The 243,793-nt window shown below is 41.4% G+C and overlaps 7 protein-coding genes across 15 annotated transcripts; 2 read left to right on the forward strand and 5 right to left on the reverse strand.

Moving 5' to 3' along the window:
- Window positions 1-13,016: 13,016 nt before the first annotated feature.
- On the reverse strand, window positions 13,017-66,362 carry tmem260 (transmembrane protein 260). 2 transcript variants are annotated; one of them, XM_034159427.1, is made up of 16 exons: window positions 66,037-66,362; window positions 60,228-60,259; window positions 57,793-57,944; window positions 44,145-44,322; window positions 43,928-44,041; window positions 43,314-43,493; window positions 36,411-36,451; window positions 35,177-35,263; window positions 27,981-28,089; window positions 27,651-27,823; window positions 20,531-20,702; window positions 18,002-18,141; window positions 17,252-17,428; window positions 16,508-16,561; window positions 16,157-16,241; window positions 13,017-15,601 (listed from the first exon to the last, which is right to left on the reverse strand). In XM_034159427.1, exons 1-16 carry the CDS (start codon window positions 66,143-66,145, stop codon window positions 15,341-15,343), a joined length of 2,064 nt encoding a protein of 687 aa, XP_034015318.1. In that variant the 5' UTR covers window positions 66,146-66,362; the 3' UTR covers window positions 13,017-15,340. The 2 variants fall into 2 exon arrangements, with proteins under 2 accessions (XP_034015318.1, XP_034015317.1); XM_034159426.1 differs by having other exon boundaries at window positions 17,252-17,431.
- A 13,350-nt stretch (window positions 66,363-79,712) lies between these two features.
- peli2 (pellino E3 ubiquitin protein ligase family member 2) lies at window positions 79,713-110,350 on the reverse strand. 2 transcript variants are annotated; one of them, XM_034159387.1, is made up of 6 exons: window positions 110,056-110,350; window positions 93,287-93,407; window positions 85,402-85,503; window positions 83,555-83,752; window positions 83,262-83,450; window positions 79,713-81,094 (listed from the first exon to the last, which is right to left on the reverse strand). In XM_034159387.1, exons 1-6 carry the CDS (start codon window positions 110,130-110,132, stop codon window positions 80,516-80,518), a joined length of 1,266 nt encoding a protein of 421 aa, XP_034015278.1. In that variant the 5' UTR covers window positions 110,133-110,350; the 3' UTR covers window positions 79,713-80,515. The 2 variants fall into 2 exon arrangements, with proteins under 2 accessions (XP_034015278.1, XP_034015277.1); XM_034159386.1 differs by having other exon boundaries at window positions 93,278-93,407.
- A 7,576-nt stretch (window positions 110,351-117,926) lies between these two features.
- On the reverse strand, window positions 117,927-159,069 carry ktn1 (kinectin 1). 3 transcript variants are annotated; one of them, XM_034160053.1, is made up of 36 exons: window positions 158,921-159,068; window positions 154,189-154,886; window positions 153,834-153,992; window positions 153,585-153,698; window positions 153,357-153,487; window positions 152,656-152,760; window positions 151,224-151,364; window positions 150,181-150,287; window positions 149,846-149,990; window positions 149,143-149,239; window positions 148,852-149,036; window positions 147,705-147,794; window positions 147,559-147,596; window positions 147,360-147,450; window positions 147,017-147,085; window positions 146,887-146,924; window positions 146,610-146,700; window positions 143,919-143,987; window positions 143,790-143,827; window positions 140,887-140,977; window positions 135,836-135,945; window positions 135,657-135,753; window positions 134,802-134,839; window positions 134,613-134,703; window positions 132,564-132,650; window positions 125,879-125,968; window positions 125,655-125,744; window positions 125,470-125,559; window positions 125,297-125,389; window positions 125,117-125,185; window positions 124,954-125,037; window positions 123,249-123,332; window positions 120,943-121,026; window positions 120,755-120,850; window positions 120,559-120,669; window positions 117,927-118,848 (listed from the first exon to the last, which is right to left on the reverse strand). In XM_034160053.1, exons 2-36 carry the CDS (start codon window positions 154,883-154,885, stop codon window positions 118,819-118,821), a joined length of 3,840 nt encoding a protein of 1,279 aa, XP_034015944.1. In that variant the 5' UTR covers window position 154,886; window positions 158,921-159,068; the 3' UTR covers window positions 117,927-118,818. The 3 variants fall into 3 exon arrangements, with proteins under 3 accessions (XP_034015944.1, XP_034015945.1, XP_034015947.1); XM_034160054.1 differs by lacking the exon at window positions 123,249-123,332 and having other exon boundaries at window positions 158,921-159,069; XM_034160056.1 differs by lacking the exon at window positions 132,564-132,650.
- A 143-nt stretch (window positions 159,070-159,212) lies between these two features.
- Window positions 159,213-173,167, reverse strand: msh4 (mutS homolog 4). 3 transcript variants are annotated; one of them, XM_034160058.1, is made up of 20 exons: window positions 172,886-173,167; window positions 172,038-172,172; window positions 171,744-171,907; window positions 171,536-171,646; window positions 170,309-170,424; window positions 168,564-168,737; window positions 168,259-168,431; window positions 168,083-168,150; window positions 167,893-167,967; window positions 167,693-167,757; window positions 166,936-167,105; window positions 166,711-166,847; window positions 165,695-165,798; window positions 164,013-164,137; window positions 161,833-162,033; window positions 161,627-161,745; window positions 160,354-160,482; window positions 160,014-160,188; window positions 159,847-159,935; window positions 159,213-159,678 (listed from the first exon to the last, which is right to left on the reverse strand). In XM_034160058.1, the coding sequence occupies exons 1-20, from the start codon at window positions 173,085-173,087 to the stop codon at window positions 159,478-159,480; spliced, it is 2,733 nt and encodes a 910-aa protein (XP_034015949.1). In that variant the 5' UTR covers window positions 173,088-173,167; the 3' UTR covers window positions 159,213-159,477. The 3 variants fall into 3 exon arrangements, with proteins under 3 accessions (XP_034015949.1, XP_034015950.1, XP_034015948.1); XM_034160059.1 differs by having other exon boundaries at window positions 160,086-160,188; window positions 171,999-172,172; XM_034160057.1 differs by having other exon boundaries at window positions 171,999-172,172.
- A 555-nt stretch (window positions 173,168-173,722) lies between these two features.
- Window positions 173,723-181,889, forward strand: vcpkmt (valosin containing protein lysine (K) methyltransferase). 2 transcript variants are annotated; one of them, XM_034159810.1, is made up of 6 exons: window positions 173,723-174,026; window positions 174,117-174,230; window positions 175,862-175,934; window positions 176,022-176,141; window positions 176,254-176,379; window positions 181,877-181,889. In XM_034159810.1, the coding sequence occupies exons 1-5, from the start codon at window positions 173,770-173,772 to the stop codon at window positions 176,356-176,358; spliced, it is 669 nt and encodes a 222-aa protein (XP_034015701.1). In that variant the 5' UTR covers window positions 173,723-173,769; the 3' UTR covers window positions 176,359-176,379; window positions 181,877-181,889. The 2 variants fall into 2 exon arrangements, with proteins under 2 accessions (XP_034015701.1, XP_034015700.1); XM_034159809.1 differs by lacking the exon at window positions 181,877-181,889 and having other exon boundaries at window positions 176,254-176,794.
- Window positions 181,890-189,839: 7,950 nt separating this feature from the next.
- On the reverse strand, window positions 189,840-193,798 carry arf6b (ADP-ribosylation factor 6b). Of its 2 annotated transcripts, XR_004566715.1 has the most exons (3): window positions 193,662-193,798; window positions 192,257-193,458; window positions 189,840-189,858 (listed from the first exon to the last, which is right to left on the reverse strand). XR_004566715.1 is itself a non-coding variant. In XM_034194847.1 (2 exons), exon 2 carries the CDS (start codon window positions 192,852-192,854, stop codon window positions 192,327-192,329), a length of 528 nt encoding a protein of 175 aa, XP_034050738.1. In that variant the 5' UTR covers window positions 192,855-193,458; window positions 193,662-193,798; the 3' UTR covers window positions 191,895-192,326. The 2 variants fall into 2 exon arrangements, 1 of the variants encoding a protein (XP_034050738.1); XM_034194847.1 differs by lacking the exon at window positions 189,840-189,858 and having other exon boundaries at window positions 191,895-193,458.
- A 6,649-nt stretch (window positions 193,799-200,447) lies between these two features.
- aspg (asparaginase homolog (S. cerevisiae)) lies at window positions 200,448-242,537 on the forward strand. Its single transcript, XM_034194846.1, is given in 18 exon segments — window positions 200,448-200,742; window positions 208,174-208,300; window positions 217,061-217,172; window positions 217,285-217,410; window positions 217,499-217,582; window positions 219,511-219,637; window positions 219,759-219,871; window positions 226,667-226,852; window positions 226,949-227,062; window positions 227,192-227,311; window positions 228,422-228,517; window positions 230,745-230,908; window positions 238,463-238,533; window positions 238,536-238,548; window positions 238,989-239,088; window positions 239,167-239,232; window positions 239,409-239,459; window positions 240,669-242,537. Coding segments are annotated over 18 exon segments (1,974 nt in total). The 5' UTR covers window positions 200,448-200,483; the 3' UTR covers window positions 240,714-242,537.
- The last annotated feature ends 1,256 nt before the right edge of the window (window positions 242,538-243,793 follow it).

Here is a 243,793-nt window from a genome sequence, read left to right on the forward strand (position 1 = left end):
ATCGAATGGTGTCCACTCAGTTGTGCCTTACAGTTTTGAAAAAATTTTTATCAAACAAAGCAGCAGTCTCTGAGCCATTCCTAAACAATGAAAAAAATCGACGAGAGGGTGGGCGACTCCTCACTCAAAGACTGCCCACAGGCGAATGATGTAACCAACAGGCGTGAAAAAACTCTCGCATGCCCACGAGGGTTCAAGCATGTCTGATGTAATCACACGTGATTCAAATCCATATGGTTTTTGAAAAAAGTAATAAGGTCGGATACTTTTCTAATAGACCTCGTAATTTGCCCAAAAACACAGAGAAAGTGCTGTGTTTCTGTCCCCGGAAGTAGAGAAATTACATCATATGCATCATATTTTAGCTCATAGCGCCCATCATCAAACAAGACTGCGCTGCCCTATAGTCATTGCAGTTTGTTACAAAATGTTTTTCCTTGAGTTCTTGTGAAATATATGTTTCAACAAAAATAAATGCAACATACGCTGGTGCAAATTACAGTGTTGCATGGACTGAATCCGAATCTGAGCCCAGATTTCCTCTATCACATCACATTTTTTGTAATCTGCATGTTCCATATTGATGGATTACGCAAAAGTTGCTCATTCACTCACAAGTCTGACGCCACAAATCACGCACAAAAGCAGCTTTAAAAGCATAGTTTTTAAATCAGGGTCACAAAATGCTTACAAGAGCCGTAATATTGTTTATGGCACCGAAGAGGTGTGCGAGACTGCAGCTTTTGCTTTATTGCTTGATACGAGAAATACATTTCCATATCTTAAAAATATGATGTAATTGGCAAAAACTAACACCAAATTCAGATTCAGCGCCTCCAAATTACCCAAAATCCGTTAAAAAAAACTCCATGCAAGAAAAATCTTGTTGATCAGTGTAATAAATGTTTTTTCCTTTTTGATGCAATTTTTAATCCGGTGCAACCTATAATCTGAAAAATATGGGAATTCCTGCAACGACAAATCAGTGCCTTCAATAGGGGGTGGGCCCCCTCATGGAGGCCACCATGTTGATACGGTAACCCAAAGGGGACATACTTATGCTGACTTCTGCATTTGGAAGCCTGGCTGTGAAACCAAAGTGGAAAAAAAAAATGAATCAGTGGTTGCTTCCCTCCACACTGACTACTGGTTGCTTGCGCAAGCAAACAAGTTTGAGAACCCTCATTATTATGAAATGGAGGCTCACACATGTTGCTTATTACAAAAGAAGGCAAGTCATGAATCCCCGTCGCAAATGAAGCGAAAATGCGAAGGGAAACAATGTAATTGAGATGCTCAATATGGATTTTAATAAATTTGTGAACCAAATTCAAGAAAAATAAACATTTTGTATGCAGACAAGAAAAAATCTTCAATTTTATTATTTGAAGTATGAAAAATTGAAACAAAAGTTGCATTTATATTTTTATTGACTATATTCTGACTAAGGAGGAGAGCCATGTGGCGCCGCCCTAATGAGTCAATGAAACATGGACATCGTTTGTGCAAAGCGGACAATAAGGACGTCTATCTTAGATCATATCCAGCGCTAATAGAGAATTATTATATTAGGTGCTGCACACATCCAGCGGGAACATTATGCAGAAGTGAAGCCGTTTGGCTGAAAGGAGGAGAATAAATTATTCCCCTTCCTTTCCAGGCCTTCCATTCCGACACGGCAGCGTGAGAGAGTGAGCGATGGGGAGGAGAGAGAAGAAAAAGGCACCCCGAGCTAGTCGAGAGACCCGGCAAATTATGAAAATGCTTCTCTGTGTCCTAAATGGAGGCCAAGCTCTTTAATGTGGCACAAAATTAGAACCTGAGGGAGGAAGTGTGGCCCACTTGATTGGCGAAACCCCTCCTGGCCTACCCCCCCCCCCACCACCACCACCACCACCTCTCAAAGCACACAGAGATACTATCCCGTGCCTAGTGGCGCTCTCTTGTACTAGGGAAACTCAAGGACCCCAGAGAGAGCCCGAGGGCTTCCATAAAGGTGCCTAATTTGTCAGTTTACTCCTCAATTATTTAAATAGATCTAAGAAGGGAGCAGAGAATGAGGCTTTTTCAAAGCAGAGAGAGACCTTTCTCCACGGTAGCCGTTTTCAATTACGCCCGGCGCCGCTGTCTTTGATATACAGACGTGGCGTAGTGGAGCGGGGCTGTATCAAATACACAAATGTGTGTACACAAGATAACAACGGCAACTCTGGGGATAATATTCAGCCTGCTCGGGAGAACTCAAAAGTTATTTAACAACTGCAAAAAAAATTAAATGGAGCTGAAAATGAACTTCGTCAGATGCGTGCAAACATGACAAATTAAGGATTTGCACGGAAATGCACAAATACGTCATACGTGTCGAGGCGCATTCGCAGCGGCCGACACACCTTTGTATGCTGGTGGCAAAGCTAGATCCCGCCGGAGAACCTGCTCGCGCAGGCATGTGAAGCCACAAATCACATGAGTTGAAGATACATTCTGCAAACCTTTGACCTCTAAGGTGAACTTGTACCTTGCAGGTTGTCTGGTGGAAGGATGAAGCCGGTGGTGTCCACAAAGTTAGCTAATCCAATACCTGGTGGGAACAGTTTGGTGAGGGTCCACTGGTTCTAGCATTCAATACAGTCAAAACTATTCCATTTATTAATCCTATTAGTTCAACCAATAATTTGCATCACCTTTTACCAACTTTAATTTTTGACCCCTGTACAAACTGAAATTGATCTTTGTCACCATTCTTGCTGTTTTTACCCTATAACTCCATAACATTCAGTCATAGATAGTCCAAACTATACCTTTTTGGAACCTTTGTGACCAGACACATAATGTGGTATAGCTTTCAATATGATTGGAGCATTTTTAAATTTTGACCCCTACCAGGCCGCCATATTGGATTTTCAAGTGGCCCACACTTTTTTCTCAAACACTGATTTATGAAGAACATTCTTGCCAAATCTGATGCTTATATCACCAAGTGAAGGAATGTTTCAGTTATCTGCTGCACTATGAGGAGGTCTTCCAGACACATTCAACCAGGAGGAGGCCTCGGGGAAGACCCAGGACATGCTGGAGAGATATTATTTCCTAGGTGGCTTGGGAACACCTTGGGATGACCAGGGAAGAGTTACAGGACTTGGCCGGTGATAGGGATGTGAGGTCTGAGCTGTTTGCTCTGCTGCCACCATGACCCGGACCCGGATAAGCGGGAGATAAGGTGAAAATGAATGAATGAGCCACCAAGGAGCACACACAACTCTGAAGGAGTTAAAAGCTTCTGTGGTTGTGACAGGAGAAACTGGTGCATCTTGTGTCTGTTGGATCACTGCAGTTTCAAGGTGGAGTGGAACCAAGAAGGACTTTGATAAAAGAAAATAAACTTCCGACCGCATGTACCTTCTGGTACTGTGTAGCTGAAATTCGGTCTTCCTTTTGAGAAAATCATTGTTTGTGCTGCTCCATCATGAAGTTGTAAAACTGATGATGCATCAGATACATGTTGCATTTTGCACAGTTTCTCCAATCGCAGTATCTACAGATTATATCTCCTCCACATAGGTATCAAATTTTCAGTGTCTTTTGTTGTGTAGGTTTTATATTCTTCTGCCAGTAAATTTTCCCAAAGAATTCAAAATTCGCATTTGTTGGAAAGGTAATTGTTGTGATTTTACAACAACTGCTGTTGTTAGTTGTGTGTTGTATGTTGTTACCATGTATTGTACTGGACCTCTAAGGTGACCTTATACCTCACAGGTCATAATATGAAAAATAATATATTTATGTTAATATATAATAATGGTAGCTGCACATTCCAATCTCATATTTTACTGTGATAACCAACGTTTTGGCACATGGCCTTCATCAAGGTTCCTACTCGGCACCTCTTCCTTTTTAATCTCAATATACGAGGTCTATTAGAAAAGAAACCGACCGTTTTATTTTTTAATAAACTATATGGATTTGATTAATGTTTTTACGTCAGCCAAGCTTGAACCCTCGTGCGCATGCATGAGTTTTTTCACGCCTGTCGGTGACGTCATTCGCCTGTGAGCACTCCTTGTGGGAGGAGTGGTCCAGCCCCCTCGTCGGAATTCCTTTGTCTGAGAAGTTGCTGAGAGACTGGCGCTGTGCTTCATCAAAATTTTTTCCAAAACTGTGAGGCACATCCGAGTGGACACCATTCAACAAATTCAGATGGTTTTCGGTGAAAATTTTAATGGCTGATGAGAGATTTTGGATTGTTTCTATTGCTGTAAGGACTTCCCACGGTGCGGGACGTCGCGCAGCGCTCTGAGGCGACATCGTCATCCTGTTTCAAGCTGAAAACCTCCAAATTTAAGCCTCTGTTGACCCAGAATGTCGTGAGAGAACAGAGAACTTTCAGAAGAGGTCGGAATCAGCAGTTTATCCGGACATTCCACTGTTAAAGGAGATTTTTTTTAATGAAAGACGTGCGGACGGATTGGCGCGTTGGTGCGCCCACCACAGGAAAAACACCTCCGTGTTGATAACCATTTGTAAAATCCAGGCGGCTTTTGGTGGCTTTCAGTTGAGTATCTGAGAAATTGTTTAACAGCAGGGCATGTTCCAACTTGTCCTTAAGGCTTCCAACGGAGGTGTTTTTCCTGTGGCGGGCGCGCCGACGCGCCAATCCGTTCGCATGTCTTTCATTAAAAAAATCTCCTTTAGTAGAATGTCCGGATAAACTGCTGATTCCGACCTCTTCTGAAAGTTCTTTGTTCTCTCACGACGTCCTGGGTCAACAGAGGCTTAAATTTGGAGGTTTTCAGCTTGAAACAGGATGACGATGTCACCTCGGAGCGCTGCGCAACGTCCCGCTCCGTGGGAAGTCCTTACAGCGATAGAAACAATCCAAAATCTCTCATCAGCTGTTAAAATTTTCACCGAAAACCAGCTTAATTTGTCGAATGGTGTCCACTCGGATGTGCCTCACAGTTTTGGAAAAAATTTTGATGAAGCAAAGCGCCAGTCTCTCAGCAACTTCTCAGACAAAGGAATTCCGACGAGGGGGCTGGACCACTCCTCCCACAAGGTGTGCTCACAGGCGAATGACGTCACCGACAGGCATGAAAAAACTCTTGCATGCCCACGAGGGTTCAAGCTTGGCTGATGTAATCACACGTGATTCAAATCCATATGTTTAAAAAAAAAATAAAATAAGGTCGGATACTTTTCTAATAGACCTCGTATACTGACTAATCATCGACTGCTTAAATGGGATCAGGTCACGGGGGCAACAGCTCCAGTAGAGGACCCCCAAACCTCCCTTTCTCAGGTCACATTAACCACCTCTGAATGGGGGATCCCGAGGCGTTCCAGGCCAATGTGAAGATATAATCTCTCCAGTGTGTCATGTTCGTCCCATCCTGTCTATGGCTGATGCTGAGACCTTGATTCATGCATTTATCTCTTCTGGACTTCTCTTCTGGTTTACCACAGTCCAGCATTAGGGGTCTCCAATTGGTTCAAAATGCTGCTACCAGACTTTTGACACGAAGCAGAAAGTTTGACCACATTACACCCATTGTGGCATCCCTTCACTGGCTTCCTGTCCCTGTGAGATCAGATTTTAAGGTTCTGCTATTAGCCTATAAAACTGTTCATGGACTGGCACCTCCCTACTTAGTTGATCTAGTTAAACCCTACGTACCGGCCCGGGCTTTGCGTTCGCAGGATGCAGGACTACTTTGTGTCCCTAGGGTGAATAAGAAGAAGCAGGTCACAGAGCTTTTTCTTATTGTGCCCCTGTTCTGTGGAATGATCTCCCTGCGTCAATAAAACAGTCAGATTCTGTGGAGACTTTCAAGTCCAGACTTAATAGGTACTTGTTTTCCCTTTCGTATGGCTAGCATACTGGAATATTGTGTTACTATGCTTTTTACTTCTTTACTCTTTTATTGCGCCTTTTTAATCTTAATTAATTTTATTTATTTATTTATTTTTTTATTGTTTTGTGTGAAGCACCTTGAGGCGACTCTGTTGTGATTTGGTGCTATATAAGATGAATACATTGAATTCCAGTGTGTCATGGGTCTTCCCCGGGGTCTCCTCCCAGCTGGATGTGTCTGGAACACTACCCAAGGGAGGCTCCCAGGAGGCATCTTTGCCAGATGTCCAAACCACCTCAGCTGGCTCCTTTCACCAGGAAGGACCAGTGGCTCTACTCCAAGCTTCTCACTGATGATGATGACTGAACTTCCCATCCCATCTCTAAGGGAAACACCAGCCACCCTCCTGAGGAAACCCACTTTGGCCACTTCTACCTGCAATTTAGTTTTTCCGGTCATGACCCAACCCTCATGACCATAGGTGAGAACAGGAACGAAGACTGACTGGTAGATCGAGAGCTTCGCCTGTTGGCTCTGCTCCCTTTTCGCCATAGTACGGTCGAGCGAATGCAACACCGTGCCTGCTGCATCAATTATCCGGCCAATCTCACACTCCAGTGTCCCCTCACTCGTGAGCAAGACCGCGAGATACTTGAACTGATTTTAACCCTCAAGTGACCAAGAAATTTTAACAATTAATAAGATCAAGTGGGGTTATTTATGACTACATTAACTTTATATTGGAATACTATATTTTAGGCCTCTTCATATTTATTTGACTCTCTATATGTTCATCCTTTTCATCCTCACTCTGGACATCAAGAATCAGTCCCAATGCTTGTGCCACTGTAAATCTTGCTATTCTAGGTCTTTTGGCCGTGCCTCCCTGAAAAACAGTAAAATATAATGATTAGAGATGACAAATTGCAATACCATCTGGAGCTATAATGTCGACAATCTCATCGATCTTCCCAGGGGCTCATAAGTGACCCCACACAAGTTTGGATTATTCTCGCCACACAGATTGGCCGATACTTGCAAAATTCTATGAACAAATGCAGGACAAATACATTGACAAATCCATGGTAGGAAACGTCTTTCCGATTAAAATTTGAAAAATGGTGCACAAATGCTGCCCCTTGTTGTGCCGGGTCGCTACAGCAGATCAGATAGAGATCCACATAGGCATTTAAAAATTTTTGGTGAACTGTAGTTCTACTGTACATGGAGAAATGTGTGCAGCTCCTTGTGTTCCTCATTGGTTTCCCAGTTCTGTACTAATCAGGACCTACTCCTGAGACCAGATGGGGTCCATGCACATAACATACATCTACAATAATAATATTTTTTTTAATCTTCTCCCATTGAGGTGAGCAACCCTCTGTTGGAATGTTTTGTATCAGACTCCTGCTCTCTTCCAGTAACTCCTACAACAACAGCTGTGCCAGCAGGGTCCAGCAGCGGTACAACAGCGTGGGTGTGCCTATGCAAACATACAAGAGCCAAGACAACGCCATTGTCCTTTAAATACAGTAAATGCACTTGCAAACAACAACACAACTTTGCCCATTTTGGCACAATCACATACAAAGCAACTCAAATACAACAAAGAGTGCAAACACCTGCACAAATAAACTCACCTAAACGTACAAACACATTATACTTGCACAGCCGACACCCAAACACTGGTTACCACATACTGAGAAGGAAAGTCAGCAAACAGATACCTGACACAAGTCGCTTGCTGCTCTAAGAGTGGCGGACATAGCTAACATTGATAGTCGCTATCTGTCCACTGAAAAGTTAACTGTGATAACATTGAACAGATAAACTGCTAAAACATTTTGTTGAAGATACTGAAAACCACTTTTGCTGTTTTGTTTTCAGCTTTGGCTTGTGGTTCTTTGGGGGGGAGCTCTAAAAACCCTGGAAAACAGACCTAAAGTGGTGAAATTTCAATATGTTGCAGTGTAAACATAGAGGTTCCCAAAGAGATTTAGCATGCAACGGTGATGATAATTAAATGAACATGTTAAATAGTAGTTCCTATTTAACATAGTTCATTCATAGGCCAGAAATGATCAAATATTAATAAAAATACGGACATACAAGATGATGCTTGCTTGTTGCCTTTGCGCGATGTCTCGATTCTGCTTGATCAGCTTATGAGAGTCAACAGGAACAAACATGCATGATTTTAGAGTTTTTGACTGTTAAACTTTAGTTTTAAAAGTCAGCTGATTTAAACGTGAAGCGGAAATAGATTTAGTGAAAACTAATTGAGTCGCAAATGGTTTTCATAGTGGGTTCAATGATTTACCAAAACTGACCCAAACTGACCCAAACTGACTAAATGAAGTACTTTATTTTGTAAAGTTCTCAAAACAGTACATGCAAAGCAAACGACACTCGCCTTTGCAGACGTACAGCGGGACGCATGCTCCCTCGTCAGGACTCGTAACATCAGATGTCAAAGTTCAGAGTCTGTTGTATGCCCACCCTCACAAAAAAATGGCAATACGCAAACGTATTTTAACATCCCTTGTTTATTGTTTCAGCATTCTGAAGAGGCAGCGAGACAGAGGGAGGGAGGGGGGAGAGAGAGCGTTTTCTATTAATGTACCGTTTTGAGAACGGAGCGCATTTCCGAAAATAAATAAAAGTACTTCATTTAGTCATATTTGGGTCAGTCTGGGTCAGTCGCTGGAGTCAGTTTGGGTAAATCGTCGCACCCTTTCATAGCTGAAAAGCTACTCTGCTGATGAATAAGTTAGCTTTGCTAATTAGCTGTAAATTGCTAAACACTTTGTTGAAGCTACTAAAAACTGCTTGTTTTTGTTTTCAGCTTTGGCTTGGTTTTTGGGTGGGGGGCTCAAAACCCTGAAAAACAGACCTAAAGTGATGAAATTTCAAAATATTGGGAGTGTAAACATGGAGGTTCCCAAAAAGGTTTAGCATGCCAAGCTGATTATAAAGCTTCATATCTGGACATCATTCATGGGCTACCACAGGGTTCTGTGTTGGGCCCAAAATGATTTATTTTATGCATTAATGATTTATGTAAAGTCTCAGATATGGTTAAAACTGTGCTCTTTGCAGATGACACAAACCTGTTTTGCTCAGGGGAAAATCTGCAACAATTATTACAACAATTATCTGATTTAGGAACAGAAATGATAAAGTTAAAGAGATGGTTTGATATTAACAAATTATCATTAAATTTGTCTAACACTAAATTGATGTTATTTGGAAATTATAAAAAAGACATACAAGTTCAGTTAAATATACATGGGGTAAACACAGAACGTGTCAAAGAGAATAAGTTTTTAGGTGTCATTATTGATGAAAAAATTAATTGGAAAGCTCATATTCAGCATATTCAAATGAAGGTATCAAAAAGTATTGCAGCATTAAATAAAGTAAAGCATGTTCTTGATTGCAGAGTACTACATACTCTCTATTGTTCTTTGGTTGCACCCTACTTGACTTATTGCCCTGATGTTTGGGGCAACAATTACAAAACTACATTGCAACCATTATTCATTCTTCAAAAAAGAGCATTAAGGACAATTCATAATGCAGGTTATCGAGACCACACCAACCCACTGTTCATTAAATCTCAAATATTAAAACTTAATGATATGATTTTGTTCAAGACTGTTCAATTAATGCACAAAGTGAAAAATAAAGAAGTGCCATTTAGAATTCAAGAATATTTTACTGAGAGAGAAGGAAAATATAATTTACGGGGCTTGTATCATTTTAAAATTTCTGGTGCTCGGACGACCAGGAAAGGTTTCTGTGTCTCCAATTGTGGCCCTAGATTATGGAATAACCTGACGGATGAACTCAAATGATGTCCAAATATCAATCAGTTTAAAAATCAATATAAAAAAAAAGTTTTCAAGATATGTATCTAATGAAGTATGATGAGTTTTGTGTTGTCAAGTGGAATTGTGAACTTGTAACTCAGTAACATTAATTTGTGTATGTGCGTGTATGTATATATATATGTGTGTATATACATGTATACTAAATATGTATGTAGACAAACACATGGTGTTCACTTGATATGTTTATGATAATGGGGTTTGAGTTTTTTGTTAAATGTGTTTGTAGCATGGCCCAAGCAGAGGGTCACCCCTTAGAGTCTGGTCTGCTTGAGGTTTCTTCCTCAATACATCAGAGGGAGTTTTTTCCTTACCACTGTCCCCTGTGTGCTTGCTCTGGGGGTAGGTAATGTGTATATATGTATGTATATATATATGGGGTGGGCGTTTATAAGCTTTGCTTCTGCTCACCCCCTTTTTGGTCACACATGTCACTGTGGAATTGTCTTTATCAGTTTTTGTTATTGACAAATTGTGTGCCAAATAAATAAGTTCAAAGTTCAAACAGTAGTTCTATTTACCAGTTAATTCAGAGGCTGGAAAGTATGAAATGAATATGAAATATTAAGAAATGAAAAATATATACTGAAAAAAAAAGGTTCCATTTCCTCAAGATGATGCTAGCTGGCTTTGTGCAATGTCTAAAATTTGCTTATTGGTTTATGAGCTTCAACAGGAACAAACATGTATGACTTTAGGCTTTTTGACTGTTAAACATTATTTTTAAAAAGTTCACAGACTCATAAAGTGATGCAGAAATAGATCTAGTGGAAGCTAATTGGTTTGCTAATGGTTTCCATAGTTAGCTGAAATGCTACTCTGCTAACAAAAAGAATAGCGTTCCTGGCTAAATAGCTGTTAGCGGAACTGTGCCCAATACCGCTGATAAGTTAGAGAAAACTTTTCATATCTGTCAAGAAATTCTTACAGCACATGTTCCACTGTGTTAAGAGTTTGAACACAGCCGACAAATGTTCTGGCATTACATAAAGCTACAATTTAGTGTACCATAGAAGTCCAATCCTGTGCTAAAAATACAAGTGTTCGGTGGCAGGCGTTGGCGACGTTCAAAAGGACGGGTGGCACCTCGTAAACATCCCTGAAACAGGTTTCTCGGGCTTAGGAAAAGGATATGGAGGCGAAACTTTTTCCGAGTGTAAGATTCTGCAAAATCTGAGGCCGGCTCAGGATATCATGCCTCTCACACCCTCTATTCTCTTCCCAAACACTAGCCAACACACCCAAGTCCTCCGCCTCCCTCCACTCCAAGCTCGCATCCAGCCAGAGGAGAGGACGAGGAGATAGGCCCAGTTGCTAAAGCTGTCTTTTCAGCCCCTGCTCCCGCTCGTTCTGAGATACACAGCAAGCGGAGGTGTCGCTTTTCCGCTGGAATTTCGGACAGTATCTACTTATAGACGAGAGGAAAAAGAGAAAAGAAAAACAGAAGGGGTATTATCAGGGAGGGATGAGAGCAGCAAAGGCATTTTGTCTTTTTATTCCCCTCCTAAGCCCTGGGCTTTGCTCCCAATCCGATTGGTCGATACGGCCAGGGATGTAAATGAAATGCAAAGAGGAATAAGGCTGGCTTCCCATCTGCAGTGTGTGCCCCCCTAAGTCTCCCGCCCCTCTCTCATGCACTCTCCGTGTTGCTCTCTGGCTGTTTGTGGTGTTGTGTTTCTGTCTCCTCATGCACACACTCACTGTTTTCCCCTGTTTTCTTCTCACCCTCGCTCCGTCTAGTTCTCGCTCCCCCCACCCCCAGCCCCAGCCCCCCCTGCCTGGCTGGGCTCAGAGCTCTTATCTCCTCAGACGCCCCACATTCCAGCGTTGCCGTGGCTCCCTGCCTGCATCCCCGGTCACGGCGATTCCATGGGTTCCCACAATCCTCGGCAGCTTGCTGATTTAGGGTGGGCAACTGACTCTCAGAGACAGGGGAGAAGAGAGGAACAGACGGGTTAGGCAAAGACAGGGCGAGAGGAGATGAAAGCAGGTGGGAGACAAGAAGGCAACAAAGGGGAGGACAGGAAGAAAGTAAAGTAAAGAAGACGCAAGCAAGCGACTGTGATGCAAACAACAAAATGCACACGAATGTTCAAATGACTGCGTTTAAAACTGAATGGCCTTATCATTGGCTGTTTGCAATTCACAAAAGTAAAAAAAGGGTCTACAATGTGTCTCAATGATTCTTTATTTTCAAAAAACATTTTCCTAGCAATGTGTGATACAGCAGAACACCACTGTCCAGACAAAACGTAAAAGGCCTGCAAACATCATAAAAAAGACACATGTACTCAGTAGTGGTATTTCCTAACAGCTCCTCCCTGATGTTGTAGTTTGGCACTCTGACGATTAACATCATAAACAGCACTGATGCACAGTGGTAGTTCAAGTGACTCTGTTTAATATCTCGCCTTCACTCTTCCTCAACCATCGTGACAGTAAAAGTCTATTTCTCCAGTTTGTGTGATGCAGACCTTCTTGCATTTTCATGGGAGTTATCCTGACTGTGGGCCCTTATCTTGATGTTCTATGGTGCACACCACAAACACATTTGGGGCATGTCTGAGCCCACATTACTATTTCCTAGTTGTGTAACATTGAACAAATGAACGTTCCCTGCAGTCAGAAATACAAATTTATTGACATGCTAACTGTGTTTTAAGCAATAACTGTGTAAATCTCAAGGCAAAATTGTAGTAAAATTAAAGTAATTGTGGTTTTCAGTGAATGGAGCATGATGAAAGCAAACAACACTTTTCCCAAGTTTTTTTTTGGAGAAGTCTCTGCTCAAGAGGACTAATGTACACGGTAACCCCCCCCCCCCCCCCCCCCAAAAAAAAATCCAGAACCCATAAAAATTGTAATAAATCCTAAGACTACTGTTTCAGTCATCTTCCCCAACATGTCTTGGTCAACCAAGGAAAGGAACAAATCATATCATTTGGAGGATAAATTTTAAAGAACATGACTTTTATGCAAAGTGACCAAGATAACTGAAACTTTGGAGAATGATCGTACACAGAGTGAAGTTTAAGTCCAGCAAATTTCAAGACATTTGCTAGACCTTTGTAGGATTTATTACAATTTTTTTTATGGGTTCTGGGTTCTGGGTTTTGTTTTGTTTTTTGGGTCACCCTGCATTTGGCCTTAAAGTGCTACATAAAATTATTATCACTACTATTACTCTCTCATCAGACAATGTAGACATCCCCATCTTTTCGAAAAATACTCAACATATAAACTTAGAACGCCTTTATTTTATTTCTTTTTAAGTTGCTTTTCATGATGTTGCCTTCATACTGCAATTTAATATCACAATTAACTATTTTATTGAAAAGATTATTTCAAAATTGGACACCTTGTTTTTCATTGTTCTTTAAGTTCTTGTTTATGGGTGTTTTTTTTTTTCTTCTTTTTTAATGGTCTCATCCTCAACTAAAGACCAAGATCCGATCCAAACCGCGGGTTTTATGATCCATTTCCCTACTTTTTCGGAATCTGAGCACAAATGTGGGCATAAGGCACAAAGGATTGGATTTACTGTAGTCTTAAAAATAGCAGTAGAGTGGTTTGGGCAACAGAAAACTGACAAGAGAGACAGACTGTCACCTCGGACACACTGCCATTCAGGGAGTGAACTCAGAAGTGAGGGGTTTTCTGGTTAGGACCACCAGTGGTCCATGTGTGATGCGCATAAGGCACAGCTGGTTCAGCGAGCCTTTGTCGTAGACCGCGCATGCGTACCTTAATGCATGGGACGTTCAGGTCCTCAGGAGATGCAACACTGAGAAGTCAGTACTGGACTTTAGACCAGGTTTTTGCTGGTCTATGATGCAATTGCGTTCCCCTTCCTCACGACGTCACAGGTCATTTTCAGACTGACAAACCCATGGGTGTACAAGTGAGCAGAGTAATACTACACATTTACCTGACATGAGTGTACAAATGACAACTGCACCGGTTGTAGATGATCAGCAGGAGTGTGGCGCTGTGTGCTGCTTTGTACTGGGTTGAAGATAGAACCTGGCCTGTTTTGCTGATGGTCAAGGTGTTTTTTTTGTGTCCAGATCTGTTTATCGACTATGTTTATGTGCAGTTACGTTCCAACAGAATAAAAGCTTGGACTGAGCTTTAAGCATGTGTCCACAAACGCACCTCTAAAAGGGTCCCTGGCATTGCGACATTTCACATTTCATATAAATCCAATAGGGATTACGAGACCTAATCAAATCCATTAGTTTAAAACATTTAAAGGGCCATCTAAGACAGGCTGATGGATGGACAGAGGGGTGGGTGGGTGGGTAAGTCGAGATGGGGGAGTGAGGACTTTGTGGCACAGCATAAGTCTGGCCTAGATTAAAGAACTGCTCTAATCCCCCCATTTCTGTTCCCTCAATCTCAGTGTTGCAATAATAATGTGGGGGGGTAACTGGAGCAGTGACAGAGGCAAAATAATCACTGCAGTAAGAGCAGAAGAGAAGGAAAAAAACAGATGTAAAGCTAAAAGAAACAAACTAGTGTATTTAATGCGATAAACTGATTGGGGCCACTCAACGCTTCTAGAAGTCAAACCACCAACTGCAGTTTGTAGTCCGTTTCAGTCTGTCATTACAGCAAACTGTTTTTTGTTTTTATTGTTGTTATTTGTATATACTTCCATTAACATGCATGTTTTCCTAGGACAGGTCCTATATTTGATCATAGCACAACCCAAATGTAATTGGTTTCCACCTGATGCAAGTGTCTAACGCCCACATTACCAGTAGCACTCCGTCAATTTGCGCACTCATGGGGGTGTTGGTTTTAAAGTGAGGGGTGGTAAGGTACAATGTGGAGGCAGCAGGAAGCGACTGTGCTATCGACCACCAAACGTTGGGTGTAAAACTGATGCTATATAGATGCAGCAATATTCAGATGTACCTTAGATAACTGGGTTCACAACATGCAAACATTCTGCTTGTATACACAATGAAACTGAACTGAAAGCAACCACTAAATGAAATAACTGCCATTTATGTAAAAATACAAAACTTCACCTTAGTGTTTCACCACAGGGAGCTTTAGTGGCTGCTCTCTGCTTGCATGTTGTGACAAGGCACAGATCCATTAAATCCTTTCAAATCCTCCCACTTGAGTTTGATGCTGGCACACTTAGATGTTAAAGGCGATGGCAGGTGACAATCTGATTGGTTCATTTCATGTTGTATCCAAAAACACACCCATAACTATATCCAAGCCTTTTGTGTTCAATGACGTAGTTTGCACTTATTTTCAGTGCCACATACCAAGCAATGTGGAGTCAGACACACCCCAATTTATTTTTGCTATATGCATTAAACTGTACAATATATACTGTCAAGACAAGGGGCTAATGCACATGCAGTTCATGGAGCAGTTCATCTGTCAACTCATACTTCCAGAGATTCCATTCAGCCAAAATGCTTACTAAAGTTTGCAGAGAGGTTCTGAGAAGCATCACCGTTTAACAGCGAGAGGGGTTGGTTACTGCAGCTCACGCTTTGTACTCGGTTCCACGTGCTTTGACTGAGCTTGTGACACGCACTCGGCACGCCAGCTGCTTGTTGAGATCTTCGGATCTTTTCATGGGCTTCGCCTCTGGCTCTGGCGAAGCCTGTCTCTCTCTTTGAGTAGGTGAGTAATGGCTGAGCGTATGGCGGGTGCCTGAGGATCTGTGGGTTCCTTTTCTAAGTACAGACTAAAGTGCTGGGCACTGCAGGTCAGCAGGCTGTCTGGACTGTAGCCCCGGTGACCTGAACGGAGCAGCCTCTCACAAGCCAGTGCCAAGTTCTTGTCCCAGTTTGGAGGGTAGTCTGACTGGCTCTCCACGATCTCCTTATAGAGCTACAACACACATTTGTACAGAGGCACTGCTTTGATACAACGGATTTGTTTCCAACAAAAAACACATACAATTCAGTTATGTGTCTTATATTGGTCCGAATATAAGACACACCCGACTATAAGATGTGCCCCACCTGGGGACAAGAATGGCTTTGTGCACGTTTTAACTGGTGCGGCCAATGGAGAGGAATGGACGTAAAACTGAGTGGGAGTTCCAAGGCCTTCTAGCAGAACTGCAAATGATGATACAAATGTGTTATTTTTTGATTTGTTCATGGACTGTACGTAAATGACTGTGGTGTTAAAATACAGACAAATCCTGCCTCAAACTATTGATACTGTACCTTTGTTGATGTCTTTCACAAATGTTTGGTGACACCTATAGTTGGGGATGTATGATATGTAAAATTTTTGTCTGCGGCTATGACTCTCCTACATTTTTCAGAAGTGTTTTTAAGAAAAGAAAGAAAAAAAAAACAACACAAAAACAAAATATCATCATATATTCGGGCCAATATGATAACACTGTTGCATATTTGTGGAGGTCATACTCACAGTGTAAGACAACTCAAAGAGGCGCGTTTTCTCCTCTCCTTGCATCCTTTCTGCCAGGTCAAACAGAAAGAAAGCGGTCTTCATCCTAAAACAAAGTGTGCAGTCTCAGGGCTAAGTGCTGGATGGATGAGCCATGCAGCTCCACACTCTCAGACGCACCAGTCCAATGGAGTGATTTATGTAGATGTCGTCACTGAACGGAATGTAGATGTTGATGCTCTACCACACAAGACTGGTTTCTGAAACTGTTCTAGCAGGACTGTGCGAATCGGGACGTAGCTTTTATCTGCACGCTAAAAAAAAAAAAAAAACTAAAAGAATCTAATGTGTCATGCAGAAAGTTTTCTGTACCTGGCCTGCCACATCTCCTCATTAGCAACACGCTCCCATGATCCAGGATGGAAACTACAGACACAAAAAGATTTAAAAAATAATAAAAAAAAAAGCATTACACATTGATCTGGGCAGATTTCCACTATTAATCATTATTCATGTTCCAATCAAATGTGCACATTTTGGTGTGCCAAATGGCTATTTTTTGCTGCATGAACATTAAACGACTGACCAACAAATAAAATCACATGTCCTTGTTTTTTTTACACCCAGCCGACCATAAACACTTGACCTCTTCTTCAAAAGAATATTTTATCAGGCCTCCGAAGCTAATATTTGGCTTGTGGGCATCTGCAGACATGCTTGTCACGAGGGCGCGGGAAATAATGTCACAGTATTCAGTCGTGGATATGCGAGTGAATGAAGGCCTGCTGGCAACGGCAGCAGAATATGGAGCTTTGACTAATTCCACTTTTGACACAGTTATTGACAAAAAGAAATAAGAAACTCATTATTTTTCATTTTCAGTCTCATTTCAAATGGCTGAGGGTCGAATATCTTGTTCTATATTCTACGACATCTTTGTGAATCCAACTGGAGTTGGATTCACAAAGACGTCATAGAATATAGAACAACCTCACTGAAGGAGGCGCCGTGGAGTCCGGCTTAGGAAGACCGCAGAGACAGAGATCAATGGCAAGCCCACCCCAGCCGAGTTTTTCCAAGTCTGCTACTTTAAAGACACGTCTGGTGTTTGTGCACCTGTTGTGTGGTTCACTCCAGTTGTACATGTTGCAAGTGCGACGTGCCCATTCTTCAGGGTTGAACTGTCGATGACGAGGCACCAAGTACTCACAGACGCCAAGGGGCCAGCGAGAGAAGCTACGCTCCCAGCTTGGGTCTCCCTCGGGCAGTCCGATGCACGCCACCACATCCCGTCTGCTGGAAGAAAAAAAAAAAAAAAAAAAAAAACAAACACAACACTCTCACACAGGCTGTTCAGACCCTGAATCAGATCATCTCAGAGCTCACTCTCACACACATAGGGGAACTTTTGGCAAGAAAACACCAGGCAGATGAAATCCTTTACATCTCCACACCCCTGTGCTGCTGACCAAAGGCCTGCACCCTGAGGATTCATGCTGCCCCGCTGAGAGCAGGGCATGTTGGCCTGGCAAACACTGCCCCCTGGTGGCCTTGGTACTAAGAGGTCTAATGGGATCTCCTTGGAGGAGTTAAAGAGATGAGAGGAAGGGGGGTCAGAATGAGTCTGCACAAGACTAAATCAAGCAGATTAGTTGAGTGCTGCAGTTCATCAGACTCCTTTTGTGGCCTCAACACTTCTCCGGGTTTATCTTCCCCCCACACTCCGCTACACCGGCCACTCCACTGATCGCTGCCTTATTAGATCACCCACTTTTCCATTTGCCCCATGGTTGCCTTCAAAATGCACTCTTTCTGCACTTCCTACTGATTTATCTGTTCAGAAGGTTCCTGTGATCATGGACTCACTGTGTGTTGTGGGACAGGAACTGCTCCAGACTGAAGGTCCCCTTTTCCTCAGGATGGACCGGGTCCCACCAGCGGCCTGGAAAGTGGACACCAGGGAGGTGATGCCTGAGCTTGGCTACATACCACGCGTACGTTGCCATCTAGAGAAAGGGTACCCAGACATGAGTTCATTCTATCCGGTTAAGTTTAACAAACGGGAATCTATAGTGTGCCTCCAAAACACCAACAAGCAGGATACCTTAAAAAGTTTTAGAGAGATTTCAAAAACCTTTGAGATGTCCCGCTGTCAAACACACACACACACACACACACAATTACACACAATCACAATCTCCATGGAAGAAGGAAAACTACAATGTCGATCATGGAGGCATTTTATTTCAATTACTGCGAATATACACGCAATATACGTGCTAATATGCCTATAGAGCGTGAAGTCTTCCTTTAGATATGGACTGTGGAATAATGTTTTGAAGCACAGGTGCAGCAAAGGTTTTAACCTTTCACAACACTGTTTCATGTTGGCATCAATTCGCAGTGGAGAAAAAAGAAAAACTTTTACCATTATCCCCCATCACACTTTTGTATGAATTCCTGAATTCAGGTTGTACTTTCCTGTTCTACTGTATATTCTGTCAAGTATTTGCTGGAAGTCTTGTTTCTGGTATGGTAACATAAGTTGTTAGGTGGGCACATCGCAGTGATGAGCACATGATGAGCCCCACGTTCAACCAGAGGCAAATAAACTACATGAGTTCAACCACAGCTGTTCCAAATTTTCAATAATTTATCCTATCAGAAGAATATTAAATAAGCAAAACAAAGTTGCTTTTTCAAGTGATGTGGTGTGTCAAACTTCACCAGATATAACAGGGCTCATCCTCATTATATATTCTTTTAATTTGCTGAGATTAAACATGATAGCGTTTATTGTTTTTGAATTGTTGTTTACAAAAGCCGCTGCTGACTGACTAACCCAATCGCACATCTACATGTTTGCTGTCAAAGTCCTACACTGTTAGCAAAGCAGGGAATATTAAAAGTGATATGACTAACCAAACCAAAAAAATACGCATAACCTATAATATCAATCTGCAAAACGTGTATTTAAACATATTCATACAAAATCATACAAGCAGTGAAAAAAAAAACAAGTTAATATCAAATGTAACTTATCCACATCTGCTCCTAATTTCCACGATGACAGAATTATTCCTTGCAAGTATTCCAGATGTGTCCAACAGGTGGTAGACAGGTGTATGTATAGAATACATTTCATAAGTAAAACAAACTTGCTGTTTCTATCAATCTGGTGCTTGAAAGTTAACTAAATTGTGATCACTTTATCTTTATTATATGCTTTTTTCATTTGGAGACACACAAAATGATAGCATTTACTGTTACTGAATTACTGTGTTCAGAAAAAGGAGGGGATGAACTACCTATTCATTGACTCACTGTGTTTTACAGGGTATGTGTATAGGCTTTTCTGAAACATAAGAACATCGCACTGCCAAATAATTGAGACTATACAAAAACCTACATTATTTGGATCATATTTCAGGTCTTTCTTGCTGGACAACCACAATGCTGTAAAAAAAAAATCCCCAAACAAATAAAGATCAAACAAACAAAAATCTCACTTTGTGACATAGACATAAAATATTAACATTTTAAACCTGCATAAATTGTCAGAGAAACACTTCAATAATTTTAAGTTTTAGTTTAATTTGGTGTTCAGCTGGTGTTTGATTTCTGTCTTCATATTACACATAAACTTAAATATACTTCATCATAACAAAACAGCATTCCCTGTGTAAGGCCCAGTTCTTTGATTAAACTGTCCCGAACAAAGGGCTCAGAGAGTTATACATTAAATACAGAAAAGACAATTTATTGAAATCTCATGAAAGATCAGACAGATCAGGGTTCTTAATGAACATAGCTCAAGCAGGAATTTGTTCAAGAAGAACCCCAATCATAAGTGCAGTGATGTTTTATAGAGAGTGGGAGTCTTCTCCCTGTTACAATGGATGGACCTGTTCTCACAACCAGTTCCTATTTGGTACACAGTCCTACCATATCACGTGCTCAGCGCGTGATCTGAAAAGTACTGAATTGTATATCGGTGTTATATCAGGCCATGTAGCTAAACTAGTTCAAACTGGAACACGCGAAAACAGAATCTTGAGTTGGTGATTCAGTTGATGACTCACCACACTGGTATCCTGTTGTTGTGTCTTCTCGTGCAGAGAAGAGACCTTAGCAAGAGCACAGTGACCCACTCGTGCAGATAAGAGAAGTGGAGACTTACTGGCAGTTACAAGAAGTCCTAAGAGCGGTGTAAACACCAATAAGAGAATTGGAGCTTAACCTTATTTAACCTTAGCAAGAGGACAGTGACACATTAACACCTGGAAATCGTATTGTTTTAGACATCTAAAATGGAAACTCTCACTTTTGCTTCAAATCAACTATCAAATTGTTCTAATGTGAACATGAGACAGTGGATAAATGAAGAGTTCTGACCTCCTGGTCGACCAGGCGTACGTCGGGCCGCATGCCCTGGCAGTAATGAAGATAGCGCAAGGAGTTTCCGGGGAGATCTCCTCTGGTCAAGATGATGGAGTCGTTTGGAACTGAGGCCAGAAGCTCCCTGCCGAACCTCTCCACCACACTGTTGCTGCTCTGATCGCACTCCCTGAGAACATTCGCCACCATTATACTCCGTAATATCAAAAACATCAGCTGTGTTTACTTGCATTTAATCGGGGGGGTTGAGCACATCCCTGCTTGGAAACGTGTGATGTGTGTGTGTGAGATTGGGTGTGTGGCTGTTTGGAGGTTCGCTTTCAAGGTGCTCTGAGGGTAAGCTGGCAGTGCCCCCGCCCCTTACTCTCTGCAAAGTGTGCTGGCTGCCTATCTAATCACGGGGAGACAGGTGTGATGCGTCTGACAGCACAGGCCACGCTCTCCCTTTGATCAAAGCCGCTCAGTGATGGCTGTCTGGCACTCGGCGGCACTACGCCGGTGTAATCTGCCTCCTCGGACAGCTAACATCTTAGACTGAGCGCTGCGAGTGGAATCTATGTGCTAACCGTGCCTCTCTTTAGACCCGACCACGGGGTGAGCGGAGTAAACCTGCCATGTGGCATTCAGACCTGCAGTATGAAGCGCAGTGGAGAAACAAATCGGGTTGACTCAGGGAAAACTTATGCATGAGGATTTAAGAAGGAACTGGAATGTGAGGTGGAGTTCTAACTTTACTACACAGATAAAACTAACAGGAGAAATTACTGTTCAGTGCTGTTAAATGCAACAAGAAAATTCTGAAATCACAACTGAAGAACAGAACACGGACCATCAACAGCAAACATAAAGCTACGGCTGTCAAAGCATCGAAACTGATTAATGGCGTCACATCCTGAATATACAGCAAGTATTATCCTCCTGCAGGATGCAATCAGCATGAGACATTACAACGGAAAACGATCTCAAGTCTATCAAGGAAGGCAATGTTTTTCACCGCTGTTTGCTTGTTTGTTAGCAGGATAACACAAAAACGAATGAACAGAGCTCAATGAAATTTGGCGAGTAGATCGATAATGTTCCGGAAAATAAGCAATTCAATTTTGGAGGTGACCTGGAATATATTCTGAAACTGAGATCCAGAAGAATGTTTGGCACATAGCAACATTTAACTCAACAAGTTGTGTGAGGAAGTTGGTGAAATTTGGTGAACAGATAAAAAATGTCATAGAAAATACGAGTCTTTATTATGAATCTGAGCCAGAGTATATTTTGGATACAGCATCCAGAAGATGTTGTAAGCATTCAGGAACATTTAACTAAAAATGTATTAATAATGAACTTGTAAAACATTTTGGGACCAGATGAAAAATGTTGTAGCATAATTTATATAATTTTTGAGTTGATCCAGGAGAATGTTGGAGATACTATATTAACACCAGACTCAAATACGTATTTATGAATGAATGTTCATGAAATTTCTTCAGAAATTAGGTTTTATGCTAAATGCAAGTCAAAGTAGATATTTTGGCATTGGGAATATGTGGAAACGGCAGAGGTACTATACTGTTTGCATTTCTTAATAAATGATAGAAATGAAGTGTGAGACATATTCAGTGACTTGGAAATATTCATGTATCCTCTAAAGAAAACTGTATATTCACCAAAGTGTGCCAATAACTGTATACCACATCTGGTTTATGTCTGAAAATTTTGGTTTATTTTATATATATATATATATATATATATATATATATATATATATATATATACACACACATACATACATACATACATACATACACACACACACACACACACACACACACACACACACACACACACACACACACACAGTGAGGAAAATAAGTATTTCAACACCCTGCGATTTTGCAAGTTCTCCCACTTAGAAATCATGGAGGGTCTGAAATTTTCATCTTAGGTGCATGTCCACTGTGAGAGACATAATCTAAAAAAAATCTGGAAATCACAATGTATGATTTTTTAATAATTTATTTGAAAGTTACTGCTGTAAATAAGTATTTGAACACCTACCAACCAGCAAGAATTCTGGCTCACACAGACCTGTTAATTTTTCTTTAAGACACCCTCTTATTCTGTCCTCTTAGACCTGCACAAGGCTGGGATGGACTACAGGACAACAAGCAAGCAGCTTGGTAGAAGACAACAACTGTTATGATTATTTATTAGAAAGTGGAAGAAACACAAGATGACTGTCAATCTCCCTTGGTCTGGGATTCCATGCAAGATCTCACTTTGTGGGGTAAGGATGATTCTGAGAAAGCTCAGAACTACACAGGAGGACCTGGTCAATGACCTGAAGAGAGCTGGGACCACAGTCACAAAGATTACATTAGTAACACATGACGCTGTCATGGTTTAAAATCCTGCAGGGCAGCAAGGTCCCCTGCTCAAGCCAGAACATGTCCAGGCCCGTTTGAAGTTCACAAGACCATCTGGATGATCCACAGGAGGCATGGGAGAAGGTCATGTGGTCAGATGAGACCAGAATAGAGCTTTTTGGAATCAACTCCACTTACCATGTTTAGAGGATGAGAACAACCCCAAGAAAACCATCCCAACTGTGAAGCATGGGGGGGTGGAAACATCATACTCTGGGGTGCTCTTCTGCAAAGGGGACAGGACGACTGCACCGTATTGAAGGGAGGATGGATGGGGTCATGTATTGCGAGATTTTGGCAAACAACCTCCTTCCCTCAGTAACAGCATTGAAGATGGGTCATGGCTGGGTCTTCCAGCATGACAATGACCCCAAACACACAGCCAGGGCAACTAAGGAGGGGCTCAGTAAGAAGCATTTCAAGGTCCTGGAGTGGCCTGGCCAGTCTCCAGACCTGAACTCAATAGAAAATCTTTGGAGGGAGATGAAACTCCAAACCTGAAAGATCTGGAGAAGATCTGTATGGAGGAGTGGACCAAAATCCCTGACGCAGTGTGTGCAAACCTGGTGGAAAAACTACAAGAAACGTTTGAATCTGTAATTGCAAACAAAGGCTACTGTACCAAATATTAACACTGATTTTCACAGGTGTTCAAATACTTATTTGCAGCAGTAACATACAAATAAACTATTAAAAAAAAACATACATTGTGATTTCTTTTTTTTTAGATTATGTTTCTCTTTCTTTTTTGTTGTGGAGTCTGTGTTAACCTTTTCCTTCCTGTGTTGGCTTAACCTATTGAACCTTAAGAATCGCAGTCGTCTTTGTAATATTGTCAAGGAATGTGGTAAAATTGTGGGAACTCAGTGCACGGACATTATGGACCTTTTTAAAACAAGGGTTGTGTCAAAAGCCAAGATTCTGCACACCCTCTGCACCCACAATTTAAGTTTCTGCCCTCGGGCAGATGCCTGGTAATGCCCAGATGCAGAACCAACAGTCACAGTCACAACCGTCACATTTGGTGGTGATGGCGGCGCGTGTAGACGCAGCGGCCCGGCGCTCTTCCTTTGACAGCAGCAATCCACAGAGAAATACTATTACTCGAACCAAAATTATTGAACTGGAACAATATTGGACCGACTGGACGCCGGAAGGATTCAGTTTGTTCCCAGACGAAATACGGATGGATTGAGAAGACGGACTGAGAGCGGACCGTGCGGCAGGAGTGCACAAGCCGAAGGAAGCGGAAGAGTCTATGGACAGAGCGGAGGCAGCGAAGACGGTGTGGAAGACGCCAGAAACGAGGCAAGCGTGCCGGCAGCCGGGCTCGGCTAGCCGCCAACCCACACAAGCCGGCTGTTCCTAGCGTCTTTTTAGCAAACTTTCGCTCGTTGGTTAATAAAATGGACGAGATTAAACTACGCGACACCAACAACGCGATGGATAGCTTCCTCTTGGTGATGACGGAGACGTGGCTCCATGGAAATATTCCCGACCAGGCTGTGGAGTTAGCAGGTCGCACAATCTACCGGGCGGACCGCACAACAAACTCCGGTAAGACCAGGGGAGGGGGTGTGTTTGTCTACATTCATATGTTTGCACATTGAGAAGCACTGCTGCCCCGACCTAGAGTTTTTATTATTAAAATGCAGACCCTATTACTTGCCGAGAGAAATCGGCCGAGTGTTTGTAGCCGCTGTGTATGTACACCCGTGTGCAAATGCTAAAATTGCGATGTCCAAGCTGTATGACAGCATAACAAGACAGTAGAACAAACACCCAGATAGCTTTTTATTGTGGCTGGGGATTTTAACCACACAAATTTAAAGACTGTGCTCCCCAGGTTCTACAAAAATGTGGATATCAGGACGAGGAAAAGCAAAACATTAGACCAGGTTTACACTAGCTCTCCAGAGGCATACAAAGCCCGTCCCTCCCCCCACCTGGGCCACTCTGATCACCTTTCTTTGATACTGACACCAGCCTACAAACCACTCATCTGTAGGTCTAAACCGCTGAATAAAACAATTCAGTGTTGGAATGAAGAGACCAAACTGTCTCTTCAAGACTGCTTTGAGGACACAGAGTGGGACATTTTTGAGCACACAGACATTGAGCATTTTACTGACTCAGTCCTGTCATACATTTCTTTTTCTATGGACAATGCAACAACTAAAAAGGTGGTGAAGGTCTTCCCCAAAACCAAAAACCCTGGTTTAGTAAAAAGACCAGATTACTTCTCCAGGCTCGGGACATGGCACTGAGGTCAGGGAACAGAGACTCATAGAGACAGGCCAGAGCAGACCTGACCCGAGGTATTAAGGCTGCCAAGGCAAACTACAGGAAGCGCATAGAGGCCAACTTTATAGAGGCCAACGCACGCTCCATGTGGAAGGGTATCCAAAACATCACGGATTATAAAAAATGCCACATCACTCCCCTTTAAGCAGATGTGGCTTTCCTGGACCAGCTCAATGCCTTTTTCTCCCGCTTTGAAGAAGGAAGAGGACAGGCTGAAGACACGTTGTTGCTGCCACCAACATCACCTTACAGTCAGCCCCTTGTTATCCAGCAGCACCAGGTACTGCAGGTACTGAGGAAGATCGATATCAGCAAGGCACCTGGGCCCGACAACGTGCCAGGGAGGCTGCTGAAGTTGTGTGCTTACCAACTGGTTGACATGTTTACAAAGATTTTTAAGGATCATTCACTGATCCTGCCAGGATCATTCCTGTGCCCAAATGCTCTGCCATTTCGGGACTGAATGACTACCGGCCGGTGGCTCTGACACCAGTGATAATGAAGTGTATGGAAAAGCTGGTGCTCAACTACATCAAGGACAAGATTCTACCCGGCCTCGACAAGCACCAGTTTGCATACAAGTCCAATAGGTGCACAGATGACGCCGTTTTCATTGTGCTTCATTCTGCTCTCAGCCACTTGGAAAATCCAAACACTTATGTCCGAATGCTGTTTGTTGAGTTCAGCTCAGCGTTCAATTCCATCAGCCCTAGTAGGCTTGTCAACAAACTGCAGGCATTGAAGCTTGGAACCCCGCTATGCCTATGGATTAAGGACATTCTGACAAACAGATGGCAGTATGTGAGAATAGGCAACTCCACATCCGCTTCCACTGTCATCAACACTGGCGTGCCACAAGGGTGTGTACTAAGCCCCATCTTGTACACACTATACACCCATGACTGCGTTGCTATTCACAGCGCCACCAACTCTGTCATAAAATTTGCTGATGACACGACAGTTGTGGGACTGATTAGTGACAACAATGAAATGCCCTACAGAGAGGAAGTGGATTCACTGGTGACATGGTGCAGTGAAAACCATCTTGACCTGAATACCAAGAAAACGAAAGAAATAATAATTGACTTTCGGAAGGCGTGGGCTACACCTCACCATGCTCTGATGATCAAAGGGGAACGGGTGGAATGTGTCCAAGAATTCAAGTTCCTAGGACTACACATCTCTGAGGAAGTTGGCTGGACAGCCAATACCAATCATATGGTTAAAAAGGCCCAGCAACGCCTATTTTTCCTAAGAACATTGAAAAAGAACAAGCTGCCTCTGCCTCTGTTGAAGAATTTCTACAGCTGCACCATCGAGAGCGTACTCACATATGGATGTACGGTGTGGTACGCCAGCTGCACCGCATCTGAGAAGAAACAGCTTCAGCGAGTGATTAAAACAGCTCAGCGGATCATCGGCTACCCACTCCCATCCCTGGCTGAGATTTACTCAAAACGCCTTCTCGGATGGGCCACAAAGATCACAAATGATCCCTACCATCCGGGACACTCCCTCTTCTCCATCCTCCCGTCTGGCGGCTCCGGGTTATCTGAGCCCACACAAACAGACTGAAGGACAGCTTTTTCCCAATGGCTGTGAAAAGACTTGTATCGCACTGGGGATCACACTGCACTGTTTTTATTATTGCACCGGATATCCCCTCCACTGTTTTATTTTTTTTAAATATGTATTTAATATTCATTATCTTATTTATACTGAGTTTTTAACAGACTATATATTTTATATGTGATAGTCTATTGTATATTGTAATTTATCTGTAAGGGAGCTGCTGCACTGGGGTGTTGCCGAACGACATTTCATTGTGTTTTTTATACAATGACAATAAAGCTTATTCAATTATTCAATTCAATTCAACAGACTAAAAAACTCTTATTCCCACAGCCATTGCTCTCCTAAATAACACCTAAGGACTCACTGTTGCACTTAAGTCTATACTGACTCGCACCTTATTTCTGGGCTCTTGTTTTATATATTTATTCTGCTGTGTTTTTATGTTTTTTATGAATTTGTATGATGTGGTTTTATGAATGTAATGTAATTTTTACTGCTGACTGCACCTGAATTGCCCCCATGGGGACTAAATAAATGATCAAATTAAATCAAATCACAGTGGACATGAACCTAAGATGATAATTTGAGACCCCTCCATGATTTCTAAGTGGGAGAACTTGCAAAAGCGCAGGGTGTTCAAATACTTATTTTCCTCACTGTACATATATATATATATTTTCTTATACAAAATGAGTTAATTTACATTTAATGCTGAAAACACCTACCGGCCAGGACCAAATGCCTTAATCATACCAAAAAAGCTTCAGCTCTGACTTCTTGTCTTTTAAAAATCACATCATACAGGCTGAAACGCTCACCTGTGATTTGAGTGGACCATATGTGCCAGCACAGCCGCAGTGAGCGCCCAGCCTGTGGTCTTCCACAACCCCCCATGTCCCAGCCTCCTCTCCAGCCCAGCATGAGTCCAGCTCAAACCGAGGCCCGCTAGCACGCACAGTGCAGCGTCACTTTGCAGCCAAAAACGCTCCACCTGCAAGGAAGCAAAAAACAAACAGAGCTTCCTGTTGTCTCCGTTCCTCATTCAGTTCCTGGATCCAATTCAGGATTCCGAACATCTCGATCTATATAGCTGCGCTAGCACACAGCTGACAGAGAAGAAGACGGAAGAGCGAGGCGAGGTCGCTCACCACTCCCAGCAGGAGGAGTCTGCTGATGTCCAGGTTGGCTCTCCAAGCAAAGAACAGTGAGTAGACCAGCAGCATGGAGGTCAACAGCCAGGACACTGAGCGCCGCATCCTGAGACGGGAACGAAACTGTCGGTTAGTCCGCTGCTACCCTCAAATCTATACATACTGTCCCACTCATATACAGTTTACACCTGCATATATGCGTTTGTGATACATGTCAAAAATAATTTTCATCTGGAGATCACAAACCCGTGAGTAAATACAAACGCCAGCGTGATTGATTCTCTAATGCCGGCTGAGTCATAATGAGCGCGTGCCAAACACTGAATCACAACTCATTACAGCACAGCTGGAAAATATATTTAAACACACAGTACACTAACAGCAAGAACAAATGCTCATCTCAACCTGAAGACACGTTTTTAAACTCAGAGAAAATGACGTGTGATTCTCCTGACAGATGGAGCTGGTGGTTTTCCCCATGTTGGTCAATAAAACACGCTGTCAAGCTTCTACTTAAATAAGAGTTGAATTTTGATGAATTAGAAAATGCTGCAGGTGCGTCCTCGTCGTTTGCCATGTTCTTTTGGGGGGGGGGGGGGTGCTATGGAAGGACCTCGCTTTTTATCCATCTGTGTTCACGTGTCTGTATCTCACCAAGGTTTTCCTCTGCTTTGGTGAAAGCCCTCACTGAGGCCACCATGTTGCACCACCATGTTGATACAGTGGCCCACAAGGGACATACTTACTCTGCCTTTTGCATTTTACAGCACAGCCAGAAAACAGAAGAAAAAGAAGAGGAATCAGTAGTTGCTCCCTTCTACACAGGCTAACCACTGCCGATTATTCCTTGAGTTGTCTTTTATATAAAATGGGAATGGACATAATATATGTGGTAGACAAAATGGGAATATGATTCAGTATGAAAGTAGACGAATTGTGAGTAGACCAAATGGGAAGTAGGCCAAATGGGAGTAGGCCAAATGGCAGTAGAGCAAATGGGAAGTAGGCGAAATGTGAAGTAGGTAAAATGGGAGTAGACCAAATGGGAGTAGGCCAAATGGGAAGTAGGCAAAATGTGAAGTAGGCGAAATGGAAGTAGGCCAAATATGAAGTAGGCAAAATGGGAAGTAAGAGAAATGAGAGTAGACCAAATGGGAGTAGAGCAAATGGGAAATAGGCCAAATGGGAAATAGGCCAAATGGGAAGTAGGAGAAATGGGAGTAGACCAAATAGGAACTAGGCCAAATGTGAGTAGACCAAATGGGAAGTAGCCCAAATGGGAAGTAGGCAAAATAGGAAGTAGGCCAAATGGAAAGTAGGTGAAATGGGAGTACACCAAATGGGAATTAGGCGAAATGTGAAGTAGGTGAAATGGGAGTAGGCCAAATGGGAGCAGAGCAAATGGGAAGTAGGTGAAATGGAAGTAGGCCAAATGTGAAGTAGGCAAAATCGGAAGTAAGAGAAATGAGAGTAGACCAAATGGGAAGTAGGCGAAATGGGAGTAGACCAAATGGGAAGTAGGAGAAATGGGAGTAGGCCAAATGGGAGTAGAGCAAATGGGAAGTAAGCCAAATGGGAAGTAGGAGAAATGGGAGTAGAGCAAATGGGAAGTAGGCGAAATGTGAAGTAGGTGAAATGTGAAGTAGGCCAAATGGGAGTAGAGTAAATGGGAAGTAGGCGAAATATGAAGTAGGTGAAATGGAAGTAGGCCAAATGGGAAGTAAGAGAAATGAGAGAAGACCAAATGGAAAGTAGCCCAAATGGGAAGTAGGAGAAATGGGAAGTAGCCCAAATGGGAAGTAGGAGAAATGGGAAGTAGCCCAAATGGGAAGTAGGAGAAATGGGAGTAGACCAAATGGGAAGTAGACCAAATGGAAAGTAGGCAAAATGGGAGTAGGCCAAATCAATCAATCAATCAATCAATTTTATTTATATAGCGCCAAATCACAACAAACAGTTGCCCCAAGGCGCTTTATATTGTAAGACAAGGCCATACAATAATTACGTAAAAACCCCAACGGTCAAAACGACCCCCTGTGAGCAAGCACTTGGTGACAGTGGGAAGGAAAAACTCCCTTTTAACAGGAAGAAACCTCCAGCAGAACCAGGCTCAGGGAGGGGCAGTCTTCTGCTGGGACTGGTTGGGGCTGAGGGAGAGAACCAGGAAAAAGACATGCTGTGGAGGGGAGCAGAGATCAATCACTAATGATTAAATGCAGAGTGGTGCATACAGAGCAAAAAGAGAAAGAAACACTCAGTGCATCATGGGAACCCCCCAGCAGTCTAAGTCTATAGCAGCATAACTAAGGGATGGTTCAAGATCACCTGATCTAGCCCTAACTATAAGCTTTAGCAAAAAGGAAAGTTTTAAGCCTAATCTTAAAAGTAGAGAGGGTGTCTGTCTCCCTGATCTGAATTGGGAGCTGGTTCCACAGGAGAGGAGCCTGAAAGCTGAAGGTTCTGCCTCCCATTCTACTCTTACAAACCCTAGGAACTACAAGTAAGCCTGCAGTCTGAGAGCGAAGCGCTCTATTGGGGTGATATGGTACTATGAGGTCCCTAAGATAAGATGGGACCTGATTATTCAAAACCTTATAAGTAAGAAGAAGAATTTTAAATTCTATTCTAGAATTAACAGGAAGCCAATCAAGAGAGGCCAATATGGGTGAGATATGCTCTCTCCTTCTAGTCCCCGTTAGTACTCTAGCTGCAGCATTTTGAATTAACTGAAGGCTTTTCAGGGAACTTTTAGGACAACCTGATAATAATGAATTACAATAGTCCAGCCTAGAGGAAATAAATGCATGAATTAGTTTTTCAGCATCACTCTGAGACAAGACCTTTCTAATTTTAGAGATATTGCGTAAATGCAAAAAAGCAGTCCTACATATTTGTTTAATATGCGCTTTGAGTAGAGCAAATGGGAAGTAGGCGAAATGTGAAGTAGGTGAAATGGAAGTAGGCCAAAGGGGAAGTAGGCGAAATGTGAAGTAGGTGAAATGGAAGTAGACCAAATGGGAAGTAGGCAAATTGGGAGTAGGCCAAATGGGAAGTAAGCCAAATGGGAAGTAGGAGAAATGGGAAGTAGGCCAAATGGGAAGTAGGCGAAATGGGAGTAGCCCAAATGGGAGTAGGCCAAATGGGAAGTAGGCAAAATGGGAGTAGATCAAATGGGAAGTAGGAGAAATGGGAGTAGGCCAAATGGGAGTAGAGCAAATGGGGAGTAGGCCAAATGGGAGTAGAGCAAATGGGAAGTAGGCCAAATGGGAAGTAGGAGAAATGGGAGTAGAGCAAATGGGAAGCAGGCGAAATGTGAAGTAGGTGAAATGGAAGTAGGCCAAATGGGAGTAGAGTAAATGGGAAGTAGGCGAAATGTGAAGTAGGCCAAATGGGAAGTAGGCCAAATGTGAAGTAAGAGAAATGAGAGTAGACCAAATGGGAAGTAGGCCAAATGGGAGTAGACCAAATGGGAAGTAGGAGAAATGGGAAGTAGGCCAAATGGGAAGTAAGAGAAATGGGAAGTAGGAGAAATGGGAAGTAGCCCAAATGGGAAGTAGGAGAAATGGGAAGTAGCCCAAATGGGAAGTAGGAGAAATGGGAAGTAGACCAAATGGAAAGTAGGCGAAATGGAAGTAGACCAAATGGAAAGTAGGCAAAATGGGAAGCAGGAGAAATGGGAGTAGGCCAAATCAATCAATTTTATTTATATAGTGCCAAATCACAACAAACAGTTGCCCCATGGCGCTTTATATTGTAAGGCAAGGCCATACAATAATTACGTAAAAAACCCCAACGGTCAAAACGACCCCCTGTGAGCAAGCACTTGGCGACAGTGGGAAGGAAAAACTCCCTTTTAACAGGAAGAAACCTCCAGCAGAACCAGGCTCAGGGAGGGGCAGTCTTCTGCTGGGACTGGTTGGGGCTGAGGGAGAGAACCAGGAAAAAGACATGCTGTGGAGGGGAGCAGAGATCAATCACTAATGACTAAATGCAGAGTGGTGCATACAGAGCAAAAAGAGAAAAACACTCAGTGCATCATGGGAACCCCCCAGCAGTCTAAGTCTATAGCAGCATAACTAAGGGATGGCTCAGGGTCACCTGATCCAGCCCTAACTGTAAGCTTTAGCAAAAAGGAAAGTTTTAAGCCTAATCTTAAATGAAATGGGAAGTAGGCCAAATGGGAAGTAGGCCAATTGGAAGTAGGCGAATTGGGAGTAGGCCAAATGGGAAGTAGGCGAAATGGGAAGTAGGCGAAATGGAAAGTAGGCAAAATGGGAGTAGACCAAATGGGAAGTAGGCAAAATGTTAAGTAGGTGAAATGGGAGTAGGCGAAATGTGAAGTAGGCCAAATGGGAGTAGACCAAATGGGAAGTAAGAGAAATGAGAGTAGATCAAATGGGAAGCAGGCCAAATGGGAAGCAGGCCAAATGGGAAGCAGGCCAAATGGGAAGTAGACCAAATGGGAAGTAGGTGAAATGTGAAGTAGGCGAAATGGGAGTAGACCAAATGGGAAGTAAGAGAAATGGGAAGTAGGCTAAATGGGAAGTAGGCTAAATGGGAAGTAGGCCAAATGGGAAGTAGGCCAAATGGGAAGTAGGCCAAATGGGAAGTAGGCCAAATGGGAAGTAGGCCAAATGGGAGTAGACCAAATGGGAAGTAAGAGAAATGAGAGCAGACCAAATGGGAAGTTACTGATCATACATGTTGCTTATCATAAGAGAAGGCAAAGGAGCTTGAATCCCCATCAACAAGGAAGCCAGAACGTGAAGGGAAGCAAAATGTGAAAAGCAAAGGAATCAGTAGTTGCTCCCTTCTACACAGTCTAACCACTGCCGATTATTCCTTGAGTTGTCTTTTATATAACATGGGAATGGACATAATATATGTAGTACACAAAATGGGAATATGATTCAGTATGAAAGTAGATGAATTGTGAGTAGACCAAATGGGAAGTAGGCCAAATGGGAGTAGAGCAAATGGGAAGTAGGCCAAATGTGAAGTAGGTGAAATGGGAGTAGGCGAAATGGGAGTAGACCAAATGGGAAGTAAGAGAAATGAGAGTAGACCAAATGGGAAGTAGGCCAAATGGAAAGTAGGCTAAATGGAAAGTAGACCAAATGGGAAGTAGGCGAAATGGGATTAGACCAACAGGGATGTTATCGATCATACACGTTGCTTATCACAAGAGAAGGCAAAGGAGCTTGAATCTCTGTCAACAAAGAAGCCAGAACGTGAAGGGAAGCAAAATGTAACAGCATAATGCAATCTGCAACCTCACCAGTAGATGACACTAAATCCTATATAGTGTAGCTTTAAAATTTAGTTCCCTTTGATGCACCAGATCAGCAGAAATTAACAAATTTGTTAATTTGTCACTCAACACATCATAAACCTGTGCGCTGCCTGGACACGTCTGGGTGTGTTGTAGGGAATACACTCATCATTAGATGTAACACAGCTGCAACGACTGATCAATTATGAACCATTTTGATAATTGATAAATCATTGTTTGGGTTTTTTTGTTTTGTTTTTTACAGTCTGATTTCAGCTTCTTAATTGTCAATATTTTCTGGGGGGGGGGGTTCCCCTCTTCTGTGACAGTAAACTGAATATGTTTGGATTGTGGGCAAATAAAGACATTTTTATTATTTTTATTATTCTGATTATCAGTTCCTTTCTGTACTCATGTCCTTATCAATTTTGGATCAATTTTCTGTTTGAAAAAATGCAAATAACAGACATTTTCAGTGTCAAAGCAGCTACTTTCCTTCTTGCTAAATGCAAAGTTTAGCATGATGATGTTGTGTCTGATGTCATGACACATGGGTTTTTGCAACACCGAACTGTCAGAAAAACAAGGCGGCACTGAGTAGAGGAACTGATAACGTCAGAGGTAAACCATTCCAACGGAGTGAAAAATTTGGAGCTGGTTCTCAGCTGGAACAATTCTTGACTCTCTACTGTCTCAGGAAGAGGAAAAGCTGTGTGCAAGATATTCTTCCATAATATTTTCTCAAATAGATGCCTTTTTAATTTTGGGGACTTTCTATCTTTTATATGATGGAGGGTGTTTTTTTTGGGGGGGGGGGGTAGATACATTTCATATCAGATATTTTAGGACTTTATATCCTTTATATGTTGGATTTTGGGGTGGGGGCACATGCTTTTCACAACGGTCTGTATGGGAATATCGCTGCACAGATCTCACTATGCTCGGCCCGTACCGTCAACACCTCGGTCTGATATTTTTTCCGTAAACTTACAGTATCGCCCGAATGTGAAAGCTGCTGACTGTTTTGGCTCCGAGTCAGACTTGTTCACTTCTCCATGAAGAACTTACTAACAGATGGTCTGGTTGTTAGCTGGTAAACTTTCAATCTGTGTGTTTTTTTTCCGATGCCGTTTCGATATTTATGGAGTACGATCATGTCCGACTTGGTTTTTCTAATCATGTTTTTAACTTTCTGGTTTGTAACAAATCTGAATCAAATCTGATATCTGGACCGATTGTCATGGTAAAAGTCTGATACAGGAAAATATCACACTGGAAATCAGCCAATCAGAGTGCGCGTAGCATCATAGCCATATACTTAAAATAATAAATAATCATTAGTTGCAGCTCTAATCACATGCATGATGCAAAGTAGGAGCAGGCACTGCTTTTATGTTAACATACTGCACATATGTGCGTTTGGAGTTTCAATAAATATTCATTTCCTTCATTTCCAAAGTCTCGGTGTTGTGGTCATCAACACGGCAGCTGCTGCTTGTATCACTGTGCTCCCTCAGCAGGGGATCAGGCAGTGAGCTGTTAGCACCCTCGCATGGTCCAACTTGGACCTTTTCTTACTCGAGGCCATCACTGGCCAATTCATACCACCCCACAAACCACTCTAATGAATCACTCACGCTTCCACGTACAGACACACAAAAGCAACAACAAACTTTTACACACAAACGTGTTTTTTTAAAAACCTAAAAAGCACTTGTACATCAACTCTGCTTCGTGTGAAGGTGTGGCGTCTCGACAGCTTGACAGTTAGGTGCCTCGCTGTTTTGTGTTCTTTTTTCTTACGCTCAGCATTTTGTCAGTGGTTTTGTTCCCCGTCTTTTACTCCGGGGGATTAGATTTTTGGTTAAAGCAGATGCTGAAGTGTGTGTTGCGTGACGGCGTCTGCTGTGGCTCATCCTACCTATCCCATGACGAGAGAAGCAGGCCCATTCCTGCCAGCACAAGGATGGGAAGAGAAAGGTCCGCCAAGCAGTGGTCCAACTGGGCCCTGATGAACAAACAAACACACACACACAATACATATAAATATGGACCAGTTCAAATCCTCTACCCATGACTGAATTCAAGGACACCCATTATTAAATGCCCTCCATCGTCTCTAAAACAAACTGCATGAACTCTTCCTTTCAGATTGACAGATACGAATGACTGTGTCGTCGTCCCCGCCCCCCCCATCCTCTCCGCACAGCACCTGTCAGTCAGAGCGCTTGCTCAGAGCACAGAGATAGTTTCCTGCCTCTTTCTTAATACCCATCTCTATTTGACAGCTTATTGAGTCTCTATATCTCCAAGTGTGTGTGTGTGCACGTATGTGTGTTTGTCAGCTTCTCCAGCGGGGTTTACGTCTCCAGTGCAACATGCCTGTCATGTTCGTCTCTCGTCCCCATCTTGAAGGTGTGCTTGCCCATCAAGCAGTGGGGGTGCTGATGGGAAGGGGCGGGTGCCTTGCAGAGGGGAGCTGGTAGCGGGGGGTCTTAAGATGAACATGTGGCCCCCGTCCCGTCAGCTGGAGGAAGATACCATGAGTGGGTTGACGGTGTTGCTGGAAGTGGAGATGGTGGGGTTGAGGGGGTGTAGGTGGGAGTGGAGGGTGCTGGAGTGGAAAAATACAATTTCTCCAGTTCTATTGCAGTGTCTGTCATCACAGCTTGTCACGCTTAAACACCAAAGCTGAGTGATCATTTCAAACTGCTGCAGAAACAGAACGCAGTGATTTGGCCCTCTAAGCAGGTTCCGTTCTCCTTTGATGGGAGAGAGCTCGAATGGGAAGAACAAAAGCTGCTGGGGAGAGAAGGAAGGATAGAGAGAGAGAAAGAAGGGCTGCAGAAATGACTGTTCTCAGAGAGGATCTGTGCATCGGTGGTTAAACCTGCGTAAAAACACCAGACTGCAGCACAAACTGTGCTGACCATCTCCAAAACATCTCCACTTGCGTGTCCGTCTGTACAGTCAAAGATGCCAAAGTGACACTCTCTGACTGGAAGCAATTTATAATACTGACTCTGAGACTTCCTAAAATCTCCTGATTGGTCCAGAAAAAAAAATCCTGTGGATTGGCAACATTATAACAAATGAGTCAAAAACAAAAGATTTTATATTTTTTTTTAATGGTTAAATGGGTTTGATGTACTCACTGAAGCATTGTGGACAGGTTCAGAGAACTCTCCTGCTTTGCCTGCAAACACAATGAAAACACATAAAAACAGTGATATGCAAAGATTAAAACTAAAAAAACACAACACATGCACTCACTGGCCACTTCATTAGATACACCTGGTGAACTGCTTGTTAAAGCAACTATCTGACTGGACATTACCCTAGAAAGTCAATGCATTTATTTACATGTGTAGATATGGTCAAGAAGACCTTCTGAAGTTCACACCAAGTGTCAGGATGGAGAAAAAAGGTGATGTGACTCTGCCAGATGGGTTGGTCTGAGTTTTTCCAAAACAGCCGACGTTCTGGGATTTTCATCTGCAAATCTCTACAGGGTCGACAGAGAATGGTCCAAAAGAGATGAAAGACCCTGTCACAGACAGTTCTCTGGTTTTAAAATGTTCTATTGGTGGCAGAAATCAGAGAACAATGGCCAGACTGGTTTAAACTACGAGTAATTGAAAGCCAGAAGTAACTCAAGTAACCACTTGTTGCTGATTTTGTGGAATGATCTCCCTGCATCAATAAAACAGTCAGATTCTGTAGAGACTTTCAAGTCCAGACTTAAGATGCATTTATTTTCCCTTTTGTATGGTTAGCATAGTATGTTACTATGATTTTTACTCTTTTAATTCAGTTTATTAGGAAACGAAACATGGAACGGCCTCAACTTTATCTAAATTCTGGGTCTGTTAGTGAAGCTTAGGGCTAGTGGCCGGTGATCACCTTAGTATTTCTTCTGTTTTTCTAGTTGCTTAATGCTGACAAATTATACTGTATTTGTTGTTTGTCTGATGCCTGATTGTTTTTTTTTTCCTCTCTGTTTGAGGTGTGACTCCATCCAGAAATGGAGGAGTGGAGGGGTGATGTCTACTTCTGCAAGCCTCCTTCCCTGTGCACCGACATGGATGCCCAAAATTTCAAAATTTCCAGTATATTCATTTTGTCAATTGTGTCTGTACCATGGCCCAAGCAGAGGGTCACCCCTTTGAGCCTGGTCTGCTTTAGGTTTCTTCCTCAAATCATCAGAGGGCGTTTTCTTTACCACTGTCACCTGTGTGCTTGCTCTAAGGGTTGGTAAAGTTAGACCTTACTTGTGTGAAGCTCCTTTAGACAACTTTGTTGTGATTTGGCGCTATACAAATGAAATAAATTAAATTGAATTGTTGCAACTAAGGTCTAAGACGTGCATCTAGGAGCACACAAGCGGGCAGGCTACAGCAGTAGAAGACCACACTGGATGCTGCTCCTGCTAAGAACAGAAAACTGGGGCTACAATGAACATTGACTCACCAAACTTAGACAAAGGACAGTTGGAAGAATATTACTTGGTTTGATGACATACAGATGAAATAGGTTCTGTACAGACCCCGAGGCCCATGAGGGTGATACTTATCCAAAAGCTGTGGAGATGGTGGTCGAGAACCTCAAGAGGTGGGCTTTTGACCAGTGGATCCTCAGTTCCAATCCTAATGAGACTAAAAAAATATCATGATGGGACCCTTGTAGAAGGTCCGAGTGTGAAGCTGAGCACCCTGACATCAGTGTGTGTGTGTAAATGGGTGAATGTGAGGCAATTGTAAAGTGCTTTGAGGATCAGCATCAGATCGAAAAGCCCTATATAAATGTAGTCTATTTACCATATCTGACTGTCGAAACTGTAGCATGAAGCAAATGAGAGTCTATGACTCTCCCCCTGTATGGGACACCAGCCTAAATCAATCAATCAATTTTTTTATATAGCGCCAAATCACAACAAACAGTTGCCCCAAGGCACTTTATATTGTAAGGCAAGGCCATACAATAATTATGTAAAACCCCAACGGTCAAAACGACCCCCTGTGAGCAAGCACTTGGCTACAGTGGGAAGGAAAAACTCCCTTTTAACAGGAAGAAACCTCCAGCAGAACCAGGCTCAGGGAGGGGCAGTCTTCTGCTGGGACTGGTTGGGGCTGAGGGAGAGAACCAGGAAACAGACATGCTGTGGAGGGGAGCAGAGATCGATCACTAATGATTAAATGCAGAGTGGTGCATACAGAGCAAAAAGAGAAAGAAACAGTGCATCATGGGAACCCCCCAGCAGTCTACGTCTATAGCAGCATAACTAAGGGATGGTTCAGGGTCACCTGATCCAGCCCTAACTATAAGCTTTAGCAAAAAGGAAAGTTTTAAGCCTAATCTTAAAAGTAGAGAGGGTGTCTGTCTCCCTGATCTGAATTGGGAGCTGGTTCCACAGGAGAGGAGCCTGAAAGCTGAAGGCTCTGCCTCCTATTCTACTCTTACAAACCCTAGGAACTACAAGTAAGCCTGCAGTCTGAGAGCGAAGCGCTCTATTGGGGTGATATGGTACTACGAGGTCCCTAAGATAAGATGGGACCTGATTATTCAAAACCTTATAAGTAAGAAGAAGAATTTTAAATTCTATTCTAGAATTAACAGGAAGCCAATGAAGAGAGGCCAATATGGGTGAGATATGCTCTCTCCTTCTAGTCCCCGTCAGTACTCTAGCTGCAGCATTTTGAATTAACTGAAGGCTTTTTAGGGAACTTTTAGGACAACCTGATAATAATGAATTACAATAGTCCAGCCTAGAGGAAATAAATGCATGAATTAGTTTTTCAGCATCACTCTGAGACAATATCTTTCTGATTTTAGAGATATTGCGTAAATGCAAAAAAGCAGTCCTACATATTTGTTTAATATGCACTTTGAATGACATATCCTGATCAAAAATGACTCCAAGATTTCTCACAGTATTACTAGAGGTCAGGGTAATGCCATCCAGAGTAAGGATCTGGTTAGACACCATGTTTCTAAGATTTGTGGGGCCAAGTACAATAACTTCAGTTTTATCTGAGTTTAAAAGCAGGAAATTCGAGGTCATCCATGTCTTTATGTCTGTAAGACAATCCTGCAGTTTAGCTAATTGGTGTGTGTCCTCTGGCTTCATGGATAGATAAAGCTGGGTATCATCTGCGTAACAATGAAAATTTAAGCAATACCGTCTAATAATACTGCCTAAGGGAAGCATGTATAAAGTGAATAAAATTGGTCCTAGCACAGAACCTTGTGGAACTCCATAATTAACTTTAGTCTGTGAAGAAGATTCCCCATTTACATGAACAAATTGTAATCTATTAGACAAATATGATTCAAACCACCGCAGCGCAGTGCCTTTAATACCTATGGCATGCTCTAATCTCTGTAATAAAATTTTATGGTCAACTGTATCAAAAGCAGCACTGAGGTCTAACAGAACAAGCACAGAGATGAGTCCACTGTCCGAGGCCATAAGAAGATAATTTGTAACCTTCACTAATGCTGTTTCTGTACTATGATGAATTCTAAAACCTGACTGAAACTCTTCAAATAGACCATTCCTCTGCAGATGATCAGTTAGCTGTTTTACAACTACCCTTTCAAGAATTTTTGAGAGAAAAGGAAGGTTGGAGATTGGCCTATAATTAGCTAAGATAGCTGGGTCAAGTGATGGCTTTTTAAGTAATGGTTTAATTACTGCCACCTTAAAAGCCTGTGGTACACAGCCAACTAACAAAGATAGATTGATCATATTTAAGATCGAAGCATTAAATAATGGTAGGGCTTCCTTGAGCAGCCTGGTAGGAATGGGGTCTAATAAACATGTCGATGGTTTGGATGAAGTAACTAATGAAAATAACTCAGACAGAACAATCGGAGAGAAAGAGTCTAACCAAATACCGGCATCACTGAAAGCAGCCAAAGATAACGATACGTCTTTGGGATGGTTATGAGTAATTTTTTCTCTAATAGTTAAAATTTTGTTAGCAAAGAAAGTCATGAAGTCATTACTAGTTAAAGTTAATGGAATACTCGGCTCAATAGAGCTCTGACTCTTTGTCAGCCTGGCTACAGTGCTGAAAAGAAACCTGGGGTTGTTCTTATTTTCTTCAATTAGTGATGAGTAGAAAGATGTCCTAGCTTTACGGAGGGCTTTTTTATAGCGCAACAGACTCTTTTTCCAGGCTAAGTGAAGATCTTCTAAATTAGTGAGACGCCATTTCCTCTCCAACGTACGGGTTATCTGCTTTAAGCTACGAGTTTGTGAGTTATACCACGGAGTCAGGCACTTCTGATTTAAAGCTCTCTTTTTTAGAGGAGCTACAGCATCCAAAGTTGTCTTCAATGAGGATGTAAAACTATTGACGAGATACTCTATCTCACTTATAGAGTTTAGGTAGCTACTCTGCACTGTGTTGGTATATGGCATTAGAGAACATAAAGAAGGAATCATATCCTTAAACCTAGTTACAGCGCTTTCTGAAAGACTTCTAGTGTAATGAAACGTATTCCCCACTGCTGGGTAGCCCATCAGAGTAAATGTAAATGTTATTAAGAAATGTTCAGACAGAAGGGAGTTTTCAGGGAATACTGTTAAGTCTTCTATTTCCATACCATAAGTCAGAACAAGATCTAAGATATGATTAAAGTGGTGGGTGGACTCATTTACTTTTTGAGCAAAGCCAATAGAGTCTAATAATAGATTAAATGCAGTGTTGAGGCTGTCATTCTCAGCATCTGTGTGGATGTTAAAATCGCCCACTATAATTATCTTATCTGAGCTAAGCACTAAGTCAGACAAAAGGTCTGAAAATTCACAGAGAAACTCACAGTAACGACCAGGTGGACGATAGATAATAACAAATACTTCCAATTTGGATGGACAAGACTAAGAGTCAAGCTTTCAAATGAATTAAAGCTCTGTCTGGGTTTTTGATTAATTAATAAGCTGGAATGGAAGATTGCTGCTAATCCTCCGCCCCGGCCTGTGCTACGAGCATTCTGACAGTTAGTGTGACTCGGGGGTGTTGACTCATTTAAACTAACATATTCATCCTGCTGTAACCAGGTTTCTGTAAGGCAGAATAAATCAATATGTTTTATCAATTATTATATCATTTACCAACAGGGACTTAGAAGAGAGAGACCTAATGTTTAATAGACCACATTTAACTGTTTTAGTCTGTGGTGCAGTTGAAGGTGCTATATTATTTTTTCTTTTTGAATTTTTATGCTTAAATAGATTTTTGCTGGTTATTGGTAGTCTGGGAGCAGGCACCGTCTCTACGGGGATGGGGTAATGAGGGGATGGCAGGGGGAGAGAAGCTGCAGAGAGGTGTGTAAGACTACAACTCTGCTTCCTGGTCCCAACCCTGGATAGTCACGGTTTGGAGGATTTAAGAAAATTGGCCAGATTTCTAGAAATGAGAGCTGCTCCATCCAAAGTGGGATGGATGCCGTCTCTCCTAACAAGACCAGGTTTTCCCCAGAAGCTTTGCCAATTATCTATGAAGCCCACCTCATTTTTTGGACACCACTCAGACAGCCAGCAATTCAAGGAGAACATGCGGCTAAACATGTCACTCCCGGTCTGATTGGGGAGGGGCCCAGAGAAAACTACAGAGTCCGACATTGTTTTTGCAAAGTTACACACCGATTTAATGTTAATTTTAGTGACCTCCGATTGGCGTAACCGGGTGTCATTACTGCCGACGTGAATTACAATCTTACCAAATTTACGCTTAGCCTTAGCCAGCAGTTTCAAATTTCCTTCAATGTCGCCTGCTCTGGCCCCCGGAAGACAATTGACTATGGTTGCTGGTGTCGCTAACTTCACATTTCTCAAAACAGAGTCGCCAATAACCAGAGTTTGATCCTCGGCGGGTGTGTCGTCGAGTGGGGGAAAAACGGTTAGAGATGTGAACGGGTTGGCGGTGTACACGGGGCTTCTGTTTAGGGCTACGCTTCCTCCTCACAGTCACCCAGTCAGCCTGCTTTCCCGGCTGCTCGGGATCTGCCAGGGGGTAACTAACGGCGGCTAAGCTACCTTGGTCCGCACCGACTACAGGGGCCTGGCTAGCTGTAGAATTTTCCACGGTGCGGAGCTGAGTCTCCAATTCGCCCAGCCTGGCCTCCAAAGCTACGAATAAGCTACACTTATTACAAGTACCATTACTGCTAAAGGAGGCCGAGGAATAACTAAACATTTCACACCCAGAGCAGAAAAGTGCGGGAGAGACAGGAGATGCCGCCATGCTAAACCGGCTAAGAGCTAGTAGCTACGCTAAGCTAGCGGATTCCTAAAAACACGCAAAGTGAATAATGTGTAAATAATTTAGAGGTGATTCAGCAGAAGGAGTGCTTTAGTTAAGGCACGTAAAGATTACACTGGGAAACAAATCGTAATCTAGATAACTAGATCAATCTAACTGCGCAGATTAAACAGCTAACAGATACAGAAAAACACCGCTGTGCTCCGGAACAGGAAGTGATACAATACCGCAGTGAGAGCCAACCACCAGTAGAGGTAAGGAGCTATAGCTAGAGCAGGTTACTTCCCGATTCTGCAGCTGGGTGGACTGGGAGGATGCAGATGAAGCATCTTGTCCAAGGACATACAGGTAGCCTGAAGGACAAACCTGGAACCAAACCCTGGACTACGTACTAGTTGCCACTTCGTAAATAGCTTGGGGTTGAATATTTGGTGTAGGAGATTCAAGTGACATTCAGAAGGAACTGTCAGAATTTGGCATCATCAAAATGACAGCATGAATCCATCCTGCCTTGCATCAACAATGCAGACTTCTATTGCTTTAATATTGTGGGAACTATGTGTTAAGTTATTTTAATAAGGACCAAAATTTCTAAGGAATTTTCCCAACTGCTTCTTCCAAGCTATACCATGAGGAATTATCTCAGTTTGGAAGGCAAAATGAAGCCAAGGTGTACCTAATAAAGTGGCTGACAGATGTACACAACTAATAATAACACATTATAGAAATAGTCTACGTACACATTATGTTAAGTTAGACACACATCTTTAACATCATGCATGCAAGTACCAGACTGAAGGTGCCGTATTCGGCCCTCAACAGGTGGGTCAAAAGGCCAGAGAGTGTGGTTTGGTCTCCCCAGGTCCAGCGGGCTGTGTTGAGGTAGGAGGAGATGGGCAGATAGATGTAGGGCACAAAGCCTCCAAGGAAGCATGTTCCCAGGGTGAAAAGACGACACAAAGAAAGCTCCTGTCAAGATAATGTGCAAAAGTACTTTTGAACTTTATCTTGTAGACACTTGAAACTTGTAGACTCCACAGTAACCAGTGCCCATTTATAGCTTGACCAAGGACACAGACAAGCAGCCTGGACAGGGATTGAACCCAGGTCTACATATTGGGAGATCAACTCCCACTAAGGTACCTGCTCTATGACCTTTGAGACACATGACAGGTGACAAGATAAACAAAACAAAACAAAAAGACTGAATTGTTTGTTGAGTGTACTGTGTCTTGTCAGGTTGGTGCACTGATTCATTAGCTTGGCATCTATGGACAAATTAAGGTATTTATGAATTCTTACCTATAAAGGCTGGTATTACAGTAAGTTGTGAATACTGGTGGGTCGGGGTTATTAAGCAGGAATCCACATTCACTTTTCTACTTGTTTAAAATAGAACTTACCTTGTAAGAATAGAGCCAGTGCAACACCCAAGGAATAACAACTAGCACATACAGCACCAAGGTGTGCTGGTTACAGAGCCCCAAACCACAGCACAGTGCCCCCCAATGTGCAATCTGAAGGAAAAAAAAGTAGTTCATTCAAGCAGTGAGCCTTAATCTCAAAAAACATAATTAAATCTTCAAGATGATAAAAGCCAAACGACAAACACTGACTTACGTTTGTCCGCTGTGTGGCATTTTCAGCGCAGTGAAAGCTGGCAGAAGCAAAGAAGAGCAGACCAACGAAAAGGTTGTTGAGGGTGAAGACCTCTGCCACAACAGACCACTGCCAGCTCAGCCTGGACACGGCGAACACCCCTCCCGCCAATACGGCTCCAGGACCTGGACCTGCCAGCCTGCCGGTGTGTGAGGAAAGGACTTAAACGTAACCCATTTTTCCCCAAACGCATCAAGCAACTTTAGCAGGTTTAACCAAGTTTCATTTGCACCACAATTAATATGCTGACAAGTAATTTGCCCATCAGGGCAAGGGACACAACCGTAAGTTGATTTTTGGCCGTCTTTCACCAAAAATTAACTTCTCAAGGATTTCAGGGCTTCTGGTATGTTTCCTACTTGAAACACAAAATTCAGTAAAAAAAAACAAAAAAAAAAACGAACGGCATTTATAAATGTCAGACATGCATGATTTTTTTGCCACATGGAGATTTAACGTCCCAGTATTAATGTATAAAAATTTTGAGTTTTAAGATATGAAAGTTGCCGGAAAGTTTTACGGAAGGATGGAATTTCTCCTGACAGGCACAACTTACAGTTGGTAAAAATCCAAAAAGATTCACATTTATAATCTTGGACTAAACTTTTCCATCCAGCTCTGCTCCTTTCTATATTTTATTGAACCTAAATTAAGTTGTGGTGATGTTGAGAAAGCAAAACAACAAAGTCAGGAACAAATTTTGGAACCCGCCTCTCGGCCAAGACCTTGAAAAACTGCTCTGGGTAAATTGGGCCATTCACATATCATGAGAAGTTCCTCGCCAGCAGCCTGGTTGATCACAAAACCCACCGTGGTACACATAGCACTTTATCCTCAGCTTCTTAAAATATATAATGTGCGCACAAAAACTTTCCGCTTTTCTCCTCTCCTGTGCTGTCTACATCTCCTTTGCCGTAATTGAAGCAAACTTGGGATAATCTGTTATACGCTAAGACCCACCGTGCACTGAAATGAGAGACAGAGGGGGAGCGCACAGGCAAATGATGGCGGAGAAGGGAAAGAAAAGGAAATATAGCGCAGAGAAGTGCTGCGTTAATGGCTGACACTGTGCGGGATGACGGATGAAATATGGAACGAGAAAGAAAAAGTTCAAGAAGACGGTGGGGGGGGGGCAGCCCAGTCCCCGGCATGCTGGCTCTGAAATATGAGCAGGCTCGACAATTAGGGAAGTCAGGCAGTATGGCCCTTTCCGCCATTGTGTGGAGTGGCTTAGAGTCCTCATCAGCCTATCAGCTAACTGACAGGCAGAGAGCTGCTCTATTCAGTGCCGCAGATACAAGCTGCAGGCCAAACGGCTGCCAGGTCCCTTATGACCCCACAATCCCTTGCCGGTGACAGCTTCAAGCTCCATAGCAAATTAGGCGCTCTCACATTACAATCGCAGAAGACAGATTCCATTAACGGTATCTGAAATTGCGTAGAGAGCAGGCCCGTTATCAGACCTGACTCATAAGCACCGCCATTAATCACAAGGCATGATACCATTTATACATTTCCAGCTCTCTGCCTGCCGCTGTGATAGTCAGCCACAAAAGGCCTGATGAGACTTAGGCTAGGGGAACAATAGAGCTTTCTGAGGAAAGCGCAGTAAATCAGGAAAAAAAAAAAGAAGAAGAGGGAGAGCGAGAAGATGGTAGCAGGGAAGGGGAACAAAAAAAAAAAAAAAAAACTCTTGCTTGCTGACTACTTCTCCCTTTTTTCTTGGGTTTCTCTCGCTCAGTGTCTTTATTTTTCTCTGTGTGTTCACTCTTGGTGAATGAGGATGCATACGTGCGAGCGTGTAAGAGCGTCATGCACTTGGGGTGGATGTTGATGGGGCGTCGCGGAGCAAGTCTTAATAAAAGATACCGCAGCCTTTTCTCGCTGTGCCGCTCCAGGAATTACTTGCAACTTGAAGGAAGGATGAAGAAAGGTGGAGCAAGGACCGGGGGGGGGGGGGGGGGGGGGGGACTTTGTCGATGTGAGGAGACACCCCTGACTCCCCCAACCACCACCACACCCATAATTTTACCTCCCTGCATAGCAATTAAACCATAGCGCCTGCACGTAGCAGGGGGGCTGTTTTTTTGGGTGGCACAGGGTGTCGGATATTAGCAGAGGTCCACAGGCGAGGTTATTACACAGCGTCTGTTCTGATTTCTGGAGCCACGTCTGATAGCCAGACAATGCTCGCTGCATATTCAGGAGTACATGCGTGCACACACACACATGCACACAAACCGGTGCGGTCTTGGACTTCTTTCTTCTCCCAGAGCGGCTGACATCTCTCTCTGTTAGAGCCTGTCAGCCCGTAAGTGCCTGGTGATGTGTGTACAGCGCTGCTATAAATGACCTGTCTCTCTGCGCGAGACCACCTGGGTCCCAGTCAGCCTCTGCACAGCTCATTCAATGCTCCGGCTGCTCCCAGGGCGCGCAGATAAAGCGGGACATATTCTGACACCCGTGTTCTCTGTTATCACGGCTCAACGCGGCGCAAGATGCTGCTGCTGCGCTCAAACATTTGCGACTCAGTGACAAGGGGCCCGGTTGAGACGTGGCAGCGGAATAACACACCTGACAGCGAGGCTATTCTACCCTGAACTGATCTGCATTGCCAAAATGCCTGTGTCATCACATGGGTAATTAACTCGGTGAGAAATATTACGGTTAAATCTTGGAATGGTAAACTTGCAAATAGTAAAAGAAATGGTTGAGAAACAAAATGACCAAAAGTTCAGCTTTATTTTCCAGCTCGAAATTAAACAATAGCAAGTAAGTCCCTTCAGCTTCTCCCTTGTTTCCGAGTCAGATATGCATGCTGATTTGGCACAAGTTTTACGCAGAATGACCTTCTTGAAGCAACTCCACAGTACATGAAAATTGGGCAGAGGTGGCCTTGAGCTGTGAACCTTCCATACTGGAAACAAGTGCACTTAACCACTTGGTCACCACCCACAAATATGCAAAAAAGTGAAAAATGCTACAGAGCAATTTTATGCGTCAAACGGAAAGAGCCACGATCAAAGGTAGCGAATAAATGGAAATGGTAGAGCAGGCTGTGTTTAACTGTGTCCCCTTCAAGGGCGCACCAGAAGCTCAGCATAATCACTTTGAAGTGTCAAACGGGACCTGCCTCATTTACTCCCTCCGTTCTGCAGTACAGGCCCGAGACGTGCCAGCGCCACTCGCCATGCTGAATAACAGCACACAAAAAGCCGACACCAGCACTCGGCAGTGAATGAGGCTTCACAATGGAGCTGGCGAAGGGAACCGGTGTCACACACCACCCCGGGGATTGCACAATACCACAGCTGTGCCGTCGCAGATCAGCGCTGCACTGTTCTCTAACCGAGCGGCGGTTTGGGGAAGCCGGGCTGGAAGACAATCACACATTCCTGAAGAGGGTAGGAAGCCTGGAGAGGAGGTGGTCGAGGCTGAGGTTTCCAGCTGGCCCTCGCTGACATGCCAGAGCTCTTCCCTGGCCGGAACACCAGGCAGAGTACTTAGGAGCTATTATATGAGAGCCGGTAAATTTCCAATATATGCCGCTTTGAAATAGCAAAACCGAGCAGATGAGGGACGGCAACAGCGTACGAGTCGCAAAGTCAAATACATTTTCTAAAGCTGACGAATTTCATTTTCAGATGCTGCTTTTTTAGTTCTTAATTTTCAGTCACCATCAGTTGTGCAGTGACGGTGCACCCAGAAAGTATTCACAGCACTTCACTTTTTCCACCTTTTATGTTACAGCCTTATTCCAAAATTGACCAAATTAATTTTTTCCCCTCAAAATTCTACTCACAACACCCCGTAATGACAATATGAAATACGTTTGTTGTGGGACCTTACATGTAGACAGGTGTGTGCCTTTCCAAATGTCCAATCAACTGAATTTATTCCAGGTGGACTCCAATTAAGCTGTAGAAACATCTCAAGGATGATCACTGGAAACAGGATGTACCTGAGCTCAATTTTGAGCTTCATGACAAAGGCTGTGTATACTTATGTACATGGTGGCCAAGTGGTTAATGCGCTTGGTTTCAGTTCAGAAGGTTCCGGGTTCAAATCCCACCCCTGCCACATTGCTCCATGTAATGTGGAGATGCGTCAGGAAGGGCATCCGGCGTAAAACTTGTGCCAATTCAACATGCAGATCCACCTTGGATTTGCTGTGGCGACCCCGAGTGCAAACAAGGGAGCAGCCGAAGGGTCTTACTTTTTTTTTTACTATATACACACACACACACACACATACATATATATATGAACTCAAAGATCTAAACCTTTTCTACATACACAATATCACCATTTCCCTCAAATATTGTTCACAAACCAGTCTAAATCTGTGATACTGAGCACTTCTCCTTTGCTGAGATAATCCATCCCACCTCACAGGTGTGCCATATCAAGATGCTGATTAGACACCAATGTTAGTGCACAGGTGTGCCTTAGACTGTCCACAATAAAAGGCCACTCTGAAAGGTGCAGTTCTGTTTTATTGGGGGGGGGATACCAGTCAGTATCTGCTGTGACCACCATTTGCCTCATGCAGTGCAACACATCTCCTTCGCATAGAGTTGATCAGGTTGTCAATTGTGGCCTGTGGAATGTTGGTCCACTCCTCTTCAATGGCTGTGTGAAGTTGCTGAATATTGGCAGGAACTGGTACACGCTGTCGTATACGCCGGTCCAGAGCATCCCAAACATGCTCAATGGGTGACATGTCCTGTGAGTATGCCGGCCATGCAAGAACTGGGACATTTTCAGCTTCCAAGAATTGTGTACAGATCCTTGCAACATGGGGCCGTGTATTATCCTGCTGCAACATGAGCTGATGTTCTTGGATGTATGGCACAACAATGGGCCTCAGGATCTCGTCACAGTATCTCTGTGCACTCAAAATGCCATCAATAAAATGCACCTGTGTTCTTCGTCCATAACAGACGCCTGCCCATACCATAACCCCACCGCCACCATGGGCCACTCGATCCACAACATTGACATCAGAAAACCGCTCACCCACACGACGCCACACACGCTGTCTGCCATCTGCCCTGAACAGTGTGAACCGGGATTCATCCATGAAGAGAACACCTCTCCAATGTGCCAAACGCCAGCGAATGTGAGCGTTTGCCCACTCAAGTCGGTTACGACGATGAACTGGAGTCAGGTCGAGACCCCGATGAGGACGCCGAGCATGCAGATGAGCTTCCCTGAGACGGTTTCTGACAGTTTGTGCAGAAATTCTTTGGTTGTGCAAACTGATTGTTTCAGCAGCTGTCCGAGTGGCTGGTCTCAGACGATCTTGGAGGTGAACATGCTGGATGTGGAGGTCCTGGGCTGGTGTGGTTACACGTGGTCTGCGGTTGTGAGGCTGGTTGGATGGACTGCCAAATTCTCTGAAACGCCTTTGGAGACGGCTTATGGTAGAGAGATGAACATTCAATACACAAGCAACAGCTCTGGTTGACATTCCTGCTGTCAGCATGCCAATTGCACGCTCCCTCAAATCTTGCGACATCTGTGGCATTGTGCTGTGTGATAAAACTGCACCTTTCAGAGTGGCCTTTTATTGTGGGCAGTCTAAGGCACACCTGTGCACTAATCATGGTGTCTAATCAGCATCTTGGTATGGCACACCTGTGAGGTGGGATGGATTATCTCAGCAAAGGAGAAGTGCTCACTGTCACAGATTTAGACTGGTTTGTGAACAATATTTGAGAGAAATGGTGATATTGTGTATGTGGAAAAAGTTTTAGATCTTTGAGTTCATCTCATACGAAATGGGAGCAAAACCAAAAGTGTTGCATTTATATTTTTGTTGAGTGTATATACACACACACACACACACACAAAAAAATTCACATTGTCATTATGGGGTATTGTGTGTAGAATTTTGGAAAAAAAAGGAAAGGAAAAAAATTATTTAATCTATTTTGGAATAAGACTAACATATCAAAATGTGGAAAAAGTGAAACGCTGTAAATACTTTCCGGATGCACCGTATTTGATCGACAAAAACAGACCATTTTGATACTTGATTAGGCACTTAAATTGAGGAGAAACTACAAATTTTGGCTTCTCAATTATGAGTATTAATTCTCTTTCTTTACAGTGCTTCATATCTCTGAGTGAAGACCTTTGGGTTTTGAACTGTTGCTAAGATCAATAAGTAATTTGATGAAGCTGCTTCAGATTGTGGGATTTTTTTTTTTGTCTTTTTTCTTTTATAAATTAAACTGATTAAATGTCACTTGACATCACCAACAGTGAGCAGAGATCCAAACAAAATGCACACCGAAGTATATGAGGTGATCTGAATGAGGAGCTAAAAGGCAATTAAAATTTCCAAGACAGTACGGATTATTTCCAGGATTATTTTTGGTCATTTTAATAAAATTTGAGGTCATTTCTATGACTGGAAATCTACTCCCTAAATTTCCAGGTTTTCCAGGATGTGTGGGAACCCTGAAATAACTGAAACCCTAGTTATAATATTTGCATAAACAGGGATTCCTTTTCAAAATTGGTTTGTATGGAAATAATCACAGAAAGAACCAACAACAAAAATAGAAACAAATAAAAAAAAAGCTGTATATAGTTGCAGAGAAGTTCTACATAAACCCCGAGGGTCTTTGGGTTGGTGCTTATCTCCAGAAACCTCAACATGAAGCGGATGCAAGTCCACAATTCCACCAGAATGGGATACCCATCCATCACAGGTTACATCTCCAACCAAGGTTGGTACCCATTGACAGCTGGATGGACTGGGATGATGCAGATAAAGTATTTTGTCCAAGTACACAGACAGGTAGCCCGAAGGACACACAAGGAATTGAACCCTGGTCTATAAGTTGGACATCCAACTCCTACACCACATAGCCACCTGCTCTGCGGTACTGTTGCAAACTGCCTAAAATATTATTTCATCTTCTCAACAGCCCCAAATACTTTTCTAACGCAGGCTAATTTTGAAGCAACTACTGAAACAGACACTTCGGTCTCTTCTGTGTTTGTTAAGGAAACAGTCTGCTCGAGGAGGGTAAATAAGGGTTCAGGCTCTGCTGCTCGGGCATCCCCCCCTCCCTCCAGGAGAGCGCCCCAGTGCTCCAAGTGTGTGTAAAATTAATCACCACAATTCTGCTCAAACAATGCAGCCACTGACATGACAATTTCTCCCAGAATGCCATCTTAATCTCCACCCAACACACAAAAATTACAAGAAGAGAGAGAGGGTGAAGGGGGGGAGCCCCCACACAATTTACAAAAATCCTGTGTTTATGCAATTCAACTGAATGTGCCATTTTTATTTCTGCTTTCTCCAACAAAGTCATTAGGCACACACCAGTGATACATAAATGTTGCTGTATAGATTCCATTAACTAATTCTGGGTGGATTGTAATTGCCGAGTCTGATCCGTCTCCATGCCTGGTGCCTTATTAAAACTGCCTGTGGTGGGTGAGGAATGTAATATTGACGTCCGAGGCTGACACAATCTCAAGCCCACGGGCGAAAGGAATATTAAACTGGTACTGTATTCTTCTGTCTATCTAGTTCACCCCCCTCCTCCTGTTCTTCCTCTCTATCCCCGTCCCATAGCCAGTAATGAGGAAATAACATCTTCATTAGACATCTGTTTAACTGTATTAGAGGATGAGTCCTGGGGGAACCATTGGTCATGCCGAGGATGGTGGTGGGGGGGAGTGAAGGAGGTCTGCGGGACTACAATATGAAGGATAAGAAACCACATATATGGAACAAAAGGTCCAAAGATTGAGGCTTTTTCAATTTCATGCATTTGCAAAAGAAAACAAGGGGCGCTCTCTCTATTTCCACTTGGGATGAAGATTTGACCCAACAATAGCAGATCTGGAAAAGAGTGCGTCAGTTTTGCCATCTGTATGGAGAGGTGAAAATATTATTCAGCAAAACAACTTCAGGTATTTTCAGTGTATTACAACTTGCACTCAGGAGGAAAATCAAAACAGCAAGTGGCTGCAAATAAATAAATAAATAAATTCACCCTACGCTGCTCTTGACGTGACCCCATGGAGATAAAAGCAACCTCGCTCCTTTGGAAAAACATCCACCTGAGTAGGCAGAGCGGAGCAACAAGGGAGGGCGCCATCAGGACCATATGGTGAAGGTCCTTATAAGGAGCTGAAGACGTGGCACTATGTGGGCGATGGCACCAGGCCTACCCTCCGGTCCACTGAGGTATCAGCTGTGCCACATGGGCCAGCTCTTGGCAGGGGAGCCTCTCGCAGGTGTGCACTTTGGAGAAGCCATCAAGGAAAAGGGGAGGCCGTACAGGTTTGGTGTGCCTGTTATGTAATCATGTGATTCCCCCCCCCCTAAAAAGTGCTGATGACTGAGTGCTGTGATGTTCTTTTTTTCTGCTTTTTGATGGCTGTCAGCACGCTAACGTGCGTGCTCCTGGTTTCTCGGGATAAGCTCAGGAATGGAGAAAGATTTCTCTCAGGTATCAGAGATTCTGAGCAGCTTTAGCAGATAAACTGTGAAACGAGGGAGCGCAGAATACCAAGCTGTCTGGATTATCCCGCTATGAAGGGTGCATTCCTCCAGAGATTCGCGGCTGCCGAGGTCTTTAGCATTCCGCCGGCCAAATGTTTCTTTCCGCTGAACCTCCAAGTGCAATCGATAGTCATTATCATTACATCCACCATCCTCAAAGGCTTGTCAGGCCACGGTGTGAAAACATAAGATGTGCAATTTGGACATCAAACCACGCGATCGAGCCAGGAGAACCGTAATTGACAAATCAAAGGGAGGCTAAGTGCTACATTTAAACTTGTGCAAGAGAGAAGTCACTTCAAGGCCTATCAACTTACATTCCTCCACATTAAACACGGCAATCTGGCTGACTAATTTAAATTGATACATCAAAGGCTTGCCATGTTGGGTATATTCCAGATGAATTTCAATGTCACCCAATTTACCATTTGAGCGAAACTGCCTTCAAGTACCCCTGTTAACTTCAATGAATGTTGCCATTTCAAATTAATCACACATGACGGTGTATGATCTGGGGCAGAGAGTCCACGTATCATCTGAAGCATTCCTTCAAACGACAATTAGCGAAAAAGTTTCAAAGAACAAAAAAGTAATAAAACATGCTACAGAAATGTAATTATGATTGGGAAACAAAGAGCAAAATGTTGCAACTGCATGTATAGTGCAGGTATAAGTGGGTGTGAAGTGGTCAGCTTTGCTTTTGCACTTCAGAGGTCTGGCCGGAGAATTCCTCTAATGCTGTCGATTAGCATCTCTGCCAGTTTTGTTGGTATGGTGAAAGAACTCACATTCTCCATGCCAGAACCAAGAAGATGAGCTCGACCATCCGGAAACCCCTCTCCAAAGCTCTCCCTCCTCAATCTTTGCCCTCTCCAGTCACCCCCTCTCCAGGCCAAGTCTGCCAGTTGATCCACAGCCAGGAGCTCATCCAAAAACTAGGTCCTGAACAGATAATGACTACAACCTTTTATGCTTATTTTTCAAATTGAAAGCCCTAGATTATATGTTCATACTTAAAAGCTTACAGGGTATGACTGTGTGTTCTGGTTTATGTACTCACTACCCATCAACCCCTCTGTGGGGGTGGGGGGTGCTGGAGGTCCTCATAATGACTTTTTAGTTGACCATAATCCAAAATTGAATCTAAATCCTCAGAGATTACAAACAGAGCCACAGTTAACATGCAAAGCGTGATCCAAATATTGCCCAGACTACACAGAATTTTTCTAGCCTCAAAATTACCGTCTGACCAAAAGCTGAGACCGATCCTTCAACCGGCCAGTAACTTATCAGCTTGCATTGAGACTTAATGTGGTGGGGGAGTCAGAAATGGAACGAAGCTGAATAACCTGCAACATTTATTTTCTGAGAGTCCTCTATTCTGTTATTCTTTATTCTCTTCTTCTTGCAGAAGAGTTCAAGGTGGAAAGTACAGGGTGACCCCCCCCCCCAAAAAAAAACTTAATAAATCCTACATAGGTTTAACAAGTTTCTTGAAATTTGCTGGACTTCAACTTCAGTTATTCCCTAAAGTTTCAGTTATCTTAGTGACAATGCATAAAAGTTGTGTTCATTCCAAAATATGCTCCAAATGGTGTGATTAGTTGGCGAAATAGGACACCAGGTAAAATGTACTTTTCTTTGGTTGACCAAGACGTATTGGGGAAGACTGTTGTTTCAATCGTCGTTTTTATGGGTTCTGTTTTTTTTGGGGGGGGGGTCACCTTGTAGTAATGCAGGACCGGGTTAGAGGGTGATACAAGCTTGGTTTTCATTGTATATTTTTTGAAAAAGTTAGGCAATATTTTAAGAATAACAACAACAAAAAACACAACAGTAAAATGACAGCACTTCCATTAAGTGACTCAATGCCACTGCTGGGTTTTGTAATCTCATGATAACTGTCATTCTAGCGAGACTCTCATCAGAACTGTAAGTGCAAAGGTCAAAATACTGCCATTTCTTTGTTTTGTTTTTTTTATGTCATACTGCCATAATGTCATCTCTTATAACGTTTAACAAGCTCTCCGTCTCTTACTTTGTCCACATGCATTGTGCTGTCTATTTTAGAATGTCATGTGACTTTTTCTCTCCATCATGTGACCTGTAATGGGGGGAAACGTGTTTCATCACATTTTTTAAAAAGGTTTTCAAATCACCTGAAAAACCACCTAATGTGAGCATTTTTTTTTTTTTACCATATCCAAAGTATACTCAACAAAAATATAAACGCAACACTTTTGGTTTTGCTCCCATTTTGTATGAGATGAACTCAAAGATCTAAAACTTTTTCCACATACACAATATCACCATTTCTCTCAAATATTGTTCACAAACCAGTCTAAATCTGTGACAGTGAGCACTTCTCCTTTGCTGAGATAATCCATCCCACCTCACAGGTGTGCCATACCAAGATGGGCACACCTGTGCACTAATCATGGTGTCTAATCAGCATCTTGGTATGGCACACCTGTGAGGTGGGATGGATTATCTCAGCAAAGGAGAAGTGCTCACTATCACAGATTTAGACTGGTTTGTGAACAATATTTGAGGGAAATGGTGATATTGTGTATGTGGAAAAAGTTTTAGATCTTTGAGTTCATCTCATACAAAATGGGAGCAAAACCAAAAGTGTTGCGTTTATATTTTTGTTGAGTGCATTTTTTTTTTTACCATATCAAAATGCATGTTTCTTCATTAGCCATATTTTCAATTAGCTACTTGAAATTATGCAATTTAGAGGGTAATGTAAAGCTGTGCAGGAGGTGGCCAAGCAGTTAAGTGTACTTTTGTCGAGTGTGGAAGGTTCCCGGTTCAAGGCCCATTCTCCATGTAATGCGGAGTTGCATCAGGAAGGACATCTGGTGCAAAACTTGCGCCAAATCATGCAGATCCACCTCGGATCTACTGTGGCGAGCCCAAGTGAAAACAAGGGAGAAGCTGAAGGGACTTACTAGAGGGTAATAGAAACCTGCCTACACTTGGGCTTAGAGCCACTTCCCTGGGAGGAACTTCTTCCCCAGTCCCTGCCATTCTCCATCAAGGCCGACCCTGTTCGATGACCTCCTCCGGACCACATGCCACTCAGCACAAACTGGCCAAACACACCAACTCAGCCCACCTGGGTACATACACACACAACGCCATCACTTGCGTCTCCACTGCCAACTCGGGGTGCAAAGTGCTTGTCGATGTGTACAACGGGAAAACATTACATCATATCCAACAATTCCTATTCTGAAAGCGAAAATCAGAAGTATCTGACATGCCTGGAAATGCTTCAGTTAGCATAAATACGAAGAATAAAGAAAAAATGTTGACACTAAGCCAACAATGCGATGTGGAGAATTACTATAATCAGCAAAATAGCGGTGTACGGTAGTGCAGCCACCCATGTGAGATAAAAACACACAAAAAGGGTGTAAAATACTCCTTACACGAAGGGGTCAGGAGCAGGCAAAACTGCAGGGTGGCAGACGGCAAAACAGCGAAGGCAAAGTGTGCTTATGACTGAGCAAGCGGTGAGGTGGCTGAGGAGACGGGAGAGAGGGAGAAGCCGAGTTAGTCATCCTGCTCCTCTCAGACCCAGGAGGCAAGAAGGGCGAGATTAGAAATCGTGCCATGTCAGGATTGGGAGCGTGCTGGGCAGAGGTGGGGTGTGGGGGGAGTTTGAGGGCACAAGAGAAGATGGACTCCGGGATGGGGAATGATGGGTGGGTGCGATAATTGTGCTATGCATACACACACGTGCGCTCACAACGGGTGGCTTATGGGTAAACAGGCAGTGGAAGCTGCAGGGGGAGAGAAGGGTGGCAGGCCTCTGCTCCTGAATACTGAAAAGAGGATCAGGAATATCAGTGCCAGTCAGCCAGGATCCAAAAATATCACTCATTGTTATGGGCACAGTTGAGATGAAAAAGAGTCAAAAATGTCTTTTCCTCACAGACTTTAACTGCAGAGTGTGTATTTGCTGTTTGTCACTAGAAACCTGTTGTTCGATGTCTTCACCTGAAAACAGGTATTTCCCTAAAATCCAACTTAAAAATGTGCATGTACGTTCTTTTAACACAATATAGTAGAAACAAGTAAACTAGAGCAAATCAAATCAATTTTATTTATATAGCGCCAAATCACAACAAACAGTTGCCCCAAGGCGCTTTATATTGTAAGGCAAAGCCATACAATAATTACGGAAAAACCCCAACGGTCAAAACGACCCCCTGTGAGCAAGCACACAGGGGGTCGCAACAACAACAAAAAAAACCCTCTGCACACTCACACAATGATTTAAACACAGCAACTGCACACGTGCACAACAAAAAAACATATATCTCACAACAAACTTTACTAAATTAAATATACCAGCCAAAAACATCGAGTCAATCACTGCTGGCACACAACAAAGCACCCAAAACTCAGATTATCATTTCCCAGCAGCCCACAATTTTGGGATGTGAGAATCCATCATGATAGATTTTTGTGCACTAGATAAGATTTTCACCAATAATAAATTTGTTTTCCATACAGAGTATGAATTTCACACAAATAAGCACATGAAGAGTGACAGTGTAGGTAGACGGTTTGGAGACAGTGAGGAAGAGGAGAGGGAAATGGTTTGGGAGAGCAGAGGGAGGGTGCAGGGTATATCAGGAGGAGAAGGATGTTGAGGAGAAGAAGGTGGTGCATGGGAGGACATGCACATGTTTGATGTGACAGAACAAGATGCAGAGGACAGGGACAGCTGGACGATCTGCTGTGGCAACCTGAATGAAAGGAGGAGGAGACTGGGTTAGAAGAAGAAAATGAAGCAGAAAAAGAAAAAAGGAGAGAAGAAAAGAAAAAAATTAAGAAAAAGAAAATAAAGGGAAAAGAAAGAAAAAGAAATGAAAGAAATTAAGACAAGAAAACAAAAGAAACTCTCAAAACTATCAAAGAAAAAGAAAGAAAACGAAGAACACATTGATCATTTAAACCATACGTTTTGCTGCAAAATGTTTCTACAGTTGCGTCAAATAACAAGGTTTTTTCCCCCCACTGAAAGTGTTGCAGATTTGCTTGGCTTAAATCTCGTACCTGCAGACAGTAAGACAGAAGACACCGCTAGCTGCAGCCCCCAGAAGACTGTTCATCAGGTTAACACTGTGGGCTGGAGAGAGGGAGGGCAGAAGACTCATAGCCAGGCGAGCGAGGAGGGTGAAGAGAGGGTATCCTGGAGGATGAGCCACCTGAAAGTACAACATGTGCTTCAACAGGCAGTGAAGTAATTTTATATATCCATACACACACACACACACACACTCCTGCAACAGGTAACATATGGAAAACTACAAAACCTCACCTTGCTGTTACACTGCTTCACCTCAGGGAGCTTTGGTGGCTGCTGTCCACTCTAATAGGTTGGCACTTATCTTTTAATTCACCAGAAATCATTTCAATTGTATTGTCTTCCCCAGTTCTCCAGCCCTGTGTGCCTGGCACACTCTAATTTAAAGAGACAGATAGATGCTGCTCTGATTGGCTGACATTATGTTCGCACAACAATACACACATGGTCCAGCTTTGCACTGGTTTTTCCCCCTACTTAAACAGCAATGCACACTCAGATGTGCCCCAAGTGGATCTGTGCCACCATTTTTGCACCTGCTGTCAATATGAGAATGTGTATAATACGACCCCTTTAATAAAAACACAGTAACCAGATCAGTGGTACAATAACAGCAGATGATTAGCCTGTATGCTTATTTTATTATTTGGTTTGGATCATCTTGTCCCCTCAGGAATCAATACAGCAATTCAGAGTGATGACATTTGTTCTATTATGAAACATTTCCTACTCAATAAAGGTTGTCTCATTGAAAATGACAGCACCCCCACTCAGAGGACACAAGGACTCGCTGATGAAAATTATGTAAAACAGACACGATGTCTTACGCAGTCACCACCATGACACAAACCTCCTATTATGAATCAACATTTTCAACAACACTCCCTACTACCATCATCAAAAAAAAACAAAAAAAAACAAAAAAACAAATCATCTTTTGGAATGATGGTTTTCACCCCTCAGGTTAAGATCCTGAGACTTGTAGAATCTCTGCCAAAGTGAAGCTTTTAGCCTTCAGGATCCAACATCTCGCTGACACAATTACTCTTTTTTCCCCCTCTCTCTCTTTAATTTGCTACTCCTCTGAGTCATTTCCATTAGCCCTTCTTGACTAAGCGGTAAATACACTTGCTCTTCGTTGACCTCAGGTGTCAGAAACGTTGTGCGACAGAAGTGCATTAGCAGTGCTGCAGTGACGGAGAAGGGTCACCCGCAGCCGGCCTGGCGGCAAACTGACTCCGCTTTGATTGCGGAGCCCTCGTATTGCTCCCTTCCTCGCTCTTCTCGCTTCTTTGCCTCTGGCCTCTTCCCAAGGACAGCGTGCCTCCCCAGAGCCCGTGGTACACCACGTGGTGCTTGCCAGCCCCGGCCCCAAAACCACCTCAGAGCTGCCGCTGTTCTCGCCTGGGGGATCTCGGCAATCACAGCAATTAGCCGCTAAGTCTCTCCCACCCTGATAAGGGCTCAGTCATTAAAGGCACACTCATTCCCTCGCACTGATAACACGAGCCAGCCAGGGAGTAGAGAAGAGGGCAGCGCTTTCAACAAAGACGCCAGATGAAAGGTGAGAGTGTGACGACTTCACCGGTCACCTCAGACGCGGCGAAGGTTCCTTGTTTACCTTTGTGCAAATAAATAACGTCACACAAATATGACTGAGGGTTTGGCGACACGCAAATCAAGGGACAGGTTGTGAATAACTAAAATCAGACAGGCAGCAGCGATAGAGCCACCTTAACACAGCTCAGAGTGTGGAGGCCAACGACGCCGGTTGGACAGATGTGCGGCTGAAGAACAGCTGAGGGGCAATGGCCACGGGGAGCGAAGTGAAGCAGAACTCTGGAGCTCTGGGGACAGAAGGCGGGGGGGAGACAGCCTGGGCGGCAGGGACGGCCTGCGAGGCCCTGGGGAGGCCTGAAAGGCAGACAGGCAGGCCACACCGACTGCAGCACCAACGGCAGGATTACTGGCATAGTGACACCGACACAGCCTCCCTAAAAGGATCACAGCAGCGTAATAAACTTTATTAAATAATAAAACTTATTATAACTGTTAACCCGATTTAGTTCATTCTTCGCGGCTTACACACACACACACATACACACACACACAAAAAAAAGAGGGGTGGATATAATAAGCCTTATACCGTACATAAGGCAAAGCCTACAAAAGCCATCGCCTTACCATTGACTTTAATTGGATTTGAAAAACGGGTTGCAAATTATAGCATTCTCTACTTGCAACTTAGTAAAATAAGTATAGGGGGGGGAAAAAGGTTGGAGAAAAAAAAAAACCTGTGGCCTGAAAGTAAATTAATCTGCTTTCTGCCCATGCTTAATTAAACTTCCTTAATGCTTATAGCAGTTAATGAGTGAATTGATTAAACAATACAGCTAATACTTACCCCCAGCTCACAAGCAGCGGTGATCAGCTCTCCTGTGGAACAGAATAGGGGAGGAAATTAATGTAAACCCAATAATTATTATTAAGAGACAAGTCTGCTTCCAAAGTTTTCCCAAATCAAATACTTGCACTGGGGTTTTGCATTAATTTGCCAGGATCAAAACCTGCAAATCTTCCCAGTGTGACATTTCCTAAGCGGCACGCTCATTCTCTTCATCTCACGCTTCTCCCATGATGCCTCCCTCCCCTTCGCCACGCACATGCACACGGATATAAACACACAAACCATTAGACGCTCTCCCCAATGTTCTGTCACACAAAGGCACACGTATGCTGATCTGAGAATAATGCTTTCAGTCCCATCCTCCCTGTGCGTCGGGGCCTTTTTCCGTCGTCTTTCTTCTGCATCTCTATGTGCCTCCCTCCCGGCTCCCACTCCCAATGTCTCAATGTCTCCTTTACTCCGATGGGCAAAAAAAACAAACAAATAAAAAACAAACAGAAAAGCGACGTTGGTGACAGACAGAATGAGTTAAGCTGCAAAAATAAGAGTCGCCTGCACAATTTTTTGACAAGCTCTGTGTGAGGCGTGGCGCAAAATGAAAAGAAAACCCCTAAAACCTGTTTGTGGAAGCTATAATGTATCTGGGCACAAACCCATTTGTGCCGGAATACACCCAGAGCATTTCAAATTAGACTGATTTCCCACCCAGTGTTTGCATCTCCCACTCATGTAAATTGAAATTTGGTTCAGATTAAATGACATTGATAAGTGTTTGGGTTCAACACAGCGCCCTCTACTGGTACAGCATCACCAACAAATACAGTCAGGGAATCAGTGGCCTCTTTTCCAGCATCTACACCTTTGTGATTCTGCAAGCAAGATGAATACCATTTAATCTACTAACAGCAGTGCAATAATAATAATAATCAATGGGATGTGAGTGGATCGCTCCCTAGTGAACTGCATCACACTGCTTCACACATCAAATGCCATCAAGACACAAAACACAGCTGAAAATACAAGTATCTGTATAGCAAAAATAAAAACTTGTATTTGAACAGCAATAAAATGGGTGCTGATGCAGTACCAGGCGTCGCACAACTGCTGAATTTCAGATGGCATTGGCTGCCTCACGCATTGTGCAACCTTGGCGATACAGTGAATTATGCCTAAATTTCTGCCGCACGAGGAGCCCCAACTCTTATCAGTCTAATGGACCATGAAGTCAGAACTCCTCCACCTGCACAGCTTAAATGGTTTCACAGCTAAATTTCACCTGGCATGAGCCTGCAGCTACCTGCCATCATTTTACATCATACTTTCTCAGCCTTCATCAGTTTCTCAACTTCGCTCATTTCCCTCAGTAGTGTGACACACTTTTACACCATTCAACACAGGAACTCAAACTAATTCGGAGCCAAAATATCCATCTCAGCAAGGCAGAGATGCAGTTCTGCAGCCCTGCTACTAAAAAGGCAAAATATTGACTCAACGGGGAAGCAGCACGGGTGCCAAGAGTCTTTGTGATAGTGGTGCGTTGGGCACCCACACCGGTCTCCCCATAATCCCCATCATTTCCACACTCCACATTCCTAGACAACAGCATACCCGCAGGGCCACGCTCAAACCTCTCCAGGGCACATCACACCTAAAGAGATTAGGATGCAGAGACGGAGACCTGGAGAATTCGGAAGGATGTTCAGCTGGCACTATCAGAGCGGGCATCCTGCACCATACCTAAACGCTGTGGAGAAGGGGCTGGCCATTTTTTCAAAGACACCGTTCACTAAACAGCAACACAACCAGCAGGGCTACTCTGCACTCGGTTTGCCGGCTCTCTCCTCGTCTCTGATCATATGCGCTGAGTTTTCTGGGTGCATTCATTCTGCAATGATACACTCTCTGCAGCAGCGTGTGTGCCAGGGCAGTACAGACCTGCTTAGCAAACCCTTTACATCCACATTTACGTGTTTGTAGCCTAGCTATCAATTCTAGTACCTCATGAAGAACATTACAGAGATGTTGTAAAAGACACTGGCCTGCAACAGCTTAATGTGAACATGTGATGCATTTTCATGAGCACAGAGGTGACTGACTACCTGCCAGGGCCTCAGCAATTAGACCAGTGCAATTGAATGCCTAGTTAGTACCTAGCTGTAAGAGATACAAAGTTACTTTAGGTAGGTAAGGATGAGCTGCAGGTCTTCCTGGATGGTCGCCAGTTGGAACTCAAAGCAATTCCTTTGCACAGTAGATGTGACAACACACAGCAACCCAGTCTGTGCCCGAAACTGGGTATAACATGACCTGAATGCAAAACTTTTTCATCACTACATGTGAATGCAGTAAGAGGAAGCATTTTCAGATCAGACACCAATCACATCTCTAGGTCCTTGACCTTTGAGTTTGAGAGATGTCTGGGAAGAGCTTACAGAGTCATGAGGTTAATAGCCAGAGGTTCTTGGAGATGCTGATACCTTTGCAGGAGAATGAAGGTCCAAGTCTTTAGGGTTCTGATGTTTACCGCTTTACTGTATGCAGTGGTGGGCACAGTTCCGCTAATCCGCTAACCGCTAATTAGCAAAGCTAACTTTTTTGTTAGCTGATTAACTTTTAGACTGCTAGCATATTTTTGCAGGCATAGTGAGTAAAGATTAACAGTTAAACACATTTGTAAAGCCTGAAATCATACATTTTAGTGCCTGTCTGTTACATGTTTTGTAGACAGGGTTAGGGTTAGTGCATTACTTTAAAACTAAAACATATAGATAATATTTTCACTTTGTAAAAGGACAGAGGTGCCATTAATTTCAATAACTTGTCCGTTAGTTTGTTTAAATTTTTAACCATAAGTCAAAACTGTCTTGCTGTGCATGACTCCTGTGATATGTCTGCAAGTCTGTATGGCTGTGAAAATAATTTTTTTTTTTTTTTGCTGCCCTTCTTTTCTCTCTGATCACCAAGTCCCTTTTGCTGAGAGAAGGCTGATCTGAGACAGAAGCACTGGCTTGTTGTTGCATCTGTAGCTGCCAGTGTACTACAGTCAATACTAAAAGTTATCGGTCTACCTTTTAGCTGCAAGTTCTGCTAAATTTTTAAGTGGTTTATCGGTTTACTTTATAAAAGTTAAATTTCAGTTAGCGGATTAACTTTTTGGTTAGCTGTGCCCACCACTGACTGCATGGTTGTGAGACTTGGACACTAATAATAAATGACCTGAGGTGATGACTGGATGTCTTTGGTCCTAGGTCACTTCAAAAGATCCTTGGGTACTGCTGTAAATGACTTTTTGTTAAAAGACTCATTACTTAGAATCAGGTGAAGAGTACCATTTGCATTGTGAAGGAACCCCACAGACATTTTGGCCAAGTGGTGTGTTTCTTTGTCAAGTCAAGTCAAGTCAATTTTATTTATATAGCGCCAAATCACAACAAACAGTTGCCCCAAGGCGCTATATACGTATTGTATGGCAAAAGCCATACAATAATTACAGAAAAACCCCAACAGTCAACATGACCCCCTATGAGCAAGCACTTGGTGAAAGTGGGAAGGAAAAACTCCCTTTTAACAGGAAGAAACCTCCAGCAGAACCAGGCTCAGGGAGGGGCATGATTAAACACAGAGATGCATCAGTGCTGAGGACCCAAGCAACAGAAATAGGCCAAAAAGACAGGCACGTTTCACTTTGCTGTGGCAGATAAATGGCTATTTTCAAGAAGTATTCCCAGACCCACTAGGTACCTGAGTGGCTGCCATACAAGATCCAAGATGGTTCCGTAGCATGGCAAGCTTCCGGACCTCAGAAGATTGACTGATTATATATTAGCTTTGATGAGGAGTTGAACATGTCTACCTAATCATCTTCTTCTTCTTGTTTGTCCATCGAAACAGTGATGATCGCAATGGTTTCTCTCAACTTTAAGTTGTATATGAGCAATGAGTCCTTAGATGGCTAGTGAGTCCAATCCTTACACAGGTGTCACACTTGAAGGTTGGAGTGGTTGTTACTTGTTCACCAACTTTTCTTTTCCCCTATTTCTCCTATGCTTTCCCCACTCATTCTGGCTCACAGCTGGCAATACCACTGTCAACAGTTTGATGCCACTTACCCCCCTGTTTAATGCCAAACCTTCAACATTGTCACAGGAATGTTACACTTTTTCATTGTGGATTTCAATGTCTTGAAACTGCCTGATCATTGAGATGAACTTGCTTAAGCATCCAGCCTTTTAGAGGATTTTCCACAAGCCGTGACAGTATTGAAGGCTTTGGTGACATCAACAAAGACAATGTAGAAATCCAGGTGCTGCTCTCTGCATTTCTCTTGTAGTCGTCTTATCAAGAAAATCATGTCCATGATGCCTCTACCGTTATGAAAACCACACTGACAGTCTGGATCAACATCATCAATTATGTGTTGTATGAGACAGTTTAGTTCAACTGCATTTTGCCAAAGCACCTAAAAGATGGTTGCTTTAAGATGGGCAAGTTTCAGTTCACATTAACAATGTGTTATTCCAGTAGCTGTGTAGGTTAATTTAACGATAGCTTCCATGACTGACCATTCTACAACCTGCAATCAAACTATGTTTGTGGTTTAAATAAATGTATCCAGTCTGCAGTTGCACATTAAACTTGACTAAATCTGTCAGCCCGGCATTGACCTGAAATGTTTGAAACTTGCATTCCCGGAACCCAACGGCATCATGAACCAGTGCTCCATACTACATCAGCAGAACATACAGCGGAGTCAGGGACAGCTAGATGCAGCACAACTTTATCATTAGTGATAAAAATGAAAGTTGGCCAAAACAAAAGGACGGGTTGGATGTGACCAGATAAAACAGTCTCATTTAAAGTGTCACTTTGTGTCGAAGCCATGACTCCCAGGCCTCCATAAAAGTTTCATCAGTTAAAGCATCATACTGACTTCTTCCCGCTCCTCCATTAGGGGTCGCCACAGCAGCTTATTGTCATCCTGACATCTACCGGTCAAATAATTTATAGCACAACACTATAATAATAAAAGCTTTCTTTTTGTTTTGGTTTCTCCAGCAAGCAAATCACAGCCATTACTGACTAGATATACACAACCTGTCAAACGTTTGGGAATGTATGTCCAAACTATTGACTGATAATGTATTGAACAACTTCAGATCAACTAGTTTAATTAACAGCGGTAGATTTGTTCATTTGTTTATTTTTTAATCTATTGTATGTCTGGATCATACAATTTCATTGTATGTATTTATTACATACTATTTGGGAATGTTTGTTTAAAGCCTAAAACAAAAGATGGTTTGTTATCTAAACACTATTTAAAATCTTTTTTTTTTAACTGTGATATTAAATTTAGTATTGAGAATTGTGTAATTTCACTGGCATCATTAACAACTGCTGAATTCATGACAACCCCAGTACCCAATGAAGTGGCCATGTAAGTGTACATTTCTATATTTTGTTTTCACAAACAATTCGATTCAGTGCTTATATTAAAAAATAAATTACACAGTATTTGCATGTAAGCCTCAACTGCCTACTAATTAAAAACGATAATGTAGTTTATTTGTGCTTTTGGTGGGTACTCGATGTTTGGGGATTTCTTTAATTCGTATACTTAAATTTTTTTATTTGATTATAAGATTATTTTTTAAATGGATTCAAAAACATCATGCCTGTTTAGCAAAATAAAATCACAGGACAGTTTAGCTGCAGCTCGCTTTCCGATTGGCTGGCTGGCACCAAAACAAAACCACGTGACTCGGCTAACTTGACTTAGCTTTGCTGGCTAACAATAGCCACCTACCGGAGTCTCCGCCGGGGAGGGATCTCTGGACGCAGGGCACATACACAGCGGTGACAAACGCGACCATCGCGCCTGTTAGGGCCCAACTTTTCCTCTGATCCGCAGACATTGAGTGTAACTCTGATACTGTTAGCACAGCCGCTAACGTGGACTAGCCGATTGTAGTCAGCGAACTAACATTTTCGGAGCGGAAAATGCCTTTTTAAAACCGCTGTTAGGGTAGAGCTCAGCTGACCGTTATGTACCACTAAGCAGACACGTAACGATTCCATTTTTGTGTGTTTAGTTGTTGGCGGTGTTTTCAGCACTCAACGCATTTTAGTTCCGTGAGGTTGGAACGAGAATCACGTTGACGTAATATCGCGAGACTACAAGGATTAGCCTTGCAAAGTGCAGAATGATTGATTGATTGATTGATTGATTTTTATTCGTATAGACTATAAACATGCATAAAATAATACAAAAACGTATTAATTAAACACATAAATACATGAAATACAGGGTAACACAAAAAGAAGAAAAAAAAAATCTTGTTTCCATTGTGGCCCAATAAAATACTCCCAGGCAAACATACATTCATACATACATAAACCCATAACCATTTAAAAAATAAAATATACAGTAATTTTTGTTTTTTTTTCTCAATAATGAATAAATTGATTGTTCTCTTGTTGAGCCAACTGAAACACATGCATAGATGAGAGGCTTTTTCACTACAAAAAAGTGGTTTGAGACAATATTGACTATTTATATATTGACATATATATACTGACATATATATATTGACAATATAAACTATTTAGCCTTGCTCACAGACGCCATGCTTAGTAGTACACTTATTTATTAAACAGAATAGCACTCTGATGGCACATACATCCACCAAGGCAGAATAATTCTCTAATATTGCATTGGGATTAACATTATTTCATGTTAGAAGTCCTCTTTATCACAGTCTGCTGTGTCTGTTAACATCACCCCCATCTGATCTTATATTTTACTGTAGACTAGATGTGTGCAATTTAAATCCGTTATTGTCTTTGGGTACCACAGGAATAGAGACACTCAGGTGATGAGTATCACATGCATTTTGAGGGATTGTTAGCTACAACATTTGGGCCATGTGGGCCATTTTTCTGGGTGGAGGACAGCAGCCCCAAGAGAAGTTCAAAGGGGTGCCTCCAGAGGTAGGGTTGGAGGTTGTCTGCCTGGGTGGTTGCCATCCAGGACTTTTCTCTTCTAGATGCAACCAAAACCTGCCTTTGCTGGGCTTTCTGGGGTGTTGTATGTGAACCCAAACTCAGACACGGATGCATGCCTCGTAGGAATTGAGAAACATTTCATTTGAGAAATGCTTGTCTGTTTGTTCCCCTTTGCCTTCAAGATCCTTGGATTCCCACCAAACTTAATATGTGCATGAAGGCCGAATGTAGAATTTCCCTTAAAGGGGTTGTTTTGGCAAAGGTCAAGGTCATTGGTGTGAAAGGTCAAACTCTTGACCTTTTTACTCCAGTGTCTACCAAACCTGGTGAGTAGGTTCTGGAATTGCCCAAGTGAGATCAAATTTACCAAAGGTCAGTCAAGGTTGTTGGTGTCAATGGTCAAAATTATAGTTTTTCTCTCTGAATTGCACCAAACGTGCCACACATACAGTACCAGTAAAGGTTTGGACACACTTTCTCAATGGTATGTCAATGAAGGCTGACCCTAAAATTGCCCTTACAGAATTCATTTAGCCAAGGTCAAGGTCAAGGAATTAAATTTTCAAGCTGATTTTGACCAAATGTGGCACAGACATAGGTGGATTCCACAACTGCCATGGCATGGTAAATTATTTGGATGAAGGTCAAGGTCATTGGGGTCAAATTTCAGCTTCCCATAGCCCTTCATGCCTTTGGGTAATGTAGTGTAGCATAGGTTCTGCCAGGAAGACTCAGATTTCAAAGCTTTCATTCAGATTCACCTCATCAGTGACAGTTGGAATCTCTAATAGGAAGTAGGTGGTCCCTCTTTTAGTCATTGACTCACAACCAATAGGAAATTTGCATGCTATTTAAAAATGGCAGCTCTGACTCACCTCTCTGCTGTCTGCAGTCGCTGTCCTGAATACTACCTCCTCTACCCCACAACCACCTATTGGTTCATGTCTGACACCAGGGGTCGATGCTGCTTTCTTCTGAGGGTATGATTCAGTATCTACGTACCCCAACACCATCATGACTTAGACCTCTGCCTGTGCTAACATTCTGCATGCCATCACTATGGATTCATATATTTAACTTCTTGTTGTCTTCCCACGTCTTTATGGTCAAACTATTACCTAGTTTAGAAAAAGTTCTATGAAATAGTCACCAAAACCATCTGTAAACTGCAGGTCAGAGTCAAAGCAAGACGGGTGGATGTTAATGTGTTTGAGTGCGTCCATGTCGTTCTAAAAACAGTCATGGGTGTGCAAATATTATAGCAAAAGCAATACTTTAGCAATACAAGAGTCTTTTTCAGCCCTTAGGAAAGCCCAAACCTAAGACACATGAACCCGTTAATGTCGCACAAGTGTCCGTATTCGCAGGTTGAAGGGTGACTGTAATAAAGAAATTGCCCTGTTGAACTGATAATAATCCCGGCCCACCATAAATGAGTCTGATCCCTCAGTAAATTGAGCCCTTGGCGAGGTGGAGTGGTGTCAGCACCTAGCCAACTCTCAGATGGCTCTCTAATCCTCGCTTCACTCTCACCACCGTCTAATCAGTCTTGAACACACACATGTAACATTCACACCAATCTACCACACACACATACACACCCAAGTACTCAGCCTTCCTTCCTCTCAGGCTCAGCCGTCTCTTCGGTGTGATGTCACCGCTAATCCACACTCGGTTATCCACCGGGCTGCAGCGCTGGCAGAGGGATGCGGGGAGGGGATGGGAGGGGATGGGAGTGAATTTGGGGAGGCAGTGGCGGCGCTGGTGGGTGTGATCAGGCACATCATGAAGTCTTCCTGCCATAAACCCACCACTTCCATTTAACCCCCATCCCAACGCCACCGTCCCACCACCACCACCACATAGAAAATGGAGCCAAACTGAACACCATATGCACAAATGGAGCATTAATATGAACATATTTCAGTTCCAAATGGAAAGATAAAGGATAACTGCGAGTACATTCAGAGGCCTGTCTGTGTGCTCGCTGGAATTCGAGGCATCATTAGAGAGTCTGATGGATTAAGCACATCCTCCAAGCACCCCCCCTCACCCACTCCCAGCACTCTGCATCCACAGAATGCAAGGCCTTTTTATTGATAGCTTGTCCAAAGACCGGAATTACCCAAATGGTCGAGGCCCTCGTTCCATATGGCGCCAGGCTATTAGCAAACATTAGTCGACTGTAATAGCAGCAGTATTAAACTCATTATCTTTTCCGATTGTAGGAGGTGTGTGTGATTTTTGTGCTGTGGTGGAGTGTGTGTGTGCCAGCTCGTGTGATTAGAGAGTTCTAATGTTCCAGCTCTGGGGATTTAGTGCAAGATAAGAAAAGGCATTAATGGCGAATTGTGACTGTCCAATAGAGCACGACTTTGCAGTAACAGGCTGTACATTACGTTTTTGTTTCACCGATGTCAGAAGGCCTGTGATTGCTGATATTTACCTCCATCCTGGAAAATATAAAACCTAAGTGGCTTATAAGAACAGAGTTTAAAAGAAATCTATCTATTTGATTCTGTATTTTCCTCGTTTATCTCTTTTAATCTTACCTTAAGCATCATTGAAATGAGGTGTAATCCAGTTAAGCTCTTTTGTATATTCTTCGCAGACATTTTATAACTGGTCGGCGTCACTAAACATTCTTTGTCCAAAAGTCCACAAGCTGAGATTCTCATCATTTAAAGGATCAAAGCACCAAACAAAATCTGTGGCAAAAACCACATCTGTAGCCACTGTAAGTTCCATGTTATCTGTGCTTTAGGAAACCAGCGCCCCCTGCCTGTACCTTGACTCATTTAAACAAGAGTGTTTGACCTCGGTGGACACATGCACACTCAGAATGCTACTCTAGTTGCTCCCTTTTCAGAGGCCATATGCAGTTGGACAAACTAAACATGAAACAAATCTTGGAGTTGCTGCATCTAAGACACCACGGAACTGCCATGGGTCCTGGATGGCAACCACCCTACAAACAGCCAGTCCATCTCAAAATTAACCATCTATCTGCCTCACCCATTTGAATCTTGGATGTTCCCTTGACCTTCTCCATCTGCTGGGGTCTTCAACACTGACACACCCGCGTGCTGGCTCATTCCCAGAGGAACACGGCACTTAGCCAAAATGTCGTAGCCGATGCTCCCTTGTCATGCAAGTGACGAGCCTCACTAAATAATGTTTGGTATCTTTGCAGGGGAAGCAAGGTTCAAGTCCTTAGTTGTCCTGGTTCTTCTGGTCTTACACCCCGTTTACACCAAGTCCATGACCGAGTTGCAATCGAAAACGCCCTTTGCTTGTCACTCTCACTAACTCCCACTGGGGTTGCAGGCTGGTCACAATCGGGTCTCCTTGGTCAGAAAAAAGATCCCTCTTGGTCACCATCATTCTCCATCGGTTTCCAACAAGTGTGCAAGTGTATTGACCTGTTTAAAACACTCGCACAAGTTGTGTGACCAGTTAACAGATACATGGGTCTCATAATCAGTCTTGATAAACTCTCACGTCTCATTTTACTCCGAACTTGATCCTGTGGGTCCTAATAGACTCTCAGTTGACTCTGCATGGGGTTGCATCAATGATTGCGGATATTAGCATATTTTTCAGTCGTAATGCAAGCTTGGTGTAAATGGTAAATGGACTGCATTTATATAGCGCTTTTCCATCTGTATCAGACGCTCAAAGCGCTTTACAATTATGCCTCACAGTCACCCTGATGTCAGGGTGCTGCCATACAAGGCGGGAGCAATAGGGGATTAAGGGCCTTGCCCAAGGGCCCTTGAACCCATGATCTTCTGGACTCAAGCCCAACGCCAAATGCAAATAACAGATCACATCGGAGACCAGCCAAGACTTGTAAGACTTGACAAAATGTCATGATCTTGCAGGTCTTATGTAGGTCTCAAAACAAAAACAGAAAGCTGCAAAGACAAACTAGTGCACTGGCATTTACTATATGAAACCTTGAATCAAACTCTGTGCCAACAATCACCGGCCATTTTTCCCGCGTTTTATCTGAGTTGCAGTCTGGGGTCCCCGAACGCGTCTCCACAGAGATTAATTCTCCTCTGTGATCCTGTTCTCATTACAACAAGCGGGAGACTAAAACGTGCTTAATAACAGGACTGACTGCTGTTCCTTTGTAACATGTGGCTACCCAAATGATCCTCAATAAGATAGATGGCGAGGATAAAGCAAATCATAATCGGCATTTTGCACAATGGAATATAATGGTGTGAAGAGAACAACATACAGAGCTCGTGTTTGCGTGGCCTGGAGCGGCGCACCTCGTCAAGAGCAATTAAAATGAGAGGATTCAATTTTGTCAAACATCAGGAACCTGAAGATAAATCTTGTATCTCATTTTCCAGCAGAGGACACTCCCCTCACGCTGGTGCGCTCAGCTTTGCTGTGGCATTTTAAAGAAACAGCTGTTGGTAAAATGATGCTGATGATGCTAATCCATATTGTCTCCATGCAAGAGACTGAGGGGTGAGAGCGGAGGGGAGCCGGGTGAGACTGGGGTCTCAAACTGTGGTGTTGGGAAGAAATTTAAATGGAGCAGGAGGAGGGGAGAGAGCCAGGCAGCCCGTCGCTGCGTGCTTTCCATGTGGGAGCAATCCACTTATTGAACTGATAAAGATTTAATTAACACAAGACTCTGCAATTACTCCATAATTAAAGTCATTCGTCCCCTTGTTTTGGGTGAGTAGGCATGCGAGAAAAGAGGGCACAAAGAGGAAGGCTGTGCCCCACTTTTAGGGTTTGGCTTTCAGTGCACAACTCTGCAGTAAGATATTTCTATCAGCTGCGTTTTTTTTTTTTCCCCGCTTTGTGTTTATTTGGGTGACTCGTTTTGATATTCAATGAGAAAGTAAGTAGCTGATCAGTAAATAGGCCCAGTGTAATCACGATCCTCTTCAAACTGAGGTGCACAGCTGGAATTGTGCAAAAGTAGGTAATAGTACTAGTGAGCACTACAGAAATCTGACATTTGACCTGCAGTGACCTCAACCTTCACCCAAACGATTGATCTCTGGCTGACCTTGTCTGGGCAATTCCAAAATCCACACCTAAGTGAGGTCCACATGTAGTTAAAATATGGTTGAAAATCAAATTCTTTGACCTTTGACAAAATTCTGTCCATCCAGTTTTGGAGACAATTCTCATTGGCATGTCAAGTTTAGTAGAAATCACCAAAAGGACCTGCAAGGAGTAACACCACAGACAGCAAGACATGACCTTGGACCAGTGTGGAAAACTTCAATTTTGACCTTGGAATCCAACAATCAACACCAGTGATTGATTGACCTTTGTCAGATTTGACCTTGCTAAGTAATTCTAGAACCCATCTCCATATGTGTGCCAAGTTTGTCACAAATTGGACTGAAAAAACAAAAATTTTGACGTTTGACCCCAGTGACCCAGACTGATTACTGATTGACCTTTGGCAGATTTGACCTTGCTAAGCAATTCCAGAACCCACCTCCATATGTGTGCCAAGTTTGTCACAAATTGGACTGAAAAAAAAACAACAAAAATTTTGATGTTTGACCCCAGTGACCCAGACTGATTACTGGTTGACCTTTGGCAGATTTGACCTTGCTAAGCAATTCCAGAATCCACCTAAATATGTGTGTGAAGTTTGTCACAAATTAGACCGAAAATCCCAAAGTTTTGACATTTGACCCCAGTGACCCAGACTGATTACTGATTGACCTTTGGCAGATTTGACCTTGCTAAGCAACTCCAGAACCCACCTCCATATGTGTGCAAAGTTTGTCACAAATTAGCCTGAAAATCCCAAAATTTTGATGTTTGACCCCAGTGACCCAGACTGATTAGTGACTGACCCTTGGCAGATTTGACCTTCTTGGGCAACTCCAGAACTCATCACCATTCACATGCCAAGTGTTTCATAAATCAGAGTGAAAAGCTCCAATTTTTACCTTTGACCCCAATGACCTTGACAACAGTGATTGACTTTTGAAAAAGCTGACCTCAACTGTGGAATTCAAGAAACCACCCCCACATCTGTGGGAAGTTTGATGGACATAAAAAATTAAATTAAAAAAGAAAAAACAAGTCTAAAATTTCACCTTTGACCGTTAACCTTTGTCAAAACAAACACTTAAGGGCAATTCAAGGGATGACTGACATTTGCATATCAAGTTTACTGGAAATCAGTAAGGACCTGGGAGGCGTTGGAGATCAAAGAGAAACTTTGCTCAAATTATTGTGCGATGATGTCATGACAGTTACGACGTGAATGATGGATGATGTAGGACAGGGGGGCGGGAGGTCATGAGTATTGCATGACCTTGGTCCTGACTGTATAAATGATGACACAAACAGTGACTAACAGCAAAAGACCGAAATACTGAGGCGTGAACAGCATCGTCCAAAATGTGCCACACAGCGCCACAGCAATCCAATTTGCCAGGAGGTAAAAAAAAAAAAAAAAAAAAAAAAAACCTGCCAAGTTGACTATATTAAAGAGTGAGACGACAGCACATCTCCTTCTGAGGGCTGTTACTTAATTTACACGAGGGGGTTAGAGTGCTATCTCCCACTCGCAGATGATGATCTGCATATAATTTTGCCTGAGTTGCGTGCAAGGTAATTAGGGTAAATATCGCAGCCTTCACGTTGCCAGGTGTCCTGCTGATAGGTTGGCGTTCAGCCTGAAGCCACCTGTGGCATTTCACACGTGCAGTCTGACAGCAGGCGGATGCACCAAACCAAACGCTGCAGTCTGTGTCTTCTAACCCATCACCCAAGCAAAAATGCATCGAGCCGAAGGAAACTCGGCACATCTGCTTGGCGGGGATCAAGTCGTTGACCTTTTGACTGCAAGTCTGCTTCTTCAAACTTTCCACTGCCATTACCATAGAAACTTTATTTCAGATCCTTATCAGGTATGTGGACAGGACAACTTGCAAATTTTTGTTTATGGATTCTTGACATGCATTCATTGCAAGACAAAGTGATTGAGTTTTGGGGATGACCCAGATGTGGATCAAGGATTGGATTTTTAATTCTTTGTGTGTAACCATTGTAGAGGAAAAACTGAAAAAACTGTGAACCAAACACCCTTCTAGTTTAAAACAAGAGCCATTTAAATTCCGTAATGTCCAGCAAAATTCTTGGTATGCCAAAATTTATATATAATTTTGATGTGTTACATTCTAAATATAATGCATCATAAAGCATTTTCAAGAAAAATTGTCCCTAGTGGTTACCTATGGTGTAAGTATAAAGTGTCTAAAATATTGTTATGGGGTTGTGTCTGAAAACCACAACAATCTCACTTGTACCTGATATAAATGAGTGTATATCACCTCGTAACACGTATCTGTCACAACTTTTACGCCGGATGCCCTTCCTAACCTTACATAAGCATGTAGTACCTGTTATTACTTCGATCCTGTAGTATTTCTTGCATGTGAATGTCATTTCAGTTCATTTCTCGTGAAGTACTATACATTTATGAAACATCCAAAGTTTGAAGTTAATGACGGTAAAAAAAAAAAAGGTGCTGGATGACGGTTTAGAGCGTGAACTGTACTTTCTCACCCAAGATTGTGGTTAAAAAAGGAAATATTTTATTTGCACAGCCCCGTCCCGCTTAAGGCAGGGAAGCCACCGAGTGATCTCGAGAATTAGCATGCTGTCACCTTCAGCGTCTCTTCTGTCATTCAGAAAACAGGCGAGTGTGCAGACACATGAACCCATCTCACATCTACTGCAGAAATGTTAATTAGGAAGCACGGCGTCCCACAGCTCCGTTCCTTTCCCAACACCGTACTGACACGTTATGTATTTAAATCCCTTTCATGTGCCCTTATTATAGAGCAGCTGAAGTCACATGCGAATGATGAAAAATGTCATTTTCTTAATGCATGCACACACACATAAAAGCTAAAAATTGCAAAGATGTAAACATTTTTCAAAGATTTATGTATGTTTCCAGGATTTAAATGACATCAAACTGAGAATGGCATAATTAATTTGAATAACTTGCAAACTTCATAGACCTTATGTATCTTCTGTGATAGCCTAATTGCAAATCCAGAGGATTTCACTTATCTATGTACATGCCAGTGTTCTTAATTCATTTTTTTCCATATGTATTTGTGATGTATTTATAGTAGGTATTTCATAACAAACATCAAACTTCCTTTATTTTTATTTTTTTTCCTGCTGTGCTTCTGGAGGCCTCAGGCTCTGATTTGTGGACAAAATGCCAATAGCTCCATATTTGAGGAAATACTGCCCTCTTGTGGCTTCAGAAAGACACTACACAATTGTGAACAGATTTTTTTTTTTTTTTTTTGCACTTTGAAATGTTCAGATGAGGTTGATAAGAGATAATAAAAATGCAAATAAAATAGACTTCAAGAAAAAAAAAAACAACTGCCCCTTATCTTAAAAATACCCTCTTTGATAGAACTATCAAAATCTGTGCCATTTTGGCAACCAAGATACGAAAATGCTCACAGTGAGGAATGAGGAATGATGAAAGACACTGTAACTGTGACTAAAACATCACTGTGCATAGAGACACATCTACATTCCAAAAGCAACAGCTGCATACAACAGAAGTACTGCAAAAATCAGTATTTCTCAATTATGTCTCAGAGCATCAAAAACAATTTTATTTACGATTTACGGGCCCGAATGACCACCAACTCACTCTGCCTTATTTTTTAAAAATATTTTATTTATTTCTTTGTATTGGGGGGGGGGCAGCATCAGGGTGTTCTATGGCTTTTGCACAGAGTTCCTACAGGAGACCAGAAAGAATCACGGAACAGCTTCCTCGGTTTGAAGCAAGGGCCCCACCCGTGTTTACCAAGGAGGAATGTTTGAGGCGGCTACTCTGCAGCTGTTGCAGAACACAGTCTGAAGCAACAGGCACGGAGTTGGAGCCAAAAAAAATTTAAGAAGGAATGCTTCTGTGCTGAAGAGCCTGTAGTTACATAAGGTGAGTAAATCGGGCGATTCAAAGCTGCCTCGCCAAGCCTGTTCTTAACTGAAAAAACACCTCAGAGACCCAACCTGTAATCTGACATGTACACCTCCAATCAGGTTGCAGGAAAGAAAATCTGAATGCTTTAACTGTCTGTATCTCCCTATCGATTCCTAAAGCTTGTCGTCTAATTACATTCAAGAAACTAGTTGCTTTGAAAATGACAAGTTTGCCTCTTTTTTTTAAACAACCACCATCATCTTAAAAGACTGTTGGCAAACAGGTTTCTAAGTGCTCACCGCACCTTTGATGATTACATCATGAGAAATCCCATCTTGAAAAACACATCTGAAAAAAAAAAAAAAAAACTACAGGCGTACGAATGGGGCAGCGGCAGCAGAGCTCCAAATAAACACCATTTAGACAAACCTTAAAAACTGCATAGTTCTTAACCCGTTCTGATATTTTATCAGCACGTCCTTGCTGGTGATGCTGTTAAATTTGTAGAGACTACTGACCATGTGTGCATGCCTGAGGCAAAGGAAGAATGACCAGAACAATCGTTGAAGAATGGCGACTCCCTTCCAACGGGAGTCAGTGATTGAGGGAGCAGGTTTGCAAAATTTCCAGAAATAACTATAAAATCTGCATATTAAATTCTGAATTTTGGGGTTCTAGTACAACCCCTGGCAATAATTATGGAATCACCGGCCTCGGAGGATGTTCATTCAGTTGTTTAATTTTGTAGAAAAAAAAGCAGATCACAGACATGACACAAAACTAAAGTCATTTCAAATGGCAACTTTCTGGCTTTAAGAAACACTATAAGAAATCAGGAAAAATAATTGTGGCAGTCAGTAACGGTTACTTTTTTAGACCAAGCAGAGGGAAAAAAATATGGACTCACTCAATTCTGAGGAATAAATTATGGAATCACCCTGTAAATTTTCATCCCCAAAACTAACACCTGCATCAAATCAGATCTGCTCATTAGTCTGCATCTAAAAAGGAGTGATCACACCTTGGAGAGCTGTTGCACCAAGTGGACTGACATGAATCATGGCTCCAACACGAGAGATGTCAATTGAAACAAAGGAGAGGATTATCATACTCTTAAAAGAGGGTAAATCATCACGCAATGTTGCAAAAGATGTTGGTTGTTCACAGTCAGCTGTGTCTAAACTCTGGACCAAATACAAACAACATGGGAAGGTTGTTAAAGGCAAACATACTGGTAGACCAAGGAAGACATCAAAGCGTCAAGACAGAAAACTTAAAGCAATATGTCTTAAAAATCGAAAATGCACAACAAAACAAATGAGGAACAAATGGGAGGAAACTGGAGTCAACGTCTGTGACTGAACTGTAAGAAACCGCCTAAAGGAAATGGGATTTACATACAGAAAAGCTAAATGAAAGCCATCATTAACACCTAAACAGAAAAAAACAAGGTTACAATGGGCTAAGAAAAAGCAATCGTGGACTGTGGATGACTGGATGAAAGTCATATTCAGTGATGAATCTCGAATCTGCATTGGGCAAGGTGATGATGCTGGAACTTTTGTTTGGTGCCGTTCCAATGAGATTTATAAAGATGACTGCCTGAAGAGAACATGTAAATTTCCACAGTCATTGATGATATGGGGCTGCATGTCAGGTAAAGGCACTGGGGAGATGGCTGTCATTACATCATCAATAAATGCACAAGTTTACATTGATATTTTGGACACTTTTCCATCAACTGAAAGGATGTTTGGGGATTTTTCAAGATGATAATGCATCTTGCCATAGAGCAAAAACTGTGAAAACATTCCTTGCAAAAAGACACATAGGGTCAATGTCATGGCCTGCAAATAGTCCGGATCTCAATCCAATTGAAAATCTTTGGTGGAAGTTGAAGAAAATTGTCCATGACAAGGCTCCAACCTGTAAAGCTGATCTGGCAACAGCAATCAGAGAAAGTTGGAGCCAGATTGATGAAGAGTACTGTTTGTCACTCATTAAGTCCATGCCTCAGAGACTGCAAGCTGTTATAAAAGCCAGAGGTGGTGCAACAAAATACTAGTGATGTGTTGGAGTGTTCTTTTGTTTTTCATGATTCCATAATTTTTTCCTCAGAATTGAGTGAGTCCATATTTTTTTCCCTCTGCTTGGTCTAAAAAAGTAACCGTTACTGCCACAATTTTTTTTTCCTGATTTCTTACAGTGTTTCTTAAAACCAGAAAGTTGCCATTTGAAATTACTTTAGTTTTGTGTCATGTCTGTGATCTGCTTTTTTTTCTACAAAATTAAACAACTGAATGAACATCCTCCGAGGCCGGTGATTCCATAATTTTTGCCAGGGGTTGTATACACAACTGAGGATCAGTAAACCTATCTTGGGCCATACTGGCATCTCTTAACGTGTACATAGACTATAAAAAAAAAAAAAAGAGACCGATCAAGTAGCTTGCGGAGCCTTATGCTAATTGCAGGGTTACTGAAGGTCACTGTTGCTTGTAAAGCAGTATCACAGGGAAGGTACACCAAACTGGCTATATTTATTTGGACATTCTGTATCACTAATAATGGCTGTTAGTGATATTACATTGCCATTTTGAGCATACGGCGGATTTACACCTCCCGGTTACGGCTGCTCTTTTTACACTTGTGAATGAATTTCCAAAAATTTTCTAAAACTCATTTTTCACAAATGAAGCCACTGTCAAAGTTGAACAGCGGTGGCCTCCAGTGGCCACCAGGAACTGTGCGATTAACAACCAGGCTTCACAAGCTACTTGTTAGGCTACTTTATTATTTTATGTTTAAAAAACACCATCATGACCTAAAACAAGAGGTTCTGTCAGGATTAAAATCTTTCAGAGCTGATTCTGCAATAATGTTTACAGAGTCACTGCCTGGCTCTATTAATCCTCTGCGCATCCTGCTTACTGCAGGGAAAAGTAAAATTATCCTTTAACATCACAGATTGCTCACAGATGCTTTACTCGCTGCATAGTTGTAATATCTCAAATTTGGCATAATTTGTTGCAGTGTGATTCACATGCAGCAGAACAGCCTGGACTGTAGTCCAGAGCATCCATGTTCTGGTCATCAGTTTGGGAATTTTCTTAATAGAAACACTTTGGATTTGACTGGACGGTTCACATGTGAATCACCTATTTGGTATCATCTCTGAGTGCTGCTGACGTCTGACACGGGATCAAACCTCAGCCTGCGATAAAGCCTGCAGACGCACGAGGAGAAACGCGGCTAGGCGGCGTGTGAGCTAAACAGGCCTCACTGCTAATCCTTTACGAGCGCGGTAGACGAGGATGAAAATGAGAGAACTCTGTTAAATTAACTCACCAAATCTTGCGTAGTGGCGTTTTAACTAGTGGGTGAGTTCGTACAAAGGGGCATCAGGGTGAAACGATGTGCTGCAATTTTAACTGAAAACCCGAACGCATCCGTGTGCAGTCTGACCCGCTCACAACTGTACACACAAATATGATCACACATATTACTAATGCAGAAGAACAAAAAATATATATTAACATTTGCATTATAAAACAGTACAAGAGCCTCAGTGTAGTAAAATATCTCTTCTGCAGGCGAATCCTGGAGTGGCGTCAGTTGCTCTTTGCCTTCAGCAAAATATATCTTATATGAAAATAGTCACAAGGTTTAATGGGGTATGAGGCACTGGATTATATCTCTGTACAGGAAAAGACTTTTTTTAACTCCTGACAAAGAGAAGGCCACATGGCCTGCTGCACTGTCGATGTCTTGAGGGGTTAAGGATCCGATGCAAAGCACTTAAGTAGTTCACAGTGAGAGCTCACGTGTCTCTTGGTGTTTCTTCTAGCCAACAGTCCAGCTGTCTGGCTCTGTAAAAACTGTCTCAAACACACCAGGAATTCCATTTTAACTTTCTCTTTTCCCACAGACTCAAACTACACCTGCTCACCTGGTCGGGTCTAAAGACTTCACGACAACGAGTGAGAATAATTCACTCCTACAATCTTAATTTGATGAGGTTTTGATGGAAACCAGCAGCTGTTGTCACACAGTGCAGTGCTGGAGTTTTGTTAAAACTATTTAAAAAATGTTGGCAGTGTAGCGGGAACAGAGTTTAATTCTGAAGGAGCTTGGCGTTTGTGGTCCAGTTTGGTCCACAAAGCTGCATCACAGCCATCCAAAGAGCTACAAGAGGTCCTGAATGGTACGCAGTGCCCCTGTGTTCGGGACCGCGACTTGAGAACACAAATGAAAGCACAAAATAACCAGAGGAGTTTCACAGTGTGTCGGCGTTCCTGCCTGATCCGCGGGCTCAGTCCACCGGCCCCTGGAAGATGAGCTTGGAACAGCCCTGTGTCAGGCTAAGTTGTGTGGCGCAGAAGGGGCAGGCGGCGTGGAAGGCGTGTGTGCCGTGGGGCAGCGGGATCTCTGACCAATACTTGACCGATTTCTCCGAGCACACATGTCCGCACGGAACAAAGGCGTGCGTGGGCGCGCCCGTGTCCACATAGAAGGCGGGCTCGCAGCCCAGCCACAGCGGAACGTAAGGCCCGACCACTCGGCACATGGGACATTCCCGCTGGGCGTTGGGCTCCTGCTCGGAACGGTGTCCCCAGTTATGGTAGCCGTGTACGTGGCCGCACGCCAGGTAGACCCAGGGCTGCTTGTCCTCCAGGGTGGAGAGGGCACGACTGCGCTGCATGCTGGGAAAGGCCAGGGTGTTGAGCCCGACGGGGCACTGGGGCCGTGCTGCATTGATCTCCTGCCTGAGCGCCTCCAGGTGTTTTTGGGTGGGGGTGTGGAAGAGGCCCTCTGCCGTACGCCACAGCAGGGTGGCACCGCACAGATCCACCAGGGAGCCGTCCTGCAGTACGTTACTTTCATTCTCCACCTGCAGTAGATGACACGTGACACTTATTTTAATAAGGTTCATTGAAAAACACGAATAAGGCAACAGTTAACAGCCAAGTCAAAATTTACACCGATTCAAAATTTGTAAGTCACGTCTTGGAAGGAAAATAAGTTTAAGCGAACAGATAAATTCAACTGATCACATAGAAATAATGCGCTGTGCTATGCTAACAGGACACACCCCCAGTTCATGAGACCTCCCTCACGGGAGTCAGACACAACAGACTGGTAACAAACTGGAGCAATCTGCAGTGCTTGGCAAAAACTAGACCCTAGCCAACCCATTGTTCAGATCCATGGCTTCCTCATAGCTGATGAACATGTTTAGTTCCAGACCCTCGATTAAGAAGGAGGGGCTGGATGAATGTCTAGCCACGCCCTCTGTAAAGAGGCTCTGGTTCCACGCATCTACCCCACTCTGAGATGTCTAAACCCGAACAGTGGGAGCTGTTTGGCTGAGAGCTATGATGTCGTCATAGCAACCTAGTTGTGACACAAGCACAGAATCAGTTGAGGAGATTACAAACGCCATAGACCACAAATTACATTCAGTTGGAATATTTATAGACCTTAAAAAGGCTTTTGATACAATCAATCATGACATATTAATCAATAAACTTGAACAGTATGGAATTAGGGGGTTGGTGTTGCACTGGGTGAGAAGCTACTTAAGTAACAGAAAACAGTTTGTGAAGTTGGGGGAATATACATCATCATGCTTGGACAATGCTTGTGGCGTCCCACAGGGGTCAGTATTGGGTCCAAAACTGTTTCTAATTTATATAAATGATATTGTCAATGTTTCCAAAATATTCAAATTTGTATTATTTGCAGATGACACAAGCATTTTTTGTTCAGGGGGGGATTTGCAGGAGTTACTGAGGAGGATCAGTATAGAAATGGGAAAATTGAAAATATGGTTTGACAGAAACAAATTATCATTAAACTTAAGTAAAACAAAATACATGTTATTTGGCTATTGTAATACAGACATACAGGTTCAGTTACAAGTCGAGGGGGTAGATATTGAAAGGGTACATGAAAATAAGTTTCTGGGGGTGATAATAGATAATAAGATAAACTGGAAGACTCATATAAAACATATACAAAGTAAACTGTCATGAAGCATTTCAGTTCTAAACAAAGCGAAACATATTCTGGACCACAACTCACTCCGCATTCTTTACTGCTCACTGGTTTTACCATATTTACAGTACTGTGCAGAGGTATGGGGTAATACTTATAAAGGTACAACACAATCACTATCAGTAATGCAGAAAAGAGCTATAAGAATTATTCATAATACTGGCTATAGAGATCATACAAATCCACTATTTTTACAATCCAAATTCTTAAAATTCACAGACTTGGTTCATTTTCAAACAGTACAAATTGTGTATAAAGCAATAAACAATTTACTTCCAGCAAATATTAAAAATATGTTTTTTAACAGATCAGGGGATTATAGTCTGAGGGGGAAATTTAATTTAAAGCATCAGTGGGCACGAACAACATTAAAAGGTTTCTGTATTTCTGTCTGTGGGGTGAGGATGTGGAACAGATTGGGAGTGGGGCTCAAGCAATGTCCAAGCATGAACCAGTTCAAACAGCGGTACAAAAATATGGTTTTTTCTGGGTATAGGGAGGAGGAAGGGTAATGAGGGTTAGGGTGTTTTTGTTTTTTGCTTCGGCTTGTAAATATATAGTATTTTGTATGTAAGTAGGTATGTGTAGGTGTATATTTATGTTTGTGTATATATATATGTGTATATATATGTATATATGTATATGTGTGTATATGTATATATATATATATATATATATTGATATTGGTTTAGGTGTGTAGGAATCTATGTGTATATGTGGCAAAGGGTATTACTGGTTGTGGGGAAGAAGGGGTAGGGATAAATAAGCTGATGCTTCACCCTACCCCTTTTCGGACATGTTGGGTACACAGTAGGAACATTTTTGTTTTGTCTTTACTGATCTATCTTGTAATTGTTGTTGTATCAAATGTTCGAAATAAACAGTTTTCATTCATTCATTCAAGCATGGAGGACACGGAGGAGAAGATTATTTTGGCCTCAGAAAAATAAGAATACAGAATTTATCAACAGCATATATATTAAACAAAAATGAGGACTGACCAGTTTGCCCGGGGTCTGTGCTGAGCGGGTCTCCCTCAGGGTGTAAACGTCACCACAGACGGAGATTTCTCTCCACACGCCAGGCTTGGACTCTTCTGTGAACCCGCCTCTGGGGTGCATTACCAGCACGCCATTGGTTGTTAAGCCATCCATGTGACCATCAGGGTTTTTCCATTTTGCTGCTTTTTCCTGCAGGTGTGACAGCGTAGATAAATAAATGACATTTTTCCAGGTACAGTGTACAGATTAAACAATATACAGTAATTAGTCATTTATTACTCTTTATCAATTACCCCAAGGAAGATGTTTTTGGACGAGTCAAACCCAGCTGCGTAGATGCGAGCAGTGAAGGGCGGGTTACGCTCGCAGACTATTCGGCAGGCAAAACGGGAAATGGTGCTCTGGGTGATTGGAGTCTCTTCTCCTTCTTGGCCCCCTGCTATTGTGTCAGTGACCACAAAGTCGATGGGACTCTCAGTGGAACGGCCAATCTATAAAACAGCAGAAGAATCGCCTCCTTCAGTCAGGCTGCAGAGGTGACCCACTGCAGATATGTGTGTGTATATATATATATATATATATATATATATATATATATATATATATATTCAGTCATTGCTTTATGTCACTGGTTAGCGTCCAAGTCTCATGAAGATACCGTAATGCTGCATTCACGTCAGTGGCAGAAAAACCATCATATGAGTCATTACAGCAGAATTCGTGTCGTCTGCAGCGACTGACTGTAGGTGACGATGTGAAGCACAGTCATTTTTACTGCTAATGACATGGACAATAATTTACTCAACTGAAAGAGACCACAGAGGTTTAGCTTTTTGATGAGTGCTATAATTAAAAGAGGAAGCCCTGGCTCTGATGCCAGCTGAAAAAGGTAACATTTTCTGAGGTTACAGATTAATTCCTTTCTGTAATATTATACAAATTATTCACATTTAGCTGATTAAAACCAGGTGACTCTCTGCACTTAAATAATCAATCTCTCACTTTTTGACTTAAATCAAGATCTGGTTTGTTTATTTCACTGTCAGAAGTAACAGCTGAACATTTTTTAACTTCTGATGGCAAGTACAGTTGAAGTAGTCACAGCCAGACATGGCAAAATCATTCCGTCAACCTCTCATTGAAAACAATGGAACATCCTGTTTACCGTCTGCCACTGTCAGTCAACATATGAATGCAGCATAAGACAGGAAGCATCAGGACCCTAAAGACTTGGACCTTAGTTCTCCTGCAAAGATTTCGGCATCAGTAAACACCTCAGAGCAGCGACCTCATGACTCCATATGGTCTTCACGGGCACACAGGGTGACCACAATTGATTACTTTGTCATTTACATTTTTAATTGAATTACATCACCATGCACCAGTATGTCTTCCTGCTGAGATTAAATGCGTTAATTTTTTTTTTAAAATTTCACATAAAGCTCATATGTATTTGATTTGATACCATGAAACACACACAAAAAAGGTGTTTAAAGAAAAAAATTAAAGCACAGTGAGTTTAGTAGTTTTCAAAGGCACTGTGATATTTACATTCCTGGAACATTTACACTTTGACAAGTTGCCTAATCTTCTCTGTATTTGGTTTTTGTGAAGTTTGTAGTTTTCTTCTTTCTGCCTGGTTGGACTCTGATCCAGGCTGTCTTCCATCACGGTAACTACTTGTTTCAGTCCCGTTTATCTGCTTGGCCTGGCTTCAGAACTGTTGTCTGGATTTGTGTCGTTGTTCTTATCCTTTGTATTGTTTTCTTTTGTTTGGAGCCCGAGTCCAAACTTTTGTCAACTAAAGTTGAACACTTAAAATGTCCAAACAGCTCTTGAACTGACCAAACGGGTAAATAAGCATTTCCAATTCTTTTTTCATCTCAAGCTGCACACTTAGCAGTAGTTCATAAAAGTGGCTTCATGGATGATTTGTTTATTTACTCAAAGCAGGCTCTTCAAAGACGGAAAAAGCCCAGACTGTAAGATATGTCAACAGTACCAGGTTACACGTGGTCCCTAATGGGGCATGGGGCGGCAGAAATAGCTAATGATACAGATGTGGGCGATCCACCGAGCTTCCTGGAAGCATCGGGGATGCATTCCTAATGTCTCACAGTGTCGCTGAATGGGCTTTTACCTGAAACATGTCTGTGTCTTTATCATGGCTGTACTCCACCACGACGGTCTGGTTCCTGGACAGCGTGTAGGAGATGCTGTGTTGGCCTTTACAGCTCACTGCCTGAAATGTAAGAAAAAAGCGAGATATTATACACACCTATTACATGTTGTAAAATGTCACTGTGTTAAACACAAAGAATTTACCTACCAGCAGGAGGATAAACTAGAATTTCTTGCTTGCTCACAGTATTAGAACAAATGGGACTAATATTCAAGAAGAAATAATAATTAATAGACCTTATTTATTATTATTATTCCTTCCTTCATTCTTGAATCCATTCATGTCTCGTTTAGGTCTTGTTGAGTAGTTTGTGATAGTACTGTGAGCAAATGCAACTGGAATCAAATTCTTTATATGTATTGACATACTTGGCCAATAAAGCCGATTCTGATTCTTTATTTATTACTGATTAGGATCAAATTTGATGCAATTTTCTAGCTGTTCCCTTGTTTTCACTCAGGGTCACCACAGCAGATCTTATGTGGATCTGCATGTTGAATTGGCACAAGCTGTACGCCGGATGTCCTTCCTGACCCAACTCCACATTTCATAGAGAAACCAGCAGATGTGGGGTTTGAACTGGGAACCTTCCACACTGAAACCAAGTGTAATTTAATTTAAACAAATCATAATTTTCATCATTCTTATTTCCAGTACTTATTGAAACATCTTACTCTGTTATAATACTCTGGTATACAACAACTAAGTGTTTGCACAATCTATAAAACAGACAGATTTTAATTAAATTCTGCTCACTGGATCAGTGTCACTCTAATTCTAATTTTTAAATACCATTTTTGAATTATATTTTTGCTTTCCACTGGAAAAAATTCTGTACCAGGATCCAATGGTAGTGATGTTAGCTGCTAGCATTTGACCGTTCGTGTCTGTAAATTTACCATTTGTGTCCATGTTAATATAGGTAATGACGTGTGCGTATGACATTTTTACTTGTTTTACTCTGTACTGACTAGGGATGGGTACCGATCCAGGGATTAAATTATTAAAGACCACAGTACCGAACAGATCCAACATTATCGGTTCTGTTGACAATACTGTGAAATTAAGACATTATTTATTATTGCTATATAAAATTTATCTGGCACACTTTGTCACAGTAACTACATTCTTTATGAAGACACACACACACACACACTGCTCTTAGTTATAAATTTCATTGTTGGAGAGAACTAAATGTTCTCTGTGCACTCAAACCTAATAACAGGTTGCCCCGCTGAACCCAAATGGCATTTTAAAGGGAAATATGGTGCACAAGCTGAGAACAGATGTTGTGTTTGGTGTTCACCAAGAGCATCAGTGTAACAAAGTTTGGCCAATAAAACAATGCATGGTCCTGGTTTAATTATTCTGACACAAGTACAAAGTGCAGTACATCGTTCTGCTAAGTGCTGGGGTGGGGTGAAATACCTTTCTCTTTCTTTGTAAACACAGGTTTTACCATTTTAAATCAATATTTCATCCAGCATTGTTCATTCTGGTCCATTCTTCAAAACAAAAAGTGATTTCTATTGGATGTTATGTCTGATATCCGTACCAATGCAAAGGACGTATGGAAGTATGTGTGCAGTGACTGTTACCCCAATTAAATACACAGACCACAAATGAACCTTTAGAATACTGTTAAAGTACCAGATCAATAAGCAGTAGTACTAAGAGTGGTGGTAGCATCAACATGGTGGAATCCAAGCATTTCTTTCAGTATGTGATTATGTTTGATGAACTGAAAAAGACTAAACAGTGCACATGACTGGTGATTCTATAGCAACAGAGGGGAGAGGACGTGCACGGAGACGATTGTTTAGTGGCATTTTTTTGTAGCTGTGTGTTGATGTAACCATATTTTCAACTCTTTTCACAGCTGCTACAAATGTGTATTCGCTGCTTGGTCTGCAAATGCACGTTTCAGAGTATGCTCGGGTAGTGTTTGAAATGCATACTAGACTGACGCTTGCGTGCACCTTTAGTAAAAAGGACACCCACAGCTGTATTCATGTATAATAACAAAGACAAGAGAAGAGCAGATGTTTGAGGTTGTAGTTTTAACACAATCTTAAAGTGCCAAGAGTTCTCAAACAGGAACTACTTGACCACACACCTTATGCAATCAGTGCGCTGTGGGTGAAGTTAAAGTACAGACCAGGAAAAACCAAAACCTGCTTTTATGTACGTAGGAAGAAGTATTTCACATGAACACAAACATATGTTTCTTTTTATGACAAAGGTTTGCTCCCATTGGTTTTACAATACGCACAGAGTTCTAGCTTCATTACACAACCAAAAACAAAAATATCTGAGCCAGAGATTTCTGCAAAGAAAAAAGCATGGAAAATAACGCTCCTCTGACAGAGATCATAAACTGTCCAGGGGCCTCTGTTAAGATAAGCTTGTGTTTTCAGGTAAACTGCCTTGCAGACTCAGGATGTCGACATGTAACCACATGGCACTATCATGCCACTCTAATCTGCGGATGCTGCTTGCAAAGCATCCCCCTTCCCTTTTTGTCATATGTAGGAAAGAAAGTGGGTCATCGCTGCTGCCACATTCTCCTGTAACGTCAACGACAGATGAATGTCATCACATCCACGCTTGTCTCAGCACTGCAGGAAAGAAACAGTGCACCACCTGTTCAACAGCGGCAGAAAAAAAAAACCAAAAAAACAAACAAAACACAGCTGTGGCCCATGCAGCAGGTGTGAGGGAATCCTTAAATAAAAATCAATAAATAATCAAACGTACATTAAATAAGCAACTGAGATCAAGTGGGGAGATCAACAACAGGGGTGAGATTTGAACAGGACGCTGGCAGTAGAATCATGGGAGCTATCTATGATTAACACCACAGCATGCACAGACACGTGCATGTACAGCTGGAAGTGGAGGGTCAACCACCAGCTTCCTTCTCTGATCACCCTCCTGGCCACACAGACAGAAGGGGAACAAAGTGACAACAGCTCGCTTCTCCTGACAGTCCGTGACGGCCGGGTTTGGTTAACGTATGTAACTCTTCGCTTGTGTTGTGCAGGAAGAAGACCCGAGTTCAATGCAACATGATGCCTGAGACGTAACACTCACAAACTGTATCACGTACCCGTACAGTGGCACACCGACCCGGACCGCTCTGTGGCAACGAGGCTTAACTGTCTGAGAGCCAAGACTAAAAATAATCTAGAAACTGTAGCTCAGGAAATATATATTCTAATTCAATTACTTTTTTTCTGCAAATCTCATTGGTTAATCGTGTGAGATTTCAGACCATAAAATACTGCGTAAACGGTGGCAAAATATTAAAACTGTTGGAGAAGTGTAGTGACACGGACCCACAACAGGGGCCGTAAATGAACGGACAATGGATGAGCCAAAAAGATAACAATTTACTATTGTGAATGTGCACAATGGAATACAGGCAATCACAGATTTAGAATCCAGTCAAATATACAAAGGTGACGTGTGGGCAGGCTCGAGGATAGAAGACGTATGTCCAGAGAAGAGCCGGGCCCCACACGACTTCCACTGCCGAGGGATCCGGAGCACACTGGAGCCGCCAAGTCCTGAGTCCCCAGGTGGCCACCGTCTCCAGCTGTCAGACCTGGTACTGCTGGCAGGAGGCAGAAACAGTTAATGGTGGGTATGTGCACACCCAGCAAAACAGTCAGCAAACAGTCCAGTTCGTTTTGAGGGTAAATCTCCACCTCCAACACAGGAACACAGTTCGTGCAGAGCCTGAAAGTGCTACTTATCTGGTTTGGAGTGAGGGGTGAAGAGCGTCACTCCTCTACTAACCACAAACCCAGCTCCCAGCTGAAAGTAGGCAACAGGTACTCCTGCAAATAAAACTCAGAGAAAAAACATGTGCGTTCGGCACAGAAAAACGGCTGAGGGTTTTACCTGACGGGAAGAACGATATCTCGGCAGGGAGGTGGAGTTGCTGTCTGGCTTTTATGGAGGGATGAAATGATGAGATGATGACTGGCACCTGCCACTCCCGGCTGCTTCCTCGAGGCGGCTGCGCCCTCTCGTGCCTAAAGCCCGCACTTCAGGCAGGGCGCCCTCTGGTGGTGGGCCAGCAGTACCTCCTCTTCAGTGGCCCACACAACAAAAACCGTTTCACATTTAATGTGTTACTCTGTGCCGTGTCCACACGCGTTGCCACACACATGTAAATAATGGCACTGTGAGTTGAGAGCGAGAGGTTGCCAACTGCCATTAAACACGAAGAAGAAGAAGAGGAAAAAAAACTGGCGGAGCAACAACACAGAAATGGATTAATTTAAGATACTATACAAAAGCAGTGATGTGGATTCTGTTCACAGAATTTCCAGTTTGGCATGAAAACACTGTTGCCACGATAAGCTTTGACGACCCGACCACACCCTTTGTCTGCGTAACTTTTTTACCAAACTATATTATTATGCGGATTAAGATGTAGCCGTGCAAACGTTGGAACTGGATTCAAATGGGAATAACCCCCTTGTGTCTGATGATTTGCAGATGCCAATGCTGGATTACAGTTGCAAATAGCCATTTTACTGTAACACTCCTTTTTACTGGCTCCGCTAACGCTTTGCCGGTAAAACTCAATTTGCGACCATAAAATCCACCATTAACGTCTGCAAATCATCAGACAGAACAGGGTTATTCCCTAAGTCGTTTCCTGTTTCCCAGGTATAAAATTCTCTAAAACTTTCTGAGTCCTTAAAAAGTTCCTCATTCCTAAAATAGTTCCTGCACACAGTCCAGCTCAATGTATTTAACTGGAAAGATGTAAAGTATGTAAAGAAAATGGCTCACTCAAAAAAAAAAAAAAGCCTCAGAACAAATATCACAGGTAAAGGAGAACCAGAACTATAGAGACTTTGGTGGGGACGTAACACTCCCAAGAAATGCTTGGAATACGGGCTCTGCAGCACGTGCTGACGTAAGCAGGTCCTCTGGCTTGTTTAGCAGATTTGCTTAAGAAATGAAGGCTGGAATGCAGGAAGGGACTACATGTTATACTGAACAGAGTAGTTTCTGGCAATCGCTCCAAAATAACAAAGAGCTATGATAAATGGCTAATGGCCCAGTCACACGGCACACGACAATTCCTGAACGAAGGGAAAAAAGTTAAAAAAAAAACACAATTCGTTGAGAAAAGGTAGACGAAAGAGCTTTATCACTGAATAGCCTGCAAAGCAAAAGCGCAAAAGGGACGAAAGAGGAACTTAACAAAACCGAAGCTAATGATCTTGACACTAAACAAAACGCGCCTGGAGCCACTGCTAGAGCAGGGTGTGTCTGCATCTCTGAGTTCCACGACTCGGCGCTGGGATGGAGCTCATATCGCCTGAGTCCTGGAGAAATTGCAAACAGAAGCTGTGAAGATCTGTGTGCATGTCGGTGGACCCACCTGTAGCCACTGCTGTATCACTGTATTATGTTACTAAGGTTATATATATATTGAATAATAACAGAAAACTGTCAAAACAGGCAACAAATATAAGTGTAAAGATGACTGAATATATCACAGCAGTAAACTGATCAGTCCGTGTGAACGCACACTGACTCACATGTGCGGTTATTCAACCTGCTGCAGCTGATCCACAATGTGACTTCTGCCTTCCAGAACAGCTTTTTATATAATATTTTGAATTAGCTACCTGTTGCCACGTACATAAACCGGTACTTGAACGCAGCTGCTGCTGCCGCTGCGTTCAAGTACCATCAGAAATTACACAATTTTTTTGTTGTTTCAAATTCAACAGTTGCTTGTGGCAAAATAATTAATTGTATCCACACAAAGTTTAATTTTAGCCTATATAAGGTGCCTGAGCCCACTGAAGCTGACCCACCCAGATAAAAAAAAAGCAAATAGGCTGAGTTTGCCCTGTAATTTCCGACAGTACATGAACACAGCAGCAGCAGCGGCGCTCACAAACAGGTTTCTGCACTGTGTGAAAACATTCAGCTGCTCGAACGAAGTCAAATTAAACGCTAACGTTACAAAAACTAAGCAAACGATTAAAAAACGTCAAGAACGACAGCAAAACGAAACATGGATGAATTGAGGTTTTCGTTGCCCTTCGTTCAAATTTTTCAACAGTTTAAAAATCGTGACAAAGCGCCAGCTACAGGAACAAAGCTGTGCGAAGGTTAAACGATGCCAACAAAAGTCAACAAAAGCCCAGATTTCTTGTTTCGTCAGGGCTTCGTTGTCCTTCGTTAAGTGCCGTGTGACTGGGCCATAAGAACTACAGCTATTGTACTGGAAAGATCTAAATGTCTGCCAGCAATAATTTAAACAGATCAAGATGTGTTCTGTAGGCTACTGAAATCATTACAAAATAATGTGTGTAAAGCCTAACATAAACTACAGCAATGCTGCCATGTTCATGATGCTTCAACACACTGAAAAGAAATGTGGGAAATCAAATGGTGCAGAGGCTTTTCGACGGAATACTGTACAGCACTCCCAACAGAGGGTATGCACGTGACATCATCAAACTCGGAAGCCAGCAGTATACCGGCATGCTGGATGGTAAACAAAGCAACAGCAGCTGCGTTTGCTCATCCATAAGCTGCAATGTCATCTCTCACAGGGCAACGACAGGACAGTCCAAAATGTGACAACAGGAATCAAATAGTAGACTCCAACAGAAAAATCGTCAAGAATCAAACAGTTTTAAACTGTTTTAAGCCTGTCCGAGCGCCAGTTTTATTAATGATCGTCAAAGCTGAACCAACAGTGTTGTTGAATCTCACAATGTGGACAATGAGAGAGTCCACATGTGAGAACAGGAATCAAACAATTTTAGACTCAAACAGGCAAAAAAAAAAAAAAAACAAGTCATGAACCAAACTGTTTAAACAGTTTAAAGCCTGTCGGAGCTCCGTGAGGCTGTTTAATTAACCGCGTTAAAGCTGAACTAGCGTTTTATGAAAGAACGCTGGTAAACGCATAAACACTCGCATTTGTGACAAATCAGTAAAAATCATTAACGCGTTACTTTGGTATGAAAAGTACTCAATACTTATTTTACCCACGTCTCACTACGCAGGAGGAACAACATAAACTAACCCGTGCGCTGTGGATGCACATAATTTTCCTTGCCTCTATTTGCAAAAACAAAACGGTACACAAAGCAACTCACCTTTGCTATGATGATCTGAGATACGTCTTATGATGATCTTGTTCATGAACCCCGCCAACAAAATATCTGAATCCCTGACTAAATAGCCGTAGATGTCTGTGTACTGAACATCAGGGACAGATTCATAGCAGCTCGGAAAACAACCACAAAAAATGCAGGTCCTGAAGGCCAGTCAACACAATGTTCATTGTATATATATATGACGAGAGGTATACCTATCCTTCGCTGACCTCACCACAATAAAGGATTATGCTCTTAGGTTGCGGAATTTTGGAATATTCAGCTGCTGTAAACAATTGATTTCTTTTTGCCATTTCCCATCCAACATGGAGGTATACCGTCTCAGGGTGTGGTTTGATGACATCAGTGCATACATACTCTCTATACAGATTCAGGAAACAGTGAGGATGCCACTCTGCTCCAAAGCAACACACACACACACACATATACATATATATATATATATATATATATATATATATATATATATATATATATGAACAAACAAAAAAAACAGCTTCCCTACACAAAATCTTCCAAATTCAATCTATAATCCATCCAAAACCAAATGCATACATTCAAAAATACATAGAAAAAAGTAGCCATTAAAAGCCAATTATTTAATCCAGTCCACACGGACAGCCCATTCAATAAATCACTCATCCATCCTCTGTTCTTTATTATACCTTGCTGGCCTGAGGCGTGTTGAGGATGTGCACAGTGCTTGGCTTAACACCACTGGCTTTGGTCCTTCTTAATAATGCAAATCTGCTTTTCCGTCTACCCCGATCTCCATTGGGCAGGGATCCATTGTACCTGTCACAGAGGGGAGGAGGGGATGGGGTTGTGGGGGAGGATGGTAGGTTCACAGTTAAACTTTTATAAAACTGCAAACAGACTGTGCAGCTGCAAAACAGTTGTGCAAAATGAGATTCAGAGACTAAACTCTTGTAATCGTTAGTGAACACAGATGTGTTTTGAAATGAAGCACTGACATGCATTACATCACTGGCGCTTTAATGTTCCCTATTAAGTGTTACTTTGGATAATGTCTCTTATTACATGAGGCACTCTGGTGCCTTCAGCAAGCTAGCTCTGTTCAAAGTATTCCGTTGTTCCTTTGCGCCATGTTTCAGGTAGGAACAACTTCTAAAATGCAGTGAAGCCCCCCCATCACTGCCATCTATATGCCATCGTAGGTGTAATTCAATTACGGATCACTGGGTTTTCACTGCTCGCTCCTGATTAACGTAACAAGCCTCGGCTGCTCCTTGTGAATGGAGATGCCCTTTCCGGTAGGACTGGTCCTCTCCCCATCCACCAGCTGGTTCCTACAGCTGGGACACCCCATGCTCCACTTCCATCCAACACACAGACCTTCTGTCACACACACCCATATAACTACAGTCTGTTGAACACACACTTTTCTCAAAACATTATCTACGGAAGGCCTTGGGTGCGGACAACAGTGTGACTATCTCCGATGAGGGAGTGGACTCTTATCGGAAAATAAACACTCTCACAATTCTCCTCATTGTTTCAAAAGGAATGCCGCAGTAGAGGTCAGAACCTCCTTCTGCTCCTTTCTACCTCCCTCCCAAGGTTGTCCACCTGTCCCATGTCTCCACATGGCTGGGCAGCCATGGAAACACATGGTCCCAGTCAGCGCAGAGCACAAAGCTGGCCTGTTGGACAAGCCACCTACAGAGAGTGGGAGAGGCGCTGGAAAATACTGTGGACAAAACTAATACGAATGCATTCACAGCAGGAGGAAAATAACACAATCATGCATATGAAATCTATTTAAAATGTTTGATGAATTCATGCTTGCAAAGAGAGTCCTGCTTATACTCTTATTGACTAATAATGTTTTTCATTGCCTCTAAGACACTACACACTTTGAAAAATCATAAATTTGGAGCAGATGTTTTATTTTTTGATTCATGCGTCTGACCCATCTTAACGGGGTCTTAGTTGGGACAAAAAACTGATGATTTCCCAGTAATAAATATTTGAGGCAAATAAATGAGTGTGTGTGTGTTGTGTGGGCTGCCAGAAGAGGAGGTACTGCTGGCCCACCACCAGAGGGCGCCCTGCCTGAAGTGCGGGCTTCAGGGAGAGGGCGCTGCTGCCACGGACACAGCCGGGGGTGACAGCTGTCACTCGTTATCTCTTGACAGCTGTCACCCATCTACACTTCATCATCCCACTCCATAAAGACCAGACGTCATCTCCACCTCGTTGCCGAGATATCGTCTACCTTAGGAGGTAACTTTCTCTGCCTGCATTGATTGATTCCAAGTGCTATTGTGTTGCAGCTGTCTAACCAGAGGACCGGCGTGGGTCGCGACTGTTTCGTCCTACTTCCCGTCAGATAAGTGGTTAAACAGACGCTGCACGAGTGTGTGTTAGAGGTGGAGGTGGAATTCCCACCGTTGTTGTTACTGGGTGTTCACACACCCACATCTGATTGTCTCTGCTCCTCGCCAGCAGTACCAGATCCGACACGCGGAGACAGTGGCCACCTGGGGTGTTTGGGATTTGGCGGCTCCAGTATTCTCCGGGTTCGGCGGCGGAGGAAATCGTGTGGTTCCGGTTCTTCTCAGGACAGACGTCTTCTATCCTCGAGCCTGCCCACACGTCACCTTTGCTAATTGACTATTGTACTTATTCTGTAATCTGCTGTGTTTGGTTGTGCTTTTCACAACAGTAAAGTGTTCATATTTGACTCTTTCATTGTCCGTTCATTTACGCCCCCTGTTGTGGGTCCGTGTCACAACACTTTCACAACAGTGTGTGTGAGATGAATTCATTAAAGTGCCGTAGAATTGCGCCTAATATTTCAGGTGGGTCAGTAACAGAAGCAAACTAGAATGGACAGCAAAGATGATACCTGCACACTAAAATTGGCTTTGCAAAAACTAACAAAAACTAAAAAAAAAAAAAAAAAAAAACCCACAGGCTGCGATAAATAGAGAAATATTCTGTTTGATTAAGTGTTCAAACAAAAAAAAATGCTTGCAGTGCAAAACAAACAAACAAACAAAAAAAGGTAAAATAAGGGAAAAATAAGGTAAAATAAAAACAGCCGCAAGCATTTCACTTCACTCCCCGACTATCATCAGTGCTACTAACATGAGTGCTTCAGAGTGCAGATATAGACAAATGACCTACCAGGTGTGACCAATCAATCAGCTGGTGTCACTAATTACATGAGACCAACACTCAGGTGAAGACACACCAAGTCACACTAATCAATTTACAAGATCATGAGTAGCGGGTACATAGGAAAAATTAAAAAAGAACATATGATATACGTACAATATACTGTACACAGAAAACAAAGTGACTATTATGAATGGATGTCTAATAAAAGGTGCATAATCACGTGAGATGTAGTCAAGCTTTTATGCCACAATGAATCCTAATTGCAAAATAAAGCCTTAAAGAAATGCAGTAGATGCCTTCTGTTATTCATCATTACAGGCAGAATCCACGTTCCATCACCGAGGAAGCACTTTCGTCACATTAACAAGGACAACGTCTTTAAAGCTAAATCCAACTAATTGTGATCCCTTTCACTTCTGACCTGTGTCTGAGAGCAGATTTACCCTCCAATAAACTTGAGAGCAGGGATTAGAGACTCAGGCATATCACCGGTGCTGCAGGGCTGCGTGGAGGAGCCAGCAGCACCTCCTACCTCTAACATGAAGGATGAGTGTTTGCAGAACGGAGCAGATATATACAGTTGGGTTCACAATTATTTTGACAGAGACAACATTTTTTTTTTGTTATTTTAGCTGTGCGTCACATTAGAGTTGGAGCTAAACAATGAGTGTTAAATTGAGTGTAATTACATCCAGATTAGGGGAATGGTATGGAAATGGAGCATTTGTGTGGTGTTCCTATTTTTTGGGGGGTTTTTTTAGGACAAAAAAGTAATTGAGAAAGAAAAAAATTAACACCCACCCCTACTGTTAACTCCATGTTATAGAGGCTGTGGATAGTAAATAAGGGCAGAGTGGCACAGAGGATCAGAAATGTTGTTTTGTGGCAACATAAACACAGTATGCATAGGTTGAAGTCATTCTATTGTGGATTTAATACAGCAAGTTATTGTTTATAAGGCTGTGTTATGTATGTCTCCCCAAGTGTAATTTACAGGTGTTTAAAACCGATTTTAAAATTTTTGATTCACTGTGCCCCGGACACTAATTCACAGGGCACAGTGAATCAATTTAGAATATAATGAAAAAACACATGATTAGAAAGATTTCCTCAAAATTATTAAATATATGCTGATGCATATACAGACTGTAATCCAGCAAACCAGCTCTGTAATGTGTGAGTGTCTTATACGAGGTCTGTTAGAAAAGTATCGGACCTTTTTAGTTTTTGCAAAAACCTGATGGATTTGAATCACGTGTGCTTGCATGAGCCAACCTTGAACCTTCGTGCGCATGCGTAAATTTTTTCACGCCTGTCGATTGCGTCATTTGTTGGCAAGCAGCCTTTGTGTGAGGACGTTTTGTGCTCTCGGCGGTTTTTCATTGCAAGGAAAATGACGGAACGACTGGAGCAGCGCTGCATCAAATTTTGCCAGAAACTGGACGACAATGGCGCACGAAGGTTCAAAGTTGGCTCATGCAAGCACATGTGATTCAAATCCATCAGGTTTTTGCAAAAAATAAAAAGGTCAGATACTTTTCTAACAGACCTTGTATAGTGATATAAGTCCTTTAGAAACTATTATAAATACAACTGTCATATTTCTGTTTAAACGTGAAAACAATTGTTTATATACACAAATTATACAAATAATTCATGGAAAAATAAATGTATAAGCTTCAACAAGTAATATTTGTCATCCACTTGATACTGGGGCTTAGTAAATCACTTTCTAGACTGATTCACTGTGCCCCAGGTTCATGTGACACACACGAGTCATGTTATCAAATAGCTGATAGTCTGGAGAAGACATAACACATGCTCATCAGTTGGACGGGATAGTCTACTAACTAATCATTTTTGGGGCCACATTTCCTCTGTTGAGAGAAATAAATACAAAGACATTGACATCTACAAAATTTTCTTTTGATAGGAAAAAAGTTACTTCACTTGCCACTTAGTTTTTACCCTTAATGTATCCAAAAACAAAACACTAATTTATAAGGGGGGTGTCTTCACGCTTAAAAATATGGCATAACTGCTGCAAATATAAATGTAGTTCTGCAAATATAGCTACTGATTCACCGTGCCCCGGTTTCCCCTACATATTTATATATACCTGTAGTCAAAGGGCCAACTTATTCTTTAAAGCACACACAATTCCGGTGCGCAATGACTGCATGGTTAAAACTGTTCCCAAAGGCACAAAATTTGCCATGATAATATTCAGGCATATTTAGAATAATTATATGCATAAATGTATAGGATTTAACCCGTGTATCCAAATAAAGGCTCAGACCCACTAAAACAAAACAGACATATCAGTCAGGCTGAACTGAAAAAAGAAGCTAAAAAAATTAAACTAATTATTTTAGTAATCAATTAATCATTCTAGGGAGCATGGTGGATTAGTGGTTAGCACTGTTGCCTCACAGCAAGAAGGTCCCAGGTTCACTTCCAACCTGATCCTGTGCAGACTTTTACATGTTCTCCCCATGTTTGCTAGGTTCCCTTCAGGGGCTCCGGCTTCTTCCCACTTCCAAAGACATGCAGGTTAGGTGGATTGAACACTTTAAATTGACCTTAAGTGTGAGTGTGTGTCTGTGTATAGATGTGTCGACCACGCCATAGACTGGTCGCCTGTTCAGGGAGTAGCCCCCCTCTTGCCAAATGACCATTGGGATCGGCTTCAGCAACCCCTCCCTCCACCCCACCCATGAATTGAAATATGTGGGTATAGAAAATGAATGAGTTAATGAATGAATGAATTAATTAATTAATCATTCTGTCTTTTTTATGTGCAAATTCTTTGATTTCAGCTTCTTAAATGTGATTATTTTCTGGTTTCTTTACTCCTCTCTGACATGAAAATGAATATATTTATGCTGTGGACAAAACAAGAAATTTTCAACATTTTCTGGACCAAATAAGTAATAGATTAATCCAGAAAATGACTAATGTGGAGGTTTTCGTTTTTTGCTATCTCTCTCTCTCTCTCTCTCTCTCTCTCTCTCTCTCTCTCTCTCTCTCTCTCTCTCTCTCTCTCTCTCTCTCTATATATATATATGACATCATCTGTTGACTTCTTTGTGGTTCATCATGAAGTCAGTTATGCCAAATCAGTCGCATGTGTTACATGTTTTTTGGCTATGTTTTGCCTGACGTGTGAGCAATCTTCTCCAAAAGCTTGTCATCTGGAAACACAAACCCCAAATAGCATTCCCACCACATTTGGTGAAAATCTGTCCAGCTGTTTGTTTGGGTTTTTAGTCATTTCCTTCTGCTGGGTTGTGTAGAGGTGTGGCCATGTTTTTAGAACCTAACCACCGTGAAGCAATCAGAAAAAGACAAAGCTGTATGCAAGATTTCCTTCTATATATGTTTCCCCATGTGTTTTTGATTTTTGGCACTTTACATCCTTTATAGGTTGGGATATTTTTTATGTGTTACATGAGTCATTTTTTATGACAAAGTATTTAAATGCAAGTTTTAAAGTGAATGCTATAAGTCAGTAGTTTGTGAGCCGTGGTCATGGGGGGCACCAGAGGTCTTTGGGGGGGGGTTGCGCAAAAAATAACTGTAAACACTGTTAACCAGCAAAAGAAGAAGGGGAAAAAAGGAAAAAGAACAAATTGTTACAGGAGCAAAATGGATAAATTTGGGGCAACCCAAAAAAGAAGAAAGTAGAGGACGATCTTCGTTTGCTCCTCTCCACAGTGCATCCTCACATCAGCTGCCTGTGCGCGTCAAAGACCCAGACTCACTGCTCACACTAAACAAGAAGTGAGACGAGATGAGAGACTAAATATGTAAAAAAGTTTAATACATATTATTCAGGTTAAAATGGGTCAGTTATGTCAAAGACATTTAAAAACACAGAGATGTTTAAATGTAAAAAAAACCCATGATGTTTAAAATACGACACAAGGTAAAAATAAAAGAATAGAAAGTTTTTAAAAACACATTTAAAATGTCTGAAAAGGGTGTAAAATGTATGAATGAATAGAAAGTTCTTTAAAAATATGTTTAAAATGTTTACAAAGGCTGTAAAATGTGTAAATGCATATACAGTTCCTTAAAAACACAAATATATTTAAAATGTGTTTAACGTGTAAAAGAATAAAAAGAAACACACGAAGATGTCAAAATTGTGTGTATGTGTGTCGTGGGGGGGGGGGCAGCTATTCATTTGTTCTCTCTTGGGGGGCTCACTCTCACACACTTTGAAAACCCCCTGCTATAAGTTATGGTTATAATTTACTGCTACTCTGAAGCCTTGTGTTAGTCAAGGATAAAGTGATTCATTTTTTTGATAGAATTTATCAAATGTCAGGAACACACAGAACCATCTCTTATTTTCCTAATCGCAAAGAATTAATTCATATGCCTCAGTGTGGAGCATGCGAGGCACGGCGGATGTTGCAGTCTCTTGCGCGCCCCTTATTCAGGTTTATCTATGAATCACTTCAGCCAAGTAAAGACTTTTTTTTTTTCCTGTGTAAGTTTAAAATGCGCCGTGGACGCAGTGTTCTTTTTATCTTTACGTTTGATGTTCTTTGAAATACACGGAGGCATTAAATTACGTAACTGGACAAACACAGCTTTCGTACGTCATCACTGTACGGGACACAGTCAGACACCACACAGCCAGAAGAGCAGCCTTCATCTGATTCCACTGACCACAGGGATCTATCAGAACTGACCAGGGACCTGATATTTTTGAGAAACACTGCCCTGATGTTACAAACAACACTGGTTACAGCTTCATTAACACTCTGACCTTCTCTCACTCTTAGATGAATAGTGTATCTTGAAAACATGAACAAATAAAGCATCAGATTGCCACAGTCATTGTCAGTTTGCACCCCAGACATCCCCAGGTTGATTTGCGCACTTCCTTAAGCAAGCGGTTCTTGGGGAGAATGGACAAAGTTCAATCAATAGGCCCAGTCTCTTGGCCACAATGGACAGAGGAAGCGACGTAGAGGCAAAGGCTGAGTCCTGATCAATCCATCCTTTCATTTCAAGGATACCCACGCAGCCCTCCCCACCCGACCAGCACCAAGCCAATGTTCACAGGCAGGGATGGGGAGGCAGCCATGCAAGTAATAGGAGCCACTGTGGTCAGTGAAACAAACTGCTGCTCAAACGAGATTTGTTCCGTGCTGTCAGGTATCTCACCATCATCAGTTTTATCAATGTTCCACTTGACGTCATAGCAAACAACTCGCTCCCACCACAAGATTCAAATATGTCACAAGCCAGAAAAAAAAAGAAAAAAGACAACAAACACGTCAGCTTCAAACAAGCCACGTGTTCAGCCTCGGGTAATAAGCAGTCAGCACTATTATAATAAGCATGATGACTGAGTGTATGGGTGGAGGGCCAGTCACAAAATCCTAAACTCTCCCATCATGCTCTGTGTATGAGCTTTAAAGCACTTTATCCATAGAGGTAAAATTCCAACAGCTGAAAATACCGTAATTTCCGGACTATAGCACACACCTGAATATTAGCCGCACCCACCAATTTTAAAAAGAAAAAAGAAATGGTACATAAATAAGATGAACTTGTCTATAAGTCGCGGGTCTCCATGTTGTAACATGAGATATTTACACAGAAAGATGCTAGACTGAGAGGAGGTGATGGTCTAGTGGTTAGGCTGTTGGGCTTGAGACCAGAGGATCCTTGGTTCAAATCCCAGCCTGATCAGAAAATCACTAAGGGCAAGGTCTTGTGAGCGCCTTGTGTGGCAGCTCCCTGACATCAGGGTGAATGTGAGGCTTTATTGTAAAGCGCTTTGAGCGTCTGATGCAGATGGAAAAGCGCTATATAAATGCAGTCCATTTACCTTTTTTTTTTTTTTTTTTACAGAAAGATGTTATAACTTTTAATTACCGTAAATGCGTACTGTAAATGTTTTTTTCCCCTGAATTGCTACACGTAAATATTGGCGCACACGTCATCCAGCTTGTGCACGGTGTCTCTGCTCCACACGGAGAACTGAGTAATTTTAACTCTTCCTTGAGATTTCATCACGTGCAGCCAGGATCGGATGGAGTCTGTGGTAAATGAGACATTAATGAGACACTGTGACTTTTTCGACTTGTTGCACCAAGACAGAGAACTGGTTTGGAACGGTGGGGGGAGAAAGCTCCGCTCTGCTAACTGATCTGATGGCGCAAAGTGCCGGAGAGGGACTTTTCTTCACTAAAACAAACAGGTAAGACCTTATATTTACACTGTGTGTGAGGAGCACAGCTTTCAGGAAATCAACTGACATATTTGGACTTATGAAAAAGCCTGTAAAAATCCATAAATTAGCCGCGTCATTGTAAAAGCCGCAGAGTTCAAAGTGTGTGAAAAAAGTAGCGGCTAATAGTCCGGAAATTACGGTATTCATTTTATGATACCTTCCTCATCTGGTGATGCATCTGAAGCTCTCACGGGTTGAAACCTAGGAGCAGCGAGTACAAGTTTTGGCTTTACGTTATTCAACTCAAAGATGACACAAAAGATGTTCCCCCACAACATCCTGTAGCTGTTATCTTGAACAGTTTAACCATTTCTACATGATCAGTGGTAATTGTAACAGGAAACAGAAGTGCTTCTGAAGTAATGGTTTGCCCCAAACTAAGAAAAGACCAGATCAAATGACATCCTGACGCTGCTATAATCAAAGTGAAGCAGAAAGACACAATGACATCTCTTTTCTACAGAAAATACAGACAGATCTTGTCCTTCTAGATAGCCAAGCAAAAACCAGGTAACAATTCACTTTTGCAAACATTACCATGTGAAAATCTGATTGTGATGTTTGCATTATAAAACATCTAAAGAAAATATCTTGTGTAATAAGAAATGTGCGTGTTTTCAACTATTTTCAATGTAAAAATACTTCCTAGGTCAAATTTAGCACCTTTACCCCATGACTTTGTGCAGAATGTCATGTGCACAAGACTGCCTACATTTTGTGGGCCAATATCAGCCAAATTACATAATCAAACAAAAATAGTCACTTTAAAACTGTTAATTTATGTCAGCGCCTACAGGAAGTATGCAGCAAACTCTTGAATCGCTCTAAATATAATTTTGGTGCAACTTTAAAAGTGATATCAGATTAAACAGAATTAGGAGATCAGCAGTGTTGCCCAGCCTTGGTCATATCTGTTCTTCAGTTGTCTTGGTGAAACCACTTCCTAAAAAAAATGCAGGCTGAAAAAAATTAAAAACAATCTTTCCAGCAAGTCAAAATTGGCTAACCTTATGCTATAGTGATAATGAAGCCCATTTTTTCATGCTGCCTTCTATTATGAAAAATCTTTGCCAGTGCGGTGAAAAAGAGCCACCGGAGAGTGAGAAAAGTGGTTGAGCTCCAGAGTGAATGAAGGGAAGTAGTGACATTAGCAAGAACAAAGCAGTCAATCAAGGAAATACATTAATTTCTGATTGTTTCATGGTGGTTGATTCCTTGCTCTCACACACACACACACACACACACACACACACACACACACACACACACACACACACACACACACACACACACACACACACACACACACACACACACACACACACACACACACAGCTGAAATTGCATGCATGGCCTTACAGACGACTCTTGTCACATGCAATGAGTCCACAGGCAGAGACGGGTACACTGCGTGATGTCTACTTAATTAGAAAATCATGATCACTGCAGTAAAACATTGAGATATTCAAAGTGGTTCAGAGCAGTCAAGTCTTCCTAACCAACTTGCAAAAGTCAGGGAAAGGTGTTTTTTAGAAGTCCCCAAAGCATGTCCACATGACTCAAAGCAGATAAACTCTTCTTGATATCTCAGGTCAATTTTTTTTCCCCGTTCTTAGCAAAAAACCTGTGCAGCAAGGTGCACACCACAATAATCACCGGGCAGCTCTGAGCCCAATGTGCATCTCTACCATTTCTCATACTAATGAAGACTCTCAGCCATCCTTTACCTGTGGCCTCTCTGGGTGATACTTCTTAAAGTACATATCAGTGGCCAGTTTGATTTCCCAGGAAATCCCCAGCACACACAAATAAATATATATTTACATTATAGCGAGGATAACAGACTCTGCCATACAAGTATTTTGCATGTATTTCATATTAGCAGTAGCAAATCTTTTGTGATGAAATACAAACAGGTCAACTTCTGTACATATAATTGACAAATATGATGCATTAAAAACAACAGCAGAAGCAACAAAAGTCCAGTTATCTCACCTTGAATATATATCAGACCACAATTATTTACCTTCATGTACATTTTCATATGGTGTCCCACCATGGTCAGTATTGATACTGTGGCAACACTGAATTCATTTTAAACCAGTTGGACCAGTCACACACTACCTGGGATAGACATATTTTTAAGCACTGATCCCATGCTGAAGCCATATGTAAGAAAGAACTTAACTGGCCCATGCCAAACATATGCATATGAAGACGAATGTGCCTTTCAATTATTGAAATGCTTTGCTGCAAAACAGCTCTGTCCTACAAATCACTGACAAAGTGATAATGCTGTATTATCAGTCCACCTGTGTAACTTTTGGGGTGCACGTCTCGCTCATGTCTTGACTGTAAATGTATTAACAGTTTAAATATATTTTAAACATACTGTATATGGTAATAGGTGCAGCGCTTCAATATTGCGTCAACATGAAGTTTGATTTTGCGCAAATGACAGCATCTCATAAAACCCCACTCTGTAAAGATTTAAAATCATCACAGGCAGTGCTGCTATTGGGCAAACATCCTATCCATGAAATCTTATCAGTTCATATAAAACCTCATGTTTTTTTCCATTAGCTTGGTCGTGCAACCAAATCTCTTGATGCAGGTGGCAGTTATGAGCAACTCGCATGCACATATCAAGCAGGTGGACCGATCACATAGGAACAACGGTTCAATACAAATGTGGATTGGTAACAGTTTAGAAGGAAAAGGCAAGTCATCATGATGGGAGCCTGAAAATCTATTATTGTTTTTAGGGACACTTTTGGGAAGTTTACCATGTGTTTTTATATAAATAAATATACCAATGATGCAGTCTGTGTTGAAATACGAATCACTGTAGCCCAAATGTAAACAGAGTTAAAAAGTAATTTTACACAAGGCTTTTCCTTTACTGTGAGATTTCAATAAATAAAAAGTAAAAACTAAAATTTTTTATATAAAATGATTTAAATTGAAGTTCATTTATACTATTTGTTTGCGGTTGATGCAATGGCAGCACAGATGGGAATGTGCCGTTAAATGTTGACCACTTTTCCAATGAACTGTGATGTGGTGTTTCCCAAGAGGGGTTGTTTCTGATGAAAAATAAGCCAGACTTCCCAGCTGGTTGAGGAAACTGCCAGAACATCTCATATTTCAATGAGTCATATTCCAGACACTTAAACTGCTGCTTCCATTAACACTTAAACTTTTGTTTTCTTTTTGTTATTTCATAGTCAATCTTTTGTGGTTCTGTTCAAAGCTGTGTTATCACCTTAGCAGTTTCAGTAGGCTTGTTAAACTATACGTACATAGTCCGTGACTAGTACAGTAGTCATGCATAAATGTTTGCCAACAGTAATGTTGCTGTACTGTCTGCTGTTTCTGAAGTATTTTGAAATAAAAAGCATGACACATGACACGTTTGTGGAACTGTAAAATCATGCTGCAGTTGTGAAGACCTGCACCATGGTGTCTATAGCGGGGACGCCGGTGTTGCAGACCAAACAGTCCGCCCCTAAAAATCACTCCGCCTTTTGCATTGCGCATGCGTCGTTTCAGACCACAGGAGCACATCTGAGACGGAGTTTCTTCATCCAAAGCAATGAAATGGATTAATGGGATTATTAACCATCAGATGATAAAGGTAAAACCTCTTAAATCATTCTAAAGTCAGTTTTAAGCACAAATGAGGCAGTTTTAAGCAGAAACAAGGTGAAATTCCATGACAATTTGAAATGTCCACCACGCAGTGAATGCTTCAGCTAGCAGCTCATTTAGGCCCGGCACTCTGATCGCTTTCGCCGTCTTTTATGGTGAAATAATACTGAATTTATGTGGAAATAATTGTTGTACAAAAGTTTCAGATATCTGTCGCTGAGACAGATGACGACTGGTGTGCAGTTTTAAGCAGAAACAAGGGGGGATGATTTTTAGGGGGACCGTTCGGTCTGTGACACGCATGGGATATTTTATGGGCACAGAAACATTTTGTGAGCACCGTTCATGTGTACCGTTAAATCCTGACGAGACCCGAGTCACATGTGGAACACCATTCAGGTATTTCTTAGCGTTAAATCTAGGGCCACTGTGCTCTCTCACTTCTGGTGTGTTCCAGTCGTATTCTGAGGTTGGAATTTCCCAGTTACACCCACCAGGAATGCCCCCTGAGCTCAGAATTTCAACTTGTTAAACTTGTTTGAACCTCACGGTCCACAGAGTTCACAATCCAACATGGCTGCTCCCAGCAGCAACAGTTGTGAAAGCTGTACTGTTTAATGTTTTTTTGTTGTTGTTGTTGTTTTTAGCATTTATGTCTTTTTTCTGTCCATCCATTTTCTATACCTCCTTACTCCAGATAAGGTTCACAGGAGACTATCCCAGCAGTCACAGGGCGTGAGGCAGTACACCTTGGACAGGACACCAGTCTGTCACAGGGCCACATATAGACAAACACATACACACCTGTGGTCAATTTCAAGTTCCCAATTCACCTAATCTGCATGCCTTTGAAAGTGGGAGGAAGTCAGAGCACCAAGTGGGAACCCACACGAAAATGGTGAGAACATGCAAACTCTACACAGAAAGGCCAGGTGGGAAGTGATACCATGACCTTTGCATCTAATTTCATAAATCGTGCACACAGTACCATCCTTCTGAAGTCTGGAGACATGTCGCTGCAACATTTTTACGTGTAACACTGCAAAACAAATTATGTTTAACAACTACATTAATATTGGAAAACCTGGCAGGAGTTGCAAATAACAATGACAGACCACACATACTACAAAACAAGCAGCAAATTAAACCACTAAGGGCCCTATCACACCTTGACAATTTAGCCAGTATATGCCAACGTATGAAAAATGCACCGAATACACTGGATACATCAAATACATTATGTAGCTGTCACACCATGACAATTTAGCCAATGTATCCTGACAGCCCCATTTCCACAGAGCGGTTTGGGTCAGTATTGCATAGTATGGTGCTGGGTTGGTTTGCGTTTCCACCGCTGGCGAACCTATTTGTATGGCAGGTAGAACATGCAAATATTGACGAGTACATCATCGAGCATGCGTACTCTCTTCTCCACACGGAGGCCACATAGAGTAATTTAACATTTTTTTTAAATTACTTGTATTGGTGGATCATGGGATTTATTTTCACCATGTGCAGAATGCTAAAGAAACGACTGGTGTCTGTGATAAATGCGGACGTGACTAAATGAGGTGTTGTGACTCATTCAACTTTTAAAATAAGTTAATTGTCTTGTTGTGGCACAAAGTGCCGGCGTCCTCTAGTTCAGGCTGAGAAATGCACTGAGAGCAAACACAGAAGGGCTTCTTTAAAAAACGTGACCTTTCTTCAGCCAGGACAAGGAATTAAAAAGTATTTTCAGATGTTGTTTTCCAAAATCAGGACACTTTATGTGGATATATTTTCATCAGGCTGTGATGATGAATCTGACTGAAACAAACAGGTAAGAATAAGACATTATATTTACTTCATGTGTAAATGGTTTTAATATGTGAACTGCGTGAGGACTGCAGCTTTCAGTTTGTCAGCCAATCAATGGACAGCATGAATGGATGTATTTCGACTTATGATTACTTATCTTATGACCATCACTTTAGGGGAGGTGATGGTCTAGTGGTTAAGGTGTTGGGTTTGAGTCCAGAAGATCATGGGTTCAAATCCCCGCCTGACTGGAAAATCACTAAGGGCCCTTGGGCAAGGCCTTTAATCCCGTTGCTCCCGGTGTGTAGTGAGCACCTTGTATGGCAGCACCCTGACATCAGGGTGAATGTGAGGCATAATTGTAAAGTGCTTTGAGCGTCTGATACAGATGGAAAAGCGCTATATAAATGCAGTCCATTTACCATTTATGATCAACTTACAAGAAAAGTGTGTGAACAATCACATAACTTACCTACAACTTATGGTCCACGTATGCAGGACGTATACGGCAAAATGACCTGTGTTAAATTAACACTGATAGTGTGGACCCATATCGACAGTCAGTGTTAATTTAACACTGGCCATTTTGCTGTGTATGAGTCATATGCTGGCATAAGATGAAAATATTATGCATGCCCAAATTTTTTTGAGATACTCGCCGTATATCAGTGTGCTTCAATGTGCTTTTAACTTATGCAAAACTTAACTATAACTTATTAGATGTATGCCAACATTTTTAAATATGCTTGCATACACTGGCTAAATCGCCAAGGTGTAACAGGGGTTTGAAGTAACTCTTGCGGCATCTGTTCTAATGCATAAGAGTGCATAGCAGACCAACTTTTTTGTGTGTGTGTTTTTTTGCACTCTATACTCGAACATCTCGGAGGCATCAATCTTATTTTCCGACTTGTGGTACTATGTGGAAAATGGAATACATTTCCCTCGGGCGTGACATCATTCCCAGTTACAACTTATGAAGTAAATGGAATGCAGCAATCTCAATACTCTCCCTTCACCCTACCCTTTCATTTTACACATTCACATGAATTACAAAATGAAGGGAAAGGGCAAAGTGGTAGAGCAAAGGGAGATTACGAAGACTGGGCCTTAGGGTTTGAAAATAAAAGAAACTGACTACGTTTACATGCAGCCAGTAACTCTTTCATAACGCATGCGCATGACCATGTAAATACCCGCAAAAAAACGAATATGCTCATATTCCGGTTTTTAAAAACCTGAATATGACCCCTGGGTTACTCTTTTTCTAACCCGAATATCAGGTCATATAAGCGTGTATCAGGATATCCCCATGGACAGGAACATTATTTTGTGTTCTGCGCATGTCCTGTCCGCAAGGAATCTTGGTCTTTTGAGTACAGCAACTACTTGTATGCGGCGCGCGCAACCCACCGGACACCACAAGCAGAGGTAAACAAGCATGGGGAAATCCAGACGCGGCAGCACAGCACCATACTTTTGGAGCGAGGAGGAACCCGAGTACCTCATTAGTATCGTGAAAGACATGAATATAATGTTTTTTATTGATGGTAGAAAGTACCGAGATAGCGACATTTACAAGAAGGTGGCCGAAAAGTTACGCGAAGCAGGGTTTGCAAGAACGCCAGACCAAATCAAGCATGGAAGACGTGCGTCGCTGTTTAGATGGGGATATTCCAAATGATACCCATGACCATGTATACAGGAGTAACTCTGTCTGCTTAAGCATGTAAACAGATTATTCCTAATGATTCAGAAACCAGAATATTGACCTTATCCCGAATATTAACGGCATGTAAACATAGCCACTGACAAACCACCTTTTTTCAAGCTACATAGAACTTCAGCTACTCCACCTCCTAATTTGAATCATGCATGTTGTGATAAGATCATTCCTTGCAACAAACCCAAACCTGTCCAGCAGGAGATCTGGTGTGTCACCAAATTTTAATCAGTTTATCTTCATTATATGGCCTTTGAATTTTGGAGATCTACCAGATGAGAGCATGAGTTGTGTTAACAAATTGGAGAGGCTGTACTCCAAACACTTATCCACTCACTGCATTTTGCAGGGGACGTGTCTAGGCTTTGAATCATGAGAAAATTCGCATTATACACTTTTGACACAAATATAACCCCATATATAAAAGGAGTGAAAAAAGGGAAGGACCATGGAGTCTGGGGGAGGGGACCATTACCACTTCCGAATTCCTCAAACCCCAGGAATCCAACTTCAAGGTGGGAAGAAGCGCACTAAACCTGCTGGTTATGGTGTTCATTCACTTCTGTATCTACAGTTAATGAGCTGCAACGTTACCAAAAAGACCTTTAAAAACAACAACCCACACAAAACAAAAACACGTCTGTGCACGTGCCGATTTGTAGTGTCACGTCAGTCCAAAATCCACAAATCGAAGACTGCTTAAAAGCAGACATTAGATGAATGGAAATGTAAATTTCCTACATTATAATAACCACATTATAATAACTTCAGTTAGCTGAGTGAGTAACGTCTTGACAAAACTTCTCGGCCGCTCTAAAGACCATTATTACAAACTTAAATAATCGTTAGTGGTTACGTGAACTTACCCGAGTACCACCAGCTCCCCGTATTTGACGGGCTCTTTGGACGGGGCGCTGTGCTCCTCTTGACTCGACGAAAACATCAGGCTTCTGGCTCGACGCGGCGGCGGCGGCGCGCAGCGGCAGGTAGCTACGCGGTAATAACGTCGGAACTCTCGTCAAAAAGCACGAAAAGGTGTCATTTCACGCAGCATATCCGGTGCTGAACCTCTCCTGTATCAAGGCGAATCCCGTTTTCTATAAGTAACTCGAGCTAAAAACTTCTTCAGCGTGACGACGCAAATCGTAACTTAGTTGGCGGCTGAATCCGCCTCGGAGGCAGAAACGGCGAGGAGCAGGGCCGGAATGTACCATTCCACTCTTCTGTACTTTACAAAGGGGGAGGACTACGCTTATTAACTATTTATCTCACCGACTGTCTCTCTCCAAAACGAATTAAATGCGGGAAACAAACATATTTCTGTATAATTCTACAAGTATTCTTCGTTTCATAAAGGTTTTGGTTTAATAAATTACCGTGCTGAGTACAACTCGATTCCTTTTTACCCCCCCGTCGCTGGCAGTGGGTCGCGCCATGTGTTATGTAAACAAAGAATACAATCTGGGAATTTTTAAAGGGACAATTTCATAATCGGATTGCAGTTGCCCGTAATAATAAAAATGTAAGCGTTTATCGTCAGTAGTTTAAAAGTTACACAAAATAAAATGTTTAATATTGCTTAATGTAAGCTTTCTACATAAAGGAGCCATACCATCCATCCAACAAGCTAATCACCAGGTATATTTTTTAATTAAAGTTTGTGATCAAAGGAAAATAAATATATAAGTATCATTTGACTGAGGTGACAGCACCCCCCATATGCTGTTTTCAAGTATTTAAGAAAGCGCCTGTGTTAGCCTGTTGCTTTAAATGGAAAGGAGCTAGTGTGTTGACCACACCCCCTCACTCATATTCTTTTGTGACATATGTCACAGAAGCCTAAAACAATTTGCTTCAGTCCTTAGTTTCATTTATAGCAGGGTAGTTTGCTATTACCACACGTTTTACGCATTATCACCCTTTTAACAGATTTTTAATTGTGAAATATCTTTGTTTTGAACTGTTAATGCAACTAAACAGGTTTTGAAGACATTGCTTGATATTGTAATGGGCATCTAAAACGCATCACCTAAAACAGTGGTTTCAAACTGCTGGTTAAAGGAGCAGATGTGGCCTGTGGGATAATATAATCAGGCACCGGCACGAATAGAGTTCATTATTAAAATTCTCATTTTCATTATCAATGTTTCTTCTACAGGAATAAGACTGTAAAATTGTTAGATACAAACTAATATTTAGCACTGACCTTTACACCTGGCTATCATCAAAACAGTCACAGACCAACAATAAAATGCTCCTTTCTAAACTTTAGTGTTTTATGTGGATGACCAGATGAACAATTTATTTATACTATAAAGGTGACCTGATTCCACGCAACACAATTATTGTGTTGATTCAGTGCCTATTCAAAATCTCCAGCTTAATTTGAGTTTATGTAAATCATCTACAACAGCACTCCTAGCATTTTTTTTAAACCAAGTCCCAAATAATTTTACAGTGCAACATTAAAATGTTTTTAAACCACCAACGAAAGTTAATTCATTGATTTCAGATCAGAACAACCCTTCTGCTACCTGCAATTAACAAGATGACCTCAGCAATCACTTCAAAACAGATGACATGCAATGATAGATTAAAACAAGTTCATTTCCAAACTTTTTTTTTCACGTTTTGTTTATCCCTTCAAGTCTACATACGTGACCCATTGTGCAACCGCACAGCTAAAATGCATGTTTGCATTTTGATAAGTTTCATTCTCACGTTATCACTTATTCCCTCAGTTGTTTGTGTTAGTTTCAGCCCTGCAAAAGTGTGCCATTGACCGGCTTAATTTTTTTTAATATCACCTTTCACATCTGTTCCAGTTTTGTGCCGAGTTGTCTTGAGAAGAGACTCTAGCCACCTGTTAACTCAGAGGGGAACTTGGCGTAGCTCAGCACAAGTCAGGAAACGTCTATTAAAGTTGTAAAAAGTTTTCAGGAACTCAAGTCAAACTAACTTTGGTTAACTATGTGGATTACCCCTGCATAACTTGGTGCACAAGTTTCATGCCGTACATGGGAAAAGTTACCTTGCCTGGAGTAAGAGTTGACCCGGAGCAATTAGTTTGGAAGGTGATCAGGACAACTTTGAAAACCGATGCATTCAGTGTAGAGAGTGAGGTTGAGTTACTTTGGATTTTAACCAATTTCCCTCACATTTTGAACATATTCAAAACTGGTACAAGTTTAACTGACCTTTTGCAACTTGTCCTGAGCTATGCCAAGTAGTATACAAAGTTAAACCAGTGTTATAAGAGTTGTTCCTTGTGAAATCTCAGCAAGTGTGAACACTGCTTCACCCCCAGTTAGGGAAAATTGCCCAAGGTGCACAAAGGTGCAACTTGACTCAGGCCTCGCAAATAAACAGTCTAGACAAGGTTTCTTTAGCTACCTAGTCAGAGACGCCAACGTCCATAAGTAATATAAAAATATAAGTTTTCTTCACTAAACTATCTAAACTTCCACTGTTGCACGATCCCATGTATCCGGTTGTTTCCACCCCTTTCTGGACCGCACCTCCTTCCCTTTTGTTCAGTGGTCTCAGACACTTTACGGCCTCTGTGCCATTTTCCAAAACAACTGGAAGCGGCTTCACCGCGTCAGGCTCCATGCAGCTCTGTTCTATTGCCTCTGCTGTTTTACAGCCTTCTGTTTGACCCAGTGTTCAGTTTCAACTTGCATTAACACTTGACACAAAAACAAAAAGGCAGTCAGGGGGGTATCTAGGCTGACATGGGCACATTTTTCACCACACATGAATACACCACAGCTTCAGCTCTGCAGCACGACTAAACATGCAACATGTATTTTTCCATTTGGATGCAGTACAAATCAGAATTAATCTCCAGCACTTGTCTGTTCCACTCATACAACCCCTGGCAAAAATTATGGAATCACCGGCCTCAGAAGATGTTCATTCAGTTGTTTAATTTTGTAGAAAAAAAGCAGATCACAGACATGACACAAAACTAAATTAATTTCAAATGGCAACTTTCTGTCTTTAAGAAACACTATAAGAAATCAGGAAAAAAAAAAACTGTGGCAGTCAGTACCGGTTACTTTTTTAGACCAAGCAGAGGGGAAAAAAATATGGACTCACTCAATTCTGAGGAATAAATTATGGTATCACCCTGTAAATTTCCATCCCCAAAACTAACACCTGCATCAAATCAGATCTGCTCGTTAGTCTGCATCTAAAAAGGAGTGATCACACCTTGGAGAGCTGTTGCACCAAGTGGACTGACATGAATCATGGCTCCAACACGAGAGATGTCAATTGAAACAAAGGAGAGGATTATCAAACTCTTAAAAGAGGGTAAATCATCACGCAATGTTGCAAAAGATGTTGGTTGTTCACAGTCAGCTGTGTCTAAACTCTGGACCAAATACAAACAACATGGGAAGGTTGTTAAAGGCAAACATACTGGTAGACCAAGGAAGACAAAGCGTCAAGACAGAAAACTTAAAGCAGTATGTCTCAAAAATCAAAAATGCACAACAAAACAAATGAGGAATGAATGGGAGGAAACTGGAGTCAACATCTGTGACCGAACTGTAAGAAACCGCCTAAAGGAAATGGGATTTACATGCAGAAAAGCTAAACGAAAGCCATCATTAACACCTAAACAGAAAAAAACAAGGCTACAATGGGCTAAGGAAAAGCAATCGTGGACTGTGGATGACTGGATGAAAGTCATATTCAGTGATGAATCTTGAATCTGCATTGGGCAAGGTGATGATGCTGGAACTTTTGTTTGGTGCCGTTCCAATGAGATTTATAAAGATGACTGCCTGAAGAAAACGTAAATTTCCACAGTCATTGATGATATGGGGCTGCATGTCAGGTAAAGGCACTGGGAAGAAGAAGAAAATGGTCCATGACAAGGCTCCAACCTGCAAAGCTGATCTGGCAACAGCAATCAGAGAAAGTTGGAGCCAGATTGATGAAGAGTACTGTTTGTCACTCATTAAGTCCATGCCTCAGAGACTGCAAGCTGTTATAAAAGCCAGAGGTGGTGCAACAAAATACTAGTGATGTGTTGGAGTGTTCTTTTGTTTTTCATGATTCCATAATTTTTTCCTCAGAATTGAGTGATTACATATTTTTTTTCCCTCTGCTTGGTCTAAAAAAGTAACCGTTACTGACCGCCACAATTTTTTTTCCTGATTTCTTATAGTGTTTCTTAAAGCCAGAAAGTTGCCATTTGAAATGACTTTAGTTTTGTGTCATGTCTGGGATCTGCTTTTTTTCTACAAAATTAAACAAGTGAATGAACATCCTCCGAGGCCGGTGATTCCATAATTTTTGCCAGGGGTTGTAGCTGCACATACTTGTCCATTAATATAGTGCAGAGTGAACTTCAGCCTCTCGTGCACAATGCTCAGGCTGATTCCAGACTTCACTGCAGGCCCAGAGGCTGCGCCTACAATGACTGTTTACTACCCCTTTGTGTCGTCGTCGCTTTATGTCTTCATTCAGCCAAGCGGCATTGTCGCTGTAAAAGGTTACTACAGGCCTTTCGCTCTGACTCACCCTCTCTCACTGCAGAGCGGGCTTGGATCAAAGGCTTTCTAGCACATACCGCACTGATGTAGAGCAGATGCAGGGAGTGGGCTGCTCTGCTGAAGTCGCCCTGCCAGCACAAATCTATGTTTAGGAGGAGTCAAATGCTACCAAGGAAAAGGCATTCCATGCCCAGGCCTATTGTGACATGTTAAACTGTACAACTGAGTCACGATGACATAAACAGGAAAAAAGCATTATTTACTTCCTCAGTCATCTCCTGGCTTCCCACTCAAGACTCCAGTCAACACCCTGCAGCCACTCAGACTAAATGTTTCTAAAGCTGTACTACGTCGCTTATTTCCCCAACACCATAAACCATGAGTGGGTGGAATGTTTCAAGTATAAGTTATAATCTTAGAAAGAACAATGCTGATGTTCAGTGGAAACAAGACCTCGTGTGACAGCGCACACACGACACAGCAGCCTTCTGCAAAGAGGTGCAAACTGACGAGCACGTTGACAACAGCGGGGCATTTGCGTCACCGCAAGGTTTCCATGAAAGTAAAAACCAGTTCTCTAATCAGCTCAGTGCAACTTGACAGTGTGGGAAAGAATCAGGAATGTGCTGATCCCCTTGTTGGTCTTGACCTGACCCCCCCTCAGCACAAAAATCCACAAATCTTAGAAACATGGTGTCTAACCAGATCCTTACTCTGGATGGCATTACCCTGACCTCTAGTAATACTGTGAGAAATCTTGGAGTCATTTTTGATCAGGATATGTCATTCAATGCGCATATTAAACAAATATGTGGGACTGCTTTTTTGCATTTAAGCAATATCTCTAAAATTAGAAAGGTCTTGTCTCAGAGTGATGCTGAAAAACTAATTCATGCATTTATTTCCTCTAGGCTGGACTATTGTAATTCATTATTATCAGGTTGTCCTAAAAGTTCCCTGAAAAGCCTTCAGTTAATTCAAAATGCTGCAACTAGAGTACTGACGGGGACTAGGAGAGAGCATATCTCACCCATATTGGCCTCTCTTCATTGGCTTCCTGTTAATTCTAGAACAGAATTTAAAATTCTTCTTATAAGGTTTTGAATAATCAGGTCCCTTCTTATCTTAGGGACCTCATAGTACCATATCACCCCAATAGAGCGCTTCGCTCTCAAGACTGCAGGCTTACTTGTAGTTCCTAGGGTTTGTAAGAGTAGAATGGGAGGCAGAGCCTTCAGCTTTCAGGCTCCTCTCCTGTGGAACCAGCTCCCAATTCGGATCAGGGAGATAGACACCCTCTCTACTTTTAAGATTAGGATTAAAACTTTCCTTTTTGCTCAAGCTTATAGTTAGGGCTGGATCAGGTGACCCTGAACCATCCCTTAGTTATGCTGGATCAGGTGACCCTGAACCATCCCTTAGTTATGCTGCTATAGACTTAGACTGCTGGGGGTTCCCATGATGCACTAAGTGTTTCTTTCTCTTTTTGCTCTGTATGCACCACTCTGCATTTTTGTCTTTTTCCTGGTTCTCTCCCTCAGCCCCAACCAGTCCCAGCAGAAGACTGCCCCTCCCTGAGCCTGGTTCTGCTGGAGGTTTCTTCCTGTTAAAAGGGAGTTTTTCCCTTCCCACTGTCGTCAAGTGCTTGCTCACAGGGGGTCGTTTTGACCTTTGGGGTTTTTACGCAATTATTGTATGGCCTTGCCTTACAATATAAAGCACCTTGGGGCAACTGTTTGTTGTGATTTAGCGCCATATAAATAAAATTGAAGTAAACACTCCAATGTGTAAAAAGCAAACAGACAGCAGCACAGGTACACAGACTGCTTTAACAAAACCAGAACTTGCAGTTGAGCCCCATGACAGGATGAACAAGTCACCACAAGAATGATTGATGGCTGCCCGCGTGAAAGTTTCCAGTGTTGTGATTGTTGCCGGTGGTGAGATTTTGGAATTTCTGCTGCCACTTGTAAACTCCTCTCCTTTCCCACACAGTTACAGATGACATTTTGTAAACTTTTCATGCAGGATCTGAGGAAAGAAGGCCCCAGTTTTAAGGCACGTTACAGTCACTAGAAATTGGGCAAACCCTAATGTTTGAGGCCGTACTTGTACTCTGTGCCAGCTTTATGTCACACACTCGCCTGTAATCTCACTTTTCTACAACAAACCGGTTTACGTTGTGTCAGAATGACAGACAGCTAATTCAGTGGGCAGCACACGCCTGGCAGAAAAAGCAGAGCAACTTCACTATGCACATTCATTAGACTTTGGAAAAACAGATGAGTCCAGCCCATCCACTTTGTTGCCATAACCTAAAATAATAATCCTATCAAATTAAAAGGGTGTATAATGGGGAGAAGGAAAAACAAAAACACACCTTTCAAATCTGGTGAACTTTGATGTGGCAAAATCAATAAAAAAAGAAGCAACCTTTCTAATATACCATAGATGTGTCTGCCACCTGCTGGACAGTTAGTGAATGCGAGCTTGACGATGGATTAGAAGCAGGTGTGATTATCACTGAATGTTTCTGTGCAGAAGCAGACAGTTTTCTGATTCTTTAACAGTGGTTCTGTTCTAAAGTACAAATACACACACGCCTCCACACAGCCCTGCACAAAGGATTTTACATCAAATTAGTTGCAAAAGTAAACCAGAGGAAGCTGGAAGAGCATTTCCTACACAGAAACTTACTAAAGCAGAGCAATGAATGCATTTTCTGCATGTTTAACAACAATTAGGTTATAACCTCAGGGCGATCACATGTCCACACACTTCCACAGGATTAATTCCCAAGCAGGCTTACCCAGTTTGGGGCAAGCAGACTGCATTTGGCCTGTACCGTTTTGGCCTGAAAAATCAGCTCTGAAAATCTAAATTGCTGCTATGAAGTTTAAACAGCACTTTATTTTTACATTTTTTATATTTTTGTTAATTTTCTAGAAAATAAAAAATGTTTAATTGAACATGTTATTTTTGGCACATGGTGCTCCATCGTCCAGATGAATTAGTATTCCTGAACAGGAAAGAATTTGGACAAATCTGCTTCCAACATGTTTGATTCTGAAGTTGCATGTAGCTTAAAATGAGCTCGTTTGTAAAATTCTTTCATTTCTGGTGCAGTGGCCAAGTCAAGTACATATATTCACAGTGCCGCGCAATGGAAGGAAATAATAGCAGGTGCAGAGATTACAAGAGAACAAGGCGCAAGCAGCACATGATGCTGGGCAGACATATCAAGCATCCCTTTTATTAACATCACCTGTTACAAAAAGAACAAAATCTTCAGTGTTAATGAACTTAGTAATAATATAGCAGGGTGTTGATTACAGAAGATATGGGACACTTATTTCTAGAGCATCTGCAGTTAGAATAAACCCTACAGACCGTTAACCTGGCCTCGTCTTTTCACAGCCAGCGTCACAGAAACCGCCTTTAGCACTGCAACACAGACGTGTGTACAATTTGTCCACGTGTATCCACAGTTACAGTCACGTAGTGACTCTTCTGATATGCCGAGACCCCGCTTGATCTCCCCTCTCCCGTTCAACACTGAGCCGGTGTGCGTGGATCAGATCAACAGTGGCATTCAGCAGGTCCTAACAGACACTTCTGAACTTGACATAACTTAAGAATAAAAGGACTGAAAACCAAAAATGCGTTAAGACGGAAGTGTGCATTGCTGCCCTCAAAACAACAAACAACAAAAAAAGACTAATGTAGTATTCCAAAGACTTCCTTGAAAAATACAGATCTTTGAAACAGAGGAATGGTTTCCACACATAATTCGTTTTTATGTGTATAATAAAATTAAGTGGTGATGCTGCTGAAGAAGAGGAATGTGGTTGGGAGTGGGGTATTATGTCGTTTGGTGCGGTGTCTGGAGTGTTTGCAGTTAGCGGTAACCTTCCACCTGCTCGTTTTGGGACCTACATGGCGTCTGAATGGACCGCCAGCGCTTTGGTCTGAGTCAGTAAAAGGCTGCCTACAGTACAGGTACAGTGAGGGAGAGCAGGCAGCTGAGGGCGACAGTGTGGTGTGGTGGTGGTGCTGAAGAGACCAAAGGTCAAAGGTGGTCTCTGTAGTGCAGTCGGGGTGGCTGCGTCCATCTTCCTCTCCCTATACTTCAGGCAAGTCCTTGCCAGCCTCCTGAAAAAAAAAAAAAAGTTGACAGTTTTGTTTATTTAAAAGGTGCCCAATCTGTTTCTAGGTATATCATGTATACATGATGTACAGAGTTTTCTCACAGAAATATGGCTTATTAAACGAAAGAAAAAACCTAATCCATAAAAGAAAAATTACAGCAGGCACAATCAGTGATAACGAGAACAAAGATCCCGTGCATACAATCTCCCACCATAAATCTTAATGATTGACAAATGGATGAGGCAAGCAGCAAAACAGCCATAATTTTAGTCAAATTTAAACGTTTGTGATTCATGGCAATTTGAAGTGTTCAAAGTTAAATGTGAATCACAGAGGCTTTAAATTTCATGTTAAATAAAAGAAACTGCACATACGACATTAGGTTCCAGCCTGCATTTTGCCATTGTTTATGCTTGCCTGATCAGAGTTACAATAAAATCAAGTTATAGTTACAATGGAGGAACTGTTTCACAGGCGATGTCATTTCTTGAGTAGCTAAATGACTTACCGCTATATTTAAGTCTACTGAGAGCCAACTAATAAATAAATCAAGGGATGACATGCCCAGATTTGAGTGTGTACTCATGCATTTATGATCTTGGTAGGGAAATGCAAATGCTTACACAGCTTCAGCTCAGCCTTCAATGTGCACCAACTTTCATACTCTCCTCCAAGTGCTACTCTAGTTTTAACCCTCTTGGAACCGAAATCCTTCTTTTGTTTCTTAACACCTGATGTCAGAATTTTCTGCTTTCTTATATAGCGTTCTATTCTGTTTTACAGGTTTCTGCACATGTGCAAGATTTTGCTTCCACATGGTGTTATGATAAAGGGATACACGCGGTGTTTAGTAATGCACAGAACTAAAATCAGTACATTTAAACAAGTGAATAAGAGATTCAGCCCATAATTTGACATGGTTTCGCTGGGAAACTTGTATTAAGCCAAAATTAAACTAGTAAGAGTTGATGATACATTTTAGCAGTGTAATTGTGCACCTAAGTGTACTTGAAGTTTTCAGTCCAGCACAAGTGTACCGAATGAATACTTTTTCACCCCTTCTCCTGTGGGCAGAAGTCACTTTGCAAGTCTGCGTTTCGCCTGTGCAACATTAGTAAAAGATGGCGTGTTGTCGTTTTAGCCCACATGCACAGAGCAGCCACTGGCGTTTGGGAAAACTACTGTTCCTCATTTAATAATTATGACACTGGACAAAGACAAGTGGACTGGCTGAAAGCTCCTTCCAGGCAGTTAGTCTACAGTCAGTTCTGGAGCTTGTTGTACGTTGAACATCTCCCAAAGTGCACGTCAGTGTTACAAGAAAAAACAGTGACTGCAGTGCAAACTCAGCTCCCTGTGATGTCTAAGCAGCCTCTTGCTAACAATTCAGACTGGGCCAAAGCAATAGGTGTGTTAAGACCATAATGTTGTTGAGAACATGGGTTTTAAACATGTGAGAAGTGGCTGAGCCCCTTTTACAAAGTTTCCTCTGCTGAATAATTATAATAATAATAAAAAAAAGTACAACGTTGTGTTTAACTGTTTCCACTCTACAAAAAAAAAAAAAAAAAAAAAAAAAAAAACTTATCTCATACTGATCTGTGAATTTATACACCATTGCACCCCTACTACATATAGTGGAAACTGATCAAGTACCTTTAAAATTTTCCATTCAAAAGACAACTACAGCATGAAGTATAGTACCAGACTTACGCCATCGTGTCCCTTGGCGAGTTGTCGACTGACTGCTTGTAGCAGCTGCTGCAGTTCTCTGACTGTTTGGTTCAGTCCTGCAGTCATTTTCTCATTTCTGTCCATCTCCTCCTGTCACACACAGAATCGTCGGTTTATGCCAAGTATTAAAAAGCCAGATGTTGACAATCTATTAAAAATTTCTGCAAATTCTTACTCTCTGTGACGAGAGGCTGCCATTCTCGATCAGGCCTTCGTTGCTGTCTGTCACCTTCAAAAGCTCCCCCTCAATCAGATCAAGAGATTGCTGGGCCTGCATCAGAGATCAGAATGAATGTTATTTGTGAACAGTTGGGCTCGCCAATCAGATAAATAAATAAATACTGTGGAATAAGGAGCTCTCACTTTATACAGGTCACCAGCCACCTTTTGCCTCTCACTCTCTTCGGTCTCCAGTTTGGACAGAGTCTCAGTAAGCTGTGTTTTCAGCTGGAACCACAAGAGATGGGAAACGTCACAACAATTCAGCAAACTTTACTGAATAATGCAAATATCTATACGATCTATTCACTTGCTAAATGTTTGCCAAATGTGTTGCTTTAAAGCTACAGTGTGTAGGGTTTAGTGTCCTCTAGTGGTGAGGATTACTGCATTATGCCATCACAGGTCTTGATTTTGTTTCCCTTCGGGTTTTTGCTTCTTCTGCTGATGAGGATTCATGCTCCCTTGCCATAATCAATATGTACGATGTCTGTAAAGACATTCAAGTCCAGATTTAAGATGCATCTATTTTCCCCTCTCGTAGGGTTAGCGTACTGGCATAGCACAGAACTATGCTTCCTATCCCTTTACTTCATCTTAGTAGCAACGGAACAGGTCTCAGCCTCACTACACCTAAATTCTAGGTCTGTTAGTGAAGCTCAGGGCCAGCTGCCAGCAATCACCTTTGTATTCTCTCTGCTTCCCTGTTGATCTCATACCTTAGGTGCAGTTTTTCCCAGCTGACTGATTCTGCTCTTTTGCTCTCTGTCTGAGGCACTGACAACACCAATAACTGAACCTGGCCCTGCACTACCAAGGCACCAGACTGACCTTGGGATGCCATGCCTGTTCCACCACTGACCTGAGGTCCTTGCCTGCCTGCAGCCTATCAGTGCTGGTCATTATATATTAGAAACCTAAGATGGACTTTATTGTATTTTCAATAAAGGACTCTTTTGTTGTTCTTCTGTTTTGTCTTTTTGTAAACAAACTTTTACACAACAACCTTATAACTGGTAGAATGGCCTAAGCTGAGGGTCACCCCTCTGGGTCCGGTCTGCTTGAGATTTCTTCCTCATCACCAGAGGGAGTTTTTCCCTCACCACTGTTACCTGTGCGCTTGCTCAGGGGGTTGGTAAGGTTAGACCTTACTCATGTGAAGCATCTTCGTTGTGATTTGGCGCTATACAATTAAAATAAATTGAGTGATCCTACATTTCATAAAAATGAGGGTTCTCAACGTTTTTAGCCTGCACTAGAAACCAGCAGCCGTGTATATCGGAGGAACTACGGATTCTTCTTTTTTCTTAATTCTTCCAGCCACACTTCAAAATATGAAAGGTGGAACAAGTTATGTTCCTTTGGGGCTACTGTATCAACATGGAAGCCTCCATGAAGCGCTCATTATAAGATTCTGAAAACGAGTTTGTAGTAGCAGGTAATTACATACAAATAAACAGATTGCTACAAATGCTGTATTCCATTTATGCTAATAAACACCCCCAAATTTGACACACTATAGCTTTAAATGTTGCAGAAACGTGATAAATTTATGATGTCTTTGAAAACGTATTTTGGCCCACAGGTAGACATCAGGATCTAATAATCTGAATTATTTAAATTAACCTTTTTGTTTCTGACCCTGAAGGGACTCCCCCTCCAACATAAAGAGGTATTTGGGGCATCATATCCACTTTGAGCCCAATTTACTCTACATTATAAATCTTTTAGGATACTTAAAAAAAAAATAATAATAATCCCCTTATTTGAACAGAGGTGAGGCATGTCAGGCTGGGGACTCAGAAAGTGAATTTTCAGCTCAAAAAAAAAAAAAAAAAAAAAAAAAGGTATCCTCGCACCCCCCCCCCCCCCCCCCCCCCAAACCAAGTAAGAAGAAGAAAAAAAAAAAAAAGGCACTTTTTTTTTTAAAACTCTTCTGGAAGGAAACCTATTTTGTTGAATAAATGTAATATTTTTAATTCTTTCCACACTGAGCCAATAATCAACATTTGTGAAAATATAGCAAATCTGAAACAATGAACTGGGGACTTTTTTAAATAGGCTGATTTCACGTGCAATGACCCTATTCAGATTTCAAAGTCCAAACATCACATATTCAAATCCCAACTGAGAGCAAAGACATGACTTCGCTATCATTTGCACAACAGTCATGTTTTCCAAAGGCAGCGTCAAGTGAACCAGTGCACAGAAAGAATAGTTAGTTCAAAGTGTAAAACTGATCATCATTCACAACTTCTGAGTTCCAGCAGTTCTCCAGTTTTTCTCAAACTGGAGAAAAATTAAAGACATTTTTAGTGAAGTTATGGATGATGACCTGCCATTCTGCAGAAAGAGGACAATCCAGTCCCGTTTCAGCCCATGTATAACCAATTGCAGGAGGAAGAAGTTGAGAAGGAGCTCTAGCAAGCAGGACGGCGAGCAACTCTTACCAAATTGAGCTCCTCATTCTGTCTGACAGCCTCTGTATATGACCCATCAAGTTTGCTCTGCAATTCGGTCAACAGATCTTTGAGCTGAAATGAAGTTTAAGATGTATTTAATGGGGGTCTGTGGGACTAAGTTCAGTTAATAGTCTACAGCATTTGATGGCGCCAAGAAGAGATACAAGCAAGAGGCAACCCTCGTCACAAGGGTTCCACAAACACTTAACGTTTTGCAAAAACGTGCAGTTGAAACACTGCTTATTTAATGACACTTTAAAAATTAAAACAACAAAAAAAACATCTGTGCTGTTTTTTGTTCCAACATAAACACAGGATCACACTTAACTGTGCCCAGCAGGCCCAGACAAGCGCCAGTGCTCCTGTTGCTAATTTGAGTGGAGAGAAAAGCTCATCTAAAGTGGGTGCCAAGATGGCTGCCATTCTGAAAATATTCCAAACTGTTCCTTCCCCTTGGAGGATAATTTTGGTGTCGATATCTTAAGTGTAAACATTCACTTCTGTAGAAATCTTCTCCAAGTTACCGGACACGTCCGGTGACATTTGTGCATGTTCATTAGTGGCAAGAGGCATTTTACTCAGTGTTTTTGTTTGGGCTGTGCCATTACATTAATTAGCTAGTTAGCCCATGGCAGCATTTCATTTCTAAATCAATAATGCCATTATTAAATTGGTTTTTGTCAAGTGAAAGGTGACCTCAAAGCATCTAAAATGCAGCCCAGTTTGAGAAATCCCAAACTAAGTCTTTAAAAAAAAAAAAAAAAAAAAAAGCTTGGATGGTGTAATCAACTATTTTGATGTCTTAAGTCAAGGTTGCTTGACAGGTCAAGGTCAAAACAAAAAGGTCAGATGCGAAGCTACATAGCATTAACCCCAATCCTACAGCTCCCTCCATGTGATGTAGCAGAGCTAAAAATTAAGATAAAACCAATTTTGCCCTCCTCCTCCTCCCTACGGAGGAATGCACACAGGGCACAGAGGAACAGACGTGGGGACTCGCTGTCAGCACACACACACACACACACACAAAAAAAAAACCACATTCTAAAAATCAATTTTGGAACATGGTGTGTGCATGTGTCCCAGGGATGCAGTAAATGTTATAGCTTGTGTCCAGCATTGATTTTGCATCAGAACAGCTCAGTGTGAATCCTGCCTTTTGGTAGCTCAACTGATGGCAATCAGTCATAACAACGGAGAACTTTAATACCTGCATACTTCCATTAAAGTTAAACTTTTTGGGGTAAAAATATGGTCAGATGGTGCCTCTGTTTTAGCACTATTGACAATTTTAGTGGTCAGCAAGCATTTAGCCATCTGCAAGCGTCTATAATCCAGATTTAACCACGATATAACAAAATCCTGTTTTCAGAACATTCTGGAATTTAATGTGGAAAATGGGGATGCGGATTACACCACACTCTGATATGAAGTTACTACCAGTGTTTTATTATTTCCTCCAGTGGTGACAAAAGTAAGATGCAACTGATCTGATTTCAGACTGACTATGGCCGATTTATTCAGAGAACATGAGGAAATAAATGTAATTACATTTTAAAAATCATTTTCAGCAAACAAAACTTAAAACACATAACTGCTTGAAAAATACATAAAAAAAAATCTCATATAAGCAGACAATTTGTGACACTATGTCGCTGAACCAACAGAGCGAAGTCGTCCCGTTTCTGCTCACCTCTCTGACTTCTGTCACATAGGTGGCACTCTCTTGCTCTGCTCTCTCCAACTCGGACTCCAAGTGCTGTTTGTCTCTTCTCAGCTGGAGAACACAACAGATTCACAGGTGCACACAACTTAAGACAAACACACAGAAAGATTTACAGCTGGCATACACTGACATTATCCAGCTCTGCTCCATCAGTTAGTCTCTCGATCTCCTGCTCCAGTGCCAACACTTTCATGTTCATCTGCAGGAGGAGAAAGAAGGGCTTCATGAACAGAGCACAATGCGTAATCATACACAAACAGTGATTTATGACACACCTGGGAGGTGATTCCTGTTAAACCTGAACACACACCTCTCTGAGCTCTTCCTGTGAAATCTCCAGCTTCACCCTCCAACGAGACTCCTCCTGTTCCACGCTGCTCTGGAGGCACTGCAGGATGCCCTCCTGTGGACACATCAGTAATGACAGTTTACTTTCAGAATGCCACCATCAACATAACACATTCAAGAAAATCGTCACCTTACCGTCTCAGCCAAGACCTTCTTGTACGTTTCGCAGTCTTTCTGTAGAATTCTTTGCGTCTCTTCAGCCTCTTTCAGCTTCTCAGCCAACCTCTATTTAAAAAGAAAGATTGTTTTTTAGCTTGAGTTAAATGCACAGAGCAGTTTCAAAGGAATAATAATAATCATTAAATTTCTACTTGTTTTACCTCACAGTCTTCTGATGTGGAGTTGCAACTGGACTCTATCGAACTTTCAGCTGCTGCCCTCTCGAACTTGTGAAGCCACTCCTGATGATTCTGCAAAGTAAAGAAATGCCAGCTGAACATGTGAGGCCATAAGCAACCAAAGGAAAGGAGTTAAGAATACTGAGTTAAAAAAAAAAAAAACAACAACAAGATGTGCAATATACAAATCAATCACTAAGAATGACCTGTTCAGTAGGCAGAGGCACATGGGGCAGAAGTCTGTGCAAAAAATCTCGACACTCTGCCTGAGACGATGCTAGCGCCGTCTGGTTTTCCTATCAGGGGAAGGAAGGAAGAGAAGAAAAATACACAGATTAAACACCGACTGAGTGCTCCAATTATTTAGTCAAGAAGACAAGATCATCTCTACTCTCCATCATCCTGCTTTAAAAAGAGCCACTCATCACATCAACACAATTACTGAAAAGATGCAAGTTTAACATCATCTGAAGACACTAATCGACACCCTAACAGTGTCGTATAAAGTACCAGAAAATCACACTTAAGTACAGATACCCATTAAAAAATGACTTTGGTAGAAGTTCAAGTCATTGATTGAAATGCTACTCAAATAAAAGTCTTAAAGTATCTAGTATTTATTGTACTTGAGTATGACAAGTAATGTACAACTAAAATGTACTCAAGTATTAACTTATTTTCATTTATATAGCGCCAAATCACAACAGAGTTGCCTCAAAGCGCTTCACACAGGTAAAGTCTAACCTTACCAACCCCCAGAGCAACAGTGGTAAGTACTGAACGTAAAAGTAAATGTTAATAAAAAACGGACTGATTTTTTTTTTTTTTTAAATAAAAGTTTATCTAGGCTTGTAAATGACTGGTAGTATTAGTCAAAATACTGAAAATTGTGCACATCACACAAAAACACTTCAGAAACAAGGTTTCAAAACCTAAACGAGAGTAGGCTACTCACTAGGTGTTCACAGGAAACAAGTTATTTCTATATGTATTTATTTATTTTCATTGTTACATGGTTTTATCTTTTCTGTTGCGTTTTGTTTCATTAGGTTCTTTTCGTCTCCTTCTCTAAAATTGTATTGTAACATTATTAGTCTATTATTATTATTGACTATTATTGTCTATTATGTAGACTATTATTGTTGTTGCTATAATATATGAATAAAAATAAATTTTAAAAATTACAATTTGACTGTTTTACGACAACGAACGCTGAGCCATTAATTATATAGAAAAATCAACACAAACGTGCTGATGCGAACAGCTTAATGCTAACATTGAAAACGCCATAGACATGCTAACGCATTAGCATCGGTCCCGTTTTTAAGTTACAAAATACATCAACTGTTTCAGAAGACCATAACAGGTCGGTTTAACATAAAAATATTAAATATTACTCAGACATATGCTCTTCAGGGTTTAAGCGGGAAAAAAAAATTAGGATAAAGCGAAATAAAATCCACAAATCAGATCGAAGCACTGCTTCGATTGGTTCAAGGTTCAAAGCAAAGCCGCGCTGCAGAAAAGTTGATTACAGACCCGCTGCAGGTCTGTAATCAATGTAGAGAAATTATCATTTTGACAAACACCCCCCAAGTGCGCAACTGCAAAAAAGCCTATTGAACATGCCTCATGACAAATCGGCCTGACTTTGTTACAGTCACTAGTAATCAGTGGTGTCTCTGGGTGAAAACACGACTTTTTCGTGTGCGTTTTGTTTTTTTGTAACGAGTAACGGCATGGCGCATAGAAAATGTATCGGAGTAGAAGTATGTAATTAAGGTCAGAAATGTAGTGAAGTAAAAGTGAAAGTAAGCTGAATTTAAAAACTCAAGTACAAAGTCTCTCAGAACGTACTTAAGTACAGTAGTGAAGTATTTTTACGTTGTTACTATACAACATGCACCCTAACTTAATGTCTCATAAACACCAAAGGTCAGTGTCTTCTCTTTGCACGTTGTAGTTCTCCTGAAGCTACATCTGAAGACCTTAAAGACACTTCAGCTTCTGGCTTGGCCATAAAACCATCTCAATAATAAAATTAACTTTGATTATGATTATATATTTTGAACATTTGCTCAATATTGATGAAGCTCAACCTATATTACACAGTAAATTGTAAATGGACTGCATTTATATAGCACTTTTCCATCTGTATCAGATGCTCAAAGAGCTTTCCAACAATGCCTCACGCCCAACACTAACCACTAAACCATCACCTCCTCACAGTAAACACGAGGACAGCCAAAGTGTTGTTTGAGAGGTGAAGACAGTTCTGGAACTAGGTCTGAAAAACTAGTGAAGGGCTCAACAACAACTGCGAAAGTGAACTGGTGTTATCCTCTAAAGCCGAGGACACGGTTGACAAAGTGAGGTAACTGAGGGTTACAGTTGTGCTTCTATTACAGCAGTGTTCAAACAAACAAAAAAAAAAGGGGGGGGGGGAGGGGAAGAAGGCAAACAGAGACTAGCAAAAACATTACTACTGAAATAATCACCAAGCATCCTGTAATGGGAAAAATGCACACCTTCTGCCCAGGCATTCTAAAATAAATCCAACACACACACACACACACACACACACACACACACACACACACACACACACACACACACACACACACACACACACACACACACACACACACACACACTATCAGAGGGTTCTTACTTTAGTGCAGAACTTTTATTTCCCCCAGAAGTAGCTCAATAAAACGGCTTACAACACAACAACCATTACATGGAAGCAGTTTGGCACAAACATAATCTTGCATACCAGATTAATCTGCACACTGATGCTGTTAATAAAATGCCCATCCATAACAGAGAAACAACTAATGTTTCCACTGACAAGGTACCCTATTCTACTTTTATTTAAATAAGATAAAGGAAAGTTAACTTGGTTTGATAGGCAGCCTGAGCACACAGATAAATATTTGTTCTGTTACAGTCTGTTGTTAATCAAGAGGAAAAAGCAGTGCCATTAGTGTATTGTACCGATGTAGAGATGCTGCGAGTTTGATAGTGGGAGGAAAATCAGAGTGCCTTCAGAAAACGCACACAGAGAACATCCAAGCGCCACACAGAAAGACACTGGGCACTGGCGGAACCTGAACCCCAAACTTTCTTGCTGTGAGGCAGAGTACTAGCCACCAATTTTCAGTCATTATGAGGATACTCCAAGCTGGCACTTATTATGTCCGCCAAGGACCTAATGAAACCATTAGCGTTTATTTATTTGTCTGTCTGTTAGCAGGATTAGGGCAAAACTACTGCACTGATTTTGATGAAATTTTCACCCTAGATGGATATTAAGCCACTGAAGACTGCATTAAAATTTAGGAAGTGATCTGGATCCGGCGTCGCAGACCGAACGGTCCACCCCTAAAAATTGGCCCGCCTTTTGCATCTGCACACGTGTCATTTCGGACTGCAGCACCATGTCTGCGATGGAGTCTCTTCACCCAAAGCAATCAAATGGATTAATGAGATTATTGACCACAGATGATAAAAGAAAAACCTCTTAAATCATTCTAAAGTCCATTTTAAGCAGAAACAAGGAAAAATTCCATGACGCTTTGAAATGTCCGACGTGCAGTGAACGCATCAGCTTGCAGCTCGTTTAGCTCTGATTGTTTCCTCCTCCTTTTATGATGAAATAATGCTGAATTTGTGTGGAAATAATTGTTGTACAGAAGCTTCAGATATCTTTCGCCGAGACAGATGATGACTGGAGTGCAGTTTGAAACAGAAACGAGGTGTTAATCCGTGAACCTTGTCATCAGGGGGGGACTGATTTTTAGGGGGACCATTTGGTCTGTGACACCGGATTCTGGATCAAGATGTCACTTTGAAGGATTACATCAAAACTACGACTCCACTGAATTTTGGAGGTGATCTGGATCCGGACTGGCAAACACCAGAAACCCCAGTTTGCTCGTTTAAAAAAAAAAAAATATATATATATATATATACACACACACACACACCAAAAATATAAACGCAACACTTTTGGTTTTGCTCCCATTTTGTATGAGATGAACTCAAAGATCTAAAACTTTTTCCACATACATAATATCACCATTTCCCTCAAATATTGTTCACAAACCAGTCTAAATCTGTGATAGTGAGCACTTCTCCTTTGCTGAGATAATCCATCTCACCTCCTAGGTGTGCCATATAAAGATGCTGATTAGACACCATGATTAGTGCACAGGTGTGCCTTAGACTGCCCACAATAAAAGGCCACTCTGAAAGGTGCAGTTTTATCACAGCACAATGCCACAGATGTCGCAAGATTTGAGGGAGCGTGCAATTGGCATGCTGACAGCAGGAATGTCAACCAGAGCTGTTGCTCGTGTATTGAATGTTCATTTCTCTACCATAAGCCGTCTCCAAAGGCGTTTCAGAGAATTTGGCAGTACATCCAACCAGCCTCACAACCGCAGACCACGTGTAACCACACCAGCCCAGGACCTCCACATCCAGCATGTTCACCTCCAAGATCGTCTGAGACCAGCCACTCGGACAGCTGCTGAAACAATCGGTTTGCATAACCAAAGAATTTCTGCACAAACTGTCAGAAACCGTCTCAGGGAAGCTCATCTGCATGCTCGTCGTCCTCATCGGGGTCTCGACCTGACTCCAGTTCGTCGTCATAACCGACTCGAGTGGGCAAATGCTCACATTCGCTGGCATTTGGCACATTGGAGAGGTGTTCTCTTCATGGATGAATCCTGGTTCACACTGTCCAGGGCAGATGGCAGACAGCGTGTGGCGTCGTGTGGGTGAGCGGTTTTCTGATGTCAATGTTGTGAATCGAGTGGCCCATGGTGGTGGTGGGGTTATGATATGGGCAGGCGTCTGTTATGGATGAAGAACACAGGTGCATTTTATTGAAGGCATTTTGAATGCACAGAGATATCGTGACGAGATCCTGAGGTCCATTGTTGTGCCATAATCCAAGAATATCACCTCATGGATCTGTACACAATTCTTGGAAGCTGAAAATGTCCCAGTTCTTGCATGGCCGGCATACTCACCGGACATGTCACCCATTGAGCATGTTTGGGATGCTCTGGACCGGCGTATACGACAGCGTGTACCAGTTCCTGCCAATATCCAGCAACTTCGCACAGCCATTGAAGAGGAGTGGACCAACATTCCACAGGCTACAATTGACAACCTGATCAACTATGTGAAGGAGATGTGTTGCACTGCATGAGGCAAATGGTGGTCACACCAGATACTGACTGGTATCCCCCCCCCCAATGAAACAAAACTGCACCTTTCAGAGTGGCCTTTTATTGTGGGCAGTCTAAGGCACACCTGTGCACTAATCATGGTGTCTAATCAGCATCTTGATATGGCACACCTGTGAGGTGGAATGGATTATCTCAGCAAAGGAGAAGTGCTCACTATCACAGATTTAGACTGATTTGTGAACAATATTTGAGGGAAATGGTGATATTGTGTATGTGGAAAAAGTTTTAGATCTTTGAGTTCATCTCATACAAAATGGCAGCAAAACCAAAAGTGTTGCGTTTATATTTTTGTTGAGTATATATATATATCACTGCAAATATAGACAAGACCACACTTTTGCTCTTTCACTACACCCCACTTCTGTCTACTTTTGTCAATAAATAACTAACAAGTTCCTATCAATCCAGACTAGTATCAAGAGTTCTCATATCTGGTTTTCATGGCATAAAAATGCATGAGTCAGGACGCGTCCCTCCACACAGGACACCGGCCCACTGCAGGTTACTTCCCCAGCCAAGGCCGGTACCCATTTTACAGCTGGGTGGACTGAGACAATGCAGACGAAGCATCTTGTTTAATGAAACATGCAGTATGAGCGGGATTTAAACCCAGGTCTAGATATTGGCAGGCCAGCTCCTTATCCACCGAGCTATCCGCTCGGTTCTTGGGCTTCAAGAGAATATATTCTAAGCTGCCACCAGATGGCACGCTCAACACAGCCCATTCCCATTAGCGTGTCAGAGCAACCCTCAGGCAAGTATAGAGTTGAATCTAAACAATCTATTAACATTACACAACAGCTGCCATGGAACTCCCAGACTCAGATCTGACAAGGTGATTTCTGTTGTACTCCGATGCCAGGAGAGAAGCTGCTGTGTGGGATGGTTCTGTTTTTACTCCAGTGTCCTGTAACTAGGAGTGGAGTGCAAAATTACTCATGTTACTACAACTGTTCATAAAACAGCTGTCAGGTAGCTTGTTCCGTCTACACAGGCAGGCCTTGTAGCTGTAAGAAAAACACTTTACTTTCCACTCACATTTGTTCTTTATGGACAAGAACAAAGAGGACTCAGTTGTGAGATTACTGCAGAGCATTAAGAATTAATCAGACTCACCAACTTCATAATTTTTACAGTTCAATAATGAAAACGCCAGGAAAATTAATGCTAATTAAATAACCGTTTGATCAACTGGTGATACGGACAGTGTGGACAGCACAGAGCAGAATGGGGAGACATGCTAAGAAGTGAGACACATGACAGAGAGGGAGACAAGCTGTAAAATCATGAGCAAGTCAATCTAGTGACATCATTTCTAGGTCTCTGCACACTCATTTCCAAGCGTCAGTCTGAGCCTCGGGCAAAGAACCAAACTTTGATGTTTCAGAGCTTCGAGTCAAACGCTGTTAGTACAACAACAGTAAAACTGCTCAGTCCACAGCCAATTATTAGTGTGAAGCCAGAGAACACAGCAGATGGGTGAGTGCAAGGTAAATGAGTATGCAGCACTGCTATGGGCAATGGCGTAAAACAAATCTCAATGGTCAGTCATGGCAACAGGAGAGTTTGGGGCGGGGGATGCATTAGATTGGAACTAGAGTGAAGTAGACTGAGGTGGGTGTCAAACCTTGACAGCTTTGCTGAGCTTCCCTTGAAGTATGGACTCGGTGGAGGAAAGCGCTTCCATTACACTCCAGTTTTTCTCCCGAAGCTCCTGTTTTGGTCAGTTCCAGAGAAATATTTTCAGTTCAGCCCCAAGGAAAATTCAGTGAAAGACCCCCAAATACAGACCGTTCAAAGAAAGAAGAAACCCAAAGCTTTTCTCACCACTTCCACCTCTAAATGAATGTCTGCAAATATTTTTGGTGCAATTACTTAAAAAAAATAATTTTGTGAAATGTTGGACAAATACTGGTAGTTCTTAGAGGAAAAATTGAATGCAATTAGCATGTCAATTACATTAATAATTTTGACTACCTGTATTTTCCTGACTGTCAAACCTGAGTAAGTCTCATTTCTCCAAAAATGTGTCATGCAGAGGAAAACGTGTCACATCGGCCTACAAGTCGAAACATTGCTACTGCTTCATGCAACAAGAAAACTGAATTTAAATTGGCACATTATTTGTTCATAACAAACACTGCATTAGCAAGCAAAACCTGATAGGTTAATTGTTACTACACAAGACAAAGAAATCCACAGTAAATTACTTCTTGTTGCCACTGAACAGAAAAAAAAAAAACAAAATCAAAGCAGAGTTAAACATGCTCAAACTTTTTAAAATGACTATACATTTTTAAAACATGATAGTCTGCTTTACATTAGCCTAGCCACCCTCCTTGCAGCTGTCCCACAAAGCACAAGCAAGTTGCGTGCCAAGTAGAATGAAAGTTATTCTCTATCTTTATTCAGGAGCATGGTCTTTCAGTTTGAGAACATGATTTACTGATTTTGTTCATTCTGCAATACTTTGATCAAAATATAAGCTGCAGGAGCAGCCAAACAAGTAAATTTAAGAGTGACATAGTCCGGAAGACATAGTATTTCTGTAAATGTGTGGTCAACTAGCGCGCATATCTTGATTAAAACTGGAGGTCCTATATGGTAAAAACAAACACTTCAAAAAGCATGTGCGGCCCAGACGCAGATCTTTGTACTGATCCATCAGATTAGTCTATTTACTTATTTGATTGGACCAACTGAATTAGGTGTTTCAAAGTCCTCAAAAGTTCAAAATTATTAAGACTGTTGCCCGTGTCAGAGGTTATGTGTTCCAGTGAGTGTTGCTTTAGCTTAAAGGTGCTCCAAACATTCCCATTCTCCAAACATTCCAAATAAATAAGAGTAAGCAGGTCACAGTCACAATCACCTCTCATGAAGAAAAGCTACACAGTCACTATAATACTGTTGTGAGACTATTAAAGAGAAGTAAGATTGTGGCCAAAGGGTCACAGGTTCCACTCCACCAGCCGGGGGGGGGGGGGGGGGGGGGGGGAGAGGAGGAAAACAAACAACAACAACAAAAAAAAAAAACACAAAGTTATCCATGAGAAAGGTCCTAAATTCCCCAAGTTGCACCCGGTGTGTAATTATGCACCTTGCACAGCATGGGTGAATGTGAGGCCTCATCATTAAGTGCTTTGTGCTTCTGCATCCGATGGGAAAAGTGCTACAGAAATCCAGTCCACTTACCGTTTAAACAATCTGATCAAGGAATATATAAAGTATGTACAAAATTAAGGGGAAAAAAAATTGTCTAAATAAACATTAAGTATTCTTTTCAAATGAAATGTCTCAAAAATAAACAGGAGAGTTTCAAATCCTCCAATTTATCTACAAGCACAGGCAAGCTGTGGAAAACACACAGGGTCAACGGCAAACATAGCAAGAGTAGGCTGGAAGCCCCGTTATGCAACTTTCAACTTCATCAACACAGACAGCTGTACTGATGGGCATCATCACGATGCTGCAAACACAATCTCAGCAGAAGTTTTCTTACAGACAAAACCAGACAAACATAAGGCAAAATGAAAGGAACTAAAGTGAAAGTGGACAATAAGGACTATGGAAGGGTACAATGGGCAGGGGAGGTTTTTTTTTGCCACACGTGTGGGGGTGATTCTTACACCAGGTCAGTCACTGGTATCATGTTTGGTCAATGCTGCTAGAAACCTACATTGTTCTTCTTCCTGTGAAGCTCCACAGAGTCCTTCAGGTCAGCAAGCTCAGACTGCAGATCTGATATTTGCATCTCCTTTTCAGACAACCTAACAGACAAGAACACAACCACTCATCATGCTAGGCAAACACGATTTAAAAAAATGAAACAAAAATATTATGATTGATGCCATGCAATAGTACTCACGCCATGAGAAGCTCTTGGTTCTGCTCTTTTGTGATTGCCTGTTATTAAAAGCAGGAGAAAAAAAAAAAGTTGAAACCTTTCATTAAAATTTGGCTTTGAATGTGCCTAAATGAACTGAAACATTTTTATTACTGAATGAAATTCAAATTTCTTATTACCCATGAGCACAGTCTGAGAGGATACTGCCGTTGAGCCAGTGACTTTTTCTGAGACTCGATTGATTGTACTACCAATTATTGTTGTTCTTCAACATGTCTTCCCCAACCTGTCTTGGTCATCCAAGGAAGACACATTTTGCCTGTAGGCCTATTTGGCCAACAAATGACACCATCTGGTGCATAATTTTGTCTTTTAAGTGACCAAGACAACTGAAATTTTGAGGAACGATTGTACACAGACTGAAGGTTAAATCCTTTGTAGGATTTATTACAATTTTTATGGGTTCTATTTTTTTTGGGGGGGGGGGGGGGGGGCAGTAATTACAGCCTCAAGTCTTGAATGTTGCCACAAGCTTGGTGCACCTATCTTTGGTCAGTCTAGCCCATTCCTCTTTGCAGCACCTCTCAAACTCCACCGAGTTACATGGGGAGCATCAGTGCACAGCCATTTTCAGATCTCTCCCGAAAGAAAATCAGATTTAGTTATTCTTTAATTCTGAAATGCGTGGCTCATTTTAGCAAATCAGAACAGATGGGCCAAACACAAAAACCCCAATCCTGAGAATTAACTAATCTGACACCTTGTTCCATCCTACAAAGTTTGGTTTATCTCCTGTTATTAGAAAAGTAGCATCTTTTTTTTATTGCCAACATCATGGCAGAATTTATTGCACTTATTTTACAGAACCTTCCTCACCTGCTGGTGCAGTTCCTCCACCTTCGTGCTCATCTCCTTATTCCTCGTCTCCAGCTCAACCTGCAGAATCTGGATTTCCTGGTCCCTTGCAGTTATTCTGTGAGGTAATCCTCATTATTAGTCTAAAACGTCAAGGAATATATGAGGAGTCTCTGTAGTGAAATGCAGAGTTTACTTACTGAGTCTGGAGTTCTCGGATCTTGGTATTAGAACTGGGCACCTCTTCCACAACCTCTCGTCTCAGCCGTTCCATCTCAGTCTGCAGGGCAGCCAACTGCTGCTCCAGAGTCTACAAACAAACAATCTGCTTCAAATGGTACGAAAAACAACAAAACTACAGGCAGTACAAGTTTAGCTGTCAAAAACGTTCTGCAAGCTCATCTTTTCTGACTCAGGTATTCATCAAACCAACAGCTTAGACCAGCTGTTATGTAACAAAGAAACATTACTGCATTTTTATACTAAGCTGCTTTTATTTCACACAGCTTGACTCCAAACCTGCTGGTTTACTGAGGAGTTTTTGCAACTGTAAAGCCCCAGCAAAAACCAGATCAACAGTGGGGTCCTGGTGCACTACACTGTGTCACCAGCATCACAGAAAGCTCCAATAAATAGTATTGACTGGAACTGGATCTTGCATTGTAATAAAGATGCAAAGGTGTTTTGTACTGTAGTATATTTGCTGTTAAACACTATGAAGATTAGGGATGGGTATTGTTAAGGTTTTATCGATATAGATGCCACTATTGATTCTGCTTATCGATCCGATTCCTTATCAATACCTCGTGAATTTTGTACTAAAAGTAGGCTTTACAGGTTTTTAATGAGTCTTAAAGTAAATAAATATGAAATTAGTCACTGTATCCTTGATCTCTGGACATAAATAAAAATAAACAAAACTGTGTTTCGCTTTGAAGTTATTAATTCAGACTGAATTTTATCGTTCTATCTTGACTTGTCAGAGCCGCGCAACGTTTGGAGCTGTGAACAGAACGGAGGATGATTCTCGTTTTTTTCTCGCAACAAGATAGGAGTCCCAGTTAGTAACTTTAATCTGCACAAAAGTGAATCACAACTCATTCAGGGATGAAAGTGGTGAAAAACAAAAAAAGCTGAAACCCAAAATTACCCCCCAACACCACCTGCACAAGAATGTTTGAATTCTAGAAGCTCTGAAATGCAGTCTAGGACTATTCCAGAAAATAAACTGGAGTGAGTGCAGCATCCATTTAGGTGAGAAAAAAAAAGCTTTTCTTATTCAAATTCATTCCAGTAGTATTCTGCTCTTACTAGGATGCAGCAGTTTTCTAGTTTGGCAGATAGTTCTGGAGGAAATCACTGAAGAAATTAACACATTGAAAATATGATTTGACTGAAACAAACTCAAACTTTAATAAGACAGGGATGAAGTGGAGGTGTGAGAGTCACTAGGTGTTCACTGTAAACTTATTTCTGTATGTATTTATTTAATTGATATTATATATTTTCTGTTGTGTTTCTATTCAGGTTCTTTTTGTCTCTCTAAAATTGTATATAATAATCATTAGATTATTAATATATAAGCAAAAATAAATTTAAGGAATATTACAATTTGAAAACAAATGCACCCGAACGTGATGACGACTGCAATTGCTAAATGCTAACTTTTAACATTGAAAATGCCATAGACATGCTAACGCGTTAGCGTCGCTCCCGTTTTTAAGTTATAAAATACATCAACTGTTTCAGAAGACCATAACAGGTCGGTTTAACATAGAAAATGTAAATACTCACAGACGTATGCTCTTTAGGGTTTTAGCGGGGGAAAATTAAGCGAAAGAAAGAAATAAACGAAGCAATCGACCGAAGCATTGCTTCAATCTACGAACCACGCATCGATTGGTTCAAGGTTCAAAGCAAAGCCGCGCTGCAGAAAAGTTGATTAAGGACCTGCTGCAGGGTCTGTAATCAATGTAGAGAAATGATCATTTTTCTGACAAACACCCCCCAAAACAACGGCCACTCTGAAGGACCGATAACAGAATCGTTAAGCACAAAGCTTATTGATGTCGGTGGATCGAATCATTTCTTAACGATACCCGAAAGGAACCGGTTCTCGATACCCATCCCTAATGCTGCTTTTGAATGACTGAATAAAGTCCATGAGCAGAGAATTAATGTGACAGCATAGTGCAGCAGCTAAGAGAATATTTAGAGCAAAATCATGCAAATGGTGATATAAGCACCAAAGTTGGCCACTTGAATTTTTAATAGGCGGCCAGGTAGGGGTCAATTGAAGAATTACACAGGGGTCAAAATTAAAAATGCTCAAATTATTTTGAAAACTACACATTATTTGTCTGATCGTAAAGATTCCAAAAAAAAGGTATAGTCTAGACCAGGGGTGGGCAATTCATTTTTACAAGGGGCCACATAGGGAACCTGAATTATGTCCGAGGGCCACACCATCGATAACTCAGCTGTCTCCCATTACAAATTTTACAAAAAAAAAAAGACCTATTTAACAGCTTTTATAGGTAATTTTTATTATTGTAATAGTATGTAAATATTTAAATATACCTAAATAAACCTCTAATGATTTGCAACACACAAGCTTGACATTTTTAATATAGGTAATAATAATAATCAGACCTCATGAGGGCCGGACAGAGACATGCAAAGGGCTGCATGCAGCCCCTAGGCTGCAGTTTGCCCAGGTCTGGTCAATCTATGACTGAATGATCAGGAGTTATGGGGTAAAATCAATCAATCAATCAACTTTTTTCTTATATAGCGCCAAATCACAACAAACAGTTGCCCCAAGGCGCTCCATATTGTAAGGCAAGGCCGTACAATAATTATGAAAAACCCCAACGGTCAAAACGACCCCCTATGAGCAAGCACTTGGCCACAGTGGGAAGGAAAAACTCCCTTTTAACAGGAAGAAACCTCCAGCAGAACCAGGCTCAGGGAGGGGCAGTCTTCTGCTGAGACTGGTTGGGGCTGAGGGAAAAAAACAGGAAAAAGACATGCCGTGAAGGGGGGCAGAGATCAATCACTAATGATTAAATGCAGAGTGATGCATACAGAGCAAAAATAGAAAGAAACAGTGCATCATGGGAACCCCCCCACAATCTACGTCTAAAGCAGCATAACCAAGGGATGGTCCAGGGTCACCCGATCCAGCCCTAACTATAAGCCTTAGCGAAAAGGAAAGTTTTAAGCCTAATCTTAAAAGTAGAGAGGGTATCTGTCTCCCTGATCTGAATTGGGAGCTGGTTCCACAGGAGAGGAGCCTGAAAGCTGAAGGCTCTGCCTCCCATTCTACTCTTACAAACCCTAGGAACTACAAGTAAGCCCGCAGTCTGAGAGCGAAGCGCTCTAATGGGGTAATATGGTACTACGAGGTCCCTAAGATAAGATGGGACCTGATTATTCAAAACCTTATAAGTAAGAAGAAGAATTTTAAATTCTATTCTAGAATTAACAGGAAGCCAATGAAGAGAGGCCAACACGGGTGAGATATGCTCTCTCCTGCTAGTCCCCGTCAGTACTCTAGCTGCAGCATTCTGAACCAACTGAAGGCTTTTTAGGGAACTTTTAGGACAACCTGATAATAATGAATTACAATAGTCCAGCCTAGAGGAAATAAATGCATGAATTAGTTTTTCAGCATCACTCAGACAAGACCTTTCTGATTTTAGAGATATTGCGTAAACGCAAAAAGGCAGTCCTACATATTTGTTTAATATGCGCTTTGAATGACATATCCTGATCAAAAATGACTCCAAGATTTCTCACAGTATTACTAGAGATCAGGGAAATGCCATCCAGAGTAACGATCTGGTTAGACACCATGCTTCTAAGATTTGTGGGGCCAAGTACAATAACTTCAGTTTTATCTGAGTTTAAAAGCAGGAAATTAGAGGTCATCCATGTCTTTATGTCTGTAAGACAATCCTGCAGTTTAGCTAATTGGTGTGTATCCTCTGGCTTCATGGATAGATAAAGCTGGGTATCATCTGCGTAACAATGAAAATTTAAGCAATACCGTCTAATAATACTGCCTAAGGGAAGCATGTATAAAGTGAATAAAATTGGTCCTAGCACAGAACCTTGTGGAACTCCATAATTAACTTTAGTGTGTGAAAAAGATTCCCCATTTACATGAACTGTAATCTATTAGACAAATATGATTCAAACCACCGCAGCGCAGTGCCTTTAATACCTATGACATGCAGTCAAACATGGTCAAACAAGGTATAAAAAAAAGCAAATTATTAGTTAACAGGGTTTTAAAAAGGAATACTTTGGACCATGTATCATGCTTAGTTATATTACGGGGTAGCATATGTCACATGTTATAGAATCCAATGGACATTGACCTTGTTTGACCTTTACTTTGGAGACCAAACATTCAACACAATCAAAACTATTCCATTTATTAATCCCATTAGCTCAACCAATAATTTGCATCACTTTACCAAAATTGAAGGAACTTTAACCCCATAACTCCTGATTACTTAGTCATAGATAGTCCAGACTATACCTTTTTTGGAATCTTTACGATCAGACAATGTGGTGTAGTTTTCAAAATGATTTGAGCATTTTTAATTTTGACCTCTGTGTAATTCTTCAATTGACCCCTACCTTTAGGGGAGGTGATGGTCTAGTTGTTAAGGTGTTGGGCTTGAGTCCAGAAGATCATGGGTTCAAATCCCCGCCTGACTGGAAAATCACTCAGGGCCCTTGGGCAAGGCCTTTAATCCCCTATTGCTCCCGGTGTGTAGTGAGCACCTTGTATGGCAGCACCCTGACAGCGGGGTGAATGTGAGGCATAACTGTAAAGCGCTTTGAGCGTCTGATGCAGATGGAAAAGCGCTATATAAAGTGCAGTCCATTTTACCTGGCCGCCTATTGAAAATTCAAGTGACCAGTCGGATTTTTTTTCAGAAGAGTAATGTCTAAGAGTATTTGTGCCAACTTTGGTGCTTGTATCACCGTTTGCACGATTGTTTCAGTTATCTGCTGCACTAGCATGCAAGTAACATGTTAATATGGTTATGAAGCAGATTTCTTCCCGTTTCTGATTAGCAGATATGTTCCCAGCTCAGCACAGTTAATGTTCCACACCTACACAAACAAACTGAACTCAGAGTTATAACACTGAAGTGTGACTAAACAGCTCTGGTATGAAAAGGCCCATAAAACAAAACAAGACAGTGAAAAGTTCCAACTTCAGCTTCTGCACCTCAATGGTCCTCTCTCTGGCAGCGCTGTCATCTTGTACTGCCTGTATACACTCCTCCAGTGATTTTAACTTCACATCCTTCTCTTGGATCCTGTAAAGCAGAGTAAAGTCTGAGCCAACCACAGAATTGTCAAAACCCATTCACTTGATAAAACGTCATTCACAAAGACTGTTTTCGGGAGCCATGTCCCAATGAAAGCATTCAGGCAGGAACAAAGATTAAATGTTAAAAGAATAATAAGCAGGTGTATCTGAGGAGTGGCCTCAGTTGCAGTTCAAGAATTTAGCAAATGAGATGATTTATGGCAGTGTAAGCACCAGCCTGTCCAGATGGTTTCCATAACCGAATGACTTGCAGTCTTGGAAATCAGTGTTTTTATGACATATCCCACTCCCAATTTTCCTTTCAGTTTAACCAATGAAGATAAGTCTCATATATTACTCAGCAGTCTGACAGGGATTCTTAAGATTACTGATTGCACCTTAGTGTTTAAAAAGAGGTTATCCAGTGGTAGTTCTTTCTGCTGAAGTACTAAATTGAGCACCACAATTTGGCAACGATAGTCAAGTAAACCATATTTGATACATTGGACCCATGTGGCATATTCTGGTACTGGATAAGGTGCACTTTTATTTGTTGACTGCAGCATGGTGGCTTAGTGGTTAGCACTGTTGCCTCACAGCGAGAAGGTCGTGGGTTCAATTCCCGTGGACTTTCTGTGTGGAGATGCATGTTCTCCCCGTGTTTGCGTGGGTTTCCTCCGGGTGCTCCGGTTTCCTCCCACATCCAAAGACATGCGGGTTAGGTGAATTGGAATCTTTAAAAAAAAAAATTGTCCGTGGGTGTGTTTGTATATTTGTGGCCCTGCGACAGACTAGCGTCCTGTCCTGGGTGTACCCCGCCTCGCGTTCTATGACTGCTGGGATAGGCTCCAGCTCCCCGCGACCCTTAACTGGACTAAGCGGTAGAAGATGAAAGAAAGACTGCAGCCAACTGTCTAATGTGATATCAACGCCCATGTTTAAGCAACACTGTAGATGATCAGTGGAAATTTCAGCCAATTTCACTGCAAAATCAAAGTACTCTTAGGAAAATTGTAAATGATGCAATTTGCCGTTTATTTTGGAATGGGATCTGCTGGTTCTTGTGATGCTCTTGTTAAGACTGTATCGATAAATGATTGTGATGTTAAAAGTACAGAAGCATCATTTGGCAATGTAAATACAAACTGTACACAAATGCATGACTGCCTATTTAGGGATATTTGGCACCACCTACTGTCGTGGATGTATGATCTGTAAAATTGTAGCATGGGATCAATAAATACGAGTATGTGCCTTATCTGGGACCAGATATTAGATAGGTCCCTCATATCAATTGCCATAATTATGGTAGGACAACTTTTTTGTGCAAACCTGAATTTCCTCACTCCTGACTAAACTTGGTAAAGTGCTGGTTGCTCACTGCAGTGAATCTCTCACCTTATGGCTCAGTCACACGGCACTTAACGAAGGATGACAAAGCAAGAAATCTGGACTTTCGTTGACTTTCGTCGTTGGCATCGTTTAACCTTCGCGCAGCCTCGTTCCTGCAGCTGGCGCTACGTCAGGATTTTTAAACTGTTGAAAAATTTGAACGAAGGGCAACGAAAACCTCAATTCATCTGTGTCTCGTTTTGCTGTCGTTCTTGACGTTTTTTAATAGTTTGTTTAGTTTTTCTCACGTTATTGTTTAATTTGACTTTGTTGGAGCAGCTGAATGTTTTCACACAGCGCAGAAGCCGATTTGTGAGCGTGGAGGCTGCTGCCTCATATACCGTTGGAAATTACAGGGCAAACTCGGCCTGCTTGCTTGGATTTTTTTTAATCTGTGTGGGGGGGGCAGCTTCAATGGGCTCAGGCACCTCACATAGGCCAGAATTAATCTTTTGTGTGGATATAATTATTTTGCCACAAGCAACTGTTGAATTTGAAACTTTGAAATTTGTGTAATTTCCGACAGTACTTGAATGCAGCATCAGCGACAGCAGGAGCTGCTGCATGCGCTTATTATTTTGTATTAAATATAACAATGTGAGTGTAGGAATGACAATCCAGTCCTTCTGTACATGTGGCAACAGGTAGATGAATCAAAATAAAGAGCGGTTCTGGATGACAGAATTCACGTTGTGGATCAGTGATCAGCTGGTGGAAATAACTGCACATGTGAGTCAATGCACGCGTTCACACGCACTGATTAATTTACTGCTCTGATATATTCAATCATCTTTAAACATATTTATTCTCCCTTTTGACAGTTTTCTGTTATAAATAAATATATATGGCTTAGAACATAATACAGTGAGACAGCAGTGACCACAACGCACTTTTTTTTTTTTTTTTTTTTTAAATTGGAGGAAGACGGAGCGTGAAGCGTGTCGACAGAGTGTGGATTCTGATAATGATGGAGATGATCCCTCTTTTGTTTTGGACCAGGAACCAGAGCAGGTGGTCCACCAACGTGCACACAGATCTCCACAGCTTCTGTTTGCAGTTTCTCCAGGACTCAGGCGCTATGAGCTCCGTCCCAGTGCTGAGTCCTGGAACTCAGAGATGCAGACACTCTGCTCCAGCTGTGGCTCCAGGTGCATTTCAAGCTTCGGTTAAGTTCCTTTTTCGTCCCTTTTGCGCTCTTGCTTCGCAGACTGTTCGGTGATAAAAGCTCTTTCGTCCACCTTTTCTCAACGAATTGTGACTTTTTTTTTACTTTTTCCCTTCATTCAGGAATTGTCGTGTGCTGTGTGACTGGGCCATTAGACATAAAAGCAGCTGGGCTGGCTGCTTGGTGAGCACAACTCACCCACTCACTTAACATCAAATACTTTCAGCTATACTGGCGCCAAAGCTATCTACATTGACTGCACCTGCTTTGTAGTTCTTCCACTCTTGACTCAGATGATGCCTGTGATTGTAAAACATCAAACAAATTAGCACACAATAGGGTGTAAATGGTGATTACATCTTTAAAAGGCATGAAAGAATTTTGAACTCACTTGTTCAGCTGTCTTGCACTTTAAGGCCTCTACTTCTTGTCTCAGTCTCTCATTCTCTTCTCTCACAGCCTACATCAGAGCAGATTACAGATTCCCCCCCCCCCTTTAAGAACTGTGATCATAAGGCACATTCATAGCAAAGAGGTTGGTCATATTACACATATGTCTTTCAGAAAGCGCTGTAACTAGGTTTAAGGATATGATTCCTTCTTTATGTTCTCTAATGCCATATACCAACACAGTGCAGAGTAGCTACCTAAACTCTGTAAGGGAGATAGAGTATCTCGTCAATAGTTTTACATCCTCATTGAAGACAACTTTGGATGCTGTAGCTCCTCTGAAAAAGAGAGCTTTAAATCAGAAGTGTCTGACTCCGTGGTATAACTCGCAAACTCGTAGCTTAAAGCAGATAACCCGTAAGTTGGAGAGGAAATGGCGTCTCACTAATTTAGAAGATCTTCACTTAGCCTGGAAAAAGAGTCTGTTGCTCTATAAAAAAGCCCTCCGTAAAGCTAGGACATCTTTCTACTCATCACTAATTGAAGAAAATAAGAACAACCCCAGGTTTCTTTTCAGCACTGTAGCCAGGCTGACAAAGAGTCAGAGCTCTATTGAGCTGAGTATTCCATTAACTTTAACTAGTAATGACTTCATGACTTTCTTTGCTAACAAAATTTTAACTATTAGAGAAAAAATTACTCATAACCATCCCAAAGACGTATCGTTATCTTTGGCTGCTTTCAGTGATGCCGGTATTTGGTTAGACTCTTTCTCTCCGATTGTTCTGTCTGAGTTATTTTCATTAGTTACTTCATCCAAACCATCAACATGTTTATTAGACCCCATTCCTACCAGGCTGCTCAAGGAAGCCCTACCATTATTTAATGCTTCGATCTTAAATATGATCAATCTATCTTTGTTAGTTGGCTATGTACCACAGGCTTTTAAGGTGGCAGTAATTAAACCATTACTTGACCCAGCTGTCTTAGCTAATTATAGGCCAATCTCCAACCTTCCTTTTCTCTCAAAAATTCTTGAAAGGGTAGTTGTAAAGCAGCTAACTGATCATCTGCAGAGGAATGGTCTATTTGAAGAGTTTCAGTCAGGTTTTAGAATTCATCATAGTACAGAAACAGCATTAGTGAATGATCTTCTTATGGCCTCGGACAGTGGACTCATCTCTGTGCTTGTTCTGTTAGACCTCAGTGCTGCTTTTGATACTGTTGACCATAAAATTTTATTACAGAGATTAGAGCATGCCATAGGTATTAAAGGCACTGCGCTGCGGTGGTTTGAATCATATTTGTCTAATAGATTACAATTTGTTCATATAAATGGGGAATCTTCTTCACAGACTAAAGTTAATTATGGAGTTCCACAAGGTTCTGTGCTAGGACCAATTTTATTCACTTTATACATGCTTCCCTTAGGCAGTATTATTAGACGGTATTGCTTAAATTTTCATTGTTACGCAGATGATACCCAGCTTTATCTATCCATGAAGCCAGAGGACACACACCAATTAGCTAAACTGCAGGATTGTCTTACAGACATAAAGACATGGATGACCTCTAATTTCCTGCTTTTAAACTCAGATAAAACTGAAGTTATTGTACTTGGCCCCACAAATCTTAGAAACATGGTGTCTAACCAGATCCTTACTCTGGATGGCATTACCCTGACCTCTAGTAATACTGTGAGAAATCTTGGAGTCATTTTTGATCAGGATATGTCATTCAAAGCGCATATTAAACAAATATGTAGGACTGCTTTTTTGCATTTACGCAATATCTCTAAAATCAGAAAGGTCTTGTCTCAGAGTGATGCTGAAAAACTAATTCATGCATTTATTTCCTCTAGGCTGGACTATTGTAATTCATTATTATCAGGTTGTCCTAAAAGTTCCCTAAAAAGCCTTCAGTTAATTCAAAATGCTGCAGCTAGAGTGCTGACGGGGACTAGAAGGAGAGAGCATATCTCACCCATATTGGCCTCTCTTCATTGGCTTCCTGTTAATTCTAGAATAGAATTTAAAATTCTTCTTCTTACTTATAAGGTTTTGAATAATCAGGTCCCATCTTATCTTAGGGACCTCGTAGTACCATATCACCCCAATAGAGCGCTTCGCTCTCAGACTGCAGGCTTACTTGCAGTTCCTAGGGTTTGTAAGAGTAGAATGGGAGGCAGAGCCTTCAGCTTTCAGGCTCCTCTCCTGTGGAACCAGCTCCCATCCCTTAGTTATGCTGCTATAGACAGACTGCTGGGGGGTTCCCATAATGCACTGTTTCTTTCTCTTTTTGCTCTGTATGCACCACTCTGCATTTAATCATTAGTGATCGATCTCTGCTCCCCTCCACAGCATGTCTTTTTCCTGGTTCTCTCCCTCAGCCCCAACTAGTCCCAGCAGAAGACTGCCCCTCCCTGAGCCTGGTTCTGCTGGAGGTTTCTTCCTGTTAAAAGGGAGTTTTTCCTTCCCACTGTAGCCAAGTGCTTGCTCACAGGGGGTCGTTTTGACCGTTGGGGTTTTACATAATTATTGTATGGCCTTGCCTTGCAATATAAAGCGCCTTGGGGCAACTGTTTGTTGTGATTTGGCGCTATATAAAAAAATTGATTGATTGATATGTGAGTGATTTATTTGAGGTTTTGCCGATCTTTACTAATCAGCTATAAACCCCTAAAATAGGTCACCTTCAGTTCTTCCTCCTTGTTGGCCACTTCAATCAATCCCGTCTTCAGCAGGTCTTCCACAGTTTTGATTTTCTCCTCCCTCTCCTGGACACTAGATAGAAATCAAAAAGTCTATGAGATTACACCATTTTAATTATGAAGAAAATGGCAACAAACACAAAATACCAATCCAGTGAATGTTTCATAATGAGGTTATTTACTGACCGATAGTAACCTGGAAAAAATAAATGTTACTTGTAATCATAGCAATCAGCAATGTTGTTTTAAATACACATACCTCTTTTGAATCTGGTCCAAAGCCAACTGGGATGCAGCCTAAATATGAGAGAGCCAAACACAAAAAGTAGAGTGAACAGAAGAACCCAGATTGAGTTTCATTCTATAGACTATTACAGTCCATAGCTGACCTGATCAGAAATCTGTGCCTGGAGATTCTGAATCTCTGCCTTCAGTGACATGTTGTCATTATGCAAAGCCTGGGGAGGCAAGAACACAAAAGAAATCACTGCTCGACACAGTTAACACATTTTGGGATAACTGACTCTGTAAAAGTTTAAAATAACACTAATGTAATTCCAATAATTATCTGCTACATTTGGAAATCCACTAAATAAGAGATACGAATTTTAAATGTAAACCTAAAAAGTTTGGGGTCTTTCCTTGCAGCCCCATAAAAGTCATTCTGTCCTAATAAAAGGCCAAAGCATCTTAGTTCATGGAGTTGTAAGCAAAGTGTTGTTCTCACTGTACCTGCATGTTTGTTTCTCTGCTGGCGCCACTACTCCTCTCGGCATTTAGAGAATCCTCCAAACTCTTCCTCTGCAGCTCTTTCTCTGCCAACCTGAATAGAGGAGTTGGAATGTTGAATGAGCGGGACTCAAAAAACACACAACCAGCTATTTTTAATACAATCAATACAGCACATCAACAAAGGTAGAAACTGTCTTACAGCTTCTGTAGCTCCTCGATGTGGGAGACATGAGCAGCCTAAATCAGAAACAAATAAGTTATTTTTCTGCACTTGCACAAACATGTAGGGTTCATGAACTGATTACATTGCATGAAGCTCAGACAGTCTCTCTCTCACACACACACCTGTGAAGAAATCTGTGCCTGCAGGCTCTCATTCTGGGCTTGTAGAGTATCATACTGGACCGCAAGAGCTTTATTTTCACTCACGAGTTCCTATCCAAAAGAAGAAAAACAAAAGCACAATCACCATATATTATAGATTATGTCAAAGAATCAAAATTAATGTAGTGTGTCGAGCTTCAGTTTTCAAGTACTACAGCTATTGGCGGTTCTACACTGAATTACTCCCCATGCGGGACCCTCTCTAACCCTAACCCCCTCCATTTGATTTTTTGCAGTCATTTTTTAAAAGTATTATTGAAATTGACATCAAGAGGCCGCAGGCTACAATATAACTCTCACACAGAACATCCATGAATTGCAAATAGATGCAAGAAATAGACAATGACTGAATGAAAAATGCTGCTGGAGGCTACAAATGAAGCAGAAGCATCTGTTGTAAAGCGATCTTGATTGCATCCTGGTGATTTTTGGGTGGTGTCTGGTGGGGTTTGTGTTGTATTCGTGACAGCGTGTTGGTTCTTGGCCATTTATTGTCCTTGTGTCGCCAAGAATACTCATGATTTAAACACTAATGATTTAAAAACACATCCAGGTCACATTTTTGCGGGTTCTCATGGCAATTTGTTGACACGTCACAATGTGGTGCCCGACATCTGCCAGACTCGGTCTTAGATCAGCATGTGAAGTCACAAAATCTCCTTAATGCTAAATCTCATGGTTTGCATACATTTAAATGAATCAAAATTCTGCAGCAGGTTCATGCAATCATGTAGCACAACACCCCAATATCACAAACATTCATTCATTTATCAGTCTTATTGATATGTTGCATGTGTGACTCACACTGGCCTCTCACTGGGCTTGAACTCAGTTACTGGAACGGGAGGCAGGTGCACCACCCACAAGTCTAAAACCAAACGGCTGCAGCGGTTCTTTTTATTTTTGACATTGCAAAATGAGGCTTACTCACTGCTGGCAGAGAGTTTACTTACTTTCTGGTAACAACTAACATATGCACAATGGTGTGCATTGATACTTGAGCCAATCTGCTGAAATTACTTGGTGTAGCATTTTGGAATTAAAAACATGCATTCTCAACATTTTGCAGCACATTACGTCATAACCTACAGACTACATGATGTCTCACCTGGACCTGGGCCTGCAGAGAGTCATGTGTCATACTATGCTGTGAAGCCTCCAACAACTCTATCACCTTCTGCTCCAGCCGCTCTTTGGAGACGATGGTTTCAGTCAGGTTGGCGTGTAGGGTCTGGATTTCCTTCTTCTTGCTGTTCATCTCAGTTTCTGCCGCCAGCAGCTGGGTGTGGAGGTCTGTATGCGCACACACACACACACACACACACACACACACACACACGCTATTCGTCATTGAAGGTGACTTTCTGTGTGACAAACTTCTGAGATGGACATCAGTTACCCTGTTTGGAGGCTTGAAGCTTCTCTCTCTCTGCACTGACATTGTGGAGGAAATTCTGGAGATCCTCCCAGCGCCGTTTAGCTTCCTGGAGCTGAGCCTAGCAATCCAGAATTTGGGAATATAAAACTTGCTTTCTTCCAAAGTATTTACATTACATGCATTTATTCTTTTAACACAGCCCCTAGAGCTACACTGGACTTGGTGAAATATACAATTACACCAATTATGTGACATCTTTGTCCTTCTAAACACCTATACTGCTACGGTTAGGTCAAAAATGAATACTGGCACATACAACACAAACGAGGCATTGGGGAAGACTGCAACTAACAACTTAATGCATGCTGTTTCACAGACTGTTTGCTGAGCTACTATTAAAAAGGCATTAAAATTTCAACTACATACCCACCAGAAAAGATGATTTGTTGCTTACATACAATACAAAGCCTCAAACATTTCAGATTCCAGAGGCAACACAATCCTCACTACCTACATTCCACTTCCCACACCGCCCCTCCCAAGAACTTGCACAACACCCCCACCACTGCTATTTTTCCTCATAACACAGCCGCAGCCATTATCGACTTTTTGAGGTCATTCAGCCTGCTGAGGGTTTGCACAGCTCGGTACATTTTTCTTCTCTTGGCTGGGAGAACTCAAGAACAGGCTAAACAAATGCTTTCCGCATCTAGAATTAGCCTACCTCCAGCTGGGACACATTTTGCTTGTAGCTGACTTCCAGTGACTTTCTCTGGTGCTCCTCCTGCTGCAGCTTGTTGTTTGTTTCAGCCAATTCCTTCATCAGTGCAGTGTACTCAGAACGCAGCTTGTTCAGTTCGGCTGAATTCCTGTCAAGCGACAACAATCATAATGAAGATCTTCAGTAGATAATTGAGGGATGCTGTCGACAGATCAAACTCCATGGAGCGTTTGATTATGTTGAGTTGAATGCAGATTCTTTACTATGAGCAACACTAGAGAAAAAGGAGGACGAGCTCAGCAATTTGAGCCTATGAAAATTCTGAGGAGAGCACTCACTTGCTCTCCATCTGGTTGGTGGCACTGCTGACTGCATCTCTCAGGATGCCGTTTTCCTGCTGAAGTCTGGTGATCTGGCTTTCCAGCTGCTCCCTCGCCTGCTGGAACTACACACAACAAACCCAATAACTCACTCTTCATGGATTCCACCAGAAATTTTACAGAGTGCCGATGACACCAAAGAATACACAGAGGTCACTGCTTGTTTTAGTCACTAGTCTAAAGACAAATTTGGTCAAACTGCACAACTATTCATGCCAGAGCAACAAGTGATCACAACTCACATATTAACACAAAATGGTTGATCCATTACATCTGTAGGACAAATTAAAATAAATGATGTAGTTTTACTACCAAAGATTAATTGGATTTATAGGTAAAAGTTGCTTTACTTTGCAGATGATGCTGTGACCTTTGCAGCATCAACCCTGACTGCAGCACTTGAGAAGCTGAGTGAGGAATCAGCGTATCTAGGGTTAAAACTGCCATGGATCAAGACGAAGATCACCGACTTTCACTGTAAAAGTCTTTAAAATGCAGCTACAATTGCTGTGAGATTAAAGTGCTTTTACTGTGAGAAGCACATCAACTCAGCCATGAGGGGTGTACAGACCAGTGCATGCCAAGTGCCGTTTCCAAGCCCAGACAGATGGAAGATAGAAAAAGGTAGCGCATCACTGTCATTTACGTCAAATCTCAACCACACTGGATACACGAGACAGTGCACGATCCCCAACAGGAGCAGCCAAAAGGATATTAAGAACTGTGACACAGCAGGAAAGTGCTGGACCTATGTCAGAAGTCTCAGCTCTTAATTTCAGACACGGTGCCTTTACAGTTTAATTTTTTTATTTATTTTTTTTTTTACTTTTTTAGTAACAGAATGGTGGCTTTATGTGACACACGCAAAGAATGGAGCGTGATATTCTGAGTTGGACAATACATTTCTTGTATGGTGGCAAAAATAAATAAAATCTCCAGCATTATTGCAGTTAAATGAGGCAATGTCCACACTGGCCCAAAAATCTAACAAAAGTACTTACTTTTATCTGCATGCTCTGGAGCTCTTGGTAGCTGCCCTGCGTTTTAGCCTGCATGCTTCCCAATTCTTTCTCCAAAGCTGCTCGTTGCTCTCTCATCACAGCCTCCACTCGGTTTGTTTTTTGCTTCTCAACCTGAAGCTCCTTTAAACACAGCAATATATATATATACTCAACAAAAATATAAACGCAACACTTTTGGTTTTGCTCCCATTTTGTATGAGATGAACTCAAAGATCTAAAACTTTTTCCACATACACAATATCACCATTTCCGTCAAATATTGTTCACAAACCAGTCTAAATCTGTGATAGTGAGCACTTCTCCTTTGCTGAGATAATCCATCCCACCTCACAGGTGTGCCATACCAAGATGCTGATTAGACACCATGATTAGTGCACAGGTGTGCCTTGGACTGCCCACAATAAAAGGCCACTCTGAAAGGTGCAGTTTTGTTTTATTGGGGGGGGGGGGATACCAGTCAGTATCTGGTGTGACCACCATTTGCCTCATGCAGTGCAACACATCTCCTTCGCATCATCCGTGAAGAGAACACCTCTCCAACATGCCAAACGCCAGCGAATGTGAGCATTTGCCCACTCAAGTCGGTTACGATGACAAACTGGAGTCAGGTCGAGACCCCGATGAGGACGACGAGCATGCAGATGAGCTTCCCTGAGATGGTTTCTGACAGTTTGTGCAGAAATTCTTTGGTTATGCAAACCGATTGTTTCAGCAGCTGTCCGAGTGGCTGGTCTCAGACGATCTTGGAGGTGAACATGCTGGATGTGGAGGTCCTGGGTTGGTGTGGTTACACGTGGTCTGCGGTTGTGAGGCTGGTTGGATGTACTGCCAAATTCTCTGAAACGACTTTGGAGACGGCTTATGGTAGAGACATGAACATTCAATACACGAGCAACAGCTCTGGTTGACATTCCTGCTGTCAGCATGCCAACTGCACGCTCCCTCAAATCTTGCGACATCTGTGGCATTGTGCTGTGTGATAAAACTGCACCTTTCAGAGTGGCCTTTTATTGTGGGCAGTCTAAGGCACACCTGTGCACTAATCATGGTGTCTAATCAGCATCTTGGTATGGCACACCTGTGAGGTGGGATGGATTATCTCAGCAAAGGAGAAGTGCTCACTATCACAGATTTAGACTGGTTTGTGAACAATATTTGACGGAAATGGTGATATTGTGTATGTGGAAAAAGTTTTAGATCTTTGAGTTCATCTCATACAAAATGGGAGCAAAACCAAAAGTGTTGCATTTATATTTTTGTTGAGTGTATATATATATATACACACACACACACACACGTCAGTGCAAGACAGCATATGAAGAATCTATGCTAAGACAGAGGGCAAGGCAAACAAAAAGTATGCGTCATATGTAAAAAGAAAAAAAAAAAAAAAAAAGACGACAATCTAGACCTGGCTGAGCTGCTTCACTTTGTCCTTGGCAATGGAGGCCTCTTCCTGCAGAGTTGTAAGGAGTCTCTCTTGTTCCTGGGCTGCTGGGTCAGCTCTGGCTGCAGACTGGCATCAAGGCATGAGACAAAAAACAAAAAAACAAAACACAAATCTAATGCATTGAATCTTTAACTACAATTCAAGCCTCCTGTCAAATGCATACATTCCAATTGGGCAGTGCAGTCTCGTTTGAGGGCAAGCACTAAAGGGGTAAAATATGATGTAATTTCTCTACTTCTAGGGACAAAAATACAGCATTTACTCTGAGTTTTTGGCCAAATTACACACAAAGTGAAAATGCAAAGAAAAAGTGAGGACCCAGTGGGAAAGTAGACGTGTTGCAGTTTGCTTATGACCTGAAGCTCAAACATGTCGAGGCAGGTTTGTAGGCAAGAGAACGCGGCTACTCTGGTTAGCTGTGTAGGCTAACACTTACAGACAACATCTCCCATTCGCCTTGTCTTCCCTTCTGCACCGGGAAAAAAGTTTTCATGACTGCTTCGGTGATTGCAGCCAAAAACAATAAAGTACACCATTTTCCTGTGTGAAGTTATGCTGTGCATATGTTGCTCAACGGCAACGGCTGTGGTCAAATCCCACACAGGGTTCAAACGAGACTGCAATGTTCTATTTAAACAGCTCACTTATTATTATGCTCTCACTTTGTTCCAGGCATCCAAGGCATTGGGGCTCTTCTCTCTGAGAAGTGTCATCACACTGACAGCCTCCACTTCTGATAGAGACATGCTCGAGAGACCGGACAGCAACTCCTTCAGCTTCACCTCGGTGTTCTCTGAGAGGTGAGAATTTACAGAGTTAGTAGAGGGGATGAACAGCAGCGAGAAAAATCTAACTGTGAACAACACAACAGATATCTTATTATCACTTGCCTTTTTCAGTCTCATTCTTTTGTTTCTTGTTACTACTCTTAGCTGGTATGTCGTCATTATGGAGTGCCTGGTGGTTGGCAGAAGCTGCTACATCGGCCATAACTTTGGCTTCATCTACAGGGTTTGAGACAAACTGGCTGACATCAATGTCATGAGAGTTTATATGAAGATATATTATCTAAAAAAAAAAAATATATATATATATATATATATATCAATTAGAAACAAATGCTTGTGGGAATATTGTACCAATACTAGTCTCAATCCTTTGTTTCTTGGAATTGTTCTTCTTTTTCCCAGCGGTACCACTTGGGGGTGTACCATCCATCACTTTTGTTTCAGCCACAACGGGAGCTTCTTTCTTGACTGGCACTTGCTCTACTTTTACCTCTGGTGACTGGTCATCCACTGCAAGGAAAACAAAAGTACAGAAACCCTAAATCTCAGCCTAAGCAATCTTGTAACTGATGCTGTAAATATTCCATCAGTAAGAAAGCGTCAAAGGCTTTGATGTGGCGAGGCTACTGCAGAAAACGTGTCCATTCATTCCATTCTGTCATGTGCCAACTATGTGCTTGGGTATGCTGAAATCTTAGCTACTCACCAGGTTCAGTTTTTTGTTTCTTCTCTTTTTTTTTCTTTTTTGCAGAGATCTGAGGTGGTGTCTGAGCTTGAACAGGAGCTTGAACCTGCACCTGAGCTTGAACCTGCACCAGCACCTGGGGCTGAACCTCAAGCTGTGGAGAGGGTGGACTCGACTGTTTGGGTACAGCTACAGGTGGCTCTGCCTTACGGCTTACTGGTTTCGACCCGTTCACTACTGGCCCCTCAGAGGGAAGAGCAGCAGCTGAAGCAGAAGAAGCAGCAGCCTTTGCAGCCTTTTTGTCCTTCTTCTTTCTCTCCCTCAGAGCTGCAGGAGCTTCTGGCGACACTACCACAGGCACGTAGGCAGAAAGTGTTGGTGTTGCAGCAGTCACCACCGGAGGTTCCTCCTCAATCTCTGGAGTAGAGCTGCTGGCACCATCAACAACATCAAAATCCCGCAGGTCCTCTTCTGATTCTCCTCCTCCACCACCTCCTCCGACATTGGCAGACTCCTTCTTCTTGCTCTTCTTCTTTTCATTCTTCTTGCGGCCATCTGGTTTGGATGGTGGGAGCTTGAGATCACGTTTCTGCCTGGCCAACACTTCATCATAGGATGCTTCCTTCATGAACAGCCAGAAGAAGAGGAACATGATGGCAATGACCAAGGAAGGGGCCAGGATGAGCAAGTACTGAGAGTCATAGATGTCCACAGCCATTCTGCAAAAAAAAAAAAAAAAAAAACATGGCAAAGAACCCCAGGAGGAGGGTAAATCATATTAGACAGCAGATTACCCTTTTGGCCCGGTGTCGCAGACCAAATGATCCCCCCTAAAAATTGGTCCACCCCACCTCCACTGTGCATGCGTCATTTCAGAGCTCAGCAGCTTGTCTGAGACAGACTCTCTTCACCCAAAGCAATCAAATGGATTAATGGGATTATTAGCCATCAGATGACAAGGTAAAATCTCTTAAATCATTCTGAAGTCAGTTTTAAGCAGAAATGAAGCGATAGTCAGTGACACTTTGAAGTGACGGAGGCACAGTGAATGCAGCAGCTAGCAGCTCATGTAGCTGCAGCATTCTGTTCACTTCCTCAGGCTTTTATGATGAAATAATGCTGAATTTATGTGGAAAAGATGTTGCACAAAAGCTTCAGATACCTTTTGCTGAGATAGATGATGCCTGGAGTGCAGTTTTAACTCTGAGTGCCAGCCATTTTCAAAGTTCAGAACATCCCAGTGCCAGGATTTCTTCAGCATTTGAGTGTTTTTTCAAGACCCATAGAAAATTGAGTTCTATGTCCATGTCAACAAACATACCACAAGAAAAGAGAAGAAAAGAAATTGGCTCGATGATGCATCTTTGGCGCGGGGCGTTACCATTGGAAAAGACGCGTTTTAGAGTCAATGGCATCGAGTGAGTTAAGCAGCAACGATGTGATAATCGGTGAGCTGCAGCTGATGATGCATGCCAGTGACAGGGCGGACCGATTATAGGGGGACTGTTCGGTCTGTGACACCGGGAATCAAATATTCAAGCAATGACAACCCCCCGACACAGCAACTGAGGGGTATTTTGAATGTGTAGCACTTGCAATTTAAATTTAGATGCATAAATAACATTTTGAGCCAGTGTGGCCGAAAGGGACTCAAAGTCCAATATTTGAAACGTGTTTTATAAATTACTTTGAACATATCTTATGGTTTGATTTTAAGCCTTTTACAGTTTTTAAAGCTTTTAGAACTCTAGATTGTTGCTATCACCATTTATTTATCTTAGCTCATACATTCTGTACATTTTGTAACATTGCTATAGTGTTAAGTTTTATTATATATTACTTGTTTTACTACTCTTTTATATTAGCACCAAGTACCGCAGCAATTTTCTAATGTGAACTTGTTCACTCATATGGCAATAAAACTTTTCTGATTCTGAGTTATCATGTAATAAATTATTCCACCTTCTTTATAAATTGCAGGGGAAATACTGTATATATATATATATATTTGAAGAGGTTCAGCCATAACAACATCTATCTGGGAGAATATTTAAACAAAAATGGTTGTAGTTCTACCCCAACATATTCAGTAATTCAACATTTCAATCATTACCCATGCAAACACCCAGTTCTCACCTTCTGGATATAAACCTGAACACAGTTCACGGAGCCTGCCAACACTGAAATGTTTTATATATATACACACACACACACGACAGAGTTTGATGTTATTCAGCTTCACTACTTAATGAAACATTACCCAAGCTGTGGAAAACCTGTTTGCCTCAGCACTTCACGCCTACAGGTTTTCTTGTACTCTGTCAAGCTGAACCACCTTCCCAATTTAATGAGTCAATGTATGCAGTCATGCAATATAATATGTGAACATACCAAAACAAAAATATAACTGGAATGAATACTTGGCTGCAGCTTGACTCCTCCCTCCTTTGAGCCAAGGGAAGATTCTTCTTTGTCTTTCACCATGTTTCAAGATTTAAATCACACTGATCATCTTCCAAAGTTAGTCAGTACTATGATAACATTTCAGGCTTCTTTAATATGCCCAAAACATTCTTTGTTTGCTTCACTGTTATGTTTGAGAATGTAACTTCATAATTAGCTTAAATGTTTCAAATTTCCCAACTTTGATTTTCCGCTGACCCACTCAAGGAGAAAAAAGTCCCATTAATTGTTACACTATTAAAATTTTAGGATGATTTAGTAGAGAGAGAAAAACGCCCCTTTATTCAAAAAATTTAAATTCCACTCCTTATATGGGAACCCAAGTTTTGATGGATTCAACTTCTCTACCCACATAAACAAGGATAATTGGTCTAGTATTGGACTGGAATGGCAGCACCAAGGGCTAAACAGCTATCTAACGTAAGCCTTGAGGTAAACAAAATATCACTTTGTGTCACCACTTGTGCATATTTACCAAGTAAATATAAACCTTTTTTAAATGAGTGGTTATACTTAACTGTCTTCTAGTTTGCTGCCACTGAAGTCCACAAAAGTGAATTATCAATGAAGGGCTTGTTCTCATGGTTACAATACGAATGAATCTCTCTGACAAGTGACTTGCGTTGACATATAAAGTCAGTAATGGCATTAAACCGGAAGATGAGCCCATTAAAAACAGATCGCTCAGACGTGTGTGAATGCGCGAGTGAATGAATAATGCACTTTGGGTGTCTTGAAAAGCAATCCAAGTCATTATTATTATTACTACAACCCCAGTGCATCTCAGCCATTTCAAATACAATGAAACACTCATCCCAATCCTGTATTTTTGCACTTCCTGGTTTACTCTTGAATTACTCTTTAGTCACTTTGGCTGCTCCCTTGTTTGCACGCAGGGTTGCCACAGCAAATCAGAGTTGGATCTGCATGTTCAATTGGCACAAGTTTTACGCTGGATGCCCTTCCTGATGCAACTCCACATTACATGACGGAATGTGACAGGGGTGGAGTTTGAACTGGGAACCCTCTGCACTGAAACCAAGTGCACTAACCACTTGGCCACCGACTGAATCATCTAGGTGCCCATTCATGCTAATATTTTAATATGATTAAGGCTGTAATAAATAAATAATTCAATGTATTAATCCAATTCAATGACTAAGGCTGTAATAAATAAATAAATAAATAAATAAATACACAAGTCATTTAAGTACTCATTTAACAAATTGTTTTTCCAGGTACAACCCCATACACACAAAATAAATACAACCAGAGCAACTAATACTCTTATTTCAGTGCATTTATAACAGAACCACTTGCAAATGTAAAATGTACACGTTGAAATTAACTAAAGTGATAGAATTATCTTTCTGCTAATTGCCGAGTTGAAAAATACAACGTATTAGAACACATTAGGCACTAGTGGTGGTCCATATGATCCAGTCTGCCTCGTAAGACTGCAACAAGGACACGTCAGACGATGACGTGTTGACCGACGTCAAATCAAGGTCAGAACTTACTTTACTAAACAAATGTTGCATTATTAAATCAAAGAACACGAGTCCACGGGATGAAAGACAAATTATTGAGTTTCCTGTGATTAATGCAAAAAAAAAAAAAAGCCAGGATTAATCAACACCAGCTTCCTTTTTTTTTTTTTTTAAAGTGACACACCTCTACTCATGTCCAGCAGCAACTGAATGCCCTAACATGACAGGTCTTGTCTCGGAAAATCGTAGACAAATGGACTGAGACATGAAACGACAGCTGTTTTTGGACCGATGAACACAGGAAAACAGACCCGATCTACTCTGTAGCCTAGCAAGCTAGCTCCGAGACCGAGAAACGAAAGTGTGAGCAAACATGTCGACCACAAGAGGACTCCACCACCGTGACTTGCAGAAAAATAGTTTATTTTAAAACAGCCGATATCCAGTATAGCGAACTGGTCAACGCTTTAAGCTAACGCTGTGTGTTTTGACGAGCTAGTAAAAAAAACAAAAAAAAAAAACACTTCCAGCCACCTGAAATGAGCAAAGCGCTGTTAGCTAAACTATCTGCTTACTGGACAGAACGTAAGTCCTCGGCGGTTAAAGGAGCGAGGAAAATAAGTAATATATTTGTTTTTAAATCCCCCCATTCAGGCCGCATCCAGCTGGTATCCCAGCTGCTCCATTCTTGGGCTGAGTCCTCAGGGCCGTTCCCAGGCCCAACAATTCAGCCGCGTTAAAAACGCACAGACCGTCTATTTCACCAGAAACAAACCACACATCGGATGTTCAAAACGTACCTGTAGCTATAATTCACTGTGCCTGTGGATAATGCTGAAACGGCGTTGTTACGCGTTGACTGTGGCAAACTCCAGACTTCTCAGGACCGCTCCACTTCGGCTTCTTCACTGCGATCCGTCAGGCTGTCATCATAGGGGGCGGGTGTTTTCAGTCACGGCGCACACCGGATAGTCCGGTTAATCGTTGCGAGAGCGGCAACAGCTAATAGCCCCGCCTTTTGGAGACGTCCTCCGTTCACGAATCGCACGTCTGACAAAGCAGCGAGGGGCGTGGTCAGCGCACTTCCCCATGACACGAGTACAGGGTAAAGAAAGAAAGAAAGAAAAAAAAAAAAAGTTCAAAATAATATGGAGTAAAAACATTTCAGTCATCAGAATTCTTTTACACATCTAACGTATTACAACTGTATTTCTATATGGATTTCAGAATCCCAGAACGTGTTGTTACTGTTTTTAAACTGCACAAGAGTCACACACACAAAAAATGCAACTTCTCTATAAATAATAATCAGCAGATGTTTTTGCTCCCCCTTATTAGCATTACGAATATTTATTCATCAGTCATTGTTTTTTGTGTCACTGGATGCTGATTGCCCTGCGGCTTGCACTTCTGCCACATATTGCTTCTTCAGGCCCTTCAGATACATCCGCAGGCTGTCCGGGTCCAGTCTGGAGTTCCTGGCAGTCTGCAAGAGGCGGGTTGCCAAGTGGTACTCAGCTCTCTGTCTCAGGGTTTCCGGATCACTGTTGTGTTTGGCCTGAAACAATAATAAAGAGCATCTTAGATTTACTAATCTGAGGCTTTTTCTTATATATATATATATATATATATATATATATATATATATATATATATATATATATACACACACATACATACAGGCACATCTCATTTTTTTTTAACAAATGGACAAAGCAAAGCATACCAAAAGCTGCTGGCCAACTTTTGAGGCAAGTGCCTTTGCTTCTTCAGTGATACTTGGAGGAAGTGCAGTCATTTCAGCTGCCCTCAGACCTTAAATACACACCAGAGTCATGTCAACATTTTCCATGAAAAACTGCAACCAGATGGAGTTCCTCAGCTCCTCTGTACCATAATGTCTGTCCTCAGAGCATCCTCGACTTAACACGTGTGTATACACCACACTCTCAGCATTCGTCTCACCGTTCCGTGTGTGCTGAACCTGCATGTGCTGGTTCTCCACGTTAGGATAAAGATTTTCCAGTTGGCACAGCTCAAGAAAGTGTGTGGCAAAGAGAGTGAAAGCCTGAGATAGAAGAAGGAAAAGCCTTTAGCACAGAACCGTGTTATTTACTTTACTGCTTGAGTGTTGACCTAAGAGGTGTACCAGAACAGAAGTCAGACATATCTGGTTTTCATTTTAGAGGAGGAGCAGCAGTGCAGGACTGCATCAGTGCTTTTTTTTTTTTACCTTAAGCCTAAGGAGGAACTCACAAACCGAATGGCAGATGCCAATGCCCTCTTCAGCACTGGTACCGCGCCCCAACTCATCTATGATGATGAGGGACCGATCACTTACATTGTGGATTATGTAGGAGATCTTTGGGGAAGAAATACACAGTTAATTATAACTGAATGATACTTTTAATCACATCAGGTTAACAATATGAAACAGAGATCAAAGCCCCCAACAATGTATCCCCCCCCCCCATCAGATCCACCTGAATCTGTTGATCCAGATTATTTCACACAGACAGTATTCATGTTTTTAGTCATGAAGATATGATGCAAAATTATGGAAGTAATTCTGTGCCATCAGAGTTTGAATTTGAATTTGCAAGGTTGAATTTATTTAGCATCAAAATATTCAGCCTAAAAAACTTCAACCTAAAAAAAAAAGTTCAACCAAAAAAAAAAAATTCAACCTCAAAAATTAAACCTCAAGAAATTAAACCTAAAAAAAAAAAATTCAGCTTCAAAAAATAGAAAAGCAGGGAGAAGCAGTTGATCCCTGTCTCAATCATCCAACGTCACAGATTTACTTCCATAAACGTTGGATGAATGAGACAAGGATCGATTGATTCTCACTGCTTTCTATTTTTTTTAGGTTAAATGTTTTCAATTTATTTATTTATTTATTTTGAGGTTGAATTTTTTTTTTTGTTGGTTTTTTTTTTTGGTTTTGTTTTTAGGTTGAAGTTTTTGAAGCTGAATATGTTGATGCTAAACAAATTCAACCTTAAAAATTCAAATTCATACTCTGGTGGCACAAATTTGCTTCCATACAAAATAGTCCATTAAAAGTTCTAAAATCTAGAAGGTAATATGGATCTGGTTCATATCAAAGAGTTGAGCCACAGTCGCATCCTGCATTGTGTTAGTTTTTCAGTTAAATCAAGGCAGGTCAGAGGAGCTGTCCAAACTTTGCTTCATCTGCTCATGGTACTGACTCAGAACCAGCTTTATTGGACAAGTATGTATGCACATACAGGGACTGTGACTCTGGTTTAGCTCTTGTAGTACTTATGTGGTAAACATTAATTACATTGTTTGGTGGCTGACCCAAACAAGGCGATGATGGACCATAAAATAAATAAATAAAATCTAGATCTGATCCATCCCTGCTCTCACTGACATCAGAAGAGAATCTTTACTTTTCACTTGCAGTGTGAAAGTAAACTAAAACATGTAAGCTGCCCCATGAAAACACACAACACACAACACACAGACACACACACACACACCTCCTTCATTTCCAGCATGAAGGTGGATGAGTTTGTTTCAAAATCGTCATCCACACCAATTCTGGTGAAAATCTGATCAGCAACACGGAATGAGGCATACTCAGCAGGGACAAAAGAGCCTGAAATAATAATGCAGGGAGAGCAAATTAAACCATGGCACTGTGCAGCTTTCACGTCACATGAGAGGATGAAGGTTTGCTGCTGACCTATTTGGGCCATGATCTGACACAGCGCCACCTGTTTGAGGTACGTGGATTTGCCACTCATGTTGGGCCCAGTGATTATGACGAAGTTGCTTCCTTCGGAGATGTAGCTGTTATTGGAAACAGGCTGCTGTCCAGCCATTCGCTCCAGAATGGGATGACGACCCTGCTTAATGGCCAGTGTGTCTGTGAACTCTGGACGCACTGGAAACACAGTGAAATTAAAGAAATCAATGTTTTATTTGTATTAGTGTGTTATTAAATACAAAGATCATTTTCTATAGTGATAAGTTATCACAACATAATGTTTAAGTTTACATGTGTGTAGGACTTGTATGAGAAGCTTATGCAAATGCGTAGGAGTGCACACAAACATATGTGTATGTGTTAAAATCTCAGCATTTCACACATAATATCCATACGTAATGATGAGTGGTACACCACTACAACCATCATAGCAACCTTAGAGAAGAGAAAGATGTGTTTGTCTTGGTCACAATCATGGTGCAAATTAAATTTTTTTCTTGTTACATGAATTACACAATTGCATTTAATGGCACATATGTTAAGTTTCTTTTGGTTTTTGCAGGGCTTACCAAGTTCTTGATATGCTGAAAATTTCAAGTGAAACGGTCAAACATTTTTGATTTTTTTTCCAAGAGATTTTTAAAGTTCCAATAAACCAATTTTTTTGTGTTACAAATATGCACATTAAATAATCTTACATATAATATAATCAATGAGAAGACAATATATATATATGTCTATTATATTACTCTTTTTTACTTTTCTAATGGGATAATGTGTTCTATTTCAGATGACAGCCTCCAATGATGAACTATATACCATTACATGTCAACACTGCTGGGCACTGATTTATACCTTTGTTATACTTTTTCATAAACTCCACCCATCTTTAACTTTTAATGGAAATTAATAAATAGGTCTGGTTGATGTTATTATGCATTCAAGTTTATATGATTACCATATCATTTACTGTTAAGATCAAAGTTGACGGAGATCTGTCATATTAATTTCAGTATTCACCCAGATGCATTTATTATTATGATGTCAAAAATATTAGTCCCTTCTGTGCCCGTGTGTTTCTTGTATTAATGATAGTGACAGAATATTCTAATACATATTCTAGCTATGTTTAGACATAGTTATGAGATAATAATTGATATTTGTTTATGTTGATCTTCTGCCAGAAGTGAGCATATGAATAAAATTGACCCATTTGTACGTTTTTGTCTGATCTGTACCCCACAGTGAGACACAAATTCATTGCAGATTCATATATATATATAGATATATATATATATATATATATATATACAGATATATATATATATGTTTGCATCATTAAGAATATGTAGTTTTCTTATTTCCAAAGATGATCATTCAGTATACTGTTCCCCATTTTCAATGGGCTGATGTGCCAAATGGAGTTGCATTAGAATTACGCATAATTATTATGATCTAATGCATTTAGAATACATATACATGCATGTACATTTAGAATTTGTTCTAGAATTTGCAAATGATTAATTTTTTAAAGTATAGAAAATGATACTGGACTTTAAAAATACAAGAGACATCAGTCAAGGTATCTTCGTGAGGGGGTACGAACGGTACGAACGGGACAGTCATATGAATACGCCTCTGATCAGCCTCTTGCAAGAATACTACACAGCGCGGATACCCCCCAACAATCTTCATTTCATTTGTTGGAAGCATCATACCTTCAGAAAATAGAAACCTGCACAGGATAGAATGAAGTTAAGTTTCTGTACAGTTGCAAATGAAAGTGCACCCTGATTATGGCCAGAAGGCAGATGCTGCTCTACTGGAGGTGTGCGCTTGCTCCTGTGAAAGGGGAGATTTGCCTTGGTAAATACTGTGCACACTTATGTAACAAAGGTAACCAGAGTACAAGCTGGCTGAGACAGAAGCAGAGAGGCGGTCAGCACGTGTCTGTGCAGAGACGCTTTCAGACAGCTGAGGGCCACTGCTCACTGCCGACGTGGCCGGCAGAGCAGTTTCTGGCTGTCCTGTGTGACAGTGACAGGCTGCTGCCTTCTATACCAACTGAAATCACTCAGAATAAAAAAGGCCAGGTTACTTGGAGTCTGTTTCCAAGTCTGATTTCTAGGTGAACGTGAACAGTAATTTTTACTCACCGTAGTCTGAGACGGTGCACGCACTGGCAAGTGACAGTAACATGTCGAGCATGGACACAGCATCAGAGAGTTTGTACAGGCAGTGGATGTGGCCGTGAACGGTGCCTAACAGCTGACATATCACCCTGCATGGAGACAGGATTAGAGAGGGTGAAGATCAAAGCAAACATTTCAGATGGAAACACTACCCTCTAGTGGACAAACAGCAAACCTAAACAAGAACTGAGTTGTACATAAAGCAGTTTAAAAATGAAACAAAGTCAAAATTGCAAAATGAAAAGCAAATTGTCCTTTTAAATAAATACCCGATTAAAAGCTGCAAACTTAAATCAATTGGTCAGTTATCTTGCTTTCTGAACTACACTTTCGAATGAAATTTTAAATAACAGTGCGCGTGCACTGTTATTTAAAATTTCCCCCACCCTACCTATTTTTAAATCTCGTCTTAAAACTTATTTTTATTCATTGGCTTTTAACTCAGTGTGAGGTTGTGTGGCCTCTGTTCTTGTGTGATCTCTGTTTTTTGTTTGTCTTTTTGTGTCACGTCTGGTTTTGTGCAGCACTCATAAACTTTTCTGTTTTTTGAAATGTGCTATATAAATAAAGTGGATTGGATATGGAAAAAGTTTTTTCTGAAATTTTTGCAAATTTATTAAAAATAAAACCCTCTGCTCAATACTTTGTTGATGCACCTTTGACAGCAATTACAGCCTCAAGTCTTCTTGAATATGATGCTACAAGCTTGGTGCACCTATCTTTGGGCAGTTTTGTCTATTCCTCTTTGCAGCACCTCTCAAGCTCCATCAGGTTGGATGGGGAACGCTGGTGCACAGCCATTTTCAGATCTCTCCAATGATGTTCAATGGGATTCAGGTCTGGACTCTGGCTGGGCCACTCTAGGACATTCACAGAGTTGTCCTGAAGCCACTCCTTTGATATCTTGGCTGTGTTCTTAGGGTTATCGTCCTGCTGAAAGATGAACCGTCACCCCAGTCTGAGGTCAAGAGTGCTCTGGAGCAGGTTTTCATCCAGGACGTCTCTGTACATTATTACAGTTCCTGCTGCTGAAAAACATCCCCGCAGCATGATGCTGCCACCACCATGCTTCACTGTAGGGATGAAGCCTGGTTTCCTCCAAACATGGCGACTGGCATTTACACAAAAGTGTTCAATCTTTGCCTCATCAGACCAAGGAATTTTGTTTCTCATGATCTGAGAGTCCTTCAGGTACCTTTTGGCAAACTCCAGACGGGCTGCCATGAGGTCTACAGACAATTCCTTAGACTTCATGCTTGGTTTGTGCTCTGACATGCACTGTCAGCTGTGGGACCTAATATGTAGACATTGAGTGTGCCTTTCCAAATCATGACTAAATTAACTGAATTTACCCCAGGTGGACTCCAATTAAGCTGTAGAAACATCTTAAGGATGATCAGTGGAAACAAGATGCACCTGAGCTCGATTTTGAGCTTCATGGTAAAGGTTGTGAAAACATACGTACACGTAATGTCTTAGTTTTTCAATTTTTAATAAATTAGCAAAAAAAAAAAAAAAAAAAAAATTCACATTGTTATTATGGGGTACTGTGTGTAGAATTTTGAGGAAAAAAAAAATGTCATCCATTTTCATCCATTTTGGAATAAGACTAACATAATTGTAATCTGTGTTGAAGGTCTACTCACACATAGGACCTATGAAAAATCTCCCTCAGAGCCTCATCACAGCGATCGTTCATTTTCATCAAGTCTGCAGTTGTGAAGCCATAGTTGTTCTTGTTTTTAGTTACCTGAAGAGGCAGATAAAGAGGACATATATATTGTTTATTTATTCATTTTTTATTTAGTTACCAAAGGGGTAATGTGAAAACAATAAAGTTAAAAAACATTCCATGCCGTCATCCATCTATCAAGCATGAGATCAACAGACAGATCAGTTCCATGCGTGATCAGTTCCATGTGTTCCATGTGTGGTAGACCAACCTGCAGATGGTCTACCAGACTGTCATGGTGAAGAAAGAGCTGAGCCAGAAGGTGAGAGGCTCTTGATTGACCAGTTGATTTATGCTCCTATCCTCACCTATGGTCATGAGCTTTAGATAATGACCAAAAGAACAAGGTCACAGATACAAGCGGCAGAAATGAGGTTCCTCCATCAACTAATGAGCTTACATTCAGGGACAGGGTGAGAAGGTCGAATATCTGGGAGGGAGTCAGAGTAGACCTTCTGCTTCTTTGCACTGAAAGGCATCTGGTGAGAATGCTCCCCTTGTCTCCCTAGGGAGGTCTTCCAGGCATGTCCAACTGGCAGAGGCCCTGGGGAAGACCCAGAACATGCTGGAGGAATTATATTGCCCAACTGGCTCAAGAACACCTCAGGATTCCTCAGAAAGAGTTAAAGGACTTGGATAAAGATAGGGAAGTGTGGGATGAGCTGCTTTGTCTGACGCCACCACAACCCAGACAAGCAACAAAAAAAAAGAAAGAATGAATGAATGAAATGAAGAAAGAAAATTATTCATAAATATGAACACATTTTCCCATTCAACTGAATGGGTGTCCAAACTTTTGACTGGTAACGTAAATCCAGCCAAATACTTTAAACTGTTTCCTTCGGTCAAGCAAGCAGTATACATTTATTATTTTGTATTTTGTACTATCCCTTTGTCTGTCAGTTTTCAATCTAATTTTCCAAACCATACCTTGATGAACTCTGAAGGAAGTTTCCCTTCAGGAAGAATGATTCCGTCAAGTTTCATCTGGATAAAGAAACCCCGAGCTGTGCTGAAGCTGGTCCGCATTGGCAAGCTGTATTTCTCACCCATCTGGTTAACTAACTCTGCGCAGAACAAAGCAGTTCAATAGCCCATGTGGTATATAGAGTTTATTGAAGAGAGAAAAAAACCCCAAACATCCAGCAATAATACCTGAAATGTCATCTACTATTTCTGTGTACGCTCTCCGGGCAATGTCGAGGAATTCGTCGATGTTGGGACGCACAGCGTAACACTTCTGTGTGCGCATGTTGAGGCTTCCCTTCAGATAAGCAGTGTCATCATTAATTACAGTCTTGATCTGCTCTAGGATCATGTCAAACCTGAAGATGGGCACACACAGATACGGTACATGAACCTTTTATGTTTTGTCAGGGTCTTGATACCTAATGCGTTCAGATTTTGGATTTTCCACCTCAGCAGAAGGTGTCATCAAATACTTGTATTCATCATTAAAACGAACACTAAACTTTGATCCTTGTCCTAATGCTTAAAAAGCAATGAAAGTAAAATGAAGGACAATGCATTGTGAATTTCACAAAAAGTCAGTTCTCTATTTGAATTTTTATTAACCTACCTAGAAGGGTGCCAGTGATGCAAAGAGGACTCTATATTCTGGTCTGTTTCCTGTTTCTTCAGCTTGGTAAAAACTTTGTAAAAACCTTGTAACTGTTAGCATGGCCTAAACAGTGGTTCACCCCTCCGAGTCTGGTCTGCTTGAGGTTTCTTCCTCAACATCATCAGAGGGAGTTTTTTCCCTTACCACAGTCACCTTCTGTGCTTACTCTAGGGGTTGGTAAGGTTAGAGCTTACTAGTGTGAAGTGCCCTGAGGCAGCTTTGTTGTGATTTGGCCCTGTATAAATAAAAATAATTGAACTTAAACTGAATTGAAATTAAATGATTCTTTACCTGTTGTCTTCCAGTGATGTGCTATATGCCTTGAGCAGAGCTGTGCTGCAGTTCTTCAATACCAACTATTTATCAAGCATAATGTTAAAGTGAGTTTGCACATGAACATCACATTTTAACAAAAGATCTATGTATATAATGATTCACATCAAACAAAGATTGTTTTCTCAACTCAATTCTTGTAATAAAGACACACATACTCTTAAACGTGGGACAGAATCCAGTGTGTGTTTCAGCTGAATTACATGTGTAATCTTTGCTTCTGCAACCTGAACCTACACAAATACAGTAACAGTATTTAAAGAGGCATAAAAGCACAACATTAATAAAAATCTATATATTATGAGCACAAACTTTGGCATTCAATTTCTTAGTAACAAAATGATGTACCGTTTCCTGCTTTTGGATTTGAACAAGAACAGAAAGCAGCTGGTCGATATCCAGAAAATGAGCTATGGCTATGGAGCAACAGAGAGCAAATAATTATAGTTAATATTTTGAAAAGGCTGGAATCAACAGTGTGCAGATATTCAGCGTAATCAGACATAATTCAGTTTGCTGCTGACCATTCTTCAAGCCAAAGAACAGCTCCTCATCCTGCAGCAACTCTTGAATGGAGTCCAACCGTATGTCGATGGTGTCCACGTCAAGCAGCGGCTCCAAAATGTTGGACCGCAACCGTCGAGCACCACCAGGTGTTTTAGTGTAGTTAAGCACCCCTAAAAGAGTGTAATCGCTTCTGTGTATGAACACACACACACACACACACACACACACACACACACACACACACACACAAGCCAAAATGAAATTATTCTTATTTTAAAGACAAGCAGACTGTATGGTTGGTTAGGGATTGTTGGACAATTACCTGTGATCCCTGTTATTGGTAACCAACTCTAAGTTAGTAGCAGATGCTGAGTCGATCATGGCCGTCTGTTCACTCCCTTTAAAGCTCACTTTGAGAGATTTGGCAGCGTAGACAGTGTTCTGGATGAACTCTAAATATTTCAGCAAAGCAGCTGCGGCTGCTAGGCAATAATACCTGAACAAATTGAACAGTTTGTATTAAATATCCTCAAACAGCATTTTAAAAATTAATAAACCAGCCACCAACTATTTTTTATGTGAAAATGTTGTGGCATAATGGTGTCCAGTGCAGAAAATGAAATAACATTCCCTCTGTGTGTGTTGTAATCAGAGCTTTTCTATTCACTGCTTTCATAGCTGGACTGGCCGCATGTGCACACTTTGTGCATGTGGGTCCTGCCCTATGAAACGGTTGCCCTTCCTCCTTATAGCGATGGTAGTGACCGCCTACATAGTGCTGAGCATGCAGGATGGCGGACAGCAGCAACTTCAAAGAAATTCCTCCCACCAGAGACCACAGGCTGAAAAGGCCTCTGACCAAGAACCTGGTCAGATTAGAATCAACACAGACTGGGCTTTTCCCATGCAGACAGTCATTTAAGCAGCTAAAAGGCTCAAACCTGACTTGGAAATGACATCACTGAAGGGAAGCTGGTGTTTTGGGCCGAGATGCTGGTGATTCAGTGCAACATCTAGTGGCACTAAATAATTTAGCATCTTTAGTAAATATATAAGGAGTATACCATTTCTTTAGACATGCTAAGGAGAAAATGATGTATGAGAGTGCATACTTAAATGAGAGTAACAATGGTCAACCACCACTATCTCCACCAACTGACAGGAGGGTTGTCAGAATTCTTCTCTTCTCTGTCAAAACTTTGATATCACAATTCTATAAAATGAAATTTTAAAAAAGAAAAACCTATACTGCAAAATTAAATAAATTAGAGAAAGTTTTAACTCCCAGAATCACCATCCCATAAATTCTCATGCAATCTGCAAACCATTGTTTTGTGTCTGCAAACATACAAGATACAAGATAAGTTCCACCCTCCTCTGTCCAATGGCAGAGTTAAGGTGCACTGACACGACGCCAGAGGTGCACCGGTGTGTGCTATTGCGCACAGGGAATTTTGAAATGTTCAAAAAATCTTTCACGCACAAATGTCGTGCTATGTGGGGCAATCTAATCTCCAACACTACGTGCAGCTCGTCGACTGGAGTAAAGAAAAAAAATGAAAAGAGCGAGTGGTGGCGTCAGCGGATCGCATCAGAGCACAGCTCGTCTGAAGGATTATAACAAGAAGTTAAATCAGTTATAAACATACTTTAACAGCTGCAGACAAGAAGAAAAGAGCACGCAACTGTTTTATCAAGCCATGACAATGTAAACAAGACAAATAATTACCATTTTAGACAGCTCAAAATGCTTTCTGCAGCTTGTTAGACGCACGCGAATGGCTTCGGCTGCAGCCTCCTCTGTGATTCAGGAAGTGATGAGAGCTGTTTTCAATGGCCAATTTGCAGAAAAAAAATGATTAATCTGCCACTAAATAATTATTTTATGTACACAGCATCCAGCGCAGAGCATGTGGCAGCCAGCAGAACAAAGAACGGCGTCCAGCTGTGAACACAGTGGGTGGGATCGTCACAACACAGTTCATGCTATTGCGTGAGTCTCAGGCATGCTCGTGTCAGTGCACCTTTAGGAGTGAAGGAGTTACAACAGAATACTCTATGGCATACTTAGCTTGTACTTCCATGAGGACGGTGCTGAATTCTGCTGCACACAGCTGCTGAATGTATTCTAGTCCTTTCTTCTCATTGAAATACTTCCTTTGGATTGCAGTAAAAGCCACTGCCTGTGGGGGAAAACAAACCTCAAAAGCCACAAGAACAGGTAACAAAGTTATACTGTCCTTTGACTGCAAGGTACTGTCATCAGTTTGTTAGTTCTCTGATACAACAACGATGGAATAAAGTAAATGAATGAAGATGAATTCTGACATAATTTCTAGTTTACACTGTACTGCCTAAACATAAGATAATTGAATTGAAAATAATCAATAAACAAAATAAGAGCAATACTCATGGCAACAAAAAGCCCTAATCTACCTGCATGTTTGCATGTTTCACCTCAGGGAACTTTGGTAGCTGCTGTCCTTGTGCACTCTGAAAGGTTGGCATTAAACCATTAGAGCCAGAAATCCGTTCACTCCTCCCTCCATATTACTACAGCATTGTGTACCAGGTGCCAACCACTTTAAAGTGAAAGACAGGTGCCTCTCTGATTGGTTAACATAATGTGTGGACCACAACACACCCATGCCTAAAGAACATGGCAAATCTAACCCTTTTGTACCCAGTGCTTGGTACTAATATTTCCTTCCACTTAAACACCAAAGTGCGGTCAGACAAGCCTGAAGTAGACTTATAACCCTCTGCACAACTTGGTTTTGGATCAGCCATCAAAATAAGGCCCCTAAACATCAGTGCAGTACCTAGTTTATTTTGGTAGAATGGCACAAAAAAGAGTAACTGACAATCTTTAGCAAAGAACTCTCACATATATTATCCCTGAGTCTTGTTGATTATTTGAAGAACATAAAATTGCAGTCACTTTTCTTGGAAGTCCTAAATAAATACGTGATGACAGCGGATAACATTTGACAGACGTGCTTATTCCCACACAAAGTATGTAAATTGAACCCTACAACCTAAAACCTGTTTTCATTTTCTGTTGGCAGCAGAATGTGTTTACGACATTGTAAACATCAGTGGTGTCAATTTTTCTTAAATCTTGTAGGCATCATAAAAACAAAGCCTTTTTTTTTTACAGGCAATCTGCTAACACAGTTACAAAACTGAAACAGTGTTACCCAATGTAATAAACTAATTACCCAACGTAATAAACTAAACTTACGCAGTGAGTCTATTGTATCTTTTACTCATGACACCCATCAGAACCGATACCTGAAAGTTCTCTGTGATGAGTTTGAAGAGCTTTGTTCCTTTCCCTTTCTCACTGGCTGTATCTGGCATCAGTATTTCCAGTGGCATCAAGATATGAAGCTTGGTTATAACCTTCAGAAGATTAAAGTGTTGAATTCTCTGTATTTCAGGCTGTGTTGTGAACGTTATTGTCATATTTATAGCCTTTAGCTTTTCAGTATGTTGTTACCTTTGCATATGTCCCAGTGTCTGCAAACTGAGAAAGTACAAGCTCTGGATATTTCAAATTGAGACTGGCCATACCAATTTCTCCCCTGGCCAACCCGCGCCCCTCTACCACTGCCACAACCACGGAGGCTCCAGAAGTCATGTTCACAGATGAGGAACTCGTTCCTTCAAAAGCACAGAAGCCAGAATATGAAACTCTGCCTGGAATGGACTGCTGCACTTTGCTCTAACGACTGTTAAAGCATGGAGTACACACCTGTGTGGTCAGTCAGGGGTGTCCGTGCAGGACATACACCTGTGGCCACAGCAGATCCTGGGGTCCTTCTGTGGCTCGGTGTCCCTCCAACACTGGGGAAGGAAGAACTGCCTGAAGTAGTTTGAAGGAGTGATGTATCTGTCCTGCCTACCCTGAAACTGTGGTGGAAGAGACCTGGAAGGAAAGACAAAGAGCAGGTTGGCGTTTGTAACCCATAGAGACACAGCTGCGCAGTATGAGTTAATTTTGAGTGAGTTAACTACCGAGAGGCTGACTGCTATAGTCTAGTGACTAAACAATAGCTCTAATTAGCACCTATTGTGCTCCAGTTATACTAGAGCACAACAGCTATATAGCAGTCAGCCTCTCGGTAGGTGGGGTCTGGTTAGGTTAAAAAAACTCCAGCTTTTGTTGGCTTCTGGTTTATTCTTCTCTACAAGAGTCAAGACAGAAGTCAGACTACCAGAGCAAGAATTTTAGCTGAGGAAGCTTCTGTGATTTGAAGCGAAATGTCCTCACGTCAAGCAACCCAGTCCAGTCAAAGATTCAAGCTTCTCTACTATGGAAACCACCTGGACAACTGAGAGCCTACACAGAAACAATACCCCATCCTCTTTTTTTTTTTTTGTCCAAAAGTTTGTCCAAATTTTTTTTTTTTTTTGTACACAATCTTGGGTTTATAACAAATAATGGCTAAAATTTCAAACTCAAAATACAGGAGATTGTTTCTGATAAATAAATGGCGTGCTTGGATAACTATGAACAAGGGCCACCCAGAAGAGTATTTCTGGCTACGCCCCTGCTAAAACAGACCTTCCGCTGCGATGTTAGCTAAAAGCTGCTGCACTTGATTTGACTGATTTGATGAATATGCTGAGGTAACTCACCGGCGGTAGCTGGTGGCAGTGCCGGCCCGCTGCCGGAGCTCGTACTGGCCTCAAAAAAACAGTGAAAGGATGAAGCGGACGAAGCTGAAACGGGACCGAACGAGGTCGTCGTTTCATTTTGTCCCCGTCTGTCCGTCCACGTCTGCCCACTGTCAGACACTTCTCTACCTGTTGTCGCTTCCTCCGTGCTGCTACGAAACATTTTAATAACGGCAAAACTATTTTAATAACTATAAAAAGCACATTAAGTAATTTATGTCGCCAAATTTAAGCGAAGACCAACAAAATAGGTAGCGCGCGAACAATGACCTATGACCTTCCTCGTGCTGCTACGTCAGTAGCAAAAAGTTGATTTATATGAATTATTTGTGATCTTCATTCTGTACTGTGTGTCTATTTTATTTATGTATATAATTACCTATCTTAACTGTTGCGTTATACATTATTTTCATTCGTTAATTCACCTTTGTTGTAACATACTGCTACCAATAGTAATCTATACAGCACTTTTAATGTACATAAAGTGCTGCGCAACGTACAATACAATAAAAAGGACAACAAAGTACCAAAAACAGATTACATTGATTAATAATAAAATAGGAAATACATAACGTACAAATTTAAAAATATGAAGCTTTTTAAAAATACCGACCGTTTCAAATTGTAAATTGGCAATTGAAACCAGAAAAGTCAACACACATGTAAATGTCATGTTAATAAAGCCTACTGAATGAGATTGTTCATGTTTTTATGATTCTGTTGTGTGCGGCAATGCTGGGGCTGATACACGCTCCGGAGCAGTAGGTGGCGGTAATGCGCCAGTGTTAGATGCCAACTGCCGTAAAAGCAACAATGATAAGAATTTGGTCAACACCGCGGGAAAGATGGCGGCGGATGTGCAGGAGAGCGAGTATTTTATCAGAGAAATCGAGAAAAACGACGGTTCCGTCTTGAAGGTGAAGCAGTGCTACCTGGGAGACGTTGGCTGTGTGGTTTGGGATGCAGCCATCGTGCTCGCTAAATATTTAGAGACTAAACAGTTTTGTAATCCGGCCTCAGGCCTGAACCGTTTTTGCGGTCGGACTGTGGTGGAGCTGGGAGCTGGAACTGGAGCTGTGGGTCTGATGGCAGCAACACTGGGGTCAGAACATTGATTAGTTGCTTTACGCGTTATCTGAATGTATAATATGGTTCAGTGCAGATAATTTAAACAATGTGTTCAATCCCTCAGTGCTAATGTTACTGTGACAGACCTGCAGGATTTACAAACCCTCCTGAGAGCCAACATCCAAGAAAACCAGACACTCATCAGACAAGGATCCATAACTGCCAAGGTACTGAAATGGTTTGTACTTTTTATATTTAATATAACACTGATTGACAAATCTGCCTCATTGGGTTTAACCAAATAATCATTTATTGGAAAAAAAAAAAAAGACAACAAAAACACTGATCTGAAGGTATGCTTTAATACAACCCCTGGCAAAAATTAGGGAATCACCGGCCTCGGAGGATGTTCATTCAGTTGTTTAATTTTATAGAAAAAAAAACAGATCACAGACATGACACAAAACTAAAGTCATTTCAAATGGCAACTTTCTGGCTTTAAGAAACACTAAGAAATCAGGAAAAAAAATTGTGGCAGTCAGTAACGGTTACTTTTTTAGACCAAGCAGAGGGGAAAAAAAAAAATGGAATCATGAAAAATAAAAGAACGCTCCAACACATCACTAGTAATTTTGTTGCACCACCTCTGGCTTTTATAACAGCTTGCAGTCTCTGAGGCATGGACTTGAGTGACAAACAGTACTCTTCATCAATCTGGCTCCAACTTTCTCTGTCATGGACCATTTTCTTCAACTTCCAAAGATTTTCAATTGGATTAAGATCCGGACTATTTGCAGGCCATGACATTGACCCTATGTGTCTTTTTGCAAGGAATGTTTTCACAGTTTTTGCTCTATGGCAAGATGCATCATCTTGAAAAATTATTTCATCATCCCCAAACATCTTTTCAATTGATGGGATAAGAAAATCAAATTTCTTAATGTGTTGTAACATACCAGTACAACATAAATGTCAGATACACCATTTTATATTAGGGGCGAAGTTGACAGGGGGTTGAAGTTTGTAACTTCCCCAGGATCATATCAATTGTCATAATCTGTCCCAACAATTATAAAATACCTTGTTTCTTTCGCGCTGCTTGGTGCAGGTCATAGATAAAGTGCTTTTCCACCATACAATTACATATTAACATATCCATGGGGAAAAAAAACCAAACATGACAACACAGACAGTCGTCGGTGAGAAGGTATGTGACCAGCTCCTTGTGTTTCCGCTTCCATTATGCAGCACACGCTGTTGCTATGCTGGGAAGAATGTAGCAACTCCACTCAATGGCATGCCCTCAGCCACATTTTGTGTTAAATCTAGTTACAATGCTGCATTATTGTGTAGCATTTGGCTGTAACAGCCATAGCTACAGAACCAGTGTCATTCCATTGATTTCCAGTAGAAAGTTGTCATAGGGCGTAAGACGGGGTACCCCCTGGACAGGATGCCGGTCTGTTGCAGGGCCACAAACAAACATTGACACCCACATGCACACCTACAAACAATTTAAAGATTACAGTTCACCTAACCTGCATGTATTTGAATCTGGGAAGAAGCTGGAGCGCCGGGAGGGAACCCATGCAAACACAGGGAGAACATGCAGACACCACACTGAAAGGCCACAGGTGGGAATCAATCCCATGATCTTCTCGCTGTGAGGCAACATTGCTAACCACTAATTCACTGTGCTGCCTAAAGAATAATTATAATCAAAACACAAATACATTTTTTAGAAAGCTGTAGAGAAGAATGATAAATGAAACATTTATGAAAATTGTTTAATTTCCTGAATAACTCTTCATTGGACTGGACTCCTTATAATTAATTCCATAATTCGTGTTGATTTCTGCACTTTTGAAGGGGTGATGACGTGTCTGACTTCCTTCCACCTCCACATTACATCCTTATGGCAGACTGCATCTATTACGAGCAGGTACTATGTGTCTGATCACACATTTCTTACTGGACTGTGATGCTTTGCACTGTGTTTCTAATGATGATACGTCGCTCCTCTCCACAGTCTGTTGTTCCACTGGTGAACAGCTTGAAAAATCTTGCCGGTCCGGACACCTGCATTATTTGTTGCTATGAGCAACGCACAGAGGGTGTCAACCCAAAAGTGGAAAAGCAGTTTTTTGAGGTGAGGATTTAAGTGTGATTTCTAGCCCTAATTATTGGAATAAATAAAACAAACAGCTGTATGCATTTGCCGTTGGCTTTAGGCTCATATTCACTAAATGACTATCTTTCAGTTACTGCAGCAGAACTTCACCTGGGAGGAAATCCCTTTAGAGAGCCATGATCCAGAGTTTAGCAGTGCTGATATTCACATTCTGCACATCCAGCAAAAAGTCTGACGTGCCGATTTCAAATTAAGAGTCTGCACACATTAAAGTTGCAGTGTATTTTAATTATTAGCATTCATAGCCATCTGTTCGTTATTGTATAAATTACGATTCAATAGAGTAAGACTTTCATATCTATATGGGAACCAGCCCCTTTTCAGAAGCTGCCGTTTTTTGTTTTGTTTTTTTTACAGTGCAGATGGAAAACTGATGAAGAAAAACCAGAGAAATCAGTGGTTGCTCTTCTGTACACTGGCTACTGGTTTCCTATGTAAAATAAGTTTGAGAACCCTCATTTTGGTGAAATGGAGATTCACGCACCACTAGATGGCACTAAATCCTACACACTGCAGCTTTAATGTTTCATCATTTTACCACAACAGTCATGTTTGTGAAGTTAAAAGCTTAAAGTCTGTATGAGTTAATTTTATGTTTTGAAGCATTTAAAGAAAAGAATGTATTTTCTTAAGTCTAACTAAATATGACTGATACTTGATTATAATAAATGTCTTAAAAACTGACATTGTGAAAATTATTCTTAGGCATGCAGTTTGCAGTAGTTTAAGCACTTTGTAAGCTTTGATGGCAGATTGGCTGATCATTTCTAAAACTGGAGCAGGAGTGTCACTTTTACTGCCGTTAAACCAACAACAAAAAATAAGCTTAAGTTCTTATCTCGTGTTAAACTTTCGGCTCTCCAAAACCTAACAATTTAACAATAAAGCCAGTATGGACACTTTGGTGTCCATACTGGCTTTGATTTGAAGTTTTCACAATGCATGGAACGTGTTTGAAAACACCTGTTCTGAAAACTGCAGCTTACAAAGTCCCGCCCACTTCCAAACTCACCAATCAAACAAGTTCATAATCTCATTCAGTTAAAGCCCGAAACACGTACTGGATGGAAGCTCAAGAGACTTAAATGTACACTCAACAAAAATATAAACGCAACACTTTTGGTTTTGCTCCCATTTTGTATGAGATGAACTCAAAGATCTAAAACTTTTTCCACATACAAAATATCACCATTTCCCTCAAATATTGTTCACAAACCAGTCTAAATCTGTGATAGTGAGCACTTCTCCTTTGCTGAGATAATCCATCCCACCTCACAGGTGTGCCATATCAAGATGCTGATTAGACACCATGATTAGTGCACAGGTGTGCCTTAGACTGCCCACAATAGAAGGCCACTCTGAAAGGTGCAGTTTTATCACAGCACAATGCCACAGATGTCGCAAGATTTGAGGGAGCGTGCAATTGGCATGCTGACAGCAGGAATGTCAACCAGAGCTGTTGCTCGTGTATTGAATGTTCATTTCTCTACCATAAGCCGTCTCCAAAGGCGTTTCAGAGAATTTGGCAGTACATCCAACCAGCCTCACAACCGCAGACCACGTGTAACCACACCAGCCCAGGTCCTCCACATCCAGCATGTTCACCTCCAAGATCGTCTGAGACCAGCCACTCAGACAGCTGCTGAAACAATCGGTTTGCATAACCAAAGAATTTCTGCACAAACCGTCTCAGGGAAGCTCATCTGCATGCTCGTCGTCCTCATCGGGGTCTCGACCTTGTCCAGTTCGTCGTCGTAACCGACTTGAGTGGGCAAATGCTCACATTCCCTGGCGTTTGGCACGTTGGAGAGGTGTTCTCTTCACGGATGATGCGAAGGAGATGTGTTGCACTGCATGAGGCAAATGGTGGTCACACCAGATACTGACTGGTATCCCCCCCAATAAAACAAAACTGCACCTTTCAGATTGGCCTTTTATTGTGGGCAGTCTAAGGCACACCTGTGCACTAATCATGGTGTCTAATCAGCATCTTGATATGGCACACCTGTGAGGTGGGATGGATTATCTCAGCAAAGGAGAAGTGCTCACTATCACAGATTTAGACTGGTTTGTGAACAATATTTGAGGGAAATGGTGATATTGTGTATGTGGAAAAAGTTTTAGATCTTTGAGTTCACCTCATACAAAATGGGAGCAAAACCAAAAGTGTTGCGTTTATATTTTTGTTGAGTATATATTTATTTAGAAAATGCCTCAGATGGATTTTTATTTCCTGCTATAATAATTTGGATTTTCACCATGTTTTGTAGAAATTGACTTTTCAAGCCACCCTCCTAGTGACTTAGAATAACTGCTTGCAAAGCGACTTAAAGGAAAAAGGATCACGTTAGTTTTTGTATATTTACATGTTTATTTAAGGGTTACTCCTGTTAATGCTTGTTTTGTTTATGCACACATGAAAATTCAGTTTACAGTCCAAATGTGACATCAGAACACACTGATGATAAGCACATTATCATTTACTGGAGTTTGTCTGAAATAAAAATCTACCATTCTCATGGCCGTGGAGCACTAGTGGGCAGCACTAGGTTAAAATCTTGAAAAAATGTTTTCTGTTAAGATGCATACTGTAAAGCTTGAGATATGTGCAGTCAGTCCTACGTTCCTAATAAATAACTTGAGCTACAGATTAGAGCTGAAATGACTTATTATTGAATGAATGAGTTTATTCACCACGCACACACATACTTAAAAAAAAATCTCAAAACAAAAACGTCGTAGGCAATTTCCCGGTTTTGTTTAGCAGATAAGGTGTAGGCAGAAGCAAAAGCTTATAAACACCAACCCCCTTTACAATTTGCTATATACACTCATAACAAATACCAAAAAAGAAAAAAGAATATAGATTAATCTGTGAACTAAAATATCTCAACAGAACAAACAGTGCAACACACAATAAAAAAAAACCTAACAAACTCAGTTAACCTAATTCTTCATACTATAATAACTAATTATGTTTTTATAAAGACTTTTAAGCCAACTAAAGTACCAGATGCCATTAGAAGTTATTGCAAATTTCTATACCTTTTATGTAAACAACTTTTTACAGCAGTTCAAGTCTTTAATTTATCAAATACTAATGTTCCTCTCAAATTATATCTGGAATCCCTCATTTTAAACAGATTCTGGATTAAATTTTGAAATAATAAAAAGAATTTTATAATAATAATTAAACAGATTCTGGACATGTTGAGGCAAAAGTTTATTTTTAACTTTATACATGATTTGTATCATGATATAATCAACCAAGTCCCAGAATTTCAAAATGTGTACGAGTAAACAGACAAATTGTGGGTTTGTTGGCTCACAATATGGTTTATTACTAATAACTTTTATAGCTTTCTTTTGTAGTAAAAATATTGAATATGGATTTGTTTTTGTTAAACGAATGCTGGAAGAGGAAGTCTCGTGCTTTATACAAAATTGCGATGGCCTTTGAAATTTTAGATTTAACATCATGTTTGAGTTTTCTAGCTTAACTTATCAATAAAAACTAAAAAAAAATTTGGTTTCCGTTACAATTTTAGCATCATTCAATAATAAATTTCTACTTAAATTCCTAGGCTTATTTCCAAATATAGTACACTTTGTTTTACCAAGATGAAGCGATAATTTGTTTGAAATTTAGTAGTTTCCTCTCCATCATGTCCAAGAGGTGTCCCAAATGATCCCCACTACAAAACACAGCCGTCTCATTGACAAACAAAATACAACTCATACTTGGAAATCAAATGTATATCATTAATATACAACAGATACTACGACCCAAGGACTGAACCCTGGGGCACCCCACATGTATTAATCACTATTAAATTAGTTGACAGCAATCTAATTGTTTTGGATCTTTTTAAAATCCAGATTTTTTTTTCAGCTTCTTAAATATGAATATTTTGTAGTTTGTTTTGCTCATTTTATTTTTGTGGTTTCTTTATTCCTATCTGACAGTAAACTGAAGATCTTTGAGTTTCAGTCAAAACATCCATCCATTTTCTTCTGCTTGTTTCTCAGTCAAACAAGACATTTGAAAGTATCATCTTGGCCTTGAGAAATCATTTATTGTAATTTTTCAGCATTTACTGACATTTTTAAGGACCAAAGAGCTAACCACTTAATCAGCTGATTATTTTCTTGAAAAAGTGATAATGAAAATAAAAATGTTTGTAGCCCTACTGCAGATGTTTTTCTACATACTTTGTGTGTAGTGAGTTGGTGGCACACAGCATGACAAAAACTCCAGAACCGTTTACTCTGCATCCGGAAAGTATTCACAGCAGTTCACTTTTTCCACACTTTATGTTGCAGCCTTATTCTGAAATGGATGAAATTCTTTAAACTCAAAATTCTACATACACACCCCATAATGACAATGTGGAAAAAAATGTATGCAAATTAAAAAAAAAAAAAAAAACTGAGCTCAGGTGCATCCTGTTTCCACTGATCATCCTTGAGATGTTTCTACAACTTAACTGGAGTCCACCTGTTGTAAATTCAGATGATTGGACATGATTTGGAAAGACACACCTGTCTACATATAAGGTCCACAGTTGACAGTGCATGTCAGAGCACAAACCAAGCATGAAGTCAAAGGAATTGTCTGTCGACCTCCGAGACAGGATTGTCTCAAGGCACAAATCTGGGGAAGGGTACAGAAAAATTTCTGCTGCTTTGAATTTCCCACTGAGCACAGTGGCCTCCATCATCCACAAATGGAAGAAGTTCAGATCCACCAGGACTCTTCCTAGAGCTGGTCGCCCGTCTAAACTGAGCAATGGTGGAGCAGGGCCTTAGTCAGGGAGGTGACCAAGAACCTGATGGTCACTCTGTTAGAGCTCCAACATTCCTCTGTGGAGAGAGGAGAACCTTCCAGAAGGACAACCATCTCTGCAGCAATCCATCAATCAGGCCAGTAGGTTAGAGTCACCAGACAGAAGCCACTCCTGAGTAAAAGGCACATGGCAGCCCACCTGGAATTTGCCAAAAGGCACCTGAAGGACTCTCAGACCATGAGAAAGAAAATTCTCTGGTCAGATGAGACAAAGATTGAACTCTTTGACATGAATGTCAGACTTCATGTTTGGAGGACACCAGGCACCATCTCTACAGTGAAGCATGGTGATGGCAGCATCATGCTGTGGAGATGTTTTTGCATTGAAGTGTTGAATACTTTCTGGAGTTTAAATCCCCAGCATTGTGAGGAAATGACTCAGCGGGGTTGGGGAGTATTAGTAGGGTTGAGGGGATTTCTGCTTTACTGCGCTGACATTTCATCCCCAATCACATCTGTAGTTCTGCATTCAGCCAACGGAATCTCATTTCAGGTCACTCTCGCTCTCCAATAATTTTTTTTTTTTTTTTTTTTAAGTGTCTATAGTCTTATAGTTTGTTAATTAGGCTAGCACTGTAGGGAACTGTGGGAAATCTTTGAGCTAATGAGGACAGCCGACTGGTTGCTGTTCTTTCATGCACACTGCAGTGACGTGTTGTTAGATTCAGGTGTGGTGACCATGTGGCATGCAGGCCGCCTGCACCATGACAGAATGGGGGCATTTTCAACCTACAAATGGTGCTATTATAAGAAACAACTGCAATAAGAAGACAATTCAAGACAAACTGCTGCACGGGTTTCTAAAACATAGCTGAATTGCTCTCACAATGCTGTACTTTGTCTTTAGTGTGTGATTATTTGTCAATACAGATTCACGTTCTTCCACATGAACTCTAGAATTCTCGATCTTTGTGCAAGTTCTGAAATGACCCCATCCAAACCAAATGGGTGGAGGAGAGAGTTTCGTGCTAGACGCCGCTGCATAACAGGCGAGCGACACAGTCGAGTCTTTGTGTCATCGTCGTCACACCGCCTGGAGCCGAAAGACACTGTTAGAGAAAGGAAGACCCGTTGTCTCGAAGTGGCTCCAGGACAGATGGCGAAAGGGGAAAGTCTGTGTAACCAGATGTCACCCTCACAAACATCTGAAAGAGACAATGGGCTGTTCTCAAATGGAACAGGAGAGTGGTTTTCAGCTCCATCCCGCTCTCATAGACAACAACGGTGATGATGGTTTGTGACACTGCTGGTGCTACAGCGGCGGTAGTCCAGTGAGGCAAACCCTCTCAAAACAATGTTAGCTCTGCCCACCCACCCCCCTCACTGTCAGCTCCACCCCTTCTTAGGGTGGTCCTTATGTGAGGTAAAAAAAATGTTTTAATCTTTAAATGTGTTAGGATCTCAATAAAAACACACTGCAAAATTTTGAACTGTTCCTCCAATATCTCGAGGTTGCTCAAGGCTTTTGAATAGTGCCAGAATTGCTCATCTTTGTAGAAATTGTACCATTTTAGAACGCACAACAAAATAAAATTCAATACGAGTATTATTTTTTAATAACAGGCACTGTAGTAAACAACATAATACATCATAGAAAGAAACAAACCAAGAACACTTGTTATGCTTGTATGACTGAATGTCAAACTCAGAACAGTATAGTACCATCATATTGTACAGTTTTTGTGATCAGTAACCGTCACTCGTGCAGTACAAAATGCTACATCATAAAAAGAAACAAGAAATACTTGTCATGCTTTGTCTGAAAGATGTAGTATAGCGTCATGATAAAATACGGTTTTGGTGATTAGTATTGTTACTCTGTGTACTTTCTCGCATCAGGGAATCTGCTCCGATGGTCCCGGACAATGTGCAGCAAGTACTGTTTCTGTTCCTCGTCATTCTGTCCTTGATGAGAGCGACAGCCCTCTCAGCTGATTCACTGACAACATTCAAGCCACGTGTGATAGAACATGCCGTCTTATAGTCGTCTCGGTAGTCCCACGTATTACGGTGCGATATCAAACAGGTCTCCCAACTGAACTACGAAGGCCTCTATACTGGACTGCTTTAGGGGAGGTGATGGTCTAGTGGTTGAAGCATTGGGCTTGAGACCAGAGGATCCTCAGTTTAAATCCTTGCCTTACTGGAAAATCACTAACGGCCCTTGGGCAAGGTCCTTATTCCCCTAGTTGCTCCTGGTGTGTAGTGAGTACCTTGTATGGCAACACCCACACATCGGGGTGAATGCGAGGCATTATTGTAAAGCACTTTGAGTGTCTGATGCAGATGGAAAAGCGCTATATAAATGCAGTCCATTTACTGCTGAGTCTTGAAGTCCTCTTGGCATTTTTCTTCAGTTTCTGCCATTTGTCATCAAGTGTTTCCAGTTGTTTTATGGCACGATGTTGGGGATGAACGGAATCCTAGCCTTGTCCCGGAATACAAAGACTTTTTTGATCACCGCTGTTACATTTTCATTAAGTTTTCTTTTTTCCATGTTTTATGGTGATATAACATGCATAAAACCTGCTTCGTGGAGGGTAACTTTGTTCCAGGTATTTCAGTCTCTTCTGAGCTGAGTAACCATATTGTGGACTTGCTATACTGTCTATTGTGCTTTTCGCATTGAAGTGTTTTTGCTTTGAAAGACATATGTACTGTATCACAGGAGTTGCTATGAAAATTGCTCACAACAGCACATTATTGTGAAATACCAGAAACATCAGATGAGATCAGCATTGTAAATTTGCATGGACAATATGGAATTCCCTTTTTAAGATCCATTAGGTGCTGTAGGTAAAAACCACCACATGTGGTCACCAACAATCAATACACATTGACTGCATGGTCACATGTGTGTATTGCTGCCATAAGCGCACATTATTAAGTAAACATGCTAGCACAATGCATCACATAATATGCAATAAATCTTTTCTACTCTCATATTTTACTCTTCCTTTTTAGATATACTTTAGTATACTAGCATAGTTCCACCTTAGAATTGGAATATAATATATAAGATATACCTTACTGAATTTTCATGTGTTAAACTTCCAGGTCTTGAGCAACCTCTAAATATTAAGATTGATTTTTAAAAAAAATTGCCCAATTTTTTTTTTTAAGTTTTTTTATTCTAATAATGTTGGGGTGAGAGCATGAACTATTAAGAGTTGAAAAATAAGGACCACCCTACCCCGTCTGCAGGGAAACAAGACGAGGGTGGGTGGGGTGTGTGTGCGTGCGCTGTTAACACAGCTGTGCTGCACACAGATACCAGCTCTCTGAAAAATATTGTGCACATTCCCACTTTTTGTTCTCTTCTCAATGCCACTGAATGCCTGCGATTTTTGATCAAGCTTGTTTCTGCAAGTTTAAAAGAAAGAAAGAAAAAAAAAACCCTACCTCACTTCCTCTGAATTAAGTTACGGTACATTTTCTCATGACACGTACAGCACTGTACAAAATGGTAAGTCACCGTTACGAGATGCTAAGTTATAATCAAGACAATATATAAAAGTCAATTACAAGATATGAAATGTTTATTACCTAATGTTCATTAGGTCAGTAGTTTAAATATGGACTGTGTGAGCAGCTGCACTTGAGTTACAAATCTGAGACTGTTGTCTCATGCAGACGGACCTTCATGCTTAACGCTGACTCATCTGTGATTAGAGACGTCAGTCAGATCCAGATTTAGTCAGTCAGTCGTGCGGCGTGATATTAAAATGGAAAACTGGCGCTGCAGAAGGAAGCCTTTGAGGTCACCTTGCACGAACCTGCCATTCTTTCAGTCTGTGTGCAGAATGTCAACGACAAAATGTGGCCTGTAGATACCGCTACGTGAGTGTCTGCGTGCACGGTTACACTGTTCAGCATGTCTGTGCTGCAGAGTAGACCTGAGTCAGGAGGCGTTTATGCAAAGAAAACTTCCAGGTGGCAGTTGGAGAATAAGCCACGTGCAAACACACTGAACAAATAAGACATCGGACTGTAGATCAAAGAAGTAAAAAGTGACAAATTAAAAGATAACGTAATTTTTTTCTAAGCCTGTTCATATCAAAACACTAATCAAGCCTCTGATATTCATCTTCAATGATTTCATCGTCTGGAGAACTTCCATTTTTCCACAAATGTCTTTCAGAAGGAAAGAATCAGAGTGAAGCAAGTCGACTTGTGAGAGCTTGAATCGAACTTGAATCACATTTTTTAATCGCTATACACAACATTAGCTGTAAACAAACTGACCGCTATCGATTTTTAGCCCCAATCTCCTGATTTCACAGAGGAAATTACCCCCCCAACCCCCCCCCCCCAAAAAAAACAGCAAAATTTGTATTACTGTTTTATATCCACTTACATACAAGTGAATACACCTGATTGCACACAATTCCTATTCAACAATTACAAAATCCTATTTCCATGTTTTCCTGCCACTTTTTCAAAAAGTGTTTAACGCCTCTAAAGGGTTTTCTGTTGAGGAGCGCAACACACTTTTATGGGTTTCGTGTTGCAAAGGATGAGAAGGCGGCTTGTTCTGCTCAGAGAACAGTAGGTCCTGATTACTGCATGTTGTACCCGAGTGTTCATTTACACAAGATTACCTAGGATCTGCACCAGTTAAATCACACTGTCACATTTTGTGCATCACAATTAATCCCAATCTCACAAATTTCTTAAACATATTTAAAACTTTCCCAGATGGCCACAATGTTCTACACTACATTCACCAGCAATTACACCTGAGTATTCAGCTTTTAGGCACCAAAAGTAAACACACACACACACACACATTATACATACACATACATATACATATATATGGTGGATTTTGACCTAGAGCTTGGGGATCACTTACCATCCGAGTTACTTTATTTTAAACATAACTGAGTTCAACATTTATACAGTTTAAGTAATAGATTACCTTAAATTTTCATTTTGGTCGGGAGTCCACAGGTCACTGCAGAGCCTGCACCTCCTTTCAGATGGCGTGCTTCAGTCTGCAGACAAGACACTTTGGAACAGGTCCAGATTGTTATCCTATAATGCTCAAGAGAATTCGTATTATAGTGTCACAATGACAAGATTATAAAATTCAGGGAAACTGGAGTATAAACTCCCAAAAATTATAGTTATTTGTATGTAAATCTATGGATTTTATTCAAACGGCAGGTGCTTATGTGGACTTTCTACACAACAGCAGCACGTCTGACCGTGTGATATCACCGCTGCACGTAACGTTCTGCTGCAAATATGAAAATGTATTTTGGACCAATGCCAAAGAATGCATGCTGGACTTTGAAGTCTCAGAATTTCAAATTTTGTACTGCTCAAATTACACTATTTATGTAAAATGTGCATGAATAAATCCTGCACTCTTCGCAGAAAAAGCACATCTGTGCAGACGTTTTACGAGGCGACAAAAACTACGTTTACCACGGCCTTCAGCAAACCTTAACCTCAGCAGGAAGCCAGAGACAACACCGAGCTACTTCCTGACTTGATTTAGGACGAGCTCTGCGAGAGTTCATTATTAACAGCTCACTGACAGCGGGCAGGGACACATTTGGTAATGGCTGTTTTGCTGTCCTTGAGGATAAGCGACCACTGAGGTGAGGCCTGTGGCTCCGAGTCGCTGTTCCTCCCTACCGTTTGGACGAGAAACCGCTTTAATGACATTGTACGTGAACATTATCCAGCTGGGTGTGACTGGAACTGTAGACCAGGACTGAGACAGCAACACGACTCAGTGTCCACAGTCCAAACTGTACTTCCTCTTCAGTCCGTACTCTATAAACGGACTGAAGAGGAAGTGATGCCAAGTCCTGGTGTCAAAAACTTAAAAAAATAAAATAATCCAGAGAACAAGGACATTCATCTAAGATGAGTGTCATACAATTTAAGTGATCTCAGAATTACAAAGTTTTCATCCAGTCTGTAAAAAGCTTACTGGAATGATGAATTGTATCATCACAAACCATTTATTATTATTATCATCAGTTATTATTATTATTCATTGGAACTTATGTTTTATCCCATCTGTTTGTGAACAGCCTGGAGCCCACAATTTTTTGTCATTATGACATTTTTACTCAAGATTCATATCCTGATAGGCAATAACTGATTCAATTTTCAAGGTCATAGGTTACATAGTCAGGAAAAATCTATCTTAAACAATGAACAAATTTTCAAAAATTCATAACCGTCAAAAAAGATCAAATTTCTTTTATATTTGAGAGCGTTTTGTAGGATGGTATCCTTTGACTGAAAAAGTTTGATCTGATCCGGATTGTGTAATTTAATATTGAAAAGCCCATTTGATGTACATTTTGCATTATATCTCAATCACTCATTTGTGACAATGGGGTGCAAACTGGCACTCTTAAAGAATAGACCAAGTTCGATTTATTCTTTGTGAGCGGTATTGCGGATTTAGCAGATATTTGATTTTAACATTGAAAAGCGCCTTGGGGCAACTGTTTGTTGTGATTTGGCGCTATACAAGAAAAAAGTTGATTGATTGATTGATTGATTGAAAAGTCCCTGTGATCTGTATTTTACCTTATGAAAAGCCATTTCTAACGACTTTGACCTTGAAATTTTTTCCAAGGTAAAAATTTGTGGAATTGGAAACTAGTGTTGGCAGAGGTTTTCGTTTTAATTTTCTTGGCATTTCAATTTATTTCTCAAAAAATTAATGCTGATTGCTCCATGTGTCCTAGGATATCACCTAAAAGTTTCACTGTGACCAAGAGCTTTTCCTTCATGCTTGATGGAACCAAAGTTCAATTGTTTTCAGTAAAACGAGTGTCAGTGATGCTAGGGTGATTCTTAGACTACGGGCACTTATGTCCTTTGATCATATTGTAAGAAAAACAGAAAAAAGGGGAAATTTCACACTTTTATAGTTATCTTTACAATGAAAGTGTGTTAAGAAATTTGTTCTAGTAGTCTATGATGACTTTTTCACCTTTTCTCAGCATCATTATATGCAAATATTGCCGTTTTGTGCTTGTCCCACACCCAGACTTTTGATCTTCAATGATAAAATGAATGGTAAACAAACGTTTTTTCTAATGTTTTAAAATATCTCTGAATAAAATATCAGTAAAATAATCAAAACATAATTGGGGTATTCAATGTCATACAACTGTTGTGATTTTTTTTTTTTTAAACAAAATGTAGTTGTCCCACACTATTGGCGTAATTTCCACCACAACACTGTAATGTCCCTTTAAACAGTTTATATGAAAGATTGTTTGGGTAGTTTCTATGGAGATAAACAGTGACATCAGAGCACATGTATATAGCGCCAAATCACAACAGTTGCCCCAAGGCGCTTTATATTGTAAGGCAATGGTGTGGTGGAAATTACATTTATAAGGCCAATAGTGCCCGTAGTTAAAGAATCACCCGCTACTGTATCACGAGTTAGCCTGCTAACATCTCAATTTTAAACATTTATTTCTTATTGTTTTCAAAATAAGAAAAATGCAACAGATTTTTCTGGCACAAAACTTCTGCCAAATGCTAATACGGGTCTGGCTTTATCCCCGAACAAACAATAGCTGTATGGAGGTGTACCTACCGTCTTGGATCATTTTGGTTGAACAACCAAACATACATCATGCTGTCATCACATGAATTGGCAGTCATGTTGTGTCACTCTGGGTTTGCAAAGAATCGTCTGTTCTGGCCACGCTGAGAAGGTGGTATATCGACATCTTGTCCCCTGTAAAACTCCCACTCTGGTTAAAGATGGCAGCTGGTCGCTTTGCCTCTGTGGCTTGTCGCTAATGTGACCAAGCGGTTACTGAGGATTATGGATCACACAGAAAATGCCGCAAAAAGCCGGATTTTTAAGTTTGTACAGTTCTACGTACAACCAGTAATCATCTGAAGTTTTTTCCTGCCTTGTGCATGCAGAGAAAAAAAAAAGTTTTTTTTTATAATTTCAGTTTAGGCAAACAATGAGGAGTTCACATGCACTGTGAGAGAACATGCGTTATAACATTTTGTCAACACGTGGTGTGTTTGAGTGCAGTGGTGATGTCCCCAGAAACAGGAAAAGGTCACACCCACATCTCATTTGATAGATTATTACTGCATTTTTCATAGTAAAAGTCTTGGTTTGTTTCTTTTTTTTTTTACTACTTTGGGAGGTCCTGCAATTTACACTCCAGCACAACTTAGCTACAAAAAAATAAAGCATTCATTATTAATAAGAATAACTGTGGCTATTTATATAGGACTTTCCCAGGAATTAAATAACTAAAGGTAGATAAGATACAGGACAGTACATAGTGCTGTAATCCCTAAATGTTAAATGCAGTAATTTTTGTGAAAACCTTTAAATTAAATCTGGACATCTCCACTACACCCACATTTAGACAGTTTCATTTCACCTATACTGTGATTGAGTACAAAGGCAAACTACATAAATGGTGCCACTGTCCAAATACTTATGGACATGCCATTCCATTATTGTCAAAGCTTCCTGAGCAGAAGCCCTACAATGTTTAACTGAATTACTGTACCAACTTAGTTTATTTTTCCTCTTAGGATTTTCAAATTTTTGGAATACATTGGTGACCCTGGGGCACTGAACTGGAGTTGGAGGTGGGCGGTGAGCCAACATGGTTTTTAAAAAGTTATAGATTGCACTGTTACTTAGTTATCACATTGCAAGCTATCATATGTCAGATTCCAATAGACGTTGACCTTGTTTGACCATTACTTTGGAGACCAAGCATTTGACACTGTCAAACTATTCCACTTATTAATCCTACTAGCTAAACCAATAATGTATTACTTTTTTTTTTTTAAACCAAAGACAGGAACAATTTTAACTTTTGACCCCTGTAAAAACAAACTCACCATTTTACCCACTAACCTTATAGCATTCACTTGAGTTATAGATACTCCAAACTATACCTTTTTGGGATCTTTACACTCAAATAATGTGGTATACTTATACTTTTCCACTTAAACAGTACCGATTATGTCAAAACTGCCTTTGGGCTCATGGATTAATAAACATAACCCAAACAATCTCTTCGTGTTCCGCAGGCCTCTGTGGTGCTGAGAAGCTGTGAGCATCACATGATCATAATGAAATGGTAGAAACCAAAGTGGCCATTACAGCCCAATTATGCTGCCATTAACATCTAATGCAGGCCTTTAGCGGGAGCCTTTCCAAATACACTCTGAAGCTTGGTTAGTGGCTCAACTGGCAGTGTTCTGCACTGATTATTTTAATTATTGCCTGTTTTTGTCAAAGCTTTAAAATCACAGCTGCACGGGGTATGTGGGTTGTGCAAAACATGTTCTGCAGCAACTAATCTATGTGACCCGACCTCTCTGAGGGAAACCTCTGTGGTGCTAAAGCAAATGCTGTGAGCTCGCTAGGCATCATGAACACAATCCTCACTATTCAGCAAAACATCTGTCAGTAAAGACAGTGCTGCAGCATAAATAACAGTGCTAACTCTGAAGTACCCAGCAATCTAAACACTATGGTCTGCACCATTTATAGTTTCAATTCTAAAAGTTGCACTTGGCAAACTGCTTTAAAGGAAACCACTCATCCACTGTGCCTCAGCATTACCAGAACGTAAAAACTCAAACTTCTAAACCAACTCAACATGCCAGAACAATTATGAGTCATTAACCTTTACATTTTTTTCAGACTGCACTCACTTTTAAGAGATTGCGTTATATGTAACAACTGTAAAAAGCTCAAATTACAGAAGTATAACTGGTATCGATTCACTGTAAATACTTTTTCCAATTAAACATCACAAATCGTTACTTGGCTGAGGGCATCAGACCGCACAGCACCAAAGCAACCAAAAGTAACCCCAGGATGCAACAGCTGAAAGCTCAGCATCAACACACACACACACAAAAAGAGAATTCAGCTGTATGTCTTCACCAACCTGTCAGCACCAATGCAAACTATCATGTGGTTGTGTTGTTCCAGAAACACCAGCAGCTGGCCTTCCTGTTTTGCACATCCCCCCCATTCACTGGCAAGCGTACTGAGGCCAACTTATTCTGAAGTTGACATAAACCCTTTACAAAGATTCAGACCAACAGCTCTACAAACCACCAGAATTTCAACAACTCCACTTTGAACTCCAAATATTCTCAACTCTTTTCACATTCTTCATGTATCCAAGCTGCTGAATTTAAATGACATGAGCACACCCAAGCTAACTTTGATCCTGGAAAAACAAAGGAGACAGATTTTAAATAACTTTTTTTAATAAGACATTATAATGACATTGTTCTGTACACAGTTTCCCCCCGTCAAAGTAGGAGAAAGAGCTGCATCAAAAAGATGTCAACATTTCACCGACAAGCAGCTCCCTCCGAATACATGACAGATAGACTAACTCGGGATTACTGTACTTCCGTACTCATGCTACAGATACAGGCTATCATATAATGTCCCAATACTGAGACAAATCAACTGTGATATCAGACTGAAAAACCTCAGAAGTGAATGACATTCCTTTGGAAAGATTTTGGTTGACTAAGTGTTTAAGAAAAAAAAAAAAAGCATCCTCACAAGCATTTTTAAATGACCGGATGCCAATCTGTTGAATATTCAGCACAATTGGGTATTAAGACATGACAGAAAAGGTTGATCAGTTCAGTTAACAGCCCACGTAAAGCGACTGGGAGGACGTCAATGAAACTGAAATGTGTTAACAGTGCTTTTTCTTGCCGCAGTCATTGAGAATTACTTTCCAATCACTCACTGCTTCTTTTCTTACTGCAGTCATTGAGAATTACTTTCCAATCACTCACTGCTTCTTTTCTTACTGCAGTCATTGAGAATTACTTTTCAATCACAACTGCTTCTTTTCTTACTGCAGTCATTGAGAATTACTTTTCAATCACAGTACTGTGTCAAATGTCCAACAGAGGCCAATGGCCTGCACAAGCTCAAGTCCAAGAATGAAAAAAAAAAAAAAAAAAAAAAAACTCCAAATCCGTTAGAAAAATTATATAAAAACAGGAAAAAGAATAGGCAAAAGGCGGTGATCTGTGACTTCAATATTAGGACTAACTAATCCAATATTCATAAAGCAAGCCCCAAAGTAATGAGAGAGATATAGGCCTGCTACAAGCAACTTTTAAGCCAGCAAACCCAGTTAAAGATAAATTAGTCATGAGGTAAATGTATTAAAAATAAATGGGAGATAAATCAACTTTTTTTAACCACTCATCTGAGAAGGTATTTGTTGCTAGCAACTTTTAAATTTTGACCCAAAAGAGTTAGGACGCCATCATTAAGATTTGTAATTGGAAGTTAGCCATGTCAAGCCCTCATACAGTCCGTCACCTGAGGTGGCACAGGATGGCTGAACATACCAATTCCTATCTCTGATGCGGGTCAACCCCAGCTTCTCTTGTATTTCATGGGGCTTCATGGCATCTGCAAGGTCTTGCTTATTGGCAAATATCAAGATGATGGCATCTCTCATCTCCCGGTCGTTAATGATGCGGTGAAGTTCCTGCCTTGCCTCATCGATGCGATCTCTGTCTGCGCAATCCACAACAAAAATTAAACCCTGGGTGCCCGTGTAGTAGTGTCGCCACAGAGGGCGAATCTTATCTTGGCCTCCAACATCCCACACGTTGAACTTGACATTTTTGTAGGTGACAGTCTCCACGTTGAAGCCGACTGTGGGGATGGTGGTGACAGACTGCCCCAGTTTCAGTTTGTAAAGAATTGTTGTTTTTCCAGCAGCATCAAGTCCAAGCATCAGTATTCTCATCTCCTTGTTGCCAAATATCTTAGATAGCATTTTCCCCATTTTGAGCTCTTGTGCATAAATACTTTTTGTTACAAGTGTTTTTAAAATACTGGATGAGACAAAGTAATCACTCAGTTGGATCGTAGCTTCAGTTTGATGATGTTCTTATGAAGACATGACAGGCTTTACTGGGGGGGAGGAAGTCAAAAATATACAGTACCGAAGAAGTTTCTTATGGCTCGCTCTTCTGAGATGCAAGGGCATTTATGTTCAGAGCACCATGTTTGCAGGGCCTGGCTCGGTTACCCTAAAAAATTAGCAGCAGCTGTTGCAGGACATCCATTGTGTGTTCCGAATCAGCACAAAACTGCACAAACAAACCGAGCAGTGGTGATAACGGAACACGAGAGTTTAAAAAGCTGACGAGAGACCACATGTAAGGCCACAGAACAAGCCTTGGTACCAACTCCTGGTCTTCCTCACCGGCTGCGCCCTTGTTCGCTTCTACCGGAGAAAGAGCACTTTACTCGGTCTACTCCATTTAGCGCCACGTCGGGGTAACTTAACGGTTCTTGCGCGGGCCCAGTCGTCAACAAAAAATAATAAGGATCCCAGCCACTCAGCAACACGTGTATTCTATCATCAAGATCCACCTCAAGTCCCCCTGGAAAGAGATTTAAGAAATAAATCCAAAAATTAGCTCAGGGGTGATAGCTAACGCGACGGCTAGCATTAGCACGCTGCTGATGCCTAGCAAGCTAACGCGACTTAGCTTGTGGAAACTTATTGTTACTAGCTACACAACACGTGAAGCAGTGTCAGAACACGTTGTCCGCATCTTTGTGAATTTAACTCTACAACACTTACCTTCCCTCGCACCTTCCTCTCGGCAAAAATACAGGCAGCTGTCGTCTTTCTCCTTTAGTCGAGCTACACCGGAAAGGTGTGGAGCTGCGCTAACCGCCGCTTCCCACTTCTGCTTCATTCAACTGCTGCCCCCTACAGGCTGAATCCGACAACTACAATCACACTCAACAATAGTGGGTGTGCGTTTTTTAAATGTAATTGCAGTTGACTTTAAAACATGTTATTGTAAATGTATTAAATCCTTAAAATTTTTAATGTAGCTGCAGGTACATTCACACCACAGTCCATGGACCAAGCAGGTTTTCATATTGAAAGATATTCCATGTTATTTATCTGATCATAAAGATTTCAAAAAATGTATACTTTGGACAAGCTATGACTGAATTCTATTTAGTTATGGGGTTAAAAAAAATAGCAAAAATGGTGAGAACTTCAAATTCAGTGTGTATAGGGTCAAAAGTTAAAGTTGCTCCAATGTTGGTGGAAAGTGGTGCCAATTATTGGTTGAGAAAATAGGATTAATAAGATAAGACTTTATTGATCTCACAATGGAGAAATTCACATGTTACGTCAGCTCTTAAAAAACACACAAGATGAGTGCAAGTAGAAGAAAATGTGCATCAAACAGTGCGTGCAAAGAAAAGCGATAATAATAATACTTGTAACAATACAATAAAATAAGAAAATGAGGTAGAAATACAACCCCTGGCAATAATTATGGAATCACCGCCCTCGGAGGATGTTCATTCAGTTGTTTAATTTTGTAGAAAAAAAGCAGATCACAGACATGAAACAAAACTAAAGTCATATCAAATGGCAACTTTCTGGCTTTAAGAAACACTATAAGAAATCAGGAAAAAAAATAATGGCATTCAATAACGGTTACTTTTTAGACCAAGCAGAAGAAAAAAATATGGAATCACTCAATTCTGAGGAAAAAATTATGGAATCACCCTGTACATTTTCATCCCCAAAACTAACACCTGCATCAAATCAGATCTGCTTGTTAGTCTGCATCTAAAAAGGAGTGATCACACCTTGGAGAGCTGTTGCACCAAGTGGACTGACATGAATCATGGCTCCAACACGAGAGATGTCAATTGAAACAAGGGAGAGGATTATCAAACTCTTAAAAGAGGGTAAATCATCATGCAATGTTGCAAAAGATGTTGGTTGTTCACAGTCAGCTGTGTCCAAACTCTGGACCAAATACAAACAACATGGGAAGGTTGTTAAAGGCAAACATACTGGTAGACCAAGGAAGACATCAAAGCATCAAGAAGAAAACTTAAAGCAATATGTCTCAAAAATCAAAAATGCACAACAAAACAAATGAGGAACGAATGGGAGGAAACTGGAGTCAACGTCTGTGACCGAACTGTAAGAAACTGCCTAAAGGAAATGGGATTTACAGACAGAAAAGCTAAACGAAAGCCATCATTAACACCTAAACAGAAAAAAACAAGGTTAGAATGGGCTAAGGAAAAGCAATTGTGGACTGTGGATGACTGGATGAAAGTCATATTCAGTGATGAATCTCGAATCTGCATTGGGCAAGGTGATGATGCTGGAACTTTTGTTTGGTGCCGTTCCAATGAGATTTATAAAGATGACTGCCTGAAGAGAACATGTAAATTTCCACAGTCATTGATGATATGGGGCTGCATGTCAGGTAAAGGCACTGGGGAGATGGCTGTCATTACATCATCAATAAATGCACAAGTTTATGTTGATATTTTGGACACTTTTCTTATCCCATCAATTGAAAGGATGTTTGGGGATGATGAAATCATTTTTCAAGATGATAATGCATCTTGCCATAGAGCAAAAACTGTGAAAACATTCCTTGCAAAAAGACACATAGGGTCAAAAAATAGTCCGGATCTTAATCCAATTGAAAATCTTTGGTGGAAGTTGAAGAAAATGGTCCATGACAAGGCTCCAACCTGCAAAGCTGATCTGGCAACAGCAATCAAGAAAGTCGGAGCCAGATTGATGAAGAGTACTGTTTGTCACTCATTAAGTCCATGCCTCAGAGACTGCAAGCTGTTATAAAAGCCAGAGGTGGTGCAACAAAATACTAGTGATGTGTTGGAGCGTTCTTTTGTTTTTCATGATTCCATAATTTATTCCTCAGAACTGAGTGAGTCCATATTTTTTTCCCTCTGCTTGGTCTAAAAAAGTAACCGTTACTGACTGCCACAATTTTTTTTTCTTGATTTCTTATAGTGTTTCTTAAAGCCAGAAAGTTGCCATTTGAAATGACTTTAGTTTTGTGTCATGTCTGTGATCTGCTTTTTTTCTGCAAAATTAAACAACTGAATGAACATCCTCCGAGGCCGGTGATTCCATAATTTTTGCCAGGGGTTGTAGAATATACATATATATAAGTATATATGCATATATAAACATGAATGGAATTAAAAAATAGGAGCATCTTATTTACAATATGTGGAGTTTAGATGTGATAAGGTGACACTAGTGCTGGAATTGTAAACAAGTTGTTATTGCACATGATTTGTAGACAGATTAATAGTGCACATGATTTGTGGACATAATATTGCATGTGGATAATAAATGGAATAGTTTTGACTGTGTTGAGTGCTTGGTGTGCAAAGTCAAGGTTAAACAATGTTGACGTCCATTGGATTGTATGACGTGTGATGTGTGACATATGTGACACTGTAACATGATAACTAAGCATGACACATGATGGAGACTATTCCTTTTTAAAACCCTATTAACTCAACCAATAATATGTATTTTTTTCCAAAATTAGAGCAACTTTAACTTTTGATTCCTGTACAAACTGTAATTGACCTTTCTCACCATTCTTGTTGTTTTACCCCATAGCGTCCAGTCATAGATAGTTCAAACTATACCTTTTTGGAATTTCTGATCAGACAAATAATGTGTTATGCTTTTCAATATAATTGGAGCATTTTTACATTTTTAGCCCCTGTGTGATTCTTTATTGACCCCTAGCTGGCCACCATATTGGATTTTCAAGTGACAAGCAATTTGTTTTCCTCAAACACTGATTTATGAAGAACATTTATGCCAAATCTGATGCTTGTATCATCAAGTGAAGAATTTTGGCCAAAGGTCATACTTACCTGCTCCACTAAAATGTTTGTGCATATGGTTAATGCCTGTTCAATTTTGGGCTGTGCAAACAGAGAAGACAGAGACAATGGAAAGTCCTCTAGGATTTAAGTTCCAGGAAAACAGATGTACAACAACTTACTGTACAGTGCAATCATTCACATAATTCTCACCTTTCTGTTGGATTCACATGTTGACACCAGAAAACCCAACATACCTGTTAATACTGCAGAGTCACTGTCACCGACAGCAAAAGAACATAGATGGTGATGATATGGAACATGGTAATTTTGCAGTGATCAAAACTTGGATAAAATTTTACTTTATTGAAAAACAACAGTCTTTTCACATTTTGCACAGCTTTCCACTCAGGTCCATAGGTATTTGGACAGTGACATTGATGGGTGTTGGACTGAATTAGCAGGAAAAAAAAATTCTTGAAACATTAAGTGGATCACGAGTTTTTGGTATTGTAAAAGTCACATGAAAAACACATTTTATCCACTTCTCAACATAAAGTGCTAGAAGTACAGAATATATCTACTAAAAGTACAGATTTAATAAAGAACTCTATGTAAGGTATGTACCAAAGAACTCAGAGATTCAACAGTGTTAAAAGTACATAATGTAACAGAGGCCAGCAGGTGTCGCTGTGCATATGTAGTTAGCAAACGTCACTCCCCACAGCTCAAAAGGATTCTCTGGTCAAAAGGCCAGAGTCTTGGGTTTTGGTCTTTTGAGTAGAGAGTCTGGCTCCCATGCCGGAGATTGTGAGTTCACATCCCGAGGGGAGTGAATTGGCAGAGTCATAACAACACAATGCAGAGTGAAGCCGCTACATTGGTGCCGTGATCCGGATGGGAGTGAGTTTGGGGGGGGGGTGAGTGTAACGGAGGCCAACAGGTGTTGCTGTGCATATGTAGTTAGTAAATGTCACTCCCCACAGCTCAAAAGGATTCTCTGGTCACAAGGCCAGAGCCCTGGGTTTTGGCCTTCTGGTTAGAGAGTCCGACTCCCATGCCGGAGACTGTGAGTTTGCGTCCTGAGGGGAGGAAGTAGGCGGAGTCATAACAACACAAGGCAGAGGGCAGCCACTACATATGTACGGTATGTACCAAGAACTCAGAGATTCAGCAGTGTTAAAAGTATCTTATGTACAGTATGTACTAAAGAACTCAGATTCAACTGAGTTCTTTAGTACATACCGTCAGGGGCGTAGGTTTGCATATGGACCATAGGGACAAGTCACAACCAATATTTTGGGATGGCAAAATAGTCCCTACCAATATTTAGAATTTTTTTATATAACAAAATCATTCACTATTTTTTTGCGAACTCGATACTATAATTTCAGTCGTCACGTTTTGTGTTTTCGATGTGTCAGAGTGACAGGGTTACCCATGTTGCAATTTCATTGGCTCACGTTCTTCTCACATGGACGTAAACAAAGCGCATCTCGTGGCAGGTAGTGCTTCATTTGTAAAGTGGGAGGTCCCGGAGCGCAGAGGATGGGTGGCTCCGGTGCAGTGTTGCCAGATGTACGATAATTATCGTATTTGTACGATAGTTTTGCCCTCTGTACGATGTACGATCAATAAATGTACGATCAATAATGGGAAAAAATCCAATATGTACGATAATTTCAGTTGGTTGCCCAAACACGCATCTCTCTCTGACACCCAAGAATCATTTTGCAGGTGTTGCACTCAGGCGGCATCAAATGCTGGCTTTGGGCGACCGGGACAGTCATTTGAAAGCCCGCCCCCCCTCATACAAAGTAATGAGTTCCATCCAATCTGTACCGTGACAGGAAGATTCCCCAAACAACATCTTTTTTTTTCGAAACTTTATTTCAACAAATGCAATAACAAACGAACAAAACACAAGAGCAAAGAGATATACAAGAAGAATAAAAAAAAAAGTTAAAGTTCTTTATGGAGGTGTCAACATTTTTTTCTGTGTTCAACAAAATCTGCACAAGTGGCATCAGATGACGACAGCGACCTCGAGGTTGAATTCGACTCTTTCTAGTCTGGTAATTAACACGTTTGTGTCCCTTCACAGAAAAAAAAAAATCTTTCTAGTCTGGTAGTGCATTTGCTTGTGCATTTGCGTTCTTTTTGTGCCATAGTTTCCCCATTACTATAATTACTGTTTAAAAATGTGACATAAAATTCTTTGTAAATTAAAAAAAAAAAACGCTAAAATAGCTACGTTGTATGCGTTTTGTTTGTGTACGATAATTTCTCCCAAAATACGATAATTTTGGCAACAACTGCTCCGGTGCAGAAAAACAAGAAGGGGGGGGGGGGGTGCGAACAATGCTGTGCGCCACACTTAAAATAAACTGCACACCCACACAAACACGCACACACACCTTCACAAATGACACTAACACCCTGCCTTTTCCTCAAAAATTACTACATTTATGTTTGCTGTCTGTACTTTTCTGTCACTTTTGCGCTCTTTTTCATACTTTTCCCTCGTTTCAAAAGTCACCGAACGCACTTTACCGTAATATATGCAACATATAGCACACTGTTTGAAAGCACGGGTTCTTGGCTTGCCGTCAGTGTTGACATTTTTCAGCGTGAGGGCTTACATGAGAACTTACGGTAATGAGAATCAGCGGCGCACTAGTGTGAAACTTCCATGTTTTTCCTCTGCGTTATGACATCACAGGCTTACGTTTACCGTAATACACCCTATATATCATTGTAAAGCCCTTTTTTTTGTTGGCAAATTAGGTTGCCAGATACCTACAACTGCATTATTGATGAAGAGAATAGATTATACATCTTGGTTGCAAAAACTTTTTTTTTTTTTGTTAGCTCCACAAGTATTTTTTTTGTTGTCTTGTTCTCTCAGGTGTAGGCCTATAGAATAGATTCGTGATTTTGGGTTTGTTATTTAAGCTATTTCTTTGTCTGCCTACACACTTAATAATGTAAATAAAGTGTTAAATTATTCAGCATTATGTCGTCATATGTTATGTATTATGCTGTACTTGTGCGTCTAATGGTATGAGTGGGTTAGGGGGTGGTGGTGGTGGTGGGCAGGGGGGTGGTATTGTCCCTACCAAAGCTGAGACCAAACCTACGCCCTTGCATACTAAGAGTACATTATGTACGGTATGTACCAAACAAGGTTGGGTAGGATTACTTTGAAAGAATACATGTGGATTACATGTATATATGTACATACATCTGGATTACTTGTAATCTGATTACTTTTGGATTACATTTCAAAGTAATCCTACCCATCCCTGGTACTAAAGAACTCAGATTCAACTGTGCTAAGAGTACATTATGTACCAAACAAGGTTGGGTAGGATTACTTTGAAAGAATACATGTGGATTGCATGTATATACGTATGTACATACATTTGGATTACTTGTAATCTGATTACTTCTGGATTACATTTCAAAGTAATCCAACCCATCCCTGGTACCAAAGAACTCAGAGATTCAGCAGTGTTAAAAGTACATTATGTACAGTATGTACTAAAGAACTCAGATTCAACTGTGTTAAAGTACGGTATGTACTCAATACCAAAACTCTAAAAGGTCAGAAGCTAGCGGGAACATCTTTTGCTACAATTCTGTTTCAGGAGTTCAACGGAACCTGGTTCGACACAAGCTTCGAAACAGTGTTCATAAATTTGCAAACATCCCTTCGATGCAAGAAGATTCGCTTAAAGGCACAGCAGCAGTTTACATGATGGCGGACTCCAGCTCGTCACCGGTATCAAATGGCTTCACATCCCTTGGCCGTGCTTTGTCGCACACAAAACTGGACCTCGTCGAACCGACAGATGGATGTCACTCACGAAGTGTTCCTGTGCATCCGTGCCGACTGAGAAGGTTAACGAGCTGGAACTCGACTGAATCGATTGAGCCTCAGAGTTCACCTTCAGAAGCTCACGTCCTGGTGATCAACACCGGAGGAACCATCGGCATGACGCTGCACGACAACGGTAGATATAAATAGTCATTTTACTGGCACGATGCTGTACTTTTAATTTTTATCGTTGCCGGCGGGACACAGCAAAGATAGTCAGTCCCCTTATCGCTTTATTTCAGTAGGATTTCCCTTATAGATTATGATAACAAGCAACACGTGCTTCTGCACGTGTTAGTCATGAAGCAGGCATGTTTTTTTTACTTATTATTATCTTCATTATTATTATTATTTTATACACTTCCTGACTATCCTGATGCAACTCCCATACAGTATTACACGGAGAACAGGCAGGGGTGGGGTTTGGGTTTGGTTTTGGCACTGGTGCTTTTAAAAATGAAATTTACCTTTTGAAATGGGTACACATTCCTAAAGAGTCCAGCAGGTGTCATTGTTCAGCACGGGATGTCTTTCTTTTCTTGCAGACTCGAGAACGGTATTCTGAATTAAAGGCTTTGAACTGTTGCAGTGTCGTGTTTCGAGTTTGCCTCAAGTAATTTGCAGTATTAGGAATTTAGTATCGTCCCCGTTCACACGTTCTGTTCATTGTCAGTGGTCGACCCGCATGAGTTTTTCAATCGGTGATCAAGAATTTTTTAATTTTTATTTTTATACAAAGTGGCTAAATCATCATGATAGTATGGCATTTCGTAAGAAACCGCCGTAAGTATTCCAAAATAAAGAGCGACATCATTGTGTTGAAGCTGTACAGGAGGCAGCTGACAAATTTCAAACTCAAAACCATTAAGGTTAGGTCGGGCATGAACCATGACGGGTAGTTTATATAACAGTGGGTGCCATAAAAATAGCAATTCACGGTTTATGTACCATACCGAATAAATAGCAGCTTCTTGCTAGGAGGTTTATAAATGATTAATTGGCCCACCACAAATTCATTGTTTATTCCGGTTTTACTTTCCTGTACTGTTGTGTATTTTTACACTTTTTTTTGCCATGTACTCCCATTTCTCCCCATGGTTGCTCGATTATCTTGTTAGCTCACATGAAGATAAGCAGCAGACGCATCAATGGCATATTACATCGGCTAAACAAAGTTTCTTTTTCTATTTATCTACAACATCAGTGGTCACCAAATTTGAATCAGTTTGTCCTCATTATTTGACCCTTTAAATTGGAAATGTGAGTGATGATAGCATTTGTTGTTGTTGATTTAGGTCTTACACAAGCTTGGTGATGTCTATGTAAAATCAAATTGAGATTTTAGAAAACCATCCCAGCTGACCAGCTTTGATTTGCTTCATGTGACTCATGTCTGTACGCAACAATTAGTGTGAAAAGATTTTATCTTCAGTTGGCTTTAGTTTCTGAGATATGAGGGCTTTAAAAAGGGTTCATGGTGCTAAAGCAATATTGCAAAAAAAATAAATTTTTTTTGCAGGATTCCACAAGTTGTAACTTTTGAACTTTCCATGCCACATGTTTAAAATTTTCTGTGATTTTTCTTCATTGATAGATGTATGTAACTTGTAAAATGTTTGACCTATGGTTGTGTACTCCTCAAGTTATAGCTTGCTGAAAATTGTATTACAATTGTTTTCTGCTTTGGGGTCCACTGTAGCTTTAGACAAACTATCAGATTGTTAAAATTTTACACACACACACACACACACACATATATATATATATATACATACAGTAGTGTTCAGAATAATAGTAGTGCTGTGTGGACCTAAGACCAGTTGACTTAGGTCCATGGATAGGACTGTCTTTTGTACAGGTATGGCTATTCACCTTTGTGTCTGTATCAACTATACAAGTCATTCTCAGTAGGATCCAGTGCCAGCTGCATGCTGCTCAGCAACAAGACCCTGACCCGACCTGTGGGCTGACTGAATACTGCCTTTCTCTTACTGTTTTCTGCACATGTACAGAATGGCAGCTCACTGAATTTAGCCCAGAGCAGCAGTCAGTTCCCAACAACAAGAAGTTCAGGTCACGCTGAAACACACTGAAGCATACCTCCTACCCCATGAAACTGCACCAGGTGTGACCTGAAACCACACAGGCAGACCAGCCATTGGCCATCTCTAGAATATAGACATTTCTCTGCTGCTTCAGGTGACACATGGCCTCGTCCAGGTCGTTTTGTCCGGGTCAGCTTCCGTAACAAGGTGCCTGTGCATTGATTGAGCTCAGAAAAGAGCACCACATGGCTGTGGTGTCACCGCTGATACTTCCTCACAGTGCAAGTAACCACTCATTTGACACAAAGTCAATCCAGTAAACAAGGATCCTAAAGAGAGATCTAATACCAAAGATGTCCAGTCATCTTAGGTCTTACAGCTGTAGATGAAGACTGAAAGCAACGGGACTCCAAACACTGGACCATCGTCCTCCAGTAAAGGTATTGGCATGCACCGTTGTGTCTGTCTCAACTTTATGGGTCATTCTCAACAGGCTGCAGTGTCAGCTGCTTGCTGCTCACCAATAAGACCAGTCTGGTTTTATGCCCAAGAAGTCACCCATTGACAATGCAACTCATTAAGTATTCATTTAACTCAAGTGTGAACATTGGTAGGGCTTCCTTTGCAGCCTACGTTGTTTTTTGCAAAGCGTTCAACTTGGTTGAACAGACTGCTTTTTGGGACATCCTTTGGGACAGCCAGACTTTTGACATGAAGCAAAAAGTTCGACCACATTACACCCATTTTGGCTCTCTTCTCTGGCTTCCTGTCTCAGTGAGATCAGATTTTAAGGTTCTACTACTAGCTTATAAAATTGTTCACGGACTGGCACCTCCCTACCTAGCTGACCTAATTAAACCTTACGTACCGGCTTTGGCTTTGCGTTCTCAGGGTGCAGGACTACTTTGTGTCCCTAGGGTGAATAAGAAGTCTGCGGGTCATAGAGCTTTCTCTTATCGTGCCCCTGTTCTGTGGAATGATCTCCCTGCATCAATAAAACAGTCAGATTCTGTGGAGACTTTCAAGTCCAGACTTAAGATGCACTTATTTTCCCTTTCGTGTGGCTAGCATACTGGCATAGTATAGTTCTACGCTTTTTACTCTTTAAATTCATTTTATTAGGGAACGGAGCATGCCACGGCCTCAACTTTACCTAAATTCTTGGCCTTTTAGTGAAGCTTAGGGCTAGTGGCCGGCGATCATCTTAGTATTTCCTGTTTTTCTTGTTGTTTAATGCTGACAAATTATACAGTATTTCTTGTCTTTCTGATGCCTGATTCTGTTTTTCTGTCTGTTTAAGGTGCAGCTCCATCCAGAGATGGGTGTGGTATTTGTGCTGGAGACCCTCCTGTCCTGTGCACCAACAGCATTTCCTGTATATTTGTTTTGTGAATTGTTCTGTAATTTATGTTTGTAGCATGGCCCAAGCAGAGGGTCACCCCTTTGAGTCTGGTCTGCTTGAGGTTTCTTCCTCAGAGGGAGGGTTAGTAAGGTTAGACCTTACTTATGTGAAGTGCCTTGAGGCAACTCTGTTGTGACTTGGTGCTATATAAATGAAAATAAATTGAAATTGAATTGAATTCCTGAGAATTTGCGGAATACCGAATAATTTGTTGGACATCATGGATACTAGGGATGAGTATTGATAAGATTTTATCTATCGATGCCATTATCAGTTCCACTTATTGATCCGATTCTTTATTGATTCCCTTATCAATACCTCTTGTGAATTTTCTGTGTACTAAAAGTAGGCTTTACAGGTTTTCTATGTCAGCAACATTTGATTGAGTCTTAAAGTAAATAAATATGAAATTGGTCACTGGATCCTTGATCTTTGGACATAAATAGAAATAAACAAAATCTGTAGTTTTTCTCAAAAGCATTTTCTTTCAGACATAAATGGCATAAATGTCACTCCATACCTCTGAGCTGAGCTCAACCGGCTGCGCTGCACGTCAACATCAGTGTTATTCATAAAGAACGTATGACGTCCCATTTTGGTAGGAAAAAAAACAACATTTTGGTCGCTTGTAGTTTATTGTTTATGTTACAGCGTTTGGAAAGAGGTGTCATTTGATTTAAAACGCGATTTGCTTTGAAGTTATTAATTCCGATCAGACTTTAACTTGACTCGGCAGAGAGCGGCGCAACGTGTGGAGCTGTGCGAACGGAACGGAGGACGATCCTTGTTTCTTGCCTGCAACAAGACAAGAGTTCCAGTTAGTGACTTTAATCCGCACAAAAGTGACTCTTGATTGACATTTTTAAAAGGCTTTGAGAGGGGTCAAGAAGCGGACTTGCCGCTTCTGAAAAGCAGTGAAGCAGAGAACCAACGAAGAAGCGGGTTGGAGCACTGCTTTGTTGGTTCAAGCTTCAAAGCGGAGCCATTACAAAAGCGATTGATTACACACCTGCTGCAGGGTCTGTAATCATCGTAGAGAAATTATGATTTTCCCGACAAACACCCTCAAAAACAACGGCCGCTCTGAAGGACCGATAAGGGAATTGTTAAGCAAAAAGGCTATTGATGTCGGTGGATAGAATCATATCTTAACGATTATCAAAAAGAACTGGTTCTCGATTCCCAACCCTAACGGACACGGTGTCCGATTTCCTCCCAGTGAACTCTGGGGCTCGTCAGAGATGTGTCTTAAGTTCATACTGAGTGTGGGGTAAGGTCAGTCGGTAAACCTTCACCGATCTTGTGATCTTTTTGGAGACAATAGATGTCCTAGTTGCAGCACTGGAGAAGCTGAGTGAGGAGTTGATGGAGGTTATGATTCATGGATTTAGCAACTTCCTATTGACCTTTTTGCTGATAACCACTGGTCAGATTCTACTGTTGACAGTTTGATAGTCAGTTTAAGACAGATGTCTAATGAGTTTGATATTCAGTGCTGGCACATTTTACAGCAACAATATGTAATATTATGTTGTATCATATACGAGTTAAAAACAACAACAACAAAATAATTGCATTCTTTTTTTCATTGTACTACTAAACTGACTATTGACGCAATCGTGGAACATTCTTTCTTGCACTCTCAATTTTTGGAGAACTTCCGGCTCGGGAGGTTGTGACACACTGTTTTCATTTCTTCATGATTGGTCAAGTCCTAACAAAACACTTGAAGTGTACTTTTACACTGTTTTAAACCTGCTGATTTCCCATAACGCCTTGCTGGAGACGGAAACCTCAACAGCTAACATTTAGATTCTCAAAAATAATCGAGGGGTAACATATGAAGTGCTGTAGCGTTAATTTTTCCTCCTCAAGAGGCATTTTTTTAATAGGTGCAACTTATGGTCCTTATTTGTAATTGTACGTATGGATCCTCAAAGTGTTGCTTTAAAATTTTTTTGGTTGTTGATTTATTTTTTTAAATTTGCCAGCTCTTTTTTTCTTGGGAAATGAAAAAAAAATCATGCTTTGACTCATGGGATTGTTTGGACCATGATGGATGCACCTGTTCTGTCTCTTTGTTTTCTGGAGAAAGAAGGCTGCACACATCAGCCACATTTCAAGGAGCCTTTGAGACAGCCTCATCATGCTACTATGACCTGCTGTACGCGGCCAACAAATACAGCTGCTGAATTGGGACACGGCCAAAATTTTGTCACTGTTCACAATAATTATATGGAATGTAATCTGTAGTGAATGTTTAAGTTTAAAGAAACAGATTATTCTGAAGTATAAATTGGAATCCTTGATGTTACCCATTTCTTATTTGGGTATTTTTGTACGGTACTCATTTCGAAAAAATGCTCAGATTCATTACAGGCCCCAAGATACCATTATCATGGTATGCAATGTATCGTTCCACTCCTAGTCTGGAAACATGCACTGGTGCCGCATGTCTATCACTCCATGGAACTGCATTGGGTCCTCATTGGCAGCCACCCACACAGACAACAGGTCCATCCCCATTTCTTCAAAGTAACCATCTATCTGATGCAGTCATGTGTAACACGGGTGCCTCTTTGGCCTTTTCTGGCCACTAAGGTCCTTGGCAATGACTCACCTATGTGCTGGATCGGATCCAGAAAAACGTATCACTAATCCAAAATATCATAGCTGACATTCCCTCACAATGCAAGTGATACTCAATCTGAATTTCTCTAAGTAACTGTTCATTTGACACAAACTCTTTCAAGCAGTACCCAATACAGGTGAAGTACCAAAGATATCCAATCATCACTGTAAGTCACTTGTTAGTATCCAAGTCTCACAGCCATACAGTAAGACAAGACGCTGAAGACTTGGACCATCGTTCCCCTGCAAAGACATCGGCATCGAGAAACGCCACTGTTACAGTGGCCTCATGACTCCATAAGCTCTTCCCAAGACTCAGAGACATGCATGAGATAAGTGAATGTTTCTACAGGATCAACTTTTCCACCACATACAGGTATAATTCTGATGGCCGAGTCCAGGAAGTCATTGAAAGCCTGACTCTCGAGTGTTGATCTCGGACAATCAAACCCAGACGTTCTAATTCCTCACACAGCTTCTCAAGTGCTCCAATCAGGGTATCCATTGATTCTGTAAAGATTGCAGCATCGTCTGCAAAGTCAAGTCAAACCTTTCCTAGTCAATCAAGGCACCTAAATGTTGTGTTTCCAGTAGTATACCCACAACTTAAACAGTTTTTGAATTAGGTCAAATGCTTTTTGCACAGCCATGTCAGGTCCTGAGAACATGTGCTGGTGCAACATGTTGCTGTGTCAACCACATGACTGAACTGCCTTGGGTTCTGATGGCACCCACCCAGACGGGCAACTGGACAAACCCCTACCTTCTGGAAGTAACCATCTAACTCCGGCAGCCATGTGACACATGGGTGCCCCCTTAAGCCACTTCAGTTTCTGGGTTCCTCAACACTGAGGCATCCGTGCTGGATCACGTACAGAGAAATGACCAAATTGTCACCCAATTTTCCATAATATAAGAAGGATTATGAAAACGATTAAGCTTTAACGTAACCTTGTTTTCCGTAGCTAAAAACTAACCCTTGTTTGCTGTGAAGGTAGGCAGCAGATCCGGTCTTCTGAATCTGCTGCAGAGAACTGGCACCACTGGGAAAAAAAGTGAGGAACAGAATCTCTGCCGAGCAGTTCGTGGTGAAGTTGTTGCAACAGCACTATAGTTTCCCTCAATGAGTAACTAGATGTTGACGTGAGTTATTGTGCAACATACCTACAGAGCAGGCACTGTGGCAAAATAACACGCAAAGGTCCTCCCAGGTCAAAAAACACCACAAAAAGGACATTCACAACAACATTGTTGTGTGGTTACATTTTATTTTATAAGTTAACTCAAAGCATTTTGAAGACAATTGCAATTCTCTTGTTTGCCACTAGGGTTCAGTATAACAGTGACCTTGCTGTTGATACACTGATGACTCCACTGTGCTGTATTATGTGTTGACTCATTGCAGTACACTGCTGTGATCTTACTCAGAGCATGTTACTGTGGGAAATATTAAAATCTACACTTTTTTGTACCCCCTCCCTGCACACAGTGCTCGCCCCACAGGCCAACGCTCTCGTGAAGAGCCTGTCAAAGCTGCCCATCCTCCACGACGAGATGTACGCCCAGCAGACGGGCCTGTATGAATACCACAATCCCAACAGAACCCTGGTCCTGCCGTAAGTTCTAGAATTCCTTGCTTATTCATACTCAGCGTTAGTTTTCTTAAAACAAATAAAATCATAAAAAAGACATTAAATCTACTATGTTGTTTTCCTCACACTGATAATTTTAAAATACACCTTGCAGTATTTAGCTCTACTGATAGATTGTAAATATTGAAGTGCATTCTCAATTTTGTATAATTTTTGATATTTATTCATGATATTTTGACATTTATTAATGATAACTGATATTAATTTATTAACATCACTCCCTAATTAAGTAAGCATAAGATTGTAATTTTCATATTCTGAATATTTTTGTTTAAATTTCAGCCTATGTATGGTGATTTTTCACACTTCTTCCTCACTTATAGAACTGCAGTGATTATATAAGTAATAGATTTATTTTATTTTTGAATTAATCATGAACTATTTTGTTTCATGGCTTTCTTTGACTTTTTTTGGTCAAAATTCTACAATTTCAGTGTCTTAAATGTGAATATTTTCTGGTTCTTTTGCAAGAAACCTAGAAAATAAATGAAGTATCATTGGGAAATTATTTATATTTACTGTAAGCAGCATGTTCATCCTGTAGCAGCCCGTACTCAGGGTTCTTGAAATGGAACAATATCGCCACCTGGTGGAGTGAACATTTACCATTAATACAGGTACAAGAGAATTTTGCTATAAGCTTGTGTGTGTGTATGTATATATATCTGATCTACTGTGGAGACCCTGAGTAAAAAAGAAGCCAGAAAAAATTAGTTTAATATATGATTAAATATGAAAATAGACAGATTAATCAGTAATGAAAAACATCATTATTTGCAGCCGTACTTTCATGACAAACAATATCTCAACAAAGTTTTAGAAAACCTGGTCAGTAATCCTACGAAATTGAAGACACTGAAATAATAAAAACGCTTTTGGAACTCCATAGCAACCTTTACTCAAGGTTCTTGAAATGGAGCAATTTCTCCACCTGGTGAACGTATACCATTAGTGCAGGTACAATAGAATTTTGCCAAGAGCGCATGTGTGTGTGTGTGTGTAGGATCTAGTGTGGAGACCCTGAGTAAAAAGGAAGAAGCCAGAAGAAATTAATATCATTAATTGAAAAAATAATTGAGAGATCATCATTCATTAATGAAAAGAATCATTAGTTTTAGCTCTACTCGTGTGACAAGTAATGTCTCAACAAAGTTAAGAAAAAATTGGTTCAGTAATCCTAAAACATTGAAGATACTGAAATAATAAAAATGCTCTTTTGGATCTTTTTGCAAAATAATTGGCTTGGATATGCTACCTGGTGTGAGACACACCTGTGAAACCGACATTAATCAAAGAGGACTCGATATGTTCACAAAATTGGCAGTAAACTTACTGATATTAAACTACTTCTGTTGCTTTGACAGGAAACCGACATGGCATCCTGAGCATCTGTCTCACAGGTTCTACATGGCCGCATTTTGTTTGGGAGTGTTATATTTTTAATGTTCTTCAATTGCAGCAAAAGTGTGTGTTCGCTTGGCAGGGGAAGCATGTTGATGTGCAATTTGAAAGGAGAAAATAATGGTAGTTGTAACAAAAAAGGAGTTAAGCCACAGAAAAACTATTTTGAGAATGGTTTAGTAATGCAAGTCATTTACAGTGTCAAACTCTGACAATTTATGTGGATTAATTATATTCTTTTAGCCATTTTGCCGCTTATGCTGCCTTTGCTCGCCTTAATGGACAAATTCAGTTCTTCACAACCTCATAGTCATGTTAAAACTTTGTTGGAAAACACACCTCTGGCTGCTCTACTCACCTTTGATAATATCCTTGTATGGGATTTGCAGGTTGATATCAACTTGTATATTAGACAAGGGCAATATTGACCTTTACCTGTGTCACCGAAGCCAGTCTTAAACTTGTGCGAGGTTTTAACAAAGTATAGCCAACAGCAACAAAGTTCATGACATTACAGTAAGTTTGAGAGGAGTTATCGCACATACAAGGTTTCAGAAAGTGGCCTCCTGCTGGCCACAACTGGAATCAAAATGCACTCAGCATCAAACTTCTCTAGGGTCTTGGTGAGGTGACTTTTTGTTAAAAGTTTTACCTTAATACATGAAGTCTCTGTCAAGATATTGTGTACACAAGGTTTCAGAGACTCTATCCCTTGGTGGCAAGACTTCAAAATGAAACACACTCAACTATGACCTTATTTAATGAGTTTGTGTATCAAGTTTCACCTTGACGTTCAAATTCTTTCTCAAGATACTATGTATAGGATGTTTTGGAGGCTTTGTCTCATGGTGACCACAGTTAGAATCAAACTGTATCCAACCTCAAAGTTGTCTGAAGTCTTTCTGAGTTGTATCATGTCAGGTTGTTGTCAAGATATCGCATACAGAAGTGGTTTCAGATACTCCGGCCCCTGTTGGCCACGATGAGATTCATGTGTGCTACATTGAACTTGCCCAAGGTTTTAGTGAGGTGAGATGGTGTAAAAGGTTGCACAGTCTTTCCCAAGATACAGTATTGCGTACACAGACTACACAGAAAATCCACCAAACTGGCCATATTCCAGACATTTTTTTTGTTATTTGAACTTATGGGACTTCCGTCTTGCTCACTTGATGGCTTAGGTGGTTGTTTTCTAACCATGTTTTGACTGGGTTCTGACAAACTGAACAGGTCCTTTAATTCCGCCACATCAAGCCCATTATTGTAATGCCTGGATGAGTGATCCACCTGAGATAAAACTATAGGTTTTTTGGAGGTTTTACTGTGTAAACAGTTGCTGGTGTCCTGCTTAGGAGCTCAGTAACTGTTTGCTTTTATTGCATGTGTGTGATTTATGTGGTGTTCATATGGCGCATGTGCTGTCGAGCTCCATGTTGTGCATAGAGGCAGTGGTCATCGTTCATATATCAATGGGGGCTCTCCGGCTGAAACTCACCTTTTAATCACTAATTTCCATATAGAATAACCCCCTCACATGTTCCTCTTGATTGTGGTAGAGGAACAGCCGGGTGGAGGTGTTTGTATTGAAAAGATAAGACATCTAAAGACGTGATGTTGGTGTAAAGGTTGAGGTTACGTGAGCAGGTGTTGACTACGGACACATAGGGATGGAAATGTGCATTGGTGAGCTATAGCAGGGTAGTGTGTGTGTGTGTGTGTGTGTGTGTGTGTGTGTGTGTGTGTGTGTGTGTGTGTGTGTGTGTGTGTGTGTGTGTGAGACTGTGGACAAGATAACTCTAACACGTCTGTGCAGATTTCCAGCAAACGTATGAGGAATATTACTTGGATAGCTATCTAGAGATCAGATCAGATCTAGATCAGCTAACTGATCATCTGCAGAGGAATGGTCTATTTGAAGAGTTTCAGTCAGGTTTTAGAATTCATCATAGTACAGAAACAGCATTAGTGAAGGTTACAGATGATCTTCTTTTGGCCTCAGACAGTGGACTCATCTCTGTGCTTGTTCTGTTAGACCTCAGTGCTGCTTTTGATGCTGGTGACCATAAAATTTTATTACAGAGATTAGAGCATGCCATAGGTATTAAAGGCATTGCGCTGCGGTGGTTTGAATCATATTTATCTAATAGATTACAATTTGTTCATGTAAATGGGGAATCTTCTTCACAGACTAAGGTTAATTATGGAGTTCCACAAGGTTCTGTGCTAGGACCAATTTTATTCACTTTATACATGCTTCCCTTAGGCAGTATTAGACAGCATTGCTTAAATTTCCATTGTTATGCTGATGATACCCAGCTTTATCTATCCATGAAGCCAGAGGACACACACCAATTAGCTAAACTGCAGGATTGTCTTACAGACAAAGACATGGATGACCTCTAATTTCCTGCTTTTAAACTCAGATAAAACTGAAGTTATTGTACTTGGCCCCACAAATCTTAGAAACATGGTGTCTAACCAGATCCTTACTCTGGATGGCATTACCCTGACCTCTAGTAATACTGTGAGAAATCTTGGAGTCATTTTTGATCAGGATATGTCATTCAATGCGCATATTAAACAAATATGTAGGACTGCTTTTTTGCATTTGCGCAATATCTCTAAAATTAGAAAGGTCTTGTCTCAGAGTGATGCTGAAAAACTAATTCATGCATTTATTTCCTCTAGGCTGGACTATTGTAATTCATTATTATCAGGTTGTCCTAAAAGTTCCCTGAAAAGCCTTCAGTTAATTCAGAATGCTACAGCTAGAGTACTGACAGGGACTAGAAGGAGAGAGCATATCTCACCCATATTGGCCTCTCTTCATTGGCTTCCTGTTAATTCTAGAATAGAATTTAAAATTCTTCTTCTTACTTATAAGGTTTTTAATAATCAGGTCCCATCTTATCTTAGGGACCTCATAGTACCATATCACCCCAATAGAGCGCTTCACTCTCAGACTGCAGGCTTACTTGTAGTTCCTAGGGTTTGTAAGAGTAGAATGGGAGGCAGAGCCTTCAGCTTTCAGGCTCCTCTCCTGTGGAACCAGCTCCCAATTCAGATCAGGGAGACAGACACCCTCTCTACTTTTAAGATTAGGCTTAAAACCTTCCTTTTTGCTAAAGCTTATAGTTAGGGCTGGATCAGGTGACCCTGAACCATCCCTTAGTTATGCTGCTATAGACTTAGACTGCTGGGGGGTTCCCATGATGCACTGAGTGTTTCTTTCTCTTTTTGCTCTGTATGCACCACTCTGCATTTAATCATTAGTGATCGATCTCTGCTCCCCTCCACAGCATGTCTTTTTCCTGGTTCTCTCTTTCAGCCCCAACCAGTCCCAGCAGAAGACTGCCCCTCCCTGAGCCTGGTTCTGCTGGAGGTTTCTTCCTGTCAAAAGGGAGTTTTTCCTTCCCACTGTCGACAAGTGCTTGCTCACAGGGGGTCGTTTTGACCGTTGGGGTTTTTCTGTGATTATTGTATGGCCTTGCCTTGCAATATAAAGCGCCTTGGGGCAACTGTTTGTTGTGATTTGGTGCTATATAAATAAAATTGATTTGATTTGATTTAGAGGTGATTAAACTTTGGAGGAATTTGGTTTAAAGTCGAGGAAAACATGCTCCAAAAATACACATTTTTTTTTTATATTTCAACAATGAAGAATCCTAGATAGATAACCTAATCTATATTAATCACCAAAATATTTGATTGATTGTTATGAATGACTTATTTATGACGTCATGCATGGTTTAAAAACACCATTACCCAGAAAAAGTAGGGTGTTTAGTTCTCCATCTTTTGCATTCTGACAAACTAACATTTCTCAGTGTTGCACTCAGTGAGTTAAAACTTCACACATTCTCAAAAAATGCTAGTTTGTCAGAATGCAAAAGCTGGAGAAATATACACTATACGCCCTACTTTTTTGGGATCAAGCTCAAAACTTCTCAATCAGCCCTCGTATGTATATTTAGTGATACATGTACTCGTATATCATCAAGTATACAGTGTGCAGGGTAAGTATCGGCCGTCTGATGGGTTCTTTTATCAATAACGTTACGTTGCTATTGATTCCTGATTCAGTTTCTCTGTGGAAAAATGTAGGTCAGCACAGGTTTTCGGGATCATTGCAGCCATTTTCCTTGTTCCCATCATGACATCAGAAGGGTCGTGGTGTTACTGTCAGAAAAACACGCAGAGTCGCTAACAGTGTCTCAGGCATACAATTCTGATGGACTAAAAAATTTGGAACCAGTTATCAACTGGAGCTGGTTTAGTCTGTGGGCCAAGCAGGTTTTCAGTACCACTTAAGGGGAAAAAAAAACGACACTTAGAATCCAGCCTCAGTGTATTATGGCCTACACAAAAATGTATGATAGCCATCCCAGGGTGGTAGCAGTAGCCAGGTAGGGATCAGTGAAGAATTACAAAGAAGTCAAACTATAAAAATGTTCCAGTCATGTTGAAAACTATATCACATTACTTGTCTGATCATAACGATTCCAAAAAGATATAGTTTGGACTATCTATGACTGAATGTTCTGGAGTTATGGGGTTAAAACAGCAAAAATGATGACAAAGGTCAATTTCAGTTTGTACAGGGGTTAAATATTAAAGTTGCTCCAATTTCAGTAAAAAATTATGCAAATTATTGTTTGGGTTAATAGTGTTCTAAAAAGGAATAGTTTGCACCATCTGTCATGCTTAGTTATCATGTTACAGGATAACATACACTCAAAAATATAAACGCAACACTTTTGGTTTTGCTCCCATTTTGTATGAGATGAACTCAAAGATCTAAAACTTTTTCCACATACACAATATCACCATTTCCCTCAAATATTGTTCACAAACCAGTCTAAATCTGTGATAGTGAGCACTTCTCCTTTGCTGAGATAATCCATCCCACCTCCCAGGTGTGCCATATCAAGATGCTGATTAGACACCATGATTAGTGCACAGGTGTGCCTTAGATTGCCCACAATAAAAGGCCACTCTGAAAGGTGCAGTTTTATCACACAGCACAATGCCACAGATGTCGCAAGATTTGAGGGAGCGTGCAATTGGCATGCTGACAGCAGGAATGTCAACCAGAGCTGTTGCTCGTGTATTGAATGTTCATCTCTCTACCATAAGCCGTCTCCAAAGTTGTTTCAGAGAATTTGGCAGTACATCCAACCAGCCTCACAACCGCAGACCACGTGTAACCACACCAGCCCAGGACCTCCACATCCAGCATGTTCACCTCCAAGATCGTCTGAGACCAGCCACTCAGACAGCTGCTGAAACAATCGGTTTGCACAACCAAAGAATTTCTGCACAAACTGTCAGAAACCGTCTCAGGGAAGCTCATCTGCATGCTCGTCGTCCTCATCGGGGTCTCGACCTGACTCCAGTTCGTCGTCGTAACCGACTTGAGTGGGCAAGTGCTCACATTCGCTGGCGTTTGGCACGTTGGAGAGGTGTTCTCTTCACGGATGAATCCCGGTTCACACTGTTCAGGGCAGATGGCAGACAGCGTGTGTGGCATCGTGTGGGTGAGCGGTTTTCTGATGTCAATTGACAGGCCACAATTGACAACTTGATCAACTCTATGTGAAGGAGATGTGTTGCACTGCATGAGACAAATGGTGGTCACACCAGATACTGACTGGTATCCCCCCCCAATAAAACAAAACTGCACCTTTCAGAGTGGCCTTTTATTGTGGGCAGCCTAAGGCACACCTGTGCACTAATCATGGTGTCTAATCAGCATCTTGATATGGCACACCTGTGAGGTGGGATGGATTATCTCAACAAAGGAGAAGTGCTCACTATCACAGATTTAGACTGGTTTGTGAACAATATTTGAGGGAAATGGTGATATTGTGTATGTGGAAAAGTTTTAGATCTTTGAGTTCATCTCATACAAAATGGGAGCAAAACCAAAAGTGTTGTGTTTATATTTTTGTTGAGTGTATGTCACATGTCATAGAATTCAATGGAAGTTGACCTTGTTTCACCTTTACTTTGGAGACAAAGCATTCAACACAGTCAAAACTATTCCATTTATTGATACTTTTATTTCAACCAATAATTTGCATCATTTTTGCTGAAATTGGAGCACTTTAACTTTTGACCCCTGTACAAACTGAAATTGACCTTTGTCACCATTTTTGCTGTTTTTACCCCATAACTCCAAAACATTAGTCCAAACTACACCTTTTTGGAATCATTATGACCAGACAAATAATGTGATATAGTTTTCAACATGATTGGAGCATTTTTAAAGTTTGACCTCTGTGTAATTCTTCATTGACCCCAACCTGGCTACAGCTACCACCCTGGGATGGCTATCATACGTTTTTGTGTAGGCCATGATACACTGAGGCTGGATTCTAAGTGTTATTTTTTTTTCCCCCTTAAGTGGTACTGATTAGGTCCAAATTTATGACTGGCTCATGGACTAGTTCTTGATTCCCATCGCTATACTGCCAGATAGATAAATAACTGGCAATTTAATCGCGTTTTCTTGTGGTAGTTGCCTTGAGAATGAGCATGGCATGTTTTCAAGCCGTATTAGACCTTAGGCATGCAGGGTTCCCTCCTACTGTTGCACTCGCTTTCTTAAAGGTGGCCTGCTGTAATATGGGATGGGGCTCAGGGTTGTACCACTTTTTATTCATAAAGGAGATTAAAATCTCTGCGCGGCCATTTAACTAGGAATGCTGCCTTTTACAGAGCATTGCAGGAGGGGACGCCAAAGTGGAATTCCACTTACAGTGCAAACATATCTTCATTGTAAATGGAATAAAAAAAAAAAGAAGAAAGAAACCTGGACTTTTGGCATCATTTAACATTTAACAACTTTAGTATTCTGCATTTAGCTTTGTGATACGTGCAGGTAAAGCGGAAAACTATGAGGTTTAAGACGCTGCTCTGTCTTTTGCTTTTTTTTTTTTTTTTGCCCGTCTCTCTGTTTTTCCCCATTTCCTAATTTCTGTGTGTTTAAAACAGGTTTTGGCACCCTGCTGCTGCAACAGACGGCCTGGCTTAATAGATTTTGTCTCGCTTTATAAAGTCAGCCTGGTTTGCAGACACCCCCCCCCAAACACACACACACTGTTCTTTAAACTTCTTCATTTTAACCACAACATTATCCAACTTCATTAAATGTGCTCAGCGAAGATGAAGGGCGCCTGAATAATCATTTATTTAACCGTGTGGCGCCCGTGTTTTGGCGTGACCATCTGTGCACGTGAGTCTGCTACTTTGTTTGCTGTGCGTACCGTTCGGTTGTTTTTGTTCCGGATGCGTTAAACTCTGGTAAACCTTGCTTTTCAGGTTGGGTAAAGACAATAAGAGGATCGTCTACACGGTTTTAGAGTACGGCCCTTTGCTGGACTCGTCCAATATGACCACGGAGGACTGGGGTCGCATCGGAAAGGACATCGAGGTACTTTAAGTTTTAATGTCGGACTCACATTGAAGAGCGTGAGATAGATGGAGCTTTTTAAAAGCTGTCGTGTTTGTAAGCACCCGAATCAATCTGCTTTGTCCGGCTGCAGAGGAACTACGAAAAGTACGACGGTTTTGTGATCCTGCACGGCACAGACACCATGGCTTACACGGCCTCGGCTCTGTCCTTCATGTGTGAAAATTTAGGCAAACCCATCATTCTCACTGGGTCACAGGTAAGCAGTGCAATCCTTAAAAAAAAAAAAAAAACAGCTGACAAACTGTCTGTGGACTTTCACGTCTTTGCTGCCTGTCTGCCTTCAGGTGCCCATCTATGAAATGAGGAATGATGGCAGAGGAAACCTGCTGGGGGCGCTGTTGATTGCTGGACAATTTGTTGTTCCTGAGGTGAGGAGACAGCGACAGCACCCACCACCCGACAGTTTTCTGCTGTACACTCTAAAAAGTGTTACTGTGTTCTACTCAGTTTTTTGGTGAAACATTTTTACACTTAAAAATATTGAGTAATTAAAAAAGCTGTGAAATCATTTAAATACACTTGATGATCTTGGTAAATCTAAGTAAAAATATTAAGCATATTAGTTCTTTCCAAATATCTTGAATGAAATTTACCAAACAAATTAAGTATATTTCAAAAAATATAATTTTTTAAGCAAATGCTAATTTATTTTAATGAAATAAACTCAAGTAATAAATGTAAAGTTAAGATCAAATTAATGGTTAATTTTTTTTTTAGGCATTTCATTTGGTATATCCAACTCAAATAATTGAATGTCTTTCAGAGATTTTATGAAGTCAATATAGCTGTGTTTTCTGTGATATATGCCACTGAATTACTTTTTAGAGTGTATTTACCTGACTTTAAAGTGGAACATTTTTAGCACTGCTTTTGGATGTGGAGTTGATAATATGAAATTATGACTTATATTCTGCAAAAAACAAAGAAACAACAAACCCTGAGTGTAACTGTCGTCATGTACACAGTGACAAACGCCCTCATGTGAAGAGAATGCTTTGGAACAACAGTAAAATGTGTTTCGCAATCCTGAAGAATTGCCAGAACAGGAAGAACGGGTCACCTGTCTCTTGATGACTGAATATAGTAAAAATAAATAATTAACCAAAGGCAACAGAGGGCTGATGCACACTGAGATAGAATTTTTTTTATTATAAATACTTACTGGCACCATCCCCCTGGATAAATAGACTTCAGTCTAGCAGAAATTCTCATTAGTCATTGACTAGTCAGAGAGTAAATTTGACATTAAATGAATTAAGCCAGTTTGGAATCTTCATAGTGAAACTCACATGTGACAAGTGCAACATCACAAATACAAAAAAACAGCATTAGCATGAAGACAATACCTACATTCATTTACGAGGCATAAATTACCCGCTTGAGCTCACTAAAGGCCCCCTGACACTTGCATGCACTGTGTCGTGCAGGAGAGTAAACACATCGTTAACGGGTGCAGACTGAACGTGAGAGGGGTACCCGTGTGTGCAATTGCGCAAAGAGAATTTTGAAATGTTCAAAAAAATCTTTCACGCATAAGTGTTGTGCAGCAGCTCGTCTGAACGATTATAACGAGGTGTTAAATCTGTCACAAACATACTTTTACAGCTGCACACAAGAAGGAAAGAACATGCAACTGTTTTACCAAGCCATTACAATATAAACATGACAAATAAATACCTTTTTTAGATGGCTCCAAATGCGTGCTCCCTCTCGTTCAGCACGCACGAGAGAAAAGCTGTGGCTGGAGCACTCCTCTGTGATTCAGGAAGTGATTTGAGCCGTTTTCAACAGCCAACTTGAAGAGAAAATGATTAATCTGCTACAAAATAATTATTTTACAGACGCAGCGTCCAGCGCACAGCACGTGGCGAAAGGTGGAACAGAGCACAGCGGCACAGCGGGTGGGATCGTCACAACAAAGTGCGTGCAAGTGTCAGGGCACCTTAACTCACCTGCCAAGGTTCACACACTTTCTTCACAGAGTGAAGGGAGTAGTGACAGCTCCAGCAGGTCTATTATTTTAAGAGTTAAATGAACTTAATAAATGGCTTTTGACTAGTTGACTAGTCAGATGTTAGCTAGTTGTAGTTGACTATTGTAACTAATCATCCCATCTCAGTGTTTCTGATTCAGAGGGAAAAGCCCTATGAAAATGCAGTCTGTTCTCTGTTCTATGCCACAGAGCCACCTGCTCTGTTGCTGGGGTGTGAGGAGCGAACTGACGTTTTTGTCCTGATGGGATTTTGTCCTGGGAATGTGAATTAAAACATAATCTGGCACGTTGTGTTCTGTTCAGGTGTGCTTGTATTTCTACAACAAACTGTACAGAGGGAATCGTGTAACCAAAGTGGATGCTGGGAGTTACAACGCGTTCTCTTCTCCAAATCTACCTCCTCTGGCTACGGTTGAAGTTGATGTTACAAGTAAGCCAGAGACATAATGACAGTAGTGTTTTTTTCTTGCACTAAAAGCTAATTGAATATTTGTCATGTGATGTCCAGAAGAGTCTGTTAGTTGATCTGCGGTTTGTTTGTTTTGTTTCAGTCAACTGGGACACAGTGTGGAGGGCAAACACTACAGCGAAGTTTCAGGTTAGCACGGATCTGAACCGGAATGTGGGGCTGCTCAGGCTGTTTCCAGGCATCACTGCTGCTACTGTAAGTCCGTCCCTGAACCGTAAACATTTATCCATCAATAAACCTTTCTTCCTCAATATAGTTGATAATTCCACAACGTTTCATGGTTATTGCCTGACAACCTTTTGAGTAGTCATGCATGAAGCCAGATAAACAAACGCAGCTAGAAACAAAACCTTGTTAATTGTCGTCATTAAGAAAGGCACACAGTTCCTCTCAGCTCGAGTTCCTTCTTTCTCAGTTGAAATGTAATTAAAGAATGAAGTAATAGTACACGTAGGCATGAAGACAGTAACGGCTACAGCAATCTAAAACTTGACCCCATTGGGCTTCACCAACCAAATGATAGACCTCTGGCTGGCCTGGCCAGGGTAATTCTGGAATCCACCTTCCATCTTAAGTGAGTTTAAAACTCAAATCCCTTGAGCTTTGCCAAAATGATTATTCATTTATTCATTCAGTCATTTTCTGCCATTTATCTGAGTCCGTGTCGTGGTGGACCCATCCCACATTTCTCTATCCTCGTCCAACTCTTGTAACTTTTCCCGGGGGATCCCGCGTTGTTCCCAAGCAACCTGGGAAATATAATCCCTCCAGCATGTCTTGGGTCTTTCCTGGACCCTCTACACAGTTGGACGTGCCTGGAAGACCTTCCCAGGGAGGCAACCAGGGTGAATCGTCACCTGATGCCTGAACCACCTTGATCCACTAAGTAGCAGCTCTACTCATAGAGTCCCTGCCGGATAGTTGAGCTTCTCACCCTGTCCAGGAGGGTAATCTCAGATATCTGATGGAGGAATCTCATTTCCGCCGCCTGTATCAGTGATTTTATTTCTTCAGTCATTACCCAAAGTTCATGACCATAGGTGAGGACAGGAGTGTAAATCTACTGATACCAAGTTTGGTTGAAATCAACAAAAGAATCTGGGAGGAGAAGACCAAAAACAGGTAGACATGACAGGACCTTGACCCCAGTGTTCTGACTGTCAGTAAATTCGATGTCGCCTCAGAAATTCTATAACTCACTTACATATGTGTGCCATGTTCTGGGGAAAACAATCACAATTTTGACTGTAGCCACCATTGACCTTGACCTTTCCCAAAATCAAATCAATTTTATTTATATAGCTCCAAATCACAACAAACAGTTGCCCCAAGGCGCTTTATATTGTAAGGCAAAGCCATACAATAATTATGGAAAAACCCCAGCGGTCAAAACGACCCCCTGTGAGCAAGCACTTGGCAACAGTGGGAAGGAAAAACTCCCTTTTAACAGGAAGAAACCTCCAGCAGAACCAGGCTCAGGGAGGGGCAGTCTTCTGCTGGGACTGGTTGGGGCTGAGGGAGAGAACCAGGAAAAAGACATGCTGTGGAGGGGAGCAGAGATCAGTCACTAATGATTAAATGCAGAGTGGTGCATACAGAGCAAAAAGAGAAAGAAACACTCAGTGCATCATGGGAACCCCCCAGCAGTCTAAGTCTATAGCAGCATAACTAAGGGATGGTTCAGGGTCACCCGATCCAGCCCTAACTATAAGCTTTAGCAAAAAGGAAGGTTTTAAGCCTAATCTTAAAAGTAGAGAGGGTGTCTGTCTCCCTGATCCGAATTGGGAGCTGGTCCCACAGGAGAGGAGCCTGAAAGCTGAAGGCTCTGCCTCCCATTCTACTCTTACAAACCCTAGGAACTACAAGTAAGCCTGCAGCCTGAGAGTGAAGTGCTCTATTGGGGTGATATGGTACTATGAGGTCCCTAAGATAAGATGGGACCTGATTATTCAAAACCTTATAAGTAAGAAGATGAATTTTAAATTCTATTCTAGAATTAACAGGAAGCCAATGAAGAGAGGCCAATATGGGTGAGATATGCTCTCTCCTTCTAGTCCCCGTCAGTACTCTAGCTGCAGCATTTTGAATTAACTGAAGGCTTTTCAGGGAACTTTAGGACAACCTGATAATAATGAATTACAATAGTCCAGCCTAGAGGAAATAAATGCATGAATTAGTTTTTCAGCATCACTCTGAGACAAGACCTTTCTAATTTTAGAGATATTGCGCAAATGCAAAAAAGCAGTCCTACATATTTGTTTAATATGCGCATTGAATGACATATCCTGATCAAAAATGACTCCAAGATTTCTCACAGTATTACTAGAGGTCAGGGTAAGAATTCAAAAGAATTCCTTTAAGGGAAATTCTGAGGTTAACTGTCGTCCATATATCAAGTTTGGTGGAAATTGGCCAAAGGAGATACAGGGAAACAGATAAAACAAAAATTTTCTCTTGACTCCAGTGACCTTGGCCTTTACCAAACTGATCCCTTAAAGACCATTCTGGGGGTCAACATGTTGGTTGAGTCAGGTCAACTGGACTTGTTTAGTTTCTCGAAGAAAAGCTTTGTCAACCTGCTTTGACTCAGCTTACGTGGACACCATGACCCAGATGACTGAGACTCTCCACGGACTTCTGGGGTCAACCTACATGCAAAGAGCAAGTTTTTAATAGAAATTAGCCCAATAAGCATCTTGAAGAAGTAGTGGAACAAACACAGCAAATGTTTCTCACATTAAAGTACGGTGTTCTTCAAAGTAGACTCTTTAAAAACAGATTTTTTTTTTTTATTTTGGTAAGTAGAACAGAATGCGGTTTAAGTGTACGTATGCATAATGTAGTTTATATTCATGTAAATTTCAGTCAAGGTTTAGCCCAGAGAAAGATGAGGAGTTATGGGCTGTAACAAATCACACCGTAAAGAGCGAGGATTGGCAAAGATACTGTCGCATTTAGCTGCACTTCCCCCTCCGGAGGCTGCTGGGAGGAGAGACTTTACTATCTCAATCTGCTCCCACCACCCAGCTTGATTATCAGGACTTCTAAACAGACTTCCGCTGCCTTTACGAGGCACAGGTTTGATGAGGCACCCGGTCCTCGTGCGTGTGTGTGTGTGTGCATCATCTCCAGGGTGCAAGGGGCTTCATTGGTAATTGACGGCAAACATTTTTTTGTCAAACTGCTCTAAAGTGCTGAGTCCATCAAAACCCTGACGGGACCTGGCACTTATTGGTGATGTTACCTTCTCCTCAGGTTTTACGGCTGCAGCCTCGGCCTTGCCAAGTGACTTTATGCTTGCTGACACCTTTAAATTAATAGCTCCCGTTGCTGCAGTTTCATCTGCCGTTCTAGTCATAAGCCATAGCTAATGGTTTCGATTCTGCCCGGCTACCAGTAACTGAGATACTGGTGACAAAGACAACAGATGGGCTTTTAGAGGAGTGGCTTGGATCATCACGGGAGAAGTCATCTTGAATACGACAAACCTGTTTCCAAGAAAGTTGGGATGCAGTGTAACATTTTAAGTAGAAGCAGAATGGGATGTTTTGGAAATAATTAAAAGCTTACATTTAATTGAAAAAGGGATATAGACAACATATCAAATGTTGAAATATTAAAGGATTATTAACTGAGCGCAAGAGGTGTACAGGAAAATATCAGACCGAGGTGTTGAGAGTGCGGACTGAGCGTTAAGGCCCCTTCACACATATATGAATATGTACAACTCCAGGGTGATACCCGTCGGAGCAGCTGGTATGTGCATACCACGAAACGTGCCATGGGCAGGCGTGCACGATGTTGGTGCAATGGTTCGTGCATGTGGGAACACAGTGCCACCAGCTGCACGAAGTGTAACCACATCGTGCAGCTGGTGTGAAGAAAAAAATAAATAACAAATAAAAAAATTACATGCTGCGATGGTTCCGTGCACGCGGAAACACTGCAGCTTTTCCCCAGCAGCTGTGCGATGTAAAAAAAAATACATGTCACCCATGGGATTCAAACCCATGCCTTTCAAAAGCGCCTGTAAATGGTGCTGAACACTGCCTCATATCAGGAAGCACATGGACGACGCTGCCCCATATAAAAACATTGCATTGTATTAAATCCCTCTCATCAAGCACGCAATACACATACGAGGTCTGTTAGAAAAGTATCAGACCTTTTTATTTTTTTCAAAAACCTGATGGATTTGAATCACGTGTGCTTGCATGAGCCAACCTTGAACCTTCGTGTGCATGCGTGATTTTTTTCACGCCTGTCGGTTGCGTCATTTGCTTGTAAGCAGCCTTTGTGTGAGGATGGGTGGAGTCTCTCGTCGTTTTTTCTTTGCAAGGAAAATGGCGGAACGACTGGAGCAGCACGACTGCATCAAATTTTGCCACAAACTGGGCGACAGCCAGGTGGAAACCATTCGGATTATTCAGATGGCTTTCGGTGACGATCCTCTGGGCATCACACAGATTAAGGAGCGGTATAACCGGTTTAAAGACGTCCGCACAACGGTGGAGAGTGCGCCGCGCTCCGGGCGGCCATCAACACGCTGAAACGACCAGATCATTTCCAAAGTGAACTCTGTGGTGATGTGGGAACGTCGTGTGACTATCCGAGAAATTGCGGAAGAGGTGGACATCAGCACTTTTTCGGCACATTCCACTGTGAAAGAAGATTTTGCCATGAAAAGAGTTGCAGCCATCGGCACAAAGCTGATGGCGCAGCAACAGCGCCTCCGTGATGAAGCCTCACAGGACATGTTGTAACATGCCCTGACATGTCCAGCTTGTCCACAATTTCTCGGATAGTCACACGACTGAAAAGCCACCGAAAGCCGTCTGAATCTTCTGAATGGTTGACGAGCTGGGCATGTTACATGTCCTGTGAGACTTCAACACGGAGGCGCTGTTGCTGCACCATCAGCTTCGTCCCAATGAATTTCGCTGCAACTCTTTTCATGGCAAAATCTTATTTCACAGTGGAATGTGCTGCTCCTTAATCTGTGTGATGCCCAGAGGATCGTCACCGAAAGCCGTCTGAATAATCCGAATGGTTTCCACCTGGCTATTGCCCGGTTTGTGGCAAAATTTGATGCAGTCGCGCTGCTCCAGTCGATCCGCCATTTTCTTGCAAAGAAAAAACGACGAGAGACTCCACTCATACTCACACAAAGGCTGCTTACAAGCAAATGATGCAACCGACAGGCATGAAAAAAATCACGCATGCGCACGAAGGTTCAAGGTTGGCTCATGCAAGCACACGTGATTCAAATCCATCAGGTTTTGGAAAAAAATAAAAAGGTCGGATACTTTTCTAACAGACCTCGTATGATCCATCTGTTCCACTGTAGATGACCCATAGTCACTGACGAAAGTCATGAAATGACACGAATGAGAAGGGTTCGCTTGTCTCATTCATGTCCATATCTGCTGGTGCGTGTCCTGCCAACATGCTTGTCTTGTGGACAGTGCGCTGCAAGACACCGCATCATGTGGAACAGAGCTCACGTGGGTGACGTGACAGTCAGATCACCTGCTGGGTGTTATGATCTGACGGTCTGTTTCAACCTGGGGGCAGCCTGTCCATGTGCATGCCGTACACGCGCTCGCTTGCTGCAGCCTGTCACCACAGTGATATATGTTTTTATGTCCACTTGATGACAGCAAACAGACACACATGTGTCACAGTGGTCAGTTGTTAGTCCATGTCCGTCCAAACATAGTACTATCCAGCTGGGATGTCCAGCATGGCAGATCTCCACAGCCTCTGGTGTGCACAAATAGTTGTAACAACAGGTGTACGAGGTGTTAGAGGCAGCTACAAAATTGTGTGAAGGGGCCCTTAGCGAGGTCTGTGCGAAAAACGCTGAGGTCTGATATTCCTGATAGGTCTGATATACAAGCGAGGTTCTGCTGTGAGAAGAAACGCCTGTCTAATTCAAACTATCAAATGACACAAATCTATTGAAGCGACATATAAAACAAATATTGAAGGTTTTCCATTTGTGCAGTAGAAAGAACATTTTCATTGGTTGAATGATGGAACATACCCTTCCACTCAGCTGCACCTTCTTCAATCTGGGTTCTGTCTTTCAACTCATGCAAATATTCAAATCCGTTGGACTCATAAACACTCATTATTTGTATAACATTTTGCATTTTGAATAAGTTAGCTCAGGTGTGTCTCTGGCCTGGTAACTGATGTCAGTTAAAGCTGCACCCTGAAAAACCGAAGCCAGACATCCAGAAGATCCGCCCACATCTCTGGGCTCCCATCATATCTGAGATGGTCAGAAGTGTAGTGGAATTGTTTTTTGTGGTCTGAGTCAATATATCAGACCCCCCCCCCATCTCAACAAAGTTGGGGGGAGGGGTGTCTATGATCCATCTTGATTTTTGTTTCCATGCATGTAAAGCACACCTGATTGCAAACCATTTCTTTTGTGGTCTATTAATTTTTTAGCCAAGAAAGAGCTTGATTGGGGGAGGCTAGAGGAAGTGAAAATGGGGGACAGTACACCACTTTCCAGTTGTAAAGCAGCAAGGGTAAATGGACTGCATTATATAGCACCTTTCCATCTGCATCAGACACTCAAAGCGCTTACGATAATGCCTCACATTCACCCCAATGTGAGGCTGCTGCCATACAAGGTACTCACTACACACCGGGAGCAATAGGGGATTAAAGACCTTTCCCAAGGGCCCTTAGTGATTTTCCATTCAAACTGGGATTCGAACTGAGGATCTTCTGGTCTCAAGCCCAACGCCTTAACCACTAGAATAATTTCCAGACTTTATTATCACCTCTACTATAAAACCATACACAAACTGAACATACGGGAGGGGGCATATGCTACACTTTGGGTTGCTCTTGTAGGACATAACAGACTTTGCCGTCTGTGTCAGAGAGAAAAAGGTCCATCTGCTCTTTCACATAGGCAACTTTGTTGTCCTTGAATTAAATGTGTAAAATTATATTTCTATCTGCATGCAGGTGAAGGCTTTCTTGCAGCCGCCCATGGAGGGTGTGGTCTTGGAGACCTACGGCAGTGGAAATGCACCGGATAATCGTCCTGACCTGTTAGCGGAGTTGAAGAAGGCCACAGACGCTGGCGTTATCATCATCAACTGCACCCAGTGTCTGAGGGGATCTGTGTGCATGTCCTATGCCACTGGCAAGGTCAGTCAGGTCGCTTGAAGTTGGTGGATAAAAAGAAGCAGAGTCCACATCGGAGAGGTTTAATCATTCAAATCACCCCTTCCTATGATTTTTCAGGTCTTGATGGATGCAGGGTTGATACCGGGTGGGGACATGACCCCTGAGGCTGCTCTGTCAAAGCTGTCATATGTTTTGGCCAAGAAAGATCTTGATTTACAGGGCAAGAAAAAGGTTGGTCTTTATTTTCATGAATGGCGACTTGGACCATCGCTGAAGCAAAATATTAACAAGAGTTCATTCAAAGAGGAAACACACATAAAAGAAGTGAAGGCGAGGTGACACTGTGCATGTCTTATTCAGATGATGAGTCAGAACCTGCGAGGTGAGATGACTGCAGACATAGCTGGAGCCAAGATGTGTTTGAGCGACAGCCATTTTATCCAGGTCATTGCCAAGTTTCTGAGCGTCAGCTGCAAGGAGGTGAGTGCACCAGTAGGCGACGGCTACAGACGACTGAGACGGGGGGCACCCTGGCTTTTTCTCACCCCCAGACCCTCAAACGACTCAAGTTATTTCAGTGAAGAAACACTGAAAAGTATGGTATTTTCCAGGGTTGGAACATGCAGTTATCTGTACCCCAGGCTGTTGCATTAGCTGTCTTAAAGACCGCGGCTAGTGTCAATCATGGTTAGCGTCATCCCCCATTACTGATTTCTTTAAGTCGGCCTGTTCGTAATCAGAAATTTGGTATAAATACTGATATGTTCCAAACCCAGAAACCTTCGTCTTTGTTGCACAAGATTTTAAATGTGCAAAAAAATAAAAATAAAAAATGGAGAGGCTTTGAAGGGAGGACACATATCCTGTGTGTGCATGTACCTATGTGTTTTCAGGCTAAAAAAAATTTAAATTTTATGACGTGTTAATTATGTCATCCTTACGTTACTTTGTTAAATGATTAGCTGACCGATTTAGGCTTCGGGTCACCTCTCAAGCCATGTTTGTTGGGTCATTATCAAGGAAAATGGATGATTGTTGCTTCATTTCATGATGTCTTTGTGTTGTCATGTTCCGCCACTCTGTGCCATCTGATTCTAAGTGATTTGCTGATTGACATAAGCTTTACATCGTCTCTGTTGCCTTGTTGGTTGCAGAGATCTCTTGGAAAAAATTGTTTTTCGGGCTGTGTTTTTGGTGATCTTGACCTGAGACAATCTGCTCCAAAAGACACTCTGGAGACACTCTCCCAAGAAATATTCCTACCAAGTTTGGTGAAATTCTGCTCGCCCGTGTCCAAGTTATATTTTGCACAGTGATTTAAAAACACCCTGCGCTACCACTGGCACACAGGATAAACAAAAAGTTAATGTTTTGAGATGGATACGTACAATGCTACATACCCACCACGACAACTTTAAACAAGTTGTTTCAACAAGCAGAAATCTACTATGTGGGCGAGGTGTGTGTGTGGGGGGGGCATACATACATGCATGAGTTACGATCATTATAGTAAGATGTTGTGCATTTGTTTCATATCTGAGTATGTTTTGCAAGCAGCAGTTTGGTGACTAAAGTCTGTGTTGTCTGCAGGAGCTGGAAGCCATCCGGGACGCTCTCACCCCCCCGCTGGCCTGTGCTGCTGCTAAGATTGGAGACATAGAGGCTTTAGAAGCACTACAGGAAATGGTAAGCAGCGATTATAATCGCTACTTGTTTTTGTCGGTCCAAAACGTAAAGCGGTAACCCGTCATGCATACACTCGGAGGTCCACTAAGAGGTCATGAAACGCATCGAACCTTCTGACGTCAGTTTGCCCGACATTCTGAGGGCGGTGACACACCGGCCGATCAGGACTCAAACTGATCTCGATCGTGTTTGTTTTGCAAAGACAAACGCGAGTGAACTCTTCACATTCGTGGCTGGCAAACAGATTTTCAGGGCCGGCTGCTACGGTACAAGAATTTCAGTTTAGGAAACGTGAAGGAGCATGGCCAAAGCAAAACATGAGGCCAAACCGGTCGGACAGGCCGAGCGATGCCTCGTGTGTCACGCGTACGATGCTTCCCAGTACACACTGTAATCATTCATATCATATGGAATCCGTTTGTATAAAACACCACAAACGCCACCACTGAGCCTCAGTTCTGCTTTTAAGGACATCACACACATAATCATAGAATGACTGAATTATTTTCTGTGTTTGTGGTGAGCTCAATATCACAAGGTGTCTCAAAGCGAAAGAAAATAGTGTGTATATACACACACACACAAATATCTGAAAATGTAAGTGTGAAAAATCACTAAAGTCAGTCAGGAGTGAAATTTGTAGAAACGAGGAGTTGAAAACTTAACGTTGAGACAAACAGGTGGCGCTGGAACAGAGAGAGAGTCGATCAAAGAGGACTGAAGCCAAATCTGCTGCTCCGGTGTAACTTCATTAACTTCCACTATACCAAGAAACCAGCAAACACAAAGTAAATGAGGAATTTTAATCAAATTTTGTTCACTAGGTCAGTAAGAGTTCCAGTAATGTTATTTGACCCCAGTGACATTGACCTTCACTCAAATGAAGGCCCTCTGGCTGACTTTGCCAGGACAGTTTTGGAATTCTCTAAGTGTATGTCACATTTGGTTCAATTTGGGAAAATTTAAAAATCTAGTTCTTTGACAAACCATGTTTTATTTATTTTATTTTTCCTTTTTTTATTATTATTTTTGTTTACTTACATCAGAAGAACAAAGGTAATCTGGTTATTTCACAATTTTGTTTTTATCATCTCACATCAAAAATCAATTGACTGCAAAGTACATAGACTGGAAACCTAATTCTTATTTATTTATTTATTTTTTTTATAATCTGCTATAGATGTATGATTTATATACTGAAAATAATCCCTGTTTATATTGGTCTTTCCTAGGAATCAAACCAAAATAAAATAAACAGAATAAACTCAAATAATAAAAAAAAATTGCCAGTAATAAAAGTTCACCACAACACTGCACAAAACCACCCAAATTAAAGAGCAGATAACACAAAAACAAAGGTGTGACATTTATATGTATTTTTTGATATGTGTGATTTATATTCCAGAAAATACGGTACTGATTTGGGCTGTCAGAAGGGTTGGTGGTCAACTGAGATGGGTTTTTTTTTTTAGTAACCAGTGCAAGTTTTTAGACAACAGGGTGGCTGAGGGCTGATATATAATTTAAATTTTCATGTGAGCCGATACAGTAGTTTAATAATAGTAACAAACGAGAGTTAAAGGTACCTGTATTTTATTAAACACTGCTTCTGTCTGCTTTATCTCTGTTCAAGTCTCACTGTTTTCTCTCAGGTAACGTTACATCCAGCATTGGCTCGTTTCCCACTGTGGCACCTGTGTTGCGTGTAAATTGACATGAGGGGCCGAGAATCAATCTACATAAACCGCACTGACAAGCCCACTTGTCAAATGTGACTGCAGATTTTTCTTTTTTTTTGGCCTCAGGAGAGCAGACGTCGGCCAAGGATGATTATCGCAAAGCGTTTAATCCACTCAATTAACCATCTGACTGATTAATCACTCTACTACTAGTTTCGATCTCCAATCGTGTGAGACACTGAAACCGGAAAAATTACCTGACACTGGGGCACATTTATCCCACAAAGATGTAAGAAATAGAATTTGAGAGACTGTATATTTTTGTTACATTTAAAAAATTCCACCACAGATGAGCTCTGGTTTCGTGATGGCCCCCTCCTGTTTGCAGAGTGATGTATCTCTCGCGCTGTCCGTGTGACACCATGCATCTTATTACTGCAGCTATTCATGACTAGTCTCCGAAAGAAGGTCATGGAAGCCATCGCTTTTTGTTAAGCGCCATGTAGAGGACAGTGTAACCGATGCGCTGGTGTTATCCTCCGACACAGGGGAGTAACTTGTGTCTCGCTGACTATGATGGACGCACGCCCCTCCATATTGCCGCTTCTGAGGGTCACTTCAAAGTGGTGCAGTACCTCCTGAGTCACGGAGCCACAGTCTATGCTAAAGATCGATTTGGGGACACGCCTCTCTGCAATGCTGTACGATTTAGGTAAGACGCACCTCATTACCACCTCCAAGGACGCTACAAGATCACCTCTGGTTGTTTGTTGTTTTCCACACAGTCAATTTATTTTCAATTCATTTCATTTCATTTTATATTTCACCAAATTACAACAAAGGTGCCTCAAGGCGCTTCACACGAGTAACGTCTAACCTTACCAACCCCTAGAGCATGCACACAGGCGGCAGTGGTAAGGAAAAGCTCCCTCTAATGATGTTAAGGAAGAAACCTCAAGCAGACCAGACTCACAGAGGTGACCCACTAATTAGGCCACTCTAACAGTTACAAGGTTTTTACCAAGCTGAAGAAACTGAAAACCAGAGTACACATCATCAAAAACAAAGTCCGTTTATGAGATGACCACGCAAGCAACTGTGCCCCAGGCTGGAGGTCATCCAGGGGGTCAATCCAGCACCCTGGGATGCCGGGTCAGCATCCATCCATTACATCACCAGTGAGTCCAGTCCTCCTGGTAGAATGTACTCCACAGGTTATCTGCCATCAGAATATCTCAAAAGTCATTCAAAAGACTGTAACCCCTGTCACACTCGGTGTCGCAGTAAAGAACTTGGTACAAGATACCAGATGCCTGAACCACCTCAACTGGCTCCTTTTGATGTGAAGAACTAGTGAGTTTTTGGGGCAGGTGGGACATGAGTGTAATATACTGTACTTTCAGACAGCGGTGGCGTCAAGAATCCTGTATAATGTTGCAACAAACCCACCGCAGCGTTGCTGGAGGTGCAGTTTTGTGTGTTTCCGGCAGAGTTGTGCACTCTCCAAATGCCCTTATAGTTATAATGGCTTGGTCTGTGTTTTTCTTCATTTCCATCAAAGTCATAAAACTATTTATGAAATTGCAGCAAATACTTTTAAAACCCCCTTTTGGCCGTTAGAGTTCATTGCCCGCACCTTGAAGTCATTCAGACGTTTTATTAAAATTTGCTGTCAATGGGAGTTGATAAAATGAGCTGCTGCAAGGTACCAAAACTGGCTTTGCTGAAATGACAGGAAGAGAATGAAAACTGTTTTTGGGGGGGGCTGTTGAAGCCAGGCGAGCAACTCTTAATGGAGTTCAGCAGCCGCACAAAAATTACTAACTAATTTAGGCTAATTGTCATTTGACAGTGTTTATTTTTACCAAATCTGTTTTTCATTTTGTCATTCGTTGACTTTGCTGTAAATGTCTGCAAAAGGAGAATGTTTCAGAGCTATGCTGAGCCTCGGGGTGAAAGCGCTGCGCGTAGCAACACCTTACCAAACGGCTGTTGTCCTATTTTAACGGTTGGCACTGCAAGTACGGACTTGTGCTCTTTGTGATGGTGGAGGGATGTATTGTAGCAAAAATACCTGCCATGACACATCGTATGTCACACGCCGTAGCTCAGTTAGTCCTTTTTGATGTTTTATTTTAAGACAATTACATACACTCAGGACCTTAGGTATTTGGACAGCGAGTGTTTTTTTTTGTTTTGTTTTTTTGCATCTGTGCATCACCACAATGAAAGAGTCAAGCTGTGAGTTCAGTGTAGACCTTTGTTTAATTAGGAGATTAACAAAAATATTGCATTAAGTATTTAGGATTTGTGTAACACAGTCCCACACATTTTCAGAGGCCAAGATAATTAGGACGGTCTCAATCTAGAGATTATTGTTGATACAAATCATCACTTTTGAAGACTATTTGCATTAAAGCATTTAGGGGAAGGATACATAAACATTTCCATGTCATTGAATGTGTGTTGGACTTCATTTACATAATTTTTTTTAAAGAAATACAAACAATATGGTACTATGTCGTAAAACTGTCTAGAGTAGGTACATGGGTGATTGAAAGTTTTGAGCCAGACCAAGTAGAAACCACAGCTCAATTAATGCAATGTTTTATTTTTCAAGCATATCCCCATGTAAGTCCACACACGTTTCCAGCATTGCGCAGTGTCTTATATAATCAATAAGGTCTTATCCTGGAGCTCAACAGAGTCATCCACTGCAGATATGAATCATTATCAGTATTATAATGAGTTCCAGCAAGATGCCTTTCATGTTTGGAAACAGATGGAAGTCTAAAGGAACCAAATCAGGAGAATAAGGTGGGTGCAGACAAGGTTGAAACCACATTCAAGAATGGCAGCCATTGCGAATGACCGACGTGTGGACTGGAGCGTTGTCCTGGTGAAACAGAAACACCCGTCAGGAGTGTACCTCGCCGCTTTTGCTTTATTGTCTTCCACAGTTTGGCACAAAGGGGAGGAAGAATAGGTCCCATTGATGGTCGTCCCTTCTGGAGATAGTCCACCACTATGATGCCCTCAACATCCAAGAAGACAGAGACCATGACCTTTCCAGCAGATGAGAGCGCTTTGGCTTTCTTCGTTGTGGGAGAACCCGTTTTTCTATTACTTCGATTGTTGTTTGGACTCTGACTCGAAGTGACGTTATCTGGGTCTGTCTCAAAAAGCTGAAGATTCTCCATGGACATCTGGAGCTTTGGGTGTTTCTGGTCGGCTTGTGAAAAGACTTGGAACCCATTGTGGTGAAAGTTTTGCCATTCCCAGTTCTTTGGTCAGAACCAAATCAGTTCTCTACTAGGACATCTTGTTGATGTAAATGAAGTCCAAGACATATTCAGGGTAATTCATTGGTAATGTTCATGTATTCAAAATGTGGTAAAAACGATGACTTTATATGTGATAAATAAGATTTAGATTCAGGTTGTCTGAGTATTTGTAGACTTTGAAATGGAAGAAGAACGGTGTATAAAAATGGCCATAACTCCAAAATGATTAATGTGACATTTTTTTGTTACACAAATACAAAAATGTGTTGCTGTCCAAACATTTCTGAGCCCGTCTGTACAGTCTGAGGACTGGACTTTTGAGTCAGCTTCAGGATGCCAGGGTTTGTGACGCAATGCGACTAACGCCGATGTGTGACGGGCCGCTCGCCTCTTGTGTCCATATAAGGACTGTCAGCGAGCGCAGAAAACGAAGAGTTGAAGCACGAGAGCGGGGAGTGTCGGAACCAGTTCCACCGGTCTCCTCCCAGTTTCACACAGAGACACTGTCCTTGCAAGGCTCCACAGGAAGTCTCCAGTCCATCAAACACTTCAGCCGACATGCACATTCTAACAGTTAGGTTTTTTCGGCATTAGCTTTACTCATTTATTGATAAATATTCAGCCTTTTTTTCCTGAATTAGCACATTTTCTGTCATTGAACACGTGGCTGCAGGTGAGACCTGCGTGGGCGGTTCACTGTGGGGGACAAGAAACCTGTCCTCACTTGTCAAACTAGTACCGGTGTCACCAAAAGTCAACATTTAACAGTTGACAATGAAAGAGTTTACATGGAAGTCACACGTCTGTAACTGAGCTTTTTAGTGATTTGTCGCAGTGACATTCTTTATTTTCTAGTTCCAGCTTCTCAGATGAGATGATTTGGTGATTTTCTGACTTTAATTTAAGTAGTAAAGTCAGGTCCATATGTATTTGGACAGTGACCGAACACTGTACACCATCACTATGGGATAAATGGCTGTAATTTCTAAATGTTTAAATGGTAAATGGACTGCATTTACAACAAAAATATAAAGGCAACACTTTTGGTTTTGCTCCCATTTTGTATGAGATGAACTCAAAGATCTAAAACTTTTTCCACATACACAATATCACCATTTCCCTCAAATATTGTTCACAAACCAGTCTAAATCTGTGATAGTGAGCACTTCTCCTTTGCTGAGATAATCCATCCCACCTCACAGGTGTGCCATATCAAGATGCTGATTAAACACCATGATTAGTGCACAGGTGTGCCTTAGACTGCCCACAATAAAGGCCACTCTGAAAGGTTGCAGTTTTGCTTTATTGGGGGGGGATACCAGTCAGTATCTGGTGTGACCACCATTTGCCTCATGCAGTGCAACACATCTCCTTCGCATAGAGTTGATCAGGTTGTCAATTGTGGCCTGTGGAATGTTGGTCCACTCCTCTTCAATGGCTGTGTGAAGTTGCTGGATATTGGCAGGAACTGGTACACGCTGTCGTATACGCCGGTCCAGAGCATCCCAAACATGCTCAATGGGTGACATGTCCGGTGAGTATGGCGGCCATGCAAGAACTGGGACATTTTCAGCTTCCAAGAATTGTGTACAGATCCTTGCAACATGGGGCCGTGCATTATCCTGCTGCAACATGAGGTGATGTTCTTGGATGTATGGCACAACAATGGGCCTCAGGATCTCGTCACAGTATCTCTGTGCATTCAAAATGCCATCAATAAAATGCACCTGTGTTCTTCGTCCATAACAGACGCCTGCCCATACCATAACCCCACCGCCACCATGGGCCACTCGATCCACAACATTGACATCAGAAAACCGCTCACCCACATGACGCCACACACGCTGTCTGCCATCTGCCCTGAACAGTGTGAACCAGGATTCATCCGTGAAGAGAACATCTCTCCAACGTGCCAAACGCCAGTGAATGTGAGCATTTGCCCACTGAAGTCGGTTACGACGACGAACTGGAGTCAGGTCGAGACCCCGATGAGGACGACGAGCATGCAGATGAGCTTCTCTGAGACGGTTTCTGACAGTTTGTGCAGAAATTCTTTGGTTATGCAAACCGATTGTTTCAGCAGCTGTCCGAGTGGCTGGTCTCAGACGATCTTGGAGGTGAACATGCTGGATGTGGAGGTCCTGGGCTGGTGTGGTTACACGTGGTCTGCGGTTGTGAGGCTGGTTGGATGTACTGCCATATTCTCTGAAACGCCTTTGGAGATGGCTTATGGTAGAGAAATGAACATTCAATACACGAGCAACAGCTCTGGTTGACATTCCTGCTGTCAGCATGCCAATTGCACGCTCCCTCAAATCTTGCGACATCTGTGGCATTGTGCTGTGTGATAAAACTGCACCTTTCAGAGTGGCCTTTTATTGTGGGCAGTCTAAGGCACACCTGTGCACTAATCATGGTGTCTAATCAGCATCTTGATATGGCACACCTGTGAGGTGGGATGGATTATCTCAGCAAAGGAGAAGTGCTCACTATCACAGATTTAGACTGGTTTGTGAACAATATTTGAGGGAAATGGTGATATTGTGTATGTGGAAAAAGTTTTAGATCTTTGAGTTCATCTCATACAAAATGGGAGCAAAACCAAAAGTGTTGCGTTTATATTTTTGTTGAGTATATATAGCACTTTTCCATCTGCATCAGACGCTCAAAGTGCTTTACAATTATGCCTCACATTCACCCCAATGTGAGGCTGCTCCAATACAAGGCGCTCAGTACACACCGGGAGCATTGAAGGGATTAAGGACCTTGCTCAAGGTTCCTTAGTGATTTTCTGGTCAGGGTGGGATTTGAACCGGTCTCAAGCCCAACGCTGCAACCACTAGATCATCACTAAATTAAAGCTGAAAGTTTACACCGCAAGTACATCTTGATTCATCCCCCTTGTTTCCCCTCCCCTATTTCAACACCTTTATGGTGGTGCAGAGGCAAAATTACAAAAATTTTCTCCGTCCATATACTTATGGACCCGACTGCATGCGTTTGTGTTTGGAATAGGGCTTTTGAAGACGTGACCTTGGGCTCTGGAAAACTCTGCTACTCATTTTTCTCTATTTAATGACATTACAAAAAAAAAACAAAAATACTGATTGACAGGTTTTGAAGAAAAATAAACCCTCAGCTGCAGCTCCGACACTAATCAGCTCGTTACACATGAAGGAGGATCATTTATTCATTGGGAAATTTTAGTTTAATTGACTTTAATAGTGATACTGATGTGTTTTTACATGACATAATTATTACCATGAGAAATAGTTCTGTGTAAAAGTCTTATGGGCTCACATGTGCATAAATGTGTTTAGTGATGTTTTTACTTTATTCATGTCAGCAAAAGAATTAATATGAATGTTCATAAAGAAAAAGCAAATAATTTGTCTAATTTATGAAATAAAACTGTATATTTAAAAAAGTGAGAAAACCTTTCTGATCAAAAGTGGCAGGAGTGGTGATCAAGTGGTTAGTGCGTTTGGTTTCAGTGCAGAAGGTTCCTGGTTCAAACCCCACTCCTGCCACATTTCTCCATGTAATGTGGAATTGTGTCAGGACGGGCATCCGGCGTAAAACTTGTGCCAATTCAACATGTGGATCCACCTTGGATCCGCCTGTGGCGACCCAAAGTGAAAACAAGGGAGCAGCCGAAGGGTCTTACTTTTTTTTTCCCACTATCAAAAGTGCTTCTTCAGACAATAATATGGTTAATCTGATATCCTCTAGGCAGCACGGTGGCTTAGTGGTTAGCACTGTTGCCTCACAGCGAGAAGGTCGTGGGTTCAATTCCCGTGGCCTTTCTGTGTGGAGTTTGCATGTTCTCCCCGTGTTTGCGTGGGTTTCCTCCGGGTGCTCCGGTTTCCTCCCACATCCAAAGACATGCGGGTTAGTTGGATTGGACTCTTTAAAATTGTCCATAGGTGTGTGTGTGTGGGTGTGTCTGTGTTTGTTTGTCTATTTGTGGCCCTGCGACAGACTGGCGTCCTGTCCTGGGTGTACCCCGCCTCACGCTCTATGACTAGTCTATGACTATCACTAGTCTATGGCTGCTGGGATAGGCTCCAGCCCCCCACGACCCTTAATTGGACTAAGCGGTAGAAGATGAATGAATGAATGAATGATATCCTCTATGGGTCGTTTTTATTTTGTTATAATTATCACATTTCTTTTAATGCATACAAACTATGATTGTGTAATTTTTGGAAAAAAAAAATCCAATCGAATGGAATTATAATTCAGGTTCGGACATAACAAATTTTTTTTCAGGATAGTGTCAGAAAGTCTTAAGCACCCAGTGAAAATGTGGTCATTGATACTTTTTGTGATTATTTTGTCAGTAAAAGAGTCCATCCATCCATCCATTTTTTTATACCTGCGTACTCCAATTAAGGATCACGGGGGGTCCCAGCAGTCATAGGGAGTGAGGTGGGGTACACCCTGGACAGGACGCCAGCCTGTCGCAGGGCCACATATAGACAAAGAAACACATTCACACCTGCATGTGGTGTTTATTTATTTATTTATTTGTAATTTATTAATTTTATTTAGTGTTTCAAATAAGACCTGTTTTGTTTGTGGAATGTGAATGCTTTGAGGCAGTTGCACCTATGGACAATGTAAAGCTTCCAATCCACCTAACCTGCATGTCTTTGGATGTAGGAGGAAGCCGGAGCACCCGGAAGAAAGTAAAGAACCCGATTGTTAATCTAATTTTGTTTTATTTGTTTGTGTATTTTACTAAAGGAAGTATTCAGTTAAGAGTTTTCGGTTTAACTTAAACCCGATTAGAGCTCCGTGCATTATTTTAACAAAGACAACAAACGAGATAATAATCAACAAGCGATATGATCAGCGTGATGTAAAATGACAGGTATTTATGAAGGACAGTTCCTCAACATATTTTAGTCCCACTCGATTATAAATGATTTGACGTTTAGATTCGTCTACGTTTTTATTTTTTTTTATTTCTGTTTTAGGCACAAGGACGTGGTGAAGCTGCTGAGAAAGACCGGGGCCCACTTCAACAGGGACAAGTTGGAGGAGGCCGGACAGAACTGTGCAAGTGAGTCGCGCAAAAGTGTGTCTTTGGAAATGGAAGTTCAGCGCCTGCTCAGCCCTTTGTGGTGACCCGTCCTGCTTAGCTGACACAGGTCCAACCGGTCGTCCAACCCTTACACAAGTGTAGGAATGCTCCCTGACAGCATTGCTTTGGCTCGCGTTCTGAACCGCCGCAGTAGGGGACGACAGGACAAACCGACTGTCCCTACAAACTTCGTCTGTTGGAGATGCTCGACAGGTTTTGATTTGAAAGAGTCACGATGCCATTTCATGAAGCACGTTTTGGCCTTGCAGGTTGTTCAGAAAAATAACTTGTGTGAGTTACGGAGGGTTATAAATAGTTAGTTCTCCAACCCTGTTCTTAAAAAAAAATCCCATCCTGTCGTGTTATTATGCTTATATACAGTTTTGTCTCTCAGTTTACCGTCACTTCCTGTATTTCAGCTTGGCGGCCAGTGGTGACTGCGAAGGCCTTGAATTATGGAGCATTGCCGGAGCAGATCTGAATAAGACGGGCTATGATGGACAGACAGCAATCCAAGTGGTGGGTTTCAGCAGAAACAACCTGGTTTCAACTCCAAACGTTAAACCGCTTGTGATTCACAATCTCCATGTGTCGTAGGCTCAAGCTGCTGGCAAAGATGGCGTGGTAAAATTTCTAATCCAGCTCATGAGTACAAAACACAAGGTAACCACTATTTTCACTGCTAGTATATATTATGTTTACTTGTTTTTTGCTAATCACCATCGATAATTTTAATCGCCAACGATCATTTCTACAGTTGCATTGTAACTCAACTAACTAAGTCTGATCTAATTCTGTCTATAATTTTCTCCCAATTACATGTTTTTCTTTAATTACAGATAATTTTTGGTGAAATTAATGAGTATGATGATGATGATGATGAGGATGAGGTAAAAGTATCGCAGTGAGCTTGTTTGAGTTATTTATGGAACATGAGATCTGTCTGGTGCTGTATTTGAATGGTGACGGTCGGAAAACTGCCCGAATGGTTGTTACAGCAGAATCACCGTAAAGTGCCTGTCGCCTAGCATCAGTAACCACAGCAATGCCACACACACAACCTGCTTTCAGCCAGTTCGAGGCCACCCGTGCCCCATTATCCTTATACATCTGGAGTTGTGTCACAAATGGCAGCTAACATGGTTGACACTAACTTGACATTACGCTAATGGTTCACGTAGCTACTATGGGCATAACCACTTAATGTAACTTCATTTAGTGTTCCCATCATTACTTTAACACAACATGTTGAGTTGACTGTACCTGCCAAATCTGCTCATCTTGAGAAAACTCTCATCACTACAGACAACCTGGATGTTAATGTATGGGAATTTATGTGGTAACTTTCTCAGCCCACTTATTTACTTAAAGTGAAAACGTCAGTCAGATAATTGGCAAAACATTTTGAAACCCAACAAGTCCAATTTCTGTTGAGATTTGTTTCCCAACACTGGTGTTTGAGACCCAAAGTACTTCACATTTTCCAACTAAGTTGATCTGCTCTGATTAGTTCAGGGACAGTTGGAAAATGTGCAGTACTTTAGGTGCTGAGGACCATGATTGGGAAACATTGGTGTAGAGGAACCTTCTAGATACCTCCCACCTGGATGTTCTTTCAACATCACTAATGGTGTACTTGATGCTTTGCGGACTTGTGAAAGGTGTTCATTGACCATGTTTGAGAATGAAATTAGCAACTGGTTTGTCGTTTAGCTTTAACTTTTTACCGGGTGCGTTCCGAGTGTGTTGGCAGAATTTTCCTTTGTTCTGTCACCATCTGAATGCAGCATTTGTCATGTTCCCTTTTTGCCTCTGCTTGATGTTTGTTGTGAGTCCAGCCGTAGAGGCTTTGGGTCAGTCCCAGCATGCATTAAGATAAAGTCAGAGTTCATCCCGGATGGTCAGTGTTCTGTTACAAAATTAAATTTCTGTCTGTTAATTCAAATCTGACCATTTTGTGTTGATTTTAATCTGAAATTGTGCAGATTGCTGACTGTGTCCTGATCTTTGTGTTGTTTTCGTGCACGCATGCTGCTTGTTAAAATACTCCTCATGTCCTCAGTGCTCCAGCTCAGTGCGTCTCTTTCTGTTTGTTGCAGAGCGGCGGGATGATCAGATTTACTGCCTCTCCGACAGGACCGTGAGCTACGTTGCCCAAACCGAGAGAAAACATCCTCTGTGTCCTCAGCGCACTGTCCACTCTTACATTAACGCTGCTGAAACAAAAAGTTTCTATGGATTACTGGATTTCTGGATGTGAATCGTACCACCAGAATAGACCAAATAAATGGCGCCTGGAAGTTTCCAGAAGATGCAGTCACAGTTCCTTCTGTTCCCAAACATTGATTCACAAATTAAGTGTTTGAGGAACTGAGGACAACTTGTTTAAGTGTACAACGGACAGTGTTACACTGACGCGGTGTGTTGGTGTTTTTAATACGTCTCACTTTAGAAAATGTTATCCACGGTTAGCATTAGCATACACCACCAAGCTAATTGTAGGAAATGCTAACGGTGAATGACACTAGCTGTAGTTGATGTCAGTGCTGTTACTATGAACACGTATGTTAACCACTGTTAGCATTTTCTTTAAACTGGCCTGTCACTAATAAACACAAAATAGAAAAATATTTTTTTTTAAAACAACCAATGTCAATGCAGGATGTCGCAGTACGGACACAAAGATCAGTATCGTGCCCGATCAAGGCAGGTTTTTAAAAAAAAAATATCGGAATCGTATTTATTGAATTTAAAACAAGTCTACATTCTGTCACCGTTCTGTTGATAAAAAGCGGTGTAAGCCTGAGTGGTAGCCGCCGCTCTATACGATGCTATTTGCTAGCTCAGCAGCAGCATCGCAACACGCGACTCAAAAGCGTATCCACGTTCTATTTTGCTTCATACACACGCCAAATCTGTTATGGATGGATGTCACAGCAGGCAGCACTTTCCTCATGATTGCATGAGTTTTTCTTGTCACCCCGTATTGTCCAAGCTGTGTACAGGCTGGTAGCCAGAGGGTGGGGGAGTTGGGCAACACCCCGTCCTCTACAAGACCGTTTTGCATATAATAATAAATTAGGAGCATGAATGTATTTGTAAGAACTAAAACAGTCATCTCTGTGTTCTAGATTTAGTACTACGTTGCTGCACCAAGTGAGGTTTATAAGAGCCATATTATGTAAAAATAAATAAATGGAAACATTAAGGAGCACCTTGGATAAAATTTGGATAGAGCTACCTGCTCTTGTAAAGCCAATATGTAGACCTGGGTTTGAATCCCACTCATGCTAGCTGTTTGTATCCTTAGACAAGACACTTAATCTGCCTTGTCTTAGTCCTTCCAGCTGTGAATGTGTACTGGCCGTGGCTGGGGAAGGAACCTGTGTTGCGTCCCGTCCATGGGAAGACTCATCAGTTTCACGCTACGGACTCTGGAGATCTGTAGCAAGTGGCCTTTGGGCCTGTGTAGGGCTTAATTGGATAGAAAGTAGTGTTTTTCTTAGGCTCATTCACACTCTGACCATTAGCCTAGCATTAGCTGACGGAAAGTTATTTATTATTGATCAACGCTGAGGTCCGCCAGACTCCACAGGTGCTAAGTTAATGTCCGTCAGGCAGCGCTGATGTTCGTCATAGGCCCTGAAAATTTTTCTACATTCTTAAAATCTTCAACTTTCATACTAAAACAAACAGTAGAGCTACTGCTACTGCTATGTCACGCCGCTATTACACCATTACAACTCCTCCAGCCTCCGCTGGCCAACTGACTGGACGCACCACCTCTGGATCCCTTGGACATGAACACAAATGTAGAAATGTGAAGGAAAATGTAGAATCTGTCTTGATGATGCACCACTATCAAGCGACACAATCATAGAGTTACGTTGAGTTTATATAGGCATCACGTCTCAAACGTAGAGTATCCAGTCAGTTCTGCCAAGTTGTGCTACTGCTCTACGGCATGCGATATCAAAGCACCCGCCCTCCGATGGCGAAACTTGAACTACATTCTGTAGTAAGTCAGTGGATCGTCGCCCTCTGCCGAGCTATGTCGACCTGCATCGAAGAAAGGACATTCAGACGCATGGCATGAGTTTTCTTCTGCGTTTCGCAGATTTTTTAGAATCTGTTAGGTTAGCCAGCACCAGCCATTTCACGTCATAGTGTGAATGGACCCTAAATGCTTTTTGGTTGTCAGGCGTTTCCATTTGATTACCTTTCAAGATTCAAACAACTTTATTGATCCCTAAAAGGACAATTCATATCACATCCAATTACCTCAGTCAAAAAAATACAGCAATTAATCCACAATTATTACTAGTTGAACGTAATAATGGCACATATCAGAATTATCCGCACACTGGTATAAAGCTCCCAAATCTTTTTATTGACTAAAAAAAAGCAATGTTTTGGCCTTAAGGTCTTCTTCAGGCAGCTGTATTAGTGATAAGTGTACTACAGTTGCCTGAAGAAGACCTTGCGGTCGAAACATTGCTTTTTTTTTTTAGTCAATAAAAAGATTTTGGGAGCTTTATACCACTGTACGGATTTTTTTTGTCTGCAGTTCTTGATTATCCTGCACCTGGCCTAAATTTGGATTGGATGTGCGCACAATTACCATTTTTTTTCTTTCACGTATCAGAATTAAAACACCGCACATATACATTTGATTGTTTGTGTACGGTAAACTTTAAGACAGTCCGTCATCCGAATTGAGGCAATGTGGCTGTGGGGTGGCCACAGCAGTCTCCCGCGCAGCCGCAAGCTTGGGGGAGAGTGGCAGAGCGGAAGCCTTTCAGAGACACACTTGAATGTACTTGCAGTGTTTCCTTTACAAGTGTACTGTCCAGGAAAACATACAACCCCTGGCAATAATTATGGAATCACCGGCCTCGGAGGATGTTCATTCAGTTGTTTAATTTTGTAGAAAAAAAGCAGATCACAGACATGACAAACTAAAGTCATTTCAAATGGCAACTTTCTGGCTTTAAGAAACACTATAAGAAATCAGAAAAAATAATTGTGGCAGTCAGTAATGGTTACTTTTTTAGACCAAGCAGAGGGAAAAAAATATGGACTCACTCAATTCTGAGGAATAAATTATGGAATCACCCTGTAAATTTTCATCCCCAAAACTAACACCTGCATCAAATCAGATCTGCTCGTTAGTCTGCATCTAAAAAGGAGTGATCACACCTTGGAGAGCTGTTGCACCAAGTGG

Source organism: Thalassophryne amazonica, chromosome 19 (genome assembly GCF_902500255.1).
Source record: "Thalassophryne amazonica chromosome 19, fThaAma1.1, whole genome shotgun sequence".
Taxonomy (NCBI): Eukaryota; Metazoa; Chordata; class Actinopteri; order Batrachoidiformes; family Batrachoididae; genus Thalassophryne; species Thalassophryne amazonica.

Bases quoted from the DNA above. Each gene is read 5' to 3' on its own strand.
- tmem260 (XM_034159426.1), bottom strand. From the start codon at position 66,145: ATGTCTGCGGATCAGAGGAAAAGTTGGGCCCTAACAGGCGCGATGGTC. The intron at 20,703-27,650 runs GTGAGCGTTTCA...GAATGTTCTCAG, and splicing joins ATGGTCCACTCAAATCACAG to GGAGTGCGATCAGAGCAGCA. The intron at 17,432-18,001 runs GTGAGTCCATGA...TTTTTCTTCCAG, and splicing joins TTCCTGTCCCACAACACACA to CAGACGGGATGTGGTGGCGT.
- peli2 (XM_034159386.1), bottom strand. From the start codon at position 110,132: ATGTTTTCGTCGAGTCAAGAGGAGCACAGCGCCCCGTCCAAAGAGCCC. The intron at 85,504-93,277 runs GTATAATAAAGA...CTTACATTTCAG, and splicing joins ACACGCCTCAGGCCAGCAAG to GCAGTGAGCTGTAAAGGCCA. The intron at 81,095-83,261 runs GTCAGTCCTCAT...CATCTACTGCAG, and splicing joins CACAGACCCCGGGCAAACTG to GTGGAGAATGAAAGTAACGT.
- ktn1 (XM_034160053.1), bottom strand. From the start codon at position 154,885: ATGGCTGTGGACATCTATGACTCTCAGTACTTGCTCATCCTGGCCCCT. The intron at 146,925-147,016 runs GTCAGCTATGGA...TCTCATATTTAG, and splicing joins AGGCACAGATTTCTGATCAG to GCTGCATCCCAGTTGGCTTT. The intron at 143,828-143,918 runs GTGAGTTCAAAA...TTACAATCACAG, and splicing joins AGTGCAAGACAGCTGAACAA to GCATCATCTGAGTCAAGAGT.
- msh4 (XM_034160057.1), bottom strand. From the start codon at position 173,087: ATGTTTCGTAGCAGCACGGAGGAAGCGACAACAGGTAGAGAAGTGTCT. The intron at 168,432-168,563 runs GTAATTGTCCAA...GTTCATACACAG, and splicing joins ACCAATAACAGGGATCACAG to AAGCGATTACACTCTTTTAG. The intron at 166,848-166,935 runs GTATTATTGCTG...TGTTCTGCGCAG, and splicing joins AATAGTAGATGACATTTCAG to AGTTAGTTAACCAGATGGGT.
- vcpkmt (XM_034159810.1), top strand. From the start codon at position 173,770: ATGGCGGCGGATGTGCAGGAGAGCGAGTATTTTATCAGAGAAATCGAG. The intron at 174,027-174,116 runs GTCAGAACATTG...TCAATCCCTCAG, and splicing joins CTGATGGCAGCAACACTGGG to TGCTAATGTTACTGTGACAG. The intron at 174,231-175,861 runs GTTTGTACTTTT...GCACTTTTGAAG, and splicing joins ACTGCCAAGGTACTGAAATG to GGGTGATGACGTGTCTGACT.
- arf6b (XM_034194847.1), bottom strand. From the start codon at position 192,854: ATGGGGAAAATGCTATCTAAGATATTTGGCAACAAGGAGATGAGAATA.